A 246,722-nucleotide genomic window follows, 5' to 3' on the forward strand; every position below is an offset into this window, starting at 1 on the left:
TAAACGCGCATGCGCACAATCATATTCGCAGCCGTAAAGGTCTTACGCGCACTCGTAAACCACTTTGCGCATGCGTGAACGCGACGCATGCGCAGAAGGTTTGTAGCTTTGAGGTCCGGATATTATAGATCATTCCGGATTATGGGTATCCGAATTAACGACCTTTGACTGTATAAAATCAGTAGAATGCACATATGTTTACATAAATAAAGCCACTCCGTTACTCGGCTCTGTGAGCTAAGTATTTTATTCTTGTATGTTGGTAAATTGTGTGTTTTTTGCTTTAATAATGATTGATTTACGTTGTTCTTATCTTCCAAATAAGGTTTTTATGCCTTTATTTAATTTGCATGCATTAGTTGTAGAATTATCAACAATTTTAATGTTATATAAGTGCGAATAAGCCTAATTTTTTTACTATAGCAGGCATATTTGTTTACATTTGAAATTTACCAGAATAGTGAATTAAGTCTGTTTCTGCACATTCAGTGTCTTTTTTGCCAAATGGAACCAAAAGTAGGCTTTCAGTTTTGCGCATTGAAAAATCTGCCTTCTTGCTCACTGGCGAAATTGCTTTTTTCACACAGAAACTAATTTTAATTGTATACTTTTTTAAAAAATTGTTTTAACTTTATATGGTGTTTTACATTTTTCAATTTTTAATGAAGGTATTTTGAGGTTTAATGTATTTTTGCCTTGCTGTGAAATGAGAACTGAATTGATTTAATGAGAAATATATCTAATGAAATTCGAGGACATAGGTTTAAATGAAATGCAGCAAAAAGTGCGTATATTTCTGTACAGGAAGTCATGTCGTGTATACATTAGATTTTTTAAAAAACAGATTGTAAATTGGATTTTAAATGGATTCAGAGGAGAATTTTTGTGATGTCTGTACATATGTATCTCACGCAACTTAAAAACGAGTAGCCATAGAAAGTTTAAATTTGTATATGTTTAAATTTGTATATGCTGTAAAATATTTTTGCATCTCCCTTTTTGGTTTTCATCGGCCCCACCAAGCGTTTGTATGTATATATGCATATTCCCACTCTGTTGCGATTGTAAACTGAGCTTGGTGAGCTCAGTTTTTATTCTTGTATGTTGATAAATTGTGCATTTTTTTGCTTTCAAAGTGATTGAATGATGTTCTTCTTCTGTTCCGGTTAAGGCTTTTATGCCGTTAGTTAATCTGCATGCAATAGTTGTAAAATTATCAAAAATTAAAAAGTTTAAGTCGTGCGAACCCTAATAAGATCGACATTTGGTTACATTTTAAACTCCTTAGTAGAATAGTGAGTTAAATCAGTTTGTACGCCAACTTTAGTATCTCTTTGTCGAATTGGACGAAAAATACACTTTCAGTTTTGTGCACCGGAAAATCTGTCTTCCTGCCCGCTGGACGAATGGCTTGGTATTACGTAGTAACTCTAATTTTAATTTTAAAAACTGTTTTTAACTGCATTTGGTGTTTTAGGTTTTTCTGTATTTTACAATTTTTAGTGTAGATGCTTTGAGTATTTATGTATTTTGGCCTTGGCACGAAGTGAGAACTGAATTAATTGAATGAGAATATATTTCTGATGAAATTCGAGGAAATAAGTTTAAATGAAATTTAACAAAAAATTTGCATAATTTAATTTGCCTTACAAGGAAGTTACGTTGTGTCCACGTCAGATATTTTTACCATATGCAGCCATATTTGTGTACATTTGAAACTTTGCAGAACAGTGAATTAAGTCAGTGTCTGCACCTTCAGTGTCTATTAGTAGTAGTATTGTGCACTAAAAAATCTGTCTTCTTGCTCGCTGATCGAATTGCTTGTTTCTGCGTAGAAACTCCAATTTTAATTGTAAATATTGTTTTTTAATTGTTTCAACTGTATTTAGTGTTTTATATTTTTACATAATGAAATGCATGAAAAAATACGTATCATGTAATACTCCGTACAATGAAGTCATATGTTGTGTACATTAGATTTCGTTTTCTTATGTGTTAATAAATTGTGCATTTTTTGCTTTAAAAAATGATTCAATTATGTTGTTCTTAGCTTCCGGTTAAGGTTTTTATGCCTTTAGTTAATTTGCATACAATAGTTGTATAATTATGAACAATTAAAAAATTTTTTAAGTGCGGCTAAGCCTATTTTTACTATAGCAGCCGTATTTGTTTACATTTGAAACTTACATTTTGCATATAGGACTGCTATAACATGTAGCTGAGCACTCCCTTTTAGGTTCCAATCGACAGTACCAAAATTATATAAATATGTATATATACATATATGCCCGCTCTGTTACTCGGCTCAGTCAGCAGAGTTTTTTTTATTCTTATATGTTGGTAAATTGTCCACTTTTTGCTTTGCAAAAGACTGAATTATGTTGTTCTTATCTGTGGGTTAAGGTTTTTATATCTTTAGTTAATCTGCATGCAATAGTTATAGAATTATCAACAATTTAAAAGTTGTTTCAGTGCGACTAAGCCTAACTGAATAGCCATTTGTTTGCATTTGAAACTTAGCAGAATAGTAAATTAAGTCAGTTTCTGCACCTTCAGTGTCTTTTCACCGAGTGGGACCAAAATTAAACTTTTAGTTTTGTGCACTGAAAAAAATGTGCCTTCCTGCCCGCTGGTCGAATTGCTTGTTTTTAAGCATAAACTCTAATTTTAATTGCAAAAATGTTTTTTTAACTGTTTTAACTGCACTTGGTGTTTTGTATTTTTCTATATTTTTCAATTTTTAATAAAGGTATTTTGAGGTTTCACACAATTTTGCCCCGTCGCGAAGGTGGACCTGAATTAATTGAATGAGAAATATATCTCCCATGATATTCGAACAAATACATTTAAATGAAATCCAGGAAAAAATGCGCATAATTTAATATTCCGTTCAAGGGAGATAAAAGGTAGATAAAATTGTGCTGTGTCAGGAATAGTGCCGCGGCTATATATCTATAGATAAATAAATACTGAGATATTTTAATATCAGCATTTTATTTAAATCAAAGAAATTACTCACAATGTAGAATTGTTCAAAACATTTAATAGTAGTTTAATTGTATGAATCGTACGAGCAAGTGATTAGTAATGTTTTCAATAGCTTGAGTTGTCTCGCTACAAAATTCGGCATTTCTCTTCCGGATTCATTGGTGCATTCAAAGGGCAATTAAAATCCCTGGAAAACTGAAGTGAATTTGACATTGCTCCTATGACCCTGAAACGGAGGATGCACTTTAAAAACGTTTGCATAGACGATGATTCCAAGTGTTTAAAAATTTTGTTCAAAACATCTAAAATTTGTTTGGGAACCAATTAGTCAACAATCCGTGCATTAGATATTGGAAATGAAACACCGAGCTTGAATATGATTAAATCACATATGTAATATTTCTCATTAAAATATTGATTTGTGTAAATGAAAAGCTGACGACGGCGTTCAAGTCTCCCTTAACAGGACACGGCGGGAGTAGTTGTGCTCCCTCAAGTTTGGGAAGGATCGGATTTCCGGAACCGACCAGTTTATGGGAGGAGTCTCGGGGTTTGTTCTGGATCTCCTGGAGAGAGTGAGTATAACTACGAGGCAATGACGCGCATAGCATAGTCTGTCCTAATCCCCTCTCCTGTTCCAATCCGTCATTGGCCTCCTCGTGGTCAAGCTGGTAACCAAGTTCGCCTGGGCTAACTATGTTCGGATAACCATCTTTGGGGGTCGTCGGAGATTGGCAACGCTTGAAGCGGGGATTCCCGACCTGAGGACTATTACCAATCGGGATTTATGCCACCCCGCCCACTAAACAATCTACCATGTGACGACCCCACAGAGCAAGGGCAGACAAAGGCAGTACCAGTACGGTCCCTGCCGAGCCTTACCCTGTTCCGAGATCCCTCAGGCCTTCTGTGAAGAGTGATTATATACCCCTGTGGTTGAGACTGCCTAGGTACAGATCCTAACCAGTACTTCCCGGGCATTTGCCTGAGTCAACCCCGGACGGAACTGAGACTAGCAGTCTTAGGTAGATCAATATCTAGACAGCCTTGACGTTTCGGGTAAAACGACTGTCCTCACAGGACTAGAGCCACCGTTTATTAGGTGGTAGGTTCAGGCTCGGCAGAGGCCGTACTGGTAGTGTCTTGTTGTCTACCCCTTGGTTGTGGGGATGTTATATTTTCAGATATCGCAGGTTGTCTTTGGGGATTGGCGTCCCTTGTCAACTCCGGTAAGATAAGAGAAGGGCTTCCTCGTTCCGAGAGTCTTAACAGCACTACGAGTTCCTTCGCCCCTTAGAACCAGGCACAACCTCCGCTCTCGCACCTTGAAAAGAAGAACGCATCGCATAAAGCGACACTGGTCGTCAATTTGCTACCTGCCAATCGCTTGGGCTGTCCGTCGCAGTGGGACATTACCCAGCGAACCGGAGGGCACTACCCCCGGACTACTAGAGCCACCCCGCTCTAGGACTCCCCAGACCACCGGGCCGGCCAATGAGTGACCTTTCCAGGGCCTCCAGATCCACTAGGTTCATAAATGTTTTACCACCGCGGACGACACTGCCTAGGTACAGATTCCAGCCAATAGCTTCGCAGAGTTCTCTACGTCGACCCCGGGGGCGCAACACCGGTAAATCTGACTGTTTTATAAGCATTGTAATTGCTTTCCCAGACTGTGTGATATTTTATGTAACCCTGAGTTGACCAAGGGAAGTTGCGCCTCTTTGAGGAGGTTGAGGCATTTTTAAACGTGTATGACCGCCTAGAGAGGATGGATCTGAGAGCCTCTTCCTCTTGTTCACTGTCCCTTAACAGGATATGGAATAGCTATTAATTTTTTAAACTTAGCTTGATCTTTTTGGATATTACGGGAGAGAAACAGATTGATGATATCAAACAGCGAGCATTGATTCGAGTCCAGTTTGGATGCACATGAATTTGTGGAAGGCACTGCGTAAAAATTGTGTTTTATCTGTGCCATTCTTCCTAGATCCGTCTCCTTTTCTCGCAACTGCTCCACGAACTCAGGCGTACCATTCAAATTTGTAGAGAAAATTCGTTTTGCTTAAAGGTAGTTTTTCGCGAAAAGCTGTTTTCTTAATATACGGCGAGGATCTAGCTAGAAGTGTTGCTCCGCCTTATTTTTGTTGCGCCCGGTTGAAGAAAACCACATACTGCTAAGTTACTGAAGTATTTTATAGTTGAAATAAATGATTTATCTAGTATACTATGAAACATGCGTATCAGAGCCTAGCTAAGGTTTTCAGCGCCTGGGAACAATTGAAGATTTTGCGCCCCTTTCTGTGCGCCAAGAATGGAAAACATTTCATTCTAAACTTTCATAACATCAGTTTGGCCCCCCACTGAATGCTGCGTCTGGGGACAGTTGCCTCCTCTTGCCCCATCCTAGCTACGCCCCTGGTGCGTTTGATCCGATTATAGGCGAACCAATACAACACACCGCGCTCTTGTAATTGGTTGCCGCCCACTGTGTGACTTTGTTTTCTTTTCGTAGCATCTGTCAATATAAAACCATTATTTAAATATGAAATGCATAGCTATTTTTGTGGAAGAGATTTACAGCGCTTTCGTCGCTTTTTCAGTTGATTTAATTATGTATAGTTAGACCGTCTCAAACGCAACCTTGGCTGGCATTCTGCCAAAACAGTCCAAACTCCTCCAAAAGGGGCGTTATTACTTGCTGTGACGTGAAAAGTCACGTGAAAATGTTCTCCTTTTCGGTAGAGAGAATTTATATGCCGGAGGGAAAGTAAGTCCCAATTCTTCCACCCTATTTTGAGAATAATTTGGTCCGAATGGCCCATGCGTGTTTATGCTCATGGTCACGGATTAGGTGGTCGAATTATAGTGGCATACACATTTGCTTTCAAGAACCATTCCCGTGTTTCACTTACCTAAACTTCGGGGGCACATAGGGACCGAGAAACTGTTGCTTGAGGTATTCTTCCGTTTGTTTCTCACACATTACCTGAAACAGATTTAATGTCATGCATTTACTTTTTTGTGCTAATACACCGAGAAATCATTAAATAAAATTATAGCATTATCTATTGATCTTGCACGGCATCAGGCGTGAAAGAATTTTATGATTTTATAATATACTATATATTTATATAATAATATTTTATGATTTTATAATATAATTTATTTTATGATTTTTATGATTTTATGAAAGGAAGAAACTGTTTTAAACAATAAGCGTTTATTTATTATTGAAAACTTTAATCCATTCAACGCATGTATGATATTGCTGCATTTTATTCGTGAGTGTTTAAAATTAATGTTTTAAATTTCATTCTCGTTTCTTTCTTTTTGAAAACATTCCTCTTCAGTAAAAAATTAACTGCCATTATTTAAAACTTAGCGGCATTGTAAAGCTTTTAAAAATCTGATATCAAACGCTTGACGTGAACATATTGGATAGATATAAGCATATGAGAATATTTGAATTTAATTATTTTGACTATTACACTAATAGCTATTGAAATGCATAAGTAATGTAACATACTACTTTGTTTGAATATTAAAATTAAGATGAAACTATTGTTAATACTGAAATATTTTGAAATAAAAAAAGCAATTTATTGCTTGCAATCCTTTATTTTATCCTCCTCATTCTAATAAATTTCTACTAATTTTCAAATAAAAATTTGATAATGTTGGATTTTTTTAACATTTTATTAATTCAATTCAAGATGTTGACACATCTGTGTGCGCTGTAATATTTCCTGTTGAGAGCAAGATCAAAACATAAGCTAAAATATCAGTTCTAAAGATATGCTGTTTCTAAATATGTTATTCTGTTTTTCAAATTTTGTAAAGCTTTAACGAATTTTGGATCAACGAACTCAACAATTTCGAAGCAAGCAGTAGCAACACTATTAGAAAAAAAAAAAAAAAAAAAAAAAAAAAAAAATTCTGTCTCCAGCGCGCAAGTCTGTCTCTCACAGATTCTAAAGATACGCTGTTTTTAAATATTTTTCCTAAACGGACGTTAGCTCAGATGCTCTCGATACATTTATATGTGTGTAAAGTAAGAAATGCCAGCGATTGGCGCTATGTAAAATCGGAAAGTTTTCAGATTTTTATTTCATTTATTCCTCTTTATATTTTATCCTCTTCATTCTAATATATAGACTCATAATCTGAGAAAATATATCTGTTTACCATCGTAACTTCTGTTTTTCTTGTATATCAACAGAAAATTTCTAGTAGATTTCAAATAAAATTTTGGTATTGATATTTCCTTTCACATTTTATTAACTCAATATAAGATCTTGTTGTTATTTCTGAGCGTGCTGTAATGTTGGCTATTATAAAGAATAAAACCTAAATATGACCTGAAATTCATGATACAGTTGCACCGGAAAAACTGAAGAATACATTTGCTTATCCACTGAAACGTGTTTTGATTTCTCTCCAATTTCAGAAGTCGAGAAAATGTATCAAAGAATTGTTCAGTATCTCAATGCCAAGAAAATTCGAGAAAAAAGGAAAAGTAAATTACCAATTTAATAAAAAGATCACAAAGCAGAAAAATATTTCGCAAGTAAACTTGGAAGTATCATTCTCTCGTATTTTAAGTTTGCCAAGTTTGCCATAATTTGTCTGACAGTATTTTGCAGAAATTGGTCTGAATAATAAATTACCACGTTTATTGTTTATTTCAGTATTCATCAAATAGGATACGATGATCCATTTTGGTATTAATTATAAGTGAATGAATACTGTTACCAAATGTACAGTACTGCAATATTCTCCAATATTCATGTTCGGGTAAAATAAATAACTTCTCCATATGTATCTTATTTTCTTGAGTGTGTCCGCCCCGCCCCCGTTTTTTAGTAAGTTTACAGCTTGAAAACTGAGAGGCAAAAGTATGAGGAGTATGCTGCTTCTAAAGCGATCGCTTGAACGATAAACATAAAACATTAAAAAGCAGACATTACGGCGCATTAATATTATTACATTATGCATTTCGAAAGATTTCTCAATTTCAATAACATGCTTTTTACCTATAAAAAATTATTTCCTGTTCGTTCGCACATTTTACGGAGAGAAAATCGGAAGTTCCTAAGTCGAAAAGTAAATCAGTAGTTTCTAAATTACGTGCTGAAAGAATTAGAGCCAAAATACCTGAGAGGACGATATAGGCAAAAAAAAAAAAAAAAAAAAAAAAAAAAAAAAAAATACGGCATTTACGAAACGACGATTGTGTGATAAAGATTAAATAAGTATTTAAAAAATATACGTCTGTTTTAAATTATTATAAAATCAATGCCGTTTAACACTTTCATTTATAAAATTCATTACCGAAATGAGTGATTTTTTTTAAAAATCAGTGCATGTGTTGGAACTGACGATCACTGGCTTTTAGACACTGCAAAAAACTCAATTCACTGCAAATATCAAAAATACCTTTTCCCGGTTTTTCCTTCAATCATTAATTTCTCTTGCGTGCATTCTTAGGTACTCCAGGATAGGTGGTACAGTTGCGGAAATTTATTCAGCCGTTTTATTTAAATATTACTTAATTGGTCCAAACAATATTTCTTGGAAACGATGCATCCTGTCCATATCTTCCCAAGTACCACCATACCATATTAAAATCGATCACCTTCATTGAAAAGAAGGAATTATTCTTGACACTTTGGACCCCCCCCCCCCCCGTAGAGAACTCTGAGATGTTACTGTCTAGGATCTGTATCTAAGCAGTCTCGGTCACGAAGGTATCCAAATCATGAACCTAGTGTATCTAAAGGACCCGGATGCTTAATGGCAAACCGCACATTGAGTTGATCAATGTTAAACGAATTTGCTTACTGCGCATGCCCAAAAGAGAATTTGGCGCAGTTAGACTCTGGCGCAATTTTAAACGAAGATAAATACGGTATATGGTTGATATTATGTTATCTTGGACGTAAACAGTTCGAGGTTTTAAAACGTGTCAGGTTGTAAGCTGCTTCATTACTTGGAATGTAAATGTCGATTGTAAACTACCCAAATTCTCTTTTAAAAAGGATTACAAAAAAGGAAACATTACAAGATATATTAGCTGATTATACTTCTGAGGAATAAAAACAATTGAGTACTTACCACACTTTCTATTCATATATACTTTAACAAATTAAGAATTAAATCTAGTTTAAATTACTGAACTAAAGGTCAAATAAATTATTGTAAGTAAATGAAATAGACTGTTGCAATTGTAAACAGTCGATAAGACCTACATGACGAACAGGTAACTTGTGTAAGGTTGCTTATGTTTAGTCGCCAGTATTTTCACCCACGCCAGCGGTACACCATTGAGCATGCGCAGTAAGCGAAATTTGGTAACATTAATCAACTCAATGTGCGGTTTGCCATTAAGCGATCCGGATAGATCACTTATTGATCAGCCTTTGGGTCTGGCACGTCTTAGAGCTCAAGGCTCTAGTAGCCTGGGCTGGCGTCCCGGGTTCTGCGCCTGGAGGTGGCGTTCCGGGTTTTCTGGGTAATGTTCTTGGGCGACGGGCAGGCCTTGTAACTGTTAGGTAGCATACTGATGACCAGCGAGGCCCTGGGGTGTATGTTACACCAGATGGGTTGGTGCCAATACCTCCAAGATTCGAGGACAAAGGTTAAACTCCCGGGCCTGGTTTGGCGGGGGACGCACACTCGTACTGCCCTTTAATGCGGTGGAACGAGGAATGCCATTGACATTTTGGAACTCCTATGTCCTGACCCGCTTGCTGCGCAACAGTTTTGAATCCCATGTGTGACTTTCCATGAATCCTTTTTGCTTGGTAGGGATTGTCAAACGTCCTCGACGTTCCTCATAATTTCTTGTGAATATTCAGATCCGTCCGATCTGCTTCAAATTTATCTCTAATTATGGTTTTGGTAAATTGCGCACACTGATGTACTCAAAACCCTGTATTAAAGTAGTATCTTTACATTTCAACTGCGTTTTTGAGCTTCTAGTAACACTTCAAGGTAAATTTTCCTCGTCCAAAGCTCAGCCTGGATATATCTATTACTTCAACACTGTTAAATATGAAAGAAGAAATAAATTTCAAGATTTTGAACATTCTGTCCCAAACACTTGTAGAGATATTAGGTATTTTGGAAGCAGGAAAGATGAAAAATATGCAACACCTTCGCCGGGAATCGAACCACGGACCTCTGGAATACTGCGCCCAGTATACAGACCACCACACTATGAAGGCACGCAAAGAAGGCGGGATAAATACCTTATATATAGTTCCCCTTTTAAAAGGCAATTGGGGTTTTTAGGAGACCCAATCGCCAAATTCTAGGTGGGGAGAACCATCATCCACCACCCTTTTAGTTCAGGCGCCACTGTAGAGACATTAGGTATTTTGGAAGCAGGAAAGAAGAATCGAACCACGGACTTTTGGAATACGCGCCCAGAGTGCAGACCACCACACCACGAAGGCTCGCAAAGAAGCGGGAGAAATACCGTATACACAGAATGCCACCTTTACTTAGAAGGTCTATTTTTCAAGAAATTTGGCCAGTTTTCGTCTTCGCGAAGAAATGATTTTTCAATTTTTAAAATATTTCTTGTAAATATCATAAACCAGTTCACAAAACACTATTCTATTAAGAGAATTTTTAGCCAGATAAATAGTTTTCAGGAGATTAAATTGTAAAGCCTTTTTTTTTTTCTTTTCTGGATCATACAAAGGTAGACTCTACTGAAAAGACTGAGTAGCGAATTCTCGCTGTCTTTGAAGAACAGGCACTGCAGAAGAAGGTTTAAATAATCTCTTTTATTTGAACTAAACGAAGGTTGCACTCGGTCGGAGCTCACAATTACCACCAATTGTGGCTAACTAACTCGAAGAGAAATTAAAAATGTGAAATCACAATAAGTAAGATGGGCTACGCGATTGGCTTTTTATTTGTCTAAAGTGCTAAATCAGGTGCCCACATCAAAGCCGAACCTAGAATATTAATATGAATATGATATAAAGAGAGGGAACAGCTTTAGAACCCAGAACTTTAACCAAATTTTAACGAAAAATTTTAACCAAAACCAGCACACCCAGAATTTTATCCAAAAAAATATCGCCAAGGATGGCGATAAATGATATGATGTGGCAACCCACACCCGTTTACGAGCATGTGGTAACCCATACTATTCAACAAACGCAATGTAAACAACCGTAAATTTCTGATTTCTAAAAAGGGTGGAATTACGGTTACAACTAACATAGAGAACAATTATTAAATTCTTGCACTATGTACTATAACATAGACCGAAAAAGGGAGATATAAAATTAAGAATGGGAATTCAACTATTTTCTCTTAATCTTCTTAAAGGTGCAGTCAGAAGAAAGGTGCAGATTTAAGAAGTCAGTGCAGTCTACTGATTCTTAGACTCTACTGAGTATTTTCTGAGCCTTTCTCATATACCTTCTTATTCTTGGGAGCACTGTGTTATTGGTTTTAAACCAACCTTATAAATTAAGACACAATAACACGCCGAATAAATACTAATTCAGAAGTCAAACAACAAAAATCAAACCGCAAATGTTGCGGTTTTGCAGTTGAAGATGATGGTTCGGTAAAACCATCGAAACTAGTCCTGTGAAAATTTTGTAAATTAACGCTGATTTTTGTTGTTTGACTTCTGAACAACCTTATAAAATTAAGAATGGTATTTTAGCTCTTTTTTCTTAATCGTTTTAAAGGTGCAGATTTGAGCAGTCTACTGATTCTTAAAGACTACCGATTATTTTCTGAGGCTTTCTCCTATACCTTGTTTTTTTTTAAAGCACCGTGTTGTTGGTTGCTTTTTAAACCATTCTTATAAAATTAATAATGGTAATTCAGCTCTTTTCTCTTAATCTTCTTAAAGATGCAGTCAGATGAAAGGTGCAGATTTGAGAAGTCAGTGCAGTCTACTGATTCTTAAAGACTACCGATTATTTTCTGAGCTTTCTCGTATACCTTGTTATTTTTGGAAGCATCGTGTTGTTGGTTGCGTTTTAAACCAACCTTATAAAATTAAGAATGGTAATTCAGCTCTTTTCTCTTAATCATTTTAAAGATGCAGTCAGAAGTAAGGTGCAGATTTGAGAAATCACTGCAGTCTACTGATTCTTAAGGACTGTACTGATTATTTTCTGAGGCTTTCTTATATACCTTGTTATTTTTGGAAGCACCGTGTTGTTGGTTGCTTTTTAAACCAACTTTATAAAATTAAGAATGGTAAGTCAGCTCTTTTCTCTTAATTTTCTTAAAGGTGCAGTCAGAAGAAAGGTGCAGATTTGAGAAGTAACTGCAGTCTACTGATTCTTAGAGCCTGTACTAATTATTTTCTGAGGCTTTCTCATATACCTTGTTATAATTTGAAGCACGGCGTTGTTGGTTGCGTTTGTATGAATAGTAACATTTCTATAACTTTAAGTACAGCAGGTATTAGAGTAAGTAGAAGGATGTTGATGAAATAATCGATGGTGGTAGACAACCCATTGCAAACGTAAGAAAAAGACGTCAATGTAAAATTTATAATTAGAGTAACTTTAGACTAGTGTATGTTTTAAAAGGTTGCTTTTTTTTTACCCGATTTTCAAAATCTTTCAGCTCATTCGTAAATGAATTCGACAGCAGACTAAAATTCCAACATGGAATCAGTTCTTAATTCATTTTATAAAACCTAAGCTGTATTTAATTTTCAATGTTATTTTACCTATGACCTACGTTCCAAAAGAAAATTGAAATATCCTCTCCTTTTTTCCGAGGTGCATGTGAAAGAGGATCAAATCTCTACACATAATAAAAGGAAGAGTTTGTGTGTCTTTCGTTCGAGCTGCGCGTAAGCCAATAGACCCAGGGCTACGAAATTTGGTACATAGGTGCATCTAGACAGGAGCTAGTGCACCTCGAAACGATTTTTTTTTTCAAAATTCGAATTACATTTTTTTAGTCCAAAGGGATTTGAATCCCGAAGGACTATTAGTTTCGTTTTGGCATTTTGCGTCGGACTCATAAATGTCGGTTCACTTTTCAAACTGTTGCCACAAAATGTTAGAGTCCTGCATTATATTTGAAGAAATTAAATAGTGAAAAATCTGCATAAATGTATGTATATTTCTCGTATTGTGATAAAACAACGGTACATAGAGTCATCGAATTTTGAATAACGTAATCCTCCAACGAATATGAGCATGTGGAAGACCAAATTTGAAATTTGAAATTTGTTTTATGATCGATTTCCTATTTTTTAAAACTTTGACGAATTTTTGATTAACAAACTCAAGGATTTCAAAGCGAGCAATGGCAACGTTGTACAGAAAAAACATTTTTATCTCCAGCGCGTGAGTCTCTGTATCGGAAATTTAAAGATATGCTCGTTTTAAAACTATTTTGCGATATTGCTGTTGCACTGAATCTTATGGTTTAAGTGCGAGGAACATGATATTTAATAAAGAAAGGTAACACACAAAATGTTAAAAAACGCCCCTTTGGACGTAATTTAAAATCTGAAACATTTCAGATTTTGGTTTTTTTTTCTTATTTTATGTTTTTTGATGAAATCGATTATTGTCTCTCATTATACCAGCAACAATGGCATAGAGCCATTGCTGCTGATATCAGTACTGTTGCCCTTCGGAAAAATGAGCGCTATAATTCTGTTCAGTTTTTACATTTAATGTTTCTCTTGGATAGTGGACGTTTGCCGAGAGGTACTTGGATACGACGTTTGTCCAGTTTGTCGAGAGGACGTTTGTTTTTCGGTACATTTAAAAGCCAGACGAAGGCCGGCCGCCTGGCGGCTAATATGTAATAAATATGAAAACAAATGTCATTGGCTTCAGAGTATCCAGACAAGTACAGTCCATATTCGCATACGGGAAAAGAACCATAACAAGTGATAATGTAAAACGGTCTCTAGGTGTTATGGAAAAAAAAATATTACACTTACATTTGCTGCACTTATCCAGAACAACTGATTCGGCGTATATTTTAACCAGGGATACATTTTATTTTTTGAATTTCTTATGTACTCCTTATATGCCTGTAAAGAATAATGAAGTAAATGCAACAGAAAAGTTATAATTAGAGAATGAAGTTAGATGTTGTTTTTACTAATACTCACTTGTCTGACCTATGGTCAGCAAAAGCCTACGAAAATCCTCATGGCAAGGAGCGGAAGTTTAAGCCTGCCGTTGTCGCTGTTGGCGTACCATCTATATACATTTGAATAGGCTTGAGCACATTACAGGTGACAGTGCGATTTAGTTCGGTTCCACCCCCAATTTTGATGGAGAGCACCCTGGGAGACGAGTCGGAGTGTCTCCCATCCTTCTTCCCCTACAAGCAACTTCTCGAGAGGACATTCAGCTTGCCGCATATTTAGAATGCCCCCATGCCGTACAGATACTATACACTTACAGACATCGGGATTGGAACCCGGGCAGTCAGCGACGCTAACCACTATACCGGTTGGGGTGTTAAATTTAGCTGCAACAGGTGAATATCAGCTGAAAACAGTATTCCTCTGCCGCCATCAAGAGATAAACTTCATGTCCATTTATACTGTTTTATTTAATAAACTTTGTTTATTCAAATTAATTTTCATATAAAAAATGATGATTAATTGAAAACTATCCATGATTTTTAAGGTAAAACCGCAAGGAGATACCCTCCAGTAATTGTTCATTTTAAAGGAAACTTAAAACATTTTGCAAAGAAAAATCGAGGAGATTTTAAAAAGGCCAGGACAAATACAAACTTTTAAATTCCTGAAAATAAACTTGTAGAGTTATTAGGCCTTTTTGAAGCAGGAAGCAAGAAAAATGTGCAATGTCCTCGCCGGAACTCGAACCTGGTACTCTCAAATATGTTCCGAGGGCGCTACCGTTACACCACGGAGATATGTAGAAAGGAAAATAGCTTATATACTGCCCTTTTAAAGGGCAATTGGGGATTAGGGGACCCAGTCGCCAAATCCTGGTGGTGAAGAATAATCATCCGCCATCTTTTCGTTCGCCGGGATTCGAACCTGGACCTATCGAATACGCGTGGTGTGTGCTAGCCGTTACACCACGAAGGCGTGCAGAAAGGAGGAAGAAAATACCTTATATGTGGCTGGCTCGCTGTTCTCCATTACTGTTTGAACCGTTGGCCCGTGCTATGACCTGATGGCTGAACTTGTTGGATGTTTCTGCCCGGGAAAGAAGGGAGGTTTCACCCCTTGCAAAAACAACAGCAACAATAATGTTATAAACTGCTTTTCCGACCAGAATGTAAGACTTGTGAGTAAATGACCATGGGCACTAATCATTGAAAGACAAGGCATGAGGGATAGTGCCTTTACGTCTTAATAAAACAGATCAATTTTAATTAGGTGTATTTTGAATCTACATAAAATTACTTTTTAGGACCTTTTTTGTGGACTCATAATAAATAATGAGAAGAATGCTAATTTTATAGGATGTTTATTTGATTAATTGGGATTTACCATCTATATGCAATTTGAGCTGGGGTTCCATTTTAAGAACTATGAGAATATAAAATACTATCGGGAAAAAATTTATCAGAAGAAATTATAAGAAACTGCAACACCACAATGGTCGGATTCGAGTTTGGAGACACCGTGGTGAGAGGATGCTGAACAGCTGCGTTATGCACCGCCACACTGGTCTTGCACCGGGTATTATGGTATGGGGCGGTATTGGATATCACTCTCGCACTCCTCTAATAAGCATTGCCGTTACTTTAAACAGCCAGAGCTACATCTCCGAGGTGTTGGAGCCAGTTGTGCTTCCTTACCTTCAGGGTCCATAGCCATATTTCAACAGGATAATGCGCCCCCCCCCCACACGTGGCACGCATTGCCCAAGGGTTCTTCGTCAATCGCCAGATTGAATTACTTCCCTAGCCGGCTCGCTCTCCGGATCTTTCGCCGATAGAAAACATGTGGTCCATGGTTGCTGAACAATTAACTCATATTACATCCCAAGCTGCCACACCAGATCAACTTTGGCAGCGTGTGGAAGCTGCTTGGTCTGTTGTATCCCAAGAACACATCCAAAGTCTCTTTGAATCAATGCCGAGGTGTGTGGCAGCGGTGCCGACAATGGGCGGCTACTCTGGCTACTGATTCTGGAAGAAACCACACTTCACAGAAGTTTATAAATTTAATAATTTGATACTTGGTCAACATGTTATCTACTAAATAAATTTTGTTGCGACATCGCTTATCTTTCTTGGTGTTGCAATTTGGGTAGCTAGCAGTGTTCTTGTCATGGGGAAAGTAAAACCATTCCAAGTGAAGTTCGTACATTGTCGAAGTTTGAGGAAAACATAGTTGGTCCTCTCTCGATGCGAAAGCGTTAAATACTGTTGAAAGGCTTTTATAACGTAAACAGTTAATGAGCTTTATAGCTATTTACAATACAGGTAAAAAGTCTGCGTGAGTTACATGGATATGTTTCGCTCAAACGGCTATAACATATTTTATGTATCACAATAAACAATTAGCAGAGTTACAGATACAAAAATTTTTAAAAATATATTAAGTAAGGCAACAAACACAATTACTCATGGTTAAATCAGACTACATGACATTAATTTAAAGATATTACTAGCTGATAACCGCCCGCTTTGCTGGGCATACTGTCTATTTGAATATGAACCTAGACTTCTTGTATGGACGAAATGTCTAATTTCGAACTGATAATTAATGTAAATTAAGTTTAAAGTCGGGAAATATAATGCCAGGCAGTGAATCTGTCATACACAGATTTCCACATCACCCATGAGGTACTGTGTATTGGGATGCGTCCCCATTGTTTAACATGGTGGTATCCCCAGTAGGCCTACAGCACGAAAAATTGCCAACATAAAACCAAGGATATATTTTGAGAATTTTTTAAATATTTCTTCATTTTTTTATTTATTAAATCAAAATTTTTAACAGTTATAATTATTTGTTCTTGATTTTTTATGCTTGATTTCGTCGATGAACCGCGAGCTTGGCGAGTAAAAATGCAACGGCGCCAACGGGTTCTCTGCGGATGAAAACCCCATTTTTCATTCGGCTTTGGTTAAGAATATTTTTAAGAAATCTTTCACATACTTGTAATTAATCAATGTAAAAAACCGAAATTTGGAAATCTTAAGATTTATGGGTGAATTTTAGCCTTTAGTGTAGTGAGGTGAAAGAAATCTAAAATTAGATCTAAATACCATTATAGGGTTACACTTGATCTGATAATGCCGTTTTAATATGTAGCGTTCCTCATTCCTTTAGTCTAAGATGAACGTTGAGGAACCTAACGATTTATAGCTGAGTTCAAACAATTTAATATTTAAATATGTAGACTCAAGAAGGGTTAAACTACCCTTTATTTCACTCAAAAAAGAATAAGAAACGGCCCCTTTCTCGGGCTTACAACAAAGCCCCTACTCGGCCTTTAACTCAGAATAAGGAATAAGAAACGAAACTATAACTATCTAAGGGAGACTTAGCCGAAGCTAAGCACAAGTATATAATGAGTAGTTGCCCCTTAATTTAAACTAGCCGGCGAATATCAAAAGGTAAGTAATAATAATGCCAAGCGTAACAGCTTTAAGAGAGACGTAACCCGAAGGCAAACACGCGCTACTCAGGACTCTTAAGCCCCGTTCACAAAAGCAGATTCGACCGGTAGCGAAAACCGGTTCTTCCAATGTGTCCCGTCGTCACCATCGAGATAGATAAGGCCTGCGCTCTGAAACGAAACTGGCTTGTGACGTCACGGTTAAGAGACCCTCAGCAAGCTTTTTGTTGGCTTTTATAAGTTGTAATTTTTTATCCATTATGTTTTAAGAATTGAATTTATGTTTACTTTTGACATCTGAAGCATCATCTCTTGTAATAATTACTAACACTAGTAATATAAAAATTGTCAGCAAAATTTATGATTATTTATTTTAATTGGAAACTAATTTTATATGAAATAACTGTCCTAAGGGGTTAAAAGCATAACACTTATTTCATTACATAATATGTAGAATATCAAATGCAGAGTAAATTTGATTCTTGACAGAGTACTGTGTTCTTAAATTTAAATATCGATGTTTTTTGCAAATCGTTAAATATCATTTTATCATGATGAAACTTAAATGCATATGTTTAGCTAATATAGATTCTGTTCACTTTTATATATGTTATTATCATGCAATCAGTTTGTTTAAAATTTGTTATGCAATATAAATCTTTCTGAGAATGATAGAAAAGTTTCTAAAGTAATGTATGTAACATTCATATTAAGGTAATTAAATTGCGAAACTGCAAAATTAAATTTTAAAAATGTACAGTTATTGAAGAAGCAGTAGTAATTGAATTCATATGTAGACATACTTGTTTTCATTGTATTCAATGCAATGCAATTTTAAAAACAATTTTTTTAATTATCTTTTAAATTACAATCTTTAATTTGAGTACGTGGCACCACCAAAAGCTATGTAAGTTAAGTTAAGAAAATTGCTTACAGAAAAGTTTTGAACATGATGTTAGGATTTATATTTTCTTTTCATGTGGATATTAATAGAAAAAATATTTTTAGAACAGAGGTAACGCTTATAGTTAAATAGGTATGATGCAAATATTTGCAAGAAATTTCAGTTTCTAGAAGTTTTTTAAGTATTTCGTATATTTTAAAAATATTTTCAAAAAGATTGTGTATAACTTTATTTGAAAAACTTTTTTCCTGTCTTATTTGGAATTTTAATATTGATAGTCTTCAGAGCTATGTAATAAACATTATCTCAATTTAACTACAGATTCTGTCGAATAATTATGTAGCATTAAGAGGAAAACATTAACTGTAATACAGATTAACATACAATATGTAAGTAAGAAATAATTTTAAGACTAGACTATTTAGTAATTTATTACATTCAGAAAACTTTTCTGACTGATATAAGGCATTTAAATGTTAGTCTAAATATTAAAAGTAGTCTCTTGCATTCGTTTTATGTTTTATAATCCTGCTACATTAATATGATAGACATAAAAAATATGCAATAATTATAGAATGAGAGATAACATGTGTTCCCACTGGCAAACATTTTGTTAAAGTAGTGGGTGAAACAAAAAAATTTGATGCGGTGATGAGAATCCACGAGAAACACAAAGACAGTGCAGAAAAATCAAAGTAAAAATTTTAGCTACTTGAATTTTAAAACCAATTTTTCTTCAAAGAAATGATTTGCTTTTAAAAGCACCACACCATTCTCAAATAATTTTGTTTTGAAAATAAATACCAACAAAAGAAAATGAAAATATTTCATATTCGTATAAGCTTTGTAAAACATTATATTGCAGCTTGTAATTTTGTTTTAGACTGATTTTATAGTATGAGATACCAATTTCATAGAATAGGTTTAGAAAAACGGGTGTTTAGCAAGGAAGCTAAACTGCGCGAAGACCGGTCCCCTAGCAGTGACGTAGTAACTCAGCGCGCAGGCCTTATCTATCTCGATGGTGACGGTCCCGTTCACATGGGACAAGCATTAACTGCCTCGCCGAATTGGAGGTAGAACTTGGTTGAATGTTCCTTACCTCTTGGGAGCAGGGCAAATGGGGAGATTTCCCGTACTATACTGCGCGGTTCACTTAATTTTAGTTACTGCTCGCTGGACTGTCAGCGAAACAATCGCGCTGATAGATGTCTGGGGATGTGATAGCATACCCCAAAAAATTAGATAGAACTGTACAAGATACGGAAATTATAGACAAATGCAGACAAGGTTATCTGATGCTAGGTATTCCAGAAATATCGTTCAAATTAAAACTAAAGTTAAGACAAGTGCATATCGGCTTCAACGCGACAAGGGACTCGGTACTTTTTGAATGATTTTTTTTTTTTTAATTTAAGCATTTTCGTCTACTTTTTATGAATATTATTAAATGATTTTGTGAGACAAAATAATTTTAAACTGAAAAAAGTTTTTGCTAGTATTTTTTAAATTTAAATTTTTGAAGAAAACTTTTACAATTAAAATGTCTTTCTCCTCCTACAATTTTCAATGTCTCCCAGTTTTTTTATTATATTTATTAGAGTGTTCTTAATAACTTCAAGGAATGATTTTGCAATTAATGAATTAGTTTCTGAGAAAAAAAATACACTTTTATCTAAAATTTTTAAAACAAATATGATCTCAGTCACATTTTCATTTCAAATAATTTTTTCCTTTCAGTATTTTGCAAAACCCATCCTTGTTTCTATAAAGTATATAATTTTAAATAAGCAGTAAAAATAATAAAAAATTTAGTCCATACCTGTATATGTTTTAGGACTTTAAGTAAAAGGATTTATTGAAAAAAATGCAAAAGGTTTCTCAATTTGCATTTGCAGTTTAAGGAATACAAACTGTTTAAATAGACATTTAATGATTTCAAATCTTTAAAATTTTATTACTGAATTTCTGTACATATATATATATATATATATATATATATATATATCAAACCTAGTGCTATTTATTCAATTGGTAAATATAAACATAAATTACAAACCTTTTTTTAAAACCTTATGTGACCAGAAAAATTGCAAAAACTCATAAAACAAAAACAGTAAAGAAAAATTCGCAAGCAGAATTTTTCTTTACCTGTTTTTGTTTTGTAAATCACGTTCAAAACAATTTAATACATTAATTAATTATAGTATTGTTGCGTGCGTACGGGTTTGTAATAGATTGATAATAGATCGTAAATGATTGTTATTGCATTCAAATCCGATGATAGCTTAATTAAATTTATTTTATCAACAAAAACACTTCAAAGTTCTGGAATTTTCCACAGAAATACTCGTACAAGTGTTTAGAATATCACTAAGTATAATCAGTAGTTATGCTTCAATCTAATAAGAACGTTAAACACAACGGAATGCAAAACGCATCTTAAGAGAACGTTAACTCAGAAATATCTCCAATCTAACGCTGAACTAACAATTCGCAACAATTACAACTTATATAGCATAAATAATGTCATAAAAATAGTGTGGTATAATGAGATTATTACTTTGAAACCGATGTTTCGAACTGATGCCCAAAAAGAACCAATATTTCCCATTCTCTTTCATTGCACATCTTTCAAAAAAGTAAAAAAACTCATCCAATTAATTTCCTGTATAATTTTTTTAAATGCGAAACGTTTGTTTTATAAGCTGTAAAAATGTGGAAGTTTGTAGCCGATATATTTTTAGATATGAAATTTTAAAATTAATGGGTGTCAAGCAGTCTAAAAATAGGAACGATTTTCAAAAATTCTCCCAAAATATTTTTAAAAAAAATTACGCTAAAAATTTCATTTAATTTTTTTTTCCTCCACAGTGTGTTATGGTGCAAACTATAATATTCTGAGATTCTCAGTTTATTTGTGAATATTTGCAAAAAATCGTTTCAACTTTAAATTTGAAAAAAATCTAATCCTCTAAAAATCAAAAGTATGACACCACATCCACAAGCAGTGTATGTACAAAGTTTGAATTCTATATCTTATCGGAAAGCAGTTTAAAAATCCATGATCATCTTTTAAAAATAGCAACAAGCACTAAGAGTGAACTAAATAACAGCTTATAAAATAATAATAATAATAATTAAAAAGCATATATTTTTCAGAAACCATTACGAAAGTTCAGATACCAGTTGCGAAAGTCCAGATTACAAAATTAACAACAGTAAACAACGTTAAAAATGTGTAAACAGTATTAGAAATCTGCGAATTCGGAGACGTGATTGTTCACAGAGGCTTAGGTGTAAAGGGGAAGGAAGACCGGTGGTCCTCTGAACGGGTCCTAAAGACGAAACTCTTTCATGTCTCCTTTTTCTCCCCTTGCTAACGGCAGCTGTGCGAAGGAGCGTTGCATGTGAACGGGGCTTTAGTTCTCTCTCAGGAAGTAAGTTGAACCTTCTTTAAATACTTCTTCTAATTCGCTTGCATTCAACGAGAAATCTGAAAACTCATTCTGGTAGGGAATTGTAAGTGGGAACAAGAATTGATAGGAAAGAAACTTTGAAATTAAAATAACTGTTATAAAATTCAAATAAACCTTACAAGTAAAATAATCCTAATAAACGTGAAGGTAATTATCGCTGTATCTGAGAACAATGACAAAGTTCTAATAAGGTTAAAATAACCTTTTTATTTTTGCACCATCAGCGGACGAGAAGTAAAATCACTCAACACTGAACACTCGTCCTGGGTTCGATTCCTGGACTAGCTGCATGATCGTTTTCGTGGTTTTCCCCGTGTGTAGAGCGTATACTGCCCGTTTCTCTTAAAAAGTCTTCCACGAAGGTATACTTCCGATTAGGCAAATACCCCTAGTGTGCTTTGCCATAATCTATCAAAACCAAACTTTTATTTAAACAAGCTTTAGAATTTACAGGCTCTATCTTATGCTAGAACATAAACACAACTGGTGTTGATGTAAATAAATCGATCATCCCAATTTCAATAAAATGTTGAAAAGTAGTCAATGACTACACAATTAAATACTACTCGAAGCTGGCTCAGTGTCAGTGCCGGCATTGAGAAACCGCATAGCCGAATAATTACAACTATTAGAGGAAACTACCCTGTAGTGACATGCGATGTTACGAACACACTTTTTCTCAATTCCAAAAGCCTCAGTTTGAATTTTAACTATTAATCTGCATTCTGAAGGGGAATATGGTGAGGACAGACAAATTATAGTAAAGACAGAAATTATGAATAATCGATTAATAAACATACGAATGTTGCTATTTATATTTCTGGCAGTGGCAACAGTAAATGTTGCTAGGCGACCGCAGACGATTCCAGTCTAAACTTTGATATTTTAACCGTAATATCCTCAGAACGTTTTCCCAAGTTTAGCGTGATTAGTGATGTTTACAGTAAATTGGAAAAACAAATCCCGGGCAAAAAATGCAATTGATTCGTGAACATTTTTCGAGCGATTATTTTTCATAACTTTCGACATGAATTATTAAGACAAGAGTGCTTCGATGAACTTAAGTTTTTATAGAGCGATAAAGCACCATTCTACATCACTGTAAAAAATTGGTGTAACGAATAATGTCGCGGTCGAAGTTTGTTCCAGGACGAATTCCGGGAAGATCGTCCAAAATCGGTTGTTGTGCTAGAAAATAACGATGCTGTGCGTTAATTGTTAAACATTATCCTGCGGCATACCATGAGTCTGTGGCATCTTTGGACATTAGTATGACAAGCATCAATAAGATATTACATGAATATTTTTCCGCAAAAATGATTTGTTCGCGTTAGACACCGCATAATCTGACAAATTCTCAAAAGAAGATGCAAGGAACTGTTTTAAAAATGCGTTCACGGTGCATCAAAACCTGCGTATAACATCTACACAGGTGACGAATCGTAGATCTATGCATATGAGCCCGAAACATAACAGCAGTCGGTTGTATGGGTCTTCCAAGACTAGCCAAATTCAATAAAAGTTGTTCACGAAAGAAGTAAATGTTTGCCTGTTTTGTCGGCATTACTGGCCACGTGACGACTGAGTAACGCAGAAAGGTCAATTTCGAATGGTAGACGGCTATTTGTTTGCCAGAAGTTATGAGAGAAATTCGAAAAAAGCAGAGGAGGCGAATCATTATTCATCATGGCAATGAGAGCTCTCACACATCGGCTCAAACAAAGGAAATTTTGACAGGCGAAAACATCGAATTAATGGGTCATCCGCCGTACAGCCCTGATTTGGCACCCAGTGACCTTTTTTCATTCCCGCACATCAAATCTAAATTACGTGATCAGCGATTTGCGACACCCTAAGAAGCGGTTGATGCATTTAAAACGCAGGTTTTGGATTTGCCTCAATCGGTGTGGGAAAAGAGCTTCGAAAATTGGTTCAAACGCGTGCAAACATGTATTGGAGAATATTTTGAAAAAACAATAAAACAATTTCGATCATAAACATTTGTTTTTTCCTTATTAGGCCAGAAATATAAACAGAAACTCTCGTAAGCTCCCCTACACTTTCATTTTAGGCTTTTAGCAAACTACTTCAATAAATAGTTAGTGTGGAAATCAAACCGCAAAGATTATTAATAAGCTGCCCATTTAAATTCATCTTGAATTTCTTGGCAACACTACAAAAGATAAAACCGCGTGACTGAGTTCTAAAGATGTAATAGTGTTTTTGCAGTTTATTATCTCTGAAATGACATTATTGAAAGCTGCTAACGGTACAAAAAAAAAAAAAAAAAAAAAAAAAAAAAAAGTAAGGCGTTTACTGATCCCGCGTAGGCGGTCAGACCTGGACAAATAGAGACCTAAACGAAATAAATCTGACATTTGGAACCAGTGGGTTTCTGTTTATGATCACACATCACAGTAGCATTTACTAATTCCTGAAAGTCGTTTTTTTCACTGTGATTTTTCCTTTCAAGTTTCTATGTGTTTAAATTTTAATTGTTCTTTTCTAGAGTCTTACCGTCTTTGGTAACATAAAATGGGGGACACTAAAAAGACTGTAGAGGAATAATCCTCTTGTCTTAAACTACAAACAAAGAAAGAAAGAAGACGGATGTAAATCGTCCTATTATTCGAACACAAAAATTAACAAAGACCCAACATGGGTTTACACAAGACAAGCACTTCTGGCTTAACAGAAATACGCTACGTTGAACAAATTCAAATTACCATAGCAGCTCACAGAATAATTTAATGCTTAGGAAAGGCTCTAGTTTGTAGAAGAACCGGCGAAACAACCCCAATGGCTAGAAGCACTCAATGCCTTAGAATCAAACCGCTTAAGTCCCAATCACATTATGTTTCGACTACGAGGGGCTGGACGTCGAAAGGGATGCTTCTCAGAACTGCACATTTCCAGGCAACCCAGGTAGCTAGGTTACCATTTTCACTTACTGCAAAAACTTGAGCGCCAAACAGTAATCGATTACCGCTCAGATTGGGATCACGTGATCCTTCAGAAGCAGAACTTTCGTCAGATCGGTTGATCTTTACCAGGGACAGAGCCGAAACATTTTCGGCAAGGTGTCTAAAAAATCCTTCGTAGCTGGTACATCGTTTCCGTAGCTAGCGGGACCTCGTTTCCCAGCGGAGCTGTTTTTTGTAGGAATCCTCCAGTTTAAACCAGTGCAACCAGAATCTCATCTCTCAGAGAAGTCCCGTCTAGCAGGGTTTAAGAGGTTATCACATCTAGCCCATCGCTAGATGTGATAACCTCTTAACAATCCCGGCACAAAGTGGCCTGGAATAGGCAGACACGCTCCAACACAAACTTCCAAAATTCTTGCTTAAATAGCACTTCTTTCTACCTTAATCTGAATAAACGGCTTCCTACCTTAATCTGAAATCTGAATCTATCTCATTTACATTCTCGCATGAAAAGCGTGGGTGAAAATAGAGTGATAGGAAGGGTATGAATGAAAACGTCTTGCTAAGTAGTTATTACTAACAGTTTTTTTTATCTTGCTATTTACTGAAATACATTAGTAAAGTTTGAAAGTGAACAGCTTATCAACGCACAACATTATTTAAATGCCACGTTTTACTTGTAAAATCCGGGACTTAAACAATCTTCGAGTTTTTAGGTAAAATACATAAATCTTAGAAATATCAACTTTTTACTGTGCCTTGAATTTGGTCTCTTTCTGTACTGTAATTAAAACTTAAATAATAATTTTACGGTTTCAAAAAATTGAGCTATTTTTCTTACCTCATAAGCCAAATTCAAACCAGCATTGTCAAATACATTTTGTATTTTTGTTTCATTGCTTTTCACCTGTGAAAAATACAATAGTTTCAGGGGAAAGTTTCAGTTCTAAGAAAAGCGTACATAGAATTGCTATGCAAGAAGAGTCCCTTTTAAGATGTTTTGTGCACTCTTACGACACAAAAAAATATGGCTGCTATGGTAAAAAAATTAGGCTTAGTCGCACTTAGACAAGCATTAAATTATTAACAATTATACAATTGTAGCATGCACATGCAGATTAATTGAAGGCATAAACCTTAACCGGAAGATAAGAACAACATAATTCAATCATTTTTAAAGCAAAAAAATGCACACTTTACCATCATATGAGAGTAAAAAACTGAGCTCAAAAACTAATATATATACTTCTGGTGCTGCCAATTGCAACCAAAAAGGGAGGAGCACAACTATATGTTATATCAGTCCTATATACAAAATTTCAACTTTCTGAGTTACTCGTTTATAAGTTATGCGAGATACGTATATATAAACTCGTACTTACGTTCATGTATGTATCTCGTACATATGTATATAGGTATCTCGTACATACGTACGTACGTACAAACGTCACGAAAGAAATCTCTTCTGAATCCATTTAAATCCATTTTATAATCCGTTTGGGAATAAAGTGTCCTTTATTCTGTCTTTACGTAGAGATGTCACTCAAAATCATCGTTAAATTGCGTTCGATATCGTTTAAAATGGATATTTTCTTTGAAATATTATACTCGGAATTTGAAGATGTTTGGTGCACACTTACCACGCATGTACCATACAATGCATCTCTTCTTTCTCAAAATAATATTACACTCCTTTTTATGATAACCTAAAGTGATTTCTGGTTAAGAAAATTTAATTTAAAAATCTGCTATAAAGTAATTCTCCTGCCATTTTATTAAATCTATTTTATAACACATGAGCTCAGGTTTAAATTTTAAGATAGAAAACGGTTTTATTAGATAAACGCTCTGTTAATTTTTAAATTTTTATATAAGTGTCATAAATATAGAAATATGAACACAATCAAGTTTCAGAATTATTTTATGCATATCCCATTATAAGAGAGCAGGATCCCACTTGTGGCTCGCGGGCACTTGCTAGCCCGCAATCCTATCTGTAGGCTCTCACCAGCCACAATCACAATACCGCCATGAGACCAAAAACTTTACTCTAATTCTACTTTAAAGAAATCTTATGCGGACACCACATGACTTTCTTGTGCAGAATATTAAATTATACGTATTTTTTGCTGCATTTCATCGAAACATTTTCCTCGAATTTCATTTGAGATAGATTTCTCATTCAATTAATTCAGTTGTCACCACGGGCCAAGGCAAAAATACATAAATCCCGAAAATATCTTCCTTAACAAAGGAAAAATATAGAAGAACACAAAACACCAAATACAAATAAACAATCAATTTCTTTTACAGTTAAAATTAGTTTCTACGCAAAAACAAGCAATTCGACCAGCGGCCAAGAAGACAGATTTTTCAGAGCTCAAACCACTCGGCAAAAAGACACTGAAGGTGCAGAAACTGACTTGATTCCCTATTCTGCTAAGTTTTAAAGATAAACAAATATGGCTGCTATACTAAAAAAATTAGGCTTAGCCGCACTTAAACAAGCATTAAATTGTTGATAATTACACAACTGTTGCCTGCACATGCAGATTAACTAAAGGCATAAACCTTAACCGGAAGATAAGAACAACATGATTCAATAATTTTTAAAGCAAAAAATGCATAATGTATATATATATACTTTTGGTGCTGCCGATTGAAACCAAAAAGGGAGGCGCAGAGCTATAGCAGTTCTATATAAAAAATTTCAACGTTGGGAGGTTACTCGTTTATAAGTTATGCGAGATACGTATGTATAAACTCGTACATACGTTCATGTATGTATCTCGTGCATACGAACGTACGTACAGACGTCACGAAAAAATCTCTTCCGAATCCATTTAAGTCCATTTTATAATCTGTTTGGGGAAAAAGTGCATTTTTATTTTGTCCTTATGTACAGACACACTGGACGAAGGACCTCCGTCCCATGTCCTCACAATATGGGACCCATTCAGAGTATGGGTATCCTTCGCCCTCAACCTCACGAAAGCCTTTCGCACAACTGCAACAAGTGCGGTGACTGTCCTTGCGGCGTTGCTGCCTGTCCACATCAAAGTAGAAATGGAAGCGGCATATACAACTCTAGTATACTTAAGAAAAGACGTCACATTCTACAACAGCACCTACAGCCCAGTCCAGTTTGAAACACCTGGACACCCTCTCCACACACACCCGGCAATTAAAGGCAAAGGAATTTCTGTCATCATCTCACGCACCTCTACCAACACTGGAATGCAAGTACCTTCACAAGGTACCCACATCTTTAAAGATGGTTCCGAACAAGAGGAAGGTGTAGGCAGTGCCTACATCCACTACCAGGATGGCCTGTTAGAACAAGAATGGAAAGGTCATTTCCAAAATCACAACAGCATCTTCCAAGCGGAGGTCCTGGTCATCACAGCAGCAATGCAGCACATTGTCCATAATGATCTAACTCATGCCACACTTCATACAGACAGCTACTCAACACTTCAAGCCCTCCAGAACCATCAGCACAGATCTCCACTAGTCATCGCCCTTCAGCTCCTCTTGCAGCAAAATTCCCATATGCACACGACGCTGATGTGGATAAAAGCACATGCCAACAACGAAGGCAGTGAGTCAGCAGACCGTTTAGCCAATCAGGCAGTAACCGACTCAAATGCACAGCAGATCCACCTTCAAGCCCCACCTTCCTACCTAAAGGGGCAGCTCCGGAGTAAAGGGCTCCAACAATGGCAGGAGGAATGGAACCATAGCACAACTGGCCGCCGCACCTACGATTTCTTCCCAAAAGTCAGCACGGATAGACACATCGCAATCGCTCCGCTGACACGATATATCACGGGACACAGCCCATTCCCCAGCTACTTTCAAAGGCACAACATCTCATCAACAGATATATGCGTCTGTGGAGCCCCAGGCAACCCAGACCACTATCTTTTCACCTGCCAGCTGACAAAAGACCATCATCTCCCATGTCCAACCATGAACAGAGATGCGTACCACCGCTTTATCATCACTCACAAGCCAGCCATAACCAAAATCTGCAAAGCTATCACTGAAATCGGGGCAATGGGCCAAAATATCTGCTCACCGCAATAGACCAAGACCCATCCAGCAACTCTTTAAACACGATAATCTTTTCGTCCCCCCTACCGACTATCCAACCTTTTCAAAAGCTTTTCACTCAGGGGCCACCCCCACAAGTTTTTAAACAAAAGCTCCTCACCACCAAGCCTTCAACTTTACGTGCACACGTCAATCTTCTTTAGAACTTACCTTACCGGTGTGCTAGCAGAGTACCAACTGTGTCAACTCAAAGTGCCTTCGAATGCCTACATCACCTTCCAACCTATTGCAATGCATGGTACACCGCACGTATACATCATGCACCAACTCCGACTATGCCTAAGCACTACATAAGTGCACACATCATCAGTGAACATCAGTACCTACAATGTGAATTAGATAATTCTCTTAAACTTGTTCACAGTCATAGTAACTGTGCAACCATTGCGACTGTATACTGAAATTACTGTGCCTAACATAGTGCCTGCGCTGTAGCGACTGTACCAACCTATAGCAATTGCATTAAAACTTAGTGACTGTGCCAAACTCCAAATTTAGTGGTATTAGTACCACAGTGTACACTAAACTTTAGTGTAGCCTGAACTCTTGCAAATTTGAATTATAGTGCAGACTGTACTTTCAGCGAACTCTAACACTAACTCCTGACACCATAACTCTACATCCGGTACTAATTGCTTCATCTCTGTGTTTAAGTGCTCATAGCACATTTACAACGACAAGGATACTAGCAATACACATATGACTCCCTTTATCCCACTCTGTATTTTAGTTTTCTTTTAAGTATTTATTACTCTTGTTTTTACTCTCGTATCTTACATATGTGTCTCTCTTCATATTTATCTTAATATCAATGCATCCTTATGTTCGTATCTGTTAGTATTTGTTTGTTTTTGCCTGTATATGTATCTATTCTTGTATTTGTTTTGTATATTTTTATGTATCTGTGTTATTCCAACAGCCATGCACACTAACAAAGTTATTGTCAAGCAACCATTGTCAAAGAATAATCCTCAGCCCTTGTTTGGCCATGTATTGATCTTTAGATCTGTATTATAAACTCCCGAGGCAGCCTCACGGGGCCCCAGGGAGTTGTTATTTCTAGATAGGGGAGGGCGTGGGACACACGCCTGTTTACTTATGTTAAACACCAGGCGTCCCCGTCTTCCGTCACCTGTCACCTGTATAGAGTGACAGAATTCATCGCTGAAGGTTTCAAAGAAAAAGCACTGGAGCTCTTTTTCTCGATATATGGAAGGCATTCGACCTCGTGTGGCTAGATGGTTTACTTTACAAACTTATTTCTCTGGTTTCCCAGGGTACATCGTAAACACCACTAGATCCTATCTCTATGAGAGGCACTTTGTCGTTCGCTGTAAAAATACATATTCTACTCAGAGAAACATACTTCCAGGGGTCCCTCAGGGGTCTCTGACAGGTCCTATTTACTTTCTATTATATACGAACGACATACCACATACCCCATACACTAAAACCCGAAAATATCTACCTTAACAAAGCCATGCATGCTGACGACACGGCGATCCTTGCAAAAATGCATCCCTAAACCATGTAGTACAAGCATTACAAATACACATACAAAAAAAAAAAAAAACACTTGAAGCCTGGCTTAAAAAGTGGAAGATACAAATAAATGTGGATAAGTCAGTTGCAGTATTATGGAAAAAAAAAAAAAAAAAAAAAAAAAAAAAAAAAAAAAAAGATTGCTCTTTTACAAAGCGGTGTTGCGTTCCATTATAACCTATGCCTGTCCTGTTTGGGGCTTTGCCAATACAGTACATATGACAAAAATGGCAAGTATTACAGAATGTTACGCTTAGGCAAATAACCAAGAGTCACTGGTGTATTAGAAATGCAGACATTCACAAAGAACTTAAAGTTCTAGAAATTAAAAAATTCATAGCCAAAATTGCCAGAGAATTCTTCAAGAATATGTACAAGGTAGAAAATGAAAGCATTCCTCTACTTAGCTATGATTACAACAAAAACAACATAATACAATCATTTTTAAAGCAAAAAAATGTACAATTTACAAACATATAAGGGTAAAGAAACTGAGATCACTGAGCCGGGTAACAGAATGGATATATATATAAATATATTTTATACGTTTCGTGCGGCCGATTGCAACCAAAATACTAGGTGCACATCGACATGTTATAGGAGTCCTATATACCAAATTTCAACGTTCTCAGGCTACTCGTTTTTGAGAGATACATACGTAAGATGATACGTACGTAAATACGAGATACGTACGTAAATACGTTCGTACAGACGCCACGAAAAATTCTCTTCAGAATTAGTTTTAAAGCAGTTTTATAATTTTTTTTGGAGGAAACGAGTCTTTTATTCTGTCCTTACGTACAGATATCACGCAAAAACATCGTTAAATTGCATTCGATAGCGGTCAAAATGGATATTTTCGTTGAAATATTCTCCAAGAGGTACTATTGAAACTTTTCGCGATTACAATACTTCCTTTTTACTTCGTATAAGGAAGTAAAAATTCGATTGACTTTTAAATGGCCTTAAAAATTTCTCAAAATAAAGCATACATGATGCCAGACACTTTGCTGAATTCTATTAATTTTTATTTTCAGCATTTGCTTCAAAAACGTTTCTTTTTGGGAGATGTAACACATTTCTTTTTAAAGTTAAATTGCCCATCTTGACCATCCTGAATGGTTGATCCAACTTAAGTAGTCTTTTATTATTAGCTTAAACGGATCATATACAAAAAGAGTGTAAAGTCGTAAATGTGTCTTACTTTTAAGTTTAATCCATAGTCATCTTCAGTATAGTTTTTATATTGCATATAGAAACAAAAGGCGAACGAATTGAATGTCCTCACCACATATCGGCTCCACCAGTCGACGTTATCATGCGAATGACCTGTGATGTCAACATCAATATTAACAAAAGGCACATGAAAGAGACATCATTTTAGTTAATAAAAATCTTAAGCAATTATTTATTTCCTAAATGGTAGTTATAATTTTTAACACTTGTATTTTTCTCCCCTGTGCGGTTGCAAAGCAAATGGAATTTATAAGGTAAATTTAAAAGGCGACAAGAGCTTGGAATGTGGGCGCGCATTTAAAGTGTTGGATGAATTAGAAGAGTAAATCAACCTATCTGTTGTATCATAATTCCATAAGAATGGGTAATAAATAAGTATAATCATCTCTCATTATCAACAAGAATCATACAGTACAAATATCCAGCAGGAACTCGTCTACGATAGCGTGCCTGTTCCTTCTCCAAGAGGTACTATTGAAATTTAAAGCAAAACTCGCGCATGTCTCCCTAGTTTAAGAGTTGGCACTCGTCTTCCACCAAAAGGATTTTATGTCAAAATGTAAGAAGGTGAGTATTTTTGAGAAAGAGACGGATAGTTTTACGAATTACTTTAACAGTGACGAGAAGGAAACAAGTGGAGCTACCTGAAATACGTTAAAAAGGCAGTACGTTTCGAAACAGAACCAATCAGAATTCTTTAACGCTTTCCGGCACGCTACCTTTTATATGTTGGAGTTTTGATGAAAAAAAGGTAGTGTTGCTGGGGTTTTGATGAAAAAAAGGTAGTGATGTTGGCGTTTTGATGTAAAAAAGGTAGTGATGTTGGAGTTTTGATAAAAAAAAAAAAAGGTAGGCAGTCTAATTAGGCCTAGAGGAGTACACAAGTAAGATTTTGTGAAGATACCATTTATCATTTAATTCTGTGGGTGTGTCTAAAGTGGGCACACTGATTGAATAGAGCTTCGAAAAGAGTGCTGAAACGAACATTGCTGTCAAAAATGCCAATGAGATGCGGAGAAACAAAGAATACAGACTCTCAGTTGTCCTAGATTATCGGTGAGCTCGGTCTGGGCACACCTGGGGTTCGCGGTTTGATTTTAGGCAAGATTTCAAGGAAAAAATTTGAAACTAATATATAATAAGGAGATTAGCATACAGCCAAAAAATAACATAAAAATTTCTTTTCAAACAATTCCTTTTTATACCCTAAAAAATCTGGAAGATTTCTTTGAAAAATGAGGGTCTTAAAAAACTAAACATGGCTAAAATATGTGGACTGGTTTGTGTTGAGCTGCTGTATATTATAAATAAAGAAGGTTCAGAGTAACATATAGTAACCTATAAATTCTTTTCATTCAATTTTTCTTTGCCTACAGAAGGACATTTTTAGGTGTGTGACGCAAAGGGTTGAACACAGTGTGCCGCAGAGGGTTAAAAATCGTTGATGTTATTCGATCCATGATGTAAGGTGTCGATTGTGAGATTGCATTGAAAACATAGGTAAAAGACCGAAATCTCTGAAAGTCGGTGAAACAGTTATGATAAAATGTGAAGAAAATGGTAACATACGAATTTTTAAATCTTAAAATGAACATATTTATTTCCATTTACTTCCCGCTTGTAGATCTACCACCCTCGTGGCCTCCGGACTCTCTATCATTATGTCTTGTTAACTTTCCTGTTGAACTTTGGTATTTGTATAGTTGTAAAAAGCACACAAGATTATTAATTGCAGCTATTTTAATTATGATTTGTATATTACTTGCTTTGAATTTTGTAAATTTGATATTTTAACAGAATTTCTCTGGGAATCCCGTACAAGTCCCATGGTTGCTTACTGCTCACGTGATAAGCGGTCACGCCACTTTCAGCTCCTACCCCCTTGGACCTACTTGCTTGCAGATCTGAATAAAAATTTCGTGTATTTACACTCTAAAACGAGACTGAAAAAATGATCTATGGATTTTTTAAAATATGTAGGGTGGTCCGTGAATTTTTGCAAAAGGTAATTTTGTTTTCTGGTAAAACCATCTAAGGGAAAGGTGTACGGGTGGGGTATCCGCCGAAAACATCGCAGACGAAAACGTCGCGGAGAAAACAACGCAAGCCGAAAACGTCGTGGGAGGAAAGAAAGCAAAGAGAAAACATCGTAGTATAAAATATTGTCGTCAAAAGTAAAGCGGTTTTAAAAACATCGTTGTAGAAAATATCATGGTAAAACAAAAGCACCTACATGTGTGCATTATTATGGTCAGGATAAATCATCGCCTGACCATAATAATGCACACATGTGTTTTCAAGGTTTCAAAAGATGTAAATGATTTTTCGCATAACGATTTGGGAGCGCAAGAAGGAAATTTTTACTTTTATATTTCATATTTTTGAATGGACTAATAAATTTTTGTTGAAAAGTAAGAAGGAAACTTAAACATCTTAACATTGAAAATGAGTACAGAATTAATGCAACTTATAGCACTATTAATTAACAAAGGTCATTAATGAATTAATCTTTTTTTTTATAAAGTTTTACTCATAATTTTCTCATGAAAAATACAGCCTAAACATGTGTAGAAAAAGGAAGATAAATAACTGCGTCAGGTTACCACTATAAAAAGTGCTCAGTTAATTATCAAATTAATTAACTATCTTTCATGTTTGTTAATCTGATATTGTTTTGGCGAAAATTATATCTTGTTTTATTTCTGTTTATTCTTAAAGTGTCGTTAGCATTTCTTGCGTTTCCATATCCTTATGCTAATATGCATTTACAACTTGTAAATTCTGAAAAACGCATATGTGTGATGTTATCGTCATGTGATGATTTGTAGGTACTTTATTTTTTGGGACGATATTTTCGACGACGACGTTTTTAAACCGCTTTATTTTCGACGACGATATTTTGTACCACGATGTTTTAGAACTGCTTTCTTTTCTTTTCTTTTCTTTTTTTTTTTTCTCACAGGATGTTTTGTACCACGTCAATTTTCACCTTGCGTTGTTTTCTCCGCCACGTTTTTGTGCGCGATGTTTTCTGCTGGAACCCGCGGGTGGTTATTAAGGGCAGGTCCATTCTGGGAATTTTAGTGGCCACTGAACGTTGTACAGGTGAACGCTTTTTTGTATAAAACACGTTCATAAAAAGAAGGATTATAATGTAGTTGTACGGTTATTACCCCAGTGTTAATTTAAAGAATCATGGACCAACAAACTATTCCTCTACAAATGGGAAACAAGCAGAACAGCCATGATTTCTGTAAAACGGAGAAAATGGGCCAGAGGCTAGAAGTCGAGAGGGAATGACCAGTACTTTGGGCAGCCTGTTTACAAGAATATGAAAGCTATAACAACAGAAGATTTGAATTCAAAAGGAGGAGGCCTCATGTCATAGTTCAAACGTTTCCTGTTCGTATTCTTGATTAAATAATGTTCCCCAATAACTTGATTGCTCCTAGAGACGAAATTCCACAGCCTCAAAAGAAACTTGATCTTTCTCCATTGATTTCTTTATGAGGACAGTATAGTCTGGTATAAAAAAATAAACTGAGAGTAATAATCCAATAAAAGCATAATATTATGAGATAGCAGCTATTCCGCGCGCCATTTATCAACAGCTTTTAGAAAAATTACGAGCGCGATTACAAGAGGGACATAAAAGTCGACATCTTGACAGTATTAGTTATAAAAGTTAAATTATCGGAAATATTTATTCCGTTAAAAATAAAAGCTGGGTAAGCTGATTTAATCCTATGCTTTTATCTGATTTCCAAGACGGCAAACATTTGTGGTTGCTATGGTGCATCAAATGATTCGCACATCATATTTAAGCAATTCTACAACGAATGATCGATGGTGACTTCAGTTAAATAAACAATTCTGCAACGACTGATCATTGATGACTTCACTTACGAGAGAGCAGTGATTTTGATGACTATTGACAGACTGAAATATTTGAACAGATTGAAAAAAAAGCAAACCTATGTTTAATGTTGCTCTACACTTCATAAATAATATTATGGATATTCAAAAATATTTCTTTTCCCAGTTTTGGAAAATATAATTTATATTACTTCAGTATTTTTCAGATTTGTACTCATCAGATAAGTGGTGTTCCACCTAAGTTTATGTATACAACTAAGTCTTAATCGAAGGCATATTTCTGTTAAAAGTTGAAAGATTTACTAATTTTAAATCTTCGGAAAGATATTTTCACGAAATCATATTATTTATATGTATATTTTATGAGCTTGATATTTTATTTAAATGTCCAGAGTGTTTTAGCGGAGATTAACATACACATGCCTGCTTATTACATTTGATTTCGCCATTTTTCTTTCGCAAATGATTTCGCTCTAACTGTCAAGCAAAGTTTTAAAAGTCTTTTAGCAATCAGGGTATTCAAACTGTTTGCTAACATACTAAAGCATTCGCAAAATACGTTTATTGAATATTGCATGGATTTTTATATAACCTAAGTCTTCTCATGAAATTCTAATTATCCGTGGAAAGAAATTCATTCCAACAAAAATTCGTATAAGTGTGTTTTAGCTCTTTGACAGGAACACATTTTGGCCCATATCGACGCAAAAGAATTAAACAGAGCTCTACATGTTTAGCCCAAAGGGCGTTAGAACAGAAGGGCTATTAATTTATCTTAGGCATTTTGCGTTGGTTCGCTACAAACGGCGTTTCACTTTTCAAACTGTTGCCACCAAATATTAGAGTCCTGCATTATATTTAAAGAAATTAAATAATGAAGAATCTCAATGAACGTATATATTTTTCTCGCACTATGAAAAAACAACGGCACCTAGAGACATCAAATTTGAATAACGTAGTCTTCTATTAGAATACGGACATCTGGAAGCCCAACTTTGGAATTTTTTCTTTTTATCGGTTTCGTGTTTTGTAACACTTTAACGAATTTTTGATTAACAAACTCAACGATTTCAAAGCGAGGAATGGCAACACTGTACGAAAAAAAAGTTTTTGTCTCCAGCCCGCGGGATTGTGTATCGGAGATTCTAAAGATATGCTCTTTTTAAATTGTTTTGTGATATTACTGCTGAACTAAAGTTCATGGCGTTCATGGAACTAAAGTGCGAAAAACATGATATTTAATAAATAAAGGTAACACACAAAACGTTAAAAAAACTCTCATTTGGGTGTGATATAGCATCTGAAAGTCTGATTATTTTATTTATTTATTTAATTTTTTTGAAATTTTTTTCTCACTTTTTTACATGTATACGTACGCTCACTAATATTTTAACATGTATGATTATTTTACCTTCTCCGAAGACTGCTTGTAACATTTCTCGAGCAATCATGGGACCGAGTGCTCCCCAATTGAGAGAGCTGAGAAAAAATATTCCAATGAATAACAAAAAAATTGTAAAATTTTTGTTGTACATAATTGATATCAGGTAATAAATAAAGAAGCATTTCAGAAAATTTAATTTTAAAGACATATAATTCTGAATATCAGTAATGCAAAACATTTGGAAATGTCTTCGGAAATTTTTTGTACCATGCATTTATCATCCATTCGGTTTGGAAAGCATTTTCGCTGTATGAAACTTAGACTTTATCCTGCATGCGCTTCCGTATTCACAGCTTTTGCATTTCCGCAAAACTGATCATCATTTTTGCATTGCACATTTAATTTATCGTTAACTGCTCAACAACCTGAGAGATTTAAAAGCAATTAAGTGGCTTATTGATTTGAATCTTTATTTATTAATAATACATCTAATTCGTGTAAATCAGAATTTGTATAATTTGTGCTAAGTTCAATTGATATTTATATTATCAGTTATATAAAAAATAAGGTCAGAAAATATTTGTGATTAAAGTAGATTGAAGGTTACCCCTTGTATTATAGCGAAGTTGTTTTATTTATCGCTAAGTTGTGGTTTCGTTTATCGCCAAGTTCTTGTTTCATTTATCGCGAAGTTGTTGTTTCATTTATCCCGAAGTTGTTGTTTCGGTTATCGCGAAGTTGTTGTTTCATTTATCGCGAAATTGTTGTTTCATTTATCGCTCGGTTGTTGTTTCGTTTATCGCGAAATTGTTGTTTCATTTATCGCTCAGTTGTTGTTTCGTTTATCGCCAAGTGGTTTCATTTATGGTAACCCGAGTAATTGAATGTTCCATAAATATACTTTTACCTAGAATTGGATGCTCCTTTGGCTTTTCAAGTGAAAATATATCGATGTGTACATGGACAAAGTCAAGGGATTGCGCAATGCCTAGTTTGTGCAATACTGTGATTTTTTTAAGTGAAAGTAGGTCAATGTGTACATGGAAACCGAGTTTGTGCAAGTCTTGTTATTTTGTTTTTGTATAGATGCGATTATTGCCAAAAATCGCTGCTAATAAAAGAAGCCGGCCGTATGGGCCTTTATTGTCTTCAAAGACTTCTGAAAACTACAGTCCAATGAAATAGGTCAGTTCTAAATGTATAACTTATATTGTATACAGAGGTTTAGCCTATAATTATGAAATGTGATAAAATTGTTCTATTTGATAATGATATAATTTTCTAATTAACTACGTATAATTTCTTTATATCCCGTATTTGTAAACATTTGGATATATCATAAGTAACGTTTTTTACGTATTTCTTTTCTACTTGACGGGGAAAGGCTCACGGCGAGTGAGCCGCCTGGGGATTGTCCTGTCGGCGAAAGATCAACGGTGAAACAGCTATAGCGAAAAATCCTTGACTCTTGAAATGACGTCATAGAAATAATAGTGCATTATAAAAAAGAAAAGTGTTATAAAATGTAAACCGTGTTAAAAAAAATTGAAGAAGGCTACAAAATTTTTTAAAAGTGGCTAAGAATTCAGAATGGCTGATAACTTACTGTGGTCGATCTACGTTGAAAAATGGTTCTCGCAAAATGCCTGCTGGCAATTCTGAAAAACAAATTTTTTTGTTGTGAGAGAATAAAGAAATAATAAAAATTAAGTCTGCTCCAATATCATTTTAGTGTTTTGAAACATTACAAATACGTTAAGCATTGGATATATAAGTTTTAAATTAATGATATAAAATTTCATCACAGTACACTAAACTATCTTCCCCCTTTTTACCATCCAACAGTCTACATAGATAACATTTTTAGTCCAAAAATTCGATTGTGGGTTTTCAGTGAATAAGCAGGAACTAGGGTTCCCACAGCACGTTTTTAAAATTTTCAGAATGATGTCTAAATGTACGTGAGGATTTTTTACATCCACGGTAACAATTATGTTAAACTTTCAAAAGATTTCCTTTTCCGTGTTCAAACTTTCTGCACTCATTTTCGTTGGTTGCTTAGTGTCGCGTCCTTTCAGAAGTCAAATGGATCCATGCGTAGAAATCAGTGCTTCTGCCAGTTCGACAGTCTTTTCACTATACAGCCTCTCCTTGGAAAGGAAATTCCCCCCCCCCAAGCTTTGCAGAACTTTAAGTATTGCCGGACAGGTTGTAGAATCATTAGGTATTTTTTGAAGCAGGAAACGTGAAAAATGCGCAACGCCTTCGCCGGGACTCGAACCACGGATCTCTCGAATACGCGTCGAACGTGCTGACCACTAGACTACGAAGGCATGTTAAGAAGGCGGGAGAAATACCTTATACAGAGGCTGTTCACACATTTTTTAGACGATGTATATTGTATTCACAAAACTAAATTGCATAAAATTCTTGTGTTTTAAATGTTCTATTTGACATCCCTTATTCTGAACTATCTTTTGACACCGCAATTTCCAGGATAATAATGCCTTTTGAAGTGGCAGAAGAGGTATTCTATTCCATTCCTCCTGAACAGCTTTCCAGAGTCCTGTTAGGGTTTTGGGACAACGTTTGGATAATGCAGTTTTTAAAAGTCCGAAAGCACAAAAATCCATAGATGACACATCGGGAGATTTAGCAGGGATATCAGTGAAGGGTATGGCCTTGATACCAGTTTTTTGTTCCATTTCTTTTAGGAAATTTACAGTGGATTTTGATGTGTGACTGCTAGCTTTGTCCTGATGGAGTCTCACAGATTGATGGCACTGTGGGCAAAGCGATGATATTTTATCCAGAAAAAATGGCGATAAAATATATTCCTGATAGTATTTGGAGTTAATCTTGACATTTTTTTGCACTCTCTTTATTTTTAACTTGCCATTATAAGAAAAAACCAGCAACAATTATGAATCCCTTAGAAAAACTCTCTTTCGATTCTTTGAACCATGTACTTAAATTTTTTCCATCCCTTTTATGATAATAAATGGCTCTTTTTTTGCTACAATCATTTAAATACACACATGTTTCATCTATTGTGACAATTGTTTTCCATTTTTCTTTGGATAAGTGTTTCTCATATAGAATTCTGCAGCGTGTCCTGCGTTGAGCGATATGCTTTGGAAGAAGACAATGCACATTGCGTTTTTTCGCTTTCTTAAGATATAAATCAACGTTCATCATTTTGTTTACAGTAGACACCGAGCATTTTAACGATTTTGCAACTGTCCTTTGACTAAAGGGATTTTCTTTTAACATTAAACAACGTACCTTTGCAATAGTCGAAGATGTTCGTTTTTTCCTTGGATACTTGTTTAGAATTTTTGTCCCACTTGAGGCTCCAATTTGACGTTTTTTTCCTTTCTTGTTAATGATATTACCTATCGACGCTTTAGATGTAACAAAACCATGACTCTCACATCGTTTTTGGATAACGGAGTATGCATATTTCTCTTCGGAAAGAGCGTAAATGAAGCCTTCGAACCACTGCTTTGTTAAATTCGCCATTTTGAATAAAAACAAAACTTTTCAGCCACAGACGATAATTTTGACTTTTAAAAACACAGTACAATTGCAATTACTTCTTTTGCAGCAAACGAATTTTTATTACCGCTTACCAAAATTGTCTAAAAAATGTGCGAACAGCCTCTGTAAGGTGAAGATGCGTTCTGGAGAAAGCTTCGTTTCGGGGCAGTTTCTACAAGTTCTATATGATCTGGTACCGTTTGCATTAATTTTCATTCTTCTAAAACGGCGGGTCCTCAATCTAGTAATTGTGTTTTTGATTTCTCTGTTTGCATCAAGGTCACGTATCCGATGGTCTGTCTATCTTAATAGATTTCTCTGAGTCCATATATGGAAATGCATTAGTATCTTCAAAATTCTGTATTCATGTAAAGAGTTGAGTAGATTTGGGATAAAATTGGACAAACGGAAGTGGTACTTTACTCGAATTTTATTGTTTAAGGTTTTTTATATCAGTGAGAATAGCATAAAAGGTTTCGGTTAAAATCGATAAACTAGGAGTGATACTTTATTTGAAGTCCTGAACAGATTTTTCGTGAAAAAAATATTACGGTATAATCCAGAACTTCTCAAATTTGGTATTTAAAAATCGCATATGCATGTACAATCATTACTGGAAACAACACGTTCAATTTTAACTACTGAAATTATATTGTAGGGATTTGTTTATTTTTCTAACAGTTATTTTTATTTTGGAACAAGCCTTTCCTATACATTCTAATTTCATACCTACATTTCCCTGTCAGAATGAGTTTTCAGAATTACAATTTTTATAAATAAGGTAGAAACAAGTATTTAAGCTGAAGTCTGAGTTACTTTAGTAGGAGAGCGTGTTCTGCCTTTTGACCACGTTGCTGCTTATTAGTTTAAGCTTGCTATTCCACGACCGTACCTAATACTGTAAAGACGCCAGGATTCTTTTTGGATGCAGGAGACTTGAAAAATGAGCAATGCCTTCACCGGGAATCGAACCAAAGAACTCTCGAATATGTGAATATGCGTTTCTGAAAGTTTTCTTATACGCACCATAAAAAACAGCAAAAGAAATAAATATTTTGTGAAACGTAAAAAATTATGAATATCAAATAATAATAAATGTAATCATGCAAATTTGAATAAAATGGCGAAGAGGAAAAAAAAAATGTGTAAAAACAACTATTTTAGTGGCGCCACCTACCGATCTGTAAAGTAACTACACATTTAAAATTGGTAGATTGGTATTGGGAGAATATGGAATTTTTTATTAATGGAGGTAAAAATGACTTTAGTTTCAAGGCTGAGTGGCAGAATATGGCAATTAAAATTAGCCTTTCACAAATTGTTACCTGAAAATAATCGGACAATTAAGAAGCATTCAATAAGCATTTGAATTGATTATAAAAATATTTAAGATGTTAAAAATATTTGCATGTAATATCAAGTCATTTTTCCCGTTACGTTTTTTCCCTAAGGGGGCTCACTTTTGTGAGTACGGGTGTGGCAATCCCGAGGAACCCTAGCCATTCAGGGGATCATCTTCTTGGTGAGACGGGTGTCACGATCCTGGAGCCCCAGTGATCTATCCTCTTTTCCGTCTCCTCTCCTCTTAGCTGGAACTTTCTCCCTTCCCTTCTCCCTCGTGGTTTCTCTCTACGGAGTTTGGGGCTCGTCACGAGAAACTGGAACAGACCTTGTCTCTAGTTCTCGAGTGGCGAGAAAACTGCCGACGTGTTTGCCGTGCGTGGAGACCCGTGTCGCTGGAAAGGAGGGTCCTGGTAGTTGAGGGGCGAGGTACTGTCCCCAACACACTGCTTTGGCCTCTGCTTCAGCTAAACGGGAGGCACCTTAGTCATCCTCACGGGTGTCAATCGGCTGGTCATTAGTCCTTGTGTCAGTGGCTTGGGGTCAAGCTCTCGGGAGTACCTGCTTTCGGGAAAGCCGACTGTGGGGCTTCAGTTTGCGTATAGGTCCGGCTAGCCCTAACACAGGAATCTGTGTTCCCTTGTTGGGCTCCGGGGTGGGCGGAGCCGTCGGACCCGAATCTTTTCTATTTTCAATATGGCAAATTCACATATTTTTTTAATAAAAGATTTTGAAGTTACTCCAGTCTCTCAACCTAGTTCTGAAACGTCTACTACTAAACCAGTCACTCAATCTAGTTCTGAAACATCTACTAATAAACCAGTCATTCAACCTAAATCTGAAACGTCTACTACTAAACCAGTCACTCAACCTGTCACTCAACCTAGTTCTGAAAATTTTGCAAAAAAGTTACGTACAGATGCAAATGAAAAAAATCATAACAATAGTCCCCGTTTCCTAGTCATCTCTAGTCCTTATGGCGAAATGCATAAGATGTCTCCTTTCGTAATAAACAAATACATCCAGTCCCTTATTGGTGAGCCGAGAAATATAAAGCGTCTCCGCTCCGGAGATTTGCTTATTGATACAACCTCAGCCATCCAGTCTGCTTCTTTACTTCAGATAACTAAACTTGGGCAAGCGAATGTCACTGTAACAGCACATAAGTCACTGAACTATTGTTGTGGTGTAATCTCAGAATTCGACCTTCTGTATGTTTCTGAAGAAGAGATCGCTTCTGAGCTATCCGACCAAAATGTCTGCGGTGTAAGGCGGATCAAGATGCGTAAAGAAGGTAAGTTGATAGACACGAAACACGTGATCCTTACCTTCAACACACCTGATCTGCCTAAGAATATTAAGGCCGGATATCTAAAAATTCCTGTAAGACCTTATATTCCAAACCCTATGCGATGTTTCCAATGCCAGCGTTTCGGCCATTCTAAGACGTCTTGTTGTGGCAGCCTCACATGCGCCCGATGCTCACAGATTGGCCACGATTCTGATAATTGTACCGCTGCCCCTTTGTGTATAAATTGAAAGGGTGAGCACCCAGCATTTTCTCGCTTGTGCCCAAAATGGAAATCGGAAAAAGAAATCCAGACTACAAAAGTTACTAGGAACATCTCTTACTCCGAAGCCAGAAAATTAGTCCAGAGCACACAGCTTCGACCAAATACATCATACGCGAGTGCTGTTAAATCATCTCGTACAGTTGCCACCCAAACATCAATAGGCACACAGACCCTACCAAATAAAACTCATCCGCCTATATCCAACAAGAAAAAAGAAAATGCAACCCATATAGTACAAAAAAAAAAAAAAAAAAAAAAAAAAAAAAAAAAAAAGAAACAGTTATTCAAAGTAAGCCCAAAACTGCCACACAAAAAATATCAAATAAAAATAGAAGTCACAGCAATAGTTCTCTTGATGAGATGAATTCTGAATCTCTAGATTCAGACAGTATGGAAGTGGAGGAGGGAATGGAAGTTCCCGTACATCTACTTCCACGAAAAACAAAAGAAGAGCACAGAAAAAACAAAAACCATTCATAATGGCCACCCTCGTGTCATGGAACTGTCGCTGTTTCCACCGAAATTTACTTGACATCAAATCTATAATAAATGTGTATCATCCTGTGTGCTTAGTAATAATACAGGAAACAAATCTGAAACCAGAACAGCATGCAAAACTTCGGAGGTTTTCTTTCGTCAGGAAGGATAACCTTGCAGGTGAGCGTGCCAGTGGAGCTGGAGGTCTCCTCACCTCACTGGATTATCCCTCAAATGTACTTTCTTTGACGACATCCCTCCAAGTTGTCGCTACTCAAATAAATTTTGATATTGTTGCTTCATTTGTTTCTTTGTATTTGCCTCCAAATGAGCACATTTATCAGCAAGAGATTTAAATAATTGAATAGAGCAGCTGCCTGAGCCTTTTATCATAATAGGAGATTTTAACGGCCATAGTCCACTCTGGGGTAGTAAAGATACAAATTGCCGAGGAAGACAAATGGAGCAGATGATCGAAGATCATAACCTTTGTCTCCTGAATAATGGGCAGGATACATACTTCCATGAGCCTTCAAGGACTTTCCACGCTCTCGACCTTGCCATCTGTTCACCATCTCTGTTGCCATTTTGCACTTTTAGTGTCGGAAATGACCTGTACAACAGCGATCATTATCCCATTTTTGTATCTCTTGCACGAAGAGGAGCAAACCCCATGTCGAGAGTCCCTCGGTTTATTCTGGACAGGGCAGACTGGGAACTCTTCTCTTCCATTGCAGAGTTCACAGATGAAATGGTAGAAGATGCGCATATCGATGATGCTGTTGATGCTGTTACAAATACTATTATTCAGGCAGCTATGCTTTCGATTCCTAGAACATCAGGAAAAATACTTAAATATTCGAAACCGTGGTGGAATCGCGACTGTCATGAAGCACTGAAAAAACAGAAAAAAGCATGTGGTATTTTTCGTAGGTATCCTACTCTGCGAAACCTCATAGCATTTAAAAGAGCCAAAGCAAATGCACGAAAAGTAAGGAGGCAGAGCCAAAAGAATTCTTGGATTTCCTATGTGTCGTCAATAACATCCTCCACGCCTAGTAAGCGAGTTTGGGAAAGAGTTCGAAAAGCATGCGGCATATATAAAGACTACTCACTTTCCTTTTTGGAAAAAGATGGCCGAGTGATTAGCTCCATAGAAGAAATTGCAAATACTATAGGTGAGATATTTGCTGCCGTTTCTTCCAGCAGAAACTATTCACCTGCATTTCTGTCTATCAAGCTTCACTCTGAAATCAATCCCATCGAATTTAGCTCTTCCAAACCTGAGCCTTACAATAGAGACTTTACTATGCTGGAATTAAGGAGAGCTTTGTTGCAGACACATAGACACATTGTCCGGGTCTGGATGGCGTGTATTATGAAATGCTAAAGCATCTGTCCTATAAGTCACTGACTGCCCTTCTCACACTTTACAACAGAGTATGGAAGGAGTGTACTTTTCCCAGTGCATGGAGGCGAGCTGTTGTCATTCCTATTGCGAAGCCAGGGAAAGATCCGAGAAATCCATCCAACTATCGGCCAATTGCCCTTACCAGTGTTTGAAAAGATGATACACAGCCGCCTAGTCTAGTTCTTGGAAAAGAATAATATTATATCGCCTCATCAAAGCGGTTTTCGAAAGGGGAGAACTACCGTAGATAATATGCTCCTTTTACAGACATCCATTCGAAAAGCTTTCGTAAGAAGGAGTCACCTTGTGTCGATATTTTTTGACATTGAGAAAGCTTATGATAAGGCATGGAGATACAGTATACTTCGGGATCTTCACGAGAGTGGCTTGCCCGGCAACCTACCAATTTTTATTCAGAATTTCTTGATTACTAGAACATTTGAAGTAATGATTGGCTCTGTTTTGTCTGATGTTTTTCAACAAGAAGAGGGTGTGCCTCAAGGCTGTGTGCTCAGTGTAACTCTTTTCAGCCTAAAAATAAATTCTGTATTAAAACAACTTCCTCCCACCATTTCAGTTTCTTTATATGTTGATGATCTACAAATTAGCTGTAGAGGTGTGGATATGAGACATGTAGAGAGACAGCTCCAGATCGCTTTGAACAGGATCCAGGAATGGGCAAAAAGACAAGGATTTACGTTTTCGAAACAGAAGACTGTCTGTGTGCATTTTTGTAGAAAGCGAGGTCTCCATCCTGAGCCTGAATTATACCTTAATGGGTCTGTGATTCCAGTAGAATCTGAAGTAAAATTTTTAGGGGTGATGTTCGATCAAAAATTGACTTTCCTTCCTCATGTCCTAAACTTGAGAAAAAAAGGTACAAAAATTTTAAATATTTTAAAAGTCCTTGCGAACACCTCCTGGGGTGCAGAGCGTTGCTGCATGCTTCGCATTTACAGAGCTCTTGTTCGCTCTAGACTAGACTACGGCTCAGCTCTTTATGCATCCGCTCGGTCTTCAGTGTTGTTAAAACTAGACCCTGTTCATCATCAGGCTCTATGGATTTGTTCTGGAGCCTTCAGGACGTCTCCTGTCCAGAGCCTTTATGTTGACTGTTACGAACCATTACTCCGTTTGAGGCGTGAGGAGTTGCCTCTTTTACAGTATTTTAATATTTTTTCTCAACCTGACCATCCTTATAACTTGTGTATACGTGACAATAGCTGTGACCTTTTATTTGAGGCACGTCCATCCTGTGTGCCTTCTTTTCCTGTCAGAGTTCGTCCCCTCATTGAAGAATTCTCCCTGTCTGATATTTCCCCACAGGCAGTACAGCATTTTGAAATTGCACCTTGGGAAAATGCACAAATCCACCTTCTTGACATTTTCCACAATTACGGAAAAACAACTACAAATGAGAGCATCTACAGACAAATTTTTGCTGAGCACAAGCAGAGTTACAGGAGTTATGTTCCCATTTATACGGATGGATCTAAGTCAGCTTGCCATGTAGGCATGTCATTTATAATTGGTGACCACATGGAAGGCAGACGTTTACACGACGCTTCTTCTATCTTAACCTCCGAACTGACTGCCATATATTATGCGCTTTTGTACATCTCAACGCTACACCATCGAAAATTCATTGTATATACGGAATCCTACAGTGCATTGAAAGCTTTAGAATCCTTTTCTAGCACTGAGAATCCTGTGATAGTGGATGTTCTCAAGTTGAATATTAAATTGACATGTGGTGGATTTGAACTTCTGTACTTCTGGGTCCCCGGACATACAGGAATAAAGGGCAATGAGCTTGCGGACATCGCAGCGAAATCTGCTGTTGAAATATCCGGCCGCCTCATCCCTTTTAAAGATATCCGTTGTGTCATAAAAAAGAAGATCCGAAAGAATTGGCAGCAACTTTGGGACATTGAACTTCATAACAAGTTGAGAAGGGTGAAGCCTAAAATAGAGCATTGGGATACTACTAGCAATCGCAGGGAGGAAGTTCTTTTGACTCGCCTTAGAATTGGTCACAGTAGAGTGACACATAGCTACCTTCTGAAAGCTGAGAACGAGCCTATGTGTACAACTTGTAATGTTTGTCTTTCAGCCTATCACATTTTAATTGAATTCTCAAATTTTAATAGTCTTCGTGAGAAGTATTTTAATAGCTGCGACCTGCCTCTCGACCGTTTAATCGGAAGAGAGGTCAATACCAATTTGTTTCACTACCTCAAGGAAACCGGTTTCTATTATTTAATTTGATTTTTATCCTGAGATTTTATGTTGGAATTTTAATTAATCAGATGTTTTAGGATTTTATATCTATACTGCATATCTCATTATCAAAGTCATATTCAGCATTTTCAGCCCATCATTTAAATATCATTTTACTTGCCTCGATTTTAAAAGTGTGCTATTGTCTTTATATATTTTTTTCCTTTTAGTTTATATGTTAAAAAAGAATCATGTGTTTGGCGCATATGGCCTATTGAGCTTTTCGCCATAAATCTACTACCACCACCCGTTACGTTTTTGATTATTTTGTAACTGTGCAAGTGACGTTCACAAAATTCAAAAGAGGATTTCTGAAATTTGAATTTATGACTATTTCTGTGACACTGTATAGGCAATATTTGTTTTGCTCATTGCGTTTTCTTGTGGTGCAGCTAGCACTACCTTTGGCTAACTGTCGGAATTGTTTTCGCCTAATAAAGACACTATCTTAGGCTAACAGTTACGAATCTGAATTCTGGTGAGAAGTATAGATAATGTTTCTTGTTTCTTGTTGCAAAAATAGCTGTAAAATAGCTCCCACTTAAGTAGTGTTCTGTTATCGGGACCGGTTTCAGAAATGTATGAAGGTGTGTATGTAAATATATGCATATATGAGTACATGTATACACACATACAATCGTACTTACATATATACATGCATATATGAATGCATACATGCAGTTCTGAAAACAGAACAGTACCAATATTGTAGACCGTAGTTCCTCCCCATTTGAATTTTGTTGACTGCATCTCGACATTTTCTCCTCAGTCTTCTTTCAAATGGGAGAGAACTTGAGGAATTTTTGTTAATAACACGGCCAGCTAGGAATCCGGATTTCCAATCCTTGTGGGGGCATAGCCTATGTTTCTTATTTCTTTTTCTGAAAGGATTAATAGCTGTACAAAGGTTCCCAACCAAACTATTGTGCACCGCAAGTCATCCCTATTTGAATTCTGTTGACTAATTGTTTTCTCCCCAATTACCCTTTAATTAGGAGAGAATATGAGGAAATTTTGTTGGCAACACGGCCGGCTGGCATTTGGAAAATCTTGAGTTCAAATCCTGGGAAGGGTGTAGCTTAGTTTTCGTGTTTCTTCGACCGAAAAATGTAGCCTAATGACTGTTACATTTTGCCCTTTTCATGAAATTTTATATAATAATTTTATATAATTTGTATAATAATGGTTCATTGAAACTAAAATATGACTTGTTTTCATCTTTCCCTTCGGGCTCACCAGTCGTAGAAAGGTAAAGTCGCTGAACACTGGTAGCTCGGTCCGATATCCGAATCCAGAGAACGGGATTGCGTGGGCGTTTACGTGGTTTTCCCGATGTGTAACGTGCTTACGAGCCAGTTTCATTTAGAAAGTCCTTCACGAAGGCATCCCTCCCCTAGGCAGATAGCCTTCGAGGCTTTGCCGTAATCGCGTCATAGTTCACTGCGTCATACTCACTGCTTTCAATAGTTCACTTCGGTATGCGAGGTGTAATGACTTCGATGTTTTTCAAATTTATGAATTTTGTTTGCTAGAAATTTATAAATTTGGTTCAACTATTGTATTATTTTCGGGATGTGCAGTGGTTTTGGTCCATCTCTTTTTCAAATTTCTGTATTTTATTTTACTAGAAATTCATAAATTTGGTCCAAGTATTGTATTATTTGCGGGATGTGCAGTGGTTTCGATCCATTTCTTTTTCAAATTTCTGTATTTCGTTTTACTAAAAATTTATAAATTTGGTCCAAGTACTGTATTATTTACTGGATGTGAAGCGGTTTCGATCCATTTCTTTTTCAAATTTCTGTATTTCGTTTTACTGGAAATTAAAAAAATTTGGTCCAAGTATTGTATTATTTACGGTTTGTTTTTATGTGCAGTGGTTTCGATCCATTTCTTTTTAAAATTTCTGTATTTTGTTTTACTAGAAATTTATAAATTTGGTCCAAGTATTGTATTATTTACGGGACGTGCAATGGTTCCGATCCATTTCTTTTTCAAATTTCTGAATTTTGTTTTACTAAAAATTTATAAACGTGCACCAAGTTTTGTAATTATTTATCTTTATTCGTTTCGGTTACTATTTTATATATATATATAAAAAAAAAAAAAAAAAAAAAAAAAAAAAAAAAAAAAAAAACATCATTTTATTTTCTTTTGAGCTTCCAGTATGTTTGGCTAATGGAATATTTTAAAATGTTAAAATCACATTATTTCAGCAATTCAGTTTGGATGCAACAATTCAGATTGCTGATATTTCAGTAATTTAATTTTTGAATTTTTAAGGATGGATTTTAGAGAAGTGCTCTGATAATTCCTTAGTCTGAAGATTTACAACCTTGTAGGAGATTGGTCAAATAATGAACATTTTAAATCATTATATTAATATAGGATGCCTTCCGTCTTACTAATCTGCTCGCTTGAGATCTCAGAAACAAGGCAATGGCTACACCTCTCGTGGCATCAAACCCTGAAGATGATTTTGCGTAAAGCGTAACACCATGTTTTGTTTTTTATTCTTTTTTTTTTTTTTTTTTTTTTATTTTTATTTTTATTTTTCAATTTGTGACCTGCAGTAATTACTTTACTCTGCAGTGTTACTTTTGTTTCGGAACTTTAGTCTAGTTTTAATATACAGTATTTTATTTTTGTTGTTTTGTGAGGAATGTGATTTTAAGAATTGAAGTTTTTACATTTTTTATGTATAATCATGAGAATATCTGAGCTATTAAGATTGTAACAATAAATTTCAAAAGAAGAAAATTGCTTTACCAATTCTGTTATAATCATGGTTATAAATAATCTTTGCAGAAGATCCGTCCGTATATTCCATAAAGCTGTAAATGAATAGTCAGCATGAAAACAGACTGAAACATATTTATTTTTAACAATAAACTTCTTATTTAATAAAACTTTTCCAAAAAATATATACTTTTAAATTAGATTTCCCAGAATGCGGAATTACCTGTGTTTCAGCATAATCTAATGCAAATATACATCCTGATCTTAAAAGTTCATATAAGTCATATATTTTCACAAAATAGTAATAATAGACATATACAGGGTTTATCCGAAAAGCAGCAGGACTGAATTAAAAAAAAGCTATTCACAGTTTTGACATATCGACTTGGTAGTTTTCAAACTGTTCTCCTTCTGCATTAACACACCATTTCCAGTGACTCTGCCAATCTCTGAAGGCTTCCTGGAACACAGAAACTGAAATGCTCTTCAGCTCCCTCGTTACCGGGCTGTAATTCAAGAGGCCGCAATTCGGCCTTTTGAATGGCCTGGACCGAGACTTAATGTCCTCATTCCATGACTCTATTCAGTCGGTAGAAGAGGACGAAGTCTGAAGAAGAGACAGCTCTCTCGTTAACGGGCTGTAATTCAAGAGGCCGCAATTCGGCCTCTTGAATGGCCTGAGCAGAGACTTAATGTGCTCTTTTCATGACTCTTTTCAGTCGGGAGAAGAGAAAGAAGTCTGAAGGAGTGACAGCTCTATACTTACCGGGCTGTAATTGAAGAGGCCGGTAATTCGATCTCTTGAATAGTCTGGACAGAGACTTAATGTGCTCTTTTCATGGATCTTTCCAACGGGAGAAGAGGAAAAATTTTGAAGGAATGACAGCTCTCTCGTTACCGGACTGTAATACAAGAGGCCGCAATTCGGCCTCTTGAATGGCCTGGACAGAAACTTGGTGTCCTCATTTCAAGACTCTTTTCAGTAGGGAGAAGAGAAAGAAGTCTGAAGGAGTGACAGCTCTATACTTACCGGGCTGTAATTGAAAAGGCCGGTAAATCGGTCTCTTGAATAGTCTGGACAGAGACTTAATGTGCTCTTTTCATGGATCTTTCCAACGGGAGAAGAGGAAGAATTTTGAAGGAATGACAGCTCTCTCGTTACCGGACTGTAATACAAGAGGCCGCAATTCGGCCTCTTGAATGGCCTGGACAGAAACTTGGTGTCTTCATTTCATGACTCTTTTCAGTCGGGAGAAGAGAAAGAAGTCTGAAGGAGTGACAGCTCTATACTTACCGGGCTGGAATTGAAGAGGGCGGTAATTCGGTCTCTTAAATGGCCAGGAGCGAGACTTGATGTGCTCTTTTTATGAAACGTTTCAACGGGAGGAGAGGAAGAAGTCTGAAGGAGCGACAGCTGTCTCGTTACCGGGCTGTAATTGAAGAGGTCGGTAATTCGGTCCGTTGAATGGCCTGGACCGAGACTTGGTTTTACTCATTTCATGACTCTTTTCAGTCAAGAGAAGAGGAAGAAGTCTGAAGGAGTGACAACTCCCTCGTTACCGGGCTGTAATTCAAGGGGCTGCACTTCGGCGTCTTGAATGGCCTGGACCGAGACTTGGTGTCCTCATTCCATGAACTTTTCAGTCGGTAAAAGAGGAAGAAATCTGAACGAGTGACAGCTCCTTCGTTACCGGGCTGTAATTCGAGAGGACGGCCATTCGGCCTCTTGAATGGCCCGGACCGAGACTTGGTGTCCTCTTTTCATGACCCTTTTGAGTAGGGAGAGCAAGGAGAAGTCTAAAGGAGTGACATCTTGGCCATAGGGCTTTTTGGGAAAGCTAATGTAATGCCATGTTTGTTCAGGAAGTCCATATCAGCGAAGCCAGTGTGTCTCGGCGCATTTGATGGAGTGGTGGATTTGATGATCCTCACTCTGTGATGGAGTCTCCATGATCCAGCGATTTCTAGATGGACGCAGGCGAGTCGTTTCCGAAGTCTTTGAAGTACAGGTACAGCTCAGATGTTACTCCTTAAGACTTCTTCCTCTTTCTCCAACTGAAAAGGGTTAAAAAAGATTGCACCTCCACGGCTCGATCCAGGCCTAAACTTTTAACTCAAACGCACAGATAGGGTATCAGCTCTAACATGACTTATCTCTCAAGGTGTAAGTTTCTCACTTCTAAGTACGCACAGATAGGGTATCAGCTCTAACATGACTTATCTCTCAAGGTGTAAGATTCTCACTTCTAAGTTCAGTATAAGCCGCGACACAAACTAGTTAGGACTGCTGAAGAAAACTGCTGAATTCAAAGATTATGCTTTTGCCATTTAGCGATAAGAATTGCATATCTACCTGACCTAACTGCTTTTCTACTGCCTATGTTTAATTGCTATTCTCGAACAGTCATTGGAAATGAATTGATTTAATCCTTAGGGTAAAGATTTATTTGAAAAATTCTTCTGTTGACTTTTCGCAAACAGCATTCACTGAAGTACTGCAAGAAACTTGCTCCTATAACTGATACCATTCACTTTTGCCACGAGCAAGAATGTACATGTTTAATTTTAAATGACGATTAAGATTCATTATCCATAAATTAGGCGAAACAGGTTTAAGTCGTCAAATGTGCCCAAACGGCTAATATGCTTTGAAAAATACCACCTTCGATAATTGCTTCTTAGACGCTTGTATGACTGACCAGAATTATTGAAATTCCACAAATTGCCTACATATTCCATGTAAATATTTAATTGCTAATTGGTATGGAATTATACTTGCTATGGAAATTATTATTGCTATGGAAATTATTATTGCTATGGAAATTATTATTGCTATGGAAATTATAATTGCTATGGAAATTATTATTGCTATGGAAATTATAATTGCTATGAAAATTGATTATGCCTTTCGAAAATTGAATTGTTAACATTGCTACGAAAAATTAATGCTTACGACATGAAGAATTTCTCGCCTTCTGGTATTGATGCGAAGTGGCACCATTTCTTTTTTCAATAAACGCAAAAGGGCGAAGAGTGAAGTTCAAAGTTTAAAGTTCGGCCATTCAAGAAACCGTAACGAGGGAGCTGCAGCGCATATTAGTAAGTCTTCAGTGTCTGGCAGAGTAGCTGGAAACACCGTGTTGATGTAGAAGGGGCATATTTTGAAAACTTTGAAAACTATTAAATCGATGCGTCAACATTGTGAATAAGTATAAAAAACAAAATTCAGGATTGGCTTTGTCATTTCTGTCCTTTTCTCTTTGATTGCTTTCTTCAGTTTCATAAGTCGTTGGTGGTAAATATTCTCAGCTGATCGTTTGGATGATTGGAAGCAGATCAAAATATACACCTTTGTAAATCCTACCTAATTAACAGCATGACCTTTTTTGATTCAATTTAGCTTTCGATATGATTTGTGTTGATTCATCATACTTGAATCATCATCTTTTTAGTCCAAAGGGGCTTTGTCCCTGAAGGACTATTGTTTTGCGATTTTGCGTTTGTTCACTATAAATGTCTGTTCCACTTTTCAAACTGTTGCCATCAAATGTTAGAGTCCTGCATTATATTTGAAGAAATTAAATAATGAGAAATCAGCATAAATGTATGTATATTTTTCGCATTGCGATAAAATAACGGTACATGGAGACATCGAATTTTGAATGACGTAATCCTACTGCGAATATGGGCATGTGGAAGCCCAAATTTGAGATTTGGAATTTGTTTTATTATCGATTTCATATTTGTAAAACATTAACGAAGTTTTGATTAACAAACTCAAGGATTTGAAAACGACCAATGGCAACGTTGTACAGAAAAAAAAATTTTTATCTCCAGTGCGTGAGACTCAGGGCGGAAATTTTAAAGTTATGCTCAGTTTAGATATTGCTCTTGAACTGAATTTTATGGTTTAAGTGCGAAGAGCATGACATTTAATAAATAAAGGTAACAGACACAATGTTAAAATATCTGATGTGTTATTGGGTTGAATTAAATCTACTTCGCCGACAGCGCATAAACCACAATAGAATAAATGCATTCTTTAAAATTCACTCTAGTATTTGTTTACCATAGCGACACTCTGGCGCTAGATTCACTTAACAGTATTACTAATTATATAACATTTAACTTATATAATAGTTATATAACGGAAACTAAGTTAACTGTTATATAATCCAATAATTATATAACAGTTAACTTATATATTTCGTTCATATTATAACTCATAATGCACAAAATTTATATCATTTAAAGAATAGAATTATCTAATCGTTGCCACATGTTCTATTCAAATACTATAACAAAGCTAGAATGATGTATAAAAGAAATTAAGCAAACAAATCAAAAAAGAAACAGTTTTTCACAGACGATTGAGTATTTCTCATTTAATTAATTCAGTTCTCACTTCGCCAGAAGGCAAAAATACATAAAAACTCAAAATATCTATATTAAAAATTACGAAGTAAATCTTAAACACTTATTTCCTCGAAAAAATTCCAGAAAGAATTAAGCATGATTTAATTGGCAATAATAAATGAAAGCGTTATCTTTGTTTTTGCGAAGCTAAGTTTCTCTAGATTGGCAACAAATCCACTAGTCTCCTGTTTCAAATGTAAACATCAATGGCCGCCATAAAAAAAGGCTTAGCGGCACTTAGACAACTTTAAAGTTGTTGATAAGTCTAAAAATATTGCATACCGATTTACTAAAGGCATAAAAACCTTAACCGGAAGATAAAAACAACATAATACAATCATTTTTAAAGCAAAAAATGTACAATTTGCAAACATATAAGAGTAAAGAAACTGAGATGACTGAGCCGGGTAACAGAGTTCATATATATATATATATATAAATATATTTATATACGTTTGGTGCGGCCGATTGCAACCAAAATACGAGGTGCACATCTAACATTTTATAGCAGTCCTATATACGAAATTTCAAAGTTCTGAGGCTACTCGTTTTTGAGTTATGCGAGATACGTACGTACATACGCTCGTACAGACGCCACGAAAAATTCTCTTCAGAATTAGTTTTAAAGCAGTTTTATAATTTTTTTGCAGGAAACGAGTCTTTTATTCTGTCCTTACGTGCAGATATCACGCAAAAACATCGTTAAATTACATTCGATAGCGGTCAAATTGGATATTTTCGTTGAAATATGCTGCCTGAAACTTTTCGCGATTACAATACTTCCTTGGTATAAGGAAGTAAAAATCTCCCCTTTGGACGTAATTTAAAATCTGAAACATTTCAAATTTTCTTTTCTTTCTTTCTTTTTTTTTCAGTTAATGTTATTAAAGACGATCCATTATATTAGAAGGGATAATTCATTTCAAAAAAGGGGTCGACTGCATAAAGTTTGAAATGCCCGAACCGGAAATATTGGTTCTCTGTATGAAGTGAATTTCTTTCAAGTTACGTCAGGTTATGAGACTCTTAACGAGTCCAAGACATCAGATGTCATTTTCAATTTTGTATGTGATACATATCTAGCCTTTTTTTGCAGTTTCTCGCGCAGTTATATGGCCATTCGGTTCAGTTATGGCTTTAATTTTGTCATCATCAACTTCAGAAGTACGGCCAAAACGTTGGCCATCTTCAAGTGAAAACGTCTCCAGAACGAAATCTTTTAAACGAATTCTCACACACGTGTTATGTTAAGTAATCAACACAATAAACTTCACGTTTCTCTCTGCGAACCTCAGCCGCTTGCTTGCATTTATGAAAAAAAAAAAAAAAAAAAAAAAAAAAAAAAAAAAAAGAAAAAAGAAAAAAGAAAATTTGAAAGGTTTCAGATTTCAAATTACGTCCAAAGGGATATTTTTTAACATTTTGTGCATTACATTTATTTATTAAATATCATGTTCACTTAAACCAAAAAATTCAGTTCAAGGGCAATATCGCAAAGTAATTATAAATTGAGCATATCTTTAGAATTTCCGATACGCAGTCTCACGCGCTGGAGATAAAAATGTTCTTTTTTGTACAACGTTGCCATTTTTCGCTTTGAAATCTTTGGGATTGATAATAAAAAATTCGTTAAGGCTTTACAAAATATGAAATCGGTAATAAAACAAATTCCAAATTTCAAAATTGGGTTTTCAGATGCCCATATTCGCAGTGGGATTACGCCATTCAAAATTGGATGGCTCTAGGTACCGTTGTTTTATCACAATGCAAGAAATATACATACATTTATGCAGATTCTTCATTATTTAATTTCATCAAATATAATACAGGGCGATAGTATTTGGTGGCAACAGTTTGAAAAGTGATACAATCATTTATAGTTTTTCAACGTAAAATCGCAAAACGAAAACAACAGTGCCTCAAGAACTCCCTTTGGACTATAAATATGTTGAAAAAGTTTATTATTACACCCCTTGTTAAAACTGGCAGAAAACTAACCAGTTGTAAGAAACAAAGGCAGTGGGTTTGAGTAGCAACCTAAAAGTATCAGCTTTCCAGTCTCAAAAGATTGTAAGATTGACATAAGAATAACAAAACGAACATAACGCTACCTATTTATGCAAACCAAAATTCCTTGCTTGCGAGCCCAAAATTCGTTGCTCCCTTGTACGAAGTAAAGGAAGTATCGTAATCATGAAAAATTCCGGGTACCATATTTTAATGAAAGTATCCATTTTGACAGCTATCGAATTCAATTTAACGATGATTTTGCCTGACATCTGCTTGTAAGAACAGAATAAAGGACTCTTTTTTTTCCCCCCAACACAGGTTTCAAAAAGAATTTAAATTGGATTCAGAACAGACTTCTTCGTGATGTACGTACGTATGTATGTATCTCGCATAACTCAAAAACGAGTAGCCTCAGAAAGTTAAATTTTGTATGTAGACTGTTATAACATGTAGCTGTGCAACTTCGTTTTTGGTTGCAATCGGCTGAACCAAAAGTATATAAATATATATGTATTGTAAAGAACACTTCTGAACTCTCTACTAGAAAGACCTATGATGCTCTCGACTAGAGAGAACGTCGTTAGCAAACTCCTCACACTACGAGTACTTTAATTCATTTTTAATACCTATTTTAAAGAACTGTGAATGGCAACGACTTAACTGAGTAATACGCATGCGTAAAGAGATGAGCCTTCTGGTCAGACGCCTGACAGAAAAGAGAGAGTTTGGGAAGCTCCGCCAGCGAGCTGAGGTGTGGAGACTTTATTCGTCCAGTGATGATGAGTGCTATCTTCGTTAACGTCTCTGATCGTGTCACCAGCTCGGATATCTACTATAGTTTTCTAAATGTCTAGAGTTTAGTCTATAGAAGTAGCACGTCAGTGCATACCAGTTTAAACACTCAATGTGTTTGATTTATATATCTAAAAAGATATTTTCCTTTTGTGATATATTCGGGAAAACATTTTCCCATTAACACGTAGCACACCAGTGCATTTTATAGCACGTCAGTGCATAAGAGTTTTTAAGACAATCAAAGTGTTGCATTTATATATCTAACGAGATATTTTTTTTTTGTATGATTATGGGAGAAAATCCATTCCCGTAAATAAATAGCACATCAGTGTATTTATGTTTAAAGTTTAGCTATAAATTGATGTGATAGAATCTGAACTGTTTATTTGTGTATACGTGAAAGCACATCAGTGCAATATTGCAATTTTCATTTCTAAGTCATTAGAAGAAAATTTATGTTAAATTCTTGTGAACGGTGCAGCCTTGGCGCGATTTTGAAAATTATCGCCAATACCAAAAATGATCCAAAGAACGTCTATATATATACTATACACTATTGTGTGTATATACACTATATATATAGTATATACTATGTTTAACCATATATATTCTTTGAATGACCTGTTTACTACTCACCATATATGTCGCGTTTTTACTGCTCATCATAAAGTCGCCAAAAGTAGCCAAATCCCGTGTGCACCGGATACTAGGATTAAACCAAAAGCTTGTTACTTAAGGATTTAATGTTGGTAGATCAGATTAAAAGGCGCACGCCTAATGAGTTTAAGGAACATTTTATAGATGAATGGGCCACGATTACTTCACCAAAACAGTTGGTGGGTAAAATAGAGGAATTTGAAGATGCGAAAAAGACGATGGTTGGGAAAACGGCATTGGGTGAAATGAAAACGAAAACATCAGGTAGACAAATGGGTGTTTTTAGTCCACTGGTAACGTTTTCTCATGAAAGCACACCAGTGCTGTATTTTAATATGATCCGGATTTTCTAATAAGTAGAATGTAAATTTGATCATTTCATTGTATAAAAATTTAAGCTTTGAGCAGTAAAGAAATGTTCTAATAGTGTTCTGATTGAAACCTGCGCCTATCGAATTTACGTAGTATTTGCGTTGGCCATGTGGTTGCCAATGGACGTAGTTGTCATGAAAACGATAGTTAATTAAAGGTGGTTATATTTATTGGCGCCACCCTGGTTTTTCTCTGTCTGGCTGTACTGGATGAAAATAATTTGTTATTAATTTTTTTTATACGAAATATTTAGGAAGGATATTTATTCGTTTTCTGTTTTAATGGAAATAAATTCAAAATGATTAATGCTTTTATTAATCTTTTTTTTTTCATTTGCCTAATTTTGTAAGAAAGAAAAAAAGTTAGTGTTTTTTATATCTCTGATATATTTTTATGTGTATTATTTGTGAATAACTATTTGAGTTCTCCTTGTCGCTTCAGAACTTGGGGAAATAGCTTTAGAAGATATGAAAGTGATAGATTTAAAACAATTAATAACGAATAGTAAAAATTATGAGGAAGAATTTGTTAAAAATTTGTTAGAAAGTATTATGACTAATAGGATAGAAAAGGAAAACTTAGAGAAGCAAACACTTGTTGCGAAAGAATTACAGTTAGAACAGGAAGCTAGGGAGAGGGAATTTCAGATACTACAACAAAATAAAGAAATTGAAAAGCAACAGTTAGAACTCGAATGCCTTAAAGCAAAACAGAACACTGAATCTGCTAAACCTGGAGGTGAAACGGTATTTAATCAGAATTTTCAGAAACTAATGCTCAAGTTTAATTTAAAAACTGATGATATCAGTTTATTCTTAGAACTTTTTGAGAGGCAAGCTAAAGTTTTAAAATTGCTTACGTATCAATGGGTGTCATATCTCATTGGTGTCCTTCCGGTTGAGGTAAATAATATAATTGCTAGGGAGCCTGAAGAACAGGCTAGAGATTACCAACATATTAAAGAATTACTACTTAAACGATTTAAGTTAAGTGCGGAGAAGTTTCGGCAACTTCTTGTTAAGACTAAAAAAAATCCGGATTCTACGTGGTACGATTTTTATCACGAAATTAAAACATTTTTAGATGGGTGGCTCAAGGGATTAAAAATCGAAACATTTGAGCAACTCAAGGATTTAATGTTGGTAGATCAGATTAAAAGGCGCACGCCTAATGAGTTTAAAGAACATTTTATAGATGAATGGGCCACGATCACTTCGCCAAAACAGTTGGTGGGTAAAATAGAGGAATTTGAAGATGCGAAAAAGACGATGGTTGGGAAAACGGCATTGGGTGAAATGAAAACGAAAACATCAGGTAGACAAATGGGTGTTTTTGGTCCACTGGTAACGTTTTCAAAAATAGAAAAAACCCTCAAGGCACACAATTTAAAAAAGATGATGATGCACGCAATGTTGGGAAAAAGTCGGACTCGAATTTTGATAGGAGAAAAAGACTCCAGTGTTATGAATGTGGATCTTTTGACCATTTACGTCCTCAGTGCCCTAATTTAAAAACTCAAAAGGCAGATTTGTATCGGATAAGCGGGAGATCAGAGAAGAATCTGTTTAATCCCTATACATTAATGGAAGAGTAGATGGTTTTGAAGTACCTATTCTAAGAGATACAGGAGCTATGGTAGATATTATTTGTCAGAAATATGTAGACAGAGGTAGAATGAAGGGAGAACATGTGTGGTTTCGACATTTGTTGGATGATCATATGACTTGTTTACTTGTTGCTGAAGTAGATATTGAATGCGATTTGGGTACAGTAACCACCAAAGCAGCTGTTATAGGAGACCACTTAGACCAAGGACGATATATATTAGGCAACCAGACAGCGGCTCTTCTCAGAGGAACTGAGAAAAATTATTCGTTGTATGTCGGGAATGTTAATGAGGTCGTTACTCGATCTCAAGCACGACAATTTAAGGAAGCGGAAAATTTATGTGAGACGAATCAAAATTTTGAGCAGAATGAGTTAGAATTAGAAGAGGAGGACGATGCTCATGAGAGGTCTGAAAACAGAGAGATATTGCGTCCTGTCGACCTTTGTATCCCCCCAAGTTCTGCGATTCAAATAAGACTCAAGTACTTTTTATTGATGAACAACAAAAAAGTAAAGAACTTGCCGCTTTATTAGAACTAGTAAAAAGCGGAAGTAAAACAAGTTATGGGATTAAAAATGGGGTTTTAGTAAAAAAGAATGTAAATAAGTTAGGAGGAGAAGAACATTTAATTGTTGTTCCAGAAAACCTCAGAGAGAAAATTAAAGCAATTTGTCATGAAGGAACTTCAGGTCACTTAGGAGTTCTGAAAACAAAAGACCGGTTACTAAGACATTTTTTCTGGCCAAATTGTTATAAAGACATTGAGGAATTCGTTAAAACGTGCGACTCCTGTCATCGTGTAGGAAAAGCAAGTGACAGAAAGAAAGTACCTGTGATATCTGAAGTCTTTAGTAAGGTTAATGTAGATGCTTGCGGGCCTATGCCTACATCTACTGAAGGTAATAAATATCTTATTACAGTTATGTGCTTAACATCTAAATATCCTGACGCCGTCCCGGTGCCGGGTATAACGTCGAAATCTTTTGTAAGTGCACTCTTGCAGGTATTTAGTCGGATGGGTTTTCCAAGGGAGGTTCAAACTGATCAAGGAAAATCTTTCATGAGTCGCTTAACCGTTGAATTTTTGAAGAAGTTTGGTATAAAAATTTCTAGAAATTCGGTTTACCACCCCCAGAGCAATCCTGTGGAACGGTTCCATAGGTCAATAAAAAGTGTCTTAAAGGTATTGAAGCTGCCCCAAATTGGGAAATACAAGTACCTGCCGCTCTCTTTGCTCTGCGAACAGTAACTCATGATAGTACAGGATTTAGTCCAGCTGAATTTGTGTACGGGACCAACCTCAGAACACCTGTCGCATTATTGTATGAGAAATGGTTAGATCCTCAGGAAAAAGAAGATACCGTAATAGAATATGTTTTCGAATTAATCAATAGGCTAAAGAAAAGTAGAGAATTAGCTATAGAGAAAATGGAAGAGGTGAGGTTCAAAAGGAAGAAATGGTATGACAAAAATGCCGTGAAAAGGGAATTCCAGCCAGGAGATTCTGTATTAGTATTAGCAGTGAACCAACCCCATAAACTCGCTCCTAAATGGAAAGGGCGGGGAAAAATAGAGAAAAGATTATCAGAAACAAACTATGAGGTTAGTTTTGAAGGGAATAAAGTGTATCACATCAATATATTAAAACCTTATCATAAGATACCTGAATTTTTGAATATGGTGCTCCTTGACAACGAGGAGATAGTTGAACCCTCGGAATTAGAGGAGGATTTTCCTTATATGTTAACCGACCCCAATGTGTTTGATTTTAATGAAATAATAGCAAAAGATAATCTTAAAGAAAGACTTAGTGATGAATAAATCCTGCAGTTGGGAAAGTTGTTGGTAAAGTTTTCTGCTATATTTTCGAATATTCCAGGGAAAACAAATTTAGTCGAACATGGTATCGAACTAATCAGTGACAAACGCGTACAGCACAAACCTTATAGAATGACAAATCGACAGAACGAAATTCTTAAATTCGAGATGGAAAAAATGTTAAAATACAAGATTATTGAACCAGGACCCTCTGAATATACTTCACCTATGATCTTTGTTGAAGCACCAGGTAGGGATCCTAGTCCGTGTATTGATTACAGAAAGTTAAACGAAATAACGCGTACTGAGTTCTATCCGATCCCCAATATAGAGCAACGTGTTGAAGCTGTTGCAGCAGCCAAATTTATCACCTTGATAGACTTGACCAAAGGTTATTGGCAAATTCCGCTGACCCCTAGAGCGCAGAAAATTGCTGCATTTGCTACAAATTTTGGCGTTTGCGCATGCCATTTGGGCTTAAAAATGCTCCTTATTATTTTAGTAAAATGATGAGCGAAATATTTTGCGGATGTGAGAAATATTTTACCCCTGATTTAGATGATATTGCTATTTTTTTTCTGAAACGTGGGAGGACCATTTACAACATTTACATGAAATTTTAGAAATAATAAGAAAAGCCAATTTAACTATTAAACCCTCTAAGTGCAAGTTTGCACAAGAAGAAGTGCAATATCTCGGTCACATAGTAGGTCGAGGAAAACGTTCTCCAGCAGAACTAAAAATAGAATCGGTTCAAAATTTCCTGTTCCCACAACTAAAACTGAGATTAGAGCTTTCTTAGGGTTATCTGGATATTACAGACAATATATACCTATGTTTTCTGCTAAAGCCGCACCCATGACAGATTTGTTAAAAGGGAATAACAAAAGGGGTAAAATTGTTTGGAATGATGAATGTAATGAATCATTCAAATTGTTAAAAGAAAAGCTATCTAGTAGGCCTGTGCTACATGCACCCGATTTTTCTAAACCATTTATACTACAGACAGACGTATCAGATCAAGGATATGGTGTTGTTTTAGCCCAGAAGGATGATAAAGGGAAAGAACATCCTATATTGTATCTCAATAAAAAATTTACAGATAGTGAGTGGAAGTATTCCACCACTGAAAAAGAGTGTGCCGCAATTCTGTATAGAATGAAAAAATTGAAAGGGTTTATAGATGGGCAGACAAAATTTTCAATTCAAACTGACCATAATCCCCTAGTATGGCTAAAAAATAATGCAGGTAGAAATGGTCGATTGTTACGATGAGCCTTAGCCTTGCAATCTTATAATTTTACCATACATCATAAAAAGGGAAGTGACAACTTAAATGTAGACTGCTTAAGTAGAAACTCTGTACATGCCAGTTAAATAGACTAGTTATAATTTCTTTTAAATTGTTTTGTTATTTGATTATACATATTGTATTTTTTTTAATTCATACTACATAGTAAATTGTTAGCTTTATTCATAAAGACAAAATTTTTGTATTGGTTTTTCATATATTGTATATGTATTTTTATATGTGCTCTTTTCATGATGGCGTGGTTATGATAGTGGAGGACCTTTGTAACAGTGAGGTTTAAAATTAACTGGTAAAATGTTCAACGATCTCTATTGAAACCAGGAACTGTGAACTGTGAAGGTTTACTTTTCCTGTGTCCGGAGAAACAAAAACTGGACGCGGAAGGTGTTTGTTTGTAGCCAACGCCTGCCTGAACTTGTATTTCATCCCGTAGGAACTTAAAAAAAGTTTTGTTTCCTCTGTGTATGAGGAAAACAAAATCCGGAGGCGGAAGGAGCTAGTCTGTAAAGAACGCTACTGAACTCTCTACTAGAAAGACCTATGATGCTCTCGACTAGAGAGAACGTCGTTAGCAAACTCCTCACACTACAAGTACTTTAATTCATTTTTTTAGTACCTATTTTGAAGAACTGTGAATGGCAACGACTTAACTGAGTAATACGTATGCGTAAAGGCCAGAAGATGAGCCTTCTGGTCAGACGCCTGTCAGAAAAGAGAGAGTTTGGGAAGCTCCGCCAGCGAGCTGAGGTGTGGAGACTTTATTCGTCCAGTGATGATGAGTGCTATCTTCGTTAACGTCTCTGATCGTGTCACCAGCTCGGATATCTACTATAGTTTTCTAAATGTCTAGAGTTTAGTCTATAGAAGTAGCACGTCAGTGCATACCAGTTTAAACACTCAATGTGTTTGATTTATATATCTAAAAAGATATTTTCCTTTTGTGATATATTCGGGAAAACATTTTCCCATTAACACGTAGCACACCAGTGCATTTTATAGCACGTCAGTGCATAAGAGTTTTTAAGACAATCAAAGTGTTGCATTTATATATCTAACGAGATATTTTTTTTTTGTATGATTATGGGAGAAAATCCATTCCCGTAAATAAATAGCACATCAGTGTATTTATGTTTAAAGTTTAGCTATAAATTGATGTGATAGAATCTGAACTGTTTATTTGTGTATACGTGAAAGCACATCAGTGCAATATTGCAATTTTCATTTCTAAGTCATTAGAAGAAAATTTATGTTAAATTCTTGTGAACGGTGCAGCCTTGGCGCGATTTTGAAAATTATCGCCAATACCAAAAATGATCCAAAGAACGTCTATATATATACTATACACTATTGTGTGTATATACACTATATATATAGTATATACTATGTTTAACCATATATATTCTTTGAATGACCTGTTTACTACTCACCATATATGTCGCGTTTTTACTGCTCATCATAAAGTCGCCAAAAGTAGCCAAATCCCGTGTGCACCGGATACTAGGATTAAACCAAAAGCTTGTTACTTAAGGATTTAATGTTGGTAGATCAGATTAAAAGGCGCACGCCTAATGAGTTTAAGGAACATTTTATAGATGAATGGGCCACGATTACTTCACCAAAACAGTTGGTGGGTAAAATAGAGGAATTTGAAGATGCGAAAAAGACGATGGTTGGGAAAACGGCATTGGGTGAAATGAAAACGAAAACATCAGGTAGACAAATGGGTGTTTTTAGTCCACTGGTAACGTTTTCTCATGAAAGCACACCAGTGCTGTATTTTAATATGATCCGGATTTTCTAATAAGTAGAATGTAAATTTGATCATTTCATTGTATAAAAATTTAAGCTTTGAGCAGTAAAGAAATGTTCTAATAGTGTTCTGATTGAAACCTGCGCCTATCGAATTTACGTAGTATTTGCGTTGGCCATGTGGTTGCCAATGGACGTAGTTGTCATGAAAACGATAGTTAATTAAAGGTGGTTATATTTATTGGCGCCACCCTGGTTTTTCTCTGTCTGGCTGTACTGGATGAAAATAATTTGTTATTAATTTTTTTTATACGAAATATTTAGGAAGGATATTTATTCGTTTTCTGTTTTAATGGAAATAAATTCAAAATGATTAATGCTTTTATTAATCTTTTTTTTTTCATTTGCCTAATTTTGTAAGAAAGAAAAAAAGTTAGTGTTTTTTATATCTCTGATATATTTTTATGTGTATTATTTGTGAATAACTATTTGAGTTCTCCTTGTCGCTTCAGAACTTGGGGAAATAGCTTTAGAAGATATGAAAGTGATAGATTTAAAACAATTAATAACGAATAGTAAAAATTATGAGGAAGAATTTGTTAAAAATTTGTTAGAAAGTATTATGACTAATAGGATAGAAAAGGAAAACTTAGAGAAGCAAACACTTGTTGCGAAAGAATTACAGTTAGAACAGGAAGCTAGGGAGAGGGAATTTCAGATACTACAACAAAATAAAGAAATTGAAAAGCAACAGTTAGAACTCGAATGCCTTAAAGCAAAACAGAACACTGAATCTGCTAAACCTGGAGGTGAAACGGTATTTAATCAGAATTTTCAGAAACTAATGCTCAAGTTTAATTTAAAAACTGATGATATCAGTTTATTCTTAGAACTTTTTGAGAGGCAAGCTAAAGTTTTAAAATTGCTTACGTATCAATGGGTGTCATATCTCATTGGTGTCCTTCCGGTTGAGGTAAATAATATAATTGCTAGGGAGCCTGAAGAACAGGCTAGAGATTACCAACATATTAAAGAATTACTACTTAAAAGATTTAAGTTAAGTGCGGAGAAGTTTCGGCAACTTCTTGTTAAGACTAAAAAAAATCCGGATTCTACGTGGTACGATTTTTATCACGAAATTAAAACATTTTTAGATGGGTGGCTCAAGGGATTAAAAATCGAAACATTTGAGCAACTCAAGGATTTAATGTTGGTAGATCAGATTAAAAGGCGCACGCCTAATGAGTTTAAAGAACATTTTATAGATGAATGGGCCACGATCACTTCGCCAAAACAGTTGGTGGGTAAAATAGAGGAATTTGAAGATGCGAAAAAGACGATGGTTGGGAAAACGGCATTGGGTGAAATGAAAACGAAAACATCAGGTAGACAAATGGGTGTTTTTGGTCCACTGGTAACGTTTTCAAAAATAGAAAAAACCCTCAAGGCACACAATTTAAAAAAGATGATGATGCACGCAATGTTGGGAAAAAGTCGGACTCGAATTTTGATAGGAGAAAAAGACTCCAGTGTTATGAATGTGGATCTTTTGACCATTTACGTCCTCAGTGCCCTAATTTAAAAACTCAAAAGGCAGATTTGTATCGGATAAGCGGGAGATCAGAGAAGAATCTGTTTAATCCCTATACATTAATGGAAGAGTAGATGGTTTTGAAGTACCTATTCTAAGAGATACAGGAGCTATGGTAGATATTATTTGTCAGAAATATGTAGACAGAGGTAGAATGAAGGGAGAACATGTGTGGTTTCGACATTTGTTGGATGATCATATGACTTGTTTACTTGTTGCTGAAGTAGATATTGAATGCGATTTGGGTACAGTAACCACCAAAGCAGCTGTTATAGGAGACCACTTAGACCAAGGACGATATATATTAGGCAACCAGACAGCGGCTCTTCTCAGAGGAACTGAGAAAAATTATTCGTTGTATGTCGGGAATGTTAATGAGGTCGTTACTCGATCTCAAGCACGACAATTTAAGGAAGCGGAAAATTTATGTGAGACGAATCAAAATTTTGAGCAGAATGAGTTAGAATTAGAAGAGGAGGACGATGCTCATGAGAGGTCTGAAAACAGAGAGATATTGCGTCCTGTCGACCTTTGTATCCCCCCAAGTTCTGCGATTCAAATAAGACTCAAGTACTTTTTATTGATGAACAACAAAAAAGTAAAGAACTTGCCGCTTTATTAGAACTAGTAAAAAGCGGAAGTAAAACAAGTTATGGGATTAAAAATGGGGTTTTAGTAAAAAAGAATGTAAATAAGTTAGGAGGAGAAGAACATTTAATTGTTGTTCCAGAAAACCTCAGAGAGAAAATTAAAGCAATTTGTCATGAAGGAACTTCAGGTCACTTAGGAGTTCTGAAAACAAAAGACCGGTTACTAAGACATTTTTTCTGGCCAAATTGTTATAAAGACATTGAGGAATTCGTTAAAACGTGCGACTCCTGTCATCGTGTAGGAAAAGCAAGTGACAGAAAGAAAGTACCTGTGATATCTGAAGTCTTTAGTAAGGTTAATGTAGATGCTTGCGGGCCTATGCCTACATCTACTGAAGGTAATAAATATCTTATTACAGTTATGTGCTTAACATCTAAATATCCTGACGCCGTCCCGGTGCCGGGTATAACGTCGAAATCTTTTGTAAGTGCACTCTTGCAGGTATTTAGTCGGATGGGTTTTCCAAGGGAGGTTCAAACTGATCAAGGAAAATCTTTCATGAGTCGCTTAACCGTTGAATTTTTGAAGAAGTTTGGTATAAAAATTTCTAGAAATTCGGTTTACCACCCCCAGAGCAATCCTGTGGAACGGTTCCATAGGTCAATAAAAAGTGTCTTAAAGGTATTGAAGCTGCCCCAAATTGGGAAATACAAGTACCTGCCGCTCTCTTTGCTCTGCGAACAGTAACTCATGATAGTACAGGATTTAGTCCAGCTGAATTTGTGTACGGGACCAACCTCAGAACACCTGTCGCATTATTGTATGAGAAATGGTTAGATCCTCAGGAAAAAGAAGATACCGTAATAGAATATGTTTTCGAATTAATCAATAGGCTAAAGAAAAGTAGAGAATTAGCTATAGAGAAAATGGAAGAGGTGAGGTTCAAAAGGAAGAAATGGTATGACAAAAATGCCGTGAAAAGGGAATTCCAGCCAGGAGATTCTGTATTAGTATTAGCAGTGAACCAACCCCATAAACTCGCTCCTAAATGGAAAGGGCGGGGAAAAATAGAGAAAAGATTATCAGAAACAAACTATGAGGTTAGTTTTGAAGGGAATAAAGTGTATCACATCAATATATTAAAACCTTATCATAAGATACCTGAATTTTTGAATATGGTGCTCCTTGACAACGAGGAGATAGTTGAACCCTCGGAATTAGAGGAGGATTTTCCTTATATGTTAACCGACCCCAATGTGTTTGATTTTAATGAAATAATAGCAAAAGATAATCTTAAAGAAAGACTTAGTGATGAATAAATCCTGAAGTTGGGAAAGTTGTTGGTAAAGTTTTCTGCTATATTTTCGAATATTCCAGGGAAAACAAATTTAGTCGAACATGGTATCGAACTAATCAGTGACAAACGCGTACAGCACAAACCTTATAGAATGACAAATCGACAGAACGAAATTCTTAAATTCGAGATGGAAAAAATGTTAAAATACAAGATTATTGAACCAGGACCCTCTGAATATACTTCACCTATGATCTTTGTTGAAGCACCAGGTAGGGATCCTAGTCCGTGTATTGATTACAGAAAGTTAAACGAAATAACGCGTACTGAGTTCTATCCGATCCCCAATATAGAGCAACGTGTTGAAGCTGTTGCAGCAGCCAAATTTATCACCTTGATAGACTTGACCAAAGGTTATTGGCAAATTCCGCTGACCCCTAGAGCGCAGAAAATTGCTGCATTTGCTACAAATTTTGGCGTTTGCGCATGCCATTTGGGCTTAAAAATGCTCCTTATTATTTTAGTAAAATGATGAGCGAAATATTTTGCGGATGTGAGAAATATTTTACCCCTGATTTAGATGATATTGCTATTTTTTTTCTGAAACGTGGGAGGACCATTTACAACATTTACATGAAATTTTAGAAATAATAAGAAAAGCCAATTTAACTATTAAACCCTCTAAGTGCAAGTTTGCACAAGAAGAAGTGCAATATCTCGGTCACATAGTAGGTCGAGGAAAACGTTCTCCAGCAGAACTAAAAATAGAATCGGTTCAAAATTTCCTGTTCCCACAACTAAAACTGAGATTAGAGCTTTCTTAGGGTTATCTGGATATTACAGACAATATATACCTATGTTTTCTGCTAAAGCCGCACCCATGACAGATTTGTTAAAAGGGAATAACAAAAGGGGTAAAATTGTTTGGAATGATGAATGTAATGAATCATTCAAATTGTTAAAAGAAAAGCTATCTAGTAGGCCTGTGCTACATGCACCCGATTTTTCTAAACCATTTATACTACAGACAGACGTATCAGATCAAGGATATGGTGTTGTTTTAGCCCAGAAGGATGATAAAGGGAAAGAACATCCTATATTGTATCTCAATAAAAAATTTACAGATAGTGAGTGGAAGTATTCCACCACTGAAAAAGAGTGTGCCGCAATTCTGTATAGAATGAAAAAATTGAAAGGGTTTATAGATGGGCAGACAAAATTTTCAATTCAAACTGACCATAATCCCCTAGTATGGCTAAAAAATAATGCAGGTAGAAATGGTCGATTGTTACGATGAGCCTTAGCCTTGCAATCTTATAATTTTACCATACATCATAAAAAGGGAAGTGACAACTTAAATGTAGACTGCTTAAGTAGAAACTCTGTACATGCCAGTTAAATAGACTAGTTATAATTTCTTTTAAATTGTTTTGTTATTTGATTATACATATTGTATTTTTTTTAATTCATACTACATAGTAAATTGTTAGCTTTATTCATAAAGACAAAATTTTTGTATTGGTTTTTCATATATTGTATATGTATTTTTATATGTGCTCTTTTCATGATGGCGTGGTTATGATAGTGGAGGACCTTTGTAACAGTGAGGTTTAAAATTAACTGGTAAAATGTTCAACGATCTCTATTGAAACCAGGAACTGTGAACTGTGAAGGTTTACTTTTCCTGTGTCCGGAGAAACAAAAACTGGACGCGGAAGGTGTTTGTTTGTAGCCAACGCCTGCCTGAACTTGTATTTCATCCCGTAGGAACTTAAAAAAAGTTTTGTTTCCTCTGTGTCTGAGGAAAACAAAATCCGGAGGCGGAAGGAGCTAGTCTGTAAAGAACGCTACTGAACTCTCTACTAGAAAGACCTATGATGCTCTCGACTAGAGAGAACGTCGTTAGCAAACTCCTCACACTACAAGTACTTTAATTCATTTTTTTAGTACCTATTTTGAAGAACTGTGAATGGCAACGACTTAACTGAGTAATACGTATGCGTAAAGGCCAGAAGATGAGCCTTCTGGTCAGACGCCTGTCAGAAAAGAGAGAGTTTGGGAAGCTCCGCCAGCGAGCCGAGGTGTGGAGACTTTATTCGTCCAGTGATGATGAGTGCTATCTTCGTTAACGTCTCTGATCGTGTCACCAGCTTGGATATCTACTATAGTTTTCTAAATGTATTAATGCCCTCAGGCGGCTCACTTTTGTGAGTACGGGTGTGGCAATCCCGAGGTACCCTAGCCCTTCAGGGGATCATCTTCTTGGTGAGACGGGTGTCGCGATCCTGGAGCCCCAGTGATCTATCCTCTTTTCCGTCTCCTCTCCTCTTGGCTGGAACTTTTTCCCCTTCCCTCTCCCTTGTGGTTTCTCTCTGCGGAGTTTGGGGCTCGTCGCGAGAAACTAGAGCAGCCCTTGTCTCTAGTTTTCAAGTGGCGAGAAAACTGCCCACGTGTTTGCCGTGCGTGGAGACCCGTGTCGCTGGAAAGGAGGGTCCTGGTAGTTGAGGGGCGAGGTACTGTCCCCAACACACTGCTTTGGCCTCTGCTTTAGCTAAAAGGGAGGCACCTTAGTCGTCCTCACGGGTGTCAATCGGCTGGTCACTAGTCCTTGTGTCAGTGGCTTGGGGTCAAGCTCTCGGGAGTACCTGCTTTCGGGAAAGCCGACTGTGGGGCTTCAGTTTGCGTATAGGTACGGCTAGCCCTAACACAGGAATCTGTGTTCCCTTGTTGGGCTCCGTGGTGGGCGGGGCCGTCGGACCCGAATCTTATATTTTTCAATCATGGGTTCCTTATTTATTTTAAAAAAACCTGAATCAAACGACACGAATCAAGATGTTGAAACCATTGACAAATCTGTGAGCAAGAAAATTCGTACCGATGCAAATTCCAAAGAAACTACTGAATGTCCTCGCTTTGTTGTTGTTACCAGTGCCTCTGAAGAATTTAAAAAGATGTCTCTTTTCCTGATAAACAAATACATTCATTCCTGCATAGGTGAGCCAAAGAACATAAAGCGTCTCCCTTCGGGAGACCTGCTTATTGATACCTTTTCGGCCACCCAGTCTGCTTCACTTTTACGACAAACCAAACTTGGACAGTTATCTATAACTGCGTCAGCACACAAAACACTTAATTTCTGTAGAGGCGTGATCTCGGAAATCGACTTCCTGTCTGTTCCTGAAGAAGAGTTCGTTTCCGAGCTATCTAACCAAAATGTATGTGGTGCAAAGCGGATCAAGGTGCGTAAAGAAGGTAAGTTGATCGATACGAAACACGTGATCCTGACCTTCAAATAGCCTGATCTGCCGAAGAATATTAAGGCTGGATATTTAAATTGCCCCTTAAGGCCTTATATTCCAAACCCCATGCGATGCTTCCAGTGCCAGCGTTTTGGCCATTCCAAGATGTCCTGTCGTGGGACCCAGCGTGCGCTCGATGGTCGCCGATTGGCCACGATAACGATAATTGCACCGCTGCAGCACTGTGTATTAATTGCAAGGGCAACCATTCAGCATTTTCCTGTTCCTGTCCAAAATGGAAATTAGAAAAGGAAGTTCAGACCATAAAAGTTTCTAGAAACATTTCATATGCTGAAGCCAGAAGACAAGTTCAAAGCACACAGCCTCAATCAAACAAATCATATGCCGGCGCCGTTAAATCAACACGCACTATAGCCACTCAAACTTCCATAAGTACACAGACTCCACCAAATAAAACCCAGCAGCCTGCAATTAAGAAAAAGGAAAATCCAACCCATGTCATACAAAATAAAGAAATAACAATCTTGAGCAAACCAAAAACTGTGACTCCAAAAATAGTATCCAAAAATAGAAGCCGAAGCAATAGTTCTGTAGATGACATGAATTCTGAATCTCTAGATTCAGACAGCATGGAAGTGGAGGAGGGAATGGAAGTTCCCGAGCATCTACTTCAGCGCAAAACTAAAAAGGACCACAGAAAGAACAATCATCAATCATAATGGCCACCCTCGTCACATGGAACTGTCGCGGTATCCACCGAAATTTGCTTCATATCAAAGCTATGATCAATGCTTATCATCCTGTGTGCTTGGCAACACAAGAGACAAATCTGAAACCAGGCTAACATGCAAAACTTCAAAGGTTTTCTCTCGTCAGGAAGGATAACCTTGCAGGTGAGTGTGCCAGTGGAGGTGTATGTCTCCTCACCTCACTGGATTATCCCTCAAGTTCCTTTCCTTTGACGACTTCTCTCCAAGTTGTCACTGTACAAGTAAATTTTCATATTGTAGCTTCAGTCGTTTCTCTTTACCTCCTAATGAGCACATTGATCAGCAAGATTTAAATGATCTTTTAGAGCAGCTGCCTGAGCCTTTCATCATAATAGGATATTTTAACGGCCATAGTTCGCTCTGGGGTAGTAAAGATACAAATTGCCGAGGAAGACAAATTGAGCGAATGATCGAAGATCATAGCCTTTGTCTCCTGAATAATGGGCAGGATACTTACTTTCATTAACCTTCAAGGACATTTCACGCTCTCGACCTTGCCATCTGTTCACCATCTCTGTTGCCATTTTGCACTTTTAGTGTCGGAAGTGATCTCTACAACAGCGATCATTATCCCATTTTTGTGTCTCTTGCACGAAGAGGAGCAAACCCCATGTCTAGACTCCCTGGGTTTATACTAGATAGGGCAGACTGGGAACTATTCTCTTCCATTGCAGAGCTCACAGATGAAATTGTAGAAGATGCGCATATTGATGATGCTATTGATGCTGTTACTAATACTATTATTGAGGCAGCTATGCTTTCCATTCCTAGAACATCAGGAAAAATACTTAAATATTCGAAACCATGGTGGAATCGCGACAGTCACGAAGCACTGAAAAAACAGAAAAAGCATGGGGTATTTTTCGTAGATATCCTACTCTGCGAAACCTTATAGCATTTAAAAGAGCCAAAACAAATGCACGAAAAGTAAGAAGGCAGAGCCAAAGGAATTCTTGGATTTCATATGTATCGTCAATAACATCCTCTACGCCTAGTAAGCGGGTTTGGGAAAGAGTTCAAAAAGCATGCGGAATATATAAAGACCACTCACTTTCCTTTTTGGAAAAAGATGGCCGAGTGATTAGCTCCATAGAAGAAATTGCAAATACTATTGGTGAGACATTTGCCGCCGTTTCTTCCAGCAAAAACTATTCACCTGCATTTCTCTCTATCAAGCAGAACTCTGAAATAAATCCCATCGCATTTAACTCTTCCAAATCTGAGCCTTACAATAGAGCATTTACTATGCTGGAATTAAAGAGAGCTTTGTTGCAGACACATAGGTCTTCTCCCGGTTTTGATGGCATAAATTATGAAATGCTAAAACATCTGTCCTATAAGTCACTGACTGCCCTCCTCACTCTTTACAATAGAGTGTGGAAGGAGTGTATTTTCCCAGTGCGTGGAGGACAGCTGTTGTAATTCCTATTGCTAAGCCAGGGAAAGATCCAAGGAATCCATCGAACTATCGGCCGATTGCCCTTACGAGTTGCGTATGGAAACTGTTTGAAAAGATGGTAAACAGCCGCCTAGTCTACTTCTTGGAAAAGAATGATATTATATCGCCTTATCAGAGCGGTTTTCGAAAGGGAAGAACGACTGTAGATAACATGCTCCTCTTAGAGACATCTATTCGAAAAGCATTTGTAAGAAGAAGCCACCTTGTCTCGATATTCTTCGACATTGAAAAAGCTTATGATAAGGCATGGAGATACGGTATACTCCGGGATCTTCACGAGAGTGGCTTGCGCGGCAACCTACCAATTTTCATTCAAAACTTCTTGAACACTAGAACTTTTCAAGTAAGAATTGGCTCAGTTTTTTCGGATGTTTTTGAACAGGAAGAGGGTGTGCCTCAAGGCTGTGTGCTCAGTGTAACCCTGTTTAGTTTAAAAATAAATTCTGTACTAAAAGAACTTCCTGCCACCATCTTGGGATCTCTATATGTTGATGATCTGCAGATTAGCTGCCGAGGAGCAGACATGAGACATGTAGAGAGGCAGCTCCAGATCGCTTTGAACAGGATCCAGGAATGGGCAAAAAGACAAGGATTTACGTTTTCGAAACAGAAGACTGTGTGCGTGCACTTTTGTAGAAAGCGAGGTCTCCATCCTGAGCCTGAATTATACCTCAATGGATCTGTGATTCCAGTTGCACCTGAAGTAAAATTTTTAGGGGTGATGTTCGAGCGAAAATTGACTTTCCTCATGTCCTAAACTTGAGAAAAAGTGTATAAAAGTTTTAAGTATTTTAAAAGTCCTGGCGAACACCTCCTGGGGTGCAGAGCGTTGCTCCATGCTTCGCATTTACAGAGCTCTTATTCGCTCTAGACTGGACTACGGCTCAGCTGTTTACGGATCCGCTCGGTCTTCAGTATTGTTAAAACTAGATCCTGTTCATCATCAGGCTCTGCGGATTTGTTCTGGAGCCTTCAGGACATCTTCTGTGCAGAGCCTTTATGTTGACTGTCACGAGCCATCATCCCGTTTGAGGCGTGAGGAGTTGTCTCTTTTACAGTATTTTAATATATTGTCTCAACCTGACCATGCTTACAAACTGTGTTTATTTGATGATAGCTGTGACCTTTTATTTGAGGCGCGTCCATCCTGTGTGCCTTCTTTTTCTGTCAGAGTTCGTCCCCTCATTGAAGAATTCTCCCTGTCTGATATGTCCCCACAAGCAGTATTTTGAAATCGCACCTTGGGAAAATGTACAAATCCAGCTTCTTGACATTTTCCACAGTTACGGAAAAAGAACCACTAATGACATCATGTATAGACAAATTTTTGCTGAGCACAGGCATAGTTACAGGAGTTATGTTTCCATATATACGGATTGATCAAAGTCAGCTTGCCATGTAGGCATGTCATTTATAATTGGTGACCACATGGAAGGCAGACGTTTACACGACGCTTCCTCTGTCTTAACCTCCGAACTGACTGCCATATATTATGCGTTTTTGTACATCTTCAACGCTGCACCATGGAAAATTTATTGTATATACAGACTCCTACAGTGCATTGAAAGCTTTAGAATCCTTTTGTAGCACCGAGAATTCTGTGATAGTGGATGTCCTCAAATTGAATATTAAATTGACAAGGTGTGGATATGAAATTCTGTACTGCTGGGTCCCCGGATATACAGGAATAAAGGGCAATGAGCTGGCGGACATCATAGCGAAATCTGCTGTTGAAATGACCGACCGCCTCATCCCTTTTAGTGATATACGTTGTGTCATCAAAGAGAAGATCAGAAATAAATGGCAGCAACTTTGGGACATTGAACTTCATAAAATGTTGAGAAGGGTGAAGGCTAAAATAGAGCATTGGCATACTACTTGCAATCGTAAAGGAGGAAGTTCTTTTGACGCGCCTTAGAATTGGACACACTAGAGTGACGCATAGCTTTCTTCTGAGAGCTGAGAATGAGCCTGTTTGTACAAATTGTAATGTATGTCTCTCAGTCTCTCACATTTTAATTGAATGTCCATATTTTAACAGTCTTCGTGAGAAGTATTTTAATGGCTGCGACTTGCCTCTGAACCGATTAATCGGAAGAGAGGTGAATACCAATTTGTTTCACTACCTGAAAGAAACAGGTTTCTATTATCTAATTTGATTTTTGTCCTGAGATTTTATGTTGGAATTTTAATTAATCAGATGTTTTAGGATTTTATATCTATACTGCATATCTCATTATCAGAGTCATAATAAGCATTTTCATCCCATCATTTAAATATCTTTTTACTTGCCTCGATTTTAAAAGTGTGCTGTTGTCTTTATATTTTTTTCCTTTAGTTTATATGTTAAAAAAGAATCCTGTATTTGGCGCATATGGCCTATTGAGCTTTGCGCCATAAATCTACTACTACTACTACTACTAAATGTATTAATTAAATGTTGTATCTGTGATATGTTGTGTGAATAAAAAATGATGCATCACTACTAACAGTGTTAATTCCGTTACCACTGAAGCATCCACGACGTCACAGTATTTACCTAGCCGAGTAACAGAATGTATACACACTCTGTTACTCGGCTTGTGCAAATTTTTCCTTTATAGATGATTAAATTATGTGTTTCTTTTCCTCCGGTTAAGGTTTTTATCCCTTTAGTCAATATGCATGCAATAGTTGTAGAATTATCAACACTTTAAAAGTTGCTTAAGGGCGGCTAAACCTAGTTTTTTTACTATAGCAGCCATATTTTGTTGCATTTGAAAATTAGCAGAATAGTGAATTAAGTCTTTCTGCACTTTTAGTTTGCAGCAAAACGAAACTTTTAGTTTTGTACACCGAAAAATTCTTCCTCGCAGACAAAATTGGTTATTTTCGTGTAGAAACTGTAATTTTAATTGTGAAATATTTTAAAATTGTTTTAACTGTAATTGGTGTTTTATGTTTTTCTACATCTTTCAATTTTTAACGAAGATATTTTGAGTTTTTACGTATATTTGCTTTGCCGCGAAGTGAGAACTGAATTAATTGAATGAGAAATATATAACTAATGAAATTCGGGGAAATAAGTTTAAATGAAACGCAGGAGAAAAAGCGCATTATTCAATATTCCGTAAAAGGAAGTCATGTGGTGTACACATCAGAATTTTTGTAATTAAAATACAACATACGTATCTGTTGGTCTACGTTTGAACCCCAGTGCTGTGTTGGAGTGAGGATGAGTTTTCAAGTGAGAAAAGGAATAATCAGTTGACCATTTGCGCACTTTCATCTCTTTGTCGAAGTAACTTTCGTTGCTTAGTGTCAACTGTAAAACAATCAAGATTTACTGTACAAAGTCTTAACAGAATTCTGCAGACTTTATAGTTAAGACAGTTCTTGAAAATTTTCGTAGAAAGATTGGTACTTACATTTTCGTATCGCTCTGCGATACGAGAATTCAGAAGCCTTGTTGGATAACTAATATGTATGTCCATATTTAGAACCTAAATGATACAAACATACAAGTAGAATAATTGGTCCTAAAATGTATTTGTAAATATATAACTGCTATTTAATTTTTAGATAAATTTTTATTCATTATGTCAAAACCACAAAAACATTCAAGCTAAATTAGCAAAATATTAGGCGATAGTGATGGGATGAGGCGATATACTGGATAAGAAATTTCATTTGTCAGCCTTCGTATTTACGATGTTTAGAAGAGATTACACATTAAAGAGAAATTAAAGCTCGTTTAATCTAAAATATAGCAACCAGTTTGGAGTAACACAAGTTCCATAGACTCTAAAATGAAATATACGGGCAACTATGAAGATTTTATGTGTTAGCATAAATTTAGGTGTTTTGCATAATGAAACTCGATAGGCATACGAAACGAACGTGCGCCAAGATATATATTGGCGAGAGAAAGTAAAGTTCGCGCGCAATGCAGTATATTTGACTTTCACCTTAGCTACGTGCAGTGTATTTGATTTTCACCCTAGCTACTTATATCACGGCCAAACGTCTAATTCAGTTAGTACTTTCTCTTTTCAGGTACGGTGTCAAAGTATGTTCCTGTTTTTTCTTATTGCCTAAATAGGTATGCTTGAAGATGTATAACTTATATTTGTATGTAAGTTATCTCCTTTTCGATAATTCAGTGTTTTAATGTCTGTGAAGATTATTACTTTTTGTTATGCTTAAGTTAAGCAAAATTCTCCTATTTTATTAAATAAAGATTTCGTAGTTAATTTTTTTGACTTATGATTCTTTAATGAAAACTGTGCCTGAGGAATATTACGCCTTCAGTGCTAATGCACAAACCAACATTATGTGAAGCATTTCATTCCAAGCACTCGCCATCAAGTATATACTAAGATATTAACTTTTTCGAGTTCTATTGAAACTTAATAAACAAAACACAAATATTTATAAAAATTTAAAAGGGTTTTTCTTATTTTTTTAATGTAATATCTGTAAAATTTACAGCCTAAGAAATAGAGAATGATTCACAATAACGTTGAAAAACAAAAACTTTAGCTTATGATGTAGAGAAATCAAGTTTTTTTTGGAAACAGGAGCGACAAAAAATGAGCAACGCCCTCGCCGGGAGTCGAACCACGGATCTCTGGAATACGCGCCCAGCATGCAGACCACTACACCACGGAGGCACGCTAAGAAGGCGGGAGAAATACCTTATATACTTCCCCTTTTTAAAGGGCGACTGGGGTTTTAGGGGATCCAGTCGCCAAATCCTGGGTTTGGAGAATCATCATCCACCCCTTTTAGTTCGGGCGCTACTGTACAATCATTAGGTATTTTCAATAGCAGGAGTGATAAAAAACGAGCAACGCCCTCGCCGGGAATCGAGCCACGGACCTCTGGAATACGCTCTCAGCATGCAGACCACTACACCACGGAGGCACGCTAAGAAGGCGGGAGAAATACCTTATAGACTCCCCTTTTTAAAGAGCGAATAGGGTTTTAAGGTGCGTTCAGACGTGGGCGTAAAGCGCATAGAGGCACAGTCATAAGGGCATAAAATACGGGACATCCGTTCACACCTGCGAGACGGAGTCTAAGCTGTGGCCAATGAGAGAAGCTAGATTTGCGCATGCGTGGATGTGTCTACACCTTTCGCGCGCTATTTTCTAGCTCAATTGATTTCTCGTGCTCGCTCTGCTCGTTTTCGTTATTTTGTGTCATGGCTTTTTCAGCTCAACACAAAGTTTTACTGTTCAACAGAATGCTCTTTTATCTGCCCTTCTTATAAGCCAAGAAGCAACGGAAGAAGGTAAAAAAAGAAAAGAACGAAATGGTCTAGAGATATTTTTTTGAAAGACCAATAATTGGTTGGCTCATATCTTTCTGTGCAAAGCAGTATGGAATATTTCTGCATTGTACTGTAGTACTCTCTATGCTATAAACATACACATGCATATTTATATATATAAAACCTTCTTCAATTTTTGTATATAATTTCTCTTATGAGAAATACGATATTCTATATATGCCTAATTTAAAAAAAATCTTGAAGATAACTAACAGATAGCCTGTATATAATATTTTTCCATTTTGCAGGTGTGAAAGCAGTTAAGCTAAAAACAACACTTACCATACATTATTATTATTTTTGTGGATAATTCTGCAAACTGGTACGTTTACATCATATGAGTAATTAAAATAAACTCTGCTGTGCTGTGAGATGTCATAGATGTAAGTTTCATCCACGTCTGTTGTCAGAAGTAATTACTTTTAACGATTTTTCATTTGCTGACAGATTATGACAATTCTTCAATCACTGGCAGACATGCATATTAAAGCACCAAAAACAATTTAATTTCAACATATGCTCTCATTTCTATTTACGACCAATATCTCAAAAGTAATTTCACATTGACAAGTTTTAGGTACCCAAGTCTTCAAATACAACAAAATTATAAACATTTATACCGTATCGAGGAATTTCTACTAGAGAAATAAGTAGCATGAATTTAATGATCAAAATTCCATTCAAATGATAGTAATAAAGAGTGGATAATAATAACAAATACTATTCATTAAATTATAGTCCATGTTATGAATTATGTGTGCTATTCAGTTTCATTAAAAGTCAATTCCTTTCATGGAGAATGTAATTAAAAAACAGAACAGAACATCAACAGGAGACAAAACTGTCTAGACTGTTGACTGTTGTTTTAAGGATATTTCACATTTTTCTTTCTTGGAATTCATAAGAGCATTTTCTCAAAAGATTAAACTTTTATTACTTATACAAAGCTTACACCATTGAATTGTCACTATTCTTAAATAAGTGAAAATAATTTTTCCTGTTTTTTAAAAGTAATATTTTTACTGTAAAAAAAAAGCAGCAGATTTTTGATATTGATTCCATGTTTTAGTAAAATTAATTCATGAAGTTTGTTTGGAAAGAAAATCAGCATTTGAAGCAAATAGCAATACAATATTTCCAGCTTTTTCAATAAATTTATTCTTAAATACAAAAATAATTAAACAGGAAAAAAATATAGCAATAATTTTTTAAAAAATTATAGACAGAAAGAAAGTAATAATAATAATTTACACAGAAAAAAATAAAATTTTTGCAATCATGCATTTTTTTAAAGAATTTTCACAATAAAATGAAAAATATTGGATGGGATCAATCATCTACAGGATCATACACAGCGTGCATAATCCTGAGCTTAACTTTCGCTTTACGAGTTTCATCCATATTTTTCAATATAAATTGAAAAACTCATTAAAAATGCATTAAAAACTCATTAAAAAATGCATGTCATCATGGTAGATTTCTTGCGAGATCAACTCTTTATTTCGTTCGGATACGATTGCAACTCATTATTTCGTTCGGATACGATTACAACTCATTCGGATACGACGTGTTCTATATTAAAAAAAACGTCGCCTTCGATGTGATAGCGAAATCGTCTAAAGAAAGCCGCTTCGTTTTAGCTTCGCTCTGATTGGTCGACGCTTACCCCAAACTCGGCGTAAAGTTAAAAACTTTGAACCCTATGCCACGAGCCCTCAACCAGATTCTGTGACGTAGCAGAGACTGGTTGCCTTGGCAACGGAGCTCGGCTTTAACCACTTATGCCCTTTACGCCCTCGTCTGAACGGGGCCTTAGGGGACCCAATCGTCAAATCCTGGGTGTGGAGAATCATCATCCCCCACTCTTTTAGTTAGGGCGACACTGTAGAGACATTAGTTCTTTTTTTTTTTTTTTTTTGGAAGCAGGAGAGATGAAAAATGAGCAACGCCTTCGCCTGGAATAGAGCCGCGGGCCTCTGGAATACGTGCCCAGCATGTGGACCACTATACCACAAAGGCACGCTAAGAAGGCGGGAGAAATACCTTATAATGGTATACAGTACAACTCCAATTATCCAAACTCCAACTATCCGAATAACTGATTATCCGAATCACTTTCAGAATTTAAGAAAAGAAGACGGAAACGTGCCGCGATTCACAAAATGATGATTCTGTTTACGAGCGCTATTTGTCCTTCTCTCCGCTAAGCTAGAGTAGGCGTAGGGCGAACATTATTGGGATGATGAGACACCATCTCATAGTGCATTTAATTTTTCTATATTTTGTCTATGAAACTAAATGCACAGAGGTAAGATGATTAAGCAGTCCCCACATTTTTCCACAACTCCCGCAATTCCCTTTGTTTTTTTACATCCCCGTGTTTTCCTTTCTTTATAATTTACGATATGACCACAAATACAAACCAGCAAATTTCAGCTTGAAATCCTTTTCAAGTAAAAAAATTACTACATTATAAATTACTTAAAAAAGAACAGTTCGAGACTTATGATACAGTACAACTTCATTTATGCGAACTGCGACTATCTGAATCCCTGATTATCCGAATTTCTTTCAGAATTTTTTAGAGTGAACTGAAGAAGAGAAGTAAAAGGAAATAGAAACTCTAGAAAAGAAAAGAGAAGAGACAGAAGAAGATGAGGATGACATGTTACTTGAGGACTTAATAAACATTATTTTGAAAAATTCCTGCATGTTCAGAAGTTAGTACTGAGGATACAGTACAACAATTATCCGAACTCCTACTATCTGAATCGCTGATTATCCGAATTGCTTTCAGAATTTCAGAATTTTTCAGAATTAACTGAAGAAGAGAAGGAAAATGAGGAAAAGGAAATAGAAACTCAAGAAAAGAAAAGATGAGACTAACGTGTTACTTGAGGAATTAAGAAACATTCTTTTGAAAAATTCCTGCATGTTCAGAAGTTAGTACTGAGGATACAGTACAACAATTATCCGAACTCCTACTATCTGAATCGCTGATTATCCGAATTGCTTTCAGAATGTTTCAGGACTAACTGAAGAAGAGAAGGAAAATGAGAAAAAAGAAATGGAAACTCAAGAAAAGAGAAGATGAGACTAACGTGTCACTTGAGGAATTAAGAAACATTCTTTTGAAAAATTCCTGCATGTTCAGAAGTTAGTACTGAGGATACAGTACAACAATTATCCGAACTCCTACTATCTGAATCGCTGATTATCCGAATTGCTTTCAGAATTTCAGAATTAACTGAAGAAGAGAAGGAAAATGAGAAAAAGGAAATAGAAACTCAAAAAAAGAGAAGATGAGACTAACGTGTTACTTGAGGAATTAAGAAACATTCTTTTGAAAATTCCTGGATGTTCACAAGTTAGTACTGAGGATACAAAAGAATGGATGGTGTGTGATTCGTCAGACCCTGGGTTTCAAATTCTAAATGATTATGAATTTATTGAAAGTGTGAGAGAAGAAAGTGTCTAAGATGACCTTAATGTTGAAGTTGAAGCAAACACGGGACCATCAGCTAGTGCAGCGTTTGTCGGCCTTGAAACTGCGTTGAAGTGGATGGAGCGTCAGCCCGAGTGTGACCACATGCAGTTTTTCATTGTCAAGCGGATGCGCGGCTTGGCTACCCGAAAACGGATGAAGACAATCAAACAGCTTATTAAAGCCTCTTTTCCTTTAAAAAATAGTTTTATTCTCCCATTTTCAACATACAGTAATTAATTAAAGTGTACGTAGACGCTTCCTTCGGAAAAAATCGAATTATCCGAATTTTTGATTATCCGAATAGAATCCGGTCCCAATAATTGATTTGGATAACTGGAAGTTCTACTGATATTATTGTGATATCATATATATAATATAATCAAGTATATCCCTATATCCTTCATGTATATCCTTGTACCTTTATATCATATATGATATTATCTTATTATTAACATGATAAAAAACAAATCCTGCAATCATATTATGATTGTTTATCTCAACGATTTCGAATTTTATCTACATTAAATGGGTGTAATGGAATGAAAAAGCCTAAAACAAAATTAATATCATCTGAAAGGAAAATGGTATATTTTTATCTTAACAGCGTAAAGCAATTATATGAACTATTCATATTGTTACGACATGTCCAGCTGCGGTAAGATAACTTCTCCGCAAAGCTAGTTTAGGGTTGCCAGATTTGGCGCGAAATCGGTCATTTGGCGACAAAATTACCGTATGTCATAGATGAAGCAAGAAAATTCTAGAACGTATTCTTACCGGTTTGTCCAGAATGTTCTCGAAAGCAGGTTACAAGCAATATAAACCCTCCCTGTACGCGGAGTAACAGTGTATCCCTGTACGCGGAGTACAACAACATTACTAATGTGTGCTGATATATAATGCCATTATAAATAATAATAAGCCAATATAATGCTGCAAAGCCTCTCAAATTATGTACGCAAAGCAGTGAAAAATCTAATTTCCAAATCCAAAGTTAACCATAGCAGTTGCGAATAATCAAACAATTAATATATGAATTCATATAAACAGTTAATATATCAATTCATATAAACAATTCGTGGTAATTATGTGTGTTCATATACGGCTTTCCGCATATTGGATCCTTGATGGGGGACATATTAGAGCATTTTTGTAATACTGCGCGTTGCTTTTGTTTAGTTAGAGTGTATTTTATTTAATAATTTTATTTGCAGCTTCGGTCACTTATTGGGCTTGTACTTTAGTGTATTTTTTTATTTGGGGCATTATAATGTATATTTTGTAATTCTAAATCTATCGGAATTTGAATTGTAAAAATAGCACAACTAGAATATAAAATATGAACAGTTTTGGGACGTTTTACCAGCTAGAGAATATTCTAGAAGATTCCAGAAAAATAATTTTTGATGATCTAGGAGTGATTTTTCTCCTAGCTTCCAGAAGACTTGAACAACTCTATAAAATCTTTAGCTACATTACAGTTACACAACCATTAATTCAATTATTCAGTCGATAAAATACATCTCTATTGAATTCCACTAGCTAGCGACTGTTTTAGATTTTGTTTCGTGAATTATTTTAGTTATTTTTTAGTTATTTTAACATGATATTCCTCATGTTTAAAAGAAAATTTGACTTGTTGTTGTTCTATTTCAGCTGCTTTTACTCTTGGAGCTGTTTAGTTTGCTGCATGAACTGTTATCTACTCCTTCCTGTTCATATATCACGATTATTAAGTAGATATTGATGAATCTAAGTACATAATGATCTTATGCATGTCCTTCATAAATCTTTACTTTTAACTGAGTAATGTCATACATGTAATTTTATTAACTTTTTTTCAGCAGTTAATTCAGTTGTTAAGTCGAATAAAAAATGTCATTATATTGTATGCTGCATATTTTTCAAATGCATATTTTTCAAATGCATATTTTTCAATGAATTTACTTTTTCTGTAGTGCACACGACAGCTTTATTAGGCACATGTGGCATAAGCCGAACTTCGTTGCTAAGCAACCACACTTGACGGAAACAGGTATAAAGATTTTTTCCAAATACTCTTGCGGCTCAAGTCTGTTCAAGTATGGTATAAGAACTAACTATTCACAACGAGACTGATATTCGGCCGACGATTTCACTGAGTCATCTACACATGCACGCATGCGCAGTGTTAATTTTCCTGGATTGGCAACGGCTTAAACACTTTCCGTAGGCAGGAAAGAAATTAATAACATTCATGACTTAGGATTATGACAATTATGGCATGCACACCTTGCACAAAAGTAAATGGGACAGTCCTATATCATCCGCTCTGCTGGACCGATTGTCGAAATTTAACTCGGTTTTTTATGTCTCGAAAGAGGGACGAAGGCTATGTATTGGATTTATATACAGCATTATTGTAACATAGGAATTTTGACACAAAATTGGTCTTTATCTGAAATAACATACCATTTTTTTTTCATATTTGGATTCTACGACTCAAATTATGCCTAAATATTTAATTTTGTAAATTTTGGTGAGAAAGTTACCGAAAATTTTTAGTTTGCGCCAAGTATAATTCACTTGGCGAGCTTCTCAATGTACAGCGACCTATTTTCCTTTCCTTTTTTTTTCATTCTACACGAGCGGAAAAAATGTAATCGTTCACGTTTTCAAATAATTTTAACACAGTACATAAAACCACATTTGACATTTTTATCGCTTATTACAAATATCTCAAACTTCAAAACGCGCCAATATGTAAATTCACGAATAGCTTAGGAAATTTTGAATAAAAAACTCTAATTTTTTGCAGGAATTCTTAGAAATACATCTAGGTTAGGTGATGATAAAGATTTTACAGGTTTTAATTCAAAATGTTTTTCTAAAAGTTTATAAAAATAATTTAAGAATACAAATTTTAAAATTAAGTCATAATAAATGGGCGAATTTTATATGGAAGAAACCTAAATTTTGAAATGTGAAAGGAAGAATCAAATAAGTTAAATAAAAATAGATTAAGTTAGATATTGATAAATATATACCAAATTCAGTTAACATGGCGGTGCTAAAATTGTGAGATCTAATTTTTTAAAAACTAATAGTGCAATTTTCACAAAACTTGGCACATTGGTATAATTTGAGTCATAGAATCAAAATATAAAAAAATATTGGTATGTTATTTCATAAAAAGCCCAATTTTTGGTCACAATACCTGTGATAAAACAATGCTATATATAAACCTAATATATAGCCTAAGTCACGCTTTCGAGGCATGGAAAAACTGAAATTAAATTTCGAGAATCGGTCCAGTAGAACGAGAGATATAGAACTTCCCCAATTTTTTTTTTTTTTTGGTGGTGTGCAAGGTGTAAATTATAATATGAATGCTTATGTTTTTTTTTAATTTATAATATTTATGATTGTTCATGATACAGTAACAAAAAGTAAGCAATGTAACAAACTTTATTTCTGGCAGTCATTGAAGTCTCTACATCCATCCACTCACTCTCTAGAACGACATTTGCCATAACGTTTTTTAGAGTAAGAAACATATGGTCTACCTGAAAAATAAGGATGAAATTTTACAAAAGCACATTATTATTTAATTAAAAATTGATCATACCGTTTTACAATGCATGACTGAAGTACATTCATCGAACTAATGCTATAATGTTTCAATAAGAGAGTATCAAACGGTTCATTTACTTTTTGCATGTATTAGCCCAAAGATCATTAGACCCAAACGGATATTAATTTCAAGACGGCATTTTGCGTCGTTTCACTTTTCAAACTGTTGCCACCAAATATTATCTATATTTAAAGAAACTAAATAATGAAGAATCTGCATGAATGCTTGAATGTTTCTCGCATTGTGAAAAACAACGGTACCTATAGCCATCAAATTTTGCATAGCATTATCCTCCGAACGAACATAAGAACTTTAAAGCCCGAATTTTGAATTTAGAATTTGTTTCATTATCTGTTTCAAATTTTTGTAAAACTTTTACCAATTTTTGATTAACAAACTCAATGATTTCAAAGCGACCAATGACAACACTGTACGAAAAAAAAAAAAAAAAAAAAAAAAAAAAAACATTTTTATCCCCAACGTGCGAGGCTGTGTATCAGAAATTCTAAAGATATGCTTTTTCCAAATATTTTTTGATATTGCTGTTGAATTGAATTTTATGTGGTTTAAGTACGAAAAGCGTGATATTTAATAAATAAAGGTAACACACAAAACGTTAAAAAACATTTTGGGCATAATATAAAATCTGAAAACCTTTCAGATTTTTTTCTTAATTTGTATCGATTATTAATATTCCAGAAAGTAGGAATATGTATTCCGGTTTCTGGTATTTTGTACACCGGGAATGCGATTTAACATTATTGGCTTTCTACAGCATTTTATGTTTGAAGATAAAAGGATATTTAAGCATTAATCAAAGGCTACTTACTTTATAATAGGTTTCTCTATCTAAGTGATATTCCACATAATAAGTATTAATTGCAACTGCCAAATTATCCATAAGGGAAGAAACGCATTGTTTCCAACGTGGTTGTTTTTCTGGGACGTCTGGCTTGTCCAATGGCCTTTGACCCAGAGTCCTCCATTCCTTCGACAATAGGGGCAAAGTCTCATGAACAACTCTCCAGTTTATATAATTAGCCACCACTCTGAAAAGAGAAATTGACCATACAGTGGGAAAAGCCATCGAAGTAGTCTGAAAACGTTAACATCTAAGTAGTCGCTCTTACTTCTGAAAAAAAACCGCCATGTATTTTCTGTAATAAAAATCATGTCTGCAGTTATCGTGGTTGCAAAGAATAATAGGAAAAGTTCGAAAAGAAAGCTGCCCCACCTATAGCAGTTATCCCACCTAAAAAGGAAGAAGATTCCCCTCAACTTAGACGAAATGACTCAGAAAAATCCCTTAAAACTGCTTTATAGGGAAAAACTGAAGAAAGAGTTCAAGCAGCACCTCCTGGATTCAGTTAGTTCTAGCCCTTTGTTGCTCAGTGTTCCATTACATGGAACACCCAAATTAAATCGCTTCTGAAACCGTTAAATTCAACCGTAAATGGATAAAAATGCCTTTATAATATACTTCAAACTTCTCTTTTTAAATAGTAGATGGCAGCATATCACAAGGAGACCCAGAATTTTCATTTATGATGTGTTATTGAAATCCACTTATTTTCTAATAATTTTCTATATTTTTTTGTGACACAAAAAAAAAATTTGTTTAAAAAAAATTTTCGTATAATTTTGATGGCTGCACTCTATATTATTTGTTATATATTTTTTTTTTACATTTTTCATACAAAAAGCATGCGCAGAATCATTAAATTAAACGGGGTGTTCCATTAGCGGGAACACTGCGACTTGAAAGATCTCATGCTATTACGCATCAGAACATCTGTCTTAGGAGAAAACATCTGTTGTATAGGTTTTCTATTTCCGTTGTTTTGGGAGAATGAATTCAAACAAAGCAGTCTTGAGGGGCGAGGTGTGGTTTGTGCTATGAAAGCCCTAATATGGGCATCTTGAAATTTTTGTGAGTAGTTTTCAGGCGGGAATTTTATCAGTAGCTTGAGTCATCTTTACTTAGGGGAGCTGCAAGAATTATTTTGCTATCGCTTTTTAGTCTCATTCCCGTTTATTTACAATAATTGTGTAGACATTTTTTGTGTATGTATATCTTATAGCTCATTTTTCTTTATTGTTAATATTAATTGCAGTTAATTTTTTATTATTAATTTTGCATAATTGGCAGGAAAATCTTTCCGAAGAGGAAAGAGTTTCTTTTTCTCTTTCTTTTTACTTGGAATTCTAAACGTATTGTTTCACGGAACAGAAGCCGCACAAAACAGGTTTTTTGTTCAAAACCTGCAAAGTTAGCTTGTGCTTCTATCAAAAAGATGTGACATGCTTTGAAAATTTCACGAAGCTATGAAATCGAAAAATTTGTAAATATTTTTCTATATAGGACTTGTGTATATACATATATTTATCTCATTTATCCATATATATTCAATAAAGTTGTGTATATCCAGAAAACCATGCATACATCTATAATACAGTGTTTTTTCATTACTATACATAAGCTTCTACTTATTTCCGTGCTTCACTGCAATGCTCGCTTAGTCGCACTTTTAAGAGCTCTGGTGGCGCAATGTTCCACCTCATGGAACACCCACAAAATTGAAACGGTAAGTGCAATTTTTACAAAATTTTATCTGTATACTCCTTTAGGCCTAGATAGACTGCATACAACTTTTCCTGTTGAAATATCGACTTTAAAGTGTAGTGCACCACAAAGGGCTAGGGAGTGTTGACTGAAGCCCCTCCTGATGAAAGTAACGAAGCTGTAGATTAGCTGAAAAATAAAGAAATAAATTACTTCCTAAGAACTATTATCTAACAAGTAGAAAAGATATGTGTAGCAAAGACTACAGCAGCAAAGTTATTAGCTGTATTCAAAGCTGCCATGACTCTGATGAAAATCGCTGAAGCTAAAGATTAAATCGAAGACTCAAGATCACGGGTTGAAAGCTCGACTGGACTTTTCTGATTGACTGTATTTGCATAAACATTTTGCTAATTTCCTGCTCGTGTAAGTCCGTAACTCACAAGTCATGGCTGACTTCACGCACCATTGATTTAAATTTAAAAACAAGCGAGCGACCTTTGCCCGTATTTGATATACTGGATAAAATTCTTTAGAAGTTGGTACCAGAAAGAGAAATTGATGATTCTGATTCTGATTGCTAAGATTATTAAAGAACTGGATTAGCAGGATGCAAAATTCAGCTTCTCCTGCAGTTTCTAGGACTTACTGATGACTTGAATTCTAATTCTCTTATACTAAGTAACCAGTAATGAATGTGAGCAACTGTAAGTAATGAATGTGAGCAACTGTAGTAAGAATGTGAGCAACTGTACCAGACCTCACGATATGGCGCCACCTCTAAGCCACGAACTTCCGTACTTCTACATTTCTGATGACGTTTCGACCTAACACAGTTATGGTTTGGCTGTTTTGTTCGCTTCTGATGAATTTTGCATTTTAGATTATGTATTTCTTCTATCTGCAGTTAATCGTATTTAAAATGAGCCGGAACGTAGCTAGTAATTTACACCAGCTAGTCGCGGCAGAAAGCAGAATATAGAATTAATTTCAGCCTCTCTAGTATGACTTTATATCCCAATCCATTATGACTCTAGTTTGATCTCTCAAACGGATCCTAATGAGTCTCTGATCCTAATGAGAGGAGTCCTAAATATGGTCAAACTAGAGTATCAACGATAATTTTGCTTTCTCACTTTGTCGACTTACTTGGAAACTCTTTACCACTTCATGAGGTATGTTTCACGATTACATGAGGCACGTTAAGAAATTAAATACTAAATGCACATATTTAAGCAGCGAAACAGATTTAAGGATTTAAAGAGAAAAATCGCATGTTTAGAAGAAAATAGGAATCGTGAAAGGTATTTACAGAAAACATTTCTACGCTGAAGACATTTTAGAACTAACTGAAATTAAAACAATGAGAAATTAACATCCTTAGCTCAAAACTATGCAGGATCTCTTGTCAGGAATTAAATGTATGAGAGGTATATTCGCACTGTGTCGACAGAACACTGCTGCCGCATTTACCTTTGCAATCATGGATCGCAGACTTATACTTCCACTTATAACACTATTTTAAAAGATATATAATTTCGCTTTGCAATTTTTAAATTTAAGAAGATTACCTCCGGAAAAGTTACCCAGAATCTAGTTACATTGAGTAAATGTTTATGCTCAAAATAAAATTTTACAAAAAGGTTTGATAAGACAAAAATTGACGAGATCCGTCAATTATGTCTTACCAGAGTCAATTTTCTTCTTTTTTTTTCATTATGAATGCAGTCTTTTACTAAATATAAATTATGGGCACCAAGGGTACATATAAAAAATTTAGACTTCATATCTTTCGCAAAACCGATATTTAAAATTAACATTGGAATATACATGAATATTTGCTTCTTACAGATATTTGTGCAATTTAGTATATGTCTCCACGACTGACGGTTGTGACAGTAAGGGCTCCACAAGAAGCTTTGTGAATACCAATAAGAACTTGAACACCTATGATAAAAATAACAATATTCAAATTAAATAGCTGGTGGGGCCTCCATGAGAAAATACAGCCTCAGTCCTCCGAGGCGTGCTTTTCACAAGTCTTTGTATGACGACTATTGGAATTTTCTTCTACTTGGCTTGGAGAAGACATGTCAGTTCCTTTACCGATAGTTGCATTCCTTAATTCGGTTATCCAACTCGTCTTAGAGGTTTCGATAGCGCTCGAGTCTCGGCTTTGGAAGTTTAGTCTATTCTGTTAAAGCCATTGTCATCATACTAATCCGCGGTGGACCTTGCAACATGACAGCTGGCGATGTCATTCTGAAAGTAACATGGCTCCAGCCCGTAAAACTGCCGTAACGTAAGAAACATCCTGTCATCCAAAATAGGCATCGGTGTTCAGTTTACCATGGACATGGACCAACGGTTCAGTCCATGCCAAGAGAAACACCCCCATAATCATAATTCTACCTCTGCCAAACATTATTGTCGGTACAATGCGTTCTGGCAGTAGGCGTTCTCCGAGAAAACGCCGGATTCAGACCTCGCCATCTGAACGGTAGAGGTTGAATGTCGGTTCGATTCGTTGCTCCAGAGAACTCGCTTCCATTGATCAATGGTCCACTGTCCGCGTGCTTTGCACCGCATTATCAGGAGAAGCACGGTTGAACTTTTTGATCAAAGGCTTGTAGGCAGCAGCTTGTAGAGTTGCGCGCCTCCAACCTGCACGCAACCAAGAGGTGACTGTTGAAACTGGAAAATAGACAGAGTCTTGCTAAGGGTTTAATTCCCTTTTTATTCAGCTTAAGAAATTACAATTGCGTGCTCTTGTCGCTCACAAACTACGCCGACCCGGCGGTAAAATAAAAATAAGAACCTGAAAAGAAATAATAACAAGACTCTAACTACGAGGCTCTCTAAACGTAACTAACCTCACCGCGTTTTACAATACCGCTGCTAATTCAGCAAACTTTGAATATCACGTTGAACGATTAACAATTCTGCGAGGCAAGCACACAGGCCGAAACGCGGGGTTCTTCAATTTCTGGCTAACTACCTCCGCGCTCGGGAAGTAAGAACAGCACACCTCGAACTCGTTTCCATTCTATTTAACTCAGAATACTTCCGCTGATACTTTGAATCCTTGCGCGTTCTACTAAAATTTACATACTCTGGCATTGGCAGTTCCAGGGGAAAGTAAGGCTTGACAGGAAAGATAGTTTAAACTTAAAATAAATTTTAGTTAAAATAAATATAAACCCTACAAGCTCAACCATGAAAACGAAGCAGATGTTCCTTTCTTAAGGATGATATTCATTGAAAAAATACTTCTGTTTGCCTTTTGAAACTAATAGCGTATGTGGGCCAAAGGCTGGAAGAGGTTCTTCCGAATTTCTCTGGACAGCATCCGTCGGTCCCTATCTCCCAGTTTTGAGGGTCTGCCGATTCGAAACAGATTCCCATAATCACCGCTTAACTTCACTTCTGAATAACACAGGCTACTGTCGAATTTGGGTAATTCAGCTCATTTTATATGCCACATAAGGATTGGCCACCTTTTGTGCTACCCGAAGATGTAACTTTGTGATACCCTTTGCCAAAATCAGATAGCTGTGCATTTCGTGGCATCTTCATGCCACTAATGCAGATGTTGATTCCTGCACAATATTCAATGGTGGAGGGCCATGACGCACATTAGGACCGCAGGTATCGGCATTTGCAGGGGCTAAATATTTATTGGTAGCTAGTGTACATATGTATGTGTTTATATGTATATAATGTATATGAAAAGTCAACTAATTTCCGATCAATAGCGATAATTATTTGCTTTTAATTTAATTTCTTTTTCAAAGTTTGAAATTTTGTTATTCATGATTTAAATTCAAGTCCCCGTAAAACATTTATGCAAGTTACTTTAAAAAACAATTTTCGGAATTAAACTTTCTACATATGGGTTCCCTCTTTTTTTTATATTTCTACTAAATTTATGTTAGGAGATAATATAATCAATATTTCTTTATGTATATAATGTATATGAATGTATGTGTTTATATGTATATAATGTATATGTATGTATATGTTTATATGTATATAATGTATATGTATGTATATGTGTGTGTAAAATAAAAAATATGTAGATCAAAATTATAATTTAAAAAGCCTCTTAATTGCTCATTTATAATTTGGGTGCTTCCACTCTAGAAATAACTTTCGTGAAACTGCATCATATCCGAAAACTAATTCTCTTTAATGCCATCTTATACATCTGCATTGTCTATAAATTGTAACCAATGAGATTAACGAAAAATGTTACTATAAATACTGTTGCAATGCAATGACGCCTCCTTCTTTCTCTGTCTTCGCTTGCTAGCTAAAGGACGTCTCTTGCTTAGCTACTTCTATTAAAAATGTAATGCCTCATCATCAAAATTGTGGGCTGCAGATTGGACCCAATGTGATGTGCCGTGCCATAGGGGGATCAACAATGAATAAAAAAAATATTTGGATTATCAAGTGATTTTTATGAATCTTCAAAAGTTCTCCGCATCTACTACTACGTAATTGATATTTTCAGCGATGATCTAACCAAAATACACTCGCGACTGCAAAATCATTTCTTTTCTAGTCAAGCACTCATTTCTCATCAATTTTCTGCAAATAACTAAATTATATCATCACATATAATTAAAATAAAGAATACGTAACATCATATTCTAACTTTAATTTATAATAGCTCCGTAAGTTACTTTTAATTCAGTTATTTTTTTCCTATCGTAAAGTAGTAATATGCTCATAATAAATCTTTCTAAAATGCGTGATTTCAAAATGAATCCTTGTTACGCCATACTTATATAACGCTTATGACGCACGTTCTTACATAACCCCAAAACTCTTTTAGTAAGTAATAATATTGTATTTTGTGAACCAAAACCTTAATTAAACAACTGGAGAAAAGTTATTACTATCTTAATGTTGAAAGTCTTCTTGAATCTAATAACATTTGGATGATGCAAACTCGCTAAAATAATCATATCTAAACTAAACTCAGTGGGCCAACAACCCTAGTAGGCAAGCAGCCCTAGTGGGCCAAGGCCAGCAGTGCGCCGAAATCTGCTTTCTTGACCGTGGGCCCAGGGGTGCGTAAGCATATGCCCTGAACAAGTGGTCAGCTTGCCGCAGGACCCCCAGTGTTTAGTCCCCAAGCGAACCTGGTACTCATTTTATCGACCCAAAGGATGAAAGTCTGAGTCAACCTTGCCCAGCCCGAGGATCGAACGCCGGACCTGTGGTGCTGTTGCGCAATGCCCTAGGCGCAAAATAATCATATCCCTTGCAAAAAATATAAATCCAGTTTCGCAAATAAATTTTGTATCGAAATCAAAAGAATAATATTTTATTACGCTATAAACTACTGGAATGGCCGACACGGAAAATGTTTTTAGTAGGCGTTTTCTAAAATCATAATCGTATGCGTAATTATTTTATTTGTGATGAAATGTTTGATGTTGGTTGATCTAGAATGTAATATAGCTGAAGCATAAATACTTGCCTGGTATATCTCTTCCAATTTAAAACTTCTTTTTCTTGAAAATAAAATCTAGACAAACACAACTGAATAGGCACAACCGTTCTTAAACAATTGCATTTGCAAATTTCACAAATTTATAGCACACTTGACCAAGAAACAGATACGCTGCAAAGTATGCCAGAAGGGCAAAGAAGCTTAGAAGAGTGAATATTTCATTATAGATATGCTAGGAAAGTTCCTGATCTATTTTCTTCCTATTGGTTAATTATTATTGGCTAAAGGTTAGGTTCGAAAAATTTTGATACTCTTATTCTTGGCTAAAAGGCATTTTGCGTCATTTAAGTGAATGTGCAAAAAATCTTATTAAGATATACAGATTATGCAGAGTTTCTATGTTATCTTCATTAATGTCAGTTTTGCCTAAAAGGAATAAAGTGGTGTCAAGCTTTAAAAAAGGGCCCACCAGGGGCCGAGCGGTAAAAGCCGCTGAACACTGGTAGTTCAGTCCGAGGTTCGAGTCCCTGCGAACGGGCTGGCTGCATGGGCGTTTTCGTCGTTTTCCCCATGTGTAACGTGGATACGAGCCTGTTTCCCTTAGAAATACTTCCACGGGGCATCCTGTAGTGCCTAAGGGTTGAGCACGCAATAAGCCCCAAAAAGCTTTAAAAAGTTTCTTCTACAATACATTAGTGAAATAACTGAACCTTATTAATACAAACTGCAGGAATATTTTCACTGTATGTGAATATTCATATTAACAGATACTTTCACATAAAGCAAATTAATACAAGTACAGCTGTACAGACATTAGGTATTTTGGAAGCAGGAAAGATGAAAAATATGCAGCGCCCTTGCCGGGAATCGAACTGAGGACCTCTGGAATACGCGAGAAGCGAGCAGACTACCACACCACGAAGGCATGTCAAGAAGGCGGGAGAAATACCTTATACAGAAACTGATATAAATCTCACCATAAACAGTAAATGTAAACTAGTACTCAATGAATTTCATTTTAGAGAGATACATAGCAATACAGCATCAGCTACTAAAGAATTTTGCAGTAGGACAAAAATTAATTTTGAAAGTAGTGGGCCAAGGCCAAAAAAAAAAAAAAAAAAAAAAAAAAAAAAAAAAAAAAAAATTATAACTTGTAAATTTATAATTGTGTACCCTCTGCAGTATAATTATGTAAAATTAAAATCTTTAATAATGTATCTGAAAATAAAATGCATAAAAACATTTCAGCATGAAAAAAATCATGCCGTCATGGAGAATTTTCTAAAGGCAACTGGCTTGTATATACGTTGCACACGAGGAAAACCACGAAAACTCCCAAGCAGCCAGCCCGTTCACGGAATTCGAAACTCGAGCCGAATTATAAGTATTTTAGAGACTTTACCGCTCGGCCGCTGGTGGGGGCTGTTGCCATTCCGAATAATGTGTGCCAAAATTAGCGTTTTTAGAGATTTTAATTAATATCTCTGCTGACTGAAGTCGTACGAAGATGAGAAGGATCGAAACGACTTCACACGAATTTTTGGAATCCAGTTGTACATCTCTTGAAATTCAAATCCCCGCCGTTCCGGAGGTAATGATGCCACAAACAAACAAACAAACAGATTTGTCCTTGAAACGAGCTGAACCTATAAGCATGCCTTCGTGGTGTAGTGGTTCTGCACACTGGGCCTGTATTCCAGAGGTACGTGGTTCGATTCCCGGCGAACCCGTCTGCTAATTTTTCATCTTGCCTGCTTCCAAAAAATTACCTAATGTCTCTACAAACCTGAAACAAATTACTGCTTGAAACGAGCCTGTGTTGTTCAGTTGGGCTGTTAAATGTTCGGTAATAGATGTGCCGTTACTTTGCATGACAGTAATGTACTTACGTATAAGCTTCTTCGAAAAAGATATAGTAAGTTTGAGAACTTTGCATCGACGGAAATGGTATATATTGTGTATTCGATATTTAGCAGCCAATAGGAAAAATGTGTACTATACCCAGGAAAGATTTAAAAATCACAGTATGGTAACATGAACTTTTTTTTAAGTGAAGAAGCATACTAAAATTCAGTTCAAAATCTAGTTTAAAAAATGTAGAATAAAATTCAGGACTAAATGGAAAATGATACAGTTAGGAATACGAAATTCCGCAGTCAGTAGCAAATAAGATCACATTTTGAGACAGAATTTCAAAAAAGAATTCAAGAGTTTGCGATATAAAGAAGAAGTATTTTATTATTTTTTGGATAGAATAACATGGAAATTAAAAAAAAGATTTTTATACTATAACCTTTAGTTTAAATTTATATAATAATCAATGCATTAAACGAAGAAAAATAATTTATCTTATAGTTTAATGGGAACAATAGATTAAATAATTCTACCTCCAGACTTCATCTACAATTTTCTAAACGAATAATAAAAGTGTGGGGTACCATGTTCAATTAAAAATATAATAATAGCTTATACATTTGGCAATGCAATTAACTTAATATAAACTTAAGTAATGGTTATTCATTTCAAATTACAAGTAAATTATTAGATTTCGATATATTGCGATACCCTACAATTTTATTGTTCGCGAAATAAAATGGTATATGATTTCCGTAAATAGAATTATTTAATATATTACTTCCGTTAAACTATGCTATAAATTATTTTTTTCATCTTTTACAGAGGGTGTCCAAAACCTTTTGTAACGATTTTGATTTTCACCATGAATTTAAATACCATGAATTTTCACCATGATTATGAAATACAAACGCCAGTGGTATACAATTGGATTAAGATTTAATTATCGTATTAAAAATATTCTCTTCTTTATAATGTCGCTGAAAAATAAACAATAGATCGAAGGCTATATTTTTTCCGCCCCCCGAAGAGAAATACACTTATTCAGTTTGTAGAGACATTGAGTATTTTATTTTTTTTTTTTTTGGAAGAAGAAGTGAAAAATGAGCAACGCCTTCTGCAGGAATCAAACCGCGAATCTCTGGATTACGCGCTCAGCGTGCAGACCGCCACACCACGAAGGCACGCTAAGAAGGCAGGAGAAATATCTCACATACTCCCCCTTTTAAGGGCGACTGCTGTTTTAGGCTACACAGTCGCCAAATCCTGGGCGTGGAGATTCATCGTCCACCACCCTTTTAGTTTGGGCACCACTGTAGAGACGTTAGGTATTTTTTGGAAGCAGGAGGAATGAAAAATGAGCAACGCTCTCGCCATGAATCGAACCGCGAACCTCTGGAATACACGCTCAGCGTGCAGACCACCACACCATGAAAGCACGCTAAGAAGGCGGGAGAAATACCTTATTAATATAAAATCTGAAAAGCAGGATTTCAATATTTCTACACGAACAGAAGTGACATAACTAATATAAAAGGAAAGAAACTTCATAATTTAGATCTGACTGGGAAAAAAGCAAAAAATGCATACCCAACAAAGGTAGGTTCAGCTCTTATTAAATCCAAAGTGGCAGCTCATGTTTTAAAGGAAAATCCAGCTCCTCAAAGAGCTATTGCAAAATCTTTAAGTATCTCTGTAGGAACTGTGAACAAAATTTTAAAATTTGATTTAAAACTAATTAAAAGAGAAAAACATGATGTTCATCGCCTAACCCCAAAATATATTCCTCAGCGTGAGATTGTGCAGATTGCTGTAGGAAAATTATTTGGCAGGGAAAGAAAGGAAACATATATAGTTACAACTGATGGGGCTTGAATACATTTATCTGGCTGCAATAAAAAAAGATAGATTGACTGCCCGAAAAGAGGAGAAAAAGACTTAATATTGTTACGAATTTGGTATTTAAAGAGCTAATGTTAGTTCAATTATAAATTAAATGGTTTTATTTCTCGCGCAGTGCAGCGCGTGACGAATATTAAAAGAAAGCTAAGCCGGAAAATTGAAAATACAAGAGCGCGTGCATTAAATAAATAAATATCTCTTTTTGATTTCGAGAAAGTACTGGAAAATGCTAGCGCGTGATTTTAAAATCTTATAAAAGGAGGAAAACATCTCAGTTCGTAGTAGTTGCTTAGTTTGTTGTTGTTTAAAAAACTGCTCTTGTTGATTGTAGCGAATTCGCGGATTAGCGTTCTTTAGCTGTTTTGAATTACGTTCTATTGGACATTTGAGTAGTTAAAAGATAACTACTGTGAGATATTGTAATACTGCATGATAATTTGAGAAAATTTAAGCATTTTTGTTGTGATAATAATAAATTGTTGTTCATTTTTCCTCGGACTTGTGCATTCATTTCATAACGAACCCGTACGCACGCAACAATATGTTAGTTCAGAGAAAGCACGGAAAGTTTTTCTAAAGGTTTTATGCTTATTACCTGATTCTCTTACAACGGAAAACTTAAAATAAATAAAGTAGAAAAAACTCTATAAGATATTTCTCCCGCCTTCCTAACGTGCCTTCGCGGTGTAGTGGTTCTGCACGCTGGGCCGGTTTTCCAGAGGTCCGTGGTTCGATTCCCAGCCAAGGCAATTACACATTTTTCATCTCTCTGGCTTCAAAAAAATCCTAATGTGAAAATCTTCTCTAATGATAAAATGCTCTCTGGCTTCGAAAAAATCCTAATTCTACAGTGGCACCCGAACTAAGAAGGTGTTAGATGATGATTCTCCTCACCCAGGATGTGGCGATTGGGTCCCCTAAAAACCCCAGTTCCCCTTTAAAAGGGGGAGACTGTAAGGTATTTCTGCCGCCTTCCTAGCGTGCCTTCGTGGTGTAGTGGTTCTGCGCGCTGCGCCAGTATTTCAGAGTCCGTGGTTGGATTTCCGGCGAAGGCTACTTTACATTTTTCATCTTGCCTGCTTCCAAAAAATACCTAATGTCTCTAAAACTGTCAATAACAATTCGGATTATTATCAAAAAATTAGTCGGACATAGTTTTGAAAGTATTTCGTATTTTCAGTACAAATTATGAAAGTAAACTCGGTTTATTGTTTGAATGCTATAGGTACTACTTGTAACGTGCTTTCTTTAGGGTTTATTAATGACTATGTTACTTATGTCTTTGTGTTCTTGAAGGCCTTGTATGCCACTGTAAACTTATTTTGCTTAGTGATAATAAATAGCTTCTGGAGGCAGGGGCTTTAATCCGTGTAAGGCAGACATCATGCCAGCTAGGTAATGGAGCCCCTGTTCTCTGGTTAACAGTATATTTACACCTATTTTTCAAGAATAAATTCCATCTCTTTATCCAAACATTCTTCAGTGCGTTAAGTTCCATCGGGATAAGGCTCCGAGCGGTACCTCTAAATCTACTGCACTATTTTTTTGAGAAAATGAGAAATGAAGCTACTTCCTTTAAATCCATCCACCCAAGTCCCCTGATGTGTCTCCTTTGGATTACTGTGCATCTGGACTTTTAAAACCAGCTCCCTCTAAGCGGCATCGCAAAGCGTTAGATGGACTCTGGAAGATTGTGAAGGAGGAGTGGAATAATTTCTACCTTGATGTTTATAGAAAAGGACTTTTATTTTGGAAATCAAGAAGTAATAGCATAGTTCATCAAAAGGGTTATCAGATTAAACATATTAGAAAATTAAATTCTAAGGTTATGAGGTTCCTACCTAGAATTTACAACTAAATATATAGAACCTTGAGAACTGGTAAGCGAATAATCGCTTTAGCTCAGAGAACAGAAACTCAAGAAGCGTTAATTACCCTTTATTGCTGAAAATAAAGTTTACAGATGGCCCTTTCTCAGGACGTACAGAAGAGCCTCCACTTAAGTTTTAACTCAAGAACACTAAGAACTAAATCTGAACTAAAACGATATAGCCTAAGCTTTCAAAATTCTACAGGAGTTGGCCCCTTAACACTAACTAAACGGCGGAGCTATCAAGGGCCTCAATTACGACCTAGTGTAGTAATAGCTGGAGAGAGTGTAACCCAAAGGAAAACGCGCGCTAGTCAGAATCTCTGAGTCTCTCACGAAGTCACTGGAACTTCGGCTTTAAGTACTGCTCTTCTTTCATTTGCATTTAACCGCAATTCTGAAAACAAATTCTGGTAGGAAATTGTAAGCAGAAATTAGGAAAGATAGGAAAGTGCTAAAAATAACTGTTAACAACTTACGATAAACCTTACAAGGTTTATCTCTACATAGTCTGTCAGTGTGTGTGTCTTTCGTTCGTGTGTGTCTTCGTAAGCTAATAGACCCACGGCTATGAAATTTGATACATAGGTGCATCTAGACAAGAGCCGGTGCACCTCGGAGCGATTTTTCGAAATTCGAATTCAAATTTTTTTATTTTATCTTTTGTGATGAAATCGCGTCATTTTGAGACATAATGGGCTATAGGAAAACAAGATCTTACTCTACACACTCCATTTTCACATAGTCACGAAACGTAGCCACTTAGCTATTTTGCGAACTTAAAATAAATTTCGTGTTTAAATAAATCGATTAAATACGAATTTATTTAACAAAGGGAGCTTAACACCTTTTCAACGGGATTTTTTCTAAAAAAGCTTATTTTAAAAAATGTACAGTTTATTTTTCTTTGATTTTTGGACACGTTAAACTTTCAGGCTTGCGACTGCTTTTACAAAAAGAATTTTGGAAAAATGATAATATTTTGCATTTTTAAAAAAAATTTAAATGAAGCTTCCGAGTACACTTTTCATTTTTCATATCTCACATCTTTAAAAATGTGATTTTGGCAACAATTTTCCTGTCGTATTATTGTTGATAGATTTTTGATGAAATCGCATCATTTTGAATAGTTTCCTTCCTTTAGAAATATGGGTTTGGCAACAATTTTTCATCGTATTTCTTATGTCACTGTTTTTAAGAGATTGGCATATTTCATTGTCATTTATATATATATATATATATATATAATACATTTTTAGTCCAAAGGGGCTTTGTCCCTGAAGGACTATTGTTTTCGTTTTGCGATTTTGCGTCGGACTCATAAACGTCGGTTCACTTTTCAAACTGTTGCCACAAAATGTTAGAGTCCTGCATTATATTTGAAGAAATTAAATAATGAAAAATCTGCATAAATGATTGTCTATTTCTCGCATTGCGTAAAACAATGGTACATAGAGCCATCGAATTTTGAATGACGAAATCCTACTGCGAATATGGGCATCTGAAATCCCAAATTTGGAATTTGTTTTATTATAGATTTTATATTTTGTAAAACTTTAACGAATTTTTGATTTACAAACTCAATGCTTTAAAAGCGAGAAATGGCAACGTTATATAGAAAAAAAATACTTTTATCTCCAGCTCGCGAGACTGTGTATATCGGAAATTCTAAAGATATGCTTAATTTAACATTATTTTGCGATATTGCTCTTGAACTGAATTTTATGGTTTAAGTGCAAAGAACATGTGATATTTAATAAATAAAGGTAACACTCAAAACTTTAAAAAAACGCCCCTTTGGACGTAATTTAAAATCTGAAACATTTCAGATTTTTTTTTTATTGATTTTTTTTTATGAAGTTAATCTGCAGAGTAAAATTCTGCGCTGAATTTTATGTTTTTTGAGTTGCTTTCATGTTATTTTTTGCTTATTTCACTGTTTGTAAGATATTGAAAAGTTTTGGATGATTTTTTTTCTTGAACGGAAAGTTGGTTAATTTTTTATTAGGATAATTAATATTTGTATTAAGGGATATAGCTTATTTCATTGTCATTTTTTTCCTCTTGAAAATATAAGAGAAAATATTATTAATTATACTTTGCTTTTCAGAATTTTTTGTTTTTTGTCTTCTTTTATGTTATTTATTGCTCATTTCACTGTTTTTAAGATATTGAAAAGTTTTGAGTAATTTTTTTAGGAAACAAAGTTCTTAACCTCCTTTATACCATTTGAGATCTTAAGATTTTGCAAAGGGAAGTTGGTTAATTTATTTATTAGGATAATTAATATTTGTATTAAGGGATATTGCTTATTTCATTGTAATTTTGTTATACGTAATAACTTTTTTTATGAAGTTGTTCTGCAGTGTAAAATTCTACGCAGTTGTTAAATTTAACGTTTGGTGTTCCCTTCAGCCCTTTTTCCGGTACATTTAAAAGCCAGACGAAGGCTGGCAGCGAAGCTGCTAGTTTATACATAAATCTTTGCAAAATCGTTACAAAAATCTCTCTGTAAAGGAAATAATGGGTTGTCCCTTTAATTTATTTAAGGTTTATTTCATTTAATTTATTAAAGTTTATTTAAGGTCTATTTTATTTAATTTATTAAATTTTATTTTACTTAAGGTTTATTTTATTTAATTTATTAAAGTTTATTTAAGGTCTATTTTATTTAATTCATTAAATTTTATTTTACTTAAGGTTTATTTTATTTAATTTATTAAAGTTTATTTTATTTAAGGTTTATTTTATTTACTTTACTAGCAGCTTCCCTGCCAGCCTTCGTCTGGCTTTTAAATGTACCGGAAAAATGGCTGAAGGGAACACTAAACGTTAAATTTAAAAACTGCATAGAATTTTACTCTGCAGAACAACTTCATAAAAAAAGTTATTACGCATAACAAAATTACAATGAAATAAGCAATATCCCTTAATAAAAATATTAATTATCCTAATAAACAAATTAAATATCTCATCAAATCATTTTTAAAACAAATGCAAAATTAAATTGTATTTTAATATTTAACAGCCATAAATAATGTTTAAAACATTAGATTAAATTCATAGATATTAATAAAACCAATTACGTTTTAAGTAAGGTGACGTCATTGATTACATCATCCACAACATAAAGTTATATAAAATATTATAAACAACAAAATTTTTATTCCAAATAAAAATGCAAAATTAAGTTGATTTTTAATATTTAGAAGAGATAAATAATATTTAAAACACGGAATTTATGCATAATAAACTGCATTATTTTTAAAATAAAATGACAACAAAGTATCGGTTACCATAAATAACTTATCCACCAGTGAGTTTACCATAAGTCGTATTACTCGCCAAAAGAAAAATTGCCAAAATCCGTGCAACCGTCTAACAAAGTAGCACCAAAAATTACAATGAAATGAGCTATATCCCTTAATACAAATATTAGTTATCCTAATAAAAAATTAACCAACTTTCCGTTGAAGAAAAAAAATCATGCAAAACTTTTCACTATCTTACAAACAGTGAAATAAGCAAAAATAACGTGAAAGAAACTCAAAAAACAAAAAATTCCGCGCAGAATTTTACTCTGCAGAACAACTGTATAAAAAACATCAATAAAAATGTATTATATATATAAAAAAATGGCAATGAAATATGCCAATCTCTTAAAAACAGTGACATAAGAAATACGATGAAATGGCAATGAAATATGCCAATCTCGTAAAAACAGTAACATAAGAAATACGATGAAACATTGTTGCCAAACCCATACTTCTAAAAGAATGAAACTATTAAAAATGATGCGATTTCATCAAAAGTCTATCAACAACAATAAGAAAGGAAAATTGTTGCCAAAATCACATTTGTAAAGATGTGAGATGTGAGAAGTGTACTCGTAAGCTTCATTTAAAAAAAATTTTAAAAAGGCAAAATATTATCATTTTTCCAAAATTCTTTTTGTATAAGCAGTCGCAAGGATGAAAGTTTAGCGTTCTAAAAATCAAAGAAAAATAAACTGTACATTTTTAAACATAAACGTTTTTAGAAAAAATCCCTTTGAAAAGGTGTTAAGCTCCCTTTCTTAAATAAATTCGTATTTAATGGATTTATTGAAACACGAAATTTATTTTAAGTTCGTAAAATAGCTAAGTGCCTACATTTCACGACGATGTGAAAATGGAGTGCATAGAGTAAAATCTCGCTTTCCTATAGCCCATTATGTCTCAAAATGACGCGATTTCCTCACAAAACATAAAATTTAAAAAATTCTAATTCGAATTTCGAAAAAATCGCTTCGAGGTGCACTGGCTCTTGTCTAGATGCACCTATGTACCAAATTTCGTAGCCGTGGGTCTATTAGCTTACGCGTAGCGCGAACGAAAGACACACACACACACACGCACACAGACAAACTCTTTGTTTTATTATATGTAGAGACTAAAGTTTATTTTACTTAAGGTTTATTTTATTTTAAGTTTAACTTATGGTTTATTTTATTTAAGGTTTATTTAATTTATTTAAGGTCTTTATTTCTTTAAGGTTTATAAGTTATAAAGGGTTGAATAACTCATCGTGTTAATAAATATTCCGTTCCGTCTGTTGCTTTCGAATCCGGTACTTGGCCGGAATGTAATCTCAGTTTGAGACATCAGTGTTAAAGAATGGATTTTTTTGTCATTCCTGTTTTGCTCGAGTTTCAAGAAGAAATTACGAGGAAACTTTCTTCAGTTAGGTAACTGTGAAATTGAAAAAAATCTGATGTGTACACCACATGACCTCTTTGTACGGAATACTAAATTATACGCAATTTTCCTGCATGTTATTTAAACACATTATTATTGAATTAACAGTTAACGAATTTTGAATTAAATCTACTTCGTCGATAGGGCATAAACCACAATAGAATAAATGAATTCTTTAAAGTTCACTATATTTATTTGCCAAAGCGACACTTCGGCGCTAGTTTCACTTAACAGCGTTACATCTCATTCATTTTATAACTCAGAACGCATAAAAATTATATCATCCGAAGAATTGCCACAAGTTCTATTCAAATATTATAATAAATCTAAAACGATTTACAAAAGAAATTAAACAAATAAAAAAGAAACAGTTTTTTGCAGACGATTCACTTCGCGTAAGGCAAAAATACATAAAAATTCAATATATATTTTGATTAAATTTGAAAGTGTTAGAAAAACACAAAATACCAAATACAGTTAAAACAAGTTTTACGATTAAAATTACAGTTTCTTCGCCAAAACAAGCTAATAACTTAAATGTTAACTCCACAATGAATTAAGCATAATTTAATTCGCAATAATAAAAGAAGATGTTACTTTGTTGTCGCGAAGGTTAGTTTCTCTAGATTGGCCACAATTCCACTATTCTGCTAAGTTTCAAATGTAAATAAACACGGCTGCCATGGTTATCATAAATTAGTCTTAGGGGCACTTAAAAAACTTTTAAATTATTGATAATTCCACAATTATTGCATGCAGGTTAACTAACGACATAAAAATCTTAACCAGAACAACATAATTCCATCATTTTTAAAGCAAAAAAATGCACACTTTACAAATATATAAGGGAAAAAAAAACTGAGCTCACTGAGCCGAGTAACAGAGCATATGTACTTTTAGTGCGGCCGATTGCAACCAAAATGGGAGGTGCACATCTATATGTTATAGCAGTCCTGTGTACAAAATTTCATCGTTCTGATGCTACTTGTTTCTGAGTTATGCGAGATACGTACGTATGCATAGATGCCAAGTAAAAATTCCATTCAAAAATAATTTAAATCAGTTTTATAATTTTTTTTCTTGTGGAAAAGAGTCCTTTATCCTATTCTGTTCTTACGTACAGATGTCACGAAAAAACATCGTTAAATTGCATTCGATATCGGTCAAAATGGATATTTTCGTTGAAATGTGATACCCGAAATTTTTCGCGATTACAATATTTCCTTTTTACTTCGTACAAGGGAATAAAAATGAAGTGGATAATTTTAATAAAATGTTTCAAACGCTCTGTAATTTCCTGTCTCTTCTCGATCATTTTTTTTTTTTTTGACATGGATAGCTACTTTCTCTAAACTAAAGCAAACTCTCAAATATTCTCCGATTTTTTATCATTTACATAAAATTTGATTACAATATTCCACTATTGTTATAAACGTGGATTCAAAATTTAAACTTCAAATATTATTTTCCAAACTGAAACTGGCGATTGCGTTCACTCAAATTTTACGGGCTAACCACTTTTATATTAAAATTGACTAAAAGTATTCAATTAAGTGAAATAGCAGCCAGTTTGATCTCATTTAATCAAACTAATTACTAATCAAATTACGCTGGGTTTAATTTATCTTTCTAACAATTTTAATTTAAGTTTTCCTTCTTCTTTTTTAAATTCCTACTATTAGCTCACACTCTCTTTATATCTTGTTCAAATTTTCAATCGTTAGTAAAATACTTTTACTCATCCACTCAAGTTCAAATACATTTTTTTAAAATTTGTAGTGAATGACACTTGATGTTAATGTAGATTTTTCGCATATTAAAGTCAATTCCTACTTATTTATTCCTGTTTATCGGAACTAAAGATATGCTGTTTTTTTTACTTCTTTGTACGAAGTAAAGAGGAAGTATTGTAATCGCGAAAAGTTTCAGGCAGCATATTTCAACGAAAATATCCATTTGCACCGCTATCGAATGCAATTTAACGATGTTTTTGCGTGATATCTGTACGTAAGGACAGAATAAAATACTCTTTTCCTTCAAAAAAATTATAAAACTGCTTTAAAATTAATTCTGAAGAGAATTTTTCGTGGCGTCTGTACGAACGTATGTACGTACGTACGTTCGTGCGTGCATACGTATCTCGCATAACTCAAAAACGCGTAGCCTCAGAACGTTGAAATTTTGCATATAGGACTGCTATAACATGTAGATGTGCACCTCGTATTTTGGTTGCAATCGGCCGCACCAAACGTATATAAATATATTTATATATATATCCACTCTATTGCCCGACTCAGTGATCTCAGTTTCTTTACTCTTATATGTTTGTAAATTGTACATTTTTTGCTTTAAAAATGATTGAATTATGTTGTTTTTATCTTCCGGTTAAGGATTTTATGCCTTTAGTAAATCTGTGTGCAATATTTTTAGAATTATTAGCAATTTTAAAGTTGTTTAATTGCCGCTAAGCCTGTTTATAATGGCGGCCATTGATGTTTACATTTGAAACAGGAGACTAATGGATTTGTTGCCAATCTAGAGAAACTTAGCTTCGCCACAACAAAGATAACGCATTCATTTATTATTGCCAATTAAATCATGCTTAATTCTTTCGGGAATTTTTTCGAGGAAATAAGCGTTTGAAATTTACTTCGTAATTTTTAATACAGATATTTTGAGTTTTTATGCATTTTTGCCTTCTCGCGAAGTGCGAACTGAATTAATTGAATGAGAAATACTCAATCGTCTGTGAAAAACTGTTTCTTTTTTGTTTTATTTACTTAATTTCTTTTATACATAGTTCGAGCTTTATTATAGTATTTGAATAGAACATGTGGCAACGATTAGATAATTCTTTACATGATATACATTTTGTGCATTCTGAGTTATAATATGAATAAAATGTAACACTATTAAGTAAACCTAGCGCCAGAGTGTCGCTCTGGTAAACAAAGTGAATTTTAAAGAATGCATTTATTCTATTGTGGTTTATGCGCTGTCGACGAAGTAGGTTTAATTCAATCTAATAAGTTTAAATAAAATGCAAGAAAAAATGCATATAATTTAATTTTCCGTACAAGGAAGTCATGTGGTGTACACATCAGATTTTTTTTTTAAATATTTTATAAGACTAAAAAATAATGACTATTTATTAGGAATTCTCATGTGCTGTAAAAGTTAATTTTACAGGGTTTTTATAAAGTCCCGGGCCCATTTTGATGTTTAACAACTCATAAAATAATTAAGATATAAACAAACTTATGGCATTTATTGATGGAATAACTTATATATTTTCCTTTTCAGGTTTGAATATCTTTATTTTTGTAAATATCGTCTGCGCGTGTGGTTAATTTCAGGTAATTTCATTTTCCAGTCTAAATATGTGTACTTTTCTAAATATCGTCTGCTTATTAATGGCATTTTTCTCTCTTTTGTTTTTCGCATCTTTTTGGCATTGTTAATCGCCATGTGTGCATATGGGGATCTGAAAACCCCCATGAATACCGTGAGGCACAAAAGGATCCCCTAAAAGTTAATGTGTGGTGTGGACTAATGCACGACCGAGTCATTGGACCTTTCTTTTTTACAGAAAAGAAGGTCTCATCAGTCGTATACTTAGACACGTTGGAAAACTTCGTATTTCCACAACTAGAAGAGCTTCAGCCACATGTCTTTTTGCAACAAGGTGGTGCACCACCTCATTGGGGTACCATCGTTCGTAGTTCTTTGAATGACCATTTTACAGGAAGATGGATTGGGCGAGGAGGTCCAATTCCTTGGCCACCCAGATCACCTGATATAACGCCGCTGGACTTTTTCCTTTGGGGATTTGTAAAAGACAACGTTTACAGGAGGAGAGTGTCGAACATGGATGACCTAAAAGCCAGAATTACAACAGCAATAGCCTCTGTAGATGCCGACATGCTTGCCGGTACCTGGCGTGAAATTGAATTTCGACTTGATATTCTTCGTGCGACGAAGGGGGCACACGTGGAAGTTCATTGACAAGGGTCATGAAACTTTTTGAGTCTATCTAACCATTTATGCTATTAATTTTAATCTATCTTTAATATTTTACGAGTTATTAAACATCAAAATGAGTCCGGGACTTTATAAACACCCTGTATAACGACTTATAAATAACAGTAGATGTCTGGAATAAATGGCATAGTAATATTTAGCAAATCTAAGTGGCAACAGTAAGACTGAGTTCTAAAGTTTTTTAAAGTGTGTGAAATTAAAGAATTGTAGTTTTATAGAGTTGGATGCAGCGGATGTAATGTCCCATTATGTAGCGAAAATTCTCCCCATATTTCTATGTTAACTTCATAATAATATATGTTTAAAATATAACCCTTTAAAATGTCCCTTGCTTATTAAGATAAACAAATGGCACTGTAAATTATGCAGTAATATATCTAGGACGAAAACTCTTCGAAGCAGCTCAAGCATATGCCGCCTTGAGTCGTATGAAATCATTAGATGGAATATTAATTGAAGAACTGGACTGCTCGAAACTCACTGGAAAGGTTCCTTGCAATAATGAAGCATTACAAGTGATAGACAGAATGAGAAATTATGGAACACCATAAGCTTCGTATATTAGAAACGATAAAATGTTAATCATGTTAATAAACAGTAACTAAAATAAAATTTTTCTTTGTTGACCTAAGCAGTAGTTGACTTTAATTTTTTTTTATATTACGTGTTTCTCTTATACACTGCTTATGTCTTATAGTTTTAGAAATCAGTTTTGAAATAACTGTTTAACTTAATGCCGGTATGAAATTTGTCTTACCTTTTGTCAGCATTACGGATGTAACTGCTGAAATATCTGAGGTAAAAATAATCATCAATAAATAAATTATCATCTTTAGAAATTCTAGCATCTACTAATCCATTCAAGTACTTCAGCCAGTCAACCTATCGAAAGGTAAAAGAGAAATGTTCCCTATATTTATTTGCGCACAAAATATTTTCCAAAAAATCTTTCAATAAAACAAAAGAAATATAGTTTAATATTAGAATGTTTATTAGTCCAAACGGGCTTTGTCCCTGAAGGACTATAGTTTTCGCTTTGCGATTTCGCGTCGAATCACTATAATGTCCGCTTGACTTTTCAAACTGTTGCCACCCAATGTTAGAGTCCAGCATTATATTTGAAGAATATAAATAATGAAAAATGTGGCATAAATGCATATATATTTCTCGCAATGTGATAAAACAATGGTACACAGAGCCATCCAATTTTGAATGACGGAGGATTAGGAGGATTACTCCTACGAATCTGGGCATGTGGAAGAACAAATTTGAAATTTGGAATTTGTTTTATTATCGATTTCATATTTTGTAAAACTTTAACGAATTTTTGATTAACAAACTCAAGGATTTCATAGCCATCAATGGCAAAACTGTACGAAAAAAAAAATTGTCTCCAGCGCCCGGAAATTCTAAAGATAGGCACAGGCTCATTTTAAAATTATTTTGCGACATTGCTATTGAACTGAATTTTATGGTTTAAGTACAAAGAACATGAATAAATAAAGGTAACACACAAAACATGTAAAAAACGCCTCTTTGTATGCAATTTAAAATCTGAAAACGCAATTTAAAATCTGAAAAATCTTTCAGATTTTTTTTATATATTTAATTGTTGATATGTTGCGAATATGTTGATTTCTCGACAAAGAAAACGTGAAAAGCTAACTGTGTGCTGTTTGTGATGTGAATAAAGGACGCATCCTTTCCTAGCTGGACATAAACTTGCAATACATGACCATGAATAGCGTAATGCGATAATAAGTCCTTACGTTCGTCTCCACTTTAAAGCGCGAGTGGTGAGAGCCCGAGACTCAGTCAACTAAATAAAAGTGGCGAAGATATATCGTTCCCCGTACTTTTAGATACTTACGTTTAAAAAAACCCCGTAAAGAGGCTGTGGCAAACATCAGACTGCAAGCAGGCCTCGATTGCATGGTACATCATCTTAATTGGTGTCCTTCCATCATGTCCATAAATTAAGAATAATGCAAAATCAGGCAAAGGAAGAGTTAGAAGCAAAACAAATTTGGCTTATTTGCAAAGCTTATTTATTAAACAAAAGGTAAAGATCAAAAAAAGATGCTATATGTTTGATATTATTAAAAAAATTAGCGATTTTTTCTCCCTGGAGCAAATTACAAAAAAAAACCTATTTACAAAAAACCAATATTACATGGTTGGTATGATTATTAATACATTGTATGTCTCCCAGACGATGCAATAAAGTCCGTACAACGTCTAGGCATGCTGAGTATCAAATTATCGATCTGATCTTGGGGGATATTACACCACTCAAAAAGCAATGCTCTCCGAAGTTCCGGTAGGCATGTAGGAGGAGGTTGACGGGCTGCAACTCGTCGGCCAAGCATATCCAACACTGGATTCAAGTCCGGTGAGAATGCTGGCCAGTCCATACGGCTGATATCCTCGGATTGAAGGCATTCGCTTACGATGTTTGCTCGGTGAGGACGGGCGTTGTCATCTATAAACACAAATTGTGCGCCCATGGCGCCCCGAAACAAGCTTGCATGTTGTTCCAGAATGACGTCCCGATAGATTTGGCTTGTGATGGTTCCAATTTGAACATGCAGGTCAGTTCTGGAACCCAGAATAATTCCACCTCAAACGAGCACTCCTGCGCTACCGTAACGGTGTCGTTCAATGATGTTTTCTTGGTGATAACGGGTACCTGGAGCTCTCCATATGAAAGTCCGGCGGGAATCAGACTGCAAGCTAAACCTGGACTCGTCGGAAAACTTCACACAAGCCCATTGTTACGGTGTCCACAATGCATGCTCTCTACTCCAGGCTAACCGCAGGCGACAGTGAGTTGCAGTAACTGGAACGCATCTGACAGGTCTACGAGCATATAGACCAATCTGCCCTAAGCGTCTGTATACGGTCTGCCTTGAAATTGTCGTACCAGTGGCTGAAGAGAGCTGACGAGACAGGTCTGAGGCTGTGCTCCGCCTGTTTCTTTTGGCAGTAACTGCCAAATACCGGTCCTCATTCGGCGTTGTAACTCTGGGGCGACCTGTGCTGTAACGTCTCCTCACATTGCCATCATCTTGGAATCGTTGTCAAAGCCTGGAGATGACACTCTGGCCAATTCCAAGTTCGTCTGGTACTGCCAGTTGGAAAGCCCACATTCCAAATGGCACACATTTCAAACGGCCGATAATTTTACCACGTAAAAAATCATCCAAATGCGTTCATTGTGTCATAACTATTCGGTTAATGCACTGAAATGCTTATAAAGCGCCTGTGAACAATTTTACTTCTTTGCCTGTATTCCTTATATATCACTCTCTTACACTCTCGTCATTGTGACGTACCATCGGTGTCATCTGGTTACTTCCTGAAATTTGCATATGATTCTTGGAGATGTGTGTAGTGATTTTACATGTGATATATTTATTTTAGAGTTCGATTTCCGCGTGAATTCGAATTATCCTTAGTTTATGGACATGAGTGTAGTATATGCCAGAATGCAGAGCATCTTCTCATATGCCCAGAACTTGATAAACAGTCTCAGAAACGTGGTGAGATAAGTAAACTACAGTGGAACCTCGAGATACGAGTTTAATTCGTTCCAGCATTGATCTCGTTTAGCGAATTATCACATCGTATCTACAAGCAAACCTCCCCATTGAAAATAATGGAAATCCAGCTAATCTGTTCCGCATCCTAAAAATATCATGGTAAAGATCAATTTTTCTAATAAGTAACACTGGTAAATAATATAACCCTAGTTTACCTCTATTAAATAAAACCAGTAAGAAATAATAATGAGAGAGGAAGGAGATAGCTTCCGACACCGAACTTCCTTAGAAGCTTTTCCTTATACTCAAAATCCAGTAATAGTGGATGTTCTCAAGTTACATATAAACTTAATGAATCGTGGATATGAAATCCTGTACTGCTGGATTCCCGGGCATGTGGGAATAAAAGGGAATGAGCTGGCAGATATCACAGCGAAAAGTGCTGAACTGTCCAGGCGCCTCATCCCTTTTGGAGACATCTGTTGTGTTGTGAAACAGAAGATCCGAAAAACATGGCAGCAACTTTGGGATGTTCAGCCTCAAAACAAGTTAAGACATGTAAAGCCTAGAATTGAACATTGAGATTTTGCTGGAAATCGTAAAGAAGTAGTTCTTTTGACTCGCCTCAGAATTAATCACACAAGAGTGACACATAGCTACCTTTTAAAAGCTGAGAACGAGCCTGTTTGTTCAAATTTTAATGTTTCATATTTTAATTGAGTGTCCCTGTTTTAATAGTCTTCGTCAGAAATATTTTAATAGCTGTGACTTACCTCTCGACCGTTTAATCGGAAGAGAGGCTAATTGTAATTTATTTTATTATTTAAAAGAGACTGGATTTTACTACCTAATGTAATATGTTTTGAAGATTGTGTCTTGGATTTTATTGTGAGCTTTTACCTTGTTTTTATATGACTTCATCCTCTGGATGTGGTACACTTGTCCACTTGTTTTTATTTATTGTATTTTAATTTCGTCATGTGTAATCATCCCATCCTGTGTTTGGCCCGTCATAACCATTTTTGTTTTTGCGCCAAAAACCTCACCCACTCACTCACTCACTCACTCCGACACCGAACTTAACTGCTTCTCGTTAATTCACACCAACAACAGTTCTAGGAGTTTTGGACGGTGCTGGAAGTAACGGTAACTCCTTTGCCTGCAACAAGTTTCTTAATTTCTTCGTTGTTCTTCAGAATAGTGCAGATCGTCGATGTCGAAAGGCCGTAAGTCTCTGCCAATTCCCTCATTCTTACACCCCGCTTGTTTATCTATGATTTCGTTCTTAATTTCAACGGCCATGGCTTCCTTATTTTTCTTTGCAACAATCTTGTTGGGAGGCATCGTGAAATAATTATGTCCACATTAAATGTAATAAACAGTTGACTCACAAGCGCGCAAACACGTAGTTCAAAGAAAACCGAATGAGCTGAGGAGAGATTCTCCGAGTCGAACTCGATCGGAAAATGGCGCCAGGCATACCAACAGCCTGCTCATTGCTCGTTACTCGAGTCAATGCTTGTATTTAGAGACAAATGTATCGCTCACACTTTCCCCTGTATCTCCAATTTCTAGTACATAGAGGTGCTCGTATCTCGAGGTTCCACTGTATACTGGAGTGCCAGAGCTTCCATGAACTTCTTGTAAAGACTACACCTCTTACGTTCCTTTCGTTGTTGTATAAATTTTTAACTTTTTACTTCTGTTTCCATGTTCATTTTGTAAGGATCCTAAGTTTTACTAACGTTTATTTTATTTTAAATCTTTACTATCACTTCTTATTTTCTACTTCCGGCCAGAATTAAAAGCTTTAACTTATTTATGCAAATTTGTCTTGCTAACGCCAAGTACTTAAGTTGTGGCTTTTTGCCAAGCAAGAGAGAGGAAGGAGTTATTAGAAGCAGGTCGCTTGCCATAGTAGTTTTACTCGGTTGCTGGTTGCCTTCAAGGCCAGAGGTTTAGTCCGCTTGATAATTTTAAACGTATCGTAGTTTTAGCAGCTCTCTGTACTACATACGGATTTTTGTTAAATAACGGCCAATCTTAAAGTTAGGCACTTGTACAGTAAGAACCCGCTTAACGCTGTTTCGTTTAGCGCTGTTTCGGTTTAGCGCTCTTTTATTTCAACCCGGGGATTCCACGAAATCGCTCGCAGCATACGGGGATTCCCCGAAATATTATGCAACGATAGGTTTCAAATACATATCCGAAAGAGCGTACTTTTATTTCTTGTTTGGTGCGGTATTGTAGAGACATATTTTGAAGGGGTAAATGTGGAAGATGTCGAAGAAATAATTCAAGAAGCAGCGGCTAGTCTTTCTAATGATGAACTCAAGGAATTAACTGAACAAGAAGAAAACAAAAATGTTGACAGCAGCGATTCAGAAGAAGAGCAAAAAGAACTTTCGATGGCGTTTGTAAAAAGGAGTTTGTCTACCATAACTGAAATAATGGATAAATTCATTGAAAAGGATCCGAATTTTAACAGAAGCTCAAAAGTAAGGCGTGGTGTTAGAGATGCTCTATCCGTTTATGAAGAACTTTTAAGAGAACAACGCAAAAGAAAAAGGCAAACAACATTAGATGCTTTTGTCACAAAAAGGCAGAACACTGAAAACGCGGAAGGCTAACTAAATATGACTGACTGAGAATTTTATTTGTTTTTTTAAGAATATTCGTTTTGTTATTTATATTTTGTTTTTATTTTTGCAAGAAATAATAATGTGGTATTAATTTCGGCTTTAAGAAATAAATGTTTGGTTTTATTTTTATTAAAAAAACATACTTCTTAAATTTAATACCTAACCAATTTCCTAGCCATCTTTCCCTAACCCCAATATTTACATGTAAAGATAGCCTCGTTTAGCGCTGTTTCGCATTACGCTCTACTTTGATGGAACGTATCCCCTGCGTTAAGCGGGGTCTTACTGTATATTAATTATAGTTAGGCACTTGTAATTAAATTAAAACTTGTATATAAGTTAGTTTTAGTTAGAGTTTTAGTTAATATTTTTATATTCTTACGTTCAAACCACAAGTGGTTGGTCTCTGTATTCCGAAGTTCCGGAAATCGCTGTAAAGATAGAAAAATAAAGGGTTTCGTATACCCTTCCTGTGTGTATTGTCTACTTCACAAATTTATTGAACATAGCTTGAGTAAGCTCCCTGTTCCGAGTCACGACAGTTCATGTTTCCAAAGCAAGTAAAGAGGAATACAAATCCTGATAGTGGCGTCCGACGAAGAAGAATAACCATGGCCGAGTTTCAAGAAGAACCTGTGGAGCCGGCAGAAGCGGCTCAGAATCCAGAAACGCCAGCTGCCGCCCTGGAAGGATTTGGGTACATCGTCCAGACCATGCGCGCATCGATGAAACCAGAAGCAACATTCAATGGAAACTCACAGGTAACCAGTTTTTTGGAAAAATTGGATGACCTATTCATGCTGTATCCAGTCCATGAATTCCAGAAAGTCACCTTAGCTACCAGCGCTTTGAGGGGCCAAGCGCTTAATTGGTTCAAATGCATAGGCAGAAACCTCTTGGGTCAAGCGGGAAGCCCCACCTATATTTACGAAAATTTCAAGACTGCCCTACTAAAAGCCTTCCCTGTTGTATGGGATCGTGCGGAATTAGAAACGGAACTTTTCAGTATATATCAGCAAAGAATCGAAAATCTCTCAAGCTTTATTTTAAGAAAAACTCACGTCTTCAAACTCTTGTATGGAAACCGTCCGGATCCTGAGATAATTCAAGTGATTTTGCCGACGTTACTGCCCCAAGTGCAAGACTTTATTGAATTAAGAAATCCGACTACACTGGAAAAGTTATTTGAGCTAGCAATCCAGTTTGAAAGTAGAAGAACGGCGGACGTTGAAAGAAGACGCCAATATCAACAGCGAAGCCAATTTGGTGCGCCAAGACTACAGCAAACTCAAGCACACGGCTACGGAAGCAAAGCGAATCAATGGGCAAGGAAACCCGAGCATTCAAAAACAGCCGGCGAACGTCGACAGTTCAATAGCAATCCAGGAAAAAAGACTCAAGGCCAGTGGAAAAAGAAGGAAAGCACGGAAATGAAAAATAATTTAAACTAAAACGGACTTCTGCTGACGGGAGGGTGTGGAAATCCGAAGGCCACGAAAACCCCTCTTCCTTCAAGTTAAATACAGTAATGGTGAAAAATTTGACTCTTCCGAAGATTGAAGTGTTGGTGAATAATATCCCAGCCACCGCACTTTTGGATACAGGCGCGCAGTGTTCCTGTGTGGCAGAAGATTTTTTTAGGAAGTATTTTCGTAAATATCGTATATATAATTCGGATAATACGACAGTGTTAACTGCGGAAGGAGAAAGATGTAAGTGTATAGGTAAATTACCGCTGTATGTCCGTATCAAGGACGAACAAGTAAAGGTTATGTTTTTCATAGTAAAGAATCTGCAAGCACATATTATCTTAGGAATAGATTTTCTTTCAGAGGCACAAGCAACGCTAGATTTTAATGAAGCGTCCCTTAAGCTGACAATGAAACCAGTTCGTGGAGAAAAGGCTGAACCGCCGATGTTAAATCTTGACCACCTGCCTAATGACGAGCAAGGAAGAATCCGACAAGTGGTAACTGAATTTGCTTCGTTATTTAGTGATATTCCAGGATTTACTCAGGTTACTAAACATAGTATTGACACCGGAGATTCAATGCCAGTTCGCCACAAAGCATACCGGTATGATAAGAATAAGGAAAAAATTATAGAATGGCATATCACCGATATGCTACGTAAAAAGATCATAACGCCCATCTCAAGTAGTTATGCTAGCCCGGTGGTTTTATGTAAGAAAAATAATGACTATCCATTGACACATCCAAAAAGGTGGAGATTTGCAATTGACTACCGTAAATTAAACTCCATAACTAAATATCCGGTATATCCGTTACCTATTATTGAAGAAATTCTAAGGAACATAACATCCACCAAATATATGAACGACTTTAGACTTAACGACTGGTTATTTTCAAATAGGAATTAGGCCTGAGGACGTGCCTAAGACTGCTTTTATAACCAAGTCTGGCACTTATGCATTCTTGCGTATGCCGTTTGGCCTTTCAGGGGCACCGGCAACATTTCAGCGATGTATGGACATTGTGCTAAGGCCTGTTCTTGGAAAGACCACATTTATCTATTTAGACGATATCATTTTTACTAGTGATAATCTGGACCAACATGTACAGGATTTAAGACAGGTGGTTTCATTATTAAATGAGGCCGGTCTAAAAGTTAATGTCGAAAAGTGCAAATTTGCAGCCCCTGAATTAAAATATCTCGCAAATAGGTTACAAAATATCTCAGAAAGGAATCGAGACGGACGAATCAAAAATAATCGCTATGCAAAAGTATCCGCCGCCAAATACGGCGAAGAATCTCTCTTCTTTTCTAGGACTTTGTTCATATTATAGGTCCTTTATAAAATATTTTGCAGCTATTGCTGAACCATTGTTAAAACTAAAAAGGGAAAAGGCAAGATTCTCGTGGACGGCCGAAGCCAATAGTGCTTTCGAAAAATTAAAGCAAGCATTAACGCAAGCCCCTGTTTTGAAATTTCCTGAGAACGATGAGAATTTAGAAATTTCAGCGGATGCTTCGGATTATGCGGTGGGAGTGGTACTTTCGCAAAATCAGCAGCCCGTGGCATTTTTTAGTAGAACTTTAAATCAAGCACAAAGAAATTATTCCGCGACTGAGAGAGAGGCACTTGCAGTTCTGTCAGCAGTGCAAAAGTTCCGAGTCTATTTTGGAAGGGCGCCAATAACAGTGTATTCTGATCATGCGGCGGTAACTAGATTGTACTCAGGGAAAAACTTATCCCCAAGGTTAATAATATGGGCACTCAAGTTACAAGAGTATAATCTGCTAATTAAGCACACCCCCGGAAAGGAAAATATCGTAGCAGATGCCCTATCCAGAATAAAAATAGATGAAGAAGGTAATACTGTAAAGGTGGCAATCCTCACAGCATGTACGATACATTCCCGAGAAACTGTAATAACCGAACTGGGTAAGGATCCTGAATTTAAAAATATTTAGCTTTAACTTATTTATGCAAAATTTGTCTTGCTAACGCCAAGTACTTATGTTGTGGCTTTTTGCAAGCAAGAGAGAGAGGAAGGAGTTATTAGAAGCAGGCCGCTTGCCATAGTAGTTTTACTCGGTTGCTGGTTGCCTTCAAGGCCAGAGGTTTAGTCCTCTTGATAATTTTAAACGTATCGAGTTTTAGCAGCTCTCTGTACTACATACGGATTTTTGTTAAATAACGGCCAATCTTAAAGTTAGGCACTTGTATATTAATCCAAAGTTAGTTTTAGTTAGAGTTTTAGTTAATATTTTTTTATTCTTACGTTCAGACCACAAGTGGTTGGTCTCTGTATTCCGAAGTTCCGGAAATCGCTGTAAAGATAGAAAAATAAAGGGTTTCGTATACCCTTCCTGTGTGTATTGTCTACTTCACAAATTTATTGAACATAGCTTGAGTAAGCTTCCTGTTCCGAGTCAGGACAGTTCATGTTTCCAAAGCAAGTAAAGAGGAATACAAGTCCTGATAATTTAATCTGATTCTTACTTTAAATATTTGTTCTTTTTTGGTTGATTTTGATCATTGCTCTTGTGCGATACTTCAGCTGTTTTATAGGTTTCGATTGATCTTTCAATTAAGGCTGTATTTAAGAACAACAACTTTTACTTAAGGTCCTCTGCAGTCTTTTCAAGTTTCTTTGAAGCACGGGACATGAATGCCTAATGTGGCTCACAGAGATATGAGTCCTGGATCTTTCGTTTTCTACATGATGTGCTAGCCATTTATACAGAACACGATCGGAGAAATGCTATAGTTCCTTATCAACTCAAACTATGAACAGATTATTTGATTCTAGAATTAATTAAACACAAGTGCTAAGAATTAGTTAATTCACTTAATATTCTTATAAAAATGAAAAACAATCTTGTAGAGTCATTAGGATTTTTGAAGTAGGAAACACAAAAATTGATTTAACCCTCGCCAATCTGGGCCTCTCGAATACGCGCCGAGTGTGCTACCGTTACACCACGAAGGTATGTAGAACAAGGAAGAAAATACTCTCTGTCTCCGTGGAACGGTGTTTGATACCCCAGAATACTTGAGCAACCATGCTCTACCCCTTGTAGAAGAGTCTGCGAATTCCGAATGGTATGATGGAATAACCTAAAAGACATCTAAGGCAATTTGTTTTTTATAACAAAGATTTTAAAATGAGTAATTAATAACTTAGAATTCATATTTAAGCCAGAAATTAGGAAATGCTAATTAAATGTTAAGCGATATCAAATGAATGCAGGCCATAAGTCGTCGAGCTGGCAAGTGTATGGATAAAGGGAAAGTTAGGCGAACACTGGTAATTTTAATCCGATAAGCAAAACATAAATTCTAAGAACGTAAGACTAAAAATATTGCATAGCAGATACAATAACAGAAGATTAACATAAACCTTAAAGGTAATTATAATAAATATTACATAATATATATGTTTAGTTGAGCCATGGGCCTGCCCATATTTGCTAGGTCATTGTAGTCATAATTGCAAATCTTAATGACCGGGTTGTTAAATGTTTTTTGTCTTTCATGAAAGCTTTTAGCAAGTTTATAGTAATGAGAGCGTAGTTGCTCCATACCCAGTTCTTCATGACTTCTGTTGTTGCGGATATATACCACTGTGATTTAACTATTTGCCTAAGAACAGAATTTTGGCAAGTCTGTAATTTTTTCCTATTGCATTTTTTGGTATAGGCCCAAACTGGACTATCATAACAAAGTAATGGTCGGAGAACGGACTTATAAATGAGCAACTTATTATCAATAGATAAAACACTGTCTCGAGCAATTAAAGGCTATAGTTTAGCTTTACGAATTCAAAACGTTTGGATAATAGATGTAATGTGTGAGATCTATGTAAGAGCTTTGTTGAGGATCACCCTAAGATAAGAGACCTGCTTGGCACAGGGAATAGGGGTGCCATTAAAATGAGATTTTTCTTGAATTTTCTTTTTTTTTTTATTGAACATAATGGCCAGTGTTTTATCCACGTTGACTTGAATTTTCCATTTTATAAGCCAAGTCTCTAATGTATGGATGTAGTTTTGTAATCGTTGAATAACTGGACCTACGAAAGCAATTTGTACTAGGATCGCAGTGTCGTCTGCATTCATAGCCAATGTTGTGTCGTGTGTGGATGGTATGTCATTCACATAAACATTAAAAAGTGTCGGTCCCAGTAAGGACCCTTAAGGAACACCAGCCTAGATAGCATTGCTCGTGGAGTTTGTGCCAGAAACGTGACGACAGGCAGAAAATATCTTATAAACTTAATATCCTTACAAAAATATGCACGCAAATATGTTTTGTATTTTATCTAAGCTAATATATATATATATATATATATATATATATGTTTCGGCCACCAGAGTCGTCTGCCTGTCTGTCAGATCTTATTTCGCAATGCGCAGATCGTATGCGCAGCTCACATTTTGTTTTTGCATTCTTGCAAACACTGTTACTTTCACGCTTTACTTTTTGTTGTGTTGTGTTCTAAAATTGGAATCTCTAAAATAAAAGTTAAACTATAATCCCTTCGCAATGATTTATTCTTATGTTTATTAATTTAAATTTAAGATACCGCCACGCTACAATATATATATATATATATATATTCGTTTGTTTTTTCGTTTGTTCTTTTTACTTTAATTATATATATATATATATATTGTTTTTGTTTTCGACTCTAGCATGTATTTCCCTTAATTGTAAAAATAGAATTTCCTACTACTCTAGTCTTTTTAATTTTTTTTAAATACTATAATAAAATTTTTATTTATATTTTATTATTCTTTTAATTTTAATAAAAATCTTGATGGCTAAATGCATGTTGGGACACGTGATACTTTCGCCTATTCAAGTTCAATTCCATTCAGTTCAATTCCAGCCATTTCAATTTCATCCTATTCAAGTTCAATTCCAGCCATAGTTCAATTCATTATGCGTACTGTGCGCACGCATAATGAATTGAACTAATAAGGACAAATTGCGAGCGTTCTTATTGCGCGCTCAACGATTTATGATATAATCAATGTTCCATTTTTAGTTAGTTTGTTTTTGAATGTTTTAGAAAATGGATGTGTAGTGTTTGATCTCTTGTAATAACCTCTTTGTTAAACATATATAACTTGTGCACAGAAGTTTTAACAAAACTGCACAGAAGTTAAACAGCTGATTCTGTATGGTTTGGTTTATTTGGTTTATTTTTAATTATGGCAAAGCACACTAGGGCTATCTGCCTAAGGGAAGGGATGCCTTCGTGGAGGACTTTCCAAGGGAAACTGGCTCGTATACACGTTACACATGGGAAAAATCACGAAAACACCCATGTAGCCAGCCCCTTCGCGGGATTCGAACCTCGGACCGAACTACCAGTGTTCAGCGACTTTACCGCTCGGCCGCTGGTGGGCCTGGTTCTGTATGTATTTTTGGATATACCTGAGTGAAGATTCAGGTAAGTTCTGCTTTACTTATCTACTGTGGGAATGCTTTACGCATTAATTAATATTGTTTATTGATAATCGATGCAATATTAATTTGGTGCTACTTTGGTAGAGGGTTGCACAGATTTTGGCGATTTACGTTGGCGCAACTGTTGGCGCGGTTTTAACAATCGTCAGCCATCTTGAAAAACGCTGTTTTTACGCATTTTGCCCATAGTAAAAAGTATTCGAAACTTAAAAAAAATAAATATTGTTAAAAATAATGGATTAAATTTGGTACTTTTCCGTTTGGCCGGCGCAAATCTCGCCAAGCAGACTTTATTGGCGACAACATACAGTATACACATAAAAAATATTTAAAAAAATGTTACTTCTAAGAATTCTTTTTTTGAAGGCATAAACATTTTAATATCTCTTAAAATTTTATAAAAAGCCAATAAATAAAGAGAGTAAATTTGTAAAAAGACATTAATTTAAGAATTTACTATGCTTTCATGGTTCAACATCTTGATTCGCCGGTTCATATCACGTGACCCCAAGCGATCTCATCTCACGTAAACTACTCTACAAAAATCTAATGCTCGCAGTAATTATCTACATTAATTTCAAGTTAAATCTTAATTTGGAACACAAGTTTAAATGCAAGAAATATTTCAATTCGTACGAATAGCTTAGAAATTATGTAAAGCTGCAGTGCTTTACTTCGCTAATGCATTCTCATTAGAATTGATGAATTTAACCCTTGACTTACATTTTCTATATTTTCGGCTTCGGGTAAGCGCTGTGATTGCATCCTTATTGACTTAATTACCGAAAATCGCCTTAGACATAAAACTGAACTATCTGATAAAAATTCTATGTAATTATATGCCACTATTGGAAGAAAAAATCAATCTGATAAGAAAAAGCTGCGACTTGATTTGAAAATGAGGCGTAAAAGGTTACCAGCGAGAATATTCCGTTTGGCATCGGTTGTACCATTATTGGCGACTTTATCGCTTGCGCCGGCAAAACGGAAAAGTACCTTAAATTTTTGTTGAAAACGTTGTTTTTTAAGATGGCAGACAAATGTAAATAAATACATTTACTACGAGTATAAAATACTAAAGTAAATTATTACTTTCATATTACTTTCATTTATTATTATTACTTTCATATAGCAATGAAATAGAATAAAAACACCGCTATAAAAACATTGCGCCAATATTTAATTGGACTAAAATATTACTTAAGCTGAATATCAAATTAAAAAGCATCATACTACCGTTTCAAAACCATCATACCAACGTTTAAAGAATTAAAAGATTATTTAAATTCAAATACTTTAAAATAAGTAAATAAGAACTACTCTGGAACTGAAGAAGATTACTGCCGGTAAAAAAGTAGGAATATCTAATACTTTTTTGGTTAAAATGCGGTTTAGCCCCCTGCTTGGCGATTGTTTTTCAATGGGCAATAAACGCGCCAACATGGCTAACCCGATGTTTTGAAGCTGTGTTGTTATTCTGTTGCCACTAAATGTTATCGCCCTGTGCTATATTTAAAGAAATTAAATATTGAAAAATCTGCATAAATGTTTCTCGCATTGTGATAAAACAACGGTACCTAGAGCCATCAAATTTTGAATAACATACGTTTCCAACCTAATATGAGTATCTGGAAGCCCAAACTTGGAATTTTTTTTATTATCTGATTGATATTTTGTAAAACTTGAACGAATTTTTGATTAGCAAACTCAAAGATTTCAAAGCGAGCAACGGCAACACAATGCGAGAAAAAAAAAAAAAAAAAAAAAAAAAAAAAAAAAAAAAAAAACATTTTTACGTGCAGAGTGCAAAACTGTGTATCGGAAATTCTAAAGATATGCTCATTTTAAAATTATATTGCGATATTGCTGTTGAACTGAATTTTATGGTTTAAGTGTAAAGAGCATTATATTTGATAAAGAAAGGTAACACACAAAACGTTAAAGAAAACGCCCCTTTGGGCGTAATGTAAAATCTAAAAGCTTTCGTTTTTTAAAATTTATTTATTTATTTATTTTTATTTTTACTTGTTAATTCTGTTGCGGTTTGAATATTCTTATGCGGTGGTTCTTTTTTTAATCGAGTGTTTTCCCCCTGTGGGTTTTAGCCTTTTTTCTGCATATATTACTGAAACGGCGTATAAAACGTTAGTAAATTTATTTAAAGATGAGGAGGGATCCAAAAGGGTTTCCCCCTGAGATAAATTCATATATAAAACCCCTCTAAAAGACTTTACATTTTTCTTGAAAAGGGTAATTGAAAAAATTTTTCTTGTATGGTTCGTTTTAAAGTTACTTATTTTTAATATTTTGTATTTCTTTTTGGCTCAATCCTAGAAGATTGGAAAAGCTGACGTTGTGCTATTCTCTGATGTTTTTTTAATGAAAATAGATCGATATGTACATGGGTAAAGCAATGCAGTGCGCAATGCCGACGTTGTGCGCGATGCCGAGTATGTGCAATTCTGAGATTTTTTTTGAAATGAAAATAGATCGATGTGCACATGGGCAAAGCCAATGTAGTGCGCAATGCCGAGGTTTTGCGCGATGCCGAGTTTTTGCAATTCTGGGATGTTTTTTTAAGTGAAAATAGATCAATGAGCACATGGGCAAAGCCAATGTAGTTTGCAATGCCGAGGTTGTGCGCGATGCCGAGTTTGTGCAATTCTGGGATGTTTTTTTAAGTGAAAATAGATCAATGTGCACATGGGCAAAACCAATGTGGTGCGCAATGCCGAGGTTGTGTGGGATGCCGAGTTTGTGTAATTCTGGGATGTTTTTTTAAGTGAAAATAGATCGATGTGCACATGGGCAAAGCCAATGTGGTGCGCAATGCCGAGGTTGATGCCGAGTTTGTGCAATTGTGGGATGTTTTTTTAAGTGAAAATAGATCGATGTGCACATGGGCAAAGCCAATGTGGTGCGCAATGCCGAGGTTGTGCGCGATGCCGAGTTTGCGCAATTCTGGGATGTTTTTTTAAGTGAAAATAGATCGATGTGCACATGGACAAAGCCAATGTGGTGCGTAATGCCGAGTTTGTACAATTCTGGGATTTTTTTTTAAGTGAAAATAGATCGATGTGCACATGGGCAAAGCCAATATAGTGCGCGATGCCGAGTTTGTGCAATTCTGGGATGTTTTTTTAAGTGAAAATAGATCGATGTGTATATGGGAAAAGCCAATGTAGCTCGCAATGCCGAGTTTGTGCAATTCTCTAATGTTTTCTAAGTAAAAATAGATCGACTTGCACATGGACAAAGGCAAGGCAGTGCGCAATGCCAAGTTTGTGTAATTATCTGAATTTTTTAATCTTATTTAATTGACTTCAAATTGTATAGCAGGCTTTTCTATACACTGTTTCTGGTATGCATAGTGACTGATATCTCTTTAAGAAAATATGTATGCACGCAAATAAATTTTAACAAATGAATCCTTCGCATGAATCATGCATTTTGCGAGAAATAAACTTCCATGTTTGAATGAAAATATTGTAAATTTCTACGAGGTTTAAACCTCTCGCATTTGTTCTGAATTACACGTAGCGCTTAAGCGAAACTAATGGTATTTTGTGTTTTAAACTTAAATTTCAGATTTTATTTTGTTTTTTAATTTCATTATATTTGTTGTCTTTTTTTAATTTCCTATCGTTGACAATATTACTTATCGTAGCTTTAGATATCGAAAAGCCATGGCTTTCACAGCGTTTTTTAATAACTAGATACGAATAAATTTCTTCGGAGAGAGCACAAATGTACGAAGAGAAATTGTCAAGTAGCAGACGATAATTTATGTTTTCAAAGATATATACTTGCAGTTAAAAAGAATTTCCAAGCAGACGATTTGTCTTGGAATTTTTACTTCGTAATTTGGGCATTTAATTCAGTTGCCGTTTGAATGTTATTTGGTAGTTATCAATCGAGTGGTTTTATCTGTGTGTTTTTAACATTTTTCTGCATATATTTCGTTAAATAACAGTTGCTATGGATTTATCTGTGATGCTGAGAGAGGTGAGTGATTGTACATGTAAATTTATTACTTTATTGGAAGTGCAAGGGAAACGTGCCGTCATTGAATGGTGTATGAAAGTTGGTTTGATTGCTACTTTTTTTGTTTGTTCGAAATGTAGTGAAAATATGCGTTTTTGTGAGAGAAAGGGAAGTATAGATGGATTTGAATGGCGATGTAGAAAGCAAGGAAAAGTGAATGCGCATGATTTTGTAGGAGTATAAGGAAAGATTCATGGTTTAGTCATAACCATTTGAGTATATGTTATATTTTGAGAATTACGAGGTGTTGGTTTTTGAAAATGGGAAATGAATCTGTGATTCAAGAAGTGAAAGTGCATGAACATGCTGTTGTTGATTGGTTTATGTTTTGCAGAGAAATGTGTATGACGACTGTGATAAATGATAGTGTTCCAATTGGTGGTGAAGGAGTAATAGTTGAAGTGTATGAGAGCAAATTCTGGAAAATGAAGTATGGAAGAGGAAAGCCTGTGGACGGTCATTGGGTAATTGGTGGTATAGAGAGAGGAACGAACAGATGTTTTTTAGAGAGGTTGAGAATAGATCAAAGGAGAGTTTGGAGAGAGTGATAGTTGAATGGGTGTTGCCGGGATCAACTGTGGTTTCAGACTGCTGGAAGGCATATGGTGGACTAAAAAATTTAGGTTATAGCCATCTGACTGTCAACCACAGTCTGTACTTCCGTGATCCCGAGTCGGGTGCGCACACTAATTCCATAGAAGGTACCTGGTCTGGAATCAAACGCCATTTACGTCGAAATACAAACCACGTAGATGGCGAATTTGATTCATATTTAGCGGAATATATGTGGCGAAAATGGCACAACCACTCACTAAGTGATGAACATTATCGTGTCTTTTTAGCGGCAATCATAAAGATTTATCCGCCGGAAACGGCCGATAAAACTGAGTAAATTTTCTTAAAGACGGGGTTTAGGGAGGTTTTCCCCCGACATAAAAAAAAAAAAAAAAAAAAAAAAAAAAAAAAAACTCAAAAAGACTTTTTATTTTCCTGAAAAGGGTAAGTGAAAATATTTTTTCTTTTTAAAATTGCTTATTTTTAATATTTTCTTATTTTCTTTCACTGTGAGAAATTATATTTTTTAAATGTATTAATGTGTAGAATTCTAATACGAGAGTATAGAACGTGGTTTAGGAACTTAAGAAACAGAGAAATGAAAGCTGTGTATGATGTTGATATTCAATCAGAAATATTTTTCTTTTTTATTAATGTAAAGCTTAAAAATTTTTAGAAAATAATGAAGATTATTTACTTACTAGTATGTAAGAGATGGTGTCGTTACCTAGCAATAAGGTAATTTTGTAAAGATGATAAGTTAAAATGTTCCGCAATATGAAATTAAAATTTAAAAAAATCTGTTTTTATTTGTATAAATACTAAAGCTTAAAAATATTCACCCTGTATGAGAGACTGCGACGTTGTTTACAGTTTTAATAATTGTTACAATTCACTTACCGTATTATAGTAGTTTGAAATACAAAAAAATTAGTATACTTATTTCTACATCTGTAGAGAATACATTGTGACGTCACAATCTTAGTCCCACCCATTTATGAACGTCACATAGCTCCGCCTTCGCAACTTTGTTTATGCAACGTATTCTGATATTTTACTGTCGATTTTCAAAAAATCGCCGCTGCTGAAAATCGCCAAGGAGGGGCCTAAAGCACATTTTTACCACTTTTTTTTTTTTACCGTTACAGCGTTATTTCTTCCGCCGTGAACCACAATACCATACGGCCGTCCTTAGAATCGGCTCTTTTAACGATCTTCATCTGTGATCCACATTCCTCGCACTTCATTGAAGAAGCAATTAGCGAGGTTTCCTCAAATTTAAAATAAATTTCCTCTGACTCTTGTAACGATTTATAAATAAATCTTTGATTAGGAAAGCCAGTTTGGCCAAAATAAGATCTCAAAGGACAATTTTTTGATTCCGATACCAATAATTCTTAGTGCTTATCAATAACAACATTAATCTTTGAAAGGGACATATCCTTTCCCTATGAAATCTAAGAAATTCGAAGAGAAGAATAATAAAAATTTAAAATGGCGCCGTAATGCACAAATACTCAGTAACCAATAAGGGAGCTGATTACAGCTCGTTAATGCACAAATATTCTGTAACCAATCAGGGAGCTGATTACATCACGCATAGAATTAAAATTATTTAAATAATCATACATAATAAAATGATTTTTCAAAAAAATGCAAAATTAAATTGCATTTTAATATTTAACAGCCATAAATAATGTTTAAAACATTAGATTAAATTTATAGATATAAAAACCAATTACTTTTAAAGCAAGGTGACGTCATTTATTAGATCATCCACAACATAAAATTATATAAAATATCATAAAGAATAAAATTTTTACTTCAAATAAAAATGCAAAATTAAATTGATTTTTAATATTTAGAAGCCATAAATAATATTTAAAACATGGAATTTATGCATAATAAAACGCATTATTTTAAAAATAAAATGACAACAAAGTATCGGTTACCATAAATAAGTTGTCCAGCAATGGGTTTAGGAAAGGAATTTCAATTCCGTATCCAGTTTGGGAAAGGAATTTGAATTCCATATCCCTAACATCTAAATAAGAAACTGTTGACAAGTTAGATAACCTGATGAAATGTTTATGTCCCAAGATTGAAAGCGAAGAGAAAGTGCGTCTAGCACGTACCGGATTTAACCGTGAAACCGAAATCGAAAGCAAAATTATTTCACCCGCGTCAGCACGACGGGAAAGATTTACTCCGACAGCTGCAGAGTTTTGCAACTTTTCGGATATTAAAAAAGAAACTTCTGTATTTTGTAACAAAGCACATATAAGTAGCCAGTGTAGGTATGCTGATAATTTGCCTTATGAAGAGAAAAAGCAAACACTATTAAAAAAAGGGCGCATGTTTCAGATGTTCAGCAGTAAGAAATCATATTTCTCGATTTTGTAAAATGAAAATACCACCCTCTGAGATTTGCGTGTACTGATTAATGTGTATTGAAAATTGTAATCGCGAAAATTCAAACCAATCGCCCCAGGTTGAGAAGAAACAAATCGAAAGAAAGGACTCCGCTTTATCTAACAAAACAGCTACTCGTAAAGTTCTCTTGCAAACATTTATTGTTCGTCTTTGGAATAAGAATAAAACGAAATACGTAAGGGTACTAATTGACTCAGGCAGCAGTAAATCTTACTTGTCAAATTTCGTAATAACGGAAATAGGATATGAATGTATTGGTGAAGAAATTTTAACACATACTTTACTCAGCGGTATAGAAACTACGGAAAACACATAAGAAATATTTGATTCGACTTAGCGACTTTTCGGATAATTATCGATGTAATTTTGAGGTGTTAAATCAAGAACAAATTGGTTCCAAAATCCCAAAAATGCCGCGTGGTAAATTTATGAGTGAAATTAAGAAATATAAAATTTTCCTGTCTGATTTGAATGATAAAGTAGATCTGTTGTATCAGTTCTCTCCTGATGAGATTCGTGGATTCGTAGGGGCTGATGTCGCAAGTAAACTGTATAGCGGAAACATAAAATAGTTAGACTCAAGTCTAGTTTTTATGAAACGCGGCTTGGATGGACACTAATGGGTAACGCTGATACGATCGAAACTTCAGATAGCACGAATAGCGTTATGTCGCTACATGTAAGATGATGGGAAGGTACATTGTACACCTCCCGTGGATACAAGGACATCCTACCTTGCCCAGTTGCAAAAATGTTGCAGAACGAAGGCTAAAGGGCTGCATTGATTCACTGAAGAGGAGTGGAAGTTTAGAAGCATACGAAGAACTACTTAGAGAGTGGCTTCAAGGAGATGTTATTGAAGAAGTTAAGAACTCCTGTAACGAAGAAAGTGAACACTACCTCCCTCACAGGGCTGTAGTGAAAGAAAATTCCACTACAAGAGTGAGACCTGTTTTTGATGGATCGGCCAGAGAAAAGAACCTCACCTTCTATGAACAACTGCCTGGAAAAGGGCCCCAATACAGTCGAGCTCATTCCAGCCATCATGAATCGATTTAGATTAAAGACAATAGGCGTTGTTGCGGACATTCGTAGAGCCTTCCTACAAATTGGACTGAGTGTAAGTGATCGACTATATCTAAAGTTTTTATGGTGGAAGGGTGGTGATTCGGCCAAACCTAAAGTTTTCCAGCATAGACGAGTTGTGTTCGGGTTTTCTTGTTCCCCGTATCTTTTGGGAGCAACCATTTGATTTCATTTACAGAATGCTCCTCACCGTTTTGAAAAAACAGCCAATAAGCTGTTGGAATCCTTTTACGTGGATAACTGTGTTATTACTGTGGAAAACCCCGAAGAACTTGAGAAATTTAGGGAGGAATCCAAACTGGTTCTTAACACTGTCAAATTTGAATTTCGAGGGTGGAAGCACAGTTATAATAATCAAGAATCTGAAATCCCTTTGTCGAAAAATGAAAAGAATATTCCAGTTCTAGAGCTTAAGTGGAAAGAATGACGCTTTGACGGTAGATTTACGAGAAAATGTTGAAGACGATACAGCTGTGACCAAGAGAAAAATCCTGTCAGCAGTACATAACATCTTTGATCCCCTTGGCTTTATCTATCCTGTTACTATGGTACCAAAAGTCCATTGCATAGAAGTTGGAGAAGTGGAGACGGGAACTTTCTAAGCTGAAAGAAATAGAAATTCTTCGATGTCTTATCCCGAATTGGGAAGTACGAAGAAGTCTAGCATTGCCTGTATTCTGTGATAATGGTTCTAATTTTTCAGGAGTTGAGAATTTGCTGAAGAAAATTGATTGGGACGTCATTTCCCAATACAGCGGATCTCAAAAGATCATTTGGAAATTTATTCCTCCGTCTGCCCCGTGGTGGGGTGAGTGGTAGGAACGTTTGATAGGTATAATCAAAGGTATTTTACGAAAGGTTCTAGGAAGAAGTTCACTAAATTTAGAAGAAATGAACACCGTTATTTGTGACATTGAAGGTGGGATTAATCTACGACCTTTAACCTACATTTAAGAAGATGTTTATTTAACTCCACTTAACCCTTCTATGTTTTTGCATGATCCCAGATCTTGATGTTCTGGATTCGTCGTCTCTAAATAAAAGACATGTTTACCGACAACGTGAAACAAGATTTACGAAAACGATTTCGTACTGAATATTATGAAATTTACACCAATCATCGAAATCTCCTAAAAATCAGAAACCCTTCCAAATTGGTGATATTGTTCTGGTTTCTAGTGACAACGTCAAAAAACTTGAATGGCCTCTGGCTAGCGTAGTCGAACTCTATCCTTTTGAAGATGGACTAGTTTACCTAGTAAAAATAAAAATGAAAAATGGAGAATTACTCCGCCCAGTGCTTAGGTGTAAGCGTCTTGAAGTGACTGATAAAAGTGACCCTGTTATACTGTAGCAGAACAAGATTCTATTCCCAATGAACCGAAGACTTGAAAATCGTCTTTCAGAGACCGCTTCTGACAAGCCAGTACTAGCTCGAAAGATAACTCCTTGTAAACAAAGAACTCTTAATGACTTTTTTCCAGAGACTGTTCCTGAAAAAAGATCCAGATATGGACGATTAATTAAACCTAGAATTAAGATTTGAGATTCCCTGGTTCGAATCTGAAAGGTTGGAGTATGTTGGTATACGTGATACTTTCGCTCGTGCGCACGTATAACGGATTGAACTAGTAATAAGAAAAGATTACGTGAGTTTTTATCGCACGCTCAATGATTTATGATATATAATCAATGCTCTATTTTCAGTTAGTTTGTTTTTGAATGTTTTAGAAAATGGATGTGTAGTTTTTGATCTCTTGTAATAACCTCTTTGTTATAACTTGTGCACAGATTAAAAAGTTTTAAAAAACTGATCCTGTATGTATTTTTGGATATACCTGAATGAAGAACTCGATGATTCAGGTAAGTTCTGTTTTTCTTACCTACTGTTGGAATGCTTTCCGCATTAATTAATATTGCCTATTGATAGGAGACATAATTGATATAAAATTATACATGTTAAACTATTTTTATTTGGGCATATTAATAGATCAGGCTAAGTTTTTATCAAATAGTGTAGAGCAATCAAGGGAGAAAGATGCCTAAAAGAAGAGATGCCATCATGGAGGAATTTTGAAGGAAAACTGACTTTGAGTTCGTATTAAAAATAATGCATGTAATTTTCCTTCAAATAATATTTCTACAAATTTCTTATCTAAAAAATTCCCATATATGCTAAATTGTTGTGAATTACTTTATTCGAAAATATAATGAATGGACAGAAATTAAAGGTTTACACATTCCGAAATTGAAAAATATTAAATATGTATGTGTATTTATGCATGTGCTTGCGAAAAAGCATGTGTATCTGTCTTTACCAAAATAAGTACTTAAATATTTATTAAATTATTTATAAATGTACTTGGAAATGAAGGATTTATTTATTCATAAACTCCTGTGAAAGTTACTGTGAAGAAATCTAGTTATCAAATATATCTAAGTTTATAATGATTATAAATATTATCTCAGTACGTAATAACCTTAACATTTAATTGTAACCATAAATTGAAATTCTGTTGACAAATGCGTTAATGAAATTGTTTAAGCAAGAATTGTTCGTACTGGAAAGCAATCTGTTAAAAGGTATAGTAAACCAAATTCTATGAGAAGCGTACTTAAGGAAGTAGTACGTAATTAAGAATTATTAGAACATGTATTGCTGAAATTAAGGGTAAAAAAAATCTGATAAGTATTAAAAGAATTATTTCCTTACATTTTACAATAACTCAGTTACATGTTTAAAATAATATTAAAAGAAAAAAGAATCCTTTTTTCCCGTTTAGAGATACTCATAGAATGTTAAGTACATGGAAATGAGCACCAATATTTAATGTAATTTACTATTAGAATAAAAAGGGATTCTAATTTGAAATGGACCGAATAGAGCATTAATTATAAATTGACTTAAATTTTTCGATTGAAAAGATGCCTCAGAAGCTAAAAACATGATTTCATATTTGAGAAAGTATTTCAGGAAGAAGCTCTGTAAATAGAAAGGAAATAATGCGTAATATTAATATTACAATAAACTTCTATCTTAATTTTTGTAATCCTTAACCGAATAAAATCGAAACTACATTAAATATTTTAAGTAGGTAGTCAGTTGTAATTGTAAGGTAGTAAATCTCTATATATGTAAATAAAAATATCATTCTTCTAAATTTATTTCTCCTGATAAAGCAGGAAACGGTCTTTGAATTACCTAATAAAGTAGGTTAAGGATTTTACTTATCCTCTGTTATTTAATTTATTCATTTAATCATCATTATCATTATCATTACCATTACCATTATCAATTATTATTAAACATCATCATCATCATTATCATTATCAATGTTTTAGTGAATCTGTAAAAATTTTATTACCAAAGTTTGAGTGTAAAACGATCGTGATTAGCCAAATCACACCACGTGACTTTACCTACATTCATTTCTGACGGCCTGCAACATTTGACTCCAGTCCTAAAAATGAATTTTCAAGATTATTTCTCGATTTACGCAAATTATGAACGTGGAAACTTTTCCATTAGCTGGTTTACATCACGTGACCAAAAATTGCAAGTTTCAACATTCTGTATACCTAAAAGGCTGTGTAAATAGTTTACGAGTATACTTCTTGTTTTATTCGCAATATAATTTACATGAGTACTCCACGAGAGTCTTTGATTTATGTAAACTTCTAAAGATTTGGCCTTATTACCCACCGGAACACTTTGACCAAATAGGTAAAGCGGCTTATCTGTGAGCTTGACTTTCTTCCTTCTAATTAATAGTCGCTGCGATTTCCACGCATTAACAGAAAACTTCCAATTGGAGCACCAATCCTCAATGTCGAAAATAATATCCTGCAGAATATTGACTGCTCTATTTGGTTGTATAGATCTGACTGCCACCGCTGTATCACCCGCGTATCAAGCCAGTAAAGTATTTCTGTTAAGCTTTTCTAGCAGGAAATCCGCCGCACAAAAAAACATAGAAGACTGGGCCAAGACAGGATCCCTGGGGGACATCAACAATCAGGTGTGACCGTAGTGCGTCTTTCTATTTTCTTAGAACACATTCTGAGTAACATAAGTTACGCAATTTTCAAACACTTTGCAAATGGACATTCGCAAGCTTAAAATGATTTTAAGTACACTGTTCCTGTTTTGAATTGCATAGTTATAATACGAATTCATTACTAATGTTTTCATTTTATGAATTATGCTAAAAAGAATTTCATAAAAAGGCACTTACGTCTTTTGCTTCATCCATAAGCCTCTGAACCTTTATCTTGTGCCTTATCCTGTGATCAGAATTTGAAGACATCTGAGAAAAAATAGAAAGTTTGTTTAGATTTAAGTGAGCTTTATCAGTTCGAAAATATGCATGAGCATTGCTTGGAGAGAGATTAAAAGCATCAAATGCAGCTTGAAGTTATTTATTCAGTAAAAGATATTTAACACTAAAAAATCAAATTACCATATATGAAATCCCTAGTAACTGTAAATTGTAGTACAAGTACTTACATTTCTTTCCTGTTTTGCATAATTTTATGTAAACAAGGATCCATGAATTATTGCTCTTTTGGAAGCAAAATAAAAAATCTGGTTAATTTATTACAGAAAGATTTTAATTTACAAAATTGATTGATGCCTGGGATTTAACTTCTTAAAAAATCAGACCTAAGAGACCCCCCATGTTCGTATCTCTGACACTTTTGAAACTTGTTCGAGAAAAGAATTTAATCACACAAATATTTACGAACTTCACAAATAAATTTTGTTGGGTAGAGGCGAGCGAACGTTTTTTCTTATACGCATGCGTATTAATTATGATGGCGCAGCTGTCTCTTCTACCGACACATCCGTCATTCGAGCTTCGAGCATAGGGAGATGCTGATATGTTATTTGCTGTGTGATGCTCAATATGATTTCCTGTGTGATATTTTTATTCATTATTCATGTAAATAAAGTGTGTTGTCCTACGATAGCTTCTTTACTCTAAATATTGGCCTCTGAACAACAAATGGTAGCAGCTCCGTGGTTTTGTCAAGAAGAATTGGATATAAGAGACCAAGTCGAAACCGAAACTGTCTTAGTGGAAGCTAAGAATGGAGAAGTGGAACGTTCCCGAATTAACTGGAGAGAACTATTTTATTTGGTCATTGAAAATTAAAGCTGCCTTATCACTGAAAAGACTTGACTGGGTAATTTCAACAGTAAAACCAGAAAATTTAGACGAGAAAGATGAAAGATTGTGGAATGAGAAAAACGCTGACGCCGTAGCATATATAAAACTTTCACTATCGGATCAACAGGCGCTTCAGTTCTCCACAGAAGAGAATGCAAAAATTCTTTGGGAAAAAATAAAGTCAACATTTACTGGACAATCCGAAGATCGAAAAATAGATGCTGGTAATTAGTTAAAAAATTTAGAAATGAAGTTGCATGAGTCGGCTAATGATTATATCGCTAGAGCGAGAGGAATAGCAACTAAGTGTCAATCGCTAGGACTAGATGTATCTCCTCGGGAGCTGGTGTTTTACACTGTCCGTGGACTTCGTGGAAATTTTTCTCGAATTAGGGAAATTGTAAAAACTCAGCGTGAAAAAACAATTGACGAAGTACTCGAAATACTCCGTGAGGAAGAGTCCGTTCACAATTCAACGAATGGGAAACGACACGATGGAAACAACGCAGAGGCGTTCATATCAAGAAGGAATAAAAACTATAAGCCAAGAAATTGTTACATTTGCCGACGACCTGGTCACATCGCGAAGGACTGCTATTACAGAAACAAGAATTCAAAATGTAAGTTATCCAAAGGTAACAAGGACAGAAAGAAGTCGCAACCTACGAATGTGAACGTTTCATCTCGTTCTGATGAAAGAGAAAGTGATTTTGCTCTTCAACTTACGCGTGAAAAAAATGATGAATGTGATAAAATTTGGTTGCTGGATAGTGGTGCAACCGGACACATGGCAAAAGACTTCTTTTGGTTTCAGAATATTACACCAGAGGTGAGGGAAATTTACCAGGCAGGTAAACACTCAAAAATATATTCAGAAGGTATTGGTAATGTTAAAGCAAAAGCTATAAATTCAAAGAATTCTAGTTTTAATAATTTAACTATTAGTAATGTTAGTTATATTCCTGATTTAAGAAATAACTTATTGTCACTCACTGCCTTAATGGATAGAGGATGTAAAATTGAATCAAGGAATAATTCTGTATTAGTTTTTAGTAGGTGTAATGAATTACTTTTTAAAGCATTTAAGAATAACGGTAGGCTTGAAGTTAATTTAGAACCATATTATAATTCTGAATCTTGCATTGCTAATGATTGTACTGGTAATAATTATGAACTTTGGCATACTAGATTGTGCCATTTAAATCCAAAATACATGCTTAAAATGAAAGAATACATTGATATTAATGATGTAAATGATTTTAAGTGTGAAACCTGTGACATAAGTAAAATAACTAGAAAAAGTCACCCAAATATTGACATTAATCAGAGTTCAGAAATTTTAGAATTAATTCATTCGGATCTATGTAGCCCTGTTCAAACTGAATCAATTGGTGGGTCTAAATATTTTATGATCTTAGTGGATGATTTTTCTGAAATGTATTTTACTTATTTTCTTAAAAGTAAAAATGAAGTGTTTGACGCATTTTGTAAATTTAAAGCTAAGTATGAAAATTTAACTGGTAAAAGAATTAAACGTTTGAGAACAGACAATGGTTTAGAATTTGTAAATCAACAATTAGATAATTATCTTGCTAATTCAGGTATTTTTCATGAAAAAACAATTCCATATAACAGTGAGAGTAATGGGAAAGCTGAACGGGCAAACAGAGTTCTTTTAGAAAGGGCTGGGACATTACTACATGAGAGTGAGCTTGTAAGGATCTTAAGTTTTACTAACGTTTATTTTATTTTAAATCTTTACTATCACTTCTTAATTTCTACTTCCGGCCAGAATTAAAAGCGTTAACTTATTTATGCAAAATTTGTCTGGCGAACGCCAAGTACTTAAGTTGTGGCTTTTTGCCAAGCAAGAGAGAGGAAGGAGTTATTACAAGCAGGCCGCTTGCCATAGTAGTTTTACTCGGTTGCTGGTTGCCTTCAAGGCCAGAGGTTTAGTCCTCTTGATAATTTTAAACGTATCGAGTTTTAGCAGCTCTCTGTACTACATACGGATTTTTGTTAAATAACGGCCAATCTTAAAGTTAGGCATATTAATCCAAAGTTAGTTTTAGTTAGAGTTTTAGTTAATATTTTTTTTATTCTTACGTTCAGACCACAAGTGGTAAGTCTCTGTATTCCGAAGTACGGAAATTATTGTAAAGAGTGAAAAATAAAGGGTTTTGTATACCCTTCCTGTGTATCTTGTCTACTTCCCACAGTTATTGAACATAGCATTAGTAAGCTCCCTGTTCCGAGTCAGGTCTGTGTATGTTCCCAAAGAAAGTAAGACGGAACATTGAACTTGATAGTGGCGCCCAACGAAGAAGAATAACCATGGCCGAGTTTCAAGAAGAACCTGTGCTGCCTGCAGAAGCGGCTCAGAATCCAGAAATGCCAGCTGCCGCCCTGGAAGGATTTGGTTACATCGTCCAGACCATGCGCGCTTCGATGAAACCAGAAGCAACATTTGATGGAAACTCACCGGTAACCAGTTTTTTTGGAAAAATTGGTCTACCCCGTGCACGAGTTTCAAAAAGTTACCTTAGCTACCAGCGCTTTGAGGGGCCAAGCGCTTAACTGGTTCAAATGTATAGGCAGAAGTCTCTTGGGTCAAGTAGGAAGTCCCACCTATACTTACGAGAATTTCAAGACTGCCCTATTAAAAGCCTTCCCTGTCGTAAGGGATCGTGCGAAATTAGAAACGGAACTTTTCAGCATATATCAGCAAAGAATCAAAAATCTCTCAAACTTTATTTTAAGAAAAATTCACGTCTTCAAACTCTTGTATGGAAACCGTCCGGATCCTAAGATAATTCAAGTGATTTTGCCGAGGTTACTTCCCCAAGTGCAAGACTTTATTAAGGACATTAAGGAATCCGACTACACTGGAAAAATTATTTGAGCTAGCAATCCAGTTTGAAAGTAGGAGAACGGAGGACATTGAAAGAAGACGCCAATATCAACAACGAAACCAATTTGGTGCGCCAAGACCACAGCAAAGTCAAGCACACGGCTACGGAAGCAAAGCGAATCAGTGGGAAGGAAACCCAAGCATTCAAAAACAGCCGGCGAACGTCGACAGTTCAATAGCAATCCAGGAAAAAAGTCTCAAGGCCAGTGGAAAAAGAAGGAAAGCATGGAAATGAAAAATGATTTAAACTAAAACGGATTTCTGCTGACGGGAGGGTGTGGAAATCCGAAGGCCAAGAAAACCCCTCTTCCTTCAAGTTAAATACAGTAATGGTGAAAAATTTGACTCTTCCGAAGATTGAAGTGTTGGTGAATAATATCCCAGCCACCGCACTCCTAGATACAGGCGCGCAGTGTTCCTGTGTGGCAGAAGATTTTTTTAGGAAGTATTTTCGGAAATACCGCATATATAATTCGGATAATACGACAGTGTTAGCGACGCAAGGAGAAAGATGTAAGTGCATAGGTAAATTACCACTATACATCCGTATCAAGGACGAACAAGTAAAGGTTATGTTTTTCATAGTAAAGAATCTGCAAGCACATATTATCTTAGGAATAGATTTTCTTTCAGAGGCACAAGCAACGCTTGATTTTAATGAAGCGTCCCTTAAGCTGACGATGAAAACAGTTCGAGAAGAAAAGGCTGAACCGCCGATGTTAAACCTTGACCACCTGCTTAATGAAGAGCAACGAAGAATCCGACAAGTGGTAAGTGAATTTGCTTCGTTATTTAGTGATATTCCAGGATTTACTCAGGTTACTAACCATAGTATTGACACCGGAGATTCAATGCCAGTTCGCCACAAAGCATACAGGTATGATAAGAATAAGGAAAAAATTATAGAATGGCATATCACCGATATGCTACGTAAAAAGATCATAATGCCCATCTCAAGTAGTTATGCTAGCCCGGTGGTTTTATGTAAGAAAAATAATGACTATCCATTGACACATCCAAAAAGGTGGAGATTCGCGATTGACTACCGTAAATTAAACTCCATAACTAAATATCTGGTATATCCGTTACCTATTATTGAAGAAATTCTAAGGAACATAACATCGACCAAATATATGACGACTTTAGACTTAACGACTGGTTATTTTCAAATAGGAATTAGGCCTGAGGACGTGCCTCAGACTGCTTTTATAACCAAGTCTGGCACTTATGCATTTCTGCGTATGCCGTTTGGCCTTTCAGGGGCACCGGCAATATTTCAGCGATGTATGGACATTGTGTTAAGGCCTGTTCTTGGAAAGTATACATTTATCTATTTAGATGATATCATTATTACTAGTGATAATCTCGACCAACATGTACAGTATTTAAGACAGGTGTTTTCTTTATTAAATGAGGCCGGTCTAAATGTTAATGTCGAAAAGTGCAAATTTGCAGCCTCTGAATTAAAATATTTAGGTTACAAAATATCTCAGAAAGGAATCGAGACAGACGAATCAAAAATAATTGCTGTACAAAAGTATCCGACTCCAAACACGGCGAAGAAGCTCTCTTCTTTTCTAGGACTTTGTTCATATTATAGGTCCTTTATAAAAGATTTTGAAGCTATTGCTGAACCATTGTTAAAATTAAAAAGGAAAAAGGCAAGATAATCGTGGACGGCCGAAGCCAATAGTGCGTTCGAAAAATTAAAGCAAGCATTAACGCAAGCCCCTGTGTTGAAATTTCCTGAAAACGATGAGAATTTAGAAATTTCAGCGGATGCTTCGGATTATGCGGTAGGAGCGGTACTTTCACAAAATCAGCAGCCCGTGGCATTTTTTAGCCGAACTTTAAATCAAACACAAAAAAACTATTCCGCGACCGAGAGAGAGGCACTTGCAGTTCTGTTAGCAGTGCAAAAGTTCCGAGTCTATTTTGGAAAGGCGCCAATAACAGTGTATTCTGATCATGCGGCGGTAACTAGATTGTACTCAGGGAAAAACTTATCCCCAAGTTTAATAAGATGGGTACTCAAGCTACAAGAATATAATCTGGTAATCAAGCATACCCCCGGAAAGGAAAATATCGTAGCAGATGCCCTATCCAGAATTAAAATAGAAGAAGGTAATACTGTAAAGGTGGCAATGCTCACAGCATGTACAATAAATTCCCGAGAAACTGTAATAACCGAACTGGGTAAGGATCCTGAGTTTGGAAGCATTTATGAGTATTTAAAGGATCCTGAAAATTTTAGCCACCAAGATATTCTGGCGATAAGAAATAGGGCGGCCCATAACGAACTAATAGATGGTCTGTTATTTTATACAAAAACTACGAATTCCAACAACGAATTTCGACCTGTTATCCCAGCTAGTCTTAGATTTATTATCCTGCAGGAGCTCCATGACAGCCCTTTAGCTTCTCATGCTGGTATTCGAAAACCTATCCAACGCGTACGCGAGGCAGTCTATTTTCCTGAACTGCAAAAGTTAACAAGGGCGTATGTCCAGTCCTGCCCAACATGTCAAGCAGTTAATTATATTAATTTCCGCCCGGCCGGGTTTCTAAATAGTATTAAATCCGAATTTCCAAATGAAATAATTGGCATCGATTTATTGGGCCCTTTCCCAAAATGTCAGTTAAATAAAAGTCGCTATCTCCTTGTTATGGTTGATCATTTTAGTAAGTGGGCCGAAATTGTTCCCTTAAAACGAGCCTCCGCGAAATTAGTTACTGATTCTATTTTGAATAAATATATTTTAAAATACGGGGCGCCCCTAAAAGTTATATCGGATAATGGTTCTCAATTTGTAGGTAATGTATTTGAAGACATGTGCCAAAAACTGGACATACGTCATTTAAAAATGGTCCCGTATCGGCCGCAATCAAATATAGCAGAACGGGTCAATAGAAATATAGTGAAAATTATCCGTAGTTATGTTAAAATTTTTCATAAATGCTGGGATAACTATGTCAATGAATTTGCTTTCGCCCTTAGGACCGCAAAACATGATACAACGGGCAAAACTCCTGCTGAGTTATTTTTAGGCAGAAAGATTATAACGCCGTTAGATAAATTATTTTATGTGCAACAAAGAGCCCCAGAATTTAAAATGGGTGATACAGAAAATATACTGAAATAGCACAGAGAAAACAGAAGCTTTATTATGATTTGAAACGACGGGGAGTAACTTATAAAGTAGGGGATGAAGTGTTAAAAATTAAGCATTCACTTTCTTCAGCACCAGAAGATAAAACTGCCAAATTTTTTCCACGATTTGAAGGATTTGAAGGACTTGTCTATGTCATAGAAAAAATAACTCACGCTGTAGTGGTGTTAAAAGCCAGAAATGGTGAAACGTGCTCCGCAAACATTGATCAAATAAAACCCTACTATGATCGTAATAAAATGCAAATTTTCAAAGATCTTTTGCAGGATCCGGCACGGCAGACACGGCAGGCACATGCTCCAGAGGTGGAACAACGTCAAGCACAAGGACAAGGCATTAGGAGGCAGGAGCAATTGAAAAGAAAGTTTGCCCGTTGGAAAATTGAAGGTAACAAGAAAAAGAAGCCGTTCCACCGTCCAGAAAAGAGAGCTCACGAACACCCCCAGAATGAAGAAGGGAGAAGTAAGACGAATGCAAAGAAAGCCAGGAGAAATAACGGCAACTATAACCCGGCTCCCAAACGGAAGATCGACTCATCGGACAGGACTCTCCGCAGCAAATGTCGCCGAACTGCGGAAGGGCCACTAGCGGCCGAGGAAAAGATACAAGGAAAATTTGAACGGCCAGCAACGAGGTCCAAGCAGGAACGCGAAAGAAGTGTCCCGGTTCCGCCAAGACCAGCTGCCATCAAACGGCCAAGACCACAGGCAGAGGCGAAAAAGAAGGTATTCAAGGCTGACTGAACTGGAGGAAAAAGAAAGCTTCTAGAGGAAGGCACTGAAGGGCGAGCCCGCGCAAGAAGGAGGATAAATCAAACCAGAATCTGCGCTACCTTCCAGGACTGGGCTCAGAAAAGAATGTCCGAATATCACAAAGATAAGTAAAATTTTATGTTACTTTGCAAACTTAAGTTAATCTTTCATTCTTACTGCAAGTGGCAGATTTCAAGAAGTTTTACCTCATGTGAGGTCTACCTTTATCGCCAAAAAGGCGAGAAATGAGTCGTTACCGATTTTGGTATTATGTTTTTCAATTACTCGCGCGTAAAACTAAAGTTGATGTATAATAGGAATGTGTAAATACTTAAATATTGTAAAAGTTATTGTATAAATTTTATTTAAAACATTCTGGCAAGAAAGAAGCTTTAGTCTGAAAGACTTTTCGAAATGTAGTATTTCAATGTAGAAGAATTGGCACTTGCTTGGGAAAGAATAGAAGTTAACAATGTACTACTAATGTATGTTTTAAAATGCGTAAAATTAACGGCATGTTAATATGTTCTTATATACAATGGGAACTGTTATTTTAAATGTTAAGAAATACTATGATATGGTAAAAGTGAAAGTAATGCCAAAAATTTTTTTTTATTCGTGTGACTGTAAAAAGACCAAATTATGGTGAATATGTGTTAAAGGTTGAATGAATGTAGTTAGGCTCTCTGACGCTACACTTCAGAGTTAGCCACTTTCAGAATAGTACCTCAGAGTTTAGAGTTGAAAATAGGGTGTGTTACGAGGTCTTGTCATGTTGAATTTTAACACGTTAGTGTTTTGATTGTAGGAGGCAGTGTTGAACACGTATACATAAACACATTCGTGTTTGGTGTTCTTTTACAACACATGTCAGAGAGCACGGGGAGAGATAATTAAAATAGTCATGAATGAAATAAGAATGTTAAGAGAAATATAAATATGCATGTTACTTGCCATTTCATTGTGTAACATTTCATTAAACTAGTTTTCCTTCCAGATCTCTGGAAGGAACCAGATTTGAATAAAAGCTCCTGTTTAGATGCAGTACAGATGAAAAATTGGGTGTCCATGGAGCTGCTATTGTAAAAACAAATTTTTTTTTAAATTTCTAGTTTCTAGTGAGAAATGTTTGTAAAAGTTTGGCCTCGCGTTAGATTCTAGAGCTAAAAGTTTTCAACAAGTTCGTTTTAGACCTCAGTTTCAAACTAATTAACTCTGGCGGGAAGTATGTAAGGATCTTAAGTTTTACTAACGTTTATTTTATTTTAAATCTTTACTATCACTTCTTATTTTCTACTTCCGGCCAGAATTAAAAGCGTTAACTTATTTATGCAAATTTGTCTTGCTAACGCCAAGTACTTAAGTTGTGGCTTTTTGCCAAGCAAGAGAGAGGAAGGAGTTATTAGAAGCAGGTCGCTTGCCTTAGAAGTTTTACTCAGTTGCTGGTTGCCTTCCAGGCCAGAGATTTAATCCTCGTGATAATTTTAAACGTATTGTAGTGTTAACAGTTCTCTGTACTACATACGGCTTCCTGTTAATATCCGGCCAATCTTACACGTAGGCCCTTGTTGATTATTCCAAATTTAAGTTAGAGTTTAGTTATATTTTTATATTCTTACGTTCAGACCACAAGTAGTTTGTCTCTGTATTCCGAAGTACGGAAATTATTGTAAAGAGTGAAAAATAAAGGGTTTTGTATACCCTTCCTGTGTATCTTGTCTACTTCCCACAGTTATTGAACATAGCTTTAGTAAGCTCCCTGTTCCGAGTCAGGTCTGTGCATGTTCCCAAAGAAAGTAAGACGGAACATTGAACCTGATAAGCTTCCGGTAAAATTCTGGGCAGAAGCAATTAATTTTAGTGCTCAATTAATTGCTTGGTTAAGATGTAAAATATAAAAAATACGATGGCTTTGCTATTTGTGAACCAGCAACCTTTAATTAATTTTCTGCAATTCAGCATCTCCCCATAGACCATTACCTTCTAGAACATTCGCGCCTATTACATAACTCCTCATATAAATGCTGCGTCATAAGTTTTTCTACATTTTTTAGAAGCTACTCTGTTACATAACCTTCCATATAAATGCTGCGTCATAAGATCTCCTAAACAGATGCCTTCTCGCCTTCGTCCTGCTAACGCTTCCTCTATGCTCCTCTTTCTTTGTTAGAACGTTATGACGTATTAAAGTTTTAAGTCAGTCGTATCTAATAGTTCAATTACTGAATAAGTTATTTAATTAACTCGATCTGGAAAAAGTCATCTGCTATAAATTAAAATAAAGATATGCTTGCTGTTAAAAGTGAAAAGTCCTGAGTCGTCATTTCTCTCCGTGCTTCAATCATCTGCCAGAACGTGTAATGGAACAGCCTCGCCATTCGCCCACGATGTGTTGGAATAACTGAAACATTACATATATATTTCTTCGAATATATATCTTCGAATATATATATTTTGCCCTATTATTGATCCACGGAACATGCTTGCCTTTGGAAAATACCATTGTGTGCGATACTGTAATAGACGCTTATGATTAACAATAAAATATATATTAAAACCGAAACTAATACATTCTGAGCCGAGATTTCATCTTGAAGTTATGTTGTTTACTCACTAACTACTGTGCTTGCTCTGTCTATCTTCGAATATATATATATTTCTTCGAATATATATATTTCGAATATATATATTTCGAATATATATTTCTTCGAATATATATATTTCAAAAAAATATATTCGAATACATATCTTCGAATATATTTCTTTAAATATATGTCTTCGAATATATATATATATATATATATATATATATATTCCCCTATAACTGATCGATAATATATATATTCGAAGACAGACAGAGCAAGCACAGTAGTTAGTGAGTAAACAACATAATATCAAGATTTCATCCTGAAGTTATGTTGTTTACTCACTAACTACTGTGCTTGCTCCGTCTATCTTCGAATATATTTCAAATATATATTTCGAACATATATTACTGTGCTTGCTCTGTCTATCTTCAAATATATTTCAAATATATATTTCTTCGAATATATATATTTCAAAGAAATATATTCGAAGATATATCTTCGAATATATTTCTTTGAATATATGTCTTCGAATATATATATATATTCCCCTATAACTGATCGATAATGTATATATTCGAAGATAGACAGAGCAAGCACAGTAGTTAGTGAGTAAACAACATAATATCAAGATTTCATCTTGAAGTTATGTTGTTTACTCACTAACTACTGTGCTTGCTCTGTCTATCTTCGAATATATATATTTCTTCGAATATATATATTTCGAAGAAATATATTCGAATATATATCTTCGAATATATTTCTTTGAATATATGTCTTCGAATATATATATATATTCCCCTATAACTGATCCACGGAACATCCTTGCTTTTGGCCAATACCATTGTGTGGGATACCGTAATAGACGCTTATGATTAACAGTAAAATATATATTAAAACCGAAACTAATACATTCTGAGTGGAGATTTCATCTTGAAGTTATGTTCTTCTCTCACTAACTACTGTGCTTGTTTTGTCTATGATCGAATATATATATTTATTCGAATATATATATTTTCTCCTATAATTGATCCACGGGACATCCTTGCCTTTGGTGAATACCTTTGTGGTGAATGGTATTTGGTGAATACCAGTTGCTTATGATTAACAGTAAAATATATATTAAAACCGAAACTAATATATTCTGAGCAGAGATTTGTAGTGTGTGGTGGTGTATTTAATTATGGCAAAGCACACTAGGGCTATCTGCCTAAGGGGAGGGATGCCTTCGTGGAGGACTTTCTATGGGAAACTGGCTCGTATACACGTTACACATGGGGGAAAACCACGAAAACACCCATGCAGCCAGCCCGTTCGCGGGATTCGAACCTCGGACCGCACTACCAGTGTTCAGCGACTTTACCGCTCGGCCGCTAGTGGGCCGAGCAGAGATCTGATCTTGAAGTTATGTTCTCTCACTAACTACTGTGCTTGGTCTGTCTATCTTCGAATATATATCGTATTTCGAAACTGTAATGGTTGTGATGCAGGTTTTAAGAACAAGTGAGATTAATGGAATAATTTAAGTGTTGTGTTAAGAGATTAAAGGGAAATATTGTATTAGTCACTACGTCTGCAACTACTTTTTTATGTCATCAGTATTCCAAATTATTTCATATATATTTGTAAGATGAAAAATGTGTAAATAAAAATTATAATTTAAATTAGCAATAGCTCTTAATTCTTTCTATTTTGGGTAGTTTCGCTCTCTAGTCTAAAGATAGTAATAACAATTTCTGAACTGCGTCATTTCTAGATCAAACCATACATATGACTTAATATTGGTAAGGACGTATCTAATTCGGAGTTTAAATTGAAACTTTCTTTTAATAAGCTGCCATATTGGATAACTGCGGGCTTTGCTTCTACCTTTATCATCATCAAGACGCTGCTTGATGCTTTTCTTTCTATCGCAACAATATCTAAAAGGTGACTGCTCTGAAACAGGCATGATTAGTACGTGTAGTGAACTGTGGCCGCAAAATATTTACAATAAAAGAAGTATGATTTTTGAATCTGCATGACTTCATAGTTTCTTCTTCATTCCGGATTTACTATGTGTGCTTCATCTATATGTGTCATTTCCAAATCATTACATATCAAAATTGCATTTCATATCATTCTAGGTTTTGCTAATACTGTCGTGTAAAGTTTATCCTAAGTTTTTAATAGTTCATTTTTAATTAAGACCATTAATTGACAGGGGCTTTTCACCCAACATTATTAATCAAGCAGTTAAAAATTTCTCATCTCAACGCACTAAAAGGCACACTCTTGTATTAGGAGATTATAAAAATTCTGTTGTCGTTCCTTTCTTTCCATCAATTAGCTATATAGTTGCATATATTTTTCAGAAATTTAACTTTCGGGTCTTTTATTCTCCCATCAATAAAATTCCGAGTTGCATACTCAAGGACTCCATTCCGGATATGGATATGAAGTGTTTTTTAAACCAAAGTGAACCAAAGTGGTGTTTTTTTTAATGGTCTGGAGCTTTATTTAATAGCCATTAGCTTTGCTCCACTACAAGGGCCTGAAGAGGTGGCCATTTCATGATGGAAATACGTGAGTGTCCGCCGAAAACATGGCGGCAAAAACAACGCGGAAGAAAACGTCGAGGAGAAAACAACGCAAGGCGAAAACGTGGTAGAAAACATCGTGGGAGAAAACAAAGCAAAGAGAAAACATCGCAGTTCTAAAAACATATTGGTACAATGTATCGTCGTCGAAAATAAAGCGGGTCAAAAACTTCGCAGTTTAAAAACATCGTCGTGGAAAATATCGAGGTAAAAAGTAAAGTACCTTCAAGTCATCGCATGATGATAACATCGCAGACGTACGTTTTTCAAGCTTTAATAACTGTAAATGGATATATTCGCATAATGATTTTTGTGAGCTCAAGATGGAAAGAAGGACAAATCTTACTTTCATATTTTTTATTAACGAATAAATATTTGTTAAAAATGTAAAATGGAAACACAAGCATAGAAAATTAATGCAATTTCTAGCACTTAATAGAATTATAAACTGGCATAGTTAACTAACAAACGTCATTATTTTTTTATAAAATTTTACTGGTAGTTTTTCATGAAAAGTATAATGTGTAAAAGAATAGAAAAATATAGATAAGTAACTGCATGACCGCATCTATAAAAAAGTTAATTATGAGATTATTTTCTTCACTTTAATTATTCTGATATTCTTAGAGTGAAAATTATTTATTGTTTTGTTTAAATTTCTTTCTCTGTTTCTAAAAAATTAGTTAAAAAATTGTGAAAGTAAAAATTATCATTCTTTCCATCTTGCGCTCACAAATCATTATGAGAATATCCAATTACAATTATTAAAGCCTGAAAAACGCACGTTTGCTATGTTATCGTCATGAGATGATTTGTAGGAACTTTATTTTTTACCACAATATTTTCCACGATGATGTTTTTAAACTGCGAAGTTTTTGAACCCCTTCATTTTCAACGATGATATTTTGTATCACGATGTTTTAGAACTGCTATGTTTTTCTTTTTGCTTTATTTTCTCTCACGATGTTTTGTACCATCACGTTTTCGCCTTGCGTTGTTTCCTCCACGACGTTTTCGTCCGCGATGTTTTTGCCACGATGTTTTCGGCTGTAACCAAGTACGTGATAGGTGGCTACCGTTGCCTTCTGTAACGGGATAGACAGTTACAACCATGCCTTCTCTTGGATTCGAGCCCGGGCCCATTGCTACGGCAGCCAGGGTCGCTCACCATTATACCGACTGGGCGGTTAAATTGATGTTTTGTTGGGACAGTTGGGGCACTGTTTCCTATAAGGAACAGTGCTGAGGGTTGCCAAAACTGCAATAATACAGCAAGGGCTTGTTGTCAAACGTGGCTTCGTTACTTTTGGGTAAATTTAAATAAAATTTATATTCTTCGTTCAAAAACATTTTGGAAAATATTTAGACTTTTAAATCTACTTTACATAAAAGGAGATGACTCTCTCTATATATAATTTTAGTTAAATCTTAAATTTACGCAAAAATGCCTTTATTAAATTTAATAAAAATTATGTATCTTTCATTGAAATGTATTCAGATTTAATAAACTGAATTTTGATAAAATATCGTGATGAAATATCATAAATGCATAAATCTAAAAATCAAGTATAACCATAAATAAATAGATTAAGAGTAAACGGAAGAGTCTTCTGCACTTACGATTTTGAGACTGTTTTCGAAAGCCTCTACTTTAAGAGCGATGTCCAAATAAGCAGGGTTAAATATGGAACTGGGCTCCAATGAGGAATCATCATTTGCACTTAATAGGCGAGCTACTTTCAGCATCAAATCAAAGTAACCGAATTTTCCCTCTGTATTTGAAGGGAACAGGCGTTCACGACCTAATTCTAAGGACGGCTGATCCAGCTTGAAGAAAAGAGTGATATTTTTTATGAGTTAGGTAAAGGAAAGAAATTTCATTTAGAAATATTTTTTCTGGAAATATGAAATTAACTTAAAGTTAATAAAACCAGAAATTAGAAAAGGAAGTAGGAAAAGATATGGAACAGTTCTATATCTATTGTTCTAATGGGCCGATTGACGAAATTCAACTTCCATGCTTTGTTGTCTTGAAAGCTCGATTTAAGATTTATATTTGATTCATATATAGCACTACTCTAATACAAGTATTTGACAAACAATCGAATATTTTCTGAAATGACATTTCTTTTTCCAATTCCATTCTACGTCTCAAATTCTGCCAAACTACCAACTTTTGTGAAAATCGCTTGAGTCGTTTTTAAAAAATTAGCTCTCAAAATTTTAGCTCCTCCATGATAATTGAATTTGGTATGTATTTGTTAATATCTCTTATTTTATTAAACTTGTTTGATTCTTCCGAAATTTAAGTTAATTCCAAATAAAATTCGACACTTTTTATTATTTATGTTTAAAATTTGTATTTTTAAATAATTTTTATAAATTTTTCAAAAAACATTTTGAATTATAAAGTTTAAAATTTTTTAAATCATCTTAAAGTAGCTGTTTTTCTAGGCTCATATGCAAAAGATTAGAGTTCGTTGTTCAAAATTTTCTAGGATACACGTGAATTTACATACTGGTGCGTTTTAAAATTTGGCATTGTAAGAATTATATTAATTTTATTAGCAGTTAAATTTTGAGTTAAACTTCCTTTCCTATCGCTTCTTAATTTCAACTTTCCAATTCCAGCCAGAAAGTAGTTTTATAATCACTTTTGAATGCAAAGGTATTTAACCGCGGACTTCTGCTGTCTTAGTCGGAGAGAATAAGAGATTCTGGCCTACACGCGTCCATCTTTTTAGGCTTTTCTCTTAAGCTATTATTACTCTCGGCCGTACTTTAGGCCCTTATTAGCTTCGCAATCAATTAGCGTTAAGGGACCAACTCCGCTAGAATCCTGATAGCTTCGGCTATATCATTTTAGTTTAACGTTAGAAAATTTTTAGACTTTAAAGTCTTAAACAAGGTCGTTTAGGGACCTTTAATTTTCCACTATTTAAAGTCTAGTCGGGAGTTGTGTTAGGATTGTGTTAATTTTATTAACAGTTAATTTTGAGTTGAAATTCCTTTCCTATTGGTTCTTAATTTCATCTTACCACTTCCGGCCAGAACGGGGTTTTAGAATCCCGTTTCAATGCAAATTGAGGAAGAGCGCTATTTAACCGCGAAGTCCTACTGTCTTAATCAGAGTGAATCAGGGATTCTGGCTAGCACGCTTCCGCCTTTTTAGGCTGCTCTCTCTAAGCTATTATTACGCTCGGCCGCACTTTAGGCCCTTATTAGCTTCGAAATCAATTAGCGTTAAGGGGCCAACTCTGTTAGAACCTTGATAGCTTCGGCTATATCTTTTTAGTTAAAATTAGTTAAGTTCGAAATCATTTAGCGTTAAGGGGCCAACTCTGTTAGAATCTTGCTAGCTTCGGCTATATCTTTTTAGTTAAAATTAGTTAAGTTCGAAATCATTTAGCGTTAAGGGGCCAACTCTGTTAGAATCTTGCTAGCTTCGGCTATATCTTTTTAGTTAAAATTAGTTAAGTTTTAATTCTTAGTTTCCTAAGTTCAAGCCCGAGTGTCGGCTGTATTGTAAAACTCCAAGACGGAGTTCTGTTAAATCTTATTTGAATAATAAAGGGTCTTTTAACCCTTTCCAAGTTTAATTACTGTCTCACGAACTCAAGCGATTATTCGTTTACTAGTTCTTAACATTCTTCACATTCAAGTGTAACTTAAAGCACACAGTAGAGAATCTTACAGGATATTTGTTGAAAGCCATACTACCGGTTGGGCGGCCATATGATTTGAAAGTAATATTATTACCTTCCTCAATCTGATTTGCAGTTTATGTTCAACTTTTTTTTTAATATCGCCAATTTAAACGTACTCAAAATTATCTAACTTGGCCGCACATTTATGGCACAAATACACTGCTTTAGAATTATAATTAGAGACTTATATAGGCTAAAGTAAATACACTGACTTACGATAAAGTAAATACATCCACGCTAAAGTAAATACACTCACGCTAAAGTAAATACGCTAAAATAAATACACTCACTTTTATCAGATAGCCCGTGACACTTTGAAGATCCTCCACTACAGACAGACCTATAAGGATGTTATGATTTAAGCCCTTCTCGCGCAGTTTAATGAGATGATCAATCCAGTCATAGGACTCAGGATCCCAGCTGTCTCCTTCAGTGACTGGCCAGCCACCGAGATCTTTCAGAATCTTCTTCAAAGGTTCACTTCCTGCTTTCTTGAGGCTTTCTGTCCATAAAAATAATTACGTAAGTGCAGGATTTATCAAGAACTTTTTTATCAGCATTAAAAAATTTTTTAATTAAAAGATAATTTTAAAACGTAAAAAGTATATAAAAAAAATTAAAATTTGTTTCGCTTTATTTAAAAATCTGATGTGTACACCACATGACTTCCGTATGGATAATTAAATTATACGCGTTTTTTCTTGGGTTTCATTTAAACGTATTTCCTCGAATTTCATTACAGATGTACTTCTCATTCAATTAATTCAGTTCTTACCTCGCGGCAATGCAAAAATACATAAAAACTCAAAATATCTCCATTAAAAATTGAAAGAACATAAAACATCAGAAATACAGTTAAAACATTTAAAATTACAGTTTCTACGCAGACACAAGCAATTCGGCGAAAAGGCAAGAAAGCAGATTTCTTGGACCACAAACCTGAAAGTTTCCACTCGGCAAAAACACAGTACAGGTGCAAAAAAGACTTAACATTTTTTGCTAAGTTTCAAGTGCAAACAAATGGCTGCTCCGTTAGGCTTACTCAAACTTAAACAACTTTTAAATTGTTGATAATTCTATAACTATTGCATGCAGATTAACTAAAGGTATAAAAACCTTAACCGGAAGCTAAGAAAAACATAATCCAATCAGTTTTAAAGCAAACATTGCACAATTTACCAACATATAAGAATAAAAAAATCTGCGCTGACTGAGCCGAGTAACAGAGCGGGCATATATATATATAGATATTTATATAATTTTAGTCCTGCTGATTGCAACCAAAAAAGGAGACGCACAGCTACATGTTATAGCCAGTCCTATATGCAAAATTTCACCGTTCTGAGGCTACTCGTTTTTGAGCTGTGCGAGACACATACATACATACGTACGTACAGACGTCACGAAAAAAATCTCTTCTGAATACATTTTAAATCAGTTTTATAATTCGTTTATAACTCTATAAAAACACTCCTTTATTCTGTCCTTAAGTACAGATGCCACGCGAAAACATCGTTAAATTGCATTCGATTGCGGTCAAAATGGATATTTTCTTTGAAATATGATACTCGGAATTTTTTGTGATTACAGTACTGCCTTTTCTTCGTACAAGGAAGTTAAAAAGAAAAATATTATTCTATATGGATTGCGTAGTACATGGCATTAGGAACATATTTATTAATTAAAGCAAAGCTGCAAATATTCACTGAAATTCTCATTTGGTAATAACCTAAATTACATAACTATATGCATTACAGAAAAAAATTAAGAATTTAATTGCAGGTTGTATAAAAAGAAAGAACTCAGCAAGGCAACTGATGCTTAGATTTTTAAGCAATAACAGTCGGATAAAGTTTGGGAGATAAATAAAAGATCTTAGAGCAACAACTGAGAATCCATTACAAATGAGAGCGCATAGAAGATAAATTAAAGACAATCTGTTTTGAGCAACTAAAAATTTTGTGAGTGGTGACATAAAGTGTGCGCCAAAAGACTACTGGAAAAAAACCTAGCAAAGGAAGCTATGTGAGGGACAATTGTTCCACAAATTGAGAGAAAAAACGCAAAGAGGAAATATAGTGGTCAAAGCAACGACAAAACCTGCCAGTTTTAAAATTTCGTTGTACAAAACATTATGGTACATTATGGTTACATATAAAGCACCTCAAAAACTTGGAAAAACTCAGAAACGGAGCAGCACGCGTCAGCAAGTTGGCAGTAGCAAAAAAAGAAAAAGAATGCGATGTATTGGAGATTGGAGATGAAAACAAAGTTTAGAATTATTTAATTTCAATTTAGATTTATCCTTACTGGCTAATATTAAATTTACTGGCTAATATTATTATCCTTACTTGCTAATATTATTTTCCTTACTGGCTAATATTATTATCCTTTACTGGCTAATATTATTATCCTTACTGGCTAATATTATTATCCTTTACTGGCTAATATTATTATCCTTACTGGCTAATATTTTTATGCTTACTGGCTAACATTAAATTTCGGTTCCCAAACTTGAAAGGGTTATGGACTGGTCTTGCGTAAGTATTTGCGTCATTAGCTTTGTGTCAGAGTCTTAGTGTCACATTCATTAGTATCGAAATAACTCAGTTCAGAACGATTTATTGTAAGCAATTAATATTTTTTGAGAAGAAAAGGTAAATAACCGAATTAAGATAGAGAATCAAAGAACTAAGGACCCGAATTAGAATTTTGATTTACATATTTTCCTCTTATGCATAATTTTGAAATTGCTGGTACGTGGATGCATTAAAACATAGTTGCAGACATTAATCAATTCAGCTCGTTCTATTCCTAAGAAGCTCGTATTTAACATAAATTACCTTCTGCAATGGTCGCAATCTATGGGCCTGCTCTTGGTGACTTTGTACCTTGTCTACATATTTATGATAATTTATTTCGATGGAGGAAACAATAGCAAACAGCAAGCCAGTCGACAGGGAGAGGTCAGAGAGAGATAGCGATGTGTCTAAAATTAAATTCCTGTTCAAAACGATTTCGTTTCTGTTTAATTATTTTTTGATTCGGTTCCCTAATTTAAATTTATTATTGGATGAAGCTCTATGTAAGTAATCTTATGCAAGCAATCTTATGCAAGTATCACAGGACCATTAATCTTAAAATAAGCGGGGTTTATTATCACCATGCAAGATCCTAATGAGTTTTATTAAGAGTTAAATTAGTTCCTAAATTTTCTTATTTTCCCTGGCATTCCTTCGCCAGGATGCAAAAGAAGTAGATGAACCAGAGTATTTAATCTATTGGAGCGGAAAGGTTAGACAGAGAATGTGATTTCGCTAGTGAAAGAAGCACGTTTGCTATTTTGTCCTCCAGCTGTTAATCTTAGCAACGGCTATGCATTCTAAATGTCTAGTTAATAAATATATCGCCATTATACGTTTCTGATTCAGCTTGTTAAATTAAATTGAATTGTGTAGTCTTGCTCTACATCGTAACCTTTTAAATTTATTGTTACATCATATCATTTACGTTCTCGCCGCAAATGGACGGTGTTTTGGTTGTAAGCACGTAAATTCGTGGCACCTGTTAACTAGTTTGGGATAAAGAAGTAATATAAAAAAAATTAAGCCAATTCCTACTTATGAGAATTTTTGCCACATAATGGGACATTACATCCGCTTCATCCAACTCTATAAAACTACAATTCTTCAATTCCATTCATTTTAAAAATCTTACTGTTGCCACTTATTTTTGTTAAATATTACAATCCTATTTATCACAGTCATGTACTATTTATTATCCATAAGTTGTTATAAAATTGATTTTTACAGCACGTGAGAATTCCTGATAAACGGTCATTATTTGTAAGTCTTAATATGTGAAATATGTGGAATTTTAAATAAGTGAAATTTTAAATTTTAATTATCTTTAATACGTGAGAAAAACTGTATTGACATCAAGTGTCATCCACTACAAGTTAAAAAAATGTATTTGAACTTGAGTGGATGAATAAGAGCTCAACAGCGGCAGCCCGGAATAAGAGTATCAAAAAAAATTTTTATAAAGGCATATATACCTTTTTGTTATTCGGCCCATACTTACATATGCCTCACCAACATGGACAAATGTCAGCGAAAAGATATCCAGTCTCTTCAGATAATACAGAATAAGATTCTCAAAATTATCACCGGAGCCTCGTATTGTGTACGAAATAAAAATTTCCGCGATGACCTCAAAGTTGAGCTCATCTCCGAGTTTCCGCACAGACTAAACTCAAAATTTTATGACAAGGCCATCAGAAATACGTCAGACTGCCTTTCGGAAATTTTTGCCTATGAAAGACTCGACGAGGACAGAAATATCAGGCCCTACGCAGCATTCATTCACGCAAGTCAGAAAATGCATAGCCATGACAGCACCAGACAGCCTTCCGCCCAGCCCGCATACTAGGAGTATTTCACTCAAATTAACTGCATTGAAAAGCATACTCGGGACTTTACTACTTTTGACGTTTGCGTAGTAGGATTCAAATGACTATTTTCTCTCTCCTGTTTGGACTTCAGCTCATCACACTCACACCGAAAGTGAGTCTGCAGAGACACCGTGTCCCATTTTATTAATCTCAAGTGTTCACAGCTTTATGGTGAAACAATGATGAAGAGCCATTATGTGTGAGGCGCCTAGTGAGATTCCGTGATAAGCTCTGGTAAGAGCAGGATAAATTCCTGCTGAACACTAGAATATGCAACTAAGGCATCAAATATTTTATCAACGATTGAAAATTTGAACAAGATATAGGGACAGTGGGAACTAATAGTAGGAATTAAAAAAAAAGAGTCCTTCATACCCTTTTTCTTTTGTTTTCATCTTCACTCCCGTGCGAGAATTCACAATATTCAAATAAATCTAGTGACCATTTTATGATGGCAAAACATACTAGATAGCACAAGTACTTACTTTTTAAAACAAAAAGGAGGAAACAGATAATATAGACAGTGAAAGAACTACTGTAAATCGCATTATATATATTGCTACGAAATGTCCAGGCGCGGTAAGATAGTTTTCCCGCAAAGCAGGCTTAGGTTTGCCAGAAAATGTCAAGGGAAGGCAGGATTACCGCATTTGGAGAGAAATCACCAATTTGGCGACAAAAGTGGCGCATGCCATAGATGGATGGAGAACCTTCTGGCACGATTTCTTACTGGTTCAGCCCAGAATGTTCTTGAACGCAAGCCAAAAGCTATATAAACCCTACTGGTACGTGAAGAGTTTGCGTACAGTTGATGGAGTTGATAGTCGGTCAACGAGCCAGTGTCTCGTAGTCTAGTGCCGAGTTGGTCGTCGAGCGCACCGAAAGAGTCTTAGTGTATCGCGAGTTAGTGCATCGTCGAGTTTGATCTTAGAGTGAGTTGAGCTCCGGAAACGACTGAACCGAGGAGTCGGGAGCTGTGCTCTAGTGCATCGCGAATTGTAGCGTGGAGAGTCTCGAGAGTGCGTGGAGCTCCGAGAACGACGGAGCAGAGTCGGTAGCTATACTGTGGTACTTTGCCGTGAAGTGTCTCCACCGTTATAGCCCAATTGCCTGAAGGCTATGTCGCTGATTGTTACAGCGTGTCTATAGTAGTTCTTCGACGACTTTAAAACGTAATTTTTGAATGACTTGAATGATGCTGACTAATAAATTGTGTTTCCATTCTTTATCAAGTGCTGTTCTCGTTATTCACTGGAAATCCACGAACCCCCGTACGTAACGGAGGTGTGAAGAAAAAAACGTAACAATATTTTTTATCTTACACACACGCACATTTTAGAAAATTTTGGAAGCATTATTTTATCTACTTAAGCTACAAAATCCTAACTTTGAACCAATATCTTTGATATTTCTTTCACATCTGTCATGTATTTTTCGTTCAATTGTTTAAATTTCTCAATTACTCTCAGTTAGTGATCCATTGCACATTATAAAGCAGACAATTATAAATCAATAACATGGTTAGCTGCCAAAAATTTCGTCCCGGTTTCCCCCTCCTAGGAATGTGTATTTCATATTACACTGGTGTGCAAAAACTAAGGACGAAGTCGAAAAATTAGCATATCAGCTGAATGAAGAGGCAGAGCGGACAGAAAGACCAATCAGGAGATTAAGTAAGGTGATGTACGGTAGCACATGCGCAGATATGCAGGTAGACGTAATGGGGGAGTGTCTGAGTAGTATAAAGCATGTTGTCGGTGTAAGATCAGTATTTCTGGCAAAGAGATTGCACGCCGTATAGCAGTTAAAATCACACCGAGTTGCTGCCTCAGCGAGAAATGGCGAATAATCAATCTGTTAGACGACATCTGGATGCTTTTACCCGAGGTCGAATCATTGGGAAGTTGGAGGAAGGCCGCAGTGTGACAAGTGTGGCTGCAGAGTTCGGAATAGCTCACAGCATCGTTTCACGACTTTGGAGACAATTTCAAACTACAGGAACAGCTATCCGGGGGTTTAAAAGTGGTCGTCCACGAGGAACCACACCCGCAGATGACCGGTATATTGCCTTACAGGCCAGAAGAAACAGGCAGCAGACAGCGGGAGAAATCGCTAGACACACGACAGAGGCGACTGGACGACCGATATCGCGTTTTACCATGGCTAGAAGACTGCACGGTGGTGGTCTGTTTGCACAACGCCCTGTACGGTGTGTACCTCTAACGCCTGCCCATCGGAGAAGACGTTCTCTGTGGTGCCGGGAACACCGGAATTAGAGAGACAATGAATGGGGACGAGTACTCTTTACAGATGAGAGCAGATTCAGTCTGACTAGCGATTCTCATCGCATACTCATCTGGAGAGAGCGGGGAAGCCGCAATCATCTCTCGAACATCATTGAAAGGGACAGGTATAGAGGTGGCGGTGTTCTCGTTTGGGGAGGCATCATGCTTGGTAGTCGTACAGACCTTCACATCTTCGACGCAGGTTCAGTCAACGGGACCCGTTATTGTAACGAGATTCTTCTTCCATATGTGCGTCTTTTTAGAGGCGGTATGGGTCCGCAGTTCCTTTTCATGGACGACAATGCACCATGTCATCGCACAGTAGCTGCCGAACAGTTCTTAGAGAGGGAGGATATTGAACGTATGGATTGGCCGGCACGATCTCCGGATCTCAATCCCATCGAGCATGTATGGGATTTTCTAGGCAGACACTTGTCAGCTCGTACCTTACCACCAGTAACGATTCCGGAGCTTCGATTGGCGCTGCAAGACGAATGGGCAGCAATGCCGCAACAACTCATTGACACCCTCATTCTCAGCATGGGCAGACTCTGTGAAACCTGCCTAGCAGTCAGGGGAGATCATATCCCCTATTAAAGACCGGATGTTTCTTGCTGGACACCCATCACAGGGATGTTTCGGCCTTCAGTCTCATTGCACTCCATGCTACTTTTTCAATAAAGCTTCTTTTTATCCCTCTGATTTCTCTTTTAGTAAGTGTTGCTTACATTACTCATGTCCTTACGTATTGGGGATCTTACGGTATTAAATGTGTTGATTTGGAAAGCTTTTGTACAAAGTTATATTGAAAAAACCATCTCGTCCTTAATTTTTGCACACCAGTGTAAATTTAAGCTAATTAGCTGATTCACACATTTTCACATGGTGAAATAAATATTGGGTTGTAACGAAAGTTTCCTGCCAAAAAAAAAAAAAGGTTTTTAATAAAGTAGCAAGAAAAACATGAAAGCAGTACATTTGGTGCGGGTAGTAATTACCACTCAAATCTATGATTTTCTGCCAACGTGTTGGTAGCTTTTTAAAGCTTTCGGCCCAGAAACTTGGTGCCCGAAAGTCCAAAAACAGGTCAACTTCATTTCGAACGTCATGTGCACATTGGAAGATAGCACCGGCAAGACGTAGCTGCTGTGTAAAAAAAAGGTAGATGTCCGATTGAGCGATATCAGGGCTATATGGTGGAGGGGGCAAAAGATCGAATTCGTGTCCATACAGAGTCCAACCGCTGAATGTGGTCTTGAATTATCTTGATGGAACATTACCTTTTTGCTCTGGAACTCATTTAGAAAGTTTTTCCTTTATAGCAGCGTCAACACGCACTAGTATCTCGCTGTACACTTTACTGTCGAGGTGGTTTTACCTTTTTTCAGATACTCTTTGTGGGTAATAGCACGGAAATCGCACCAGATACAAAGCATGGTCTTTTTGTTAGTCAAATTGCGCTTTGTGACGCTGCCGACGGGCTCGCCAGGCGCAGACGAATCCCCTTTTGAGCCTGTGTTTCTGAAGTAAATCTACTTTTTATCACAAGTGACAATCCAGTCCAGAGTTTTCTCTTTGCGTTGATATTTGAGCAGATTAATGCAGGTCCGAACAATGTCTGTCCCTATCTGCTTGAGTCAGCTCATGCGGCATCTAAGCGATTGAACTTGTACGTCAAGGTTATGCGATACATAGCTCGACTAATGGGCATGCCACTAACTTTTAACTCCTTCGCAAGCTCCTGAGATATTGCATACTGATTTTATTCCACCAGTTGTCGCAGGAGGGGACTTCATCAACATCAGTAGGCCGGCCAGAGCGCACTGCTTCTTAAATGTCATCGTCCTTGTGTTTCAACATCTGGTACCAAACCTTCACAGTGTCACATGTAACAACATTAGTACCTAAAGCAGTACGCATGATTTGCTGACATTCTGTAGCTGATTTTTTTGCAACAGAACTGGAAGTTCCATTTCAGACAAGTTGAACTTAATAATAACAATATTTTTTTATAAATTTCACAATACTGTGTTCTAAAGCAAGTCTTTTTCTATTAAATGTCAAAAATTGTCTGACAAAATACGATTAAACACGCCAACGCTAACTGTTTGCGCAGACTATATTTGCGGTGGCGGGAAACTTTCGTTAAAACTCGAAGTTAGAAAAATGTTTAAAATTAAAACAAGATAGATATTATTGAAAGCAATTTCATTCCTAAAAATGTTTCATTTATAAATATGACGCATATTTAACTAGACATGAATGACTAGCTGCAAAATCATTGACACATTTATGTTTTCATAATTTACGTATAATTAAATGATAAAACTAGAAATTCAAAACGAGTATTACCCTCATCCATGCAGGACTTATACATTTCTTTTGCCATTCGAATGTAAGGAGGATCGATTCCTGTCGCCATTTCTAAGAGAGCTAGAAAAAAAAATAACGTTTATGTGACTGAAACAGCACGAGCATCTCCTTTTTTACAATCCTTTTCAATCTGCAAATCGTTATTGTGCCCTATAAAAAATTACCCGTTAATGTGCCCCTGCTAAAAGTGCCCTATAGAAACCAGTAAAACTTTTTATGCGTATCATATAATTCCATGGATTTCTCCTGACTTTTACTGGCTTCTATTGGTCTCTGCTCATTTTTCTTACTTATATCAAAATGCCGTACAGTGAACCAACGAGAAGAGGCACCCAGACCCAACTATATAAAAGCCATACGCAGTGTTAAACACCCTTAACCTTTGGAGGCGATCCGAAGAGGCCACCCCTGATCAAATCAGGGGGACAGAAAATAGCAAAGTCTGGTAAATACAAAGCTCAAAGCTAAGTCAGTGGCCAAATCGTCACCGAAAAGAGCAAGAGTCCAGGTGTCTCTCCTCCAGTATTGATCAGGGGAAGCCAATCCCTCCTGGAAAACCTTGTAAATTTAACCATGTAGCGTCCCCACAACCAAGGGTTACAACAAGATTTGGGCATTCTCTGCTCCGTCAACTCAACCATAGTACAGGTCCACTTCCCTTTTGAGGCACATCATAGAGGTTCAACCAAGGGGATTACCCTTCCAGAGGAGCGGCGCACCACCTGGAATTCACTAGGCAGCACTGGTCGTCAATTGGTACTTGCCAGTTGCATGGGCGAGCCCGTCGCAGTGGGTCGTTACCCAGCAAATCGGGGGATCACCCCCCGGCTACGGATTCACACCGCTCAGAACATGCCAGATCTCGAGGCCGGCCAATAAGTGACGTTTCCCATAGCCTTCAGAACCACCAAGTTCATAAATTTTATACCCCCGTGGCCGAGATTGCCTAGGTACAGATCCTAGCCATTAGCTTCGCAGAGTTCTCTACGTCGACTCCTGGGGGTTAGACAAGTGTGTACCATATGGCCCCTGCCGAGCCTGAACCTACCAACGTATAAATGATGCTTCTAATCACTGTGAAAGCTGTTAAATGTTTCTTCAAAACTCGAGTCTGTCTCGATATTGATCTAGCCAGACCGCCGGTATTGCTTCCAGTCGCCCCCCCGGGGAAGGAATGCCCTACAGAAACCAGTAAAACTCTCTACCGGTACCTTTCTGCTGGTAATGGGTTCTGCTAACTTTTACCGGTTTGTATTGATCTCTGTGGATCTTTCTTACTGGTTTCAACTGACAGCCATGCAACCATCATCAATGTTAGAACCCTCTACTAGTTGCTATTGGTTTATATTGACTTTTATTGGTTTTCTTACTTGTATCGAGAGAATTATATGGATACCAATACGATCGAAATGGATGTTAATATATCTTCTGTTTGTTTATATAGGTTTACATAGATTTTCCTGACGTCAATAGACCTCGTCAATGTTCCTGACGTCAATAGCTAAAATAATACTGGTATCTGTGGATCAAAATTTCTTCTGACGACTGATTATTTTAAATTATTTATTTAATAAATTTATTTATTTGCTTCTGTTGAGATAAAAGATTATTTCAGTTTTGTAACCAATTACGAACGTTTAAAATTAAAAAAAAAACCTTTTGTCTCCATCACTTTAAGACGAGCAATATTTCTATGACGTTAAAGTTTTACAAAATGCCGCCTAGACGGTATAGTGGTTAGGAGAGCCTGACTGAGATACTGAAGGGCTTAGATTCAAATGCCGGAGAAGGCATGGTTGTAACTGTACGTTCCTTCATAGGAGGCAATGGTGGACCAGCTCTTAGGTGCCTCCATAATAAAGAGACTAAATCTGGCCTTAGTTAACGGACTCTGTTACAAAACTGTAACTGTTCACAATCTGCCATTGAAAAAATATATATATTTAAGAATATAAATGAACATGGCCTCTTTAAGACCACCTCAAATGAGCTCATGAATAATTCTTCTGAAGTTGTAAATACTTTATCTTCTTTATTGTTTAAATCTCTATATTATATTAGTGCCGCATATTTAGTGCAAGATTTAAGTCAATATTTTCACAGATTTGAACACGTTGTTTGCTCTCATTGCGAACGCAAATTAGAAATGGGACTTGTATACATCGTTTATTATTTTCTTTACATTTCAGAAGAGTTCGATGTATTGATACTTTATTTGCGAAATGCAATTGCAAATTGCTGTTGCAAGATTTATGTGAATTACCGCCACTTACAGCAGCCACAATAAATACTTATTTTCCGTTTATCTACTCTTCGGAGTTTATTTATTTCTTAGTTCAGGCCCTTCCGTATCCCCTGGATTTTAAGTTTTTATACATGATACTCCTCGGGAACAAGTGATAGATGAAGTAAACACTACTCCAAGTTGAAACTTCTTTCCATATAAATTCTTTCCATGTAAAATGTCATGATCTCCGATTAAGGCCGTCAGAGTACCATGTTAACTTAGCTGGTCGTTTTATAGAGGGTTTCCTATATATCATCATTTATTTGTTTTGCAAAAGGTTTCAGATACGTCCAAACGGGTGGTGTTTTTTTTTTTTTTTTTTTTTTTTTTTTTTTTTTTTTTTTTTTTTTTCCGTTTGCAGACACATACACATTTTGAGAGCATTTGGGCTAACGGCACATTGGGCTAAAAATGTTTACAAACAGCATATCTTAAGAATTTCCGATCATTCGCTTATTAAGTCTCGCGCGGTAGAGCTAAAAATGCATAATTTTTCGCAATGTTGCCACTTCTTGCTTTAAAATGGTTGAATTTTTCTAATCAAAATTCTTTAAAGTTTTACAAAATATGAAACAAACCAATAAAACAAATTGTAAATTCCGGCTTGCAGGTGCCAATGTTCGAGTGGAGGACTATGTTATTCAAAATTTGATGACTCTAGGTACTGTTGTTTTTCCACAATGGGAGAAACATACGTATATGCATGTAGATTCTTCGTTATGTAGTTTCTTTAAATACTATGAGATAATATTTTGTGACAAAAATTTGAAAAGTGATTAGAACATTTAACGTGATTCCACGCAAAATGCCTTTCTAATAGCTCTTCTGATCTAACGTCATTAGATCTAATAATCGATACTTATTCTCAAATCCATGAAACTAAGCACATAGAGTATATCTGAAATGTGGTTAAATATTTAATCACATCGTGCGCCTTTGGAATGTTAAAATCTTCTTATAATTCTTAAATATGTTGTTGCAAATAATACCACTATAAACAGTCTTTTTCCATAAAATTGACAAGTAAACTGCTGCATTACAGCCAGATCTCTTCAGTTTCATGACGTCACTATAATTTTAGTATTAAATTGCCTACACGGCAATTATAATTTGTAGCTAGTTGCATATCAAATGTCATTGGACTTAGAGAGATATGTTCGTGCACGTGACTCTTTTTTATATGAAAAGCGTTCTGAATCTTTTTTTCCCAATGGCAACCCTTCAACCGACTACGGCTTAGCCACTACTAAGGCTATAATTTGTGGTCACTTTATTAAGGTGATACTTAATAGATAGGCCACCTTTGCTTGCTAAGAAGGGACGGAGAGCTACAACCATCCTTCTCCAGGATCCGAACTCGTGTCCCATGGTATAGCAATCGGCTCCACTAACCACTATACCATCTGGGTGGCTTCAATCTACTGCCCTGTTCATTTTCCTGCGCAATACGCTACTGATATTTCATTCAGATATATAGCCCTTTTGCTGACGCAGTCTCTTGAGACCAGTCGAGAAACAGAACAGATGCAAAACTAAGAGCTTGAATGAACTGATTCGAAATCATAAAGGTATTACTCATGCGTATCATGTTAGAACGTCATAGATGGTTCCAGAGGAGATGTGTTTAACATAGTGAATGCGTTTGGTTACAGAAAGATGTGCACCAAATAGATATTCAGGACTTTCACGGAAGATATAATGGCTCAATGGAAAGCATTCTTTTATGCAAGACATTATGGCCAGAAACTTCTGGAGGCATTTGTTGACAGTTCCTCCACAATACGATACAAACATTATATTTCATTCCGATATGTAGCCCTGTTTCTGACGCAGGCTTGAGACAAGAGGAGATGTGCTTAGCATTATGAATGCTTTTGGTGACAGAAAGATGTGCACTAAATGGATATCCAGAACTTTCACGAAAGAAATTATTGCTCAATGAAAAGAACTCTTTTATGCAAGACATTATGGCCAGAAACTTCCTGAGACATTTGTTAATATTGGAAAATTTTGTTCAGAACTATACTTAATTAATTTACAAACTTATTATTAAATAAATGGATTGTAAGGTTTATATTAATTTACCTAACAGTTAAATTTTGAGTTGAAGTTCGTTTCCTGTCATCCTGAATTTCAGATTACAACTTCTCGCCAGAACGTAGTTTTAAAATCGTGTTTGAATGCTAATTGACAAGAAGTATTTAGCAGTGAAGTTCTATTGACTTCGTTAGAGAGAACCAGTTATTCTGGCTAGCACGCGTCCGCCTTTTTAGACTACTCTCTCTTAAGCTATTATTACGTACTTAGGCCTTTGATAGCTTCGCTGTTATTTAGAGTTAAGATGCCAACTCTGTTAGAATTTTGATTGCTTCGGCTATATTTTTTAGTTAAGGTTAGTTAAGTTATTACTTTCCTGAGTTCAAGCCAGAGTAGAGGCTTTATTGTAAAACTCCAAGAAGGAGTTCTGGGAAATTAATTTGGAATAATAAAAAGTATTTAACCCTCCCACGTCTTATTCTCTGTCTCACGAACTCAAGCGATCATTCGCTTATTACACAGTACAGAATCTTACAAGGTATTATTAATTTTTTGCATGTGGAAAAATAGTTTTTTAAGTTGTACTTGAGAAATGTCAACGACATTTAAAATTTTTTCAAAAGATAATTTGCGTTAGTTTTAAACTTGTATTTTAGTGTATAATTTTACAAATAAAAATTATCGAATTGTTAAGCACGTCTTTTTTCGTGAACAGTGTATCCTTTTTGATGGTGATATTAATATTTTACGTTTGAATTACATATGATTCCGCATTTAGGGACTTGTTATGTTTGAGTAAATTTTGCATATATAGCATACAACATGTAAATTCTTTTCTTAAAGGATTAAGGTGTGGTAATGAGTTGGTTTGTTAGGAAAGTAAGATGGAATCACTTATACGTAATATATCTAAGAATATTTTAATTCTCTGTAGTATTTCGCTGCCAACATTAACAACATTAGCTTTTTCCGTTTCGTGTCTAAATTCTGTTGATGTTTCTGCGAGATAAACTCAGCTGCTCATTGTCTTCAAGTTATGAGATTTCCTATTTCTGTAAAGTAAGTTCAAGTAAATAATTTACTTTCTCGAAAGAGAAATGCACCTCGAACAAATAATCATCTACACTAGAAAGGAAATATATTCTTATAGACAAGCATGACCTATAAAGGACAAGCATGACCAAGCAATATATAGTTTCGTGCGTATGGTTTAGCAACATATTGTACGCACACAAGTCTGATGATAGGTTAATAAAATTTGTTTTATCAGATGAAACACTTCAAAGTTCTAACAGAATCGCAGAGTACAATCAGTAGTTAGACTTCAAACTGCTAACAAAAATGAACACAAGCAATATAAAGCTCATAAGGTTGCAGCTAATATAGTGATCAATTACTTTTACTTAATTACAATACCATTTACAGTAATACAGAGACCGGACTAATGGTCTCCAAGTCTGGCGACTTTTGGCGATTTATCGCCAAATTCGGAGTCAAATAAGTCACCAAAAACCGTTATCAGCTTGGCGATACCTCGCCAAATTACCGAGATACTCATTTACTCAATGTTAAATGGACTTGCCCCTGTATTGCTACTTTTCCGGCATAGCTTCTCGCTTTAGATTTTTTGCGTTACATTACACAAAAAAATACAACAATTTCACATATAATTCAGTAAAATCGTCAATTCATGTTCAAAATTCGTAGCAATATAATGCTGCACGTTCCTCTGATTCAACTAATGCGTGTAGCAGCTGGCGGTGTAGCAAATGGCGGTAGGACAATCTACTGACAGGGAAGGCACACTTTTATTCTCTAACGATCAAACCTGCGAACATATTAACAATGGGTTCCGTATGTTTACTCAATGTTCACTCTTTCCTCCTATTCAAAGCTACTACATCGAAATGATTTCTAGTCAACATCGCTTTTTGATATTCTCTCTTATATTAATCATGAATGAAAACTAAGTGGCAGGAGTAAGAGAGGCTCATTATTTACTTATGCCTTATTTTCCTGCTCCTCCAATTAATATGCAAATTTCATCTCAATAGGCTGCATCCATCATTATGTTGTAGGTTTAAATATCAAATTAAATTTAGCTATACTAAAGTAATTTTGCTGATTACGAAAGAAGGAGTATTAATTCCTTTATAATACAATTAAATTTACCTGTAAAGTAATTCTGCTGCTTACGAAATGGGGAGTATTAATTCCTTGGTACTACTTTGGTAGACGGTTGCACGGATTTTTGGCGACTTACGTTGGCGCAATTGTTGGCGCGGTTTTTACAATCGTCAGCCATCTTGAAAAACGCTGTTTTTACGTATTTTACGCATAGTGAAGTATTCGAAACTTAAAAAAAAAAAATAAATATCGTTAAAAATAATGCATTAATTTTTGTTGAAAACGTCGCTCTTTAATATGGCAGGCAAATGTAAATAAGTACATTTACTACGAGTATAATGTACTAAAGTAAGGTTAAATTATTACTTTCAGTTAGCAAAGAAATAGAATAAAAATCCCGCTATAAAAACATTGCGCCAAAGATTCATTAGATTAAAATATAACTTAAATTGAATATCGAATTAAAAACATCATACCAACTTTTAAAAGAAATATTAGTTAAACTCAAATACTTTAAAATAAGTTTTAAAATACTAATTTTAAAACTTAATATTACTTAAATTTATAATTTTAATAATATTTAATTAATAATTAATAATTTTATATTTTTAATAATATTACTTAAATTTATACATATTAAAACCAATTACTTTTAAAATAAGGTGACGTCATTGATTTCATCATCCACAACATAAAATTATATAAAATATGATAAATAATAAAATTTATATTTCAAATAAAAGTGCAAAATTAAATTGATTTTTAATATTTAGAAGCCATAAATAATATTTAAAACACGGAATTTATGCATAATAAAACTCATTATTTTTCAAATAAAAGGACAACAAAGTATCGGTTACCAAAAATAATTTCTCCAGAATAGGTGTACCATAAGTCGTATCTCTCGTCACAAAAAAAACGTCAAAATCCGTGCAACCGTCTACCAAAGTAGCACCAATTCTTTTATAATAAAATTAAATTTACCTATAAAGTAATTCTGCTGCTTACGAATGAACAGAACATGTTAAAGTAAAAAAAAAAAAAAAAAAGGGAAAAAAAAAAAAAAAAAACTGAGTCGAAAGTGAGTTTTCAAAAGTAAAATAGATCATGTATTCTCACTGGTCAAAATATTCGTTAAGACCGTATAATCCATTACCTTATGCAATATTATTCAACATATTATGTGACGAATTCCTTGTGAAATGTAAAATGAGAAACAAGTCACTGCAATAAAACCATAAAAGATATTTTTAGCTTGTAAACCATCAAATTACAGCTAATCCTGTATCCTTATTTGAACTTTGTAAATGCGTCTGTCGGCAGATATAAAGAGCGATGTATAATTTTGATTGCTGTTGTAGACGTTGAATTATGTAACATAGTTTAGCTACTTAAATATTTAATCAAATTTGAGACAGCGTCAAATTACCGAAAACCTTCAGCAAAGGTGTGATTTCAGAAAATGCGGGAAAAATTCATTCCACTTGTGATTTCATTAAAGTATTAAACTTCGGTGCAAAGAAGTGTCAAATTAATATTCAGACGCGTTTTAAAGTTATTTAGCCTTTTTTTCCCAATTCCTTGTCTTAACATAAACATTTCGTGGTCATTTTTATTTAAATACTTTAACCGCCATAGCAAGGAGCAGAATTTCGCAAAAAATTATTTTACCTACAGGAAACTGCCATTCTTAAAATGTATATACATATATGGCCCACTTAGTATTCCTCACATTTACCTGAACCAAATTATTTCGAAGCATTGTAGAGTCATTAATTTTTTTTTTTTTTTTTTTTTTTTTTTTTTTAATGCAAGAGATGTGAAAAATCTGTAGTGCCCTCGCTGGAATTCGAACCCGGATCTCTCGAATATGCATCGAGTATGCTATCCATTACACCACGAAGGAATTCTGGAAGGACGGAGAAAATGTTTTTATATACTACCCCTTTTAAAGCACGACTGGGGATGAGGAGATCCCACTAGCCAAATCCTGGATGTGACGCGTTATTGTTCCCCACCTTTTAGTTCGGGCACCAGTGTTGTGTAAATAGGTTTTTTGATGCAGATGTGAAAAATATGCAAAATTCGTGGGCATTCAAGCCTCGGCGGGATTCAAACCTGAACCTCTAGTGTACGGGTTGGAATACGCGCCGACCATTACACTACGAAGGCATGCTGGAAGAAGGTAGAAAATACCTTATAAGACTTTAGAAAAAGGAATGAGTTTGTTCCTTTTCGGAGAAAATTTTAAAATTTCAAATCTTGATCTATCTCGTTAGTTTATCAGGACTTGTGTTCCTCTTTACTTGCTTTGGAAACATGAACTGTCCTGACTCGGAACAGGGAGCTTACTAAAGCTATGTTCAATAATTTGTGAAGTAGACAATACACACAGGAAGGGTATACGAAACCCTTTATTTTTCTATCTTTACAGCGATTTCCGGAACTTCGGAATACAGAGACCAACCACTTGTGGTCTGAACGTAAGAATATAAAAATACTAACTAAAAACTCTAACTAAAACTAACTTTAGATTAATATACAAGTGCCTAACTTCAAGATTGGCCGTTTATTTAACAAAAGCCGTATGTAGTACAGAGAGCTGCTAACACTACGATACGTTTAAAATTATCAAGAGGATTAAACCTCTGTCCTTGAAGGCAACCAGCAACCGAGTAAAACTACTATGGCAAGCGGCCTGCTTCTAATAACTCCTTCCTCTCTCTCTTGCTTGGCAAAAAGCCACAACATAAGTACTTTACGTTAGCAAGCCAAATTTTGCATAAATAAGTTAAAGCTTTTAATTCTGGCTGGAAGTAGAAAATAAGAAGTGATAGTAAAGATTTAAAATAAAATAAACGTTAGTAAAACTTAGGATCCTTACAAGTTTGAGGTGCAAAAATCATTTTTCTTACTCTTGAGTTGGTGTGAGATACGATCTTCAAGTTTTGAATAAACTGAAACATAAGATTCGTTCTCGGGAATGGTATTTCTTTTCAGCCATCCACCGCAGGCAAATTGATAGAAGTCATCACATGGGTTCACAGCCTCATCTAAATTGTCTTTTATTTCAAAAGCTGAAAGATAATTAAAAAATGTCAGTTTCAAAGGATAATTTCTCCGGTTTCAGCCAGTTTTAAGTTATAGTTGCGATTCTAAATTACTGGAGCATTATGAATCATTAATATCAGCACAGCTAGAAGACACCGATGTTATTTTAGAGATTACTGCACAATTGTTAAATGGATATACATACAGTTGTAAAGAGACCATGACCTGTATTTTATATAAGAGATGTCTCCCGCACTGATATCTTTTCTAGACTTCTCAACTTCCCCTCACTCTCGCCAGGCTGTAAATATAAAGTTAAGTAAAGTGCTTATTTAAACGGGTGGCTCTCTCAGTTTATTCAAAGAGTATTTCGCTAGCCAAGCGCACGTTTCGTTGTTATTTCCCTGTTAAGCTACTAAGATTCTTAGCCCTTTCAGACTTAGTATCACGCCGGTTGGGTTTCTGTGAGTACCCCTCTTAGGCGTAACTTAAGTGCTATCTTGTACTATTTATTTTAGGTTTTACTTAAATTATATTCTACGTTTTAGTTTTCAGCGTAAGTTAACGGTGTTTTTGTAGCGCACGAAGACCGTGCCTTTCTGTTAACTATTTGAAATAATAAAGGGTTATTTTTACCCTTCGTCTGAGTCAGTAGTTTTATTCACGCCTATGCGAGAATTCGCCAGGTCATTATAGGGTCTATTCTAGTGTGTGTGGGAAAGAAGAGAAAGGCTCTATAATCTGAGAGGTGGATATTGGTTATTCGTTAATATTTCTATTGAAAATCTCACAAGCAGGATTTCTTTTATCAAAATCTCGGTGCATATCCAACGATTAATGTCCCAGTTGTCACCACAGAATTTGATATTGTAATTTTGATCATTCATAAAACAACTTAATAAAAAGTTTTACTCACACATTATACATGTTTGCTTATCTGGCAATGGTCAGCACAAGCACTCGACACACACATTATACATGTTTGCTATTGTTACCGGTCTCACTTATCATGCAATGGTCAGCACAAGCACACGACTCACACATTATACATGTTTGCTACTGTTACCAATCTCACTTATCTGATAATGGTCAGCACAAGCACACGACTCACACATTATATATGTTTCCTATTGTTACCAATCTCACTTATCTGACAATGGTCAGCACAAGCACACGACTCACACTATACATGTTTCCTATTGTTTACCAATCTCACTTATCTGACAATGGTCAGCACAAGCACACGACTCACACTATACATGTTTGCTATTGTTACTAATCTCACTTATCTGACAATGGTCAGCACAAGCACACGACATTCATCGTGAAAAGGAGTCAAATGAGCCTGTCGTTGGCAAGAGCCTTGAGCACCATATAGGCGACACCCCGACTTTGTCCCCCCCCCCCAATTTTGAGAGAGAGCACCCCGGGGAGAGACGATTCCGAAGGCATATAAATGCTTGCTTCTGTGTTAGCAATTTTTGGATTTTTCCCTTCGTCCCTGAAGAACTATTGTTTTCATTTTGCGATTTTGCTTTGAATCACTATAAACAGCAAATCACTTCTCAAACTGTTGCCACCAAATATTAGAGTCCTGCATTATATTTGAAGAAATTAAGTAATGAAAAATCTGCATATGTGTATTTTTCGCATTGTGACTGTACATAGAGCCATCGAATTTTGAATGACGTAATCGTCTTACAAATATGGGCATGTGGAAGACCAAATTTGAAATTTGCAATTTGTTTTATTATCGATTTCATATTTTGTAAAACTTTAACGAATTTTTGAGTAATAAACTCAAGTATTTAAAAGCGAGCAATGGCAACACCCTATGGGGGGGGGAACCCTTTTTATCTCCAGAGCGCGGAACTGAGTATAGGAAATTCTAAATATACGCTGATTTTAAAACTATTTTGCGACATTGCTATTGAACTGAATTTTATGGTTTATGTGCAAAGAACATGATATTTAATAAATAAAGGTAACACACTAAACGTTAAAAAAAGTCCCTTTGGACGTAATTTAAATTCTGAAACCTTTCAGATTTTTTTACATTTTTTAAAAGTAAAATTGCTCGCTTAGGAAGTGACGAAATAAATAACTTAAGTAACATGATTATTCGCTGAAAGTTAGTTTTAAAATTCGATAATAATTCCCTAAACGTTTACGAATGTTATTAATTTTAACTTATAACCTTGATTAAAGAAAAATCTTAGCAAATGAAAAAGCAGTTAAAATGCGTAAATAAACTAGCATCTGGACGCTAGTTTGTTTACGCATTTTAATAATTTTTTAAATGTTAAGGTTTTTAGTGGCCCATTGAACAGACGAGAACTTGGCTTTGACATAGTATTCATTCACCAAGGAAAGCCAGAATTTCCGCCCGAGTGGGCATACATGAAAGATCGAGTTGTCATGACTTCCCTTTCCTACAAATCTTATAGATGTTAAACAAGGCATCACATGCTATACATGAATTACTTACTGTTGCCACTTATATTTTTTAAATATATTAAACAAGGCATCACACGCTAAACATATATTGAGATAAATTCGGGAACTTCTTGAGTATCGAATTCATGGTTGTTGTGTTTCGAAAAGGAACACCGCATTAACCATTTGTAACTTAGCGATGTAAACTTCAAAAAATGTTTTTCTACCCGTATGAGTCATGCTATTCAAACTCTCATTTCTTTTAAAGTTAGTGCTTCATTTAGGCTAACCTTGTATTTTTTACGAAATTTTTATTTGACTGCTGTTTTGACTTAATATAAAATTGTATTAGAAAGAGAAATATTCATAGCACAGAAAAGCTCCATGTAATTTTCGAGCAGAGATGGATATTTTAATATTTTAACATAATTGTTTTTAATAATTTTATATCATTACATTTATGTATATTTTCTGTATCTTCTGTATATATTACTTTTACATTGTAGAGACATTAGGATTTTTTGAAAGCAAGAGACTTAAAAAATGAACAAACGCCTTCGCCGGGAATCCAACCACGGACCTGTGGAATACGCGTCCAGCATGCAGACCGTCACACCACGAAGGCATGCCAGGAAGGCGGGATAAATACCTTATATACTCTCCCTTTTAAAGGGCGATTGGGATGATTTTTTAAGGAACCTAGTTGCCAAATCTTGGGTGTGGAGAGTCATCATCAACCACCCTTTTAGTTCGGGCGTCACTGTAGATACATTAGAATTTTTTGAAAGCAAGAGACTTGAAAAATGAAAAAAAAGTCGGAACTTTAACGATGGACGTCTGGAATACGCACCCGGCGTGCAGACCACCACACCACGAAGGCATGCCAGTAAGGCGGGAGAAACACCTTATACTCCCCCTTTTAAAGGACGACTGGGATTTTTTAGGGGACCCAGTCGCCAAATTCTTAGTGTGGAGAGTCATCGTCCACCACACTTTTAGTTCGGGCGCCATTATAGAGACATTAGGATTTTTTGAAAGCAGGAGACTTGAAAAATGAGCAAACTCCGGGAATCGAACCATGGACCTCTGTGGAATATGCGCCCAGCGTGCAGACCATCACACCACGAAGGCATAGCAAGAAGCCGGGAGAAATACCTTATAACATAATCAGCAGTTAAAAAATATTGGAGAGGAGTTTGCCAACCGTTACACAACGAAGGCATGCACACAGCAGGGTGAAAATACTTAAGGGGCGAACGGGGATTAGGGGATGCAATCGCCAATTCCTGATGCTGAAGACTCATCATCCATCACCGTTTTAGTTCGGGTGCCACTGCAGAGTTATTAGGTTATTTTGAAGCAGGAAACTTGAAACATAAGCAGTTTCCTCGCCTGGACTCAAGCCGGGAACTCTCAAATACCCACCGAGTGTGTTAACCTTTACACTACGAAGACATGCAGGAAGGAAGGAATAAATTTATTATAAAATTTAAAATAACAATAATAAATTTAAAGAACAAGTTATATAATTATATTATAAAATTTAAAGAACAAGTTATATAATTATATTATAAAATTTAAAGAACAAGCTATATAATTACATTATAAAATTTAAAGAACAAGTTATATAATTATATTATAAAATTTAAAAACTAGTAAATTTCATTTGCAGAGCAGAAAAATCCAATTAGGAAATTTTACATTACCGTCTTTGCGACACTGGGAATTATAGCAAGCGTCGCAGTGTGAATAGCTTCTGATATTAGATACTAGGTCATCGACGTTAACTAGCCTGTTTGTAAATGTTTCTGAGTCTGAAACAGAACATTTCATACATGTTTTAGTTATATTATGTAAAGCTTTAGCAATGGAACAAATGCAGTGAGATGCTAATTTTTATTCCACACTCCAAAGGATTTGCACTTCATAAATACTAAGAAACGTAACGTCCCGTAATTGCTAATTGAAGTGAATTAGAAAGATTTCCGATGGTACTCCAGCAATGAGACAGTAACCGCTTCCTGTTGTTTTTTAGCTTTACAAGAAAGTTTTCAAAAGAGAGGTTTTGGCGGCGACGCTTGCTGTAGCTTTTGTTATTTCTTCCAGTTCGGGCATAGTAGTTAACCGGGATTAGCCCTTTTTTCTATACAAAGGAAATATTGTACACCTTGCATACACGCAAAAAAGTGGAACAGTTCTATATCTCCCGTTCTATTGGATCAATTGTCGAAATTCAATTTAGATTTTCCCTATCTCGAAAACGCGCCTTAGGATATATATTGCATTTATATATAAGATTGTTCTAACATAGGTATTTTGATTCAAAATCGGTGAAATACTGTACCCATTTTTTTTCCATATTTCGATTCTACGACTCAAATTATGCCTACATATTAAATTTTGTAATTTTTGGTGATAAATTTATGTAGAAATTTAAAAATTTATCTCGCGCATTTTTTTTTTTTTCTTTTGTGTGTGTGTGTGTGTGTGTCAGTTTGAGCCAAGATTAATTCACTTGACGAACTTCTTAATTTACAGCAACCGATTTTTTTTTCTTTTTTCATTGTACATGAGCTAAAAGAAGGTCATCGTTCATATTTTCAAATGATTTTAACAAAGTGCCTATATAACACTTGGCATATTTGTTATAAGCGATAATAACGCCAAGTGTTGTATAGGCATTTGGCGTTATATAGGCACTAAAACGCGCCAGTATGTAAATTCCCGAATATCTTAGGAACATTTTAAGCTAAAAACTTTAATATTTTTGTAATTACGTTTAGAAATGCATCTACTATAAGATGATGGTAAAAATGTTATAGGTTACAATACAAACTTTTTTTCGAAAAATTTATAAAAATTATTTAAAAATACAAATTTTAAAAGTAAATCATAAAAAATGAGCAAATTTTACTTGCAATGAACCTAACTTTCGAAATGTGAAAGGAAGAATCAAATAAGTTTATTAAAATAAAGAGATATTAATAAATATATGGCGAATTCAATTACCATGGAGGAGCTAAAATTTTGAGAGCTATTTTGTCAAAAACTACGCTCGTTATTTTTACAAAACTTCTCACTTTGCTACAATTTTAGTCGCAGAACCGAAATATGGGAAAATATTATTATGTTATTTCTGAAAAAATTCAGATTTTGTCCGATTAAATACAGTATCAGTTCCATTCATGCAAAGATCTGAAACCGTAAACATTTTTCAGTTATTTTTTTAAAAATTCTTCTTTTTAAATCTAAAAATTTGTTGCCTTCCTACATTTCGGTAGAGGCCAAGGCCCACTCGGCGCCCACTATGTAAGCCCTTTGGGAAGGGGTTGATGATTTCGCGGAAAAAGGTACGTTTTTGACAACCGCGGAAACACGAATCGCGGAAAAAGGAAGACACCGTATCTTCTTCGCCATAATCCATTCACTTGGACCCCACCAAGAATGCAACGTAAACGCTAAATGTTTCACAAATGCATAAATTGCATAAATGCATTGTCTCTGGCGTATAAACGGCATCTTCATTCTTCCATATACTTAACTGCATCAGCCTACAATTTTCATACTGATCTTTATCCAATAAGATACTTCTAGTTAAATCTGCCGGTTCAAGACTAACGGTTCAAGACTGCCGGTTCAAGACCGCTGCAAGGTGTGTTACCATGAGGGATGGCATCAAATTTAGATTATTTCCATACCAACGTAAATCTTACCCATTTACCATTAGTCCATAAGTTCGTGCGCATTAGGAATTCACTATGACGCATTTACTAAAAGAATACAATTTTGAACCTGTTGAAACTTGTCATCTTTTAACTAACATATTATTCATTTCATCACCAACTTTTGTAAATATCCAACGCATTTTAATACCCATAGAAGATAAATATAGGTAATCAATACAAACGTGCTGTGCTACATTTTTTTATTTTCGTCTGGTGAATCTGCCAGGTTTGCAGCGATAAAAATTAATAGTGTACATGGTGAACACACTATTAGTGTAAGGACTGCCCAGAAATGGTTTAAAATATTTAAAGTTGGGAAAAGCAGCATTGATGATGAACCCCGTTCAGGACGTCTTGAACTGTTAGAACCAAATCAAACGATTAATTCAGAAGTTTATAGTGAACAGCTTTGCCGTCTAAACTCAGAATTGATCAAAAAACGCCCACGATTGCGTATTGGCAGACCGCACATTGAGTTGAACAGTGTTAAACGAATGTCGCATACTGCGCATGCCTAGAAAACAATTTGGCGTAATTACTATGTTGGCGCGATTTGAAAAGAAGATAAATACAGTATATGGTAGATGTATCGCCATCTAATTGTAAACAAATCTGACGTTTAAATCTTCCTAGAGTATAATGTAAATTAATTACTGTGTTAAAATACTATTTTTTGCTGTACTGCTCAAACAACTAGAAAGCTGAAATTATTGCGAAGTAATGTGAAGCAGTGTTTACATTCAAAATGTAAAATATAATACTTATGAAATTCTGCACATTCCTTTGGAACTGTACAAATTTTCGTTCAGAAAGAGACTGAAATTTAGGATATAAAATTTATTCATTATACTTTTAAGCAATAAAAACAATTCAGGATTTAACATACGTTCCATTCGTACATACATAAAGAAACACTGAGGAATATAACAAGTGCTTGCAAATAACACTGAAGAAATTTTACAATTCCTTAATGCTAGTTATTAAATTCTTTGAAATGAGAAAATAAAAGCGCGAATATACGCTAACAAACTAAGCGAGATACTCCAGTTTACAATTACTGAATTATAACATGTAAACAAATTACATTTAAATAACGAATTATTACGAACATATGTTAACAAATATTAAATGCACTGTTATTAACAAATTAAAATGAAACATATATTAGAAAAATAAGCAAGTGCAATCGGTATGGACGTTAAAATAACTAATAAGCAAAGTTCCACAACATTGCAGTTTTAACCATCACTCGAACACACTCGACAGCCATGGAGATCACGAATAAGCTAACGTAGGGTTGCTTAGTCGCCAATATTTCTCCCCGCGCCAAAGGTACACCATCAAGCATGCGCAGTAAGCGAAATTCGCTTAACACTGTTCAACTCAATGTGCGGTCTGCCATTACGCCCCACGATTAGAGAATATCAAAAAAGTGCGGTTTCGTCATGATAACGCTAGACTGCATACGGCTCGAACAACGCTGCAAAAAATTAGTGAATTTAATTGAAAGCTTTTACCACATCCTGCTTACTCCCCAGATATTGCCCCAAGTGATTATTCACTTATTTCGTGCCTTACAAAATATTTTACTGGGAAAAAAAAATTAAATTCTAAACAGGATGTACACAATCAGCTTTCAAGTTTTTTTGCATCAAAACCAGTCTTTCTACAGCAATGGCATAAAAACGCTGCCTGTAAGATGACGAGACATTGTAGTTAATGGAAGAAGACTTGATTAAAATGTTAAATTGTGTTTTTTTATATTATTTAAAAATTTACCAAAAAATGCGCACGAATTTATGGACTGACCCTATATTCTCGTGGTAGCGGCAACGATTCTTCACAGTGTGTTATTTCATTCAGAGGACGCGTAAATACAGCGCATTTCAAAGAGAACAAGTTTTTGGGTGGAGCAAATCAAGAACTGTTGTAAAATCTTTTAAGAATATAGAAATATAAAAATATGATATCAACCTTTCGTTAAGCATCCGTTTTCCAGACATAGTTCGGAAACATAAAAGTCTCTGCGCTGCGAAATCATAGAACCTGTTCCGTTTAACGTGCATAGATCCGGTTCATAATCTGGAAGAAAACGTTTAACCAATTTTAAAAGTTAATGATAAAAACTTTTATATGTATATCTAAGTAACAATAATATACACGTAAAGGATGTTCAAATTAAAATTGTGCGGCACATTTAAAAGTATATAACCTAATTTATATTAGGGTAATGCATTAAACGCCAGCACTCAATAGAATACCCAGACATTTTATACAATGCCTCACTTTTTTAGACAAAAGCTGAAACATGAGAATTTTTATCCGAAAGGGAAATTTGCTCAGAGGGCTATTAATTTAGTTTTCAAATTTTGCATCGGTTCGCTCTTCAAATTGTTGCCACCAAATATTAGAGCCCTGCGTTATATTTAAAGAAATTAAAGAATGAAGAATCTGCATGAATATAGGCATGTCTCTCGCACTGTGAATAAAAAGACACATCAAATTTTGAATAACGTAGTCCTCCATTAGAATATGGACATCTGGCAGTGCAAATTTGGAATTTGTTTAATTACTTACTTCGTATTTTGTCAAAAATTAAAGAATTTTTGATTAACAAACCAAAGATTTCAAAGCGAACAATGGCAACACAGTATGAGAAAAAAAAATTATCGCCAGCACGCGAGACCGTGTATCGGAATTCTAAAGATATGCTCTTTTAAATATTTTGTGATATTGATGTTTTATTTAATTTTATGGTTTAACCCTTTCCGGCACGCTACCTTTCAAAGTCGGACTTTTGATTTAAAAAAAAAAAAAAAGTGGACAGTCTAATTAGGCCTAGAGGAGTACGTAAGTAAAGTTTTCTGAAGATAGCACTTATCGTTTTAATTCTGTGGGTGTGCCCAAAGTGGCACACTGATTGAACAGAGCTTCGAAAAGAGTGCTGAAACGAGCATTGTTGTCAATGAACTGACCGATGAGATGCGGAGAAACCAAGAATACCGAATCTCAGTTGTCCTAGATTATCGGTGAGCCCAGTCTGGGCACACCTAGGGTTCGCCGTTTTATTTTAGACAAGATTTCAAGGTAAAAAATTAAAACTAATATAGAATAACTAGATTAGCATACAGCCAAAAAAATAACATAGAAATTTCTTTTCAAACAATTCCTTTTATACCCTAAAAAAATCCGGAAGATTTCTTTAAAAAAGGAGGGTCTTAAAAAACTAAACATGGCTAAAATATATGTACTGGCTTGTGTTGAGCTACCATCTACTATAAATAAAGAAGGTTCAGAGTAACCTTAAGTAACCTATAAATCCTTTTTCATTCAATTTTTCTGTGCGTACAGAAGGAAATTTTTAGGTGTGTCCAGACCGGACACAATGTGCCGCAAAGGGTTAAATGCGAAGAACATGATATTTAATAAAACGTAGCACAGAAAACGTTAAAAAACACCCCTTTGAGAGTAATATAAAATCTAAAAGATTTCAGATTCTTATTTTTTATATACTGTACCTTGCCATTCTATATAATATCTAAATGACAAATGTTCCTTAATCAAAGTATGAAAAAATGTTATTGTTAGTCTATTATGTAAAGGACATTCATTCCTCAAAAATACAATATTATTTAAGAAAATAATGAATAACTCCCAATACACAACTTTTATACAAATGCGTAAACAATTACTGAGATTATTTTGGTACACCATAAAAAAATATATATTCTTTATCTGGCTAAGACTGGGTAAGAAAAAAAAAAAAAAACATTTTTATCTCCAGCGCGCGAGACCGTTTATTGGAAATCCTAAAGACACGCTCATTTAAAAATTATTTTGCGATACTGCTGTTGAATTCAATTTTATAGTTTAAGTGCGAAGAACATGATATTTAATAAATAAAGGTAACACACAAAACGCTAAGAAAATGTCCCTTTGGGCGTAATGTAAAATCTGAAAGCTTTCAGATTTTATTATAACTTTTTATTTTAATATGTTTTTCATTAAAATTCGTATACGCTTCAAATAAAGTACCACTCGCGCTTGCTTACTTTTATTCAGTATCTAATTATTTTTTTCAAATGAAAGCATAATTGGGAGTTTGGTATAAAAGTTATCGTAAACAAAACAATCACCCCGTACATGCGCATAGACAGACGGACATAACATTAAGTGAAAACATAATTGTGGAGAGCCTATTTCGCGCGAATTTACTGAAAATACATTTTTGAAATGAAAACCTCACCTACCTTACACATGTATATTTGTTGTAGGTGTGTTAGAAGAAAAACATATCATAAAAGTAATTTTCTAGATTATTATTATAAGAAAATTGTACAACAGATTAAGGAAATTGGATTATAGGTACGTATTTTTACAGATTTTGCATATATGTAAATAACTTTAGTGAAATCATACGTGCAATTGTTGTATTTTTTGTATAATGTAACATGAAATGGTTGAAAGGAACATAGTTCTGCCGGAAAAAAATTAAATAATTTGGAGTACATACATTTTATCATGAGGTTAATGGCTCTCTCGTATATTTCTCTCGGCAGAGAAGAAGTATGAAAAGTCTGACTTTAACAATGTGTAATTTTCTCTCGTGAAGATACTTTAAGGATCAAGTTTCTGTTCCTTCCCTTTGGGCAAGTTAGAAAATCTTTAAAAATTTACTGGCTAGGGCTGCTGCGATTTTTGCTTTGTAAATAAAGAGAAGTGTAACCAAAAAAAGTATATTTATCGCATTGATACCTGTCCGTGTTACCGAAGGATTACTTAAAAACTGTCGAGCCCCGTTAAAAGCAAAAAAAGCCCGTTCATGACCCCGTTAAAAGCCCGTTCAAGAGAGCAGAAGTGTGGTTCGTTATATCCGGGTTGCTACATCCAATTCGATAAGAAAAGCATATTATTTCACAAAAATAGCAAAACAGTAAAGATATGTATAGTTGCAGAGAAAAATGAAATGACTTTTGTAAAATTTATCCCATATTTCTCAAAAGGCCCAGATAATGCAGAACTCCAAGAACAGAACTTAAATGGCAGTTTCATTTCAAAAAACAATTAAGAGAAAATGTTCGTTATACCGGGGGGGGTATTCGTATAATTATTTCAGGCCTGCTATTATTCTGTTAATTCCTGTTTTACGAAAACGGATAATCAAAAATATTCTCGAATTTATCTTTAACTTTCAGTTACGATATGTATGGTTGCAGAGAAAAATGCAATGACTTTTGTAAAAAATATCCCATATATCTCAAAAGGCCCAGATAATGCAGAACTCCAGTTCAGAGCACAGAAGAACTTAAATGGCAGTTTTTTTTTAAATTAAGAGAAAATGTTCGTTATATCCTGGACTATTCGTATAATTATTTCAGGCCTGCTATTAAAACTCTTTTTACGATAAAGCATTGGAAATATCTCTTTATTTTAGACTAATACTGAATATAAGCCCTCTAAAGGAAAGGGATTATGAAAGGTCTACAGAAGTTTTCAACGAAAGCTAAATTTAATTTAAAATTATGTTTTGCCTAAGTCAAACTAATCTGCATGTATTCTGCAATTTGCGATGAGTTTATTCACTTTCATGGTATTCAGTCGCTTTAATTTTCACCGTTGTTTCTCCCGTATTCATTTGACACCCCCTTTTCCAGACATGAACAAACACTACTGTTTTACTGACAAGAGCATTTGTATGTCTAAAGGTTAAAAAATATCGCATAAAAGCAGGATATCGATTCAGCACCAACTAACTACATTCTGACATACGCACCATTAGAAAAATTTAATTTAGATTCGGAAATCTCTGTCCTGAAAATAAAAGCTATTTAGTTATGCCATAATTTCCACATAACCGTAACCATATTCTTGAATGTCATCAAGAGTTAGACTTCAGAATCAGTTATTCTATACACTGGTTAGTACTGCCAGTCTAAACAGTATTTTAAAATGCCGTACATTACGGCGTATAATGTTCACATTTAATACAAAAAATAGGACGGAAATTTACGGGTGCGCGTTGTACGTCGGATATAAAAGTGATGGCTTAGTAATAAGGAAAAATTTAGATTTTTACATGCACCAAAATGCTGCTTGTTTAAAAGAAATGATATACCTTATGAAATTAAGCATTTTCATTATCGGATAACATGAAGAGTTCGTCATGTTTGTCTTCCGTTATAACTTCTAGCGTATCATCCAATTTAGTTTCATCTTCAACATCATTGTTATTTTTGTTCATAAGTAAATACTCATTATTTGTTATATCTTTCACCCACACCAAACATCCTTCCTGCAGCACAATTTATATTTTCTTCCACAAAATGAGTGGTTTTGCATTTGAAGCCAGTATTGTGTTGGTTTCTTTTCGCGAGAGCCATATTTTCTACTATAAGGAACTTCTATAAGGACTATAAGAAGTTACTACTATAAGGAGACATATTTACTACTATAAGGAACTTCTATAAGGACTATAAGAAGTTACTACTATAAGGAGCCATATTTACTACTATAAGGAACTTCTATAAGGACTAACTACTATAAGAAGCCATATTTACTACTATAAGGGATTTCTATAAGGACTATAAGGAGTTACTACTATAAAGAACTTCTATAAGGACTATAAGGAGTTACTACTATAAGGAGCCATATTTACTACTATAAGGACTAACTACTATAAGGAGCCATATTTCCTACTATAAGGAATTTCTATAAGGACTATAAGGAGTTACTACTATAAGGAGCCATATTTACTACTATAAGGACTAACTACTATAAGGAGCCATATTTACTACTATAAGGAACTTCTATAAGGACTAACTACTATAAGGAGCCATGTTTATTACTATAAGGAATTTCTATAAGGACTATAAGGAGTTACTACTATAAGGAGCCATATTTACTACTATAAGGAAGATTAAGATGACTTCAGATGACTACAGAAAGAGAAAACATCTAATTCCTAACTTCCGAATTTATTCATATTGGAAATGCTTTACACTAGCATTCTGTTGGACAACTGCACTAAATACAATCCACCCTCTTTGCCGAAATATTTACTCTCTCAAGCATTTAACCCACACACATATTATTCCCTCTATCTCTTGTCAATGCGGTTTACTATAATTCAAAAGGCTATGATAAAATGTTCGAATACGTAACTCTCAAACGATAAAAGCATTGCAGATGTATCTTTTAGGTTTCTTCGTGAAGAAATGGGGCGCGTTATACTAGGAATATACCTAAAAATTAATAAAAGGTAGCTTGAAATCACAGATGCGGGTTATACACCTGTGCGAGACATACGCCGGAAAATATCGTAATTGCATGCACATTTTTATATCCAAATTAACTGCTTTTATTTATGAAAAGGCTTATTTTCACTTATAACATAACTAGCGAAAGTACTCGATGCCACTTACGTTAGATTGAGAGTAATGTATTTAAGAACATACAGAACGATACCGCTGTAATACTGCTCTAATAACGATGCAAAGAATACGATTCATAGTCATACAATTTTTAATCTGATGCGATATGAAAGCCGCATAAAAAATTTCAGTAGAAAAATAAACAAACTCTCATTATATCCCCAACAATGGCACGCAGTTTTTAACGATTTTCGTCTTTCTAATTAAGTGGTCATAAAGGCTCAGGTTCCATCCAATATTTCACCTATATCAATTTTAGACGGTTAAATGTGGCAAAAAAAAATGTAACATAATGGATCAGCAATCAATAACGCGAACAAATGAACAAACACACAAAAAGGCATTATTCTTTATAAATACAGATTTTGTGAAACTTGCATTTTTTTTATTAGCAAATCCTACGATTTGAAAGCGCACAATAACAACTTTTCGAAATAAACCATTTTTATCTCCAAAGTTCCAGACTGTTGCCACTCGTAAAAATGAGTGCGAAAATTAGCGCTTTCAGAGTTTTTAATTAATATTTCGGCTGATTAAAATAGTAAGAAGCTGGGAATATACGAAATGGCTTCCCAAGAATTTTTGGAATCGGGAATAATGTATTTAATGTTTGTCATTGCTATTTTTATTTTGTTGTAAAACTTAGAGATTTTTTATTAACAAACTCTACGATTTGAAAGCGAACAGTAGCAACACTTCTCGAAAAAAAAAAAAAAAAAAAAAAAAAAAAAAACCAGATTTTTATCTCCACCGTGCGAGACTGTTGCCACTCGAAAAAAAAATGAGGGCGAAAATTAGCGTTTTCAAAGTTTCTAATTAATATCTCTGATTTTAGCTATTTTGTTTTGGAAAAAAGTGGACGTCGACCTTTCCCAGAACCGGAAAAAGAATTGTAGAAAGTTTGGTGACGATAGCTAAAGTAGTGACTGAGTTAATTGCGAACAAACACACAAATAGACATTCTTCTTTATATATATAGATTAGTTTGAAGTACAGAAAATATACTTTAACATATCGAATAAGTAGTTTTACTTACCTAACTCTTTAATGTCAAAGGATGACATACACAGTAACTTCAGGAAAAGAGCAATATTTATATGACCGTACATTTTAAACCTACTACCTGAAAACTCTTTTTTATTACAAGGATCTGTTTATTACTGCAGATTGTTCAATTTTCAATATAATTTTTCCGAAAAGACAAGGTCTGGCAAACAGATTCCTTCCCTGTAAAACTAAAACTAAATCTTTCTGAAAGGATCTACCAGAGTGACAGCATGACATAAAATGGTCCCACGTAAAGGTTCATTTATGTACTGTTAGAGATCATGTACGTCGCATAGTTTTAAGTGTCATATCTCATACATCAAATCATTGAATAACCCGTGTCAAACTAATGAATGAACTATTGTTTCCACATCAGAAGCATGTCTGAGTGAACACATCAATTAAACAATACTTATCTCGAGGTCGAAGACCAGTTAGGTGAAAAACTGCTGGCATTGTATTGTAGATATAACAGCTGCACCAGAAAGAAAGTTTCGAAGCGTCGGATTAGAACCCAATTCAAATGTCAACAGCACTCATTCGGATACAGAATGATGCAATTTATGTGTCACTACACACGTGAAAAAAGTTGAATAAATGGCAAATTATCATTCAATGGACATAATATCTGCACTTTGACGAATGTTTGTAATGCTAGGGTGAAAGGTACACTCTATATAGACATAATTTAAATATTCCTAACTTTATGCCTATGGCTCCCGCCTATCTTTTAAAGTGTGGCCGCTCTGTGCGATCACAATAAAATTGTTTTAAGTTTTCAATAAAATTATATGTGAAAAGTTTCTCATTTTTAATGAAATAGAAACTGCATTCAACACAGATACCAGCACAAAGCAAAATGCGAGAGAATTCTTTTTTTTTTCGCTCGTGCATTCGCCAACCTAATTCCCCATAACTAAAATCGAAAATAAAATAAACTGGTTCATCTCGAGAGCAGGGTTGCCAAACTGGCGGTAAAAAATTAGTAATTTAATAGCTTTTAAATACGCAGTATAAAAATATAGCTACATCTCTACAAATAGAATATTACAAAGTTGAGATTCACCTCTGGCACGGAACTTGAATGCAGCCGGTTTGTGTGATATTTCAAAAGCCTTCTGGCAACAAACAATTCTGAGCCTTTGGCTTTATGAGATTTGTATTTTTTATAAAGAATTTGGTACGTTTTCCGTTTTGCGCAGGCGATAAAGTCGCCAGTAGTGGTACAACTTATGCCAAACGGAATATCCTCTCTGGTAACATTTTACACTTCATTTTCAAAACAGATCGCCCCCCCCCACTTCTTATCAGATTGATTGTTTCTTTCAATACTGGCATAAGATTCCATAGAATTTTTACCAGATAACTCAATTTTTATGCCCTAAGGCCATTCGCGGTCATTAAGTCAATTAGGATGCAACCACGCAGCTTACCCGAAGCCGAAAATATATAAAAGGCAAAGTCGACGATTAAATTCATCAATTCTAATGAGGATCCATTAGCGAAGTAAAGAACTGCAGTTTTACATAATTTGTAAGTAAGCTATTCGTACGAATTGAAATAATTCTTGCATTTAAACTTGTATTCCAAATTAAGATTTAACTTGAAATTAATGTAGATAATTACTGAGAGAATTATATTTTTGTAGCGCAGTTTACGTGAGATAAGATCACTTAGGTTCATGTGATATGAACCGGCGAATCAGGATGTTGAACTATGAAAGCATAGTAAATTCTTAAAGTAATATCCTTTTACAAATTTATTGTCTTTATTTATTTTGTCTTTGTACAAAATTTTAAACGATATTAAAATGTTTATGCCTTCAAAATAAAAAATTCTTAGAACTAACATTTTGTTAAAAATTTTTTATGTGTATACCGTGTGTTGTCGCCAATAAAGTCTGCTTAGTGAGATTTGCGCCTGTGAAACGGAAAAGTACCAGTCATAATTTTTATGAATGCTCTATAAAAGGGAAAAAAGATATACTTGCGAGATGTGTCTTATGCGCTGGTTCCAACCCTGTCGTCAGTTCTGATTGTCCTGAACACCCCAGCAACAAAGTAAAAAACAGCAAGCAGAAGCCTATATTTAAAAACAATTTTCCTAAACTTTACCGAACATACTCCAACCTTTTCTCACTAATGCTAAAATTTACGCAGATGCTATAAACTGCAACAAAGATGCTCCACAGCAAGAAAAGCCAAAAGTATCCAACACTGGAAATTTCGATGAATTAAATCTCTTATGCAACAAATAGTCTGAGAGACTTATGCAACAAATTTAGCAGTATAAATAAAGAAAACGATAAAACAGAGTTTCCTCTGCAAGCATTTCACCTCTTCATTTAAATGCTTATTCGCCACTCTGACTTAGAGCTACGCAGCCGAGCGGGATAAACTCGGCGTTTGTATTTGGGCAAAGAGATCGTGAGTTCGACTGCAGTCGAGCTCAATAAATATTTACTGGGACTTGTAAATATTATTTCTTCATCATTTTACTTTTTAGATTTTTACTCTGCTTTTTTTACATGCGTTGTGTATTTCTATCTTATGCTTTCTCAACTATTTAACCAAGAATTAATTTTAGCACTTGTGATATCTCAGCCATACGATCTCTCTGTTTCCTGATTCCTTCTCCACCTCACGTGCCTGCCTCTTCAGCGTTACTGCTTATCTTAAAAAGATTGATTGCCATAATTGCTTATTCAAGAAATTACTCACCATTATTGAAATTCACGCTGAAGAAGTCTAAAGTCTACCGGTATTTCACCGGAAATCATGAGCATATCGTTTTTGAGGACATTTCAACATATGATATACATAAGCCAGGAGGCTGAAGGCTTCTTATTATGGCTGATGATCCATGATCTGTGGAACTCCTGGAAGGAAGAAATCTATATCTCCTCATACTGAAGTAAATCATTAATGATGTATGTATATGTCTTATCGATGAAGAACTGACTTCGGCATATTTTCTGTTTTGTTAAAGGTCTTTAGTTGGAGAAGTGTATGCTGAACAACGGACAATAATTAACACACTACATTTACTTTTAGTTCCGGTGGCGCAGTCGCTAGCGCGTCGTGTAGCTGTACCACAGGTGCGGGATTCGATCCCCGAGCTGGGCAAGATTGACTCATCCTTTCTTGAATGGGTCGATAAAATGAGTACCAGGCTCGCTTGGGGACTAAACACAGGGAGGAATATTTCGTAAGTACGCATCTGTATCGCCACAGAGGGAGTGGCTTCTAGAATGGACCAATAGCCTTCCAGTAATATTTTTGTCATTTCGGATAGCGTTTGCACGCTTTAAGCAAAAATCGTTGAAAATGTTTTGCTACGCATTTTCCTGTACAAAATAATTAAAGCATCATGGATTTCTTGCGAAAATTTTCAGTACGAAGTTACATCAAATATTAGCATAATTACATACGTAAGTAGTAGAAGTCTTAGCATTTTTTAATACTTTTCTATTATGAGGACCGGATTCAGAATGTATGTATGTATACACTTGTGTGTGTATGTATATGTGTGCATACACACACATACATACGTATATACTTATATACATGCATACACGAACACATATATCCATCCATACTTGCATACCAACATACATTTCTGAATCCGGTCCCGATAATGGAACAGTACCCTTTTTTTAATTACAGTCCGCATATGATAATAACCAACGCGCAGATTTATTCAAAATGAACTTTCCTAATTTTCATTCCTACACATTTAGTGTGTTAAATTTCGCAATAATAACTGTTAACTCTTAAATGCCTGCACAAGAAATGCTCTTCAGATAGAATGAATTTATCTTATTTAAGACGAATATATTTGATTTATTCATGCATAACTTTTAATGTTAACAACGTGTATAATCAGATCCTTCAAAATACATATTTTGAATCTTACGCTTTCAGAATCAAAGGAATGCGGGTATTGAGATATAAAAATAATAGATTCGTTATAACACTTCCAGTTATTCTCAGCTCACTAAAAAAATTATATATTTGAGTTCTCTTAATACGTAAGTATTAGTAAATGCATAATATTTGAGGCTAATTGTAGCTTGAGTCATTTTATAGATATAAAGAGCGATAATATGTCACGAATATTAATCCGAATATCAGTGCATGATAAGTTTCGTGAAAGTGAAATGTTGACGATTAAATAAACTTATAAAATGAAAGCACTACGAGATTTTCTATGATAGAATAGACATTTAAAATATGCTTTTACTTATATTTTTATATTTCAAGCTTTTGCCCAAAAGCGGTAATAAAGCATAAATAACAACATGAGCTTATATGCACAGTTTCAAAAATTCAGCATCATAAGAGCAATAAAAGGTCATTGGTCCATTTCCTGAAACCCCGCCCTCAGTTGCAATACTGATGTGCACTTGTGAATAAAGTCACCGCTTGCCCAAGGCTCCGGGGCCCAAGGTCAAGAAAGCAGATTTCAGGGCACTGCAGGCCTTGGCCCACTAGGGCTGTTGCGCCACCGAGTTTATTTTTAGTTTTGCATTTACTTTTGCCTTCCAGTTGTTAAAAAAAGAAATCAAATACTTTTTATATTTTGCCAAACAGACAAACTCTTTAACAATTATGTATTCTTCGGAAAAGGAAAATTTAAAGCCCATTCAAGCACCTCATCACCAAGAATATTGCACTCTGGGGAGGGTGCCTTCTCATCGATGAATTTTAGGTCCGCCAGAAAGGGAAAGCTCTTAACCAACGGAGATTCTCCTTGGAACGAATCCTGCTGTCTCTTACCGCTCTCCTCCTGCCAAAAATTTCTCCAGAAGAATTCTGGTACCCTCAGCATATAACCCTCTGGATATTTTTATATAATTAACCCAACATTAAAGTTTAATAGAAACTTTCGTATTCATATGACTCAAATAAATATTCTAAGGAAGCTGTTAATGCATTGCCAAATGCATTATTTTTTTGGTCAGACTAATTTAAGCCATCTGAAGATTCAATAAATTGATCATTTACGTAGTGACTGAACAAGATAAAAATTCACTTTGATGAATTAAATAATTCTTTTCGACGTTCTTCAGAAGCAGGAGCAAACAATTGCGTGAAAAGGAGTAGGTGACAGCTTGTTGGCCAGCCTGGTGATTGGAACGAAAGTAAATGGAAATATTACACGTATTTTTTGTAATAAGAATTGGTTCATATTGGTTTCCACGTATTTCTCGGATGTAAAAGTCTTGACCACTACTGTGTGATATACTATCGATTTTATTCTACTGCCAAAACTACCAAAATTACAAAACGCTCCTCTTTGAAGGGAAATTTGCATCAATTTTTATTTGAGTCTAAGACATACCTCTCCAACACTTACATGCATATTTCCGTCTCCCTAGATACTAAGAGGTAACAAATGGATGATAAATTGAAAAGATTATCTAAATGCTCAAACTTTCGCTTAAGGGGACTCATACACCTTAAACCCCTTATGATCTTCGAATATGTGACTGTTGCAAGAATTGGAATATTTTATTTATTTTAAAAGCAATTACTTCCAACTTTTTACATATGACTACATAATATAGCTGCTTTGGAAAATAGTAACCAGAAAGTTTGTGTTGCCACAAATATTTTTGTAATTTAATCCTCTTTGTGACAAAATATTTCGCCATGTTTCCACCTTGCGCGCATGATATTTTAAAAATGGCTAATGGTACATACTTGAAATTTGATGAAATTCTTTATATGGGCACTACTTTCTAACTGAACCAACAATCTGATGAATATTTTAATATTGAAAAATTTTATGGACGAAAACATTAAAAATTTTTTTAATAAAATACGTTTTATAAACTTAACTCAAAATAAAATAAAAATTTAACAAGAAAGTTTTAGAATTTTAGGTTCACAGTAGTTTCCAAATGTTATAAAAGCTATATATTATATATGGAATTAAATTATGAAACAGAATGTTTTAAAATGTGCGCGCAAGTTGGAAACATGACGAAAAATGTTGTCACAAAGGGGATTAAATTATAAAAATATTTGTGGCAACACAAACTTTCTGATTACTATTTCAGAAAGCAGCTTTATTATGTAGTCAGTTGTAAAAAGTTGGTAGTAATCGCTTTTAAAATAAATAAGTTATCCCAATTCTTGCAACAGTCACCTATTCGAATATCTTATGAGTTTTAAGGTGTATGAGTCCCCTTAACTATCATGATTAATATAATACACTTAATTCAGAAGGGCAAACATTAACAAAAATGGGCGAAAAATTGCTAAAATTGTTATCTACCACTGAGCTTTCTTAAATCGCTCCACAGGTTTCAACGTCCCACCTTCTATTTCCGATGTGGAAAATTGCGCCCCCCCTTAATGGCAGACACTAGCCAGCATAGGCTTTGGCCACTAATAAGGTCAGAAGCGGTGGTCATTTTATTATGGAGGTTTTTAATGAGACACTATCGTTACCTCCTTTGAACGGGCAGACAATTTATATCCATGCCTTCTCCGGGATTCGAACCCGGGGCCTTCGGTAGGCAGTTAGAGTCAATAACAACTTTCCCGTCCGGGCGGCACGTGAAAAACTGCAGAATTAATAGAAAGGGATTTCTTCAAAAATTCACTTTTCTTGCAAGAACTCGTGCTCAGATATTCAATACAGTGCGCTGACATATTAACCAAAAAATCGCAACAGCATTTTTCTACTCAACTCTCATATCTTCCCAACTAAAGCCTAACTTAAGAAGTAGGTTCGTAAATTATGCATACTTTTGCTTTCAAAAGTGATTTAATTATGTTGTTCTTATGTTCCGGTTAAGTTTTTTTTTTTTTTTTCCCTTTAGTTAATTTGAGTGCATTTGTAGAATTATCAGCAACTTAAAAGTTTAAGTGGCGAGTTAAGTTACGAGCTAACGAACCACCATTTGTTTACATTTGAAACTCAATAGAATATTAAGTCAATAGTAAATTCAGTTTCTGCACCTTCAATGTCTTTTTGCCGAGTGGGGCCAAAACTAAACTATCAGTTTTGTGCCCCGAAAAATCTGCCTTGTGCCCGCTGGCCAAATTGCTCGTTTTTATGTTGATACTCTAATTTTAATTGAAAAAATTGTTTTTTTTAACTGCTTTAATTGTATTTGACGTTTTATGTTTTTCTGTATTTTACAATTTTTAATAAAGATGTCTTGAGTTTTTACGTATTTTTGCCCTGCCACGAAGTAATAACGGAGTTGATTGAATGAGAAATGTATCTCTTATAAAATGCACTAAAAATGTGTATAGCTGAATAGGCCATATCATCAAATTTTTTTTTAATGTATAAGGTATTTCTCCCGCTTTTCTAGCGTGCCTTCGTGGTGTAGTGATCTGCACACTGGGCCGATATTCCAGAGGCCCGTGGTTCGATTCCAGGCGAAGGCGTTTGCTCATTTTTCATCTTTTCTGGTTCCAATTAACCTAATGTCTCTACAGTGGCGCCCGAACTAAAAGGGTGTTGGATGAGGATTCTCCACACCCAGGATTTGGCTATCGGGTCCCATAAAAACTCCAGTCGCCCTTTAAGAAGGGGAGTATATAAGGTATTTCTCCCGTTTTCCTAGCGTGCCTTCGTGGTGTAGTGGTTCTGCACGCTGGGCCGGTATTCCAGAGATCCGTGGTTCGATTCTCGGCGAAGGCGGTTGCTAATTTTTCATCTCTCCGGCCTCCAAAAAAATCCTAATGTCTCTACAAATTAATACGAAACTACAGTTTTAAAAGGCTGCGTACTAATAAGCTTCCCCCCCCCACACACACACACACCCAAGGGTTTACAAATTAAGTGTTTTTATTTAAAGACTTTGTATTACGCAGTTTAGAAGTGGTATCATAAAAGAGTCTAGCAGTCATAATACCTTCAACAGCACATTTATTTGTTCAAATTGACTCTGTATCCGCAATTTTTAGAGCCACCAGTTACCTAATGTCTAAAATCAAGAAATATGGATAATTTCGTCTCAACTTGATTATGGCTGACTGAACAGACTGAAAGCATTGGTGCTACCATTACGAGACGTAAATCGTACGTCAGTTTCTCCTAGAAAGTCCTCCCCGAAGGCATTTTACCCTCAGCATATAACCCTCTGGATATTTTTATATAATTAACCCTACATTAACGTTTAATAGAAACTTTCGTACTTCTGTTTTGTTAAAATTTATTACTCTCTAACATTTCAATAAAGAAATCTAATGTGGATACCATTTGATTTCCTTGTACAGCCTATTCAGTTATGCCCATTTTTTTGGCGAACATATTTCGTCGAATTTCATTAGAGTTGTATTTCTCATTCAGGCAATTAAGTTCTCACTTCACGGCAAGTCAAAAATGCGTAAAAGCTCAAAATATCTTCAGTAAAAATTGTAAAAAACAGAAAAACAATTTTTACAATTAAAATTAAAGTTTCAGCGAAAAAAAAATTGTAATTTTTATATGATGTTTTAATTATATGCAATTTTAATTATATAAAAAGTTTTCCATGATTCTTTGGGGGAAACAATATTTTAACTTCCTTTATACCATTTGAATTCTTAAGATTTTGCAACGGGAAGTTAGTTTATTTATTAGGATATTTAACATTTGTATAAAGGAATATTGCTTATTTCATCGTAATTTTTTTAATATGTGATACAACTGATGATTGATTATTGATGTTTTACATATGTTACCATGAAAGACCGAAATTGGAGAATGTCGACTTTCACCGGAGAATATCAATATTCACCAAATACGTCGGTGAAAAACCGAATATTCTTGTATATTCGGACCCTCACCGGTGTATGTCGACAATCACAGATATGCTCTGGTGAAAGTCGACAAGAGAGGTCATAAAGTGCCATAATAGTTTAAGTTGTTGCAATAAATAAGATTTGAATCACATAATTCAGTAAGTTTTTTATTACTGTTATTTTATTTTCTCATTTAGAACGTACTGTATAATTAAGTAAGTTTTTAACTTCTGTTATTTTCCTTTCTCATTTTGAATGTATTGTGTGTTTTAGGTTCTCATGTTCTTAAGTTCTTATTTGAAGTTTAAAGTGCGTTTATTCGCGACTGAATTACGGAGAAGAAAATATAATATTGTTATATGTTTAACAGTCACCATTAGTACATGGTGAATGTCGACATTGACCGGTGTAAGTCAGAAATAAGAGTATTTGGAAAATATTTCGGGCATACACCAAGAGACTATGTGAATGTTGACATTCACCGACATTCTCCAGATTTCGGTGTTTCACCGTAACATATATATACATATAAGTTGTTTTGCAGAGAGGAATTATGTGCAGGTTTTAAATTTAATGTTTGGTGTTTCCTTTACGCATTTTTACGGTACACATAAAAGCCAGACGAAGGCTGGCCGCGTAGCGGATAGTAATTAATAAATTGAGGAATTACTAGAGGGCCATAATGAGCTCAAATAGAAAGAACTACAACAGTTTTAGATGACGGTAACCAAAGGTGACTAGAGCGGGAAAGGCTTCAGAGAAAGAGGAACGTAGAAATCATGATCTTAGTTATATCATTCTAAAAAGTTCTGAAAAATGGTACATCTATTGCTTTGTTAGGGTTACATTGTTTAATGGAAACTTTTCACCTTATACCATTTTTCAAAACTTTTGAAAATGATATATAACTAGTCACTGCTTTTTCGGATGCCACAGACTGTCCTTTCATTTCACCATCGATAGGGAATAGCTGATATACTTTGCACTTTGTAATCGATTACGAAGTCTGGATGCTTCGTTTATGTTTTATTCCGAATTGCGATAAGGTTGTTTTATGCGGTAGGGTTGTATGTAGAAAATCTGTAGAACATAAAGTGGCCCTATTTAATTTTTTTCTTATTATACACGAGACTGGATTGCGAGACTTGTTATATACGAGACGCAATGCGAATAAATCTCTATGATACAGTCAATTGTTTCCGTTACTCGAACTAATTCATCGTGACACCTTTTTAAAAGTCTTAATAGACAGAAACTGGCTCGGCTCCCATTGCCGATACAATGATCAAAAGTATTGTTTAGCTTAGTTCTTTGTTAATAAAAAAACAGCAATCGTGCATGTAATGAGTCTAAAAAATAATGAAAATTAATATACGTCTGTATTGTCTGAGCATAAATAATGCATGATTTCAAATTAGATATTAGAGTCTAGTGATTGTATATGTACGATTTAAAATAATGGTTATGTATGGTAGAGCACATGACGAAAAGAACCATTGAATTTTATTTATTTGAAAATTTCGTAATCGATAAACAACGCCCACTTTCTTATCGATGATACAAGCCTGTCTATCGATGGTGAAGGACAGTACAGGGTGATTATAATTAAAGTTTAAGTTTCAAAACGCTATAAAAAAAGAACCACTCATGAAAATGACGTCAAATTTGAAAGGAATGTTATTGAAGAAGGCGGAAAGCGTATGGCAGAAGAAAAAATTTAGTTTCAAAAGTTAGCAACAGATGGCGCTGCAAGCGGAAGAAGACGTAAATTAAAATGTTAGTTAAATTTCAGTGTTATAAAGCCGCCAGGTACCAGGCTGTTCCTCATTTTGCGACTCAGGCGTTCGCCATGGGTGTTTCACTGCAGGACCGCGCTCTGCTGGTAAAGCTGTATTACAAGAATGATGATTGTGCAAGAGTAGCTCTGCAAAAATTCAGGACACTGAAGGGTATAAAAGAAGGCGTTGGTCCAATGAGTGTCGTAGGTCTAAAGAAAATTATGCAAAAATTCGAAACGACAGGTACGAAACATCCTGCAATGCTATCCGTACAAAATTGGCCATGTGCAGGAGTTGCTTCCTTCTGACCTGACAGCTAGGGAGACGTTGGAAATTTTCCACGGCCATTCATTATCCACTTTCCATATGACCATAAGCCCATTTCCATATGACAGGATACGTGAATACCCAGAATTGTCGAATATTGGCAACAGAAAATCCACTGGCAACGCACCCCGTACCACTTCATCCTGAAAAGGTCACGGTATGGTGTGGCTTTACGGCATTAGTCATCCTACAACCATATTTTTTCGAGCAGACGGGTGCTTCCGGTCCTGTTACCGCAATCGTCACTGGTCAGAGGTATGCGTCCCTTTTGCGCAACCACGTGATTCCAGCTCTGCAACAGCGTGGATGTGTGAATGAAATCATTTTTATGCAAGATGGCGCTCCTCCGCACATTGCATATCCCGTGAAGCAGCTGCTGAGGCGCCATTTCGGAAATGCTCGAATTATCAGCCGTCATTTTCCTACAGCCTGGCCGTCCCGATCGCCTGATCTTACTCCGTGTGATTTCTGGCTGTGGGGATATCTGAAGGATGTTGTGTTCCATGCTCCAATTGCAAATTTAGCGGAATTAAAGGCACGCATTTCGCAAAACATTCTGAACATCACCCCGGAGACACTGCGATCCGTCGTGGAACATGCTGTTTGTCGCTTTCAACTTGTTGCACACAACGGTGGACACAATATTGAACATGTTTTGCGACAGTTCCGAACTTCTTTGATGAATGGTTCTTATGCGGTATGCCGCCGCAAAACTCTTGAAACCAACCGATTTGTCCCTTCCGATGTGATATGTACAGTCATGCAAATAAAATTATTCAACAATTCTAATTTGTCAATGCGTTTTAATGTGTAACTGCCACCTTAGCCGTTGTTTTACGAAACATTTCTCGTTTCTCGTCGTGATTCTGCCGCTTACAGCGCCATCTGTTGCTAACTTTTGAAACTAAATTTTTTCTTCTGCCATACTCGTTCCGCCTTCTTCAATAACATTCCTTTCAAATTTCACATCATTTTCATCAGTGGTTCTTTTTTTATAGCGTTTTGAAACTTAAACTTTAATTATAATCACCCTGTATATACCAGTGATGGCGAGCCTATGGCACGTAGAGACGTATCAGTCGGCACGCGACTAAAGTATTACTTCCTTAATCAATAATCACAATAAAATGATACAATGTAAATTAAATAAGTGTTTTAGTCTGTTTTTGAACGTTTCACTTACTTACGTATCGCATAATGCCACTGGCATAGAGCCTAAGCTAGATATAAGATTTTCATATATCGCCATAGAAATGATATACATATTTATTGACCCAATTTATGACGTTTCAATTATTTGGGCCAATCATATTACTTGGTACATGGCAAAGAATACGCCAATGAAGCGGCTGATGTTTGGTAAACGAATTCCCCCCAAAAATTCGCCACCACTATTCTACGCCATCCGAAAAAGCGGTGAAGGTAACGTAACGTAAAATGTTTCAATGATAATGTCATGTTTCGCTTTAGAAGCATTTTGTACAAGCCAAATAACAATAAACAACGATGAGGAAACGTCTGAAGCGGAATTGACTGGCGTTAGAAATGATATAAGACGTTTCTGAAAGACAGTATCTTCTTTTTCTTATAACGTATAGAAATCTGAAGTTCTTATATTAGAAGTTGACTCTTCCACTGAAACGATAATAGTTCTTTCCTTTCACTTGCTCTTAACTTGCTGCTTACGCCATCTGCTGCCTTTGAACAGGTATGGTAAAATCAAATAGAGTTTCGGGTTGTTTTGTCCGTTTAATATCGTGTTTACCTTTTTCAGTCTTAGACTTGCTTCTGTAGGTTTTGCATTGTAATTTTGTGCACAAAGTAATGCTATGAAGTTTAGATAAGCATTCATTTGTGGTTAGGGAACAGATTTCCCATTAATTCTCTACAGAGATTAATTTTGGCTTCAGAGTTATTTCCGATGACCAATGAATAACCTTAAGGAGAGGATTACAGTATTTGACGGCATATAAGACGCACTTTTTTTCCTAAATTTGGTCTCAAAAAGGTTACCTGAAGGACACAGGTTAACTTTCAATACTGAATGCTTTTTTTAGCTCGGATAAAGGTCTAGACACACATAACTTTTTCTACATCTGCCATAATTATTTTGCGCATGCGTGAAATATCTGTCGCCTAAAAGCGCCATAGCTCGAAGGCCACGTTACGTCTATGGAACCTTTCCTTCTTTACATACACTTTCTTTGACTCAGCCGACACACGTGTCGGTATCGGTGCTACTCTGTACAAACGTGCCGGTATCGGTACTTAAAACTATTTGTTTAAAAAAAATACCCTGGAAAATATGACTACAGGAAACAAAAGATTAAGCTACACAATTCAGTATAAACTAGGAGTGTTAAACTACGCCAAAGTGCATGGAAACAGAGCAGCAGCAAGGCATTTCGGTCCACCACCTACTGAAAAAATGATACGTACTTGGCGACTGCAGGAAGATAAACTGAAGAGTGCTAAAAAACTTCCAAAGAGTGTAATTGTTCATGTCCATCTGAAAGGCTGGATGGATGATATTGGAATGAAACTGTAGTTACAGAACGTACGGGCGAAGCGACCTGGTGGACTCTTAAGAAAACCCTCTCTTTTGGTTTCGGATCAGTTTAGCGCCCATAGAACTGAATCTATAAAGAATAAAACGAGAGAATTAAAAACCCAGATACCTGTCATTCCTGGTGGACTGACTAGCCAATCGCAGCCTTTAGATGTATCGGCGAATAAGCCATTTAAGGAAAAAGTGCGAGAACGATGGAACAAGTGGATAGGAGAGCCACATCACGCCCTCACACCCTCAGGTAGAATGAAGCGGCCCTCTATTTTACAAGTGTGCGAGTGGGTAAAAAGATCTTAAGATCTTAGGAGGACGTAAAGGCTGAAGTGATTAAGTCCTTTAAGACGTGAGTGCGGAAGCAGTAATGCTCTTGACGGAACAGAAGACGACGCATTATTCGAAGAAGGTAATATTAGTGATGACGATATTCTCGTTTTCGATGATGATGATAGAGAAAAGGATTTTTATGGTTTTGAAAGTGATTAAAGTCTAATTTCATGATAGCAACATTTTCCTTGAACCTGTGTTTTTTGTTGTTTCGGGTTTATTTTATATTATGTTTGATTGCTGTATATTCATTGATTCATTATTGAAATTTACATATCATGTTCAAAATTGCTTGCCGTTTGTTAATTTTCCTTAATAAAAATATGTTTTGTAATTGCATTCAATGATTGTTTATTTGGCTTTTGTGAAACGTGATAACTAAAAGAAAGCACATTTTAAGTTATCGTGGACTATTGAAACTTTTTTCCTTGTGTGTGGCCTTCTAAAAAAGGGTGCGTCTTATATGCCAGTGCGTCTTATATGCCGTCAAATACGGTAAGTCCGTGAACCGATGTTTCACCATACTGGAAGAATAAATATCATCTCTGGAACTGTTCAGTTTGAATGCTGGAGCTTCAGATGAATTTTACCTAAAAAAATGAAAAACGCCGTGTTATTAATGCATAAGATTTTTGTGTTTTTCTTTAATCATATGAAAGGTAATATGTTGAAAAAAAAAATTAAAAAATGAAAATTACAACTTCAACTGCATTGCCTAAGAAAAATTGGGGTAGTGATTACAAACAATTTATGAAAATATATGTAAAATATAAAATATCTACCTTTCTAATAAAAAAAAAAACTAAAAAAAAAAAAAAAAAAAAAAATCTGAAATGTTTCAGATTTTAAATTACGTCCAAAGGGGCGTTTTTTAACGTTTTGAGTGTTACCTTTATTTATTAAATATCATGTTCTTTGCACTTAAACCATAAAATTCAGTTCAAGAGCAATATCGCAAAATAATGTTAAATTAAGCATATCTTTAGAATTTCCGATATACACAGTCTCGCGAGCTGGAGATAAAAGTATTTTCTTTCTATATAACGTTGCCATTTCTCGCTTTTAAAGCATTGAGTTTGTAAATCAAAAATTCGTTAAAGTTTTACAAAATATAAAATCTATAATAAAACAAATTCCAAATTTGGGATTTCAGATGCCCATATTCGCAGTAGGATTTCGTCATTCAAAATTCGATGGCTCTATGTACCATTGTTTTATCACAATGCGAGAAATAGACAATCATTTATGCAGATTTTTCATTATTTAATTTCTTCAAATATAATGCAGGACTCTAACATTTTGTGGCAACAGTTTGAAAAGTGAACCGACGTTTATGAGTCCGACGCAAAATCGCAAAACGAAAACAATAGTCCTTCAGGGACAAAGCCCCTTTGGACTAATAATAACCCTTTATTTCTTCTATTAAATTTGAGCATGCTCCCCTCTTCATTCTAAAAATATCAAAGCAATATTTTTCTGATGTAATTTCTTCTTGTAATTCTGAAAAGTGATCCGTTACCTGATCTCTGTTGCGCAATTATTCCTGGAATTCTATGATATCTTAACCCAGTATCCGAATAGTAATCTGTTATGTATCTCAAATTTAATTCACTTAATGCAAAGATTCTTGAGATGTGATCCGAAATATAATCATTATCTTGGTTTAAAAAGTCTTTCCTGCGCAACAGTGCCATTGACCAAGGAACCTAATAATCATTTATCGCCTTCCTATCCGCTTTTTGCTTTAGTGTTGTACTGTGTATAAAAAAATCATTAAAATACAAATAAATAAATAAATAAAATATAAAAAACTAATGTAAAAAAAAATCTGAAAGCTTTCAGATTTTATATTATGCTCAAAGGGGCGGTTTTAAACGTTTTACCTTTATTAAATACCATCTTCTTTTCACTTCAACCATAAAATTCAATTCAACAGCAATATCGCGAAAGAAATTCTAAATGAGCATATATTTAGAATTTCCGATACACAGTCTCACGCGCTGGAGATAAAAATGTTTCTTTTTTTCCTACACTCTTGCCATTCCTCCCTTTGAAATCGTTGAGTTAGTTAATCAAAATCAAAAATTCGTTAAAGTGTTACACAATATGAAATCGATAATAAAACAAATTCTAAATTCCAATTTTGGGCTTCCAGATGCCCATATTCGGAGGAGGATTACGTTATTCAAAACTGGATGGTTCTAGGTACCGTTGTTTTATTACAATGCGAGAAACATGAATACATTTATGCAGATTCTTCATTATTTAATTTCTTTAAATATAACACAGGTCGAAAATATTTGGTGGCAACAATTTGAAATGTGAAGCGGATATTTAAAGTTTTCAGTGCAAAATGCCAAAACGAAATTCATATCCCTCCTGGACAAATTGCCCCTTTGATCAAAAAATTGCTAAAAACCTGTAAAACAAACAACAAAAGTTTCTGAAGTTTTCAGATTTTTATATTACGCCCAAAGCGGCCTTTTTTCTTCAGTGTTTTCCGTGTTACTTTTATTTATTGAATATCATGTTCTTCGCACTTATACCATAAAATTAAATTCAGCAGCAATATCACAACATAATTTAAAGAGAGCATATCTTCTTTAGAATTTCCGATACACAGTCTCGCACCCTGGGAATATTTTTTTCCTCGCTCAGTGTTGCCTTTGCTCGCTTTGAAATCGACGAGTTTCTTAATCAAAAACTCATAAGGGCTTTATAAAATATGAAATAGACTACAAATTCCAAATCTGGGCTTCCAGATGCTCATATTCGAATGGAGGACTACGTTATTCAGAATTTGATGTCTCTAGGTACCGTTGATTTTTCACAGTGCGAGAAACACATACATTCATGAAGATTCCTCACTATTTATTTTTTTTTAATATAATGCAAGGCCCTAATATTTGGTGGTAACAATTTAAAAAGTGAATTAACATTTGTAGTGAACCGACGCAAAATGCCAAAACGAAATTAAAAGCCCTTCTGGGCAAATTATCCCTTTGGACTAAAAATTCAAAACATGATTTCAATCATTTTTCTTATATAGAATCTTTCTCGATCCATGTGGCTCCCCCTAGCATTTTCATTTTTAACTATTTTTATGTAGTTTTCCTATTTCTGCACACATAGTCTTTCTCTCTCTTAATCTTTACGTTCCTGGGTCTAGTAAATATTGCTTGTTATGAATAAAATGTACTAATAAAAAAGACACTTGCTCACTCTTTTCAGTACAGTTTTTACTGGAGAGTAGTTGGGAAGAGATTTATTGACAGAATAAATGAAATACGTGAAAGTTATGTTAAAAATTGTATGGAAAGATTTCCAATGAAATATTTAAATCAGAAAAGCTGAAGTAAATAGGAGTAATGTCATATGTATTGAATTTTTCTGCTAAAATCTTTTCCTTTCCAGATGACTGGAAGGAGTTCAGTAGCTGATTTATTGTAAATTGAAGAAAATGGTTGCAAGATCTAGCTCTTCATCACATAGATGCAAGACTACTTCTAAGATAAGTTCTATGTTGTGTAAGAAGTTGGCTTATGGTTAAACAAATTTAAGTTTCATCACATAGATGTAAGGCTACTTTCAAGATATGTTCTATGTTGTGTAAAAGTTGGCTCATAGTTAAAAAAATTTAAGCTTTATCACGTAGATGTAAGACTACTTTCAAGATATGTTCTGTGTTGTGTAAGAAGTTGGCTCATGGTTAAATAAATTTAAGCTCTTAACAAGCTTGTTAAAGACCTTCATTGTGAGTATTGAAAGTCTGGTAGGAAAAGTTATAAGAGTTTATATCTTTTTCTAACCAGATATTTTATGTTCAATACCTTTACTGTCATTCGCCTTTTTATTTTTTTGTGCTAAAATGAAAATTTGAGTTGGCGTGCATTCAAATGAGGTAGAAAGAGATTGTATTTAAAGGAAGGTTTTAGATAGTTGAATCAGAGCATGTTCTGCCTGTCGAAGGCCACGTTACCAGTTGAAACTCTTGATTGCAGTCTGTATTCAGCTTTGCGGAATTCTTGCCATTAGGCTTCGCACGCCGGCATAAGTTTGAGTTTATTTGTGAGGTATTTATTCTGTGTAGCCTTTCGCTAACTTAACTTAGCTTAGCCTTTCTCTAACCTAGTTTCTGTGTAGCGAAGAAGCTAGACTTTCGATTCTATGTAACTTTTCTCTAACTTAGCTTATAAAGTTCTAACTTAACTTCTAACTCTTCTTAGCCTAGATTCCGTGTAGCTAACTTAGTTCTCTGTAGCTAACGTATTCTGTGCTAAAATAGCTTCTAGCATTCTAACTTAACTTCTAACGCTTCTACGTTAACTAAGCCTAGATTCTGAGTAGCTTTTCTCTAACTTAGCTTCGACTTAACTTAGCTTTAATCTGATTTTATTACTATTGAATTACGCCATAAACGCTGGCTGGTTTTGTATGCACTAGAAGTGTCTTCTGTTAAATTACTGAGTTCTAATAAAAGGATATTTTACCCTCTTCTTATATTCTCTGTCTGATTGCTGGACTTAATAATAAGTCGCTTAGGGTCAGCTTAAGTCTCAAGCTTAGTTTATGCTTCCAAATAAGGTGAGACACTACAATCCTTTAAAATTAAAACATTTTAGAAATATTTTAGCTGTAAAGTTTTACGCTGGTGTACTGATAATTGTAGATAACATTTATGTATTAAGAATTAAAGCAAAATATTTACAAAAGTCGATGTGATTTGAAAAAAGGGGTCAATAATAAACTACTCTTAGCTGTGTTATATTTCGATGTGGAGGATTTAGATAGAAAGTTTATTTTCACTTCGTCATTTGTCTATTATAAAACTTTTGCAAATAAAGAGAATTGGCGCGAATCTCATATTTCTGAAAAGAAAGCAATTGGTGCTATGAACCTTGGTCATCAGTTATCCTTCGAGTGGTTATTCCAGTGTATTTTGTTCGGGTGCTGTTGTTGTTCATCCCCACAGACTAGCAGCGCTAAATCAGATCCATGACATTGCAAACCATGTGAACCCTAAAGAAATCCATAAACAACAATGGATTCTCAGTAAGGTGCTACATAGAGAGTCTCAGGCAAGCAAGAATAAGACTCATCATATTCTTGCTTGGGAAGCTTGCTCAGAAGAAAGCTTCATGCAGACTTCAAATTAATTAGAACCCTGAAAAAATATCAGAGATCTAAGATACACACCAAGGAAGTGGGTGAGGTTGGTTTGATCTTGCCTGTTGCAACCAAGTGCCAGAAAATCACCCGGCCGATTACTCTGGTACAAGACGACTTATTCATGGACGGAAAAAATAGCCAGCTTCCCTGGTCAATGGCTGGAGTACCAAAGATAAAAAGACTGACTCCGTTCCATTTTACGCCGATTTTAGTAAGAATAAGCCTGATCATGTTCTAGCTTGCCTGCAGCTCTTGCTTGGGAAGCTTGCTCAGAAAAATGGTTGATGCAGACTTCAAAATACTTTAAACCCCCAAAAAATTTCAGTGATCTAAGATACCCACTGAGGAAGCGTATGAGGGTGGTTTGATCTTGCCTGCAGCAATCAAGTGCCAGAGAGCCACCTGGCCGATTACTTTCATACCAGATGACTTATTCATGGACGGATAAAATATGCAGCTTCTTCGGTCAATGACTGGAACCCCCGCATTGTGCTAACTGCAGGTAATTGATTCTTTGTCCGTAATGGAGGACTTCCTTATCGATCCCTTTCTTAGCCCATCGGCTTTCTTCCCTTTTAACTTAGCGTATGCTCTTTCTGAAGCGTTTCATTTCTAATAACGAAGATGTGGAGGTTATTGCATTAACTGCATACATAACGCCTTGGTCCTTGGTCCCTTGGTCCAAGGTACGAGTAGAAGACTGACTCAGCTCCATTGCCTGCAGTTGGACAAAAAGGAATGGCCTTCACGCCTAAGGTGGTTCTATCAGGAGTAAATCCCGACTTTCGATTATTTTCTTTATGTAATTTGATTCATAACTCCTCTTGCCAAATACTTGCGTTTGCAAATTTTTTCATGATCTGTTTCTAAATAAATATGGCATTTTACAAATCGTTTTATTCTGATGTAGTCATAGATATTGCAATCATTTGCTAATGACCACTTGGATATAATAACATTTGATTTACTATTAATGTGAATATACTTATCCTACCTACTAGAAATTTATATCCTACCTGATCCTAAATTATGCCTCTCCTTACATACAACTTTCATTTGAAACGCACGCTTCTTTCATATTCTTCATCAACTGATTCCATCAGTGTCTTGAAATGAAAAGCAGTACCTGGTTTCTAAACAGAAGAAAAATAGCTGATTTTAAAACTTATTCGTGTACACAAATGGCTGAAGCAACTGAAGCACAATAGTTGAACATGGATCTAAAATCTACAATGAATTTTATATCAGATAGGTTTGTTTTTAAGCAGAGAATGTAAATTAGTGAACAAGATAAGGAATTTAAATATACGAAAAAGCATGCTTAGGTAAACAAAATTTTGGACGTAACATTGAAATTTACGCAGTTTTATATCTTAATAGAATTTACTTCCATTTTTTTTTTTTTTTTTTTTTTTTCATCCCAGCATTAAAGGAGAAAGAATGAAGAAATACAGTGTAGTTTATTTATTGTGGCATTGTACGTTAGCGCCATCTGGCGAAATGGAGATTCGCAGAAGATTTACGAAAGTGAACTGCTCTTATCCTCATTACGCAGGGGAAAAACTATGAAAATTCCATGCAGCCACCTCGTTCGCCTTGAATTGAACCCAGATCGAACTACTAGTGTTCAGCGACTTTGCCATTCGGCCATTGGTGGGTCCATGAAATATGAATTTGCTTTATTGTTGAATAAAACGTTTATTACGTTTAAAATAATTCCTTTGAACAGTATGAAAAAGCAGTTTTTTTTAACAAAAATTTCAAAAATCACCCTATTCTAAAATGGAAATTTCAGGTACTTTTATTACAAGATTTCTGCATAAGCTGCATGAAACTTAACACATATATTTTCCTTGCCTGCTAAAACCTATGTAAGCATGTCTTTACTTTTTTTACTTATTAGGTGTTTCCCCTTAGGCACTACACGGAAACGAAGGGATGCCCGGGTAAACTGGCTTGTATCCACGTTACACATGGGGAAAACCACGCAAACGCAGATGCAGCCAGCCCGTTCGCAAGGCCTGGAACCCCGGACCGAACTACCAGTATTCAGAGGTTTTTACCGCACCTCCGCTGGTCGGCTATGTCTCTACTTCGGGAAAGAAATTAATTGAAAGTCATCAAATGTAGTAACTGAGTTTAGTTGTAATGTTCTTCGATACTTTGTTCATTTACTAGGTTCCTCAAAGTTATAACTTACAACGAAGCCTCCACTCAGGCTCTTAAATCAGCATAAAACTAAACAGACTTATCTTGACAGAAATACCTAACTTAGTTGGCCCTTAAATTCAACTAACCGGCGATTCTCAACAGGCACATAATACAGCCGAGAGTACAAGAACGAAGTAATCAGAAGGCAAACACGTGCCACTAAGCACTCCTGAGCACTCTCTCTCTCGAAGCAAGTTGAATTTCCTTTAAATACTTCTTCTAACACATTTGCCCTTAACGCGAGTCTAAAATTTTATTCTGGTAGGGAGTTATAAGTGGGAAACAATAATTGAAAGGAAAGGATTTCAAAATTAAAAATAACTGTTACAAAATTAAAATACACACATAGTGTACATGCAAATATACATAAATATAATTACGTTTATAAAATATACATTATACATAAATATCGTTGCTCATAAATCTGCTTTTTAAAGTTTTTTATTTGTTTCTTTCCTTCAATATCTTGAGATGAATTTGCCGAATAGCTTTCAGATGTCTAAAAGCCCGAAGTATTCATACAACAACCTTCTCCCATTGAAGAAAGCGAATTAATTGTTTGTCTAAAAAATTTTATTTATTTGCAATCGACATTAAAACTTCAATTAATTTTACTTCCTCCTAAATGGTAACTGATGGTTTTATAATTCATTATGATTTTTCCAGATTACATTTACAAGAAAAAAAGATGCTGGCAAAATGCAGAAGGGTATTTAAAAGGCACTTACTTTTTTCCTCCAACGTAAATAAATCAAACCAGAGAATACTATTATAAGGAAAGCAAATAAACTTCCAATAAGTGCAGGAAAAGTGCTTTCTTTGCTCTCACCTGTAAAAACAAAAGTGGTAACGATTAGTTAATTGTATATATGTGAATTATGTACGTATATAACTAACTCACAATAAAAGCAAAACTTACTAGCGTTTAAAACAGCCCTAGAAATGAGCTTAATCCTAAAGGACTCAAGAATTAGAAATTAGTATAAGCGTGTTGTAAGTAAACCGTACAAGTTGCTAATTTTGAACGTCGACACATATTCCTTTGATTTTTCAAAAATATAGTACTGTACGTTTACTAATATTACTCCAAATCCTGTTGCTAACCCTTAAGCCCTTTCGGATTATATTCAGTACAGTCTTCTTTCCAATTGAGAGCCTGAGATTTTAATTAAAACTAAATTATTCAAATAAGCAAAACTAAAATTTAAAACTACATTATTCAAATAAGCTAAACTAAAAAATTAAAACTAAATTATTCAAATAAGCAAAACTAAAATATTAAAACTAAATTATTCAAATAAGCAAAACTAAAATATTAAAACTAAATTATTCAAATAAGCAAAACTAAAAAATTAAAACTAAATTATTCAAATAAGCAAAACTAAAAAATTTAAACTGAATTATTCAAATAAGTACACCAGATAAAAAAATTAAAATCTGAAAGGTTTCATATTTTAACGGGACGCCCAAAACTTTTTGTTTAAGTTTTCTACGCTTTCGCTGAGCTCGCAGTCTACCAGTCTGTTGTTACACTCCTAAGAGACTTGTGTTTTTTGTCTTTTTAACTTTATTGTTCATCATCATTTGCACTTACGCCATATACAACTCTATAGCAAAATTTTAAAAGAAGCACAGCAATGTACGTTTAGAATTTCCGATGCAGCGTTAAATGTTCGCATATATGTTTCTTTTTCCTTTTTTTACAGCATATCTTTAGATTTTAACATGGACAATGTCAGATGCTGCAGATAAAAATTTTCATTCCGTATACTGTTGCCATTACTCGTTTTGAAATCGTTGAATCTGTTAATCAAAAACTATTCAATCAAATCAAGAATCAGATTGTGGTTGTGTGATGATGTGTAAAAATGTCGTTTCAATTTAACACATTTTATTTCCAAACGAAAAAAAAAAAAAAAATTGAGAAGCCTATTCTGAAATAAATTACATACCATAATGGGTGGAATTTTCCTCCATTATGAAGAATGAAATGATGTAAAAAGATAATTATTTTCTATATATGATGCAGAAAGATAACAATGTAAAAAGATAAATATTTTATACAAATGATGTAGGAAGATAACAAAGTAAAAATATAATTATTTTCTACAAATGATGTAGAAAGATAAAAATGTAAAAAGATAATTATTTTCTACAAATGATGTAGAAAGATAAAAATGTGATCTGCACCCATTCTTCAGCACATTTTTATCTTTCTGCAATGTTATGATTATATGCGACTGATGAAAGAGAGGTAAGTGGTGATGCTAGTTGCATAGGGAACAAAAGCAGGAGAATGTGGTGCGTTCACAAAAAAAGCCTGGGAGAGAAGTAAAAATATTGTTTCCCCAAAATGGATTCGGTTAGCTTGTTCTTGACTGGCTAAAGCGTTTATGCGAAGTTATTTGCGTCACATCATCACGTAAAAATCCTTTGATATGGATTAATTTGGAGAAGACGAAATTTAGATGTATATTTTTAGCAGTTACTATTTTAGAACATAAAGGGGAAATACCCAAATTAAAATGAAGAGTTAAGGGACTATAGAAAACTAAAATATGGCATTACTTATTTTTTATTTTATTTAGATAGTAGTAAAATGCAGTTGCTGGAAATAATCTTAAATAAATTTTAACGAATTAGTAATGCAAGAAAAATGCTGAAAACAAATTATAATGCATAATATTTTTTCAAACTGTTCAAATAATTTTCTAGAAGCAAATTATTTCAGATTACCTAATAGGATTCTTTCGCAGTTCCCATTGAGGTCTTTGAACCCTATGTTGCATGTACACATCTTTCGTCCGTAGCTGTTAAAGGAGCAATTTTCACCGCTTCCGCAACTGCACTCTGCGAATGGTATACGGATGGGTAAAAGTTGAATGATTATTAATTGTTACAGAAAGAGAAAGGTATAAAAAATGCCTACTTTTTATATTATTCAAACTTGCGCCTTAAATTTAATGCACAGTATATGATAATGATCTCTTTAAGTCGCAATAGAAAAATATTATTTTATTAGCGGAAACTTAGAAAAACAATATTCTACAGTTACGCTCTTTATAGCAATTTGCAATTAAGGGTTTTTATGGAACATTTTTGAAATAAATTAAGGGTTTTTATGGAACATTTTTGAAATAAATTAAAATCTATTTAAAAGTATTATTGAATACTTTTCATATTAGCGAATTATTTCGAATGCTCAATCGATTATTTGGATGTGATACATTTCATTTTTAACACCTGTGGAGACATTAGGTTACTTCAGGTCACGTGACTACTTAAACTGTGGGTCGCGATCCCCAAGGGGGTCACGTGACTTATTGCAGGATGTCGCCAAAAATTTTGCCAGTTTTGATATTTCTTTAACTTATTATAATAATTTTACAATTACCAAATATTTTTACACAGTGCATCTGAAACTAGATAAAGATAAGACAATGCAGTTAAAGAAAAAATGAAAACGCTTCGACGCATTCTTTTTATAATATACACGTTCATTTTCCTTGCTTTGCACGTGACGTTGTCATTCCGTCCGTTACTTATTTAGAATTTTCACATTATTCTATGTCTTAAAATTAGAAATTAAAGTTAATGACCTAAAAACTGCAATTGTATATTACAGTACAAGTGAAAAAATTGACAGTTTCACTTCCGCGTGTGTCGGAGTTGCGCAATACTTATGAGGTCCCACAAAATTTTTGTAAATATTATGGGGTCCTGGGGGTCGCAAAAAATCTCAGTGATAAAAAGGGGTCGCGAATGAAAAACGTTTAGGAAACCCTGGGTTATTTCGAGGCAGGAGACATAAAAAATGTGCAATGCCCTAGCCGGGAGTCGAACTTCCGACCTCTCGAATACGCGCCAAGTCTGCTGACTATTACACCACGAAGACATACTAAGAAGGCGGGAGAAATACCTTATATATAATCCTTTTAAAGGGCGACTGGGGATTAGGGAACCAAATCGCCTAATCCTGGTGGTGGAAAATCATCATTCACCATTGTATTTAGTTCGGGAGTCACTGTTTTTTTTTTTTTTTTTTTTTTTTTTTTAGCAGGACAAATGAAAAATGAGCAACACCCTTGCCGAGACTCGAACCTGGAACTCTCGAAATACGCGACGAGTGTGCTAATCATTACACCAAGAACACATGCAAAAAGGAGGGAGAAAACACCACATATACCAAGAATCCTAAAGCTAGTACATCTGCACAAGAAATACATAATGCTTTCGTCAATATCCAAACTTCTTAAGATGATATCCTACACTGCATTTAATTAGGGATAGCCAAATGGAGGATCGTTCATTAATTTAAGTTCATTCAGTACAGCAATTAAGATTGCATCAGAATTCGCAACAAATTTAAATACTTTATTTCAGTTGAATCTATAAGATATTTTATTTAAATTCAGGTGACAACAAGGAGGAATTAATAATAATAACAGTCATTTCTTCCAAAAAAACAGTCAAACACTAAATTAATGATTCTCTACAGATTTTTCTACAGAGAATGTTGTTAAATCGAGGATATAATTAAGCAGATTAAACCTCTTCGTGAATTAAATTTTAAACCTGATATATATATTTAAAAAGCTGACATGACTTCCTTGTACGGAATATTAACTATACGCATTTTTTTTTTTCATGCATTTCATTTAAACTTATTTCCTCGAATTTCATTAGAGATATACTTCTCATTCAATCAATTCAGTTCTCACTTCGTGGCAAGGAAAAAATTCATAAAAACTTAATATATTTTCATTTAAGGTTGAAAGATATAGAAATGCATAAAACACCAAAATACAGCTAAAACAATTAAAAAAATAATTTTTGCAATTAAACTAAAAGTTCCCTTTTGGTCCCACTCGGCAAGAGAACACTGAATATGTAGGAAGACTTAATTCATTTTTCTGCTAAGTTTCAAATGTAAACAAATATGGCTGCTATGATAAACAAAAATTAGGCTTAGCCGCAGTTAAACAACTTTTAAATTGTTGATAATTTACAGCTAGTGTGTGCAGATTAACTAAAGTTATGAAAACTTTAACCGGAAGATACGAACAACACAATTAAATAATTTTTAAAGCAAAAAATGCAACATTTATCAACATATGAGAATAAAGAATAAAAAAACTGACCTCGCTGAGCCGAGTAGCAGAGTGGGTATATTTATATAAATATTTGTATACTTTTGGTGCGGCCGATTGAAACCAAAAAAAAAAAAAAAAAAAGAGCTTCACAGCTACCTGGTATAGCAGTCCTATACAAAATTTAAACGTTCTGAGGCTACTCGTATTTGATTTATGTGAGATACATACATACGTACGTACGTACAGACGCGACGAAAAAAAATCTCTTCTGAATGCATTTTAAATCAGTTTTATAATTCGTTTAGAGTAAAAAAAAGGTCCTTTTCCTGTCCTTATGTAGAGATGTCAAGAAAAAACATCGATGAATTGTATTCGATAGCGGTCAAAATGGAAATTTTCGTTGAAATATGGTATCCCGAACGTTTCGTGATTACAATACTTCCATCACTTCGTATAAGGAAGTAAAACTGGTAAACATTTTGCTGTAGTATCCATTTGTTTAATCCTTTTAGGACAAAAGTATAACTGTTTTAGTAAATATTTAATACAGGATAATTTTCCATGGTTTTATATATTTTGGACTAAGCAACAGGAAAAAACATTGGAGAATATCGATAAATTAGTTTAGATAATTATACAGACTTTAACCTGTTAGCTTTATTGGTTATAGTAAACTAGAAAATGTCTAGACTTATCTCTTCTAGACCCCCCGGAAATGTGAATATGTTCCATGTACAGCTTTCCTACACATGTTCCAGGCATGTGTAGAAAAGTTGTACATCCCCAGCTTCGAAAAAATATAGGTAATCAAACGATAAGCAGTCTATATTCCAGGGAATGCACGAAGTGGTACACTATTACAATTTATACATACATATATCGTAGCCGAAACTTCTGTAATACAATAAATTGTTTAATTCAGCTGTTTTCATTTCAGTGGAGTAATTAAGTACAGTACAAAGTCCGAAGTCCGGACGTCCATTATCCGGAATGATCTAAAATCCGGACCTCAAAACTACCAACAAAATTTTTCTCGTAGGCTTTACGCATGGGCATTTGATTTCCCCTTCCGCGCATAATAAAACACCTGGAGAGTCCCGCTTTTCACGCATCTCAAACCGAAACATTCCACAGACATACATCGTTGATCTGACGCCAACCTAGCGAATCATTATTTATTATACTTTCCTTTCATCATCGCATGTTTATCAAAACATGACAACTTGAGTAATGACTCATGTAGCGATGTCTAAACAAATTTTTTATGTTAGTAATTGAATAATAACATAACCTTTTACTAATTAAGACACAATAACACGCCGCACAAATACTAATTCAGAAGCCAAACAACAAAAATCAGCGTTATATCTTCAAATTTCGTCAAGTAAGCAGGTAATACACAGGCTGGTGGTGGTGGTATTATTTTTTGTGGGCTTATCGTGAACGGCTGTGGGACCCTGGTTTATGGTAGAACAGACCATGAAAGCTGCGTATTATTTCAGCCTGATTGCTGATCAGTCGCACCTTCACATGGCGTCTGTCTTCTGAACTGGAAATGGGATCTTCCAGCAGGACAACGCCCTATGTCAAAAGGCTCGAATTGTATTGGAGCGATTCGAGGAACATAAGGATAAATTCCAGTTAACGTCCTGGCCACCTAACTCGTCTTAACTTAAACCGATAGAGTACATTTCTGATGTCATGGAGCAGCAGCTCAAAGCTTAAACACCACCATGAGTATCTCGACTTTCCATGACCGCTGCTTAGAGATTTGATACAACCTGTCACTACTCATCCACAAAGAACTTGTGGCATCCATGCCAAGGCGAGTTGCAGCTGTCTCGCTGGCCAAAGATCGCGCAACGCGTTATAGAAGTAGGTGATAACAATGCTTTGGCTCTTCAGTGTATATACATAATATAAGACAGTTTCATAATATTAGATTTCCGGACTCTCCTTATATATAAAATAATTGAAGATTTTTCATTTGTATAACATTGCTACCTTCGAATTTCCCATTAAGTTCTTCAAATGCCTTACTACAGATGCACTTCTTTGTTCCCGTTTGTGTACCTCCCGTTTTCGCTGCAATCGCTCGCACGCACACACACACACACATAAGTATATATATTCCCACTCAGTTAGCCAGCTCTGTGACCTCAAATTTTTTATTCTTAGATGTTAGTAAATTATGCATTTTTTGCTTTAAAAGTGACTGAGTTAGGTTGTTCTTATGTTCTAGTTCAGGTTTTTATGCCTTTAGTTAATGTGCATGCAATAGTTGTTGTATTTAACAGTTTAAAAGTTTTCTAGGTGGTACTTAACGAGGCCGCCATTTGTTTACATTTGAAACTCTTAGCAGAATAGTGAATTCAGTTCGTGCAGCAACTTAAGTGTCATTTTGTCCAGTGAGGCCAAAAGTTACCTTCAATTTTCTGCACTGAAAAATATGTCTTTCTGCCCGCTGGCCAAATTTCCCCCCCCCCCCTTTTTTTTTTTTTTTGTAGAAGCTAAATTTTGTAGAACAACAAAAAAAAAAAAAAATAAATAAATAAAAAAAATAAAAATAAAAAAAAATAAAATAAAAATAAAAATAAACTTGTTTTTGGTAGAAATTGTTTTATAAATCTGTTAACTGCATTTTGTGTTTTAGGTTTTCTATTGTAGAGACATCAGGATTTTTTGGAAGCAGGAAAGATGAAAAATTAGCAACCGCCTTCGCCGGGAATCGAACCACGCGCCTCTGGAATACCGGCCCAGCGTTCAAAAAGACACCAACGAAGGCACGCTAGGAAGGCGGGAGAAATACCTTATACTATATTTTACAATTTTCAATGAAGATGCTTTGAGTTTTGATGCATTTTTGACTTGTCGCGATGTGAGAACTGAATTAATTGAAGGAGAAATATACCTCTAATGAAATTTGGAGTTACGTTTAAATTAAATGCAGCAAAAAATTTGTGTGATTCAACAGGCCTTACAAAAAAGTTATGTGCTTCTACATAAGATATTTTTTTTAAGTGTTACAATGTTTTCTTTCATCCTGTTATACTTACCCTCGCACCATCCGCTAAATTCTGCAAATCCCTCGTTGCAGAAACACTTCTTTTTTCCGAGAACGTCTAAACCGCATGTTCCATTGTATCCACAGTCACATTCTGTACAGAAAAGAAACAGATAATTAGTAATACTTTTAATATGGTATAAAATATTGTCGAGAATAAAGATATAAATAAAAACAATGTCTCATGAACATAATTCACAACTTGTCCATGTTAAATTAAATATATGACAGTGAAAAATTGTAAAAAAAGCATTTACAAATTACTTTTCTCGGCCTTTAAATACAGTTATGTGTTGCAATTTGAGAAAGTTTTTAAACAGATTTAAGCTCATTTAATTATCACTTAAATGAGTTCACAACCGTTAATAAATCTCAATATGATTTGTAATAATTTATTTATAAATAAGTAAATCTTTCAGTAATTGATTTTTATATAGGCAATACTCTTAAATTAGATGGAATATTTATATTATTTGTAACGCATAATTTTTTATTTTTTGCCAACCACCTGTTAAACATTATTCAATGTAAATTCCTACAGTCAAGATTTTTCATTACAGAGTAGCAAAAGGTATAAACTACCTTTCGAAATGAATTCACGAAACACTTTTGAAATCGATTCAAAATTCCATTCTCAATAATCTGGTCAACGATAATAATACATTTTTTAATTATTTGAAACTTAAATGTGACTTCCTTTTAAGTCCGACGTAATACATCTTGAAGAATAATTGTTAACTTCAACTGCCTTCTTTGAATTATATTTATTGTGAAACAAAATTAAAGCATTACTTTTATATATGTCAAATATTTAAGGTGGTGCTTCAGATCTAATTTTAATTGAATTCATTCTTTTATCCAAAGTCCGAACTTCACTTCCATTGATACTCAAAGCAAAACCGATTAAATTTGGCTTGACAAACAAGGTTTCAAGCCCAGTTTAGACGAATATTGTTTTCATTAATTCAAAGGAGATCTTAGAGAGAGAAAACATGAAAAGAGATAGGTGAGAGACATTTTTCGGCAATTAATGCAGCCATATTTTGCAATGTGTGTGTATCAATCATATTTTCAGACTTTTTTACATAAAGATTATATGCACCGGTATTGATTATTAATACCGTTAACAGGTTACCGACTTAATAGCACAGCACCTATTAGGTTATAAGTACTAGTTCCTAGGTTACAGGTACGGTGTTAATAAGCACAATACCTATTTGATTATAAGCGCTAGTTACTAGGTTAACAGGTACAGTGTTAAAAGACACAGTACCCATTTGATTATACATACTAGGTACGGCATTAATAGGCACAGTATCTATTGGGTTATAATTACTAGATCCTAGGTTATAGAGACCGTGTTAATAGGCACAATGCCTATTAGGTTATTAGTACTAGGTTATAGGTACAGTGTTAATAAGCACACTACCTACTACGTTATAAGTACTGGTTTAGGTTATAGGTACTGTGTTAATAGACGCAGTATGTGCTAGTTTATAAACAATAGTCCCTAGGTTATAGGTAAGGTATTAATAGTCACAGTACCTGTTAGGTGACAAGTATTAGTTTAGGTTAAAGGCACGGTGTTAATAGGCACAGTACGTGGCCTAGTTACTAAATTATAAGTACGATTATAATAGGTGCACTACCAGTTTAGTTGATAAATACAAGTTACTACGTTATAGATACGGTGGTAATAGGCACAGTACCTATTAAGTTTTAAATACTAGGTACGGTGTTAATAGGCGCAGTATCTATTAGGTTGTAAGGACTAGTACTAGATTATAGGTACGGTGTTATAGGTTATATAGGTACGGTGTCGCGAGCCTGATATGGCTCTCGCAGGCAATTTGTGCGGCTCTTGCATATAAAATATATGTATGAAATAGGGTAAACTAAAACTATTCAGTGTCCAAAAAGAAGTAATTAATTTAGACTCTTTTTACAAAGTTATCAGGGATTTCTTTCTATTTAAAACCTCCTCCACTACTTCTATAAATGATGTAAATATGAACTTGTGGCTTTGAGAAAATCTAGATGCGGCTCTTGAACATTCCTGAATTCAAACGTGCGGCTTTTACTGACAGGAAATTTTCCAAACCCTGTCATAAGCAATAGTTCCTAGGTTATAGATCTGGTGTTAATAGTCATAGTCACAGTACCTATTAGGTTATAAGTACTAGTTACTAGGTACGGTGTTAATGGGCACAGTAACTATGGTGATAAGTAGTAGGTTAGGTTATATGTACGGTGTTAATAGGTCCAGTACTTGTCCTAGTTACTAGGATATAAGTAAGACGCTAATAGCCGCAGTATCTATTAGGTTATAAGTGCTAGTTACTAGGTTATAGAAACGGTGTTAATAGGTACAGTACCTATTATTACCAGTGATAAGCACAAGTTATAGGTACAGTGTTAATAGAAACAGTATCTGGTAGGTACTGTGCCTATTAAGTGTTAAAAGGCACAGTACGCTTTGTAAAACTATCAAGAGTTTAAAAGTTGTGTTTAAGTCTTGCTAAGCCTAACGAGGACACCATTTGCTAACATTTGAAACTCTTAGTAGAGGAATGAATTAAGTCAATTTCTGCACCAACTTCAGGAGACCATATGTCGAGTGAGACAAAATTAAAGTTTAAATTTTGTGCACCGAAAAATATGTCTTCTTGCTTCCTGGTCGAATTGCTTGTTTTTGCGCAGAAACTCTAGTTTTAATTGTAGAAATTATATTTCTAAGTGTTTTTAACTGCATTTGGTGTTTCATGTCTTTCTGTATTTACAATTTATAATGAAGATACTTTGAGTTTTTATGTATTTTTCCCTTCCGCGAAATGAGAAGTGAATGAATCGATTCAGAAATTTATCTCTAATGAAATTCGAGGAAATAAGTTCATGATGTTCCAACCTAGAATTTACGGCAATGTGTGTGGAACCTTGAGAACTGGTAAGCGAATAATCGCCCCGTTCAGAAAGATAGAAACGTAAACTCACGAAGGGTTAATTACTCTTTATTGCTCAAAGTAAAGTTCACAGACGGTCCTCTCTCAGGACATACAGAAAAGCCTCTACTTGTGCTTGAACTCAAGAATACTAAGAAATAAAACTTAACTAAAATAAAAAGATAAAGCCGAAGCTATAAAAATGCTACAGGCGTTGGCCCCTTAACGCTAACTAAACGGCGAAGCTATCAAGGGCCTGAAATACAGTCGAGCGTAATACTAGCTAGAGAGAGTGTAGCCAAAAAGCGATCCCGCGCTGATCAGAATCTCTGGCTCTCTAACGAAATTAGTAGAACTTCGACTTTAAACACTTTCTCTTCCTGCATCTGCATTTAACCGCGATTCTGAAAACAAATTCTGGCAGGAAATTTTTAAGCTGAAATTGAAAGTGACAGGAAAATGGCTTTAATTAAAAATTAACTGCTAAAAAAGGATAAACCTTGCAAGTTTAAAGGAAATGCAGCAAAAAATTTATAAAATTTAATAGGCCGTGCAAGGAAGTCATGTGGTGTCCAGATCAACTATTTTTGAATAGGGAAAAGCACGCAATTGTTATGTCCGTACGGAACGTAATGACTTCGTGGAGAACGTTTTAAGGAAAACTGGCTCGTTTCCATGTCATAAGGGAAACCAAGAAAACTCATACCCGACAAGCCCATTTGCAGGGTTTCGAACTCAATGAAACCAATGTCTTAGGCATCTTAACGCTTCGGAAACTGGTGCGCAGTCTAAAGCATAGTCCGAATACCTGGAAGTCCGATTGTCAGATATTTTTGTTTTCATTTTCAAGTCTCGTATACACTTAATTAATTTTTTTATATTGTTACAAAATGTCCAGGCGCGGTAAGATAGCTTCCCCGCAAAGCAGTTTTAGGGTTGCCATAAACTGGCAAGGGGAAGCAGTGTTGCCACATTTGGCGAGAAATCACCCATTTGGCAACAAAACTGGCGATATACCTTGGACGGATGGAGAACCTTCTGGAACGAATTCTTAAAGGGTTAGCCCAGAATGTTCTCGAACACAAGCCGAAAGCTATATAAACCCTGCTGGTTCGCAGTCAGTCAGTTAGTGTCTCAGAGTGTGCCTCGTCGAGAGGGAGAGTGAGAGTGCCTCGTCTAGAGTGCGAGATAGTCAGTATCGAGTTGGTGTCTCGTCTAACGAGTCGATCCCTGCGGAGTCGATCGAGTTGACAGCCGGGAAGCGAGTGTCGAGTGGGTCGTCGAGTGCACCGAAGGAGTCTGTTCGTGTATCGCGGTTAGTGCATCGTCGAGAGAGCGTGTTGAGCTCCGGGAACGAGTGAACCGAAGAGTCGGGAGCTGTGCTCTGAGTGTCGTCGAGTGCATGGCGGGTTGTAGCATGGAGAGTCTCGAGAGTACGTGGAGTTCCGAAAACGACCCAGCAGAGTCGCGAGCTGTACTCTAGTGCTTTGCCGTGAAGCCGTCTCCAACGTGCTAGCCTGATAACCTGAAGGCTGTGTCCCTGATCGTGTCGGCATGTTTATAGTAGTTCATCGACGACTGTAAAAGTGTTTTGGAGCTGTCCTGATTAGTACTGGCTAAATAAAGTGTGTTTCAATACTTCATCAAGTGTCGTCGTTATTCACTCCAAATCCACACGAACCCCGCAAGAACGTGAAGGAAGATAATAACGTAACAAGTGGTGTCAGAAGAAAAGAAAAACGCATCAATATATTTCTAAAATTTTGTTCCTTGTATGTTAGTTATTTACTGAAATAAAACTTTAAATATAGAGAAAAATACGGAATTTTTCGAAACATAATATTCCGATCTTAATAACTCATCTTTATCGATTTCTGAATTATGTAATTAATGTTTATATTCGACATCTTGCTGAAAGAGCTAAGTACAAAGAAATACTTACCGCATGTTTGTGTGTGGTAGTTGAAGTTTGCGTTGGGGTTTAAGCATTCACATGCAGCTCTCTGCATGATTGGGTCATAAACGCATCGTACATCAGAGTCATAACCACATATAAACTTCCCCCTGCAAACAGAAATTTCGGTGCAAAAGTCACCGGTAGTTCCTGGCAAGCACTCGCAGAATTTTAAATCGTGAGTTCCGTTGCAAATGCCACCATTTTCACACATTTCTGCTTCACAAGGTGCTAAAAATAAACAGAAATCAAACAAAATCTTAATATTATAGAAAATGCGTTGTTATTGCTGCGTGCGAGTTCGTAACAGATTGAGAGCACAAGTCCGATAATAGGTTAATAAAAAATTATTTTTATCAAAAGAAATATATCAGAACTTTGGAATTTTCCACAGAAATATTCATGCAAGTGTTCACAGTATCACAGTACAAGTGTACACAGTATAATCAGTATTTACACTGCAAACTACTAAAAACGTTAAACACAACTTAATAGGTTAATTAAAAATTATTTTTATCAAAAGAAATATATCAGAACTCTGGAATTTTCCACAGAAATATTCATGCAAGTGTTCACAGTATCACAGTGCAAGTGTACACAGTATAATCAGTAGTTACACTGCAAACTACTAAAAACGTTAAACACAACGCAATGCAAAGAGTACCTAAAGAGAATGCTAATCATAAGTCACCCTGAACTCGCAACATAACAACAGCTGCTAATTAAACAACTGGGAGCAGAAGCTCTCTCTTCGGCCCTGAATAGTTTTCAATCGACCGCGAGATATTTCTAGTACTTTCTGTTTCTCGAAATTACTGGAAAGCAATAAGAGGATCGAATTACGGTTACAACTAACAATTACATTTATTCAATTTCAATACAAATTGCTGATATACCCATTTACTCAATATTAAATGCAAGTGTCCCTGTATTCTTAATTTTCCGGCATAGCTTTCTCTTGAAGATCTGTCTCGCGCTACATTACACAGAAAAAAATACAAACATTTATTACTCCAAAGGGGCAGTTTGCCCTCAAGGACTATTATTTTCGTTTTTGCATTTTGCTTTGGTTCACTATAAATGTCCAATTCACTTTTTAAATTGTTGCCACCAAATACACTCATGTCCATAAATTAACGATAATTCGGAGTCACGCGGAAATCAAACTCTAAAATCAATATATCACCTGTAAAATCACTACACACATCTTCAAGAATCATATGCAAATTTCAGGAAGTAAACAGATGACACCGATGGTACATCACAATGACGAGTGTGTAAGAGTGATATATAAGAAATACAGGCAAAGAAGTAAAATTGTTTGCAGGCGCTTTATAAGCATTTCAGTGGAATAACCGAATAGTTATGACACAAAGGACGCATTTCGGTAATTTTTTACGTGGTAGAATTATCGGCCGTCTGGAATGTGGGCGTACACAACTGGAAGTATCAGACGAACTTGGAATTGCCCAGAGTGTCATCTCAAGGCTTTGGCAACGATTCCAAAATGATGGTAATGTGAGTAGACATTACAGCACAGGTCACCCCAGATTTACAACGCCGAATGAGGACCGGTATTTGGCAGTTACTGCCAAAAGAAACTGGCGGAGCACAGCCTCAGACCTGTCTCGTCAGCTCTCTTCAGCCACTGGTACTACAATTTCAAGGCAGACCGTGTACAGACGCTTAGGGCAGATTGGTCTATATGCTCTAGACCTGTCAGATGCGTTCCACTTACTGCAACTCACTGTCGCCTGCTGTTAGCCTGGAGTAGAGAGCATGCATTGTGGACACCGCAACAGTGGGCTTGTATGATGATGTTTTCCGACGAGTCCAGGTTTAGCTTGCAGTCTGATTCTCGCCGGACTTTCATATGGAGAGCTCCAGGTACCCATTACCACCAAGAAAACATCATTGAACGACACCGTTATGGTGGTGCAGGAGTGCTCGTTTGGGTTGGAATTATTCTGGGTTCCAGAACTGACCTGCATGTTCAAATTGCAACCATGACAAGCCAAATCTATCGAGACGTCATTCTGGAACAACATGCACGTTTGTTTCTGGGCGTCATGGGCGCACAATTTGTGTTTATGGATAACAACGCCCGTCCTCACCGTGCAAATATCGTAAGAGAATGCCTTCAATCGGGGGATATCACCCGTATGGACTGGCCAGCATTCTCACCGGACTTGAATCCAGTAGAGCACGTGTGGGATATGCTTGGTCGACGAGTTGCAGCCCGTCAACCTTCCCCTACATGTCTACCGGAACTTCGGAGAGCATTGCTTTTTGAGTGGTGTAATATCTCCCAAGATCAGATCGATAATTTGATACTCAGCATGCCTAGGCGTTGTACGGATTGTATTGCATCGTCTGGGAGACATACAATGTATTAACAATCATACCAACCATGTAATATTGGTTTTTTGTAAATGGGTGTTTTTTGTAATTTGCTCCAGGGAGAAAAAATCGCTAATTTTTTTAATAATATCAAACATATAGCATCTTTTTTTGCTCTTTACCTTTTGTTTAATAAATAAGCTTTACAAATAAGTCAAATTTGTTTTGCTTCTAACTCTTCCTTTACCTGATTTTGCATTATCCTTAATTTATGGACACGAGTGTATTATCGCCCTGTATTATATTTAAAGAAATTAAATAATGAAAAATCTGCATAAATGTATGTTTCTCGCATTGCGATAAAACAATGGTATCTAGTGCCATCCAATTTTGGATAACGTACGTTTGCACCCTAATATGGGCATCTGGGAGTCCACATTTTGGATTTGTTTTTGAGCTGTTTCATACTTTGTAAAAATTTAAAAAATTATCATTAACAAACTCAGCAATTTAAAAGCGAGCAATGGCAACACTCTACGGGCACAAAAAAAACCTTTTTATCTCCAGTGCGAGGAACAATGTATTGGAAACTCTAAAGATAGGCTCATTTTAAAATTATTTTGCGATATTGCTGTTGAACGGAATTTTATGATTTAAGTGCGAAGAACATGATATTTAATAAATAAAGTTAATACAAAAAATGTTTAAAAAACGTCCCTTTGAACGTACTTTAAAATCTGAAACCTTTAAGATTTTTTTAAGTTTTAATTTTTTGTGTCATTATTCTACTAAAATTACCTATCTAAATACAAAATTCATAACATAATTATTATTAGCCCAGAAGGGTTATTAGAGATATCTGTAAACAAATGTTCGTTTCCACGGGCGCCTGGGCAGGAAGCCCTATCCCGATCTAAGTAATAGTTTGTTTTCGAACGCCCAGCTAATGAAGTGTGAGATAAGCAATTTCAAGAAAATTTCTTAGTGTATAAAGTATTTTCTCCTGCCTTCTTAGAGTGCCTTCGTGGTGTAGTGGTCAGCACGCTGGGCGCGTATTCCAGATATCCGTGTTTCGATTCCCGGCGAAAGCGTTGCTCATTTTTCACTTCTCCTGCTTCCAAAAAATACCTAATGTCTCTACAGTGGCGCCCGCATTTCGTTTTGGCATCTGGAAGGGTGGTGGATGATGTTTCTCCACACCCAGGATTCGGCGATAGGGTCCCCTAATCCACAGTCGCCCTTTAAAATGGGGAGTATATAAGGTATTTTCTCCCGCCTTCGTAGCTTAGTGGTCGGCACGCTGGGCATGTATTCCAAAGATCCGTGGTTCGATTCCCGCGGAGGGCGTTGCTCCTTTTTAATCTCTCCTGCTTCCAATTAACCTAATGTCTCTAAAGGTGGAGTAAAGTTGAAAAATGTGAATGTTGCAGGAGGCAATTATTAGCATTAGGATGGTCTGCAGGAAAAACATGGAGGTTGATGTAACGTGATGCTTCAGCAAGGGTAGTCAAAGCTCTCTAAGGAGAGGCTGACGGGGAAAATGGAGTCAGTAGGCAGGAAACTTTCCTGTCAGTCGAGCAGGAGGCTTTTGGTCTAAGTGGAATCTGGTTCGCTGGACTAAGTGTAAGTTTTCTCACGTGCAAGCAGGGTGGAGGAGACCCTTTTCATTATCACACGATTTAGAAGGGATGCCAAAAAGTGGAGAAGGGGTAATGGGTACAAGTAAAAAAAATTTAGCCGCCCAACTGGGTATAGTGGTTAGCATCCCTGCCTGCCAACCGAAAGAGCCCGCGTTCGAATCCGGAGAACGCATGAATGTTTGTAAATGTATGTATAGCGTCAGAGCGGCTTGGCGGCACCCTAAATATACGGTGAGCCGAAAGTCCTCTCGTGTTGTTTGGTGGAAGGGGAGAGGGGTGGAGACAATCGGACCCATCCCCCCCCGGGGTGCTCTCCATCAAAATTGGGGGAGGAACTGATCCAAATCGCATTGTCACCTGTCAGGTGCTCAAGGCTGTCTCCAAGGACAGGCTTAATCTTGCTCGCCTTGCTGCGACGAATTTCGTGGGCTTGGCCTGACTGCGTCAGACAAGTTAGCATAAGGAACAACAAATAAAATTTAAGAACAAATAACTAATTTTAAGTTAATACTTTCAAGAGCAAGATAATAAATTTTGAGAGCATTAAGTACTATTTACCATTATGGTTTTGCATTAAACTTCTCAATAAGGAAAAGGGGGTACATTTTATCTATTAGGGTGACTGAGCGTCAAGGAGTTTCTTAATATTTTTGTTAAATAGAAAAGTTACCTTTGAAAGTCCAAACAAATTTTCTAATTCTTTCATGGCTTAATGCTACTAGAATAGGCGGCATTTTGCGTTGAATAACACAAATGCTGTGTATTACTCTTCAAATTGCTGCCACCAAATATTATCGTCCTGTATTATATTTAAAGAAACTAAACAATGAAGAATTTGCATAAGTATATATATGTTTCTCGCATTGTGTAAAAACAACGCATCAAATTCTGAATACCGTAGTCCTCTACCCGAACATGGGCATCTGGAAGCCTGAATTACTAATTTGTTTTATTTTCTATTTCATATTTTATTTTGTAAAATTTTAACGACTTGTTTATTAAAAAAACTTATGTCTGAAAGCGAGTAGTGACAACACTGTAAGGAATGAAACATTTTTATCTCCAGCGCCGCAAGACTGTCTATGTGAAATCCTAAACTATGCTGTTTTTAAATATTTTTAGCCCAAAGTGGCGTTAGCCCAAATAATCTCGAAACGTGTATGTGTCTGCAAATGAAAAAAAAAAAAAAAAAAAAAAAAAAAAAAAAAACGTCAGTTTGGGAGTATATAAAATCTCAAAAACTTTCAAATTTTTTTTTTTTTAATTTCTTTTCTTTAGCATTGGCCGAGTGATTTTCTCGCGGTATCCTAAGCTATGAGAAACGAATCGCTTGTTTCTTCAATCACGATAAAAAATTGAAAAAATGAATAACAGAATTAAGAATGTCATGCAAGTTTTATATTTATTACCGAAACATAAAGATTTTTTCTACAGCAAAAAAGAAACGTCTAAAGTATAACAGAATTCTGTAAACTTTGTGAACCCATTTAGGCTGTAAACTTCTTGATAACAAATTGTCTACTGAATGTTTTGATAACAAAAAAAAAACAAAAAAAATATATATATATATATATATATCTTTTTTCTGGCTAGTATTACATTTGTTGAGATCAAATTCAGAGATCTTATTAGCCCAAATGGCTATGAATTTTCGAAAACTGTAAATGCCCGTTTCACTTTTCAGATTGTTGCCACCAAATGTTATCGTCCTGTATTATATATAAAGAAATTAAATAATGAAGAATCTGCGTAGATGTACGTATGTTTCTCGCCTTATCATAAAGCTATGGTAACTAGAGCCAGTTTTGAACAACGTAATCCTCCACCGAATATGGGCATCTGGAAGCTCTAATTTGGAACTTGTTTTGTAACACCTTAACGAATTTTTGATTAAGAAGCTCAACAATTTCAAAGCGAGCAATGGCAACACTGTACGGAAAAAAGAAAAAAAGCTTTTATCTTCAGAGCGCGAGACTGTGTATGGAAAATTCTAAAGACCTCGTTTTAAAATTATTTTGCGTTATATTGCTCTTGAACTGAATTTTATGGTTTAAGTGCGAGAAGAACATGATATTTAAACACAAAACGTTAAAAAGGTTGTAGTGTCATTAGGATTTTTTTGAAGCCAGAGAGATGAAAAATTAGCAACCGCCTTCGCCGGGAATCGAACCACGGACCTCTGGAATACCCGCCCAGCGTGCTGAACCACTACACCACGAAGACACGCGAGGGAAGTGGGAGAAATACCTTATATACTTCCCTTTTTAAAGGGCGACTAGGGTTTTAGGGGACCTATTCGCCAAATCCTGGGTGCGGAGAATCATCATCCACAAACTTTTTTAGCCACTTGTAGAGTCATTAGGATGTTTTGAAGCCAGCGAGATGAAAAATTAGCAACCGCCTTCGCCAGGAATCGAACCACGGACCTTTGGAATACCGGCCCAGCGTGCTGAACCACTACACCACGAAGGCACGCTAAGGAAGTACGAGAAATACCTTATAAGGTAACACACAAAACGTTAAAAAAACGCCCCTTTGGCCGTAATATAAAATCTGAAAGCTATGAGAGTTTTTTTAATTTTTTTAGTTAATAAAATAAATATTCAGACTTTAACGCCATTTGAAGTACTTTGTATTATTGTAAATAACATTGCATATACTATAAATGCATGAGGCACATTGTGTGTAACATCGCATTTTAACTTTCGTTTTGTGTGTTACAGATTGGCAACTACTGACTGATGTCTTAGTACTAATATGATTTGAAAATACCCAAGGATCAAACCCCAAAATTTTTTAATATGATAATTTGCAAATTATGATAAGGATTTTTTGGCTTATGGCAACACAGGTGACAGGTATCTGCGTTACATTCGTTACGGGTATTGAAAGAAAACTGGCTCATGTTGACCTTCCACAGTTTCGGTGTGGTTAATTACAGCAGAGCCTCGAGGGTTATCTGCGTAAGGGGAAAGATGCCTTCGTGGCGGACATTCTAGGAGACACTGGCTCTTAGACGCGTTACATAAAACAACCAAGCAGCAGTCTGTTCGCGGGATTCGAACCTCAGACCGAACTACCAATGTTCAGCGACTTTACCGCTCAGGGCCACCTTCTACAGGGAGAAACCACGAAAATTTTCCAATCCGTTGGCCAGATTTTAAACTGTGGTCGAATTACCAAAATTCAGCGATATTGTTGCTGGGTCGCTGAGCGCAGCCTGAGATAATCACTGACCTAACTTTGTTGTAAAAGTCTTACAGTGTTAATAGTCAACCTCGCAGAAAGGATTATTTTTTCTCTATAAAAATAAAAATGCTACAAGGGTATACAAGGCCTGTGTATAAGCGCAGATACGCTAAATACAGACACTGTCTTGTACAAGTTACATGCGATAATTAGATGTAATCATGACAGTTATGTGCACATTTAAACATTATCTGAATTCATATTTACAATATATGTACTGAGAAATCAAAGTAAACTTATAATTTAGTTACACATTGACTGGATTTTCGATGTCATTTTTAACGGCTTTACAGCAACAATTTTAACAAGTACATAAAAATGGACGGAAGATCATGATACAAATTAATTGCCAACTCATTGTAGCGGTTTGTTTTTTATGTAAAATAATAAAGATAAGTTGCTACATAAAAAATATACGTTGCTAATTGTGTAGATGACCGGGCGCATATTTCACAAGTGCACATCAGCGTAGCCACTGAGGGAGGGGTTTCGAAAATGGACCAATGAACTTCTGTTGCTCTTGTGACGCTAAATCTTCTTGTGAATGTGAACGTATGTTGTTTACGTTTTAATTTGCATTTGTTTCGCAGTTATAGATGTATGGCGTAAAAGTAGAAAATCTCGTAGTGCTTTCGTTTTATGAGTTTAATTAATCGCTGACATTTCACTTTCGAGATTTTTATCACGCTGTGATATTTGGATTGATGTTCACCTCATATTATCGCTCTTTACACCGAGAAAATGACTCAGGCTATAATTAGCCTCGAATATTTACTAACAAATGTGCATTAAGAGAATTCATGTGCATAGTTTATTATTATTATTATTTATTGAGCTGAGAAGGACTAGAAGTATTACAATGAATCTAGTGTTTTCTTATTTCAGTGCTTGCATTCATTTGGTTTTTAAGTGTAAGATTCAGAATACATATTGTGTATGATCTGATTATATCCATTGTTAACATTAAAAGTTGTATGTGAATAAATTGAATATATTCTTTGTGAATAGATAAATTCATTCTGTTTGATGAATATTTCTTGCGTAGACAGTATATTTAAGAGTGAGCAGTTATTAAATGTGAAATTTAACACACTAAATGCAATTTAGTGAAGTTCACTTTGAATAAAAGTTTGCATTGGCTATTATTATAACATCTTTTTCTTATAGACTGAAATAAAAAGTGCCGACTTCTATTTACATATATAACTGGTGTAAATATTTTTCTCATACGAATAGTTTTATGTAAAGATTACATTTAGGCTCAGATGTTTATCACATATTTCTTTCTTCATCTTATTTACCACTTATTAAGTAATATTTTACATCGATATTTTTGCGAAGTATCCAACATGTGTTTGCATTTATTTCAAATTCTTTCAACCAGGTAGTGAAATCTTCATAATTGCTTATATTTGATCTAACTTCGCAATGACAATTTTCAGAAGAAATAGACGATGTACAGAAAATTGCGTGGCAAAATATTTTCAACCCGTGCGAAAGGTCATGTGACATGACAGAAATATTGCTGGATGCTTATTGGTCTATCCTAGAAGCCACTCCCTCGGTGGCTACACAGATGTGCACTTGTGAAATATGCTGACCGGGCAGTGATTTTCCTATTGGTATACATTGATTCTCATGGAAGTAATTGTGCCATAGGTGCACGAGGGATTAAAATCGCAATATTGAATACAGTTATGGTTTGGTTAAATCATTAAATCATAAGAAGGTTAAATCATTAAATTACGGATATTGAGGGTTTAGTTGTTATACCATACTAGCTCTCTCTTACCCGACATGGACTGCAATACTAGTCAAGGGCATAAAAGTATTTGTGTTTTAATTCTGTTATGAATTGTTTCTTTGCGGGGATTTTGCATGTTTCAATTGGCTTGTGTCACATGATACCAAGGCTGGTAATGGTTTCGGTGGTGAATTTAGTTCTGGCAGTTTCACTTTTCTACACGCGCAGCATATTCCTGGTGCTTCATTCTTCAATTTGAGGGCTCTGCAATACGTGCATAATTCATCCATCTTTCCAACGCCCCACTTGGATGAACACTGTAATCATAATTAGCATAGTAGTGGAATGCACAAAGATTTAAATCAGCATGCAGTATTCGTCTGGATCCAGCAGTGCATACTCGAACATTTTTAAGTCTTGATGCCCGTTGCTCGTCTGTTTCAGACGAACGGGCTTAAGCAGTGTTTATTCGAACGTTTTCAAGTCTTGCTTCCCTTTGCTCGTTTAATTCTAAGGCTCCCGATGCCTTTTTCTTTTGTGCTTCAGGTGTAGATCGAGCATCGATTTTCGTTTCGGAGGCATAATTGATTTCACAGCGAAAATAATACTTCGTGGCAACTCTTACAAATTCGCTTCCAAAAACCAAAGATGCGTGAAAAATTAAATATGTTTCGCATTGCTGGATAATAACACACATTAAAATATTTTAATTTGGACAGTGGCAACGCATCTATCTTAAAAAGCCGAGTTTGTTTAATAAATCCGAGACAAATTAATATAATTGCGTTTTCCGGGTGGCAACACAATTTTTCTGATTAAATTTGAATCATATATACGGTACGCTTTGCATAACGGCAACGTGAAGCTTTTAAATCGCTGATATTTTAATCAAAAGTTCGTTAAATTAGCGTAAAATATGCGTATATAGAGTCCGGGCCTTGTGGGCTGGTTTTTTGAGAAATATTATGTAGATGGTGACCTTCCTCTTGTTTTCAAGGTCGGGTATGGGAAGTTTCATAAAGATCGGAATTAAACTGGAGATTTGAATAAAAGATAAACAAACCAACATTTTTATATACATGGATTAAATGAACTGTTTCAAAGATGGAACTTACATCTGCACATTTTCTGCTTGGTGTCAAAGTGTTTCTTCCAGTCCAAACACCGACACGAACCTCCTCTTCGCATGATATCATAAAAACACGTCATATCTTTTCTACAAAAGTTATCTTCTTTGCATTTCGTGACTTCGGAGCAAAGGTCGCCTGTAGTTCCCGGCATGCACTCGCAAAATTTGTTATCTCCATGACTGGTGCAAATCCCATAATTATGGCAGCCACGTGATAGACACGGTTCTGAAAATAATGCAAAGTATGAGTTATCTAAAACTCAATTTTCTGAGGCATTTGGAGCTGTAATCACATCGTATAACAGAAAAATTCGTTAATAGAAACTAAATTTAACGATAGCAAATACAGCTATTAATACTGTAAGGTATATTTTACTTTTAGAACAGTTATTTTAATTTAGTGAACCTTTCCTGTCTTATCTTGTTTCAACTTACAACTGCTTACCAGAATGAGTTTTAAGAATCGCGTTGAATGCAAATAAGGAAGAGAATAGATTTTAAGTCAACTGCCTTCGACAACTCTTGGAGCGAGACAGCTTCCGTCCTACGGTGTTAGTTGCCAATCGGAATTAGTGCTGTCCCACCCACTGACATCTAAAATGTTGTGACCTCACAGAGCAAGGGCAGACAAGGCAGTACCAGTACGGTCCCGGCCGAGCCTTACTTTGTCCCGAGAGCCTTCATGCCTTCTGTGAATTATGCCCATGGGGTTGAGACTGCTTATGTACAGATCCTAACTAGTACTTCCCAGGAATTCTCTTGAGTCAGACTTCGACAGAGAGAGTTAGGATTCCTGAGTAGCGCGCGTTTGCCTTTAGGATACGTCTCTCTATAGGTTTCTAAAAGTAGAAGTTCCGGAGCCCTATGGAAAACCATCATGAAAGGGGAACAAGAGTAAATAAATAAATGAAATTACTATTAAAATCATTAATAATTTAAAAATTAAATATTTAAAGAGTATCCAATTAATTAACACTTAATATTTATTAATTATTATTAAATTGATTCATAATTAATTAATTATTATTTATTAAAATAATTAAAGATTAAAGTAATTAAATAATATGTAAAGAGATAAATTAAAATTTAATAAGGATTTTTTTATATAAGGTTATTGCTAAAAAATAAAATTTTCGAGATCAAATTTCTACTGAAATAATTATTCAGTTACATGAAAAAAAGTGCTAGAGTTTTCTTATTATTGACAATGGTTCGCTCCGGCTAGAATTAGATAATGTCCCAAAAACTAAGAAGTACCGGACGCGTAATGGCAAACTGCACATTCAGTTAATCAATGTTAAACGAATTTCGCCTACTGCGCATGCCCAGAAGAGAATTTGGCGTAATTACGACTTTGATACAATTTTAAAAGAAGATAAATACGGTGTGGGATTGATATTCTATTATCTGGGCGTAAACAGTTCGGGGTTTCAAAACTTGTTAGGTTGTAATTTCCTTTATTACTTAAAGGGTAACTATGGATTGTAAACTACTGAAATTTTCGTTTGAGAATGATTACAAAACAATAAACATTACAGGATATATTAGCTGAAACTTTATTGAATATACTTGTGAGGAATAAAAGCAATTGCGTATCGTAAATAACTATATGTTCATTCGTATATACTTTAACAAATTAAAGAATAAATCCAGTTTAAATTACTGAACTAAAGTCAAGGAAATTATTATAAATAACTGATATTAAATACGAGTATAACGTTTATGAACAAAATAAACCAAAATGAAATGAAACAAAAGCAAATGCATTAAGCACAAATAAATTTCGGTAGTATTGTAATTGTAAATAAGCGATAAGATCTACATGATGAACAGGCTTCTGTAATGGTTGCTTATGCTTAGTCGCCAGTATTTCCTGCCACGCCAATGGTACACCACGGAGCATGCGCAGTAAACGAAATTCGTTAACATTGATCAACTCAATGTGTGGTTTGCCATTACGCGTACCGGACTGGACTCCGGTGGGCTATGGCGCAATTTAAGCTCTGTCTGTCTAAGGTGTTACGTTCGGCCGTATTATGTGCCTTTTGATAGTTCGTCGGCTAGTTTAAGATTGCCAGCCAACTACTTTACAATTGCGTTAGCTTCGGCTAAATCGCTAAAAGTCATTAGTTAGTTCTCTTATTTCTTATTTTTGAGTTTAAGCCCAATTGGAGGCGTTGCTGTACGCCCGAAGAAAGGGGCCGACTGTTAATCCTATTTTGAGTGAATAAAGGGTAATTAATCCTTCATGAGATTACGCTTTCTGCTCTTTGAACTGTTAAGCGATTATTCGCTTACCAGTTCCTCGACATTTCATTTAACAGGATAAAAGTGAGAAACTCTATAATACTTTAACAAATTTGATATTTTATGCCTAGTGTAACGTCTTCAGCTATTTTCTGACGACCACCTCGAAATTCTCGGAGAAGTTATTTTCTAATCACCATATAGTATTAGCTTATCATTAATTAAACCGTTCTGCAGTCTTTGTTCCTTTTCATGGTAGTCAAAGAAAAGCATTGTTTCGTTCCTGAAAAAAAATTGGAACGCGGAATCCCTTCATCCAAATTACCACTCATCTGTTTCTATCTGGTTTGTAAAGGGGTTATCACACATGGCTACAGTGCCTGCTAGATGGAACTTTTCTGAGAAACGAGATTCTGGTAGCGCTGGTTTTAAACAAGAGGATTTATAGAAAAAAGAGCTCCGCCTGAAGCGAAGTCCCGCCTAGCTACGGAAACGTTGTTGCGGCTAAGCGGGATTTTTCAAACCTCATCGAAAATGTCTCGGCTGGTCCTCAGTCCCGGTTAGAAACAACCAATCAGACGAAAGTTCTGCTTCTGAAGCCTCACGCGATCCCAATCTGAGCGATAATCGATTAGTGTTTGGCGTTCAAGTCTTTGTAGTAAGTGAAAAGGGTAACCTAGCTACGTGGTTTCCTGGAATTGTTCGGGTTCTGAGAATTGTCCCTTTCGACGTCAAGTCCCGCGTAGCCGAAACATAATGTGATTGGGGCTTTATGTATCGACTGGCCATCACCGACCACCCTGATTTAAGTAATAAGTGGCTGCCCGAGAATTCTCATGGAAATTTTCACCAACCTGTCAAGATTGTACCCGTAAACAATCCGGGTGCCCTCGCCAATCGAGAGATCAAGGAAGTTTAAATTTCGAGGTACTTGCGCACTAAGCCTTTACCTCCACATAGTCAAAGAGTAAAAAATATCATCAAAAGAGGGGTTTATCTAATACGGTAAAAATTTTGAAAAGCCGAAAATAATAGCTTTAAATGTTAAATGCCTTTGCACTGAGAAAAAATGCAAAAACTCAGAAGGTTCTATAAATTAAATTTTGCGTCGAAAAATTAAGGACCAAAATAATTTAGAAGGGAATATCAGCATCAAATAATTCTGAATCGAATAATAAAAGCTTTATGTTTCCTTCAGTCTTGATATTTCTACTTGTGATGTCGACCACAAGAGAACGAAAGACCCGTGAAGATTCTATGAAGAGACGCTCTGAAAATGCTCGGGCAAATGAGAATTCAGGAAGTCGTCCCGATACATACAGGAAATCTTGTACAAAAACACTGAACGCAGTTTCAAGAAGAGCTAGTTAGTTAGTTTTTATTGGCAATAGAGAGACTTTCTCGCTTGTGCTTCCAGCTTTATAAACAGCAATTTTTTGTTCGCTCTGCCAGAAACATTTTTATGTCTGCGGAGAGATCCAGTAGTCTAGTCGGATTTTCTGCAACTTAACTTGAGAGCAACCTGCTCGAAATGGCCCCGGAGAGGCAGCAACACTGCTTGTCTTACACATGAACTTCACCCTGCATCAGAAAGAAAAGCGCCTCGAGGACTTTAACTTCCAAGTAAGGGACAGGAACTTTGACAGAATTTGTGTATCATCTGTTTTATTTTTTGTTTCATACTTTTTTCTCTTCCTTGTTGATGAGAACGTTATCTTGTAAATTATTTTCATATAGCCTAGAATTAGAATCTTTTTATAAATTAAATCACATAAATTAGTAATAATAAATTAAATAAATTAAATCTTAATTAATTATCTTTAAATAAGTTAATTAATTATTTTAATAATTAGATAATATTATATTATCATTAATTAAATCTTAAACTACCTTATCTAAAATTATCTTAAATAATTAATTAAATTATCTTAAATAAATTAATAAAAATTCCTCCTTGTTTGTGCCAACTAGCTACACAACGTAACATTTGCTTCTTTCAATAAAAAAATATTAAATACATAACGTTACTTCATGATAAAAATATTCACGAAAAAAAAACTGGAATAAGAAAATTCCATTGAAATTTCAGTTCCATCAAAAATAGTCCTATATTTCTATCAGCTAATACATAATCAGTACAGTAGTTAATCAATAAAAGATCCATAAGGGAACCGTCAAAACATTGCTTTAAATAATAAAGAACTTCAGACCAGGCGTTTTGTTTACAGAGTACCTTCGCAATTAAATGCAGTTACCACATCTTTGTTAATAAAAAGGTAGTAATTAAGGGAGAGCATTCGCTAAAGAAGGATGAAAAGAAAAAGCTATTAGAGCTAAGACTGGAGTTCGATAAGAGGTAAAGAGCTTCGTTTAAAGCTCCTCTTTGTCGGTGAGCAGTAAAACCACTAAGCACCGGTAGTCCAACCTTAGACTCAAATGCAGGCAGAAAGGCTAGCCGCGTAATAAGTTTCGTGACTTTTTTCGAGTGTAAAAGTCCAGTTCACATTAAAACATGCTCCACGAAAGTATCTCTCCCTTTAAGTAGGGGATCATTACGTACTTTGCCATAATCAAAATAAACCGAAACTAAGTTTAGAGTAACTAATTTCCCACATTGTCCATTTCATAGACATGCTCAGTATATTATTATTATCTAAGTGCTCCGCCCTCAGGCACTAATGGAATGGAGGGATGTCTTCGTAGAAGACTTTCTAAGGGAAACTGACTCGAAGTAACATGCTACACATGGGGCAAATCACGAAGACGTACATGTAGCCCGCCCGATAGGTTAGCAGGATTCGATCCTCAGATTGAACTACCAGCGTTCAGGGACTTTATCTCTCGGCCACTGTTGAGCCTACGCTCAGTATATAACGGCTATTTTTATTTTTCTCTATATTTGTGTCTCGAATAATTTCTTTGTCACTCAAAACTTGAAAATTTGGTTTGTTCTTTTTTACATTTACCCATTCCAAAACGCCCTCCTTTTATCCTTTCAATCATATAAATGAATTAATTTTCAATTAGAGTTGTTTTTCTTTAAAGATGCAAACGACATTATTTAGCATCATGCAAAATAAAAAGGACGTTATGATTCAACACTGAAAAAAAAAGACCAAAGATTCAATGTGCTGTAGATATTATTCAGATATTTTATTCTTCTATCAAATACGTTATTTAAGTTTTAGTTTAAACGACTTTTTTTATTTAAAATAATACTATGTAACAACACGTATAATTTTAGCGATCAGTGTTAATGGATCACAGTATATGTTATTTTAAAACAGATGGCGCAAAACAATTTGTTCGATGTTATGCAAATTGTATTTCCTTCTTTGTGCCGAGGAGCGGCGCAGACGCAAATTTGTTAGGATTTTAAAGCTCGCGTTTAGAGCTTTTGGGTTGCTGTGATTTATTGGAGTTCCAACCAGGCAGAGGTTCTTCTGAGTTGCTTTGAGATCCGCGTCACAAGTCAGAGTTTTGTTTGTAGTATTGAAGATAACGAAGAACACCGGGTAATTTACCTTTGCAAGTTTTGTCCTTGTAATCAAACTGCTTACTAAGATTCGAACATTGGCAGAAAGCTCCCATTCGAAAACTGTCATAAGTACACTTAGCATCACTATCAGTACCGCAAAGATTATCTTCCTTACATTCCGTAATTTCAGAGCAATGGTCGCCTTTTGTTCCTGGCAGGCATTCACAGAATTTCAAATCCCCATATCCGGTGCAATTTCCGCCATTTTCGCAGTCATTTTCTTGACAAGGATCTGAAAAATTTGTGACATTATACATAAAATAAAATCTAGGTTACAAAGGTAATAAAAAAACATTTATTATGAATAGAGAGACAATACAAAGGGAATTAAGAGACACGTTTTTGCTACATCATAATTAAATCAATTAAGGCATTTATCTGAACGCAATATCAACTTGTTTAACGCGGCTTTGTAGAAATCACGTTTCTGTCCACGCAGTCAATTCTCCGTGGCTGTTTCCACATCACTGTCTGAATGCCTCATTCCAGTTAAATAGTCCTTTAATTTGGGAAAGGAAAATAGTCACAGGTTGTTAAATCTGGGCTATGCTGGCGCTGACTCCAGTCTTCCCATTTTAACTTTTGCAGCAACTCTTAAGGGGGCTAATACACTTTAAACCCCCTAATGATCTTCGAATTATGGGACTGTTGCATGCATTAGGATATTTTATTTATTTTAAAAGCAATTACTTCCAACCTTTTACAGCTGACTACATAATATAGCTGCTTTGGAAACTAGTAACCAGAAAGTTTGTGTTGCCACAAATATTTTTTTAATTTAATCCGCTTTGTGACAAAAATTTTCATCCCGTTTCCACATTACGCGCATGATATTTTAAAAATGGGTAATGCTACATACTTGAGATTTGATGGAATTCTTTATATGTGCACTATTTTCTAACTGAACCAAAAATCTGACGAATATTTTAATATTAAAACATTTTATGCACGAAAACATTACAGATTTTTTTAATAAAATACATTTTATAAACTCGACTCCAAATTAAATAAAAAATAAAATAACATGAAATTCTTAGAGTTTTCGGTTCACAGTAGTTTCCAAATGTTATAAAATTTATATATTAAATATGGAATTAAATTATGTTTGGAATGTTTTAAACTGTGCGGGCAAGTGGAAACTTGACGAAAAATGTTGTCACAAAACGGATTAAAATATAAAAATATTTGTGGTAACATAAACTTTCTGATCACTATTTCAGGAAGCAGCTATATTATGTAGTCAGCTGTAAAATGTTGGAAGTAATTGCTTTTAAAATAAATAAATTATCCCAATTCTTGCAACAGTCACATATTCGAAGATCTTATGGGATTTTAAGGTGTATGAGTCCCCTTAAGTTTGGCGAGCAGTATGGCGTCGGATATTGCCATGCAGGATGATGACACCATCACCCAACATGCCTGGGAGCTTGCGTCGGATGGCTTCACGTAACCTTGTCCACGTGGCACAAAAACGTTAGGCAGTAGCGTATGACCATGCTCCAGATACTCGATGAGGACAACGAATCACGGCTCGCATCTCCAAGCTAGATTACTTTTCTAAACGGCTTGCCATTTCAATCGTTCTGACGCGTCTGCGAACTTCCTATAGCTACCGGAAAACTCAACTTCCCGCCGTTCAACTCAATGAAATTTCGAAACTCAACTTCCCGCCGTTCGAGGAGATAATGCCACAAACCAACAGACAGACAGATGCGCCCAGATAATACTTAGAATATGAAAATCTGCAAGATATTGACGCAGGAATGTTTATAGAAGTACCTCAAAACAAAATGCCTTTCGTAGGAATTTTTTATCTGTTATTTGTTTTTTATTACAGTGGAACCTCGATATACGAGCACCTCTATATATGAGAAATTCCAGATACGGGGAAAGTATGAGCGAAACATTTGCCTCTAAATACGAGCATTGACTCGAGTAACAAGCAATGAGCCAGGCTGTTGGTATGCGTGGCGCCATTTCCCGATTCGGCTCGACTCGGGAAATCCTCTGGTCAGATCACTCGGTGGTCTTTGGTGGATCCGGCTCGACTCAGGGAATCCTCTGGTCAGATCACTCGGTGGTATTTAGTGGATCACTCGGTGGTCTTTGGTGGATCACTCGGTGGTATTTGTGCGCTTGTGAGTCAATTTGTTTATTATATGTAAGATGAAAATAATTACTTCACGATGCCTGCCAAGAAGATTGTTGCCTCAGAACGCAAAAAAATAGTTGTTGTTGCTGCAAAGAAAAATAAGGAAACAGTTGAAATTAAGAAAGAAATCATAGATAAACAAGCATAGAATAGTGTAAAGCAAGCAAGAATAGTGTAAATGTGACGGAATTGGCATACACTTACGGGCTTTCGACATCGACGATTTGCACTATTCTGAAGAAGCAAGAAGAAATTAAGAAACTTGATATGTGGCCAAAGGAGTTACCGTTACTTCCAAGCACCGTCCAAAACTCTTAGAAGATGCTGAGATTGTTGCTGATTGTTGGTGTGGTTTAACGAGAAGCAGTTAAAAGGGGGGTGTCTAAAGCTATCATAAGGGCAAACTACGGTTACATTATTTATCAGTGTTATTTATTAGAAAAATTGATTTTTATGTTGATAGTTTTGGGGGTGCGGAACAATTTGAAAATAATGAAATAATGGATAATTGAAAATAATGGATTTCCATTGTTTTCAAAGGGGTTTTGTTTCTAGATACGAGAAATTCACTACACGAGCTCAATGCTGGAACGAATAAAACTCACAACTCGAAGTTCCACTGTACTAAGAAAGTGTATCGTAATTTCCATACGTTATAAGAGCTTTTTGCAAAATTTTCAGGAATATTGGCCTGCACTTCTCTTTTACTATTTCCTGAGTCCATCGATCATGGTAAATAGTAGGTTAAGAAGAGCTCTTTTCAGAGAGTGAAGGCAAAACAATCATAGGTTTCTAAGATATTTTTATATTAATTAACACAAAGCAAATTTTTAAGTTTTAATTCTGAATTTACTTCTAGTTTAGACAGGAGCTACAATTTTTTTGTTTTTTTCATTTTACATAACAATTAATTTTCTTTCAGAACAGTCATAATGATAACACATTTACATGTTTAATTTTATAATTTTTTCATTCGAAAACTAATTTTAAGCTAAGTAATTTTTCTTCAAACTACAAATATATTTACTTACATATTTTCACGAAAATAACGACACCACAAAAATGCATAAAATTAAAATGGGGATGTAAAATATAATTGTTAATACAAAAATTTTTACGTTTAAAAAAAAAAGAACGAAATCTGCACATATCTATAAAACTTGAATGTATTAATAAAATATTATACGATAAAAAAAAGCTTACTTTTACAGATTTTCTCCTCGTAATTGAATTCCTCATTTTGTTTGAAGCACAGGCATATAGCTTCCCTTCGATAACTGTCATATATACATATGCTATCATTGTGAGTATCACATAAATTACCTTCTTCGCATTCAATAACTTCTGAGCAGAAGTCACCTGATGTTCCTGGCAGGCATTCGCAGAATGTAAAATCGTCGGATAGGGTGCAATTAGCACCATTTTCGCAGTCACCTTCCCGGCACGTCTCTGAAAATGTGAAGAAACTGCAGGTATAATAATGTTTCAAATAAAAAGGAAAATATAATGTGAACTAAGTTCAAATTCGTGACAGTGGACACTTAATAGTCAATAAATGTTCTGTTCATATCATCAGTCTACTAAGTTTCATTTTTTTGAAAAACAGCCCCCTTTAGGGGCCGAGTGTTTAAGAACAGATGAATATTGGCAGGTGGACTGCCATAGTCGAATGGTCTGACTGTATGTTTGCTTTCCGGGGTTTATCTCAAGTGCAAGGTGAATACGAGCCACTTTTGCATAGAAAGTCCACCACGAAGACATCATTCCCTTTACGCACATATCCCTCGTGTGCTTTGCTATATTATATAACCTAATCTAATATACGAAGGATTTTGACAATATTTTACAGGATCCCTTGATTAGCAGCATTTTATGTTGTGGGGTTGTAGAGACATTACGTTAATTGAAAAAGCCGGAAAGATGAAAAATGAGCAAACGCCTTCGCCGGGAATCGAACCATGGACCTCTGGAATACCGGCCCAGCTTCCAGAACCGCTACCCCACGAAGGCACGCCAAGAAGATGGGAGAAATACCTTATATACTCCCCCTTTTAAAGGGCGACTGGGGTTTTGGGAAGAACTAGTTGCCAAATCCTGGGTTTGGAGAAACCTCATCCAGCACCCTCTTAGTTCGGGTGCCACTGTAGAGACATTAGGTTAATTGAAAACGCCGGAGAGATGAAAATGAGCAAGCTTCTTCGCCGGGAATCGAACCACGAACCTCTAGAATACCGGCCCAGCCTGCAGAACCATTACACCACGAAGGCACGCCAAGAAGGGGGGGGGAGAAATACCTTATAGGGTTCATCACTTCTATTAAACTAAGTGTTGAGCAACCTAGTGAACTACTCAGCGAATAATCGCTTAAATCCAAGAACAGAAACGTAAACTCAAAAAAGGTTAATTACACTTTATTTACTCCAAATAACAATCGGCCCCTTTCTTCGGGCGTACAGCAAAGCCTCCATTCGGGCTTTAAACCTCTCGCTGCGTACTTTTTTTTTTATCAAAATAGGTTCAAAAATTGCGTATTTTTTATTACATATTTCAAATCTTCAAATCTTCATATATTTTAGAGTTAAAATAATTTTAGAGTTAAAATATACAAAAATTTTTTGTAAAAAAGTTTTTTTTTTTTTTTTTTTAATATAGAATTAGATCATAGAAAAAGGTTGTCAGAATACTGAAATTGAAGAATAATGATATAAAAGAAAAATTTTGAAAATTAATATTGGTTAAATTATGATTTATTTTATAAAATACAAAGGTAAAATATATATACTAATGAAAATATTTGCATAATGTAACATTTTGCATATCAATTTTGCACTACTGTCGAACGTTTTCAATAGAAACTGAATTTTCAGATTTATCACTGTCTTCAGAGGAATCCGAGAAATTCTCATCAGTTTCGCTACAACTATCTTCAATACTACTTGAATACTTTTACTTGAAATCAGAGTCAGAACTACTATCAGTGTCGGAAATATCGTTAGGAATATCACTCGCGAAACGCTTCCTGCCAGACATCTTTGAGTTCTGAAAAGCGAGCGCAAAATGCTATATTACGTATTCTTGTGTATGTTTGGCAGAAATATGGACAACTAACGGGATCTGTTAGTCCACATCTAAATAAACAATTAAACACCGCAGAAAAGCCGAAAGGAAACCTTGAACGAGGAAAGAACAGGCTACACAGTTAAATAAACGGGAAAAATTCATCCCCGTGGAAATCGCAGGATGCGCGGCGAGAGGGTTAACTCAAAATATAAGAAACTAATGACGAACTAAAGAGATTTAGCCGAAGTTAACACGATCCGAAACTGGTTGGCCAGTAATATTAAATTAGCCAGCGAAGCTATCAAAATGCACTTAATACGGCAAAGCGTAGTAACAGTTTACACAAACGGATCCAAGAGGCAAACGTGCGCTATTCAGGAACCCTAACTCCCTCTGACGAAGTCAGTGGAAGTTAACTTAATAAATACTGCTCTATTTCTCATATGCATTTAACGCAAGTCTAAAAACTCATTCTAGTAAGGAATTGTAAGCTGAAGCTAGAAGAGACAGGAAGTGGCAAAAACTTAAAAAATCTGATGGGTGCACCACATGATTTCCTTGTACGGAATATTAAATTATACGCGTTTTTCCTGCATTTCATTTAAACTTATTGAATTGAATTAAATCTACCTCGTCGATAGCGCATAAACCACAATAGAATAAGTGCACTCTTTAAAATTCACCATATTTGTTTACCATAGCGACACTCTGGCTCTAGATTTCCTTAACAGCGTACATGTCATTCATTTTTTAACTCAGCATGCACAAAGTTTATATCACCTTAAGAATTGTCTAATCGCTGCCACATGTTCTATTCAAATACTATAGTAAATCTAAAACGATGTATAAAAGAAATTAAGCAAAGAACAACAACAACAACAAAAAGAACAGTTTTTCACAGACGATTCAGTATTTCTCATTCAATTAATTCAGTTCTCACTTCGTGACAAGTCAAAAATACGTAAAAACTCAAAATGTCTGTATTGAAAATTATGAAGTAAACCTTAAACACTTATTTCCTCGAATAAATTCCAGAATGGATTAAACATGATTTCATTCGCAATAATAAAAGAAGGCGTTATCTTTATTATTGCGAACCTTATTTTCTTTAGATAGGCAACAAATCTACTATCCTGCTGTTTCAAATGTAAACAAGCAATGGCTTTCATGGCAAAAATTATTAGGCTTAGCGACACTTAAGCAACTTTTAAATTGTTCATAATTCTAAAAATATTTCATACAGAATTACTAAAGACATAAAAACCTTAACCGGAAGATAAGAACAACATAATTCAACCATTTTTAAAGCAAAAAATGCACAATTTACAAACATATTAGAATAAAGAAAGTGAGATCACTGAACCGAGTAACAGAGTGGAGATATATATACATATATTTATATACTTTTGGTGCGATCGATTGCAACCAAAATACGAGATGCACATCTACATGTTATAGCAGTCCTATATACAAAATTTCAACGTTCTGAGGCTACTCGTTTTTGAGTTATGCGAGATACATACGTACGTACGCACAGACGCCACGAAAAATTCTCTTTAGAATTCATTTTAAATTAGTTTTACAATTTTTGGGGAGGAAACGAGTTCTTCATTCTGTCCTTACGTTCAGATGTCACGCAAAAACATCGTTAAATTGCATTCGATAGTGGTGAAAATGGATATTTGCTGTAAAATATGATGCCTGAAACTTTTCGCGATTACAATACTTCCCTTTTACTTCGTACAAGGAAGTGATAACTGTTATAAAATTAAAATATACCTTACAATCTCTTATGTAATATTTTAATTTCTGTCGATAGCCAACCCTTTCCATATAAGCACAGAGATAGATAGAGCAGTTAATTTTATCTGAGAATGTTTTTTTTTTTTTTTTTTTTTTTTTTTTTTTTATTCTCGTACAGTCAGGACTGCAGAGGAATTTGCCAACAAACTTTACAACCATCATAATCTTTCGTTACAAAACACATTATTGTTTATGGTGGGTGCTTATTTTTTGTTTCCAACAACAACCCTACCAGTCCAGCGGCAGAGACGTCTTCAACAACATACTAATATTTAATCCATTTTACACAAGAAGATGCCAAAGTTTTGCCAATCATACTTATATTGTATTTCATTTCCGATGGATGGTCGAACACCTCAACATAGCAAATTCTCTTTTAATTTAAATTTTCGTTGAAAAAGATTATTGTGTTTATCTGAAATTTATCGATATGTATTTGCTTGAAAACGGATAAAATTCGACTGTTACAATGAAGCGAAGAATGTATGTACTCCGAGAAGTCACACTGCTGTCTTGCGCATCTGATTTTGGAGGATATTGTTACGAATTTTGTGCATATGGTAAATAATTTTAGCGAAATTATACGTGATATTGTAGTATTTGTTTTGTATAATGTATCACGAAAATTTAAAGAAGCATAGGTTTTTGGGACAGTAAGAATGAAGAGCAACTCTCTTAAACACCGAGTAGATACTATTTCGCTAAATTGGTCAGATATCGCCAAGCTGGCGACGCTTTTTGCTACTAATTTCTGTCGCCAAATTTGCCGGGAATCTGCAAAAGTCACCAAACTTGGCAACATTTTCAGCTGTTTCCTATATAATTGTAATGGACATTGTGACTGAGTAACTGTTTTTGATGCTATATGTAGGTGTAAGCCTATCTGGCCATTGCACATAAACAATTAAACACCGCAGAAAAGCCGAAAGGAAACCTTGAACGAGGAAAGAACAGGCTACACAGTTAAATAAACGGGAAAAATTCATCCCCGTGGAAATCGCAGGATGCGCGGCGAGAGGGTTAACTCAAAATATAAGAAACTAATGACGAACTAAAGAGATTTAGCCGAAGTTAACACGATCCGAAACTGGTTGGCCAGTAATATTAAATTAGCCAGCGAAGCTATCAAAATGCACTTAATACGGCAAAGCGTAGTAACAGTTTACACAAACGGATCCAAGAGGCAAACGTGCGCTATTCAGGAACCCTAACTCCCTCTGACGAAGTCAGTGGAAGTTAACTTAATAAATAAAATTCAATCCAACAATTCCGAGAAGTTGAAAGTACTAGATATATCTCGGCCGGGAGGAAACTATATTAGACCAGGGAAAGGGACGCTTTTTGGAAGGTCAAGTGATGCTAAGCCGAACGTGGCTACCATTTTTTTATATTTTGGAACTCAATTTTAGTAGAATAGTGAATTCACTCAATTCACGAACTTCAGTGTCTTTTTGCCCGGTGTGACCAAAAGTTAACTTTTGATTTTGTACACTGAAATTGTTTTCTTCCTGCTCGCTGGTTTTTGCGTAGGAATTCTAATTTAAATTGTAAATTAATTTTAACTGTTTGTGTTTTACGTTTTTCTGTATTTTGCAATTTTTAATCAAGTCCTTTTGAGTTTTTATGTATTTTTGCCTTGCCACGAAGTAAGAACTGAATTTGAAAATGCGAAATATATCTCTAATGAAATTCGAGTAAATAAGTTTAAATGAACTGCAGCAAAAAAAAATGTGTTTAATAGGCCGCAAATAGAAGTCATGTGCTGTCCGTATCAGATATTTAATGTTTTTTACTCACCAATCAGTCCTAATCCGATATAGAATACAAAGAGGAGAATGTAGAACATACCTCTGCAGACTTTTTCCCTATAATCAAACTGCTTGCTAGAATTCAAACATTGGCACGTAGCTTCCATTCGGATGCTATTATATATACATGTGGTATCGTTGCCTGTGCCACAAAAGTCAGTTTCGTTACAATCTGTAACGTCAGAGCATGCGTCACCCGTCGTCCCTGGCAAACATTCGCAAAATTTGAAGTCTCCGTGTCCGGTGCATTTTCCGCCATTTTCGCAATCACTATCTTGGCATGGCTCTGAAAATATTGTAAAACTGTATATTCATGAGCATGTTTAATAAATAATGAATATAAAAGAAACAGTGATATTAAACTAAATCTAAACGAAGCGTTTTAATCTGAGAATATACTTTTAGAATGTTTTTCACTTTTCTCTTTCACCCTTAGTTTCGAGTGCTCAGAAAGAAGATATATCTCGGCCGAGAGGAAACTATATTAGACCAGGGAAAGGGACGCTTTTTGGAAGGTCAAGTGATGCTAAGCCGAACGTGGCTACCATTTGTTTATATTTGGAACTCAATTTTAGTAGAATAGTGAATTCACTCAATTCACCAACTTCGGTGTCTTTTTGCCCGGTGTGTCCAAAAGTTAACTTTCGATTTTGTACACTGAAATTGTTTTCTTCCTGCTCGCTGGTTTTTGCGTAGGATTTTAATTTAAATTGTAAATTACTTTTAACTGTATCGTGTTTTACGTTTTTCTGTATTTTGCAATTTTTATCAAGTCGTTTTGAGTTTTTATGTATTTTTGCCTGGAGTAAATTGTAACTTTTTGGGTACTTTTCCGTTTTACAGCCGCAGGCGATAAACTCGCCAATAATGTCACAACTGTTGCCAAACGGAATATCCTCGCTGATAACCTTTTACGCATCATTTTCAAAACAAGTCACAGCTATTTCTTATCAGATTGATTGTTTCTTTCAATACTGGCATACAATTACATAGAATTTTTACTAGATAGCTCAATTTTATGTCATTCAAGATAATTAAGTCTATTAGGATGCTATCACACTTCTCACTCGAAGGCAAAAATATAGAAAAGGCAAAGTCAAGGGTTAAATTCATCAATTTTAATGAGAATGCAGTAGCGAAGTAAAGCACTGCTGTTTCACATAATTTCAGAGTAAGCTATTCGTACGAATTGGAATAATTCTTGCATTTAAACTATTATTCCAAATTAAGATTTAACTTGAAATTAATGTAGGTAATTACTAAGAGAATTAGATTTTTGTAGCGTAGTTTACGTGAAATGAGTTCATTGGGGTCACATAATATGAACCGGCGAATCAGGATGTTGAATCATAAAAGCATAGTAAATTCTCAAATTAATGTCATTTTGCAAATTTATTGTCTTTATACAAAATTTTAAACGATATTAAAATGTCTATGCCTTCAAAATAAAAAATTCTTAAGAACTAACATTTGTTAGCATTTTTTAAGTGTATACTGTATGTTGTCGCCAATAAAGTCTGCTTGACGAGATTTGCGCCGGCGAAACGGAAAAGTACCCTTTTTTGCTTGTTTCTCCAATATTCTTAATTATTCTATTTTAATTGTTAAGATTGAAACTTCCTTTGTGTATGCATAAGTTTATGTTTGTCGCAGAGTAGGGTTTTCATTTTGGATCATCTTAGGTGCTTACTGCAAATAATTAAAAGCATAGCATAGAACCTTTAAGACGTAAATTAAAATTATAAGACATACAGTTTACAGTATAGCCTGAGTACTGATACTTGATTTTTGTCATGGTTAACAGGTATTGTGTTACATTCATCATTAACTATATTTATTTTAATTTTAAATAATAATAATCAAATTAATTACATTTTTCATATCACGATACATAATTTTAAAAAATAAATTTCGAAATGTATTTACGTGAAAGAAGAAAGAATAAAAAACTAACACATAAAAAAAATAAATAAAATCTGAAAGGTTTCAGATTTTAAATTACGTTCAAAAGGGCGTTTTTTTTTTTTTTTTTTTTTTTTTTTTTTTTTTTTTTTTTAACGTTTTGTCTGTTACCTTTATTTATAAATATCATGTTCTTCGCACTTAAACCATAAATTTCAGTTCAATAGCAATGTTGCAAAATAATTTTAAAATGAGCCTATCTTTAGAATTTCCGATACACAGTTCCGTGCGCTGGAGATAAAAACGTCCTCCCCCCCCCCCGTAGAGTGTCGCCATTGCTCGCTTTCAAATCGTTGAGTTTATTGCTCAAGAATTCGTTGAAGATTTACAAAATATGAAATCGATTATAAAACAAATTCCAAATTTTAAATTTGGGCTTCCACATGCCCATATTCGCAGTAGGATTACGTCATTCAAAATTCAAACAACAGCTCTATGCACCGTTGTTTTATCACAATGCGAGAAATATGCATACAGTTATGCAGATTTTTCATTATTTAATTTGTTCAAATATAATGTAGGACTCTAACATTTGATGGCAACAGCTTGAAAACTGAAACGGACATTTATAGTGATTCAACGCAAAATCGCAAAACGAAAACAATAGTCCTTCAGGTACAAAGGCCCTTTGGACTAAAAATGCAGTTGAATTAAAAATAAAGTTCATAAAGTTTACAGTTCATGGAGTCCATAAAGTTTGATCAGACATTCATAAACTCGCTGGCACAAGTAATCATAATGTCTTAATTAAGCTTTTATGCTCATAAATCAAAGTAATGCAATTATTGTGTGAGTTTATAAATAAAGTAAAGGTACATCTTTGTTATAGCGGCCCTCAGCCTTATTTGGCGATTTTAAATTCGCGCCAAGATCTCAGTCATAATTTCATCAAATTTGTCGAGCGCGAATGTAAAAATAAACAACAAAATATTTAGTAATAATGTTGCGTTCTACGGTTTCGTGGATATGGAGTAATTGACAATGACCCTTGATGAAAAATCAGAACACAATTTTGTATTTCACAAAACAATTCGAAAGGCGCGTTTACAGTCATCGATATCCTACAATGAACACTCTGAAAAGTCAACAACACTGCCTTCAGGCTGTAACGAGGAAGACAGCTTCACGGCAAAGCACTTAAGTGCAGCTTCCGAGCTGGTCGATCGCTCTCAAGTTTAGTTGAATTCAGAGATTAACTTTCGTCTGGCGTTCAGAGAAGACGCAATACTACTCTTTTTTTCCCGGGTACAGGCAGGTTTATATATAGTTTCAACCTACCTTAGCGAATATTCCCGAGAAAACCGCTAAGAAAGTGTATTAGAATGTTCTCACACCGTCTATGCCATATCGCCAATTTCCTCACCAAATGGACGATTTCGAGACAGAACTGGTAACACTAACCCCGCTTTGCGGAGAAACTATCTCACCGGAGTTGGGCTTTCGTAACAATAACAATAATAGTTACATGTCGTTTCCTAAGAATATTTTTAAGGCTCTTTATCATTATTATTATTGTTTCTTTAGCGTATGTCATTCTTCCAGTCAATTGCAGCACTTTCAC

General features: G+C 35.4%; 2 protein-coding genes across 6 annotated transcripts; both read right to left on the reverse strand.

The window, feature by feature from the left end:
• Positions 1-2,981: 2,981 nt before the first annotated feature.
• Positions 2,982-184,589, reverse strand: LOC118183565 (neprilysin-2-like). 5 transcript variants are annotated; one of them, XM_085826440.1, is made up of 21 exons: positions 184,301-184,586; positions 177,809-177,916; positions 173,816-173,923; positions 169,538-169,699; positions 160,151-160,231; positions 151,351-151,562; positions 148,974-149,180; positions 134,421-134,492; positions 109,698-109,822; positions 87,337-87,556; positions 86,341-86,439; positions 77,501-77,575; positions 77,261-77,397; positions 50,421-50,485; positions 38,635-38,686; positions 37,056-37,123; positions 31,737-31,861; positions 25,716-25,781; positions 13,946-14,038; positions 5,904-5,977; positions 2,982-3,214 (listed from the first exon to the last, which is right to left on the reverse strand). In XM_085826440.1, exons 1-21 carry the CDS (start codon positions 184,371-184,373, stop codon positions 3,115-3,117), a joined length of 2,322 nt encoding a protein of 773 aa, XP_085682566.1. In that variant the 5' UTR covers positions 184,374-184,586; the 3' UTR covers positions 2,982-3,114. The 5 variants fall into 5 exon arrangements, with proteins under 5 accessions (XP_085682566.1, XP_085682568.1, XP_085682567.1 ...); XM_085826442.1 differs by lacking the exon at positions 13,946-14,038 and having other exon boundaries at positions 184,301-184,589; XM_085826441.1 differs by lacking the exon at positions 160,151-160,231 and having other exon boundaries at positions 184,301-184,587.
• An 11,910-nt stretch (positions 184,590-196,499) lies between these two features.
• LOC118183566 (uncharacterized) lies at positions 196,500-243,474 on the reverse strand. Its single transcript, XM_035353162.2, has 10 exons — positions 243,240-243,474; positions 237,732-237,977; positions 234,363-234,608; positions 228,578-228,817; positions 218,478-218,720; positions 213,589-213,690; positions 208,176-208,289; positions 206,168-206,268; positions 204,245-204,361; positions 196,500-198,649 (listed from the first exon to the last, which is right to left on the reverse strand). The coding sequence occupies exons 1-9, from the start codon at positions 243,304-243,306 to the stop codon at positions 204,281-204,283; spliced, it is 1,440 nt and encodes a 479-aa protein (XP_035209053.2). The 5' UTR covers positions 243,307-243,474; the 3' UTR covers positions 196,500-198,649; positions 204,245-204,280.
• Positions 243,475-246,722: the final 3,248 nt, after the last annotated feature.

The sequence above is a fragment of the Stegodyphus dumicola genome, chromosome 11 (genome assembly GCF_044657685.1).
Source record: "Stegodyphus dumicola isolate Sdum_Otavi_A_Nest chromosome 11, ASM4465768v1".
Classification (NCBI taxonomy): Eukaryota; Metazoa; Arthropoda; class Arachnida; order Araneae; family Eresidae; genus Stegodyphus; species Stegodyphus dumicola.

Bases quoted from the DNA above. Each gene is read 5' to 3' on its own strand.
- LOC118183565 (XM_085826440.1), bottom strand. From the start codon at position 184,373: ATGTACGGTCATATAAATATTGCTCTTTTCCTGAAGTTACTGTGTATG. The intron at 134,493-148,973 runs GTAAGTGCAGAA...ATTTTTTCTCAG, and splicing joins TCGAAAACAGTCTCAAAATC to ATGTCTTCAAATTCTGATCA. The intron at 25,782-31,736 runs GTAAGACACATT...TATTTTTCACAG, and splicing joins ACTATGGATTAAACTTAAAA to GTGAAAAGCAATGAAACAAA.
- LOC118183566 (XM_035353162.2), bottom strand. From the start codon at position 243,306: ATGGAAGCTACGTGCCAATGTTTGAATTCTAGCAAGCAGTTTGATTAT. The intron at 218,721-228,577 runs GTAAGTTCCATC...GTTTATTTTTAG, and splicing joins CAAGCAGAAAATGTGCAGAT to CACCTTGTGAAGCAGAAATG. The intron at 204,362-206,167 runs GTAAGTGCCTTT...TCTTCTGTTTAG, and splicing joins ATTTACGTTGGAGGAAAAAA to AAACCAGGTACTGCTTTTCA.